Raw genomic sequence first — 253,464 nt, 5'->3', positions numbered from 1 at the left:
TAGCTGAAACGAGTCACATGTCATCAGTCACTAGTACAGCCTGAAGTGCCTCTGAGTATTTGTTACTACAGTAAAAGAACATGGAAATAAACCTAATTTCTATCATTCTATTCCATTTAGATGGTAAGCCCTGGAGGGACGGGCTCTCTATTCCTTTATTTGTTCTCATTGTTTGTGATTTGACTTATTTTTGTAATTATGTGCAGTGGGATATACTGGTACTATAGGAATAAAGATTGTTATTATGCATGAGGGAGAAGAGTTTTCATAGGCTGCCTTCATGCCCTTATCCGCTCCCCCTCCTCCTTCTTCCACTATCCCACAGCTACTTCCACTTACCACTATCCCACGGCTGACTCCCTGCCTGGCCGCCGCTCTCCCCGGTGTCTGCACTGACCGTCCGCTCCCACATCGGGAGCCGGTATGTGTGGGTGGAGAGCGGCGGACAGGTGGGGAGTCAGCCGTGGGATAGTGGAAGAAGGAGGAGGGGGTGCGGAGGGGGCATGATGGCTCCTGTGTGATGAGCGGCTCCCCCCCTGCGCCCGGTGGCATCAGCAGAAGCAGGCATGTCATAGGCATAACCCAGCTACTACTCCCATCACCTGCTCATACTATGAGCAGGTGATGGGAGTAGTAGTTCAGTGTAGAGCAGGTGATGGGAGTAGTAGTTCAGTGTATATAGACGGCGGTTCTGGGGGCTTACTGTGATGGATATCCAAATGTGCTGATTGAATTCATTTATGGAATACTTTGGGGAGCAAGGACACTATTCCATAGATGGATTCATTCAATAAAGCACTGTACACTACATTACATTACTTTACTTTGCTTGGACATCCATAGAAACAATAAAGTCCCATAGACTTCTACATATAGAGCGCCTGCTGGACACTCCATAGGAATTACACCCTTCGTCGTGACGTCGCTGATTCTGAGAGAATTCTAACATTCCATGATCTACTAAATTAAGGGAAATAGCCCTATATGTGCATTTCCCATAATTAATGTACATTAGAAATTTGTATAATTTTCTATAAGTAATAACACATCAAAAAATAATTCTGTCCGGACAGAAGGAACAGGTAAATGTGGCTGTGTAAAAAAATGCTATCTCAGTGACTGGTTACCTGACTCCCAACATCTTGTTTTAACTATGATTTGTCTAACAAGCCTAAGGGTCCTTTTACACAGACAGATTACTTCATAGATTATTGAAGCCAAAGCCAGAAATGGGTTTGAAAAGTGAGAAATCTCAGTCCTCCCTTTATGAACTGTTCTCTGTTTATAGTCTGGTCCTGGCTTTGGCTTCAAAAATCTTATTAAATTAATAGATCACAAATATATAAAATCATGTATTCAATGTGAGGAGAAGAGGAAGACACAAGTACAGTGGAAAAGAGCCAACAAACTTGGTGTATATAGTGTTCAGCTCTATACAATATACTTATCTGCTTATCCAGTGACGTTTGATGGCTCTTTTCCACTGTACTTGTGTCTTCCTCTTCTCCTCCTCACATTGAATACATGATTTTATATATTTGTGATCTATTAATTTAATAAGATTATATATTTTTTTTTATAATGAAGTTTGATATGTTTTTGGTTTGTTTTGTTTTTTTTTTTGGGGGGGGGGGGGGTTATAGTCTTTTTTAGGTGTATATTGATTGATTTGGTACCTGTTTTATTTTTTTCCCCTACTGGGATCCATTTTTTTTTGGTGTGGCTTAAAAAATCTGTCAGATATCTGTGTGTGTAAAAAAACCCCTAAGGGCCCTATTATATGAAATGATTGATGGCCGATTTCCGGACATTCATATATTGGCTCATGTTGAAAGACGATGATCAGCTGACATCAATCGTTGTTGTGCTAAAATCACGATAATGATAACAACGTTTGCTACCCGTCGCTATAATCAGAACCTCTCACTCCGGCCTCCAGGACTTCTCTTGTGCTACACACATTGCTGAATCAATTGGCACTATACAAATAAATATTATAATCATTAATAATGGCCGTGGTATCCGTACACCCCAAGTATATTGGGGGATTGGCTACTATGTGGGGCACTATATGGGGGGATTGGCTACTATGTGGGGCACTATATGGGGGGATTGGCTACTATGTGGGGCACTATATGGGGGGATTGGCTATTATGTGGGGCACTATATGGGGGGATTGGCTACTATGTGGGGCACTATATGGGGGGATTGGCTACTATGTGGGCACTATATGGGGGATTGGTTACTATGTAGGGCACTATATGGGGGCATTGGCTACTATGTGGGCACTATATGGGGATTGGCTACTATGTGGGGCACTATATGGGGGCATTGGCTACTATATGGGGGGATTGGATTCTATGTGGGGCACTATATGGGGGGATTGGCTACTATGTGGGGCACTATATGGGGGGATTGGCTACTATGTGGGGCACTATAATGGAGGATTGGATACTATATCGGGCATTTTTGGGGGGATTGGATACTATATCGTGCACTATTGAGTCAGCAGCATGTGGTGACTGTAGGGGAGTGGCTATGGAGGGTCGCTATGGGGGCGTGGCTATGGAGGGTCGCTATGGGGGCGTGGCTATGGAGGGTTGCTATGGGGGCGTGGCTATGGGGACCGCGGCGCACATGTCCCTCTTTGCAAAAGTTGGGAGGTATGGATTTGAGTATTTCATTATATTTGCTTGTGTGCGGGTAATATACCTGATTTCTTCTTCTTTTTTCTTTGGGTGTAATAACAGTCGTTGTTATTTGTCCTTATTTTTATGCTAGACTACTGATCAAACAGGTTTATGGGAAACTGTGTGAGAGGAAGACACAAGCCGAACCCTGTGCTAAAGCTAAAGCTAAAGTTTTTTATATTTGTACTTCCTCTTTCAGTAGCAGGCTCAGTAACCACCTAACTTTCTTACATATTAATATGGGGAAGAGAAGATGCTAAGCAGATAGGCAGACCCCTCACAAAATCTCTTGTATGTAGACCAAGTTCACACTTGCATCGGAGCTCTGCCGGAGGCCTCTGGGGCAGATTCCATTCAGGAGGAGTAAACAGGGCTGAACAATCTGTTACATGACAAACACAAACCGATCCTGAGAGACACCATTGACTATAAGGGGGAACTATAAACAAGTTAGACTAATCTAACCTGCTGATAGCTGCCCAGTGTGCACAGGGCACTGATGTGGAAGGTATGTCTCTCAATTTCATCCTTGGCGCTGCTTCCGTTCTGTTTGTTGTGAAATCCGCTACCAGGTAATGCCATTAGGAGCACAGCCCCCCCCCCCCCGCCAACCAACTTCATTGCTAATCACTGGAAGGGGCGGGACAGCATGGGGGTAGTAGCCCCGCCCCCAGTGCTCCTAACAGTTTTACCGGCCAGTGGATTTTACAATGAGCAGCACGGGAATGGTGATGAGGATGCAGGTAAGAGACATACCTTAATCCTCGGCGCCCGTGTTCACTTGGGAACATTCTCTTCTCTGCTGTCATGTCACACAACCTGTGACATCACTGACACTTCCTTCCATTGATCTCCCCTATAGCTAACACATAGCCTAGAGGGTTGCATATGTATGAGGCATTTCTAGAAGAAAGAGTCTCTGCCAACAGAGGTCATGTGATTTATTGGCAGGGGTCGAGAATGGGTATTTTTTTTTAGCACTGTAGGTACATTTCCTATTTGACATGAGCAGTGGGAGGGGACTGATTATTTTATAAAAAGTTGGACAACCCCTTTAAAAAACACAGCAGAGTTGATTCTCTCTTTTGCTGTGTGAATTTTCTTTATTATATTTGCAGCTTAGCCGTCCTTCTTATTACAGGATAAACAAAGCAGCTCTGGTGGACCTCTGTGTGAACTTAAAGGTATCTGTCACTAGCTTTTTTTCACCTCAATCCTTGGGATTGGTGAGGGTCCCAATGGTTGGATCTCTGCCAATCATCTACTTATCGCCTTTCTTGTCTATAAGGGTTAATGTTTGATCTTGGGATCAGGAAGGTTTCATCCTCAGTTCAAGGACACAGCACCAAATAGGAAATATTATGTATCATTATTTGCAGGGAGCTACCATTTACACCCAGTTGTAGACACACTGCCTGATGGTTGAGACGCCCAATTATTAGTCAGATTCAAAAATAACATTACTGTGACCTCAAAGTGATCAGTGTGATTATATTACCACAACACAGTCATGCAAAAATTTGCATGTATTGTGATAAAATAAAAATTAAAGGAGAAGTCCGGCCAAATTACCCTGCGGGAAGGGGGTGAGGGGAACATAATATAGAAACTTACCATTCCCTGTGCCCTGCCAGGGCTGCTTCACGGGGCTACCCGCTTGATGTCATCTTCTCTCCAGTACTTAGTACATCACAACCCGGCGGGAAAGGGTGGGAGTCACACTGACTGGCTGAGTGCTCTGTGTCCCGCCCCGGTCACTGACTGGCTGAGCGCTCTGTGTCCCGCCCCGGTCACTGACTGGCTGAGCGCTCTGTGTCCCGCCCAGGTCACTGATTGGCTGAGCACTCTGTGTCCCGCCCCGGTCACTGACTGGCTGAGCGCTCTGTGTCCTGCCCCAGTCCCTGACTGGCTGAGCGCTCTGTGTCCTGCCCCGGTCCCTGACTGGCTGAGTGCTCTGTGTACTGCCCCGGTCACTGACTGGCTGAGCACTCTGTGTCCCGCCCCGGTCACTGACTGGCTGAGCGCTCTGTGTCCTGCCCCGGTCACTGACTGGCTGAGCGCTCTGTGTCCTGCCCCGGTCACTGACTGGCTGAGCGCTCTGTGTCCTGCCCCGGTCACTGACTGGCTGAGTGCTCTGTGTACTGCCCCGGTCAGTTACTGGCTGAGCGCTCTGTATACTGCCCCGGTCACTTACTGGCTGAGCGCTCTGTGTCCCGCCCCAGTCACTTACTGGCTGAGCGCTCTGTGTCCTGCCCCGGTCACTGACTGGCTGAGCGCTCTGTGTCCCGCCCCAGTCACTGATTGGCTGAGCGCTCTGTGTCCCGCCCCAGTCACTGACTGGCTGAGCGCTCTGTGTCCTGCCCCGGTCACTGACTGGCTGAGCACTCTGTGTCCCGCCCCGGTCACTGACTGGCTGAGCGCTCTGTGTCCTGCCCCGGTCACTGACTGGCTGAGCGCTGTGTCCCGCCCCAGTCACTGACTGGCTGCGCGCTCTGTGCCCCGCCCCAGTCACTGATTGGCTGAGCACTCTGTGTCCTGCCTTAGTCACTGACTGGCTGAGCGGAGTATCCTTTAGCTGAGTCATGATGTGGGGGGGGGGGGGGGGTTGGAAGAGATGGAGAGTCTCGGCGGGTCCAGAAGTGTTACGTGGCACTGCAAAGGCAAGTATGCATTCCTTATCATACGTTTCCCTCACCTTCTGCCCGTTCTGATTATTTTTAATTAGCCCCCCGACTTTTCCTTTAATAGAAAGTGATTTGCACGTAGCACTTTAGTCTGATCACCACTGATCCACATTATACAGGAATTCTCCCCCAGGTTAAACCTAACGGGGAGTTTCAATTATTTAATTATTTTTTTTTACCCTCTAACTTTATACAGTCACAAATTCTCCCGTCATCCTCTGACTCCTTATTGTCAAGAAGCAGATTGTCTAGAAATATATGAACACAGAAAAAATAAAGAAAAAATCCAAAGATTACCGGCAAGTCAGAAAAACCTAATTGTAGAAAAGCCGAGGCTGAGCGAGGAGTCTACCTAGCAGCAAGTGACCGGTCCCAGAAGGGCTCTCTCATTGGTCGGATGTGTCAGTATGAAGCAGAGTAGGCGGATTCCTCCTAGTGCAGTGAGTCCTGTGACTCCATCAGATGGAGTTACACCACAAAGTGTTAAACATGCAGAAGCGATAGACTCCATGCACCTCGCTGGCAGGATTCCTGAATGCAGACGAGACTTCATGCAGCAGCACGTGATATAGAGGACGCCTGGGATGGACTACATCAACTTTATTACTACTTTATTATTATTATTATTATTACCCCCTATTCTGGAGCCCAGGAGCTGTGCGCAGGAATGACCGGTCTCCCAGCAAACACTCAACTACTCGCTGTATAGTTAGATATATAATATATATAAAAATCTCACGCAGGTGCCATACACTATCCTCACTCCGTACCAGGAAGACTATGAAAATGCTGCAGCTCCGGCTATCCATGGACACTCTCCATACATTGATACTACTGCTCCCCCTGCTGGCCACATTGGCTCACTGTGGTAAGTGACAATCATTCTTTCTTGTTACAATGTTACATAGCTGATAAGGTTGAAAAAAGACAAAAAGTTCCATTATATCCAATCCATAATCCTATTTTATTGGTCCAAACGAGGCGGATCATAATTGTTCCCTATTATGGGAAATCTCACCTCCTGACCCCACATACAACAATCAGGAAGAAATCCCGGGATCAGCGTCTTGTCTCAAGAAATCTACTAGTAATGTAAATGATCACCCAATGGATGGATTCTATACTGAAAGCAGAGGGTCTCCTGGTATTGGTGTCACTTTAGGATCATGGTATTATAGTGCTGTGATTATAAGGAAGAGCTTACATAGAAATCTTTGAACATAATGTAATATCTATGTTCTATCTATCTATCTATCTATCTATCATCTATCTATCTATCTATCTATCTATCTATCTATCTATCATCTATCTATCTCCTATCTATCTATCATCTATCATCTATCATCTATCTATCTATCTATCTACAGTATCTATCTATCCACATTGTATCTGTTGTGCAGTTGTAAATGGGGATTACGCACTGTATGCACTACATTCTGATCACTGTACAAACAATTCTAGTCTCATACAATAGCTGTTTGCTATTTAACCAAAAAGATTTTCACATTGTCTTGCATCAAAGAACAATGTATGTTTGGTTAAAGGAGGCGTCTAATAGAGGCAGCAATAACAATAACATATTAGAATGAATGAGGCTCATTGTGTAATCTGAGTCCAGTTAGGGGAATGATTGTAAGGATGAGATTACTGCAAATTACCGCTTTATTTCGCACGGAGGGAACACTAGGGATGGTATATGATGTCTTATATAAAGACGAGTTGTAGGACTTGTCTAGTGGTTCCTCTTTGTAAGTGTAGTCAGTGAATCTTGGCGCTTTCTTCCAGTATGCTGGTGCTTTATGCACACATCAAAGTGAGTACAGGTAATGTATTCATGGGACCTCCCCCTCCTGTGTTACCTGTATTCCCTTTGATGTGTAAATTAATCACAAGGATATTAGAAGATAGTGAGCGCCTGGAATCATTGACTATATCTGCATATCAGGAACCACAAGCACCTCAACTTATGGGTAGCTTCTGACTACTGACTCGCAGCGTTAATAACGCTGCGAGTCAGCTAGGTCCTGGCAGGTCACTTTCACTACATACACACAGCGGTCTGAACGACCGCTGTGTGTATGTAATTCTGCCGACCGCTTAACCCCTTCAGCTGCGCCCGCTCTGCATACATTACCTGTCCGCGCTGCACGGGGTCCCGGCATACTGCTCTCCCGCCTGGCCAATCAGTGTGTTGCTCTGCCGCAGCCACTGATTGGCCGGGCGGGAGAGCAGGACAGCGGGACCCCATACAGCAAGGACAGGTAATGTATGCGGCGCGGGAGCCAGGCGGCAGCTGAAGGGGTTAAGCGGCTGGCAGAATTACATACACGTAAGTCCCGCAGCGTTCATGAATGTCCCCCTTTGTGTTCCCGTTAATTGTTTCTGACCTCCTGTCACGTGTCTCCTCCATCTTTCATCATATTTTTCAGATGGTCATTCTCTGAGTCAGATGTTGTTTTGTCAGCCCAACGCGCCATCGTCTGGGCTCCTGAAGATGTTCGATGGCGACCAGATGTTCAGTTACAACTTTAGCGATAACTCTGTCTTGCCTTGGATAAAAGACTTTGACCAATGGCGGGACCGGGCTTTCCCCAACGCCTCAAATATTTCCTTCCATTTGAAGCTTTGTAACCAATTCAGAGAAGACTTGACGAAAGCGCTTATAGACATCACTCCTGAAGCCAGAGGTTAGAGGCTCTTTCATATTTACAATTTTTTTCTTTACATTCACTTTACATTGACAGTGGCGGGATGAGCTGTCTAAGGTGTATGGGGACCCTAAATGGCGCCTGGTCTCTCTGGAGATGGAGAAGCTGCATCTCATAAAGCTCCCCAGTATGCGGTGAGGATACTGGCACTCAGAAGCCTTTCCCGCCACCAGATTCTAAATCTATTCACATGAGAGAAATGACCATTGTGTCTTCAGTTTATTCACCATATTATCTATGTTCCTTCTTCTAGGTGGTGCACAAGTGACCGTGTATACCGCACATCCGCTCAGATTGGGGGCGCAGAACACCTTGATCTGTGTTATTGATGACGTCTATCCACCGGCTCTGACCATCACCTGGAGGAAGAATGGAGACATATTGAAAACGGGGCTGAACTCACATAGCTATTTTGCTATGGATGATTTCTCTTTCCAGGCCTTCTCCTACCTCAATGCCACCCCCTACCACAGCGATGTCTTCTCTTGTGAAGTGCAAGTGGGAGGAGACAACAGAACTATTGTGGGGTACTGGAGTAAGTATCTCACGGATGTATGAGGAACCTAACCTTATTCTATTACAGGGGGATACGACCATTCCCATAGATATAGGGTAATTCTTAGTTTAGAAAAAATATTTTTTACATTTCTTTATTAAAGTTTTTTACATTGAGTGGCAGCAATAAGAGTGACACGTGTCTCCACACGTCTTTATGTAAGGAGAGCTAGTATCCCTTTGACCAGCATTAGAATAGACATTAGGCTTGGTGAAGCTGGCTGTGCCAGTAGTGCTGCAGCCGAAGCAGAGCAAGAGGGGATAACTGTCAATCACTGCTTGTTCTGCTACAGTTTTCCACGGCTGCAGCTTTGCTGGCTCAGGCTGCTTTCCCAAGTGAATGGATTTACTAGTGAATTAGTGACAGAAATGCTGAACAGATGGGTGTATTACTTACAGTACATCATTCTGTTCAGCCGTTCACCTAATATGCAGGAGAATAGGATTCTTGCCACACCCCTCTCCCGCCCTCCCGCTGCTGATTGACAGTTGACTGCCTATACACAGCATAGATAGATAACTGCCAATCAGCAGCTGGTGGGCGGAGTCTTCTGCTTCTCATGAATATCTGGAACGACCAAGCTCATGCACATAATGGACACGGTTACTTATTGGCCATGTTGTTCAGTAGGATATTTCTGGATCAGCTGCACAGAACAATATAAGTGATACATTGTTCTGTTCAGCTTCTCTGTCACAAGTTTATGCTATTTTGAGATAGGACACCATAAACCTGCTGACAGAGTTTCTTTAAAGAGGATCTCTATAATGAACAATCCTGTGCCATCATGATCCATGTGAAGCCTCTGCTGTTGGCTGTTTTTTGGCTGTTTTGTTTGACCGCGCTGTTCCCTAACTCTTAACGCTGTACGTTTCGGCCCCTCTATGTTACTGAAGTGTTAGCTAGCTAAGGGGTGTTCTCCATTGCTCAGTTCTAACACCCAGACGTCCATGTGCTGTATGTATGAAAGGGCCTACATAGTGAGTGCAGTAAAGTGGAATTTTTCTAAACCGCGGCTATTAAAAAGTTTAGAACAGGGGTAGGGAACCTTGGCTTTCCAGCTGTTGCAAAACTACAACTCCCATCATGCCTGATGGGAGTTGTAGTTTTGCAACAGCTGGAGATTCAAGGTTCCCTACCCCTGTTCTAAACTTTTTAAAAGGTCATCATAAACTTTTTTTTTTTTAATGAAACCTGTCTTGTTGGTTTTATGACAGACAAAGGTCACATTCCATTATACTTCATGTCCTGACTCCTTATATCCAGCTTGTGAGTTTCAGTGAAGCAGAGAGATGCTGAGTATTCCCATCATCCATGGCCAAGCAACCTTTGACAATCAGCCAGGAAATTGAAGAGTTTAGATGAGAACTTGTTGTATCATGTCTGTACTGGTAGTTACAGCAGCCATAGCGGATGGAGGAGGGAAGGCTATGCTGTATTGATGAAAGTTGGGGTGGGTTTACCAAGCACTGAGAATAATTTGGCTTCACTACACTGGTGATTGGGTGAGGATTAAAAAAAAACAGTAGATCAAATGCATTAAAGCTTGGGCGTCCCCCGGGTCTGCATAAAGCTTCAGCTAGTTAGTGTTTAAAGAAGTTCTCTAGCGCTACAAAAACATGGCCACTTTCTTGTCTTGTCTCCAGTTTGGGTGCAGGTTCTGTAACTCAGTTCCATTAAAGTGAATGGATCTTAATTGCAAACCACACCTGACCTGGAGACAAGAGCGGTGCTGTCTCTGGGAGAAAGTGGCCATGTTTTTGTAGGGCTGGAGAACCCCTTTAAAGGGGTAGTCCACCAAAAATTTTTTTCTTTCAAATCAACTGGTGCCATAAAGTGCCAGAGATTTGTAATTCACTTCTATTAAAAAATCTTAAGTCTTCCAGTACTTATCAGCTGCTGTGTGTCCAGAAGGAAGTGGTGTTTTCTTTCCTGTCTGACACAGTGCTCTCTGTTGCCTCCTCTGTCCATGTCAGGAACTGTCCAGAGCAGTAGCGAATCCCCATAGAAAACCTCTCCTTCTCTCCAGAATGGAAATAATACAACTTTCTGTTGTGCATACAGCAGCTGATAAGTACTGGAACGCTTGAGATTTTTTAATAGAAGTAAATTACAAATCTCTGGCACTTCATGGCAGCGGTTGATTTGAAAGAAATTTTTTTTTGGGTGAACTACCCCTTTAAACTTGAACAAAATTACCCCCTATCTTGTGTACAATGTAACTAGCTGATCACGGTTGGATTAACAGCGGGGGGCCCCCATGTTCTTGAGAATGGGGACCCCCGCCTCACGTTAGGTTGGAGCAGAGGGTCACACGTGTGCCACAATTATGTTGTGTGGGAGCTGCCGGAAACAGCTGAACAGTATACACGGCTGTATATGCACTGTGTATGCACAACACTATGTATGCCATTCGAATGACAGACTGGGGTCCCTATTCTCAAGCACATGGTGGGGGTCCTCCACCAGTCAGACCTCCCTACATTTTGTAGCTAGGGGATAACTTTGTCACATGGGAATACTCCTTTAAAGAAGATTTCCAAACTTATTTGACTTTGCAAAAGGAATCTTAGTAGCAGAAACTAATGTAACAATGGAGGACGTAAGGGTCCCAGCATCCACAGAGATTAGACTAGGTTCCCGAAAGTTAGACCCCGATATTGATAATCTATCTTAAGATATTTAAAAAAACTAGATAACCCCTTTAAAGGATTACTCTGGCGAAAATGTTTTTCTTTCAAATCCACTGGTGTCAGAAAGTTATACAGATTTGTAATCTACTTACAAAGTCTTCCAGCACTCATCAGCTGCTGTTTGCCCTGCAGGAAGTGGTGTTTTCTTTTCGGTCTGACACAGTGCTCTCTGCTGCCATCTCTGTCCATGTCAGGGACTGCCCAAATCCCTATAGAAAACCTCTCCTGCTCTGGACAGTTCCTGACATGGACAGAGGTGGCAGCAGAGAGCACTGTGTCAGACTGGAAAGAATACACCACTTCATGCAGGGCATACAGCAGTTGATAAGTACTGGAAGAATTTTTAAATAGAAGTAAATTAGAAATCTATACAACTTGCTGAAACCAGTTGATTTGAAATAAAAAAATAATTACGCTGGAGTACCCCTTTAACTATACGAAGATCTTTCTTCCCTAAATACTAATTTATAAAATAACAGTGCCATAATAAGGCTACTGTGAGGAGAGACGGATGAGTCAGCCGAGCTTATCTGAGTATAGTGACACCTCCGATACGACTTATCTGTCAGTAAAGGCAAGGATCTGATATGGAATAATATATGGGACAGTTGTACTGTATATTATTCCATAGCACTTTGGATTGTCAATGGATGCAAGTGTGTATATATATATATATATATATATATATATATATATGTGTTGTATATACCAACAGATATCGTAACAACTTTCATGTCTTCATAGATATAGCACCTTGTTCTTTTCTATAGGAGTCAGTAAGTTCTGCTTCCAGGATATCTAGTTCTCCAATTTCAGGCTTCTTGTATATAAGGACTGCAAAGATCCTAAAAATAAATGACGTGCGGTTCAGAGACAGATGCTGGGTATTTATCAATCCTTCCTGACTTTCAGTTCCTCAGTATCCGGTACCTTCTGATCTGCTGGAGAACGTCCTGTGTGGTCTGGGTTTCGCTCTCGGCATCATCTTCCTCCTCCTGAGTCTCCTCTTCTTCTACTTTGCTAAGACGTTACACAATCAGGGTAAGCTCGGGCTTTCTGTTCTGTTATCTGCCGTCCATAACTTCTACTTGTGTCCATGTCAGGCTTTAAAGGGGTTGTCCAGCGAAATCTTTTTCTCTCAAATCACTGGTGTCAGAAAGTTATATAGATTTGTAATTTATTTCTATAAAAAAATCTCAAGTCTTCCAGTACTTATCAGCTGCTTTATGTCATGCAGGAAATGTTGTTTTATTTCCAGTCTGACACAGTGCTCTCTGCTGACATCTCTGGCCAAGACAGAGTTCCTGTCTCGGCCAGAGATGGCAGCAGAGAGCACTGTGTCAGACTGGAAATCAAACAAAATTTCCTGCAGGACATACAGCAGCTAATAAGTATGGGAAGACTTGAGATTTTTTAATAGAAGTAATTTTTTTAAAATCTATATAACTTTTTGATATCAGTTGATTTAAAAGAAAACATTTTTTGCTGGACGACCCCTTTAAAGACCCCATTACACAGGCTGATTATCTGTGAAATCAGGCAGATATTGCTTCCTGGAATAAGGACAGTGATCAGCCAAGGAACGACCATAGACTTTCAAATAAAATCAAGCATAGTCTTAAAAAAAAAAAAAAACACCTTATACTTTTGCCAGCCATACCCAGTAGTATAAAATGTATGGGGCTCTCCTGACCGACCACCGACAGACGGTGCAGTATAGGTGGAAATGGGGTCTAGTGTAATGGAAAATCACTGCCCAACTCCTTTGTTCTGGAAGAGATAAGCTGCAGCCAGAGCTTCCTCTATGTGGCTTACTCCTTGGCTCGCCATAGGGAACACAGAAACGTTCTGTCGTGCGGGATGTTACAGTATATGGGGAGGACGGGGGCCGGATGGGAGACATAACTGACAGCCAAACGATCATTCTACTTTCAGTTATTGAAAATGTGTGGCCACAAGTAGAAGTAAGTAGTAAAAGTAGTAGAAAATCCAAATTAAACTTTAAACTTTTTTTTTCAAATCAACTGGTGTCAGAAAGTTATACAGATTTGTAATTTACTTCTATTAAAAAATCTACAGTCTTCCAGTACTTATCAGCTGCTGTATGTCCTGCAGGAAGTGGTGTATTCTCTCTAGTCTGACACAGCGCTCTCTGCTGCCACCTCTGTCCATGTCAGGAACTGTCCAGAGCAGAAGAGGTTTTCTATGGGGATTTGCTACTGCTCTGGACAGTTCCTGACATGGACAGAGGTGGCAGCAGAGAGCGAGAGAGAATACACCACTTCCTGCAGGACATACTTTTTTAAATATAGGTAAATTACAAATCTATATAACTTTCTGACACCAGTTGATTTGAAGAGAAAAAAAAAAAACAGATTTTCATTGGAGTTCCCCATTAAATCTCAAGGTTGTGTGTTATAACATTGAATGTTTTTTATATCGCTATTGACCTGTTGATCATTCGCAGTAATGCTTACTCTGTTTTCTTCCCTGCAGACTGAATCCATCTCCTCCTCGTTTTGCTTTTCGAAGACTGAAGAGACTGCAAACTTCCTAAACTTCCCAGGATTATCAACTGTGCCATAAAGCCACCATAAATTATCAGAGACATTATATATATATATATATATATATATATATATATATATATATATATATATATATATATATATATATAGCGCCAATGTCCTCCTCATATATGCTGTTTGTCCGGTCCACATAAGTTTAGTGAAGCTGATTATGTCACGGACAGGAGACTGTTATATCCTAGATCAGTGGTGCCCATCTGCTGCCCTCCAGCCCTTTCAGAACTACAATTCCCATCATGCCTGGGCACCCTTTGGCTATCCAGGCATGATGGGATATATAGTTTTACAACAAAGAGTCATAGGATGTGCCCGTCTGATCTACATAAACTAATATAGGGATGAATGTGTAAGCCACGTCATATAACAATATGGGGGAGAGTTATCATTCCTTGGCAGTGAAGCAGCTGTTCATAACAACCAATCAGCTTTTAGTTTTCAGGTATTTAAAAAAAAGTTCAGATCTGATTGGTTGCTATGTGCAAATATCCTCAGCAATGTGGTGCACGCCACAGGACAAAACTAAAACCCGGCCATCCCGTCACTCTAGAAGTGGTTTCTGTTATGTACAAAAACTTTTTGTGGAAAATAATAAAAAAAATATAAAAAAATAAACAAATACAAAAAAATAAAATCTGACGGATGATTAGTAAATCTGTCGGCTGTGGCGAGTTTTAAAGTACACACCCACGGCACGCCCACTTGGCTGGTTTTTGGACCAAAATGATGGGTGTTATTAAATATGTCAGAACAGCCAAATTGACAAGGGAAATGGACAAAAACCTTTAAATTTTCTGACGGACATGTTAGTAAATCAGCACCATTGAGTTTCCTCTCTGACCACCTATGAGAAGCAATAATATTTTAACATCCAGAAGCAAGGAGTTCATGGCCATTCCCTCCATAATAGACACGTGCTGCTATGGAAGAGAATGAGGAGCCTGGAGGCCTCGCTGTCTATAACCTGCACTAATTGGCATATGTAACTTCTCATTCCCATACTGCTAATGACGGCCGTCTCTTCTCATTCCCATACTGCTAATGACGGTCGTCTTTTCTCATTCCCATACTGCTAATGACGGCCGTCTCTTCTCATTCCCATACTGCTAATGACGGCCATCTCTTATTCCCATACTGCTAATGACGGCCGTCTCTTCTCATTCCCGTACTGCTAATGACGGTCGTCTTTTCTCATTCCCATACTGCTAATGACGGCCGTCTCTTCTCATTCCCATACTGCTAATGACGGCCGTCTCTTCTCATTCCCATACTGCTAATGACGGCCGTCTCTTCTCATTCCCATACTGCTAATGACGGCCATCTCTTATTCCCATACTGCTAATGACGGCCGTCTCTTCTCATTCCCATACTGCTAATGACGGCCATCTCTTATTCCCATACTGCTAATGACGGCCGTTACTTCTCATTCCCATACTGCTAATGACGGCCGTCTCTTCTCATTCCCATACTGCTAATGACGGTCGTCTTTTCTCATTCCCATACTGCTAATGACGGCCGTCTCTTCTCATTCCCATACTGCTAATGACGGCCATCTCTTATTCCCATACTGCTAATGACGGCCGTCTCTTCTCATTCCCATACTGCTAATGACGGTCGTCTTTTCTCATTCCCATACTGCTAATGACGGCCGTCTCTTCTCATTCCCATACTGCTAATGACGGCCGTCTCTTCTCATTCCCATACTGCTAATGACGGCCGTCTCTTCTCATTCCCATACTGCTAATGACGGCCATCTCTTATTCCCATACTGCTAATGACGGCCGTCTCTTCTCATTCCCATACTGCTAATGACGGCCATCTCTTATTCCCATACTGCTAATGACGGCCGTTACTTCTCATTCCCATACTGCTAATGACGGCCGTCTCTTCTCATTCCCATACTGCTAATGACGGCCGTCTCTTCTCATTCCCATACTGCTAATGACGGCCGTCTCTTCTCATTCCCATACTGCTAATGACGGCCGTCTCTTATTCCCATACTGCTAATGACGTCCGTCTCTTCTCATTCCCATACTGCTAATGACGGCCATCTCTTATTCCCATACTGCTAATGACGGCCGTCTCTTCTCATTCCCATACTGCTAATGACGGTCGTCTTTTCTCATTCCCATACTGCTAATGACGGCCGTCTCTTCTCATTCCCATACTGCTAATGACGGCCGTCTCTTCTCATTCCCATACTGCTAATGACGGCCGTCTCTTCTCATTCCCATACTGCTAATGACGGCCATCTCTTATTCCCATACTGCTAATGACGGCCGTCTCTTCTCATTCCCATACTGCTAATGAAGGCCGTCTCTTCTCATTCCCATACTGCTAATGACGGCCGTCTCTTCTCATTCCCATACTGCTAATGACGGCCGTCTCTTATTCCCATACTGCTAATGACGGCCGTCTCTGCTTGCTGATGTGACTTCCAAGTACAGTGGTGCCTTGGATTAGGAGCATAATTCGTTTCGGGACCGTGCTTGTAATCCAAATCCACTCTTAAACCAAAGCAAAATCACTGAAATGCAGACAATTGGTTCCACCCCCCCAAAATAATGATTTATTATTCTGAATAACATGAAAAACAAATGAAACAAACATTCAGAAACAGCAGAATCTGTGATATTATAAGTTACTGTACAGTAATGGAGAGGATGGGAAACACAAGGACTGACAGAGACTGCAGGGAGCAGGAAGGAATGAGCAGGGCAGATGTGGGCACATACATGCAGCGCTCTCTGTCCGGGGAGAGAAGGGTTACAGCTATGGAGAGATTACCTCCACAGTCCTGTCCCCTGATGTAAGCCCCAGCCTGAAGGGGATCTGCTATGATTTGGAAGGTGAGGGAGGCTTCCTGGGTCAGAGTACAGGGCTGTAGATCCCGTTATGCAGACCATGCCCCTCCCCCACGCCCCGCCTTGATGCACTGGTTTAAACAAAGAATCTGCAAAAAAAAAATAAAAAAAAAATATATATATATATATATATATATACACACCGTTCCTAATGGGAAAAAAGGTCACTTTAAACAAAAGTTAGCAAATCATGCTGGTTACTTGTGACCTTACACACAAATGAGCCTATACGGGGCTGAAGCTTAGAGCCCATTTACATGACCTAATTTAGGCTGCATACGAGGGGCAATCAGCAAGCTGGGCACTCATTTACAGAAGCCCAATGAATCACACGGCCATTTCAATGCATTGTTATCGGCCATTGTTACCTCCTGTTAAGACAGAGAGATGTGCGGCCAATAGCGATAATTTATATGGCCGCACAAAAGATTTGGTCAGCCAAAGGAATGAGCATTTGCTTATTCATCAGGGGATCGCTGGGTCTTTTATACCGGCCGATTATCAAGTAACTTACACATATACTGCTATTTTCCCCAATTTAGTAGATCAGGCAGGCTTCAATTTTTTCTAAAAAAATGTCACAACTGGGTGTTTGTACTTGAAGGGACCAACAGGGGGCGCAGTATATGTAGAAATTACTTGTAAAAATCATACGTCATTTTTTTTCCATGTAACTTCTACATATACTGCGCCCCCTGCTGGTCTCTTCAGGTATAGACCTAGTCGTGATGTCACTTTTTTTTTAGAGAAATTGAAGCCTGCCTGATGTACTAAATTGAGGGATATAGCAGTATATGTGCATTTCCCATAATTAGTGTATATTAGGAATTTGTATAACTTTGCTTATGTAATAACATTTTAAAAAATACATTTTGGCTGGAGTTGTCCTTTAATTAAAAAGTTTTTTTTTCTTTTTACCAATGAGTAGCAACAGCCTGGGCTGGGCTGGGCCGCTCAAGCCCTGATCCTGGCACAGATACAGCATGCAGCACTAGCATTACCGAGCCGTCCCGAATGTCCATAATGCATGTTAGTGTTAGAATAGACATTACACTAGGGGAAGATGTCTTTATCAGTAACGTTGCCACTGCGGTACAGTATAGCTGAGAAAGCGGGCATAACTGTCAATCACAGCTTGCTCTGCTAAATTGTGTGGTGGTTGCAACGCTAGTGTCACAGACAGCCTCCTCCAGTGTAATGTCTATTCTAAGGCGACATATATTATATAGACATCAGAGGAGGCTGCAGCACTAGTAACACAGACAGTTTCCCCTAGTGTAATGTCTATTCTAATGGCAACATATATTATATAGACATCAGAGGAGGCTGCAGCACTAGTGACACAGACAGCTCTCCCCAGTGTAATGTCTATTCTAATGATAACATGTATTATATAGACATCAGAGGAGGCTACAGCACTAGTGACACAGACAGCTTCCCCTAGTGTAATGTCTATTCTAATGGCAACATATATTATACAGACCTCAGAGGAGGCTGCAGCACTAGTGACACAGACAGCTCTCCCCAGTGTAATGTCTATTCTAATGATAACATGTATTATATAGACATCAGGGGAGGCTGCAGCACTAGTGTCACAGACAGCTTCCCCCAGTGTAATGTCTATTCTAATGGCAACATATATTATATAGACATCAGAGGAGGTTGCAGCACTAGTGACACAGACAGCTCCCCCAGTGTAATTTCTATTCTAATGGTAACATGAATTATTTAGACATCTGGGGAGGCTGCAGCACTAGTATCACATACAGCTCCCCCTGGTGTAACGTCTATTCTAATCGTAATGTATTATACAGACATCAGGGGAGGCTGCAGCACTAGTGACACAGACAGCTCCTCCAGTACAATGTCTGTTCTAATGGTAACATGTATTAAATAGACATCAGGGGAGTCACAGACAGATTCCCCCAGTGTAATGTCTACTCCAATGCTAACTTGCATTATATGGACATCAGGGGCAGGGGCGGATTAACTTTACCATAGGCCCCGGGCTGTTCACCAAGCCTGGGCCCCCCTACCCCACTGTAACTATGGCAACACTATCGTAGTGTTAATACACTAGAACAGAATAGATAATGTAATGATGCCCTGATGTGTGCAAAATTGCAGTAAAAAGGCAGCAATTTTTTAGCAAATCTTGGCCGAACTGTAGGAGACAAGACACCACTAGAGTATATGTCTTTTAGCTCAGGGCACCGGGCTACCGCCCAAAACGGACCTATTATAATCTGCTACTGATCAGGGGAGGCTCAGAATCTGCACGCAGCAGCAATAATGGTTTGTAACTAGAGATGAGCGAATACTAAAATGCTCGGGTGCTCGATACTCGAGACGAATATTTCCCAGTGCTCGGGTGCTCGTTTTGAGTAACAAACCCCATTGAAGTCAATGGAAACGCGAGCATTTTTGCAGGGGTCCAAAGCTCTGCATAAGGAAGGTTGCGTAAAAACCTGGAAACCTCAGAAAATGATGGAAACACCAGGGAAACTGACAGGAAACAGCAGGGGCAGCATGTATGGACGCCTCTGGGCCTGGCTAATCACAACATTACGCCAAATTATGGGCAGCAGCCGCGTGGTCAACCTCAATACAATTTTGCTGACCCAGACCAAGATGGGCTAGGCACATGTGCTGGCACATGTTAGGAAAAGCATCCAACTAGGTGCAACTGGGAGGACTTTTGGTGTAGTCTATGGAGTCTGTGTGTACCAGGTACCAGGTGATGTATGTTTTAGAGCACCAGTTACACTGCACAGCCAGGATAGGTGTAGCTGCACTACAGATTCCAGGAAGCCAAGGTACAGCAGCAGCAAAAATGAATACTGAGAGGACTTTGGGCATTTTCTTTGGGGTCTTTGTGGACCACATGCTGTCCCCTTTCTGGCACCAGTCGCTCTGCACAGCGTGCAGCCAAGATGGCGGCAAGTCCCAGCCAGCAGCCAAGAGGAGGCAAAAAAAAATGTAGTTGTAGCCCTTAGAAGGGCTGTTGGGTTCTTTGTGGATGATTCCTGCCTAACAGACACTATTATTCCCAGAAACATATATATGTAGATCAGCTCACCCCAGATAATTAATGGCGCATGCAGGTACACGAGTCTCCGGGTTTGGAGTGGAGCACGTGGAAATATATGCGGGCCGTGTCCCGTATCGGCAAATCCAACGTAGAAAGAGATTTTCCACAGCTCCTTAGGATAGTGCGAATTCTTTATTGGTACATATACGGTGAAATTAAAAACTGGTTAAAATCACGCCGACGCATTGCGGAGGCAGCCCTCCTTAATCATGGCAATGTAACTACTATACAAATAAGCCTTATATAATGTGTAGGATGTACCAAATACCACTGACTCCACCCCCACAAAGGTGGGAGGGAGAGGGAAAGGGAGGGGGAAGGGGAAAGGAAGGAGAAAGGGGGGGGGGAGGGGGGGGGGAAGGGGGGAGGGAAAGGAGAGGGGAGGGAAGGGGAAGAAAGGAGTGGAAGGGGGGGGGGGTCGGGGAGGAACGTCCCACAGATCAACAACGGAAAAGTAGCTGCATAATAATTAATCAATATTCAGTGATATATATATGGTATACTGTGTGATAACAAAAGCAGGTATATGGTAATCCGTTGTGATACATTGTTGGAAGATAACCGAAATGACAGAGAATGAAAAAAAAAAAAAAAAAAAAAAAATTTCCCACCCTAACACTCTCGCTGACAGACAGCAGCTCTCTCCCTAGCCTGTGTCTGAAGCGAGCATCGCGGGACCTGATTCTCATATGCCTAGGTCATCTGATCTGGCCAGCCAATCGCTGCTAATGACATGTAGGGTTCCCACGTGATGATACAAGCTCCCAAAGACTCTCCTGTATGATGATTGGCTGAGAAAAACCGCCAAACATTCAGGAAGAGGAAGATGCCATTGTCTTGAGTATCGCAAGATGCTCGTCCGAGTAACGAGCACCATCAAGTACCCTAATATTCGAACGAGCATGCTCGCTCATCTCTATTTGTAACCATGCTGGGACCAGGGCTTGAGAAGCCCGGCAGTTCTCGACAAAGCCAGTGGTGGCAGTAGAGAGGCCACGCCATCCCTTATGTTACTGCTGCCGTTCAATTAAAAAATGTGAAAAAAAATATTCATGGGAACTTTTTCATTTGAAGATCAAAACGCGCATGTAAAAAACGCAGCGTTAAAAACGCAGCGATACGGTACATGTGAAGCTACCCTAAAACCAGACTGTTTTCCCCATTGTCTCTGTATATCTGACTTTTATTTCTATTAGCAGCTACAGGTATAAGAAAGAGAAAGGGGTAAAAAAAGGATCAAGACAGGTTATTTTTGAATCAGACATAAATAAATTTACAGGGTAGCTTCTTATTATGAGAAATTTCCTCCAATTCCGCCTACAGCAATTTCTCACATACTTTCACTTTAAAACCCTGATCAGAAAGTACCGTGCAGCTTTGAGCGAGCTTCTCCCTAGTAACTAATGATGTCATCTTACTCCTGATTTCCTATTGGCTGATAACTTTAGGGCAGACTTTCTGTATTCTGGATTTTAGGTAACACTTGTATTTCGAACTAGGACGGCAGAGATGAGCGGGTTACTACCGGGGCTCCTGTTGGTATACGGTGCTATATCACTCCCTGTAACAGGTACAGCGCACGCTACACAGATCACTGTCACTGCGTCATAATACACTTTTCTCTGTATATATATAATTAGCATTTGTTGTTTATGAATTTAAAGGGGTAGTTCAGCAAAAAAAAAAAAAAAAAATCTTTCAAATCAACTGGTTACAGAAAGTGCCAAATATTTGTAATTTATTTCTATCAAAAAATCTCCAGTCTTCCAGTACTTATCAGCTCCTGCATGCCCTGCATTAAGAGGTGTATTCTTTCCAGTCTGGAAAGCAGGAAAGGTTTTCTATGGAGGGTTTGCTACTGCTCTGGACAGTTCCTGACATGGACAGAGGTGGCAGCAGAAAACACTGTGTTAGACTAGAGAGAATACACCACTTCCTGCAGGACATACAGCAGCTGATAAGTACTGGAAGACTGGAGATTTTTTTTTTTAAATAGAAGTAAATAACAAAAATTTGAAGATTTTTTTTCCTCCATTAACCTCTTAACGACATCGGGCGTATATTTACGCCCTGATGCCGGTAAGGACGTTCAGAGCGGGGCCGCGCGGCGACCCCGTTCTGAACCGCCGTGGTCCCGGGTGCCGCTTGTAGCCAGGGACCGTAGGTATTAGTGGGCACGGTCCGATCGCTGTGCCCGCTAATACAGTAATCAGATGCAGCTGTCAAACATGACAGCTGCATCCGATTACCGGATTCAGCCGTTCCCTGGTGTCTAGTGAAGGAGATCGCTCCCCCGGGATGTTATCCCGGAGGAGCGATCTCCGTTTCTGAAGCCGGCCGGGGACCGCTCCAAGATGGCGCCGTCCCCGGCTCGGCACTCGTTTACTTCCGGCTGCAGCAGCCGAAAGCAAACGAGTGCCTATCTCATGGATCTCTGCAGCATATCTATACTGCAGAGATCTCTATGAGAGATCAAAGCACTTATACTAGAAGTCCCCCAGGGGGGGAATAACCCTAACCCCAGGGGGAATCACCCTAACCCCAGGGGGGAATAACCCTAACCCCAGGGGGGAATAACCCTAACCCCAGGGGGGGAATAACCCTAACCCCAGGGGGAATCACCCTAACCCCAGGGGGGAATAACCCTAACCCCAGGGGGGAATAACCCTAACCCCAGGGGGGCTTCTAGTATAAGTGTTAAAGTAAAAAAAAAAGTGTTGTTAATAGTAAAAAGCCCCCTCCCCTAATAAAAGTCTGAATCACCCCCCTTTTCCCAGGTTATAAATAAAAATAAATAAATAAATGAACATGTTTGCTATCGCCGCGTGCGTAATCGCCCGAACTATTAATTAATCACATTCCCAATCTCGTACGGTAAACGGCGTCAGCGCAAAAAAATCCCAAAGTGCAAAATTGCGCATTTTTGGTCGCATCAAATCCAGAAAAATTGTAATAAAAAGCGATCAAAAAGTCGTATATGCGCAATCAAGGTACCGATAGAAAGAACACATCATGGCGCAAAAACTGACACCTCACACAGCCCCATAGACCAAAGGATAAAAGCGCTATAAGCCTGGGAATGGAGCGATTTTAAGTGACGTATATTTGTTGACAATGGTTTAAATTTTTTACAGGCCATCAGATACAATATAAGTTATACATGTTATATATCGTTTTAATCGTAACAACTTGAGGAACATATATAACAAGTCAGTTTTACCCCAGGGCGAATGGCGTAAAAACACATTTCCCCCAAATAAACAAAATGCTTTTTTTTTTCAATTTCACCACACTTTGAATTTTTTTCTGGTTTCGCAGTGTACTTTATGCAAAAATTCAGCCTGTAATTGCAAAGTACAATTAGTGACGCAAAAAATAAGGGGTCATGTGGGTTTCTAGGTGGAAAAATGCAAGTGCTATGGCCTTTTAAGCACAAGGAGGAAAAAACTAAAACGCAAAAATCGAAATTGGCTCTGTCCTTAAGGGGTTAAACTACCCCTTTAAAGTCTAAACATGTTGCTTTATTAGTAATGTAACCTTCCACTACTATGACATCTGTATTCTATTTTGCACACCAGCGCCACCTAGGAGACACAGTAATATGATGGTGATTTTTTTTTTTTTTTAAGCTACATTAGTGTCACTGCTGTTACAGTAAAGAATCCAGGTTTCTGAATAGCTTATCCTTTATAGTGGATCATGTTCGATGTTTTCATTGTCTTCCTTGCAGGTTACGTTGTGCAGGAGATTTCCGAGTGCGATTATGGAGATGATAAGCAGGAAAGTGCGACATTTCAGTATGCTATTATATTTAATCACGTTCCTGCCGTGGTATATGACAACAGAGAAGATATGTTTTTCCCGTATTCATCCATCCAGAAAATGAGGGATGTATTGGTGAAATATACCACCCAATTCAACACTAAACCAGACATGCGAAATTATGTGAAATACGAGAAGAAAAGGTGCGAAGAGAACGCAAAGACCTTCTGGAATTCTACCGTGGAAAGAAGAGGTGAGTGGTCATTGACATGTAATACAGGAGTTGTATACATATTCTTATATCAGTGCATGTATGTCCAGAGTCAGGCTATGTTCACACAACGTAAGTTCAGAAGTAATCATGGCCGTTGTTGCCGATTTTCAACAACGGCCGCGATTCCTACTGAACTTACATTGTACTGCAGCTGAGGGAATCCCGGACAGAGTGTATACACATAGGGGGGGATTTATGAAGACCGGCGTATATTAAGCCCCGCCCCTTTTCACGACAGGCATATGCCTCTAAGTTAATCCGGCCGGCCGGGCGCCCGAATCTGCACCCGGCGTACCAAATCTACACCTGCTTCCAGCAGGTGTAGTTTTGCATCATGATTTGCGCCCCCGCAAGCTCTGCCAGCCCACCCATTGGGCGAGCGGGGCACACGGGAGGCTGACATGTCAGCTTTCTACGGCATCGCGAGAGATCCTGAACGGAGCGTATACTATGGGGGGGATTTACGAAGACCACAAGTACAAGTACGCCGGTCTTATATTAGGCCCCTCCTCCTTTTCGCTGCCAAATCTGCGCCCAGCGTACACCTTCCAGCAGGTGTAGATCATCATAAATGAGGTATGGGAGGAGGCCACGCCTCCTCCCCGCCTTATCACAACCCTCCCCAAGCTCCGCCAGCCACAGGCCGGGCGTAAAGGAGGCGTACGCCAGGGAGAAGGGGCGAATCTGCACCTTCTCCCTGGCGTACGCCTCTGGCGTAAGTTTCGTAGATCCCCCCCCCACAGTACACACTCCGTCCGGGATCGCTAGCGGCACCGCAAAAAAGTGACATTGTGTGAACCTGTCAGTTCACACAATGGAGCGTGTGCCTCCCGCCGCACACCCCATTGTGTGCAGCAGCGAATTGGGATGCGGGCGCGCATGGATGCGCCTGCATCCCAATTCATCAGAAGTGAAGATCATCCGACTGGTACTGCAGTACCGGCCAGGATGATGTTCTCTGAAACACAGAACGGCCGGTGTCTTACGTAGTGGGAACTCATAGTGAATGGATGCCAATGCAAAATCTCTACCAGGCCCCACTTGTCTTCTGTCCTTTCTAATGACATTATCTTTATATGTGACAGGGAGTCCCCTCCAGCACCAGGCCTGGGCGTGAAACCTACCTCTACATATAGGTGTAGCTGTAAGTGGGCCCATAAATTAAGAAGGGTCCAGAAACCCCCCTCACTGTCTCAAGGTTGACTGCTTATGTCTGACCTGCCAAAATTCAGCTCTCTTTCTCAGTAGTATATGGAGGTCTGTCTGTGCGGCAGCACTGACAGGAGCAGAGGTGTCACACAGGTTAGAAATCAGAGAAATAAAGTCATAAAATGAGAGGCAGCAATGACAGGAGCAGAGGAGATAAGAACTGTGTGTTAACCCCTTTCTCTGCATTTGGTATCTGACTATGCTGTTCCCCAACAAGGGTTAAAAATAATATAAGAATAAAATAAATCTTTTATATTGATTGGTTTTACTAATTATAGCTATGGCCAGGGCAGATAATACAAGATGAGGCAGATACTTGGCAGTTGGCTCTGAGGTGCAAAGCATGCTGGGAGATTTCCCAATCTGCGCCATCTTGGATATAGACAGGCTTTTAGAAGAACTTTAAATTCAGGGACAGCAGCAGCTAGAAAGACAGGAGATGGATAAAACTACTGTTAGGACTCGGGCCGTGTGTTCGTCTCCTGGCATCACTGATACGTGCAGCCAAACCAAACCAAACGGCGTCCATAGCAGCCGGACTGCTTCTCATGTTTTTCACCTACTCTGCTCTGCTATTCCATGTTGTAGCAGAGGCCAGGGTGTCACTCCCCTGGCTGATCAGCATAGGTGTTGTGTGTGTGCTCACTGATTGCTGACTGACAGCTGACTCACCAGTAAGCTGTCAGTATCTGGGCAGGACCTGGAGCCTCAGCCCCAATCAAGCCTGAGGCTGGGACTACAGGCTCCATAAGTACCAGCATTTGTATCATGTTCCTGCCTGCGATAGTACCCAGCTCCTAGTTTGCTTGACCTAGCAGTTTCCTGCATTTATTCTCTGTTTGCCTGACTTTGGCTATTAACCCTTTGACTACCCTTTTGGACACGATTTTGTACTTTGCTGCTCGGTTGGTTTTGACTTGGACTCCTGACTTCCCTTCATTGTGTTGTGTATTGTCTTGTTTTGTTCTGTGTTCCACTCAGTGAGATCAGGGACTGCCGTCCAGTTGTCCGCTGCTATTAGAGCATCTGAGGCAAGCAGGTAGGGGCAGTGGGGCGGGTGCCAGCTTCAGGGCTCACCTGTCCTTGGGTTTCCCTGTCCCTATCCTAACAACTACTTAGGGGGACTTGGTGAGTAGCACCAGCTAGGTTTATGAGCATTTAATATTTTAGCTCTTGGGTGGAATACTCCTTTAATTGGGATCAGGTTTAAGCATCTAATATAATGCTCTCCCTACAGGCAAATGTATAATGGTTGTAGTACTAGCTCCCATCAACACAAATATAGCTACTAGCGTATTTCCTATTTCACTTCAGCATGTATGGGGAAACTACTAGCTGAACTGGTTTCTGAATAAAAGGACTAAGGGCCCTATTACACAGGACGATAATTGTGCGAACAATTGTTATATCGTTCGAATTTAAACGACAATCATTCTGTGTAATTGCAGGCAACGATCGGAAAGTCGTTCGTATGTCGTTGATCGTTGATTTAGAGCTGAACCTAAAATTATCGTTAATCGTTCGCTGTAATTTCACATTCGTTTGCTCAAGTTCCGCATTTGTTCACTAATCGTTCAGTGTAATTGCACATTGTCCATTGTTTTGCTGGGATCAGATGGAGTAAACGACCATAGTAACGATCATAATAACGATTGTAGTAACGATTGTAACTAACAATTATCGTTCTGTGTAATATGGTGAACGATTTCAGGTTAACAATAAACAATCTCATTAGCTATTGTTTATCGTTAGTCGTTAATCGTTAAAAATCGCTCCGTGTAATAGGACCCTAAGTTGCAGCAGTTGGTGAGTGCTCGCTGTTTTTCTTCATCATTCACCATTTCAATTACTTTGTCTAGCTCTCTGCACCTCCGAGCTGCCATTTGTCAGCCTATTCACCCTCACAAGGATTGTCCTAGCTCATGAGTACTTGGAATTGCCCCACTTTGGTGCTAGCTCTTTTTCCTCTTTGGATTTGTTATAACTACTATAATACTGCCTCCTATATACAGGAAAATAACTACAGTGGTGCCTTGGATTACGAGCATAATCCGTTCCGGGACGGGGCTTGTAATCCGAATCCACTCTTACACCAAAGCAAATTCTCCCATAAGAAATCATTGAAATGCAGAGAATTGGTTCCACACCCCAAAAATAATGATTTATTATGCTGAATAACATGTAAAACAGATTAAACAAACATTCAGAAACAGCAGAATCTGTGATATTATAAGTTACTGTACAGTAATGGAGAGGATGGGAAACACAAGGGCTGAGAGAGACTGCAGGGAGCAGGAAGGAATGAACAGGGCAGATGTGGGCACAGTATAGCAGCGCTCTCTGTCCGGGGAGAGAGGGGTTACAGCTATGGAGAGATTACCCCCACAGTCCTGTCCTCTGATGTAAGCCCCAGCCTGAAGTGGATCTGCTATGATTTGGAGGGTGAGGGAGACTTCCTGGGTCAGAGTACAGAGCTGTAGACCACGTTATGCAGACCGTGCCCCTCCTACACTCCCCCTCCCACCCAGTACAGGGAGCTCTTACACCAAAGCAATGCTCTTACACCAAGTCACAATTTTGAAAAACTGTGAGCTCTTAAACCAAAACGCTCTTAAACCAAGTTACTCTTAAACCAAGGTACCACTGTACTGTACTAAAATATGCCTCTCATGTACAATTATGTGGATTAGATTAGATAGAAAAAAAACTTCCCTGCCAATATTTTCCTCTCTCTGCAGTAAAACCGTCTATGGAGGTATATTCTCCGGATCAGTTTAATGGGGAAAATCTCCCAGTAATAATCTGCTACGTTTGGGGGTTTTACCCAGAAGACATTGTGGTGGCCTGGATTAAAAATGAAAAGACTGTGGTTAAGAATGAAACTCGGGCCGTACGAGCCGGAGACTGGACCTACCAGATTGTGTTAAAACTAGATCTGAGGGATTCCCTTCCTGGAGACAACTACACATGTCTGGTAGACCACGGAAGCCTTGAGCACCCCATGATGAAGACTTGGAGTAAGTATGAGAAACCTGCCGGCATATATCCAAACCTTCTACTCTATCCTGCTATTTATGCTATATATGCTCAATCCCATATATCAGTGAGCTCAGCTCCTCCTGCTCTACATCACAAGGACAATAGATTAGAAAGCATTTTCATAGTTCCCTATCAAGTGTCACTGTTGTTGTTTTTTTTTTGTTTGTTTGTTTGTTTTTTGCAGAAATCAATAGTCCAGGCGATTTTAAGAAACTTTGTAATTGGGTTTATTAGGCAAATATGCCATTATCTGCATCCTCTCTCTCTCATTCACTGCTCATTATCAGGAAATCTCGACTTTTTTTTTACATCAGTCATGCCCTGTGTAACCTATGGAGAGGGGAGGGGGAGGAGGGAGATTAGTCACCAGCAGAGAACAAAGGATTACACAGCAGGGGGCTGCATGAAAGCTGCTATTCAGAGGTCAGAGAGGTCAGTGCTGACTGTCAGAGGAGATAACCAGGTGATGTAGCTGTAAACTAACTCTTTGTTGTCCTGTTTTGGTGCCTTATCTCCCTCCACCCCTCCCCTCTCCATAGAGAACAATGAAGACAGGGGGGGGAGCTTCAAACTTCTTTTTCATGATAAAAATGCATTTTTCGGCTAATAGACCCAATTACAAAGTTTCTTAAAATCGCCTGGACTATTGATTTCTGAAAAAAAAAATTTTTTTTTAAACAACAGTGACACTTTAAGAGTTAAACCCATATAGCTGCGTGTGTGTTTATCAATATTCTTCTGTTTTCCTGATATAGAATGAGGCCTTTTGACTCTATGATAGTCTCATCCATTCCTTCTCTCTCACACAGAACCTGGTTTGACCTCCGTTCAGATCATTAAGATCAGCGTCTCTGCAGTGATCTTTGCCCTTGGACTGATCAGTGTGATAGCGGGAGCTTTATGCTGGAAGAACGGCCAGAGAAGTGGTAAGAACATGGACAGATATAATGAATGAGGTTTCCATCACATCTGCCTCCTAAAGTGCACGTCCACCTTATACACCACGCTGGATGTAGATCGAAGGACGTTCTACATAGCCTGATAGGAGGCAGTGAGATCGGTACTCGTGTACAGAACCTTTATAAGGCTCATATAATAGTGCCGCCAGGCTGTACTGGATTCTTCGTGCTGCCCTTTAAATACATTGTTATTGGCTGCACAAACAGGAGAAATGTACGGCCGATAATTTATATGCTCGCACAAAAGATTGATCAATAATCGATCAATCAATCGTCGGCTGCTCGCTGGTCCTTTTACACAGGCCGATTATTGTTACTTTCCTAATAGAGCGAGGTGGGACGATTTCTATTTTTCAGTGTGGAAAACTGCCTGATGACCGAACAAAAAGAGAAAGTACCCAGACCGTGCTCGGATTGTTACATAAAATCAAGGTTCTCATATTAGAAATACTGGGGCGCCACCTGGTGGATGGATAAAACAACTACAGTCCAAGCACAGTACAATCACTATCTCACTAGTAATAACTTTTTCACATCTCCCCCACCTTGTTTTCATGTCCCCTCACAACCACCAAGCTTGTATTATTTATACATCATACAGGGCGTAGACCAACGAGAAGTGATACTTTTTTGTGCAAGTGTTTTACATGTCATAGGATTAGTGTAGGCCTTTCCTTAACTTAACTTATCTAATGGAAGGGTAAGGCTGGACACATCTGTATTTTACCTGGACTTACTTCAGCCCTTCAGTAACTCATGGTAAGTTTTCCACCCTAAGTGTGGTGTAGGTGGTGGTCTTCACAGCAGGTAAGCCATGTTGCTTATAGCCCGTGGCTAGCAGAAATGTGAGTTGGCCACGTCATTGTACACAGCAAAGTGTGAATGGTAAGTTATTAGTGTTTTATTACTTGTGCTGCACTTTGTAGTCATACACACTTTGGCAGCACAACAGAGTGTAAATCTACTATAGACACAGAAATTTTGAAAATTCTAGTATTCATCTTAAACATTTTAAAAGCAGCACGATAAGGTAATGTGATAGATGGCAGATGATATTTTTCACCATAGATGCACCAGTTATCTTGATATAGAAATATTGAATATTAAAGGGGAACTCTGGAAAATCCTTTTCATTTCAAATCAATTGGTGTCAGAGAAGATTTGGAAATTACTTCTATTTAAAAATCTTCAGACTTCCAGTACTTTTCAGCTGCTGTATGTCCAGCAGGAAGTGGTGTGTTCTTTCCAGTCTGACACAGTGCTCTTTGCTGCCACCTCTGTCCATGTCAGGAACTGTCCAGAGCTGGAGAGGTTTTCTATGGGGATTGGCAGCTGCTCTGGACAGTTCCTGGCATGGAAAGAGGTGGCAGTAGAGAGCACTGTGTCAGACTTGAAAGAATACAGCACTTCCTGCAGGACATACAGCAGCTAATAAGTACTGGAAGACTGGAGATTATTAAACATAAGTAATTTACAAATCCATATAACTTTTTTTTTTTTAAACCAGTTGATTAGAAGGAAAAACATTTTTGCTAGAGTTCCCCTTTAATGGCTTAATTGTCTGTCTGGCATCTACAACCAGTGTTACTTATTTCCAGAAGACACAGAGATACTTATATTATTTGCACCATCTGCACTATTGTTGTACAACTGGACAATTGAGGAGGATTCACAGTGGGTTTTCTGTTCCTGTCTTGTAGATGACCGTCCCTTCTTCCCCACCATTTCCTGTCCTTGGCGTCTCATCTTTGCACCATGTTTGCCTCATTCACTAGTTTCCCTATACAGAATGGGGTCCATCACTAGTCACTCCACATCCTCACTGGCTTCCCGTGACTCACAGCTACTCATGGAAGAAGAGAGGGATCTTGGGGAAGACAGTGAGACAGACTCTATAGACGGGGAGCTGTTAGTAGAGGAAAACTCAAGTATCCGCATCTGGTTCACTTATAGACACCCGGACATCTGCTTTAAAGGGATATTCCACTCACATGTGACTTTTCATATGTTGCTGCCCAAGGTGAGACTAACAATTTATTCCATACCTGTTCTTATGTATTCAGTCTCCTTACCCCAGTTCTCTGCTGAAGACACAAAAATCTGTGTGTGAGCTTTTCTCTCTGTCTCCCCCTCCCTTCTGAAATGGCTAACAAGTCTCTATCTGCAACATTGTAGCAACTTTGTAATACAGGGAGGATTAATCACAACAAGTTCATTAGCAACTTGACCTCAGATTAACCCTCCCAGCATTACACAGTTGCAGATAAAGCCTGCCAGGGACTTGCTTACATCAGTCGTCTCAGAAGGGAGGCGGCGGAGAGGAAGAAAAAAGCTCACACACAGATTTTTGGGACTTCAGCAGAAAGCAGCAGCAGCTCAAAATTGGGGAAGGAAGACTGAGTAGATAACAAGTATGGAAGGTATTGTTAGTCTCATCAGGGGCAGCAACATATTAAGAGTTATGTTTGAGTGGAATACCCCTTTAACATTTCCCCATATATCTGCGCATAAGATCTCCATTACAACTTAGCGTTTCCTCTGTTTCAATGAGCGACATCTGAGAATTCTGTTATAGTGCACTATGTACATATGTGTCTGTGTTGTATATGTAATATCTGTATGTGTATGTAATGTCTGTATGTATATATGTAACTGTCTTTATGTCAATGTTTAACTACCTTTATATATTTGTGACTTTGTGTGCATTCTTTAAACATATCACATATATGTGTCTGTGTTATATATGTAATGTCTGTATGTATATGTTACTGTCTTTTTGTATAACTTTATATATTTGTCTTGTCTTGTATGTGTCACTTTGCTTTGCCCATAAAACTGTATTTCCCAATGGCCCATACAGATCTATAGATCTATAGCCCTGCATCTGCTTTCTGTGGTTGGATTCAGTTGTTCTGTCTGAACACGATCCTGGGAAAGCACCTGATCCCCCGGACCTAAGCTTTATATACAGCTTTTACTGACAATCTGCAGAGTTTACACTACATCCGGCTATATCATAGGATCTAGAAGTCCTAGAGATTAAGAGTCACAGCATTAAGGCTGTGTTCACACACATTGGAGATTCAATTGTGGTAATTGAGCATCTTCGTAGGAATAATGGAGTATTGCAATAAAACTGCAATGTGTGAACACAGCCGTGGGGTATAAGCTGTTCTGAGAAAACCACTCTACTACTTCTTATTGGGAACCGACATGATGCAGGTACAAACCCCAATGCAACTGCACCGAAACCTGATTGTGAGTTTTCATCCTAAAAGACAATACTAACCAGGACCGTATTTACCACTAGGCACCCATGGTCCGGTGCAGGAAAGGAAATTTTTTATTTTCATTTTTTTTTTAGTCTCCCACCTCCTTTTCTGACATTTTTATTTTTTTATTTTGTGTGTGTGTGTGTGGGGGGGGGGGGGGGGGATCGGTCAGGTCCGGTGTGGCGGTGTTATCCAGTCACAGTATAACGGTATTGGTCAGGTCTGGTATAGCGGTGTTATCCAGTCACAGTATGGCGGTATTGGTCAGGTCTGGTATGGCAGTGTTAGCCAGTCACAATGTGGCGGTATTGGTCAGGTCTGGTGTGGCGGTCTTATTTGGTATGGTATAACAGTGTTATCCAGTCACAGTATGGCAGTATTGGTAAGGTCTGGTGTGGCGGTGTTATCCAGTCACAGTATGGCGGTATTGGTAAGGTCTGGTGTGGCGGTGTTATCCAGTCACAGTATGGCGGTATTGGTCAGGTCTGGTATGACAGTGTTATCCAGCACAGTATGGCGGTATTGGTCAGGTCTGGTATGGCAGTGTTATCCAGTCACAATGTGGCGGTATTGGTCAGGTCTGGTGTGGCGGTCTTATTTGGTATGGTATGACAGTGTTATCCAGTCACAGTATGGCGGTATTGGTAAGGTCTGGTGTGGCAGTGTTATCCAGTCACAGTATGGCGGTATTGGTCAGGTCTGGTGTGGCAGTGTTATCCAGTCACAGTATGTCGGTATTGGTCATGTCTGGTATGGCGGTGTTATCCAGTCACAGTATGGCGGTATTGGTAAGGTCTGGTGTGGCAGTGTTATCCAGTCACAGTATGGCGGTATTGGTCATGTCTGGTGTGGCAGTGTTATCCAGTCACAGTATGTCGGTATTGGTCATGTCTGGTATGGCGGTGTTATCCAGTCACAGTATGGCGGTATTGGTAAGGTCTGGTGTGGCAGTGTTATCCAGTCACAGTATGGCGGTACTGGTCAGGTCTGGTGTGGCAGTGTTATCCAGTCACAGTATGTCGGTATTGGTCATGTCTGGTATGGCGGTGTTATCCAGTCACAGTATGGCGGTATTGGTCAGGTCTGGTATGACGGTGTTATCCAGTCACAGTATGGCGGTATTGGTCAGGTCTGGTATGGCGGTGTTATCCAGTCACAGTATGGTGGTATTGGTCAGGTCTGGTATGGCAGTGTTATCCAGTCACAGTATGGCGGTATTGGTCAGGTCTGGTGTGGCAGTGTTATCCAGTCACATTATGGTGGTATTGGTCAGGTCTGGTGTGGTGGTGTTATCCAGTCACAATATGGCAGTATTGGTCAGGTCTGGTATGGCGGTGTTATTCAGTCACAGTATGGCGGTATTGGTCAGGTCTGGTGTGGCAGTATTGGTCAGGTCTGGTGTGGCGGTGGTAAATGTGACGCCTGGAGCTTTTACCTACCAATCTATTAATCCTGTGATGGGGCATCTTCAAGTTTAGTGCCCAGGGCAGCAGCAGCTGTTAATACGGCCCTGATACTAACCCTAAATGGGGATAAGAAGCAACAACCTGAGAAGAAACCATTGAAAAATGACACTGTACATACATAGCGGTGGGGGTGCAGCCTGTTATATATATTCAGAAAGATGATAGGTGAGAGGAGAAAGTGCTTGCAGGGTTGAAGAGAAGATAGACATAGATTGGTGAGTAAGAGAGGTCTGAGGGTCGGAACCTTCCAAAGAGCATTCAAGACTTGTGTTGAGTGGAGTTTGCGAATTGTTCAGGTCCGGCAGCGTTACCCAAACGTTCGTCACTGAACTCTCGGCATCTGTAGAAATCTACGACTGCCAGAAAAGCATGGATACAGTCCAGGGCCTATGGCTCCATCCTTGTTTTCCAGGATTCCCAGTCAAATGGCGAATGTTGGCGAACCGGGGCAGTTCTGCTCAACCCTCTTCAAGACAATTGGGGGCAACCCAAAGGGAAACCTTATGTAAGTGATGGGGAAGATGGGGGGAAGAGTGTAAGGATAGATGAAGGCCAATGAGAAGGTAAAACAGAGTAATGGGAAATGGTTTCCTAATGAATGGGTCACCATTATAGAGACTGGTGAGAAGGAAGAGCTGATGGGGAGCACTGGGATGGATAGATGAGTCTGACAACAATATTTCTCATAAACTGAAGTGAAGAAAGTCTTGTTACTATTCATTTTTGCTGGATGATCATTATTGTATAAATAGCTGCCATACTGCAGAAGCTTTATACTGTAATACGCTCTTCATTGGGGTCTTTCCATCTTCCGTAGGTTACACTCCCATCCCAGGATACAATGATACAAACTGAGGCTCCATGATGTAAGTAAAAAAGCAAAACATATCATTTATATATATATATATATATATATATATATATATATATATATATATATATATACTGCTGGAGTATGGAGGGTTAATGCTGGACACTGACAAGGAGATTCCTGTTTTCCTGGATATTTTCTCTTTTATTTTACAGATTCTGTTGGGATTGAGGAAGATCTCCGCCCAGACCCCTCCGCACCCTCCGCAGTGAGAGTGCTTGTATACAGACCCCTCCGCACCCTCCGCAGTGAGAGTGCTTGTATACAGACCCCTCCGCACCCTCTGCAGTGACAGTGCTTGTATACAGACCCCTCCGCACCCTCCGCAGTGACAGTGCTTGTATACAGACCCCTCCGCACCCTCCACAGTGACAGTGCTTGTATACAGACCCCTCCGCAGTGACAGAGCTTGTACACAGACCCCTCCGCAGTGACAGTGCTTGTATACAGACCCCTCCGCACCTTCCGCAGTGACAGTGCTTGTACACAGACCCCTCCGCAGTGACAGTGCTTGTACACAGACCCCTCCGCAGTGACAGTGCTTGTATACAGACCCCTCCGCAGTGACAGTGCTTGTACACAGACCCCTCCGCAGTGACAGTGCTTGTATACAGACCCCTCCGCACCCTCCGCAGTGACAGTGCTTGTATACAGACCCCTTCGCACCCTCCGCAGTGACAGTGCTTGTATACAGACCCCTCCGCACCCTCCGCAGTGACAGTGCTTGTATACAGACCCCTCCGCAGTGACAGTGCTTGTATACAGACCCCTCCGCACCCTCCGCAGTGACAGAGCTTGTATACAGACCCCTTCATAGTGACAGTGCCTGTATACAGACCCCTCCGCAGTGAGAGTGCTTGTATACAGACCCCTCCGCAGTGACAGTGCTTGTATACAGACCCCTCCGCAGTGACAGTGCTTGTATACAGACCCCTCCGCACCCTCTGCAGTGACAGTGCTTGTATACAGACCCCTCCGCAGTGACAGTGCTTGTATACAGACCCCTCCGCAGTGACAGTGCTTGTATACAGACCCCTCCGCAGTGACAGTGCTTGTATACAGACCCCTCCACACCCTCCGCAGTGCAGTGCTTGTATACAGACCCCTCCGCAGTGACAGTGCTTGTATACAGACCCCTCCGCACCCTCCACAGTGACAGTGCTTGTATACAGACCCCTCCGCACACTCTGCAGTGACAGTGCTTGTATACAGACCCCTCCGCAGTGACAGTGCTTGTATACAGACCCCTCCGCACCCTCTGCAGTGACAGTGCTTGTATACAGACCCCTCCGCAGTGACAGTGCTTGTATACAGACCCCTCCGCAGTGACAGTGCTTGTATACAGACCCCTCCGCAGTGACAGTGCTTGTATACAGACCCCTCCACACCCTCCGCAGTGCAGTGCTTGTATACAGACCCCTCCGCAGTGACAGTGCTTGTATACAGACCCCTCCGCACCCTCCACAGTGACAGTGCTTGTATACAGACCCCCCGCACCCTCCGCAGTGACAGTGCTTGTATACAGACCCCTCCGCAGTGACAGTGCTTGTATACAGACCCCTCCGCACCCTCCGCAGTGACAGTGCTTGTATACAGACCCCTCCGCACCCTCCGCAGTGACAGTGCTTGTATACAGACCCCTCCGCACCCTCCACAGTGACAGTGCTTGTATACAGACCCCCCGCACCCTCCGCAGTGACAGTGCTTGTATACAGACCCCTCCGCCGTGACAGTGCCTGTATACAGACCCCTCTGTGGATACGTAACCCTTACGAGCCGTCACCCTTCAGGGCGCATTGGGCACCATACAAGGACCATTCTGTGCAGTTTGTGTCTACATGCATTTCTTTCAGGACTATTGTTTGTAAAGAAGATGTGTTTATGTTGTTTTTATATTGTTTTTCACTTAAATCAGTGATGAAAACTCCACATAAATGTGCAATGTCTCTTCATTATACAAGTAACTTATAAACTTAGGATTCTTTACTTTGTGGTGGAAAAACCACTGCTAAATCAGTGCTGTAATTTATATAAGCTTTTTCCCAGACATGTCAAAAGTTTAGATCGCACCAGGTCTCAATTCTGAGACCTACCGCGATTGTGAATTATAGCCGGACGAAGCGCATGGCAGCACACTTCACTCCCCAGCAGGCCGTCTATTCTGACAGATTATAAGAGACGACTCCAGTATAAGTCTATGAACCCCGACTTCTGTAATCAGACAAATCAGGCGGCTGGCCAGAGAATGAAATGTGCTGCTGTGTGCTTCACCTAGCTTAAACACAAAATATCAGTGGGTCTCCTGACTTAGACCAAGTGCAATCGAAACATGCAACATGTCAAAGGTTTATATAAATGATAAAAACTCTTCCAAGGTACTGATGGTGCCGGCATCCCCACTGATCACCACTTTCTGGTCTCCATGTTGACACAGGAAATGCCCGCAGTGATGCCCCTCCCCCCCAGTCAGTGATTGGCTGAGCAGGCATTCCCTTTTGCTGAGACAGAGACCTAAAAGTGATGATCAGCAGAGACCTCGGCATCACTGGAATAAGAAAATATTAAAATTGTAAATAGGATATGTCTCACGATTAGTTTCTAATAGAACCCTGAATAATTCCCAGAAACCCTGTACATATCTTGGATTGGCATACAGACCATCTTTCAGATTTCAGTTCCATACACTAATAATAATAATAATAAATTTATTTGTATAGGGCCAACAGATTTCGCAGCGCTTTTTTTTTCTATGCATACAGTACAGAGGTACATAATACACAGTTAAATTAGAATAAATAAAAACAACATAAATAAAAATAACATAAAAATAAAAAGTATAAACGAGACCTGCTCATTGGAGCTTACAGACTATAATTTGGGTAGATACCAGGCATAAGTGCTTTATTTGTCCATGGTCCAGCCATTGTACTGTTTCTGTAACCGGGTAATACTGTATTATGGATTTGCTGACCATGTGACTGAATTTGAGGGGTGTATTTATATATCTTCAATGTATAGAAGATCAAAAAGTTCTGGTGTGGCCCCACAGAGCCCTGAGATTACATGACAGATTGATCAGAGCAGCAACATCCACAGACGGGTGTGTGTATGGGGCCATGGAAATGAATGGGTGGGGCAGCTTTGTGCACTGAGGGTGGTAGCCCCGCCCCCAGTGCACCAAACCACCTCATTTACATAACCATAATCTCCCACATGTCAATTCTTTGGGTGGACGGTGGAATCCACCTGAGCATATATTGGAGTCTATGGGACCGTCGGAAATTCAAGAAGGGTGAGCAGCAGAATCTGTAGGAAGTTCTCTGCACGAATTCCATAGTGTGAGAAATATAGGCTGGGTCACAGAACGGCCGGTGTTAGTGAAGATCATTCTGGCCGGTACTGCAGTACAGTGCAGCACAATATGAGTTTAGTATTAATCATGGCCGTTGCTGCAAATCGGCAACGCAACAACGGCTGTGATTAATACTAAACTTACGTTGTGCGCACATAGCCTTACACCGATAATAATTTTTTTGCCCGTACACAGCCGTTCTTTGGCCGATCAGTGACCTCTTTTACACATGACGATAAGAGGAGAAGTCTCGCTTTATGGTAATGATTTCCTTGCATCCTTTTGTTGTGGCCTAAAATAAAAGTGACTCATGTATTATCAGCACTAACATAATAATCAATCATTGCTTGTAATTGCGGATTAGGCAACGTCTCATGTAGTTTCATCTGATCAGAAAGTACCGTACGGCTCCGGATCAGGTTCTCCCTAGTAACTAATCATGTCATCTTACTCCTTATTTCCCATTGTCCGGCAGCAATAGGGCAGACTATCTATGTTCTAGATTTTAGCTTACACTGACATACGGACTAGGACGGCCGAGATGAGCGGGTTACTACTGGGGCTCCTGCTGGTATACGGTGCTATATCTCTCCCTGTAACAGGTACAGCGCACGCTACACAGATCACTGTCATAGGCCATGTTCACATGGCGTAAGAGACCGGCCGTTCCGCAACCCGGCCGGATGATCTTTCAGCCTGGAGCCGCTTGCTCCATAGTGTGCACTGATAGAGCTTTCTGCGGTGTCAGTTGTTTGTGGCGCCGCTAGGGGTCCCGGCCACAACGTATACTTTGTGTATACGCTCCGGCCGGGTCCCTATAGACAGCAAGCTAACGTATTTTTTCATATTAACTACGGCCGTTGTGTGAACATAACCATGGACTGTAATGGACTTTACTTTCTTTATCTCTCTCACTCTCCATTTCTCTCTTCATGTATGAGCTTACATTAGAAACACGTCGCTGTATTAGTAACACAATCTTCCACTATTATGTTCTGCATTGGCTTTTGCACACCAGTGCCACCTAGAGGACACAGTGACATGAAAATTAAAGCCAATGCTACAATATCTGATATTGATTAATAGCTCTTTTGCTTTATAGTAGATGATGCTTATGCTCCATACAAGTTTACATTGCTTTGCTTGTGACGTGTCTTTATGGCAGGTTACGTTATCCAGGAGATTTCGTTGTGCAGTTACGGAGAGGATGGGCGAGGAAATGTGACATTTCATTATGATATTATATTTAATCACGTTCCTGCGCTGGGATATAACAACTCTATAGAACAGTTTTTCACTCATAAGACCATCAATGAAACAAAAATAGTAGTGGACGCTTATACTGAGGAATTCAACAATAAAACGGACATGTTATATTATGTGAAATCTGAGGAGAAAAGATGCAAAGAGAACATGAAGGCGTTCTGGAATGGGACGGTGATGAGAAGAGGTGAGTTATAATAATCCAGCTAAAAGAATACAAGAATATAACTACTATAATACTGCTCCTATATACAAGAATATAACTACTATAATACTGCTCCCTATATACAGGAATATAACTACTATAATACTGCTCCTATATACAGGAATATAACTACTATAATACTGCTCCTATATACAAGAATATAACTACTATAATACTGCTCCCTATATACAAGCATATAACTACTATAATACTGCTCCTATATACAGGGATATAACTACTATAATACTGCTCCTATATACAAGAATATAGCTACTATAATACTGCTCCTATATACAGGAATATAACTACTATAATACTGCTCCTATATACAGGAATATAACTACTATAATACTGCTCCTATATACAAGAATATAACTACTATAATACTGCTCCTATATACAAGAATATACTGTAACTACTATAATACTGCTCCTATATACAAGAATATAGCTACTATAATACTGCTCCTATATACAGGGATATAACTACTATAATACTGCTCCTATATACAGGGATATAACTACTATAATACTGCTCCTATATACACGAATATAACTACTATAATACTGCTCCTATATACAAGAATATAACTATTATAATACTGCTCCTATATACCGGAATATAACTACTATAATACTGCTCCTATATACAGGGATTTAACTACTATAATACTGCTCCTATATACACGAATATAACTACTATAATACTGCTCCTATATACAGGAATATAACTATTATAATACAGCTCCCTATATACCGGAATATAGCTACTATAATACTGCTCCTATATACAGGGATATAACTACTATAATACTGCTCCTATATACAGGGATATAACTACTATAATACTGCTCCTATATACACGAATATAACTACTATAATACTGCTCCTATATACAGGGATATAACTACTATAATACTGCTCCTATATACAGGGATATAACTACTATAATACTGCTCCTATATACAGGGATATAATTACTATAATATTCCCTCCTATATACAAGAATATAACTACTATAATACTGCTCCTATATACAAGAATATAACTACTATAATATTGCCTCCTATATACAAGAATATAACTACTATAATACTGCCTCCTACCTGTGAGGACGTGTGTTGGTAGCTCTCCTGCATTGCTCTCATGCCTGGAGAAAGCCCAGGGCGGGGCCACCCTGGGTGGGGAAGCTCCCCAAGCGAGGCCCAGGCTCCAAGGCCTACACTGGGAGACAACTCCCAAGCTCTTTCTAAGGTGGATGGAAATCCCAAAGTTTCTAGTAATGAAAAGAACGTAAGAAGCACAAGTAAAATGAAAGATAACAAGATGGAAGTTAGTGAGAAAGCAGCAGCAAGCCCAAGGCCAAGCCAGCAAAGTGAGTGCATGGTGAGACAAGCAGGAGAAGCAGCAGGTGCACAGCCCCCCACTCCTGCACCCAGACAGAAGAGGACATCTCTGGAGAGACAGACCCTGCAGGAGAACATCAGGCAGCAGGTGATGGTCTCCAGGATGGTGGGTCACGGCAAGACCAGATCTGCAACAAAGCTGGAACCAGGTGACTGCAAACAGCCTGAGAGACCACAGAGGCCTACACCTGAGGAGAAGCCAGAGAGACCAGCAGAGAAGGAGCCAGAGAGAGCACCTGAGCTGCAGATGGCGGAGGAGATCCCAGGTCTGGTAAGGAGGATGGGGGAGCTAAAACACCATAAGCAACTGCTGCAAGTACAGATAGACTGTATATACAATCTAAAAACTGTCCACCCTGAGAGTAACACCCTGTATGATGCTAAGCTGCACTCCCTGAGCGTTGAGCTGGCTGAGGTGGTGAGGGAGATGGACTGTGTCCTGGAGAGGATGGGGCCTCTGGCTGAGACTTACCACAACCAGGAACGCTTTGCTGCTCAAGCTCAGACTCTATCATCCCAGTCCAGACCCTCAGACACTGCGTCTATGTCCCAGCGAGGGCCCCGTGTCATCCTGCAGGCCCCAAGTTTTGTGTTCCAGGAGGGGAAACATCAGCAGAGACAACAGCCAAAAACATCTCTGGCTGTCCCTGAGCAACAAACTATGCCTCAGACTGCACATGCACTACAAGTCCCAGCCAACACTGCACAGCAGCAGGACAGTGGAGTGTCATCTTTGTGTGAGACTGTGGATAGTAATGGTGATCATGGTGTGTCTGACCCTCAGACAGCAGCACATGGACTACAAGTCCCAGGAGAAGCATCATCGGCACCACAAGTCCCAGCCAACACTGCACAGCAGCAGGACAGTGGACAATCATCTGGGTGTCAGACTGTGGACAGTAGTGGTGGTCATGGTGTAGCTGAGGGGTCAGGGGTTGGAGGGGATACACAGTCTGTGTGGGAGATGGAACCATCTGATGATGCTATGGTAGATGGGGTGGTGGCGATAGAAAATAATGTTGCATGTGATTTCCCCCCATTAAGCCCCCCACATGTTGAGGCTGCCCCCTCTAGTACAGACCTTCACCCTAAACCCCCTGAGAGTGCCCCCCATCAGGAACCCCCCAGAAACGCCTGGAGTCGGGGTGCTCCATCATTCACCCCCAGTGCCCATTATACCGGCCAGGCGTTTAAGAGGAGGAACGTGGTAAGGTTCAAGCATAAGGGCAACAAGGAAGACCTCCCTGCCAGGAGACTAGTCATCCGGGAGCTCCTGTGCCACCAGATGGGGTTTACACCAGCCGACATCCTGGCCGTAATAAACCTTCCAGACAGACAGGGCTATGACGTTAGCTTTAAGCTCATGTCCAGTCTGGATCGGTTTTGGGCGCAGTTTCCAAGGTTTAGGGACACAGAGGGCTGGAATAAGTTCATTCTCATTCCCATTTCTAAGCCCGATACGGCCACGGTAAATATAATCTTCTGGAATGAGTCTGTTCCCCCCCAGGATATAGTGGTATGGCTCAGGCGACACTGTGACCTCATGTCTGACCTCACCAAAGCCCGTGACGATGATGGTATCTGGACTGGAGGGTGGCGGGCACTGGTGAAACTACGGCAGCACAATAATATCACGCTGCATCTCCCCAATTCCTTCTTTATTGGGAGGGAGAAGGGGGTCTGTTTCTACCCCGGTCAGCCCAGGAAATGTTTCAAGTGCGGTAAACTTGGTCATGTGGCGAGTGTGTGCACGGTGCTGAGGTGCAACCTGTGTGGGGAGGTCGGCCATGTCAGTTCCACCTGCAAGAACATCCGCTGTAACCTATGTGGTAGGATTGGCCACCCGCACAGGGAATGCCCAGATGCCTGGCACAACATATGTGGAGATCTCCCTGACCAGGACTTGCTGGCAGCGACAGATGTGTTAGAGGAGGAGGCTCTAATTTCAGGGACAATACTGACCAGACAGGAGGTCCAGCAGGGGTCAGATAATGTACATCCAGGTCCATCATCAGAGGGGGTGCAAGCACACACACAGGGGGTACAGAGACGCACAGAGGGGGTACAAGCACCCATAGAGGCCACCTCAGACCAACAGCCGACACAGACAGTCTCCTCTAAGTCACCATCTGTTTTTGAGGAAATTAAGAGCAATAAGAGGAAGAAAAAAGACCCGTCCTCCCGCAAACCTGAGGAGAGTCCCAGTGCAGGCCAGAGGGCCAAGAAACCAGTCACTAGCGGTGATGGAGTCATGGTCTTATCTAATAGATATGATGTTCTCTCGGAATCAGATGGTGACTATGAGAAGGAGCTAGAAAGGATTGACAAAGAGTGTGAAGAGGACACAGGGCTCCCCCGCACAAAAAAGAAAACCCCCACTATAGAGACTCCGACACAGTCAGATATGGAGACTGGAGGTAGAGACAGCGATTCTGACATGTGATGATGGCAGTCACTAATATGGTCCTTTTCTATTGTCTTCTCATGGCTGGGTTCACTTTAAACATCATCTCCAGTAATGCCAACAGCATAAAAGTAAGAAGGACGAGACATGCGGTATACGACCATCTGAAACACCTGAATGCTGATGTAATCTTCTTACAAGAGACACGTCTAACGTCATCTGGACTGTTGTCTGAGGCCCAGAGAGATTGGACGTCTGGTCCGTCCTTTTGGTCGCTGGCTGTAGAGCCTTATGCGGGAGTAGCCATATTGTTTAACACCACTGACGTGACTGTACATAGGATGACAGAGGTTGTTATGGGGAGGTGTCTGGTCCTTGAGGTCACTGTCCATAGCAGACGGCTCAGGCTTATTAACATCTATGGCCCACAGACAGTGACTGAAAGGATCCATGTCCTTAATGAGGTGAAGCCATACCTGTTTACTTCTATTCCCGTTGTATTAGCTGGAGACTTTAACGTTGCCCGGTCAGCGGGTGACAGGTCCTCCGGCAGAGCTGTGGCCAGGGACTCTACAGTCCTTAACAACATCATTTTGCAGGCTGGTCTGAGTGATGTGTTTACACAGGGTGTAAGGAGGCCGAAATTCACATACTGCTGTGGTGACAGGAGGAGTAGAATAGATCTGGCGTTCGTGAATCCTACAGAAACTGTTAGCGGGATGAGTGAGAAAGCCGTCCCATACTCCGACCACCTGGCCTTGTGTTTCTGTCTGGGAGTCGCTAAACGCCCAGATCTTGGTAGGGGGTTATGGAAACTTAATTCCAGCCTCCTGGATGACGTTTATGTCCAGAATTGTGTTCACTCCCTCCTCCAGAACCAACTTGAGAGAGTGGATTTTTATGACAGTATGGCTGACTGGTGGGAGGATGTCAAGGAGGAGATCTGCTCCCTCTTGAAGAAACTGTCTATTAAGAGAGGGAAGAGTAAGTATGGCCAGTATCTAAGACTGCGTAAAGAATTGGAGTCACTCTATTCGGTGGGTGGGGGTGACCAACAAAGGATTGACCGGCTGAAATCTGAGATGAGCCAGTATCAGTACAGTAGGTATACCTCCCTGGTGGTTGAACGGGATTATGGGTCCTTAGGGTCTCCTGATCCCTATGAGAATTGCCGGGAGCGGGTGGCAAAGAAATTAATCTCGGGTCTCACTGACTCCCAGGGTGTTTTGCAGGAATCGCGGGAGGGTATCCTGGGGGTCGTGAGATCTTACTATACTGACTTGTTTCAGAGGAAGGCTTTGGATAAGGAAAAAGTGACCCAATTCTTGGAGGCAACTCCAGTGCCTGATACTAATGATTTGGACTTTTCTCCTTTGACAGCAGAACTAACGGTGGAGGAGGTCAAAGAGGCCATTGATAAGTTACATCTGAAGAAGGCACCAGGTCCAGATGGTATTACAGCAGAATTTTATAAGAAATTCAGAGATCTCTTGGCTCCAATCCTCGTGGATGTATATAGGAATTGTCTAGAAAATCACCTGATGCCTCCATCCATGAGGGTCTCATCGTTGATTCTGCTGTCTAAAGGTAAAGACCCTAGCGACATCAAGAACTGGAGGCCAATTGCCCTCTTGAATGTCGACAGGAAGATTCTGGCAAAAATTCTGTTCTGTAGATTAGTTTGTTTGTCCCCAGCACTGTTGGCAGGCTGTCAGTATGGCACGGTACAAGGGCGGAACATCTCTGGAGCGGTGCTCTCCATCAGGGAGATGTTTGAGAGATGTAAAGCCCTTGGGTGTGGGAGATATGTTGTTGGTCTTGACCAGGCTAAAGCCTTTGACAGAGTGGATCATGCATATCTATGGGCCACTTTATCAAAGTACGGTATTCCCGGACAATTCATAGATTGGCTGAGAACTTTGTATTGTGAGGCTGAGAGCTTTCCTCTGATCAATGGTTGGCGGGGTGGCACGTTCAGGGTTGAGGCAGGGGTGCGACAAGGTTGCCCACTGAGTCCACTGCTGTATGTGTTTGCTATCGATCCATTCCTGAGATCGCTGCAGCGGTGTGGTTTTCAGGGGGTACCGGTCCCCCATTGCCTGCCCCTGGATGTTGTTGCCTATGCGGATGATGTGACTGTAGTGATATCTGAGCCTCGTGAGGTGGAGATGTTGTCTGCAGCCATCAGAAGCTACTCGGAGGCCTCAGGGTCTCTGGTCAACCTTGAGAAGAGTCAAGCTTTCTGGACATTGAATAAAGACCCAGATTTTGATCTGCCGCAGTTTGCCAAGGCCTCCACCCATATTAAGATCCTTGGGGTTAAATTCGGGAGGGACGATAATTCCAGGCTAAATTGGGAAGTGAAGTTGGATGCCGGAAATATAAAGGTTCAGCGGTGGAAGAACTGGAGGCTGACCTATAGAGAGCGGATCTCAATGCTGAAGACTTACCTGGTCCCCGTCTTCTTGTACGTCTCTGTCGTCTTTCCTTTGCCAGAATCTTTCTCGGCTAGGCTCTTTAGCCTGTTCTTCCAGCTCTTATGGGGGAACAGGTTGAATCCAGTAAAAAGAGGGATAACTTACCTGCAGAGGAGAGAGGGTGGGCTAGATATGTTAAATCCAAGGGTGTTCTTTGACTCCATGTTTCTTAAAGTAAATTTTGGTTGCCTGGACTCAAACAACAGTCCTCTGTGGGTAAATAGTATCAGGGACTGGATATTGCCTTTTGCAGAACCTTGGATGCGAGGCGGCAGTCTCAAGAGGGGGAGATTGACTCCTGGACACCTTCCCCAGTATCTGGAGTACGGTATACGATGTCTCAAGAAATGGAGTATTGATAAGTGTTTCATTGAGGGTAAAACCAGGAGAGATCTATACTCCAGAGTGTGCAAGACTTTCTACAACATACAACCTGCACTTAGGGACTGTCCATCCACAACCCTGCAGGATAGTCTGCGGCTTCTCAATGGTCCGCGGCTCCCCCCTAAGTTCTGGGATATCTCCTGGCTGTCATTACAGGGGAAGCTTTTTGTTAGGGGAAATCTAAAGTTCCTCAGTGTGTCAGATCGCATGTGTCCCTTGGGTTGTCAGCAGGAGGAGACTATGGATCATTTCATCTCAGAGTGTTGGGGTGGACGGAAAATCTGGTGTGACATATCCACCAAGCTACAGATCCCCACATTACAGTCCCTGAAATACCCAGAAATCATCTATGGGGTCACATCTAATGGGAATAACATCAACCTGGGGACCCTGTATCTGATCATCTCTGTGACCAAGTATTACCACTGGCACACAAGAACAAGAGTCTCCATACATAGTGAGCCATTCAATCACAGCAAAGCCATATCCCTCATTCTGTCAGAGCTCAGGTGGATCCAGGCATTAGAGGTCAGGAAAAAAGGGGAGAACATCAGATTATGGAGGAACGTCCATCTGGACTGATGTATTGTATTGTATATTGTCATGGAGGCTATTATTTACTTCTTTTTCTTTTCCCCTTTAGTTAAAAAGCACTTAAGGTATAATTAGTATAATTTCAATTTCCTTTGCACAAGTATAAGTTATACTGTATGATCATTTATTTATTTATTCTGATGGAAAAGTATTTCTGTATTTATGTTTGTTTTATACAAATAAAAATTGCCTCCTATATACAAGAATATAACTACTATAATACTGCTCCTATATACAAGAATATAACTACTATAATACTGCTCCTATATACAAGAATATAACTACTATAATACTGCTCCCTATATACAGGAATATAACTACTATAATACTGCTCCTATATACAGGAATATAACTACTATAATACTGCTCCTATATACAGGGATATAACTACTATAATACTGTTCCTATATACAGGAATATAACTACTATAATACTGCTCCTATATACAAGAATATAACTACTATAATACTGCCCCTATATACAGGAATATAACTACCATAATACTGCTCCTATATAGAAGTTTGTTGATTAGATAAATATATTTCCTTATTCATTTTTTTTCTTTCTTCCTTCTTCATCTAATATATATGATTTCCTCTCTCTGCAGTAAAACCGTCTATGGAGGTATATTTCCCAGATCAGTTTAATGGGGAAAATCTCCCAGTAATAATCTGCTACGTTTGGGGGTTTTACCCGGAAGACATTGTGGTGGTCTGGATGAAAAATGAAAAGACTGTGGTAAAGAATGAAACCCGGGCCGTACGAGCCGGAGACTGGACCTACCAGGTTGTGTTAAAACTTGATTTGAGGGATTCCCTTCCTGGAGACAACTACACATGTCTGGTAGACCATGCAAGCCTTGAGCACCCCATGATGAAGAATTGGAGTAAGTTTGAGAAACCTGCCTGCATATATCCAAGCCTTCTTCTACTCTATTCTGCTAGTTTTTCCTTCCATCTCATATATCAATCTGCTCAGCTCCTCCTGCTCTATATCACAAGGACAATAGATTAGAAAGCATTTTCACAGTGACAGGTCCCCTTTAAGAGTGTAACCCAAATAGGTGCGTGTGTGTTTATCAATATCCCTCTGTCTCCCTGATATAGAATGAGGCCTTTTGACTCTGATAGTCTCATCCATTCCTTCTCTCTCACACAGAACCTGGTTTGGCCTCCGTTCAGATCATTAAGATCGGCGTCTCTGCAGTGATCTTTGCCCTTGGACTGATCAGTGTGATAGCGGGAGCTTTATGCTGGAAGAACGGCCAGAGAAGTGGTAAGAACATGGAGAGATATAATGAATGAGGCTTCCATCACATCTGCCTCCTAAAGTGCACGCCCACCTTATACACCACGTTGGATGTAGATCTAAGGACGTTCTACATGGCCTGATGGGAGGCAGCGAGATCGGTGCTCGTGTACAGAACCTTTATAAGGCTCATATAATAGTGCCGCCAGGCTGTACTGGATTCTTTGTGCTGCCTTTTAAATACATTGTTATCAACTGCACAAACAGAGGACATGTGCGGCCGATAATTTATATGGTGGCAAGAAAGATTGATTAATAATCGATCATTCGTCAGCTCTTCGCAGGTCCTTTAACACAGGCAGATAATTGTTTACTTTCTTAATAGAGCGAGATGCAACGATTTCTATTTTTCAGGCCGGTTTCACACAGCGTATGACACTGGCTGTCCTGTGACACGGCCGTGTCACAGAATGGCCAGTGTCAGTGAAGTTCATCAATACCGGCTGGATGAACTTCATTTCTTTTTAATTGAGATGCAATTGTATACAGTATATATTACGTTCGGGTGTGCTTTGCATTCCAATTAACCATAGCAGACAATGTAAAGTATGACCAGAGCCGCACTTTACATTGTCTGTACTGTCAGTTTTGTGCGGCTGTTATTCAATGAATAGCAGCCGCACAAAACTGACATGTCAGTTTTCGGTGCGGCCGTATAGAATCCCAGCTGGAGTGTTTACAGAATGTATATACTCCGTCTGGGATTCCATAGAATTTAAAGCGATCTAAAATTTAATTAAATAACAGCCGAGGTGGCAAAACTGCAACTGCGGCCGTTGTTTAATAAAATTATACGTTGTGTGAACTTAGCATAAGTGTGGAAAACTGCCTGATGACAGAACAAGAGAAAGTATCCAGAAGTGATGATGGTTCAACCTCAGACCGTGCTCAGATTGTAACATATAATCAAGGTTCTGATATTAGAAAGACTGAGGCGCCACCTGCTGGATAGATAAAACAACTACAGTCCAAACACAGTACAATTACATAGCGGTGTATAACTCACTAGTAATACCAGTGATTCTACCCCTCGTGTGAACACAGCCAATGATGGGTCGGGCACTGCTAGTACTGTGTCTTACTATGTGAACTTGTATTATTTATACATCATACAGGGCTTACATCAACAAGAAGTCATACATTTTTCTGCAACCCGGCTGATTTGTGCAAAAAATTGCAACTTTTTGCCCATCCTGACCCTGCTTGTCTGATGGGCGGGCAGGGGGCGCAGCAAGGCTCGGAAGTCTGGAGGAAATCAATGACTGTACGGGGAGTTGTGTAGAGTGGTGCAGAGTTACTGTTTCTTTTGTGCTATGTAGATTACTGTAGATTCTTCTCTCTTATCCCTGAACGGTATATATTCAGTTTTACATGACATAAGATTAATGTAGGCAATCTGTAAGTCTAAGAAGACGACTCAGAGATTATCTAAATGAGGCCTTTTCGTTGCACCGATAACATGAAAAATTCCTTTCCTTAAAGGAGAAGTCCGGCCGGGGGAAAAACATGCAGGGGGTGGTGGGAACATAATAAAGGGAGTATGCGCCCCATCACCGGGCTCCCTAACCCCGCCGGATGTCATCTTCTACAGGTCTCCGAGTACATCATGAATCGGCTGACACATCACAAGCAGGTGGGATTTAGCCCGTTCAGCCAAGCAGTGACTGCAGCAACCGTGTCTCGTCTCCCAGAGCGAGACACAGCGAACTGGGACAGGTAATTATATCATCTTTATTATGTTCCCCCACCCCCAGCCCAAAATAATCCCCCCCCCCCACTGGACTTCTCCTTTAACTTATCTAAGGGAAGGGTGAGGCTGGACACATCTGTATTCTGCCTGGACTTCAGCCCTTCAATAACTCATAGTACGTTTTCAACCCTAAGTGTGGTACAGGTGGTGGTCATCACAGCAGGTAAACCATGTTATCACTAGCCCGTGGCTAGCAGAAATGTGAGGTGGCCACGTCAGAGTACACAGCAGAGTGTGAATGATAAGTTTTTAGTCTTTCATTACTTTAGGTGCACTTTGGAGTGATACACAAAACGGTATGTAAATCTACTATAAACACAGATATTTTGTCCAGATCTAGTATTCTAGTAACATTATACATGCACAGGACTAATAAAAAGCAGCATGATAAAGTCATTTGATAGATGGTAGAAGATGTTTTTCACCATAGATGGACCAGTTATTGTTACTACTTGATATAGAACACATAGAGGGAGATTTATCAAACATGGTGTAAAGTGAAACTGGCTCAGTTGCCCCTAGCAACCAATCAGATCCCACCTTTAATTCCTCACAGACTGTTTGGAAAATGAAAGGTGGAATCTGATTGGTTGCTAGGGGCAACTGAGTCTGTTTCACTTTACACCATGTTTGATAAATCTCCCCCATAGTATTTAAAGTGTCACTGTCATTTTAATTATTTTTTTTTCAGAAATCAATAGTACAGGCAATTTTAAAAAACTTTGTAATTGGGTTTATTAGCTGAAAAATGCATTTTTATAATGAAAAAGCAGTTTGAACCTCTCCCCCCCTGTCTTCATGATTTCATGATTGTCTATGGAGAGGGGAGGGGTTAAGGGAGATGAGGCACCAAAACAGAACAACAAAGAGTTAATTTACAGCGACATCACAGAGCTATCTCCTCTTAAGTCAGCACTGACCTCTCTGACCTCTGAATACCGGCTTCACACAGCTCCTGTAATCCTTTGTTCTCTGCTGGCGACTAATTTCCCCCCTCCCCTCTCCATAGGTTACACAGGGCCCAAATGATGTAAAAGAGTCAAGTTTTCCTGATAATGAGCAGTGAATGAGAGAGAAGAGACCTGGTGAAAGTCTTTTTGAATGCAGATAATGGAATATTTGCCTAATAAACCCAATTACAAAGTTTCTTAAAATCACCTGTACTATTGATTTCTGCAAAAAAAAACAAAACAACAAAAATGAGGGAAACTCCAGTGAAACTTTTTTTTTTTTTTTTTTTTTAAGACATCACTTGGTGTCAAAAAGTTATTCAGATTTATAAATGACTTCTATTTAAAAATCTCCTGTCTTCCAGTACTTATCAGCTACTATATGTCCTACTGGAAGTCTGACACTGTGCTTTCTGCTGCCACCTCTGTCCATGTCAGGAACTGTCCAGAGCAGGGGAGGTTTTCTATGGGGATTTGCTGCTGCTCTGGACAGTTCCTGACATAGACAGCGGTGGCAGCAGAGAGCACTGTGTCAGACTGGAAAGAATACCCCACTTCATGCAGGACATACTGCAGCTGATAAGTACTGGAAGAATGGCCATTTTTAAATAGAAGTCATTTACAAATCTATATAACTTTCTGACCCCAGTTGATTTGGAAAAAAGATTGCCAGAGTTCCCCTTTAATGGCTGAATTGTCTTCCTGGCACCTACAACCAGCGTTAATTTGTTCCAGGAAACACAGAGATACTATATTATTTGCACCATCTGTACTATTGTTGTACAACTAACTCTTCCCATTGTCTTGTAGATGACCGTCCCTTCTCCCCCACCATTTCCTGTCCTTGGCGTCACATCTTTGCACCATGTTTGCCTCATTCACTAGTTTCCTTATACAGAATGGGGTCCATCACTAGTCACTCCACATCCTCACTGGCTTCCCGTGACTCACAGCTACTCATGGAAGAAGAGAGGGATCTTGGGGAAGACAGTGAGACAGACTCTATAGACGGGGAGCTGTTAGTAGAGGAACACTCAAGTATCCGCTCCGCGTCTGAATCCCCAGTCCCCTTCTACCAGGGGTGCGCACAACATCTGGAGAACGATAGGCGCTGCTTCCCCATCTAACAGACTCATGAAACAGAGGAATCCAGAGATCAGTAAGGGAGAGATCAGTAAGGATCCACCTGGTGGTGATTCTGAGAACCAGGGACTATGTGATGGGCTTGTACAGATACACAGTAGCCAATCTGAAAAAGCAGAGCTGCAGTATAAAGCATGGAGGAACAGAGCGGCAGGCTGAGATGTCACACTCCTATTAGTCATTGTATCTAGGGTGAAGTCACTGACATATCTGCGACCTAATATAACTGAACAACCAATGCTGAGGAAAATAGAGAGCATTCCCCCCAACACACACTTATAGACACCAGGACTTCTGCTTTAAAGGGGTATCCTACTCACACAGAACTTTTGATATGTTGCTGCCCATGGTGAGACTATCAATTCCTTCCATACTTGTTATTATCTATTCAGTCTACTTCCTCCAGTTCTGAGCTTCTGCTTCCTGCTGAAGACACAAAAATCTGTGTGTGAGCTTTTCTCTCCGTCTCCTTCCTTCCCCCTCCTCCCTTCTAAGACGGCTGATGTAAACAAGTCCCTATCTGCAACTTTGTAATGTCAGGAGGAATAATGACAGTGAATTCATCAGCAACTTGACCTCAGGATTACAAAGAAGCTACAAAGTTGCAGATACAGCCTGCCAGGGACTTGTTTACATTGGCCATCTCAGAAAGGAGGGGGGATGAGGGGAGACAGAGAAAAAAGCTCATACACAGTTTTTTGTGATTTCAGCATAAAGCAGGAAATCAGAACTGGGAGAAGGAGACTGAATAGATAATAACAAGTATGGAAGGAATTGTTAGTCTCACCATGGGCAGCAACATATCAAAAGTTATGTCTGAGTGGAATCCCCCTTTAACATTTCAGCATATTACTGCACATAAGATCTCCATTACAACTTAGTGTTTCCTCTGTTTCATTGGGCATGTAGATGAGCGACATCCGACAATTCTGTTATAGTTCACGATATACATATGTGTCTGTATGTGTATATGTAATGTCTGTATATATTTATGTAACTGTCTTTATGTCAATGTTTAAGTAACTTATGATGTTTGTCACTTTGTGTGCATTCTATAAACATATCATATATAAGTGTCTGTGTTATATATGTAATGTCTGTATGTATGTTACTGTCTGTGTGTTCACAGTGGTGTGTGCTGTGTTGGTGAGTAGTGAGAAAATCACAGAGTCTCTTGAGTGTAGATAAGCCGGTTTAATAGTTGCAAATGTGCAGCAGGTCATACAGATTCAACAGTATGAGGTTTCTCTGGATAAAGCACTTGATAACACTCTTGACAATAGTTCCAAATACTTGACAATACAGCAACCTGATCTGTAGTAGAAGTGTAATGTACAGTCATGGCCAAAAGTTTTGAGAATGACACAAATATTATATTTTCCCATGATCTGCTGCCCTCTGGTTTTTATGTGTGTTTGTCAGATGTTTTTATCACATACAGAAATATAATTGCAATCATATTATGAGTAACAGAAGCTTATACTGACAGTTAGATGAGTTACTGCAGCAAGTCAATATTTGCAGTGTTGACCCTTCTTCTTCAGGTCCTCTGCAATTCTCCCCGGCTGCTCTCAATCAACTTCTGGACCAAATCCTGACTGATAGCCGTCCATTCTTGCACAATCAATGATTGCATTTTGTCAGAATTTGTTGGTTTTTGTTTGTACACCCGTCTCTTGATGATTGACCACAAGTTCTCAATGGGATTAAGATCTGGGGAGTTTCCAGGCCATGGACCCAAAATCTCTATGTTTTGTTCCCTGAGCCATTGAGTTATCACCTTTGCTTTATGGCAAGGTGCTTCATCATGCTGGAAAAGGCATTGTTGATCGCCAAACTGCTCTTGGACGGTTGGGAGAAGTTGCTCTTGGAGGACATTCTGGGACCATTATTCATGGCTGTGTTTTTAGGCAAGACTGTGAGAGAGCCGATTCCCTTGGCTGAGAAGCAACCCCACACATGAATGGTTCCAGGATGCTTTACAGTTGGCATGAGACAAGACTGGTGGTAGCGCTCACCTCATCTTCTCAGAATAAGCTGTTTTCCAGATGTCCCAAACAATCGGAAAGGGGATTCATCACAGAAAATGACTTTCCCCCAGTCCTCAGCAGTCCACTCCCTGGACCTTTCCCCCAGTCCTCAGCAGTCCACTCCTTGTACCTTTTGCAGAACATCAGTCTGTCCCTGATGTTTTTTTCTGGAGAGAAGTGGCTTCTTTGCTGCCCTCCTTGAGACCAGGCCTTGCTCCAAGAGTCTCCGCCTCACAGTGCATGCAGATGCCCTCACACCTGCCTGCTGCCATTCCTGAGCAAGCTCTGCACTGCTGGTATCCCGATCCCGCAGCTGAAACACTTTTAAGAGACAATCCTGGCGCTTGCTGGTCTTTCTTGGGCGCCATGGAGCTTTTTTGGCAACAATGGAACCTCTCTCCTTAAAGTTCTTGATGTGCAGAGCAATGATGACTGCACGTGTTTCTTTAGAGATAACCATGGTTAACAGAAGAGAAACAATGATGCCAAGCACCAGCCTCCTTTTAAAGTGTCCAGTGCTGTCATTCTTACTTAATCATGACAGATTGATCTCCAGCCCGGTCTTCATCAACACCCACACCTGTGTTAATGGAGCAATCACTGAAACGATGTTAGCTGGTCCTTTTAAGGCAGGGCTGCAATGATGTTGAAATGTGTTTTGGGGGTTTAAGTTCATTTTCTAGGCAAATATTGACTTTGCAAGTAATTGCTGTTAAGCTGATCACTCTTTATAACATTCAGGACTATATGCAAATTGCCATTTTAAAAACTGAAGCAGTAGACTTTGTAAAAATTAATATTTGTATCATTCTTAAAACTTTTGGCCATGACTGTAGGATATAGTAGTGTTGACTGAGCAGTGTTCTGAGTAATACAAAGAAGCAGAGTAGCAGAGAGGAGGATGCCGTGAGAGTTACAACCCATGTAGTACTGTGCTCTGCCGGGATGTTGGAGGATGAGGTAGAATACTCAGAAGAAGAAGAAGAACACCTGTGCCCGAGTATTGACTTTGAGTTAGTCTTCACACCACCTTATGCCCACTCGGCTGAACCTTCCTAGGGGGTGACACAGGCCCCAGACCTTGATACCTGGGATGAGCGGAATGCTGAGGGTTACCTGCTGACACCCGAGCTGCGAGATACAGTTCATAGGCTTACTGCAACTTTGGAGAGCTGTGCTCTCTCCTCAGCTCTCTCCTCCCCTCAGGAGCCATGCTCTCCTCAGCTCTCTCTGCACCTCAGAAACTGTGCTCTCCCTCAGCTCTCTCCTCCCTCAGGACCTGTCCTCTCCCTCAGCTCTCTCCTCCCCTAAGGAACTGTGCTGTCCCTCAGCTCTCTCCTCAGCTCTCTCTACACCTCAGGAACTGTGCTCTCCCTCAGCTTTCTCTGCACCTCAGGAACTGTGCTCTCCCTCAGCTCTCTCTGCACCTCAGCAACTGTGCTCTCTTCTCACTTCTCAGTAGTAGTGTAGTGTGTTGCGTCCTTCCCATGCGGAGTACTGACTAAGACTGAACTACGCTTCCTCTTTCCCGCGTGACTCACTTCCTCTACAGCGTGTAGGGTGCGCTGTGATTGGGTAAACAGAGTGCAATAGAAGAAAAAAGAGAAGAGGTGATAGGAGAGTAGAAAGCAGAAATCCTACTGGTTCACAGATTCTGGTACACATAAACACAATAACCCTTTGTGATCCTTCAGCTGTGCAACTTCCAAACATCAATTCATAATACAGCGACATCTAGTGGTCAACTCTTAATACTACTTTAGCTATAATAAGACCACAAAAAGTACAGACTTTTGTGAAGGGTGTGAATAATAGTAACAGCCCTAGTGGGACACCACACTAACATCACACCTGTGTGCTGGACTAGCACTGACGACAATACCATCTTTACTTTGTGGTGGAAAACCAATGCTAAATCAGTGTTGTCGTATATATAAGCTTTTCCCCAGACATGTCAAAAGTTTAGATCGCCCTAAGTCTCACGAATCACACAAAGATGACTCCCGTATAAGTCTATGGACCCCGACTCCTGTAATCAGGCAAATCGGGCGGCCAGCCAGAAAGTGAAGTGTGCAACTCTGCGCTTCACCTGGCTTAAACTCACAATCTCAGCGGGTCTCCTGACTGAGACCCAGTGCAATTTAAGCATTTGACGTGTTCATACAACATGTCAAAGGTTTATATAAATGACAACAACTCTTTCAAGTTATTGTTTGACGGTAAAACATAATTAGACTAGGTTAAAAAAATAAATAAAAAAGCAGTGCCCACCTTGTCCAATCCCAACCACTACTGATGGTGACAGTGTCTCCACTGTTCACCACTTCTTGGTCTCCATCTTGACTCAGGAAACACCCGCTCAGCCAGTCATTGCCCGTAGTGGTGCCCCTCCCCCAGTCAGTGATTGGCTGAGCAGGCATTTGCTTTAGTTGAGACAGAGACCTAAAAGTGGTGATTAGCGGAGACCTGGGCCCCATTGTAATAAGAGAATATTCTAATTATAAATGGGACATATCTCAAGATTGGCTCTTAGTATCTTTAGCCTAATAGAACCCTAAAAGATTCCCAGAAATCTGTTACAGCAGTGTGGCTGGTAGAGCCTAGCGGTCTTACACACTGATTTGTTTTTGCTTGAAAGCTACATGGAGGACCATCGAGGACATAGACGATAATGTGGGAGGCGGACATGGAGACTAAGGAGGAAGATGAGGGAAGAGGCTGTGGAGGAGGATATGGGCATGAGGACAAGAGATGCCCACTTGGTGTAGATCCATGAGCTTTTTATTGCAGAGAGATATATGGGATGTACACATATAACGGCATTGTAAATGATCCATGAGTCTCTCTGCTGATCCCTGTGATTGTGCTCATTAGCACGTCATTAATCATGGGGCAATTAATCCTATTATTGTGCCCGACACATCCTCGCTTTATGGTGCGTTCACACATTCAGGTTTTTAATTGCGAATAATAAAAACAAAGCCAGGACTGGATGTGAAAAGAGGAAAAATCTCAGTCTTTCCTTTATGACCTGTTCTCCATTTATGACTCTGTTCCTGGCTTTGGCTTCAATAATAGCAATTAAAAACCTGACTGTATGAACACGTCCGTAAGGGGTTATTAATTTATTGGCTGCAGAAAAGATACAATCATTGTTTGGCCGATCACTGACCCTTTTACATGGGCCGATTGTCAGGAACGAGTATTGGAAGAGACATCTCAGGGGTAGGACAATAATAAATTGAACATACAAAAGAAAATGGTAAAAAGCTGGAGTGTAGCTTGGATTTACTGGGCCCAGCACAGCTTTCTGCTATGGCTCCTCAATAATCCTGTACCCTATAATAATAATCCACACACACATGCTCACCCAGTGCGGTACAATCTCCTGGCTTTCTATAGTTTTTCCAGCATCCCGATGCACGAGTGACACACAGGGGACTTTGTCGCACCAGGTGAGTATGTGTATGTTGGGGGCGGGGAGGTTGCTGGTTGCGGTAGAGCTAGCACCCAGGAGGCAGATCTGGGCCTCCCTGCTGCACAACCCTAAAATAAAAATGACTCGTGTATAAGGCTGGGTTCACACTACGTATATTTCAGTCAGTATTGTGGTCCTCATATTGCAACCAAAACCAGGAGTGGATTAAAAACACAGAAAGGATCTGTTCACACAATGTTGAAATTGAGTGGATGACCACCATTTAATGGCAAATATTTGCTGTTATTTTAAAACAACGGCTGTTATATTGAAATAATGGCCGTTATTTACTGTTATATGGCGGCCATCCACTCAATTTCAACATTATGTGAACAGATCCTTTCTGTGTTTTTAATCCACTCCTGGTTTTGGTTGCAATATGAGAACCACAATACTGACTGAAATATACGTAGTGTGAACCCAGCCGGGATCTGTGCAGAACTTCCTCAAATTCTTCTCAGAAAGTAGCGTGCGTCTTTGAATCAGCTTCTCCCTAGTAACTAATCATGTCATCTTACTCCTTATTTCCCATTGTCTGGCAGCCTATGTTGAAGATTTTAGCTTACACTGACATATGGACTAGGACAGCCGAGATGAGCAGGTTACTACCGTGGCTCCTGTTGGTATACGGTGCTCTCCCTGTATCAGGTACAGCGCACGCTTCACAGATCACTGCATTGTTATACTCTTCTCTCTCTTTATCTCTCTCACTCTCCATCTCTCTCTTTAGGTATGAGAAACACGTCGCTGTATTAGTAACATAACCTTCCACTATCATGTTCTGTATTAGCTTTTGCTCACCAGTGCCACCTAGAGGACACAGTAACATGAACATTAAAGCCAGAACATTAAAGCCAATCCTAATATAGCTAATATTGATTAATGTTTGTGTTGCATATAAGTTTACATTGCTTTCCTTTTGATGTGTCTTTATGGCAGGTTACGTTATGCAGGAGATTTCGTTGTGCAGTTACGGAGAGGATGGGCGAGGAAATGTGACATTTCATTATGATATTACATTTAATCACGTTCCAGCGCTGGGATATAATAACTCTGTAGAAAAGTTTTTCACTTATGATTCTATCGATCAAATGGAAACAGTAGTGGACGCTTATACTGAAGAATTCAACAATAAAATGGACATGTTATATTATGTGAAATCTGAGGAGAAAAGATGCAAAGAGAACATGAAGGCGTTCTGGAATGGGACGGTGATGAAAAGAGGTGAGTTATAATAATCCAGCTAGAATACATGTAGATAGTTAGACATATACTGCAGGAGATGTTAAATATATATATATATATATATATATAATACTGCCTTCTTTATACAAGAATATAACTACTATAATACTGCCCCCTATATACAGGAATATAACTACTATAATACTGCCCCTATATACAAGAATATAACTACTATAATACTGCTCTTATATACAGGAATATAACTACTATAATACTGCTCCCTATATACAGGAATATAACTACTATAATACTGCTCCTATATACAGGAATATAACTACTATAATACTGCACCTATATACAAGAATATAACTGCAATACTGCCTCCTATATACAGGAATATAACTACTATAATACTGCTCCTATATACAAGAATATAACTACTATAAAGTGTGTAGAAAAAAAAAAGAAACAAGTGGCACTCACCGTTCTGGAGACTCTTTTCTTTATTTCATACAAATATAGGAGAACTGGGGGGGGGGGGGGGGTAAAACGATTAGCCATGCGGCTGAATGGTCAGGCTACAGCCTGTTTCGTGGAGGTAAAGCCCATGACAGAGGTGCAGCAGGGACAGCCATTTCGGTCTGGCTGCCTTTATTCCTGGCCAGAGGAAGGGCAGCCAGCCTGAAACAGCTGTGCCATTATTGTGTCTGCCTGTGGATGGGAAAACTTCTTTATACAACTCTTCTTTCTTTTTTCATCTAATATATATGATTTCCTTTCTCTGCAGTAAAACCGTCTATGGAGGTATATTCTCCAGATCAGTTTAATGGGGAAAATCTCCCAGTACTAATCTGCTACGTTTGGGGCTTCTATCCGCAAGACATTGTGGTGGCCTGGATTAAAAATAAGAAGACTGTGGTCAAGAATGAACGTCAGGCTGTACCTTCTGGAGACTGGACCTACCAGGTTGTTTTAAAACTAGATTTGAGAGATTCCCTTCCTGGAGACAACTACACTTGTCTGGTAGACCACGGAAGCCTTGATAATCCCATGATGAAGACTTGGGGTAAGTATGAGAAACTTGCCTGCATGTGAGATCTAAAACTGCCTTGGTATCTTACATAACTTTTCACATGTTGCTGCCCATGGTAAGACTAACAATTCCTTCCATACTTGATATTAGCTATTCAGTCTCCTTCCCCCAGTTCGGAGCTGCTTCTTTCTGCTGAAGACACAAAAATCTGTGTGTGAGCTTTACTCTTCATCTCTCACTCCTCCCCCCTCCCTTCTGAGACGGCTGATGTAAACAAGTCCCTGTCTGCAACTTTGCAGCAATTCTGTAATGCTGGGAGTAAATCAGCAACTTGACCTCAGAATGACCCCCCCAGCATTACAAAGAAGCTACAGTACAGCAGATAAAGCCTGCCAGTGGGTTGTTTACATTAGATGTTTTAGAAGGGAGGGGGGGGGGGAGACAGGGAGAAAAGTTCACACACAGATTTTTGTGTCTTCAGTAGAAAGCAGCAACTCAGAACTCAGAGAAGGAGACTAAATAGATAATAATAAGTATGGAAGGAATTGTTAGTCTCACCATGGGCAGCAACATATCAGGAGAATTATGTTTAAGCGGAATACCCCTGTAAAAAAATTAATGTAAAAAATTCAAAATTTATATTAATCTTTTTTATGTTTGTAAGTGTCCGGACTCCTACTTTTACAATTTTTTGTTAAAGGGAAATTCTCATCTTGACAAGTTATGCCCTGTCCACAGTATTTACAGAATAGTGCACGGGGGTCTGACCGCCGGAGTCTTGCACGATTTCTAGTATGGGAATGCCACATTTCTGAAAGGAGCTGCGGCTATGCATGGGTACCACCCCTCCATTTATTCTGTAACACGTCTATCAGTGATCACCCGGCCAAAGCAGAAAGAAAGAGTCAGTGGTGGGTGGGTACCAAGCAGCCGACTCTAAGGTGCAATGCATGTTGGGAGAGGTAGTATCCTGCCCAGGTGCCATGATGTAAACATGGGATCATTTGTAAAAGTTTGAATCCGGGGCTAGGAGCAGCGTAGGGAAAGGTATGTAACCATCGATGGGGGATCGGTGAGGACACTTACGGTATATGCTTTTTGCCATGGCCTGGCCTGCCTCCTCACCTGCCCCACCTCCTTACAGCTCTGTACATCAGTCAAGCAGGGGATGGGAGGTGATAGCAAGGGCGAGATATGCCAGTGACACTCAAGCAGCCTGGCCCTGCCTCCTTGACACTTGGATAAGAAATTAAAAGGTGATTTTATAAGTTTTGCAACCAATCATCATCATCTCTACATAAGGTACGATCTTCTTTTTTACTCTATAACAATCTAACACTGTCTACAGCTCTCAGCCGCAAATATAGTTGATATATAGTATTCCCTTTAAGGGGTTAATCCAGATGTCTTCATCTATAGGTATCACTTTCCCTCTGTCTCTCTGAGTAGAATGAAGCATTGTGACTCTATAATAGTCTCATCCATTCCTTCTCACTCACACAGAACCTGGTTTGACCTCCATCCAGATCATTAAGATCAGCGTCTCTGCAGTGATCTTTGCGCTGGGACTGATCAGCGTGACTGCAGGAGCTTTATGCTGGAGGAACGCCAAGAGAAGCGGTAAGATCATAAGAACATAGACAAATGACATGAATGAGGCTTTGTCCACGGCTGCTGTTGTCTCTTAAAGTGAATTTCCACCTTTTATACCATGTTAGTTTTATGGCAAATTTATATAGCCCTTTAAGCTTTAGGGTACAAACCCACTTGACGTATTTGCTGCGTGAATCAGTCTTAAAAATAAGCAGGCAAAACGCAGGTTGGCTTTATACAATTGTTCTGCGTTAAAATACGCAATTGCGTATTTTTGAAGCATGAAGCTACATGTGTTTTTCGCACAGGTTGTTAACAACTGATGCTTTGCTAACAACAAGCTTCACGCTTCAAAAATACGCAATTGCGTATTTGAACGCAGAACAATTGTATAAAGCCAACCTGCGTTTTGCCTGCTTATTTTTAAGACTGATTCACGCAGCAAATACGTCAAGTGGGTTTGTACCCTTAAAGCGTAACTGTCATTTTAGGGTCATTTTTCTGAAAACAATAAATATCTACAGTACAAGCAATTTTAAGAAACTCTGTAATAGGTTTTATGTACTAAAAGAGTTTCCTTCTGGACTGAAAAAGCAATCTCCCAGCCTCCCCCCTCACATCAGAAGAAGCAGGATTTCTGTCTCCATTATGTGGCTATGGAGAAGGGAGGGGCTGTTAGGAGTGACTGAGCACGGAGCAGTCCTGCACAGCACAACACCCTGCAATCTTCTCTCAGTAAGTTCATAAATAAGCACTGACCTTTCTGACCCCAGAATCCAGCGTTTTAGGTGCCCAGACAGTCTACAAACAGCTGACCTTCATGTCACCTCTTCCTGCTCCCTCATCCCCCTCAGCCCCTCCCCCCTTCATAGGATAGAATGGACACAGCGGAACCCATCTTCACTGGCTTCTCTGTAATGAAGACGTGTTTGCCTGATAATGCACAGATAAGAAGTCAGGGGGGGAGGCTGGGAAATTGCTTCTTGAGTACAGAAGGAGGCTTTTTTGGCTGATAAAACCTATTACATAGTTTCTTAAAATCGCTTATACTACTGATTTCTGCAATAAAAAAAAAACATGACAGTTACGCTTTAACAAAAACCTATACATACTCACCCCTGACCCTGGTCCACCGCAAGTGTCAACGCAGCAGCTTCCTGTCCCTCAATACTCACCTCTTTTGCCTGTTTTTGAGACAACACATTAAAGCAGGACCTGTCCTCTCAGCCAATCACGGGCTGGAATGTATTACCTATACTTTTTCAGTCAAAACCAGATACTGACGAGTACTTTTTTTGTAAGATTGTAATTTACTTCTATTAAAAAAGTCATGTCTTCCAGTACTTATCAGTCTGTATGTCCTGCAGGAAGTGGTGTATTCTTTCCAGTCTGAAGAGCACTGTGTCAAACTGAAGGAATACACCACTTCCTGTAGGACATACAGCAGCTGGTGTCTGGAGATTTTCTTTTTAGAAGGAAATTACACATCTCTGGCACTTTCTGGCACCAGTTGATTTGAAAGAAGAAATGTTTGCAGAACTACGCCTTTAAATTGGTTTCTGTACTTGGTAATGGGGGCAGCCATCTTGTGGCTGTAGGTAGATACTCTTTACAGCAGGTATACGTTACAGAACATGTAGTCTAGAGATCCCTCCTGTAATTTACATAATTCACACCAAAATCCGCCACTGATGTATGCACCAAATTGTATGAATATATGGGGATTACCAGATGGTGACAATCTGCAGAATAGATGCTATGTGCGGCGGTACCATCTAACAGTCCTGGTGATCCAGGTTTAGGGACTATAGGGGGTCATTTTTTATGGAAACCCACTATAATAAAAGCACAATACTAATCGTTTGTGGGGATGAAGAACAAACACCTGGGGAAAGATACAGATCACAGTACAATGTCTAGAACATTGCCATAAACATTCGCAAAGTGTTAACAAATATTTTTCCTTCACAACTGCAGAGAGTGGCATTATACTGCGATTTTGGGGTGTTGGGTGCACCCAGGTATGCTCCCCCTAATGTCCCAGTGTCATTCCGGAGGTGTTGGCATCATCTAGGGAGGTTTCATGGGGGACTTGGTGACCTCCAAGTGGTCAAATTTGGATTTCCAAGTGCTGCTAATTTATTTTCCATAGACTATAATGGGATCGAATACTCGTTCGAATGGTCGAATCTCGGTGCCTATTTGATTCGAATTCTCAAAAGTTGAATATTTCACTACTCGCTCATCTCTAGTTATTATACATAACCAATAGTCTCCAGTATGAATCACTAACAATAATTTCCAGCATGTAACATTATACTGTATTCAGCATTAGAAATGCAGCGCTGTATATACATAGTCATATAGGGTGTAAGCTGATCTGACGCTTTGCTGGATGTACATTATTAGGTATATAGAAACTGACAGATATCACAATAAACTGTCAATATTTTTGTACTTTACTGTAATATGGTCTTCATTGAGGTCTTCTCATCTTCCGTAGGTTACACTCCCATCCCAGGATACAATGATTTAAACTGAGGCTCCGTGATGTAAGTAAAAGATGAATAAATCACACACACACACACATATATATATATAGATAGATGTGGTTTCCTAAACTATATACACATGTTAATGCAGTTGTTATTTGAAAGTTTTCTAGCTTCATCCTTTTACGTCTAATAATTTGTGTTGTGGTTTCCAGAACTGTGCACAGAATAATCTACATGGTGGTCACTGACATTTATGATGACATTTATTCAGGATATTTTCTCTTTTATTTTACAGACTCCGTTGGGATTAAGAAAGATCTCCGATCAGACCCCTCCGCAGTGACAGTGCTTGTATACTTACCCCTCTGTATACAGACCCCTCTGTATACAGACCCCTCTGTATACAGACCCCTCTGTATACAGACCCCTCTGTATACTCACCCCTCTGTATACAGACCCCTCTGTACACTCACCCCTCTGTACACTCACCCCTCTGTACACTCACCCCTCTGTACACTCACCCCTCTGTATACTCACCCCTCTGTATACTCACCCCTCTGTGGATACGAAACCCTTAAGAGCCGTCACCTGATGGTTTGCAGACACATACAAGGACACTTTTGTGCATTATGGGGGAGATTTATCGAACATGGTGTAAAGTAGAATTGCCTCAGTTGCCCCTAGCAACCAATCAGGTTCCATTATACATTCCTTACAGACTCTTTGGAAAATGAAAGGTGGAATCTGATTGGTTGCTAGGGGAAACTAAGACAATTCTACTTTACACCATGTTTGATGAATCTCCCCCTATGAGTCTAAACCCATTCGCTTCAAGGACAATTGCTTATTCTGTATTATTTTCTGCTGAGAAACTCCCAGTCCACAAGGATTTGCCTCTTCATTATACATATAACATATATAGCTGCTGCTGTATAACTGTATACCATCTGTAACCTAATAAACCAAACAATATCATAATCTCAATAGAGAGTATATGGGATGTGACTGAAGTTTATCACCCATGAAGATGGGTTTGCCGAGTCCATTATAATCAAAGGAGGGAGAAGGGGCCGAGGGGGATGAGTGAGCAGGGAGAGCAGAGAAACAGCTGTACAGTTTGGAGACTGTCTGGGCACGTAAAACGCTGGATTCACAGGTCAGAAAGCTCACTGCTTATCTGGGAGCTTGGGGAGAGAAGATTGCAGGATGATGTCTTGTACAGCTGCTATTCAGAGTGACAGAAAACCATAAAAAAGACTCTCTACCCTGATCATTGGTCTCATTTTATGACGCATTTTGAAGAAAAAGAAGCTGCTCAGATTTGATGTATATTCTTAATAAGTTCTCTGTATTGTGTGAACTGGAAATAACAGAGAAATAGCGATCATGTAGCCGCAAGATGATGGCACTCATAGCTGTTATGTACCTGTGTGACACCTGGGAGAATGCTGAAAAATGTGTGATTGTTGTGTCCTTATGTGAAAGAGCCTTGTGCTGTTCCTATATGATAGAGGAAATAGTAAGAAAGGCGGCTTTTACTGTAGGAAACAATGGTAATTTTATATTTCCCCTGCTTTATGCGTCATCATGTATATCCCACCACAATACACTGGCATCATGTATAACCCACCACAACAGACTGTCATCTAGTATAACCAACCACCACAACAGACTGCTATCATGTATATCCCACCACAACGGACTGCTATCATGTATATCCCACCACAACGGACTGCTATCATGTATAACCCACCACAACAGACTGTCATCATGTATATCCCACCACAACGGACTGCTATCATGTATAACCCACCACAACGGACTGCTATCATGTATAACCCACCACAACAGACTGTCATCATGTATATCCCACCACAACAGACTGCTATCATGTATAACCCACCACAACAGACTATCATCATGTATAACCCACCACAACAGACTGTCATCATGTATAACCCACCACAACAGACTATCATCATGTATAACCAAACACAACAGACTGTCATCATGTATAACCAACCACAACAGACTGCTATCGTGTATAACCCACCACAACAGACTGCTATCATGTATAACCCACCACAACAGACTGTCATCATGTATAACCAAACACAACAGACTGTCATCATGTATAACCCACCACAACGGACTGTCATCATGTATATCCCACCACAACGGACTGTCATCATGTATATCCCACCACAACGGACTGGCATCATGTATAACCCACCACAACGGACTGTCATCATGTATAACCCACCACAACGGACTGTCATCATGTATAACCCACCACAACGGACTATCATCATGTATAACCCACCACAACGGACTGTCATCATGTATATCCCACCACAACGGACTGTCATCATGTATAACCCACCACAACGGACTGCTCTCATGTATAACCCACCACAACAGACTATCATCATGTATAACCCATATCATGTAGGACCAACCACAATATACTGTCATCATGTAGGACCCACCACCATGGACCTTTGCTGTTCCAGGGCTGACCTATGAGAATTATTTAATTATGATTTTTTTTATTTAGAACATATATTGCTAGGCTAATTTATTAAACTCCTGAACAACCCCTTTAATTAGGCCCACAAAATAGGGCATAGCTAGCAGATTGGTGGGGGGTCTGACCATTGATCAGAAGAAAAAAACACAACTGTGCCCCTGAATAACCAGAGCTCCGGTGTGCACAGCTATTGCTCTCTTTGGGGCTTCCGAACATCAGCAGTGGGTGGATACTTTGTATTTGTTTCTGTGAAATATATATATATATATATAAAGTCTTTGTCCATTAATAATCTTGTTTTGTGCTTATTGTCCCTGTTCCACTGTACTTATGTAGCAATATCTGCATGCTGAAAAAAGTGTGCAATTTTTTTTTTATTGTTATTCATCTAAATGAATATGAAACAATTTTTTAGACTGTGCAGTTGTGTTAAACTCATTTACTGTTGATCAAAATGAAAAAAAAAAATTGCCCACATTTTTGCACAGCTTTCCGCTGCCTCCTGACCTGGTGTAAAATTTACTCCTGTTTGAGTTTTTGGGCCTTATCCGCACCTCTCACTCCCGTCTTCAGGACTTTACCCGAGCTGCACTCAGATATATCACCAATTCCCAAAGCTTCAAACATGCCCTCAAAACTCATCTTTTCAAGCAGGATTATCAGGTTCCCTAATCTGTACTCCCAGAATTGTACAGGGCTGCGGAATCTGTTGGCGCTATATAAATAAAAATTATTATTAAATTATTATTAATTGCACAACATTTACAAAGGTTTTTTGCGCACAATAGAAATATTTCACAGAAAAAAATCAGTTATTAAACTGAATGATAAATTTCCCCCAACATGTCATAAAAACATAAAATTTTATTCTGTGCAAAAAATCCTATTTAGCTCTGACATCTATTACACCGATTGGGTCTATTAAGTTTCCAGTCATTTTCGCTGGATACAATACTGAAGCATGCCATGCTATTTTTTAGTTGTTATTTTTTGTACTTGATGTTAGGGGTTTAAAAAACAAACCAATAGAGTTTGATGCTTTTTTTAAACTGCGATTATTTGGTGTCGCTTTAAGAGACTGCTTAGTTAGTTGTTATAGTAATGTCCACCAGGTGGCAGTATTGCTCTACTTTCGCTATGGGCTTCATCACACCATTTACGGGAAATCAGCCGTTAAGTTATAAATGCAATTCAGAGTTCTGCCATAGAGGGCGCAAAATGAATAAATTAGAGACAAGTAAATATTTACATAGTTATGTAGTGAATAGGGTTAAAAAAAAGTTTAACCTATATCCCTAGTGTATTTTCTTTCAGCAGTAAAGAAAACGTGTTCCCACCGCTCTACTACAGAGTACAGCCAGATCCTGCTGACACTGTTACTTATTGGAAAACTCTTTGTGATATGTAATGCTGAAGCATAGACCGCTCCTGTGTCCTTTAACACCATGTTAAGTATGTATACATAAATCATGTAAATATTAATATTTTTTCTTTTTTAATAATTTAATTAATAATTTATTCAGTTATTTTGTTCCTTATTGTATCCATATTTTAGTATAAGTCGTCTGTGTTTCACTTGTATTTGTTCCATTTTTTAACAATTCATTTTTTTTTTACTATTTTGATAATTTTACTAAAAATGTAGGTAGAAAACGGACGTGCAAAACCAGAACTGGCGTCTTTAAATCCTTCAATTTACTTTTATGAGGCTATGAGGATCTGCTGTAACGTGATGTGTATTATAAAAAAAACAAATGCAATTTTAAAAAATTGTAAAAAATGTTTAAATGCATTGTCTCTCTATTTTGAATTAAAAAAAAATCCAGACTGAATATAGATTGAGAGGAGTGTGAATGATTTCCTGTAAATCATCTCATTTCTGGCTCTTGTAACCTCTTCATGTGTCTTCTGCCTGGTGACTGGCGATCAGCGTCTCATACACGTTGCTATTGGTTCCTGTTGTACAACCAGCTCTGCTCTTCCTGTAGTCAGTTATATGTGAATCTATTTCCTACCATGCACCATGTCTCGTCGTATTTTGAGGACCCTGTTTTTACCTTCATCAGGATATAATAATATATCATCCTTAATCCTGCTTCTTCTGTGTTCGTCTACAGTGAATTCTGGTGAGTACAGGATAAAGAGAACAATAATACTGTGATCATAGTAGTCTTCAATTGCTTCATTAAAGATGATGTATTTAGATTGTGCTCTGCCACTAGAAGTTTTTTTTTTCCTTAAAGGGGAAGTCTGGGCAGACCTCTGGTCTGAGTAGGGACTAGGGTTGTCACGTGTTAGGAACGTTCAGCGGCCGTAGCGGGGTCCCACCTCCTGACACATCACAGGGTCCTCACTCAGAGATGAGAGCATGTTATTTCTTTTATACTTCCCCTTTTCAGCAGGGCAGAAGAGGTCTGCCCTCTTCTCCTTTAAAGTGTTACTGTCATTTGGAATAGCTTTTGACCTGTCAGGAGTTACTGATTGCATCAGGTTTCACCTGTAATGCACACCACTCACTGGTTGGCCTAACATCTTTTACTCCTTAGGGTACAAACACACTTGCTTCGGGTTCCCAGCACGTCCCGCTCGGCAAATCAGTGCGCTGTCCCGCCGCAGTGAGTCTTGCTGCAAATTTTCAGCCAGAAATCCGCTGCAGATTCGCCCAGTGTGTTTGTACCCATAGGCTATGTTCCCACTACGTGAAGAGACCGGCCATTCCGTGACGCATCAGAGCTTCCCATACCACACAGTGAAGTGAGCGGCTGGAGCTGCTCGCTTCATTGTGTGAACAGACAGGGTTTCCTAACTGACATGTCAGTTATTTGCGGCCCCGTACGGGATCCCGGCTGGAGCGTATACCATGTGTATACACTCCAGCTGGGATTCCATAAAAGAACAGGCGGTGTGTTCACCCGTACAAAGTATGGCCATTGTTGCCAATGGCAACAACGGCCGTACTTTTACGTAGTGTGAACATAGCCATAAACTGTAATGTTACTGCGCACCTTCCTAGCTGTATCTCAGGAGCACAGTGAAACCCAATGCGATCAGTAACTTTTTACATGTCTGATAACATATCAAACGTTACTACAAACGGCTATGACCACACAAAGTCTTTTTTGGCTGTTTGACAGGAGGTGTAATGTAGGCCGTCGTTTTGCACCCAAATAATTTCTGATATTTCATCAGACATGTAAAAGTTACTGATCACACCGGGTCTCACTGTGCTCCTGAGATACAGTCGGGAGAGTGACTAGAGCATCACCTTTCTGTACCAGCAGAGCCCAGATCTAACTGATCAGTGCTATGTAATAGCATAGCATTGATCAGTAGCAGCAGTCTAATGACTGATTACAAAAGTCCCTTATGGGGACTTACAAAGTGGAAGAAATGTTTTTACAAATATAGAAAAAGTTTCCCCCTAATAAAAAAACAAGCATATTTGATATCTCTGGTGCAGAACCCAAAAAAATTGCAGATTTTTGATCATCATTTATCTGAAAAAATATTTGTAAAAATTAATCAAAAACTCCCATCTAAAACAAAAAGTGATAAAAACGACAGATTACATTGCACAATATCCTTGTACAGCCCCATAGATGGAAATATAAAAACATTTATAGGGGCCAGAATGGAATGCAGAATGCAATGATAAACATTATGTAAAATGTCTTTTTCCTTTTTAAAAGTAGTAAAATCATATAAACACTATATACATTGGGTATTACTGTAATCCTATGGACCCATAGAATGAAGCGAACGTTAGTTTTAATGTAAGTTAATAATATATAATATATATATTATAATTATATATATATATATATATATATATATATATATATATATATATATATATATATATATATATAATATTATGTTATTATATATAATAATGAAAGCCCCAAAACTTGAGAAAATGAGTCATTCTTTCCAGCAAAAATTATTTTTTAGTTCTTCTGTACAGTTTATAGTAAATTGAAACCAATGACTACAAAGTATAATTAGTCCTGCAAAAAAACAAGTCCCCATATGACTCTGTGGATGGAAAACAAAATGTTGTTATAGTAATGACCAGTATGTGTCAGTGTTCTCTGTCCATCACGCTGCTGATCACCAAGTAAACTACATGAATTTCAACGTTCGGTCCCTGACTCTGCCTGGTAACTGATAATCATCTGCAGATTCCGTTCCTTATTGGACAATACGCAGCCGTTTACTGAGTCAGGCATTCCCTGTATGCAGTAACAGCTCAAAAACGTTTCCTTATGTGAAGTTTCTGGCGTCACATTTTTAGAGTCCGGTTCACTTTCAGTTCTATCAGGATAATGAATACACTATGGCCTCCCTCATCCTGCTTCTCCTCTGTCTGTCCACAGTGAAGTCTGGTGAGTATGGAAGAGAACATTAATATTATCCTGTAGTCATCATCTGTCACTTCATTACAGATCTTGTATTTCTATGTGACAGGAACTTTGGGGGGGAATTATATCTGGCTGGGGGAACATGAAAAAGAAGTTGTAGTCACCTGTCCCGGTTGCTGCACCACGCCACGTCCCACTCCTGGACCCCGCCGGCTGTCTTCTGAGCTCCCCTCTAGCTATTTCACGACCCGATTGACGGATGCCCCTGCTCAGACAGCCAGTGACTGGGGCAGGACACCGCAGCAGTCACTGATTGGCTGAGCGGGCTAAATCCCACCGCCTGGGACATCGAACCTGGGTGGTGGCGTATTCCGAACCCAGGAGAAGATGACAGCCGTTGGGGTCTGGGAGTTCAGTGATGCAGCGCAGTACGGGCACTGGGAGCGATAAGCATGTTGTTTTTTTTTTATTTTACCCCTACCCCCTGCCCCTAATGATTTTTTGCCCCTTCCCCCCACCAGACTTCTCCTTTAAAATAAAAATATTATTCTTTTTATATAAATAAAAATGTTTTAGCAATCACTTAAAATATAGAAAAAAATGCAAATAACATGTTAGTAACTTACCTGTCCCGGCGCTGCCCCGGCCACAGCCCACTGCTGGCAGGCATCCGGCCCCGGTGACGCCACAGAGACAGCGTCCTTAGCGACTGGAGTAGCCGTGGGGTCTGCATCACCAGCAGGAGTTTGTAACTCCCTTCAGCTGTCTTTTTACGCACTGACTGAGAGCTATGTTGCCAGTCAGAGTTTCTCTGCTCAGGTGTTTTTGTTTGGGGCCAGAAGCCCCTTCCAGTCAGCTCTGTCCTGGTCTCCTGGCTCCCTATAAGATTTTCTTGGGGACTGCAGTAGTTGTTGGCTATTACAGTATATGACCTATACAGTGTACTCTGCTCCTATTCTTGTGGTTTATTCTGCTATTCCTGACCTCTCGCTGGACTTTCTGACTTCTCTTGTTTGCAGCCTGCCTTGACTTTGCCTTTTGCCTGGTGATTCAGTACCTCTGCTACCCGTCAGTTATTATCTGGACTGTCGACTTCTCTCTGTGGTGTGTTGTCTGTCTTGTGTTGTTCAGTGTTTCACCTACTCAGGACAGGGACTGTCTCCAAGTCACCCGCTGCCATTTAGGGCAGACTGTGGTAAGTAGGTAGGGATACAGGTCTGGGTCCAGTTTAGGGCTCACTTGTCCGTGTCATTCTACCTGTTAGCTGACAGTTCCTAACATAAGGACATTAGTACCTGAATTACTTGAAAATTGTGGTGAAATTATGTATATAGAGGTAGGGTCTACACAACACCCCCTGGAGACGGAGTCCCTTTGTCAGGTGGCAACACTCCTTTAGGCTAGGTTCAGACGCTGTAACTGTGCGGCTGTATTTGCGGCTGTAATTGTGCGGCGGTATTTTTGGTGGTTCATGCGAACGCTGGAAAGTATAGGATATACGGCTGCACAGTGCACACTATGTCTGAATCTACGGCCCGATCGTAAACGGACCCGTAAAAAATGAACAAGACCATTGTTTGCGGCTGAATATGCGGCCCCGAATTGACAGGCGGTCCGTACGGAATACTTCAAAAATAGCCGGCAATGATGCCGAATGCCGATGCCTCTAATAGTTAATATATTAAATTACTAAAACACATTTTCTTTGTAATAAAGACACTTTCGTTGTTCAATAATTTATTTCTAACGAATCCATCATTTTGCAATTAAATATACTGTTAAAATAAATAGATATATAAATAAATGTATATTTATCTATATATTTATTTTTTGACAGTATATTTAATTGCACAATGATGGATTCGTTAGAATTAAATTATTGAACACCGAAACTGAATTTATTTCGACGAAAATGTGTTTTATTAATTAAATATTAATTAGTACAGGAAGCTCCATAAGCCGTTAATTCATATTGCCGGCAAAAGAGCTTTCTGTACTAATCATCACTTTACTTTAATGAAAACATCCAATGTTTCTTCTAATTATGTTATCACAATAGCATTATTAGAAGAAACATTTAGAATTATATGTGGGCTCAGCTGGGTAAGATTTAGGCTGGGGAGGGCCTAAACCAATGGCTCTTCCCACCCTGGTGTTACCAGGCTGCTGTCGTTTGGTTTTTAACCCGGCTGGTTATAAAAATAGGGGGGACCCTATGCGTTTTTTTTTTAATTAAATAAATAAATAATTTAAAAAAAACGCATAGGGTCCCCCCTATTTTTATAACCAGCCGGGTTTAAAACCAAACGACAGCAGCCTGGTAACACCAGGGTGGGAAGAGCCATTGGTTTAGGCCCTCCCCAGCCTAAATCTTACCAGCCTGCTGCCGCCCGGTCCAGGAGCGCCAATTTTGACGCTCCAGGACCACTGGCACCCGGCTCTTCCCAGTACCCCTGGTGGCATTGGGTACTGGGCTAATAATAGGGGGTTACTGTTAGCCATTTTATACCGGCTAACACTAGGCCCCAACTTAGTAATGGATTCCGTCTATTAGACGGCTTCCACTACTAAGTCTATAAAGTAAAGAAATAAAGACAAGACACAAGTTAAAAAATTTTTTTATTCAAATAAAAACACCCCCACACCCCTCATTGACCATTTTATTTAAAAAATTAAAACAACAACCGCTGGTCATCGACGTAGTCCATGGAATCCGACGTAATCCCCAGGATACCGATATCTGAAAAACAAAAAGGGAGAAACACACAAAAAACACACAAACAGGAGCACAACACCCATCATTGTGAGCGGTGTTGTGCACCTTACAGTATGCAGCATCTTTACAGATCGCTGCTTACAGTCTGGCCCCCAAGGGGTTAAGGGAGGATGTATTGCATCCCCCTTAACCCCTTGGGGGCCAGACTGATGCCAGACTGCACCCATCCCAGCAAGGAAGGGGTTAAGTGACCCCCCTTCCTTGCTGGGAGGGGTGCAGTGCTGGGGAGGGGGTGGGGAGAGCTCTATACTCACCCCGATGTGTCCTCTTCGCTGGTCCGCAGCACAATGAAGTCACTGTGCTGCGGACCGGCTCATTATATGTGCGCTCAGCCGATCAGCCAATCAGCTGAGCGCACATATAATTCTAAATGTTTCTTCTAATAATGTTATTGTCATAACATAATTAGAAGAAACATTTGATGTTTTCATTAAAGTAAAGTGATGATTAGTACATAATGCTCTATTGCCGGGAATATGAATTAACGGCTTATGGAGCTTCCTGTAATAATTAATATTTAATTAATAAAACACATTTTCGTGGAAATAAATACAGTTTCTTTGTTCAATAATTTAATTCTAATGAATCCATCATTGTGCAATTAAATATACTGTCAAAAAATAAATATATATATAAATATACATTTATTTATTTATATATATATTTATTTTAACAGTATATTTAATTGCAAAATGATGGAATCGTTTACATTTAATTATTGAACAATGAAAGGGACTTTATTACAAAGAAAATGTGTTTTATTAATTCAATATATTAACCATGAGAGGCATCGGCATTACTGCAGAGGATCGCAAACCCCGGTAATAGCGATTCATGTAAACTGTGTTCCCTGCTTTCCCAGATGCATCCAGAGGTGTTTGCATCACTTTCTTAAGATTTTATTTGTTATTTTTAGTTGAACCAGATTTCCAAGTAAATGACCGTATGTTTTAAGCCGCATGTCTATTTTTTCCCACGGCCGCAGTTTCACCCGCACATTTACAGCCGCATAAAAAATACAGCCGCACAGTTACATCGTGTGAACCTAGCCTTAAAATGTAAATTCTAGGAATAATTATAGATTTTTATAAATATATCATGTAAGGAAACAAGATTAGTCTTAGATAGCTATTGTTGCATACCCCTTTTTCATATATATATATATATATATATATATATATATATATATATATATATATATATTTTACATTTTTTAACATTATATAACTTTGGGGGGAGAAAACTACTAAAGAAAATGTACATTTTTAAATTTTAATCTCCCCCATTTTGTGGCAGCAGTATGGACAATACAGCTCCTCTGCCACTACCAATGGCTGTATCAGGAATTACAGAGCTGCACAAGCCCTGGTCCAGGCATAGTTACATATCACTATCACTGCTACATACAGATACTGAGTCTCCCCTGTTGTCTATATAATACATGTCACCATTAGAATAGACATTACACTAGAGGAGCTGTCTGTGTCACTAGTGCTGCAGCCTCCCCTGATGTCTATATAATACATGTTACTATTAGAATAGACTTTGCACAAAAGCATATGAAGAAGTGTGGCAGCTCACCAATATCGGTTAAAAGATGCTTTATTTGGACATAGAAGGCATCAATAGCAGGTACTATCCACAAATAAACAGAGCGACGGCCGTTTCACGTATCAAACGCTTCTTCTCGTCTCGGTTTTTGTGAGCCGAGAAGAAGCGTTTTATAAGTGAAACGGCCGTCGCTCTGTTTATTTGTGGATAGTACCTGCTATTGATGCCTTCTATGTCCAAATAAAGCATCTTTTAACCGATTTTGGTGAGCTGCCGCACTTCATCTTATCCTTTTGTGCAAAGACTTTACTGGACTGTTTTCTCAAGCTGAGCACCACCTACGGTAGAGTTACACAAACCAAGGGAGAGTCACGGTGAGGTCCAAGTTTGGTTTCCTAAAACTGGGGACAGTGCCAGCATACACATCTTGTGTGAAACTATTAGAATAGACATTATACTGGGGGGAGCTGTCTGTGTCTGTAGTGCTGCAGCCTCCCCTGATGGCTTTTTAATACATGTTACCATTAGAATAGACATTACACTGGGGAAGCTGTCTGTGTCCGTAGTGCTACAGCCTCCCCTGATGGCTATATAATACATGTTACCATTAGAATAGACATTACACTGGGGAAGCTGTCAGTGTCACTAGTGCTGCAGCCTCCCCTGATGTATATATAATACATGTTACCATTAGAATAGACACTAGAGTTGGGGAAGCTTTCTGTGTCACTAGTGCCGCAGCCCCTCTTGATGGTTATATAATACATGTTACCATTAGAATAGACATTAGAGTTGGGGAAGCAGTCTGTGTCAGTAGCACCGCAGCCTCCCCTGATGGTTATATAATACATGTTACCATTAGAATAGACATTACAGTTGGGAAAGCTGTCTGTGACAGTAGCGCTGCAGCCTCAGTAATCAGTAGCAGAGCAAGAGGTGATTAACAGTTAGCTCTGCTACATGGTGAGCACCTAGTGGTTGCCATGCATAATGGCTCCAGCTTTCCATTGATCTCGTGTGTTGAGACTCTTGTCAGTGCCTGAAAGGTATTATGTTACCTTTACAGACTCCCCCAACTGTGAAGCAATGGCTGGATAAAGCATCTCAAACCAAATTTGTAGAATGGAAACATTAACCAGTACAGTCAATGATACCGGGATAGATTCATAAAAACCTGGGAACCTTGAATTAAGTATAGAGACACTCTGCCCTTCTAAGACTAGCAGCCATCCATCACTCCCCCCCACACACATCCCTGCCCCGATTTTGCCCTCCCCCCCCCGTTCTGTTTGTGAGCGTGTCTTGTCGTCTCCTCTCCCCCACCCCGCGTTCGTCAGACCCGTGGCTCTTACTCGCTTCATAAAGCTAGAGAAGCACACCACAGTCACAAAAGGGGAATGACATTGCCAGATACCCAGCTCTTGAAAGACTGTACGATACCAGAACGTAAACTTTACATGCCACACCCCACACAGACCACACCCACAATAAGCCACACCCCTTGGTGTTAACGCTAAACTGTCTCTGGAAAAAAAGAATTCAAATGTTGACAACTATGCTTCAGTGCATGGTGACAGACTTGGATAGCAAAAGGACATGGTGATAGACCTGTCAAGACAGGGGACCTAGAAAAAGCTGCACTCAACTTTTTTTGTTTTGGCTTTTGGTCCAACCAATGCCACAGATGTCATATAGAAAATAGTCTGGTAGTGAAGAGGTAAAAAACTGAATGGCTGGACATATGGAAACAATCTGAAAGTAAATAATGAAGGTTCCTATTGAATAACATGAAATAGACATCTTAAAGGGGTATACACAACTGTCTAAGGCTATGTTCCCACAATGTAAAAATAAGGACAAATAACGGCTGTTGTTGCAATATAATAGCCGTAATTTATTATCACGATTAATAATAACACTTTATTTTTACATTGTGGAAACATAGCCTAATACAGTGGTACCTTGGTTTAAGAGTAACTTGGATTAAGAGCATTTTGGTTTAAGAGATCACAGTTTTTCTAAATTGTGACTTGGTTTAAGAGCATTGCTTTGGTATAAGAGCTCCCTGTACTGTGGGAGTGGGGGAGGGGTATGGTCTGCATAGCGGGGTCTACAGCCCTGTACTCTGAGCCAGGAAGTCTCCTCACCTTCCAAATCATAGCAGATTCACTTCAGGCTGGGGCTTACATCAGGGGACAGGGCGGCTGTGGAGGTAATCTCTTCATAGCTCCCCAGACAGAGTGCTGCTATACTGCACTTACTCTACTCCCTGCTCATTCCTTCATACTCCCTGCAGCCTCTGTCAGCCCTTGTGTTTCCCATGCTCGCCATTATGGGTATCTGCAGCTCCATCCTGTATCCACAAACAGCAGTTGTTTTTCAGGTTTATCCACTTACTGTACATTATACTCCACATGTTGATTGCTATACTGTACTTATAATATTGCTATACTGTACTTATAATATCACATATTCTGCTGTTTCTAATGTTTGTTTCATTGGTTTTACCTGTTATTCAGAATAAAAAAATCATTATATTTGGGGTGTGGAACCAATTATCTGCATTTCAGTGATTTCTTATGGGAAATTTTGCTTTGGTTTAAGAGTGGATTTGGATTACAAGCAACGTCCCGGAATGAATTATGCTCATAATCCAAGGCACCACTGTACTAAGTTTAGCCTAGGTTCACACTTACGTTGGAGCTTCAATCAGGGTCTCTATTGCAGGTTCCAGTTAAATAACATGAAATACAAAAAATGCCACATGCATTACTTTATACTGAATCCCATTAGGATCCTGCAAATAATGGACAACAGACCGAAACCCAATCAACTCCATTAATGTTAATGGGGTCTCCCGGGTTCTGTTGCTCATCATGCAGCAAACTGTTCCGATCCATTCAACTCTAACATTAGTGGGTAGTGAGCCTTAGGCTACTTTCCCACTACGTCTTTTAAAAAAGACAGACGTTTTTCACCTAAAAAAGACGTGGTGGGGGGGCGTGGCCTGGACAGCAAGGAGAGCAGACGCATGTAGGAGCTGCTCCGTGAGGATCCCGCTGTCTACATCCTCCTGCAATTATCCTGAGCACGCTTTACACCGCAAAACTTGGGTGGCAGACCGGTGGCATCACTTACCCCCGACATGAGTCCCACCAGAGCGCGGCAAGCAGCGGCGGAGCGGCTGGCGGAGTTTGCCCGCCATGAGGTCCAAGATGGCGCCGGCTCCTCTCAGTCACAGCGCTCGGAGCGCGACGCACCGGACCCCTTGGCCTCTGACGGGGACGATCAGCCGGAACCTACACTGAAGGAGGTATCGGCGCAGCTTGCCTCAGTACTGGAGGCTATTGCAGCCAGCACTACTTCCCTCACGGGGAAGATAGAAGAGGTAAAAATAGATGTGGGGCTTCTGAGACAGGACATGCAGGCACTCAGGGAGAGAGTCAGACATGTGGAGGATCGGGTGTCCGGGTTAGAGGACAGGATGGAACCGATCCCTGCAGCAGTAGTGGCCCTGGAACACCAAGCAGAGGGTTGGCGCCAGAAAGCTGATGACCTTGAGAACCGGCTAAGGCGCAATAACCTGCGGATTATAGGCCTGCCAGAGAGGGCTGAAGGGCAAGATCCGATCGCCTTTACCACACAGTGGCTGACATCATTATTGCCTGAGGTGACTTTCTCATCTGCGTTCGCCATTGAACGAGCGCACAGGGTGCCTGCTAGGCCTCCGCAGCCTGGAGCGCCTCCTAGACCTTTCTTGGCCCGTCTCCTAAATAGCACAGACCGAGATTTGGTACTACGCCATGCCAGGCGGTTGGCAGAAATTACATATAATGGTGCTCATGTTTCCATCTTCCCTGACTTCTCAGCGGAGCTACAGAAAAAACGGGCAACGTATACGGTGGTGAAACGTAAACTTCGTGAGAAGAATATTCCCTACTCTATGGCATATCCTGCTCGCTTAAGGGTGGTAGATGGTGAGAGAGCGGTATTCTTTGGGACTCCACAAGAGGCGGAGGAATGGTTATACCGCCAGAATAGACGCTCACCTAACCGTCCCTGAGAACATGGACGTTCCTGTAGATGAATATCGGCTGATATCTGGGGGTACACATGTTATGCTACTTCATATGGTGGATTGTTCAAGTTTCCTTACAAGTAGCTGCCCACGGACACGCTGACGACATGGTCTGTTCTAAGAAGAATTGTGATGGGCTTCTGTTTATTTCGCATTTATGGGAAAATGACTGATTGACCCCTAATTCCTTAACCATATACCTCTAATGTCGCCCCTATGGGCGATGGGATTACTATACTGCATATTGCCGATGTGCTGATGGCCTTAAAGGCTTATAGTGGGCTCTTAGCTCACCTATCCTACTCTAAAGGTGGTATTTGTCACGGTTTCCCTTCTGTCTCTTGTGAGTGTGGACCCCTGTTTGTTCAACCTGAGTGTGGCTGTCTGGTTATGTACCCACAGTATTTGCAACCTACCGTTCGAGGGCAGCATTGCTCCATATCATATACCCTATGCTATATGCTGGTTCTTATTCTCATGTAATGGTACATTCCTCTACCTCTTTGATTCAGTATGTGCCTATTTAGTTGTTATAACTACTTTCACTATACACCTCTAGTGCTGCATTCCTGAGTGCTGAGACTCCTATACAGCATATTACCACTGTGATGCTGGCGTTGAAAGTTTATAGTGGGATCTCAGCCATCATACAATGCCCTATAGGTGGTCTTAGTCACAGCCTCCCCTTCTATCTATTGTATGTGTCGGTCCCAGTTTGTTCATCCTGAAGTGTGGATGTCTTTTTATATACCAGCACTACTTGTGACCCACTCTTAGAGGGCAGTATTGCTTTATCTTGTACGCTCTCTGTTGTATGCGGGTTATTATTCTCATGTCATAGTTCATCCCGTTACCACTTTGATTCAGTATATGCTTATTTAGTTGTTATAACTACTTTACTCGGGTTTCCTTTTGTGTTACTTTCCTAGGCGACGGGATTCATATACAACATAGTATTAATGTAATGATGGCCGTCAAGGTTGATAGGGGGATCTCAGCTACTTTATAATGCTCTGGAGGTGGTTTCTGTTACATCTCTCTCTTCTGTTTCTTATGCGTGTTATGCCATGTTTGTTCCTCCTAAGTGTAACTGTCTCGTTATGTACTAACAACACCTGTACATCTCCACTAGAGGGCAGCATTGCTCTATATTTCATGTTCTTTGCTATGTATTCATTATTATTATTGTTAATTGACAGTGCATCTCTCTACCACTATGATTCGGTATACACTTACTTAGTTGTTATAACTGGGGCTCGGGTCCTATGCAGGTCCTCCTGCTCTGCGTACGTAGAAGTAGGCGGACATATGTTCTTTTGGCTACTGCTCCGGTCCCCATCCGGGGGGAGTTTTTGCTTTTCTTTTCATCATATACCCTTTCTTAGTGTAAAGCGTGACTACGTGTATTCTAATATGCAGCGGGGTTCTTCCCCCGTATGACACTTGTCACGGACTTTAGTGCAACGGAGACGTTTTACTCTCTGTTTCTTCCACAGTTGGTTTGGTTTCAATTTGTTTTGTCACCACGGTTTGGTGATATGATCATTAAGCACTGGGCTAGTACAGTTCTCTGTTTGTTTATTATATTACACATGTCGCATCTCATTACACAATGTACCTACTATGTGAGCTGTTTCCTTATGTGGGACACCTTTGCTATGCATTATTTCTCTCAAGGTAAGATATGGCGTCTATTACTGTAATGTCGTGGAATGTCAGAGGTTTGGGCACGCCAAGGAAACGTGTTATGGTGTTTTCACATATTAGACGCTTTAACCCCCATATTTTGTGCTTACAGGAGACACACCTCACGCCTGACACCTCTCATAGATTGAGGAGACAGTGGGTCCAGTGGTCTGAACATGCCTGTCATACTTCCTTCTCCAGAGGGGTATCGTTACTAGTCAATAAATCTCTCAAATGGGATCCTATTAATGTCCGGAGGGATAAAGAAGGGAGGTTTATATTTGTTTTTGCTTACATTGATAGTAACCCCTATGTAATTTTGGGTATCTACAACCCCCCACACGCCTCCTTACAGGTATTGCATCAAGCTGCGGTGTTTGCGGCTACATACCCGCAGGCGAGAGTGCTATGTATAGGGGACCTTAACATGATGATTAACCCTCTCATAGATAAACACTGTGGGGGACAGTCAACAAGCTCACAATCTGGTTCACAATTGGGATCCTTGTTAGCTGAGCTTGGGTGGGTAGATATTTATAGACATTATCATCCCAATGGGAGGGACTATTCGTGTCATGCAGCTGGTAGACACTCCTTATCTAGGATAGACCATGCATTGGGTACCCCTTCTACGGCATCTGCCGTTTCTAGAGTATTCTATTCACAGAGGGGGATCTCAGATCATTCGGCAATGCTGTTGCATGTTCGGACCGCTGGAGCCTATAAGGCCAGAAACCATAGGATACACCCCTTTTGGCTCTCTCTGATAGGTTCTCATGACAGAATCCCTGACCAGCTAGCTCAGTTTGTTCTTTCTAACGATGCTCATGAAAATAAGAATGTACTATGGGAAACGTTTAAGGCTTACTTGCGTGGTTGTGTGCAGTCCACGATTTCATATCTGAAGCGGGAGTCCGCCCGGGAGGAGATGGAACTAGCAGCACAATGTACACATTTAGAGCAGCAATTTATACGGGATCCTAGCGACTCACATAAGCAGGAGTGGTTGGTGGCAGGTCGCAAATATCTACTTCACATTAAAGAAAAAGCGAGCAGGAAATTATTCTTTACTAAACAAACGTTTTTTGAACTGGGGAACCAATCGAGTAAAATGCTTGCACATCTGATTCACCAAAATTCGGCCTCCCCTGCTATACTTAAAATTAGGGACTCCCAGGGCGTGATTCACGCTTCGGATCATGATATAGCAGCTTGTTTTACGGACTTCTATGTGGACCTGTACACAACCAAAGTGGACTACACCAAGTCCGAACTGAATGACTATCTGGATGGTATTTCTTTTCCCACCCTGTCCGCAGATAGTAGAGAGAGCTTGGAGGCTGTGTTTACCTCCGAGGAACTATTGGAAGCTATTTCGGATATTAAGACGGGTAAAGCTCCCGGCCCGGACGGAATCCCGATTGAGGTCTTTAATCGCTATGTAGATCAGTTTCTTCCCCACATGCTCAGCATGTTTCAGTATGCTTTTGACGTGAATAGACTCCCAGACTCTATGAACGAGGCCACTATCATTGTATTATTGAAGCCTGACAAGGATCCCCTAGATTGTAGTTCATATAGACCCATCTCTTTACTTAATTTAGATTATAAAATCCTCACGAAAATGTTGGCTAAAAGACTTAACAACTATATTACTGAGATTATCCATAGCGACCAGGCGGGATTCATTCCGGGCCGTTCTACTTCGGATAATATCCGTAGAGTGCAGTCTCTTGTCCAGGTGGGGGGTGCGAAAGGCGAGAATTGGGCCATGGCCTCGTTAGACGCGGCCAAGGCATTTGACTCTGTGGAATGGTGTTATCTACTGGAAGTCTTGCAGAGGTTTGGGTTTGGTCCTAATTTTCTTAAGTGGGTATCCTTATTATACCAGACCCCAAAAGCTAGGCTCATGGTGAACGGCGTGTATTCCCATTACTTTCCATTATCTCGAGGGACTAGGCAGGGATGCCCATTGTCACCCCTATTGTTTGCCCTGGCCATTGAGCCCATGGCGTTGAGGATACGGAGAGCTCCCCTATATAAAGGCATTATAATAGGTGATAGAGAGGATAGAGTAGGGCTATATGCCGATGACACTATTCTATTTATGTCCTCTCCGCAAACTACCCTCCCAATAGCGATATCCCTTATTAATCTGTTTGGTAGATATTCTGGCCTTTATATTAATTGGTCCAAATCCGTTTTTATGCCACTGTGTCCCGATGATTGGATGGCTAATGCTCAAGGACTGCCAGTGGTGGCCCAATTTAAATATTTGGGCATCATAATTTGTAGACAATATTCTCTAGATGCCAAGGCAAATGTTTATCCCCTATTGGAATACATAAAATCCAAGTTTAAGATCTGGTCGACTCTCCCTCTAGCAGTTCCTGGACGTATTAATCTCATTAAAATGGTGATATTGCCTAAATGCCTGTATATACTGGAACATGCTTCAGCCCCGGTTCCCATGTCCTTTTTCAGAAACTTGCACTCTTTATTTCCATCCTTTGTGTGGGGGGCATCTAGGTCCAAACTGAGCTTACTGACACTTCAGAGGCCCAAGGCGTATGGTGGCATGTCTCTACCAGACATTTACTTGTACTATCTGGCGGGACAGTTGAGGTATCTCGAGAGGTGGGTGGAGGCAAAGATTTTACCTAATAGGGAACATCATTTGGCTCACTTCCTGGACCTCCAACATTTATGGCCGGTCTTGGAGGGTGGCTATTTGAAACAGTCCCGGCTTTTACCGCTACACAAATTAGCATCACAAGTCTGGGGCGCAGTCAAAAAATTACTGCATTATCAGGGAGTGATGATAGAGACGCCCTTATGGTATCACCCTAATTTGCCACATTTTTCTGAACACCTGGAACCCCGCTTCTGGATACGACATGGGGTCTGTACAGTGGGGGATGTGTGTCGGGGCCAGGTCTTCTGCTCATTCCAACAATTGCAAGACAAGTTTGACTTACCACGGGGATCCATGTACAGATACTTACAACTTCGGCACGCTTTCAACACCCAATTCCCGAGACCCTCTCTACCCTTCTCAGATTATCCTCTTATCGGTGTGTTTAGATCTCAGGGCCCTGGTGGCCTGATCTCTGCACTATACTCATTCCTCATACAGTACCGAATAGAGAATAATCCTTTGCCAGTGGAAGACAGGTGGCGCTCTTCCTTAGGAGAGCTGTCTGAGGACGAGTGGTCTGACGTCCTATCCTCTCATCTATATGTTTCCCCTGCCGTTAACAATGAATTGACACAGTTGTTTATCATCCACCAAAGTTACCTCACCCCTGTTAGAATGCATAGAATGGGTAGATATCCCTCAGAGGAATGTCATAGATGCCACTGCCCGAGATCCGACTTTTGGCATATGATCTGGACTTGTCCAGATGTTGGATCTTTTTGGCAGGAAATAACAGTCCAGTTGTCTCAGATGATAGGTATCCCGGTACCGTGTACCCCCAAAATATGTTTGTTAGGCTTACTGGATGAGGAGGAGTGGCCTCATCACTGTAGAATTTTCCTTAGAGAATCTCTATTCATGGCTCGAAAGACAATTGCGATGGGATGGATGGACGTCAGACCCCCTTCAGTGGGTAAATGGAAAAAACTAGTCAATTCCACACTATCGTATGAGTTTATTGTATACAAGCACAGAGGTTGCCCGGGAAAGTTTCGCAAGGTGTGGGGCTGGTGGTGTGACTCACCTCTGACGGCATTTCAGCCTAGTAGATTTATACGGATTGGAGAACACAATCTCCCTTCCCCTCAAGGAGGGAACTAATATGATTTGGTGTAATGTCTATATGCGGATGTTCCTTTCGGTTATAATGTAACCTGTGTAATGTTTGCTACATTGTACTATCTTCTACTTTCTGTACAGCCAATTTTGTCTTATGTTTTATTATTTCTCGGATGCAAGTATACTTCTTTCTGCTCTGCTGAGCTGTTATGTACATGTGACGATATAACATATGTAATGCTTGTGTCTGTTCTTTATCCTTCAATAAAAGGAGTTTAAAAAAAAAAAAAAAAAAAGACGTGGTGGGAACATAGCCTTAAACTGTATCAAAATTTTGCTCCAATACCCTGGAGTATTTCTGGAATACAGTGTCTCATGTCAATCCACGCTCCTGATGAACAGAGGCCGCACTGTCTACAAAGTGGTGCAAGTCATGTTATTTACAGCACATTGCAATAGTAATTCTCGACCAATATTCTAATTACAATACTTTTGGCTTTTAAAGGGAACCAATCAGCCCCATATGGTTCCCAGCTGCACAGTTAAAAGCTACTCAGCAACTTCCCGAGGACACTAGACCTGTTAGTGGCCTCTCTGCCTGTCAATCATCCCCACAGAACGCGCAGAGAGCGGTGACTAGTCGTGGGGGGCTCCCCACCCAGATGACTAGTTGCCGCCCCTCTCCTGGCCTCACACATTGGACTAAAACTACTTTTCCCTGATGTAAAGCTACCACTGAAGACGTGGTTGGTAGCCTTGGGGAGCTGCACCAGGGGCGGATTAACTTTACCATAGGCCCCGGGCTGTTCACCAAGCCCGGGCCCCCCAAGCCCACAGGAACTTTGGCAGCACTGGTGTGGTGTTCATAGTACAGGATAGATAATGTCACAATGCCTTGATTTGTGCAAAATTGATGTAGAAAAGCAGCAATTTTTTGCAAATCATGGCAGTACTGTAGCCAGGAGATAATACACCACTGAAAGTATGAGTCTGTTTTGGGGGCCACGGGCACCCCCAGGAGCTCAGGGCCTCGGGCTGCCGCCCGAAACGGACCTATTATAATCCGCTACTGAGCTGCACAGTAGATCTATACTGTACTGCTGGGACAATATCAGCACAATCGTGCTTATTGGTTCCCTTTAACCCTTTAGGCGACCCTGGACATACCTGTACGTCCAGGGCCGCCTCACCGTGTTCAGAGCGGGGCCGTGCGGCGGCCGCGCTCTGAACCGCCGCGGTCCCGGGTGCCGCTCGTAGCCTGGGACTGTGGGTATTAACAGGCACGGTCCGATCGCCATGCCCGCTAATAAAGTAATCGGATGCAGCTGTCAAAGTTGACAGCTGCATCCGATTACCGAATGCAGCCGTCCCCTGGTGTCTAGTGGGGAGGATCGCGATCCACACATCTTACCCCATCTGGGGTCAGCACCGTAATGGCGCTAATCCCGACTCGGCACTTGATTGCTTCCGGCTGCAGCAGCCGGAAGCAATCAATGTGCCTATCTCATCGATCTGTGCTGCATATCTATGCAGCACAGATCTGAATGAGAGATCAGTGCACTTATACTATAAGTCCCCCAGGGGGAATAACCCTAACCCCAGGGGGGAATAACCCTAACCCCAGGGGGGAATAACCCTAACCCCAGGGGGGAATAACCCTAACCCCAGGGGGGAATAACCCTAACCCCAGGGGGAATAACCCTCTACCCCAGGGGGACTTCTAGTATAAGTGTAAAAGTAAAAATAAAAGTGATTATTAATAAAAGTGTTATTAATAAAAAGCCCCCTCCCCTAATAAAAGTCTGAATCACCCCCCTTTTCCCATGTTATAAATAAAAATAAATAAATAAACATGTTTGCTATCGCCGTAATCGCCCGAACTATTAATTAATCACATTCTTGATCCCGCACGGTAAACGGTGTAAGCGCAAAAAAATCCCAAAGTGCAAAATTGAGCATCAAATCCAGAGAAATTCTAATAAAAAGCGATTAAAAAGTCGCATATGCGCAATCAAGGTACCGAAAGACAGAACACATCATGGCGCAAAAAATGACACCTCACACAGCCCCATAGACCAAAGGATAAAAGCGCTATAAGCATGGGAATGAAGCGATTTGAAGTGACATATATTTGGTAACAATGGTTTGAATTTTTTACAGGCCATCAGATACAATATAAGTTATACATGTTACATATCGTCGTAATCGTAACAAGTTGAGGAACATATATAACAAGTCAGTCTTACCCGAGGGCGAACGGCGTAAAAACGAAAAAAAAAAACAAATAAAAGAAATGCGTTTTTTTTTGTTTTTTTTTCAATTTCATTACACTTAGAATTTTTTTCTGGTTTCGCAGTGTACTTAATGAAAAAATTCAGCCTGTTATTGCAAAGTACAATTAGTGGCGCAAAAAATAAGGGCTCATCTGGGTCTCTAGGTGGAAAAATGCAAGTGCTATGGCCTTTTAAGCACAAGGAGGAAAAAACGAAAACGCAAAATTTTAAATTGGCCGGGTCCTCTAAGGGTTAAAGGAGAAGACCCATTTTTTTTAGCAAGTGCTGGGGAGGGGGAACATAAAAGAAATAACATGCTCTTTCCTCCCCTGCTCCAGCGCTGGTGGCCGCATCCTGCCACTCCTGTCCCTGGCCGCTTCCTGGTCTGAGCAGGGACGTGTGAGTTCCCCTCAGCCAGTTAGCAGCCATAGTGGGGTCCCGCCTCTGCCGCTGACTGGCTGAGTGACCTTGGTAAGATAACAGTTTAGTCCCAGCATTTGCAGTAGGAGATTTTTAGTATGAGAATACTTTTTTCTAATATTAAAATGTGAAGGCTTGTCGGAGGCTTCTGGCAATTTTACTGCCTTTTTCATTGTAGTTTTAGGCTCCATTCGGCCTCCATCCTCTGTGCTTCGGGTGTTGTCACGTGCAGGAAAGCAGGTAGAAATACATTTTTATCCAAAAATAACTTTTCAAAAAGTATAGAAAATCTATTATGTGAAATAGGCCTAAACATCCTTATGTATCTGATGTGCTGTAAGTCATGCTCTGTTTATCTCTTACAGACAGTCACTCTCTGCGCTATTACTACACTGGGGTCTCGGCTCCAGGGTCCGGGCTGCCTGAGTTCTCCATAAGTGGATATGTGGATGATCGGCAGATCGATAAATACAGCAGTGATAGCAGGAAAAATATCCCGGTGGCTCAATGGATGAATAAGAAGGATCCAGAGTACTGGGAGAGAGAGACGAAGATTGCGAAACAAACTGAGCGATGGTTTAGGCATGATGTGAGGACAGCGATGAGCCGCTTCAACCAGACTGGAGGTGAGAGGCCCGCACCGAGCCGCCACTGACTTACTGCAAGTGTGGAGGTGTGGTGGCCAGTAGCTGGCACCGCAGGGTGTTTAGGGTCACTTGTCACAGTGGCCTGGAGTGCTGTTAGTCCCACTCCGGACGGTTGGCACTGCCACAGCACAGAGAGAGAGGACAACCAAGTATACAGAGGTGTGTAGGTGCGGGTGCTTAAAGAGTACACCAGAGTCCAGTGCATTTGGCAAAAATAGGACACTTTACTGGAGTTCAGCTTAGTGCAACTGAAAGTTGAGGTAGAATTGGTGCTTGTAGTGGTAGGTGCTTTGCAGTAGAGAGAGAGAGAGGAGAGGGGTTACCAGAGGGGCCCTGCCCAATGTAGTAAGTGTGCTCTGCTGGAACAGGTGAATGAACAGAAGAGGTGAAAGAGAATACTCATACTCACGGATGATTGCTCTAGTCCTGACCGCCTTATGCCCCCTAGTTGCGGGCTATCCGTCCTAGGTGGGTAATACGAGCCCCAGTAAGTGTTATCTGGACGAAGCAGACTCCCGAGATTACCCAGTTGTCTTGCACTGCGCAGTGGGATACATAGATGCTCCATACCTTTGTACCACTGGGGTCAGTTTCTATAGCTTGGAGGCAGCTGCCCTGCATGTTGTAGAGAGGTTCCTGGCATGGGCAAGGTGGTCCCTGTTTGGCTTCTCTCCGCTGGTGTAACTTAGCACTTAGTGGTTGCTTGCTTCAAAAAGGAAATCTTCAGGTTCTGTTTCTGTGTGCCTGTCAGGGGACCTGGCCAAAGCCAGGCCCTGGCTTAACTTCTCCAGAGACTCTGCGGCTAGCTTCCTCTCACATTGAGAACTATACCCAAACTAAACACTTCTTCCTACCAGAGATCAACTGTTCATACAGGGGCTATGTAAACCCTCCTGTGAGTGGTGAGCGCTGTGTGTGTGCGTGTGTGTGTGTGTGTGTGTAAGGAGAGAGAAAAAATGGGATAGAAGGAAAGCACCTGCACCTTGTAAGTGGTTAGAAGACGTTACATGCTACAAAACATTGTTAACCCTGTTGCTCCTTCAGCTGTGCAGTAAATCAGACAAAGACAGTAGTGTCACCTAGTGGGGAAAACACCATACTACATCCTCCACCTGTGTGATTTTACTCAGGTGCCAAGGGACATTACAGAGGCTGCTTATGGTATATAGGACACAGAATGTATCTTACATAAGGAGGTGTGGCTGAGGTAAAACAACATGAATAGGCCAGACCTGGCGCAGAGCATAGATGGGTCCTTAGAATTAGGTCAGGGATATAGTGGTGCTGGCTGGAAAGGCTGGTCAGATATAGAGCCTCCTGTGACATCAGAGGATGATGTGTTGTCTATGGAGAGAGGGAGGAGTCGGGGAGCTGAAGACAATACACATTGTGTAGTTCTTCTATTTTCCATTTCCTGTCAGGGGTAAATTATGCAAAAGCCTGCTGAAGCCAGTACTATTAGTGACAACACTATTAGAAAGTTATATGTCTTGGGGTGATAGTTTTATTTAAATACAAATTTATGAAACCGGAGTACTCCTTTAAGTGTCTAGTTAAATTTTGCTAAATATGTTCATTTATGTCTAATAACCAGTGATTGTCACCGCCAGCTAGTACTCATACGCTTTGGTATTCTATATATACAATTACTATGTAATTCATAAGGTAACACCTTCCTGTGCTCTCTGCAGGTTTCCATTCCTACCAGGTGATGTACGGCTGTGAGCTGAGAGATGACGGCAGCATCAGGGGATATGAGCAGCACGGATATGATGGGAGAGAGTTCTTATCCCTGGACACACAGACAGGGACATATATCCCCACCATGGCCGAGGCTCAGATCACCACACAGAAAATCAATAGTCCAGATGTGCATGCAGGGAAGAGAAGCACACACTATCTAATGAATGACTGTATCCAAGCTCTGATGGAATACGTTGAGTATGGGAGAGAAGACCTGGAAAGGAGAGGTAATGTCAGACCATCCTTCCCCGTCATCGACCCAAGTAACTCATTTATAAAAAAATTTATATTCGGAGATTTCTATAGGAGAGATGGAGGAGGTTGTTGTGACAGTTATCGTTCTGGAGAGACATCAAGTCTGGTTGGAATTGGACTTTATTCTATGCAGAAATAATGGTGAGACTTTGACCATAAGCAAAAGAAGGGTCAGTGGAGTCTCAGTTACGAGTCTCAAAACACGGGAATAGCCAGATATCCCTCCAGGGGAGGATAGCCTATTGCTATGGGGGTGCCTCCCAGTGGGGAGATCACCAAACCACCGTGATACGTAGCCCCTTAAGTCCCACTCAGTTGCGAGTATTGGAACATAAATAGGGAAATACCAGGGTGGCCCCTTTTTGCGTCGAAGTCTAACTCTCAGGCGAGTGTGATTGCTGTGTTTTGTTGAGACTTTGGAATCAGCTCAGAACTGTGCCATTAAAGGGGTACTCCAGAATAAAATTAAACTGAAGCCTTCCATTACTTAAAGGAGAAGTCAGGCGAAAATTTTTATTAAAGTATTGTTTTGCCCCCCAAATGTTATACAAATCACCAATATACACTTATTACAGGAAATGCACATAAAGTGCTTTTTCCCTGTACTTACTATGTCACTTCTTGGATAAAATGGTGATGTCACTTCCTGGATAACATGGTGTTGTCACTTCCTGGATAACATGGTGGTGTCACTTCCTGGATAACATGGTGTTGTCACTTCCTGGATAACATGGTGATGTCATGAACCGACTCCCAGAGCTGTGCTGGCTGTGGCTGCTGGAGAGGATGATGGCAGGGGGACACTGAGGGACACAGAGCACTGGAGGGACACTGAGCATCCCCCTGCCATCATCCTCTCCAGCAGCCACAGCCCGCACAGCTCTGGGAGTCGGGTCATGACATCACCATGTTATCCAGGAAGTGACAACACCATGTTATCCAGGAAGTGACACCACCATGTTATCCAGGAAGTGACAACACCATGTTATCCAGGAAGTGACATCACCATGTTATCCAGGAAGTGACATCACCATGTTATCCAGGAAGTGACAACACCATGTTATCCAGGAAGTGACATCACCATGTTATCCAGGAAGTGACATCACCATGTTATCCAGGAAGGGACATCACCATGTTATCCAGGAAGTGACATCACCGTGTTATCCAGGAAGTGACACCACCATGTTATCCAGGAAGTGACAACACCATGTTATCCAGGAAGCCTTGATGCAGTAGTAAGTGCAGGGAAATAAACACTTCATAAGTATTTTTCTGTAATAAGTGTATATTGGTGATTTGTATGACTTTTGGGGGGGGGGGGCAGTACAATAATTTAATAAAAATTTTCGCCGGACTTCACCTTTAACCTCTTAAGGACATATGACGTACCAGTCATATGTCCTCATTTGCACTTCAAAGCGGGGTCGCCGCGGTCCCATGTGCCGCGTGTAGTCCGGGACCGCCGCTATTAGCGGGTACGGTCTGATCATATCTATGCTGCAGAGATCTCAATGAGAGATCAAAGTATATATACTAGAAGTCCCCTAGGGGGGCTTCTAGTATATGTGTAAAAAAAAAAAAAAAAAAAAAAGTGTTGTTAATAGTAAAAAGCCCCCTCCCCTAATAAAAGTCTGAATCACCCCCCTTTTCCCAGGTTTTAAATAAAAGTTTGGTATCGCCGCGTGCGTAATCGCCCGAACTATTAATCACATTCCTGATTTCGCACGGTAAACGGCGTCAGCGCAAAAAAATCCCAAAGTGCAAAATTGCGCATTTTTGGTCGCATCAAATCCAGAAAAAATGTAATAAAAAGCGATCAAAAAGTCGTATATGCGCAATCAAGGTACCGATAGAAAGAACACATCATGGCGCAGACAAATGACACCTGACACAGCCCCATAGACCCAAGAATAAAAGCGTTATAAGCCTGGGAATGGAGCGATTTTAAGGAACATATATTTGTTAACAATGGTTTACATTTTTTATAGGCCATCAGATACAATATAAGTTATACATGTTATATATCGTTTTAATCGTAACGACTTGTGGAACATGCATAACAAGTCAGTTTTACCCCAGGGCGAATGGCGTAAAAACAGTTCCCCCAAATAAAAGAAATGCGTTTTTTTTTTTCAATTTCACCACACTTTGAATTTTTTTCTGGTTTCGTAGTGTACCAAATGCAAAAATTCAGCCTGTCATTGCAAAGTACAATTAGTGACGCAAAAAATAAGGGCTCATATGTGTTTCTAGGTGGAAAAATGCAAGTGCTATGGCCTTTTAAACACAAGGAGGAAAAAACGAAAACGCGAAAATGGGCCCCGTCCTTAAGGGGTTAAAGAGGAATTTCTATGATAATAAAAATAGGCTGTAGGCAGGAGGGTGCATGAACCTAATAAAGAATGAATACTTACCCATCCCCATGCCTCCGTAGCGCCACTATCACCTTTATCTGTCCGCCGGCGTAAGTAATTTTCGGCCAACTTCTGTCTACATCCCACCCCCCCAATTAAAATATTTATGCAAATACATTTATTTAGAAAACACCTCCTTCTCCCGATATGCTGCCTTTTCCCTCACATTGTTAACTGCTCATTGTCTTAGTTACAAAACGATTATCGGCCAATAAGTCAGAAATGAATTACAAAGTTGGGTAGTTTTTGTTAGTACTTTTACATTTACATTTGCTAGAGTATATGTAGGTCAAAATGGTACAAATGGTAGAAAACCCAACTTGTCATGCCAAAATGTCTCTGACTAGATACTGTACGTGAGAGGATGATGACTTCAGTGAGGTTCACAATACGGTAGGGCTTTATGTTTTGGCAATTTGGCGTAAACCGATAAAGTACGCACCAGACACAGTATCTCACACCTTATTTTTCTTTCCGTAAGGATTCTTATTTTTAATGGTTTTTACCAATTAATTCCTTGAATAAAATATGTGTATTTTAAATAATATGATTTGCTCAGACTAGGGGACAGTCTATTGTGCAGGCTGTTGATAGATCTTTGGTGCTGTTGGGGGATTATTTGGCGTAGCGCACTTTGTTATTTCTGCTTTATCTGCCATAAACTGAATAATAAATGTAGGCCCCATATGCATGTATGGTTGCAGGGTTGTGGGATCAGTAGGCAGCAGCACATTGTACAATACTCTGGACATATGATAACCATCCAGAGTACAGGGGTCTCCTGAGTGTTATACAGAGTACGGGGGTCTCCTGAGTGTTATACAGAGTACAGGGGTCTCCTGAGTGTTATACAGAGTACGGGGGTCTCCTGAGTGTTATACAGAGTACAGGGGTCTCCTGAGTGTTATACAGAGTACAGGGGTCTCCTGAGTGTTATACAGAGTACAGGGGTCTCCTGAGTGTTATACAGAGTACAGGGGTCTCCTGAGTGTTATACAGAGTACAGGGGTCTCCTGAGTGTAATACAGAGTACAGGGGTCTCTGCTGATGGGACAGACCACCAGATAGGAGGAGACATCACCTCAGGGCTACAGGGAGGACATTTATATTCTTTTTTTTTTCCCTCTCAGTTCGGCCACAGGTGAAAGTATCCGGTCAGGAAAGAGATGGGATTCTGACGCTTCACTGCCAGGCGTACGGATTCCATCCCAAACCAGTGGACGTGAAGTGGATGAAGAACGAGGAGGACGACCTTCCCGCATATCAGACCACACAGACCCTCCCCAATCCTGACGGCACCTATCAGATCAGGGTCAGCGCGGAAGTGATCCCCAAAGAGGGCGACAGCTACTCCTGTTATGTGGATCACAGCAGCCTGGAGGAGCCGCTCCTTGTCAGATGGGGTGAGTTGTATCCATACTGGGGGAGCCGCTCCTTGTCAGATGGGGTGAGTTGTATCCATACTGGGGGAGCCGCTCCTTGTCAGATGGGGTGAGTGGTATCCATACTGGGGGAGCCGCTCCTTGTCAGATGGGGTGAGTTGTATCCATACTGGGGGAGCCGCTCCTTGTCAGATGAGGTGAGTTGTATCCATACTGGGGGAGCCGCTCCTTGTCAGATGGGGTGAGTTGTATCCATACTGGAGGAGCCGCTCCTTGTCAGATGGGGTGAGTTGTATCCATACTGGGGGAGCTGCTCCTTTTCAGATGGGGTGAGTTGTATCCATACTGGGGGAGCCGCTCCTTGTCAGATGGGGTGAGTTGTATCCATACTGGGGGAGCCGCTCCTTGTCAGATGGGGTGAGTGGTATCCATACTGGGGGAGCCGCTCCTTGTCAGATGAGGTGAGTTGTATCCATACTGGGGGAGCCGCTCCTTGTCAGATGGGGTGAGTTGTATCCATACTGGAGGAGCCGCTCCTTGTCAGATGGGGTGAGTTGTATCCATACTGGGGGAGCTGCTCCTTTTCAGATGGGGTGAGTTGTATCCATACTGGGGGAGCCGCTCCTTGTCAGATGGGGGGAGTTGTATCCATACTGGGGGAGCCGCTCCTTGTCAGATGGGGTGAGCTGCATCCATATTGGGGGAGCCGCTCCTTGTCAGATGGGGTGACTTGCATCCATACTGGGGGAGCCGCTCCTTGTCAGTAGGGGTGAGTTGTATCCATACTGGAGGAGCCGCTCCTTTTCAGATGGGGTGAGTTGTATCCATACTGGGGGAGCCGCTCCTTGTCAGATGGGGTGAGTTGTATCCATACTGGGGGAGCTGGTTCTTGTCAGATGGGGTGAGTTGTATCCATACTGGGGGAGCCGCTCCTTGTCAGATGGGGGGAGTTGTATCCATACTGGGGGAGCCGCTCCTTGTCAGATGGGGTGAGCAGCATCCATATTGGGAGAGACTATGGGAGATGTCATGACTAGTGATCACTATTGTGACATGTAGTTGTATAGTGTATTGTCTGATCACCAGCATCTCATTGATGTGAAGCTACTGAACAGGTATGTAAATGATTTAAAGGGATTTGGGCAGGGGATGGGAGGGTAAATATAAAAAAATACACCCTTCTCTATGGTTTCAATCTAGTTCTGCACCACCCACTGCCCCCAGCCCAGTTACATCCCATACACCCCGCACTGGACTGCTCCAGCCAATCACTGGCCTCAGTCACTTGGAGGAGGAAGTACATGTGACTGCTGATGCCTGTGATTGGCTGCATCGTCCCCTGCAGAGTGTATGGGATGTCACCACCAGGGACAGTGGCTTAGCGCTTGATCAGGACTGGGTGGAGAGGTGAATATGTTTTTTTGTTTTTTATTTACCTCCCTATTCCCTACCCTTGGGAATAGAAAAAGATATCTGTTATTACAGCGATTTAACAGACTGCAATGCATTGAAGTGCAATGAGATGACAGACGTCCAATGCACACAGTGTATAACATGACGGATATCGTCGGCGTGGACTTAATAATGATCATTTCAATTATTTTCGGACATCTTTTGCAAACTGGATGTTATTTTTTAGTTGCTCACACAGTTTTTCTGTTTTCACCATTTTTACTATTAAATTCAATTAAAGACCTAAAAGCCAATCAGTCCACCTGAACTAGAATAACGTACCGACAGCCGTCATTGCACTAATGGGCGGCCAAACAGCAAAATGACGTCCATCATTTGAACCTCAAAATGAAGGACATCATTTTAAAAGCTCAGGAAAAACTGTTGTGTGAACATAGATTTGCATCTATTATTAAGTTCACACTCATATTTATTCAATTAATAACAGTTGTTGCAGATTGCAACACTGGCCATTATTAATTGAATAAATACATTGCATTGAAGTCTATGGAATCCCGGCCGGAGTGTATACACTTCGTCCGGGATTCCATGCGGCGGCACAAAAAACTGACATGTCAGTTTTGTGCGGCTGCTATTCACTGAATAGCGGCCGCACAAAACTAACAGTGCAGACAATGTAAAGTGCGGCTCCGGGTATGAATGCGGGCACACCCAAATGTAATATATAAACACCCAAATATATAAACACCCATATATATACCCAAATGTGCCCGCAATCTCCCCTTCTACATGTCTATTGGGATCTCAATGGATCTTCAATAAAGGGTTTGTTTTTTTCCCACAGATCTCAGTAAGTGCAGTCCTCATAATAACTTTGTAGCATCCATAAATCATCATCCTCTGGGGCTTCTATCAGACATGTATCATGGCTGCTTTTCTGTATCCAGATTAAAGCTGTAAGTTCTGGTCTGACCACAAATCTTATGACCCAAACTGACAGCATCGTAGGGGTCGCCACTGACTGATATCTATGGCAGCATGGTGATGGAGTAGATTTCAGCTATAATTTACTTTCTGGCATAAATGATATTATATTTGCTGGGACATGGAGGCTCAGCCTCCTCACACTAAGCCCCGACCAGTTTCTAAAAATTGATGGTCATTGCGTAAAAAGTTTGCGCCGAGTTTTGCATATAACAGGGGCTTACACAACAATCTTCTACTATTTTGACCAAAAAAATGGCCACTTGTAAATTCTCCCTTAGACTCTAATGTGAATATGATCCATGACGCTCTCTGTATAAGCTGCAGATCACATTTACCTTTTTTTCTGACCAGAACCAACAAAGCCGATTTCCGTGGTGATGCTTGCGGTCATTGCTGTGTTGGTCGTCATCACTCTTCTTGGTGCTGGTGTTGGAGGATTTTTCCTGTATAAAAGTAAGTGTTTCCACATTACAATCACATAATCCATATACAGCAGTACATGCATAATATAGTACAGTACCTGGAGAATTCCTATAGGAGCAATAAGTGACATTTTATATCTACAACTTATACAAAAAGTAGATTTTTTTTTTTAACCACACACCTGGCTTTGGGTAAAAATGAAATCCATCATCTAATACACATTGGACTGTCAGCCGCTCCTGCCAACAAAGGCCGGTTTGGCCGACACATGTCTAATGTTTGTGAGGCCATTACACCCAGCGACAGCCTTCCTTATGTATGTATACAATCTCTCCTCTATTATAGAAGGATTGATAATCAATTCCTCAGGTTTCTGCTCCTAATTCTATCTCTGTTTTTTTTTTTTTTTTCCCAGAAAGGAAATATGACTACAAGGCGACCAGCAGTGAGTATTCCCCATAGACGGCTGTGATGAGATATATCACTAGCTGTGTTGTTTACCACATCATACAAAAACACAATTTGGGGATGCTGCCTAAGGCTATGTTTCCACAAGCATACAAAGACATACATTAGAATCCACGTCCCCTTTTGTGGTGTGCCACCGTGGGTGTTGCTATTCTTTACACCCCTTGTAAAAGTCTGTACTTGTCTGTGATCTCACTGTAGCTGTTGTATTACTAAAGATGACCACTAGGTGTCGCTACAGTGTGTAACTAAGGTCTAGAAGCTGCATGGCTGAAATATACTAAAGAATTATTGTTTGTGTATGTACCAGATTCTGTTGTCCAGTAGGATTTCTCCTTTCTTCTGCCCAATTCTCTCTTTTCTATCCTGTTTCTCTATTGCACTTTTTCCACCGAACCACAGCGCAGCACACACGCTGGTTAGGAAGTTAGTCACTTGGGTGAAGGAGGAGTCTTAGCTGAGCTTTGGAGGAGAAAGGACGCAGCTCAGATAGTTCTTCTCAGTGGTTCTACCTGGGCCCTGGCCCTCTGCCAGGTCCCCTCTACAAGTGAGTTCTTAGTCAGTACCAGTGGTGTAGCTACCATAGAGGCAGGGAAGGCGGTTGCTATGGGGCCTGTGGAGGGAGGGGGCCCAGAAAAGATAAGAGCCTCCTGTGTCCTTTTGCTTCACCCCTTATGTACTGCAGTGTGTAAGTGACCCAGTGTTCTCTTACATGCTGCAACACAAAAAAGGGTTAACAATTAGCTCTCTGCCTCACTACCCTGATAACCTCTGACCTCTGTTCTCTGGGCTCCTGCAGAGGTCAGGGGTTATCAGTGCAGCAGTAGTGAAGGAGAGAGAGCTAATTGTTTTCTGTATTAACCCTTTGTGTAAGAGAACACTGGGTCACTTCCACACTGCAGTAAATAAAGGGTTAAGCAAAAGGTAGTCTGCTCCTGCACCTTTGTATATAACCATGAGGCTCCTAATAGGCTGTTATAGGTAAATACAGTGGATGGACAGAACAAGCAGACATTGGCTTTGTCCTCTGACAGTCACTGTTGTAGCTGCGTGCAGGATTTAGAAGAGATTTATTTTTTTTGCCACATCACCGAATATACAGTGTGTATATATATATATATATATATATATATATATATATATATATATATATATGTTATAGTGTGTAGGGGGGCCCCATATAGTGTGTAGGGGGGCCCCATAAAGGTTTTTTGCTATGGGGCCCCATGAATCCTAGCTACGCCCCTGGTCAGTACCCTGCATGGGCAGGACACAGAACAGTCAGCTCTCACAACTCTTTCTTGAAGCACCAAACACGCTGTATGATGCGCTGCTAAGCCCTTCAGGAGAGAACTAACCTACAGATAACCTCAACCCACACCGAGGAATAGGAGTCAGTAAAGTGCAGGACAGTATCCGCAAAAGAGCTAGGAACTGATCCGGGTGGTGCAAAGTTACTAAAAGTCGATAAACTCCATCTCACAGCGTGGGTGTACTTAGGAAACCCTAACCATTCCGCTCATCCCAGGTAACAGTGTCTGGGCCTGTGTCACCCATCAGTACGGTTCGGCCAAAGCTAGTGGGCATAAGATGGTGTGAAGAATATAGGAAAGGTCAAAACGCAGGCACAGGTTGTTTCTTCTTCTTCTACAAGTATTCTTCTAAGCACTCCAACCTCCCGGCAGAGCACATTACTAATTAGGTTGAGACTCTCACGGCACTCTCCTCTCTACTACCTCAGCACAACCTTATCAACTCTACTACATCCTGCTCAGCACTTATTTCACAGATCTGGTGGTTCTATGTTCGTGTATTTATTGGAATTGTATCAAGTGTACCTGAAGATTTGTTGTATTTCCTGCTGCACATTAACGAGTAGTAAACCAAGTCAACGTTATTACCAAGTCTGTGATTACTGGCTACCACCTGCACAGCACTTACACCGCAACCTTGGGACATTTCCCCTATCTGCGGGTGGCGGGTCCTACCACTATACGGGAGGGTTATTACACCACTTTGACCACCTGTGACATAATCCCAAGGGACCCTGCAGCAACCCGACAGAACACCGACCACAGGGGAGAAGGGTACAACTGGCCTTACATTCTGCAAGCAGGCGTGCCATCCCACCTGTGTGCCCACCAGGCACTGGCATCACAAGACAAAACCCTTAAGGTCTGGCTGTATCTTGGCCATCCACCTCAGAAAATGGTGTCACACTTCCACCTAGCAAGTAACCGGCTGTCCCACCGCTACAACATCACCCGGTGGCTTACCACACTTTCGCATCCTCTTTCTTTCTCCTATGGCCGTGAGATGCTGCCAGAACACTTAGCCACGTCACATGGCCACTGGAAAAGGCAAGGGGATGTGCATTCAGATACATACAGGGACCGCAATGTGGAGAAGTGGCCTAAGGCTGTGTTCTCATATTCTTATAAAAACCAGAACTTTAAACAAGTATCGAAAGCAGCTGTGTACCGGGGTCGCCAGCTTCCAGAAATTCCAGACATAGGGAACTGTTTTCCAGTTACCATGAAAATAAAATCCATGCAGCCATGATTTCTTTGAGACATTATAAATGAGGATATTTTTTATCAGTTTATTGAATTATAGACACATATACTTTTTAATCTTGATTATTCATTATGGTTTTCCAATTCATTTATACAGGGATGTTGACACAGCGTTCTATCGGTGTATAGCAGGTTTTTCTGTAGAGGGGGGTTGCCGCAAAAGCACAAGCAGAAACTCTCCAAACAGCTGCTTCATTGAAAGCAATGTGACATTAAAAATCCCATTTTTGTGCCGCAAATAAAAACACGCTTTTTTAAACAGTTTTCGCAGCAAAAAGGCCCCACTTGTCCCACTAGTTTAGCTGTCATAGTTTAGCTGTTTTAGTGTGATTTGTTAACGGTTCGATTAAGGCAAACCAGAATTTCATGCCGAAATTCAGTGAACCTCCTGAACCAAACTTTTAAAAAAATTTGTTCATCTCTAGAAAACAAGAAATAACAAAAAAAGTACAAAAACAGTAAAGTTACTAAACTTTCTTTCTATTTCATCTGCAACATTTTGTTAAGAAGTAGAATTTTGTCTTAAATAATTTCCAGATACTCCAGGGTATACATGCACAAATAAAACACACAAGACCCTTTCCAGAATTGACCTGGCACTTGGCAATGGTAAATTCTTGGAGGTAGTGGATAAAATGGAATTGGGTGTAGGATGCTTTTCTGATCATGTACCCTTGATAGTCCACATAAAGGTTGAATAAGAGCAGATAAACAGGACTATAAGGATCAACCCTAATTGGTTGAAATTTATTGAGGTGGACTTAGGAAAGGAAGTAGAAGATTTCTTTATGATTAACTCAGACTCCGCCAGCCCAGTGACAGTATGGGAAGCATGGAAGGCGACACTCAGAGGGACCCTCTTTAGTAAGATAGTAGCTTTTAAAAGGAAAAAAAGGAAGAAGGAGGAACAGATATATAGAGATCTAGTTGATAAGCAGTTAACGTATATAAATAACCCGAGTATGGAAAATTGGGATGAGTGGATTCAGGAAAAAGACAAATTGGAAAGGATCTCCTTGGGGAAAACTGAAGCTAAGAAATTATTTGAGTCAGCCAGGGGGGGCGTAGAGGGGGATGGTCCGGGACGATATTTAGCTAGGATAATCCAAGTTAATCAGAACAGGGGTAGTATTATAGCCTTAAGAGGAGATGAGGGACTAGTTGCATCCACAAAGAAACTCAAAGAACTATTTGTTCAATACTATGAGGAACTATATACGTCAAAAGTTAAATATTCAGAAAGGGAGTTGTTATCATATTTGGCAGATATTCCTTTAGTTCAATTATCAGAAGAACAGAAAGAATTTTTAGAGGCCCCCTTATCGGTGGATGAGTTAAGGAGAGCAGCAGAGGGGATGGGGGGTGGTAGGGCCCCGGGCTCAGATGGACTCCCTATAGAGATCTATAAGAACACGCAAACTAAGATACTGGATGAACTACTAAAAGTATGGAATTTTTCAAACGAAACAGGGGTAATTCCAGATTCAATGAGAGAAGCAACTATTATAGTAATCCCCAAGGAGGGAAAAGATCTCACTAGCCCGGGGTCGTACCGCCCTATTTCGTTGATTAACAATGATGTAAAAATAATAGCTAAAGCGCTGGCGAATAGGCTGTCATTGGTGGTGAATGGGCTAATTCACAGTGATCAATCTGGATTTATGCAGGGAAGAGGAGTGTATTACAATATTCGGAGAGCCTACAGCAATATTTTTGAAAGTGGGGGGGATACCACAGGTAGGGCCATTTTGGCGTTGGATGCCGTTAAGGCGTTTGATAGCGTGGAATGGCCCTATCTGTGGGCGGTCCTTAGAAAGATGGGATTTGGGGAGGGCTTTATAGGATGGTTACAGTTGTTGTACAAACAGCCAAGAGCACGGATTTTGGTTAATGGCCAAGTATCAGACTCTTTTGAGTTATCAAGAGGGACTCGACAGGGTTGCCCCCTCTCCCCCATACTGTTTGCAATAGCAGTAGAACCATTAGCAGAGATTATTAGGCGAGATGTAAACATACAGGGGTTTAAGTATAAAGACAAAATTGAAAAAATATCACTTTTCGCTGATGACGTTCTGCTATTTTTGTCAGATGTACATAATTCAGTGCTAAGGGTTAAAGAAGTAATTGAATTTTTCGGGAAGTTTAGTGGATTCGGAATAAATTGGTCAAAATCATCAATAATGTTTTTGGATGAGTCAGATAAAATTAGGCATGAGATTGCACCAATGTTTACGGTAAAGAATACGTTCAAATATCTGGGGATTGAGATTTCGGCACAACTAGACCAGTATCTTAAATTAAATTTTATCCCATTGATAGAAAAATTTCGGAATAAACTGAAGGTATGGAGAGGTCTCCCCCTGAGTGTCGCCGCTAGATTGGGGCTCATAAAAATGATTATTCTGCCACAGATGCTATATATCTTGGCTAATAGCCCAGTGTGGTTGGGTAGGGACTGTTGGTCCCAGATAAAAGAAATATGTAACAAAATAATATGGCGTGATAAGTCTATACGAATTTCTTATGATACATGGTGCCTTCCAAAAGATAAGGGAGGTATGAATCTTCCTGATTTTGAGCTCTATTTTTTAGCCTCCCAGATGGTCTATATAGTTAAAGGAGAAAGCTTTGATTTCACAGGATATTGGGAATCTAAAAAAACTAAGTGGCACCAGGATCTTCCTACCATTTTAGAGGCGGGAACAGCAAGGGATAATAAGAACCCCCTTAATTTTCTGGCGCACAAAGTGTGGCAGACTATTAAAACAAAAATGGGATGTAGAACTAGTAATGAATATACCCCCCTTTGGAATAATATGCATCTTCCACAGATTTTGTTTTTTGGGTACGAAAGGGCATTATTAAAGTAGAACACTTATTTGATGTACAAGGTAATATAAAGTCACTTGAAGCACTGAGAAAGGAATTTGGAGTGAAAGATACAGATTATTATAGGTATGCACAGGTTAAGCATGCGGTAAGAAAAACACAAAATAAAAACATATTTAAAACACAGGAACACCAAGTAATACTTGATAGGGTGAGAATGATGAGAAGAGGGTTAATAGGGAAACTATATACTAGAATTAAAGAACACTCACAGGTAGAGGTGAAGAACCGCTTCAGAGAAAAATGGAGGAGAGATATAGAAGATGAAGAAATTGATTGGGAAAAAATCTTCTCTGACATAGATAAGGGGTGTTCTAGTTCTAGACTTAATCACAAGGTGACACAACTCTTTATCACTTACAGAGTTCACTATACACCACGTAGGTTATACTTAATGAAATTAAGGGATAATGATAGATGTGTAAGATGTAATCAAGAAGGAGGGGATTTAATTCATTTATTATGGAGGTGCCCAAAATTACATAGGTATTGGGCAGATGTTGTGTCTAGATTGGAAAATAGATTAAACATCGAGATAGAGAAAGATCCAAGAATATGTATTTTGGGTGCATGGAATGATCTACAAAGTTGTAATGAAGTAAAAAGGATAGCTCTCCAAGGAATGTTAGCAGCTAAGAACTGTATACTTAAAAAATGGATCTCAGTAGCTCCTCCGGTGATAAATGAGTGGGAGAAAGAAATGCAAAGAATGATAATAATGGAATACTTTAAGGCCCGAAAGAGCAATAATATTGAAAAGTTTTGTAAGGTATGGTCGAAATGGCCAAAATGGCAAGAGATGATGCTGTAAAGGTGTGGGGGGGGAGGTGGAGAGTGGGTGGAGAAGTGAGGTAGTGAGGATATATTTGTTTTTGTCTTTCGTTTTTTTTTTTGTTTTTTTTTTTTTGTTTTGGGGTTTTTTTGTGTTGGGGGGTTGGACAGAGAGGGAAGGGGATAAGGGAAAAGGAGTAGGTTGGAGGCTTGTGCTCTCTGAGGAGTATAAAGAAAGAGTGTGTTATATATGAGGTGTTAGTGAGGTCCAATACTGTAATTTGGTTGATATATCTAAACAGTTATTTGTTACCTAGGGATGTACTCCCCGAGCATTGAGATTTCCATCACAACATTAGAGTCTAGAAATAGTCAGGTTTGGATTGGTTGGGAGTGACCCTAGAGAGCTCGGGGGGGTCTCTGATCCTGATCCAAGCCCCTGGAGCGAGCTTGTTGGCCTGGGGGTCTGGTCTCACCTGGAAGGGTAACTAAAAGAGAGATTAATAGATGAATAAGAAGTAATTAGTGGTTCAACATGAGAAAGTGTGAAATACAAAAGACGACTGTTTCTCCTGAATGGATGGATGGATGCTGGGGTGAGACAGAAAAAATATGGTATATGGACGCTGTAGTTTCTAGTCTACCCCAGGAAAATGTTCTTGGATTGCATAATAAATGTGGTCCAGAGCATTAGAGTGAATGAGGAAGAATCTGCAAGAGGGAGGGAGGCCTGTAAATGGTCTGACTCGCTCAATGGATTCAGTATGCTAAAAATCTGCACAGTCTCTTTGAAACTTTATACATAATGTTATTGGTAATTGTAAGGGCGTAATGGTAAAGATTTCCCTTTCCAGGTGAGAACTGACTCTGGGTGGTCGTGAGTATTGGTCTGGGGACTGGCGTGAATGGGTCAGTGGGGCCGACGCCGTGTGTCTACTGGGGCACTCTATTCCAATCCAATTGAAGGATGGTTATTAGTGTAAGAACGACAAATATAGAAGAGGGGGTAAAAGATAGAAGTACACAGTCTAGAGCTGGGTGGAGATACATCCCATGGATAGTAAAATACTGTAAAATGCAATATTGATGGAAACAAGTGAATTAAGCTACACCTAATTTAAGTAACCTTGGAGGGGATGGGCATCACAAGCCTCTAATAATTTTATGTGGATCTTTGTATGTATAAGCGATTTGTTAATAAATTCTTTTCTAAAAAAAAAAAAAAAAAAAAAAAAAAGCATCCATAAATCATCATCCTCTGGGGCTTCTATCAGACATGTATCATGGCTGCTTTTCTGTATCCAGATTAAAGCTGTAAGTTCTGGTCTGACCACAAATCTTATGACCCAAACTGACAGCATCGTAGGGGTCGCCACTGACTGATATCTATGGCAGCATGGTGATGGAGTAGATTTCAGCTATAATTTACTTTCTGGCATAAATGATATTATATTTGCTGGGACATGGAGGCTCAGCCTCCTCACACTAAGCCCCGACCAGTTTCTAAAAATTGATGGTCATTGCGTAAAAAGTTTGCGCCGAGTTTTGCATATAACAGGGGCTTACACAACAATCTTCTACTATTTTGACCAAAAAAATGGCCACTTGTAAATTCTCCCTTAGACTCTAATGTGAATATGATCCATGACGCTCTCTGTATAAGCTGCAGATCACATTTACCTTTTTTTCTGACCAGAACCAACAAAGCCGATTTCCGTGGTGATGTTTGCGGTCATTGCTGTGTTGGTCGTCATCACTCTTCTTGGTGCTGGTGTTGGAGGATTTTTCCTGTATAAAAGTAAGTGTTTCCACATTACAATCACATAATCCATATACAGCAGTACATGCATAATATAGTACAGTACCTGGAGAATTCCTATAGGAGCAATAAGTGACATTTTATATCTACAACTTATACAAAAAGTAGATTTTTTTTTTTAACCACACACCTGGCTTTGGGTAAAAATGAAATCCATCATCTAATACACATTGGACTGTCAGCCGCTCCTGCCAACAAAGGCCGGTTTGGCCGACACATGTCTAATGTTTGTGAGGCCATTACACCCAGTGACAGCCTTCCTTATGTATGTATACAATCTCTCCTCTATTATAGAAGGATTGATAATCAATTCCTCAGGTTTCTGCTCCTAATTCTATCTCTGTTTTTTTTTTTTTTTTTCCCAGAAAGGAAATATGACTACAAGACGACCAGCAGTGAGTATTCCCCATAGACGGCTGTGATGAGATATATCACTAGCTGTGTTGTTTACCACATCATACAAAAACACAATTTGGGGATGCTGCCTAAGGCTATGTTTCCACAAGCATACAAAGACATACATTAGAATCCACGTCCCCTTTTGTGGTGTGCCACCGTGGGTGTTGCTATTCTTTACACCCCTTGTAAAAGTCTGTACTTGTCTGTGATCTCACTGTAGCTGTTGTATTACTAAAGATGACCACTAGGTGTCGCTACAGTGTGTAACTAAGGTCTAGAAGCTGCATGGCTGAAATATACTAAAGAATTATTGTTTGTGTATGTACCAGATTCTGTTGTCCAGTAGGATTTCTCCTTTCTTCTGCCCAATTCTCTCTTTTCTATCCTGTTTCTCTATTGCACTTTTTCCACCGAACCACAGCGCAGCACACACGCTGGTTAGGAAGTTAGTCCCTTGGGTGAGGGGGAGTCTTAGCTGAGCTTTGGAGGAGAAAGGACGCAGCTCAGATAGTTCTTCTCAGTGGTTCTACCTGGGCCCTGGCCCTCTGCCAGGTCCCCTCTACAAGTGAGTTCTTAGTCAGTACCAGTGGTGTAGCTACCATAGAGGCAGGGAAGGCGGTTGCTATGGGGCCTGTGGAGGGAGGGGGCCCAGAAAAGATAAGAGCCTCCTGTGTCCTTTTGCTTAACCCCTTATGTACTGCAGTGTGTAAGTGACCCAGTGTTCTCTTACATGCTGCAACACAAAAAAGGGTTAACAATTAGCTCTCTGCCTCACTACCCTGATAACCTCTGACCTCTGTTCTCTGAGCTCCTGCAGAGGTCAGGGGTTATCAGTGCAGCAGTAGTGAAGGAGAGAGAGCTAATTGTTTTCTGTATTAACCCTTTGTGTAAGAGAACACTGGGTCACTTCCACACTGCAGTAAATAAAGGGTTAAGCAAAAGGTAGTCTGCTCCTGCACCTTTGTATATAACCATGAGGCTCCTAATAGGCTGTTATAGGTAAATACAGTGGATGGACAGAACAAGCAGACATTGGCTTTGTCCTCTGACAGTCACTGTTGTAGCTGCATGCAGGATTCTGCCTCTGGCCACAAGAGATTTATTTTTTTTGCCACATCACCGAATATACAGTGTATATATATATATATATATATATATATATATATATATATATATATATATATATGTTATAGTGTGTAGGGGGGCCCCATATAGTGTGTAGGGGGGCCCCATAAAGGTTTTTTGCTATGGGGCCCCATGAATCCTAGCTACGCCCCTGGTCAGTACCCTGCATGGGCAGGACACAGAACAGTCAGCTCTCACAACTCTTTCTTGAAGCACCAAACACGCTGTATGATGCACTGCTAAGCCCTTCAGGAGAGAACTAACCTACAGATAACCTCAACCCACACCGAGGAATAGGAGTCAGTAAAGTGCAGGACAGTATCCGCAAAAGAGCTAGGAACTGATCCGGGTGGTGCAAAGTTACTAAAAGTCGATAAACTCCATCTCACAGCGTGGGTGTACTTAGGAAACCCTAACCATTCCGCTCATCCCAGGTAACAGTGTCTGGGCCTGTGTCACCCATCAGTACGGTTCGGCCAAAGCTAGTGGGCATAAGATGGTGTGAAGAATATAGGAAAGGTCAAAACGCAGGCACAGGTTGTTTCTTCTTCTTCTACAAGTATTCTTCTAAGCACTCCAACATCCCGGCAGAGCACATTACTAATTAGGTTGAGACTCTCACGGCACTCTCCTATCTACTATCTCAGCACAACCTTATCAACTCTACTACATCCTGCTCAGCACTTATTTCACAGATCTGGTGGTTCTATGTACGTGTATTTATTGGAATTGTATCAAGTGTACCTGAAGATTTGTTGTATTTCCTGCTGCACATTAACGAGTAGTAAACCAAGTCAACGTTATTACCAAGTCTGTGATTACTGGCTACCACCTGCACAGCACTTACACCGCAACCTTGGGACATTTCCCCTATCTGCGGGTGGCGGGTCCTACCACTATTCAGGAGGGTTATTACACCACTTTGACCACCTGTGACATAATCCCAAGGGACCCTGCAGCAACCCGACAGAACACCGACCACAGGGGAGAAGGGTACAACTGGCCTTACATTCTGCAAGCAGGCGTGCCATCACACCTGTGTGCCCACCAGGCACTGGCATCACAAGACAAAACCCTTAAGGTCCGGCTGTATCTCGGCCATCCACCTCAAGAAGTGGTGTCACATTTCCACCTAGCAAGTGACCGGCTGTCCCACCGCTACAACATCACCCGGTGGCTTACCACACTTTCGCATCCTCTTCCTTTCTCCTATGGCCGTGAGATGCTGCCAGAACACTTAGCCACGTCACATGGCCACTGGAAAAGGCAAGGGGATGTGCATTCAGATACATACAGGGACCGCAATGTGGAGAAGTGGCCTAAGGCTGTGTTCTCATATTCTTATAAAAACCAGAACTTTAAACAAGTATCGAAAGCAGCTGTGTACCGGGGTCGCCAGCTTCCAGAAATTCCAGACATAGGGAACTGTTTTCCAGTTACCATGAAAATAAAATCCATGCAGCCATGATTTCTTTGAGACATTATAAATGAGGATATTTTTTATCGGTTTATTGAATTATAGACACATATACTTTTTAATCTTGATTATTCATTATGGTTTTCCAATTCATTTATACAGGGATGTTGACACAGCGTTCTATCGGTGTATAGCAGGTTTTTCTGTAGAGTTGGGTTGCCGCAAAAGCACAAGTAGAAACTCTCCAAACAGCTGCTTCATTGAAAGCAATGTGACATTAAAAATCCCATTTTTGTGCCGCAAATAAAAACACGCTTTTTTAAACAGTTTTCGCAGCAAAAAGGCCCCACTTGTCCCACTAGTTTAGCTGTCATAGTTTAGCTGTTTTAGTGTGATTTGTTAACGGTTCGATTAAGGCAAACCAGAATTTCATGCCGAAATTCAGTGAACCTCCTGAACCAAACTTTTAAAAAAATTTGTTCATCTCTAGAAAACAAGAAATAACAAAAAAAGTACAAAAACAGTAAAGTTACTAAACTTTCTTTCTATTTCATCTGCAACATTTTGTTAAGAAGTAGAATTTTGTCTTAAATAATTTCCTGTTTTCGCAGCTTCAGAATCATCATCTGACTGGTCTAGTAATCCTGCCACAGCCTAATGGTGAGTGACTTATAAGTAATAAAAATAGAGGTTAATGAGGAAGTTTGGGGGGGGGGGTAGCTCACCATTTCCTGGTCTACTCTTGACATAGGGAAGCGCTCACGCAGCCGATCTCTTATAGCAGGAAATAATCTCTCCATGTATATTGCTATGTTGGGTGTTTGGACAATTATGTTTTCCGCTGAAGTATACGAGTTCTGCTCTTGGAGGTTTGTCTGTCAAAAAGCTTATTGACCGTTTCCAGCAACAACTAACATAACCGAGAGCAAAAATAAGTAAAGCGATATATAGTGATATAAATAATGTCTATGTATGAACTGTGAAGCATTGCTCAGATGTGGCCATGGCCTAAAACAATATGCTGGTTTTCACATTGATGTTGTAATAAAACTCATGTAGTGATAAATCCATAGATGATTGTTACTTCCCTCTGGTATAGAAGCTTATTCACCATCTATACATTATTGGATCAGTATAATGAGATCTGATGGGAACAATTTGTACTTTTTGTCTTTACAGAACTGGACAGGAGTCTTCTGGAATATAAAGAACTTCCTCTTTCCATCTGTCATTCTTTCATTTCATTGCAATTTAGAAGAAATCCTCCATAGGGTAGCTTCACACGTACCGGATCCGCAGCAGATTTCATTCTATGAGTTTGCAGTGAAATCCGCTGAGGATCCTGGTAGTGTGAAGCTGAATGGGTCACATGCACGCAGGAGAATTTTTATTCCGCTGCCTGTATGTGACCCGGCCCCTTTAACCTCCAGCATCCTGCTGCCCGCTGCCTTGGCATGAAGCATACATTACCTGGTCGGCTGTGTGAAGCTACCGGTTCCCCTAGCTCCCCATCAGCCAATCAGTGCACAGCAGCATTGATTGGCTGATGAGGAGCGAGGGGAGCCGAGAGCTTCACTGCAGCTTTGAGCAGGGAATGTATGCTCCGGGCCGGGGCTGCGGGATGCCGGGGCTTACATAAAGGGGCCGGCTTACATATCCCCAGTGGAATCAATATTGCGCTGTGGATATGTAGCCCCCATAGACCTTCACAGTACATGGATCCACAGTGCCTTCGCTGCAAACTCCGGTACGTGTGAAGGCACCCATATACAATAATGTCATTACCATTCAGCCTTGTCCTGGAATAAAAATGGCGGCTCACCATCACCCACAGATAAATCTCACATCATAAAAGAAAGTTTTTGCAACACCAAACTTTATAGATAGTCTACTAAGCTACTGAGCTGTGCACAGGTCCCGGTGATAGTCCTGAGGATGTGTGACATGATAGTGATAGAATAGGACCGGCTATGACCATATGTCCAACTAGAGTACATGGATGTGATAGGAGGAGGCCCCATACATGAGAGCCCCCTATATGACCCATAGAGGAGAGCTGCTGGGAAGAAGAGTCGCTACAGGGGAAATGTGTGACCACCCGCAGCTTCCCTGGTAATAATGGCCGATCACTGCTGGACCCGGGGCAGAACAGCCGAATCCTGGGAAAACTTCCACAAGTTAGACAATCCCCTCTAATAAGTCATCAATTAGGAAGATCTGATAGTAAATGACTAAACATCAGTAATAGATGTGTATATGGAGGTTTCTTCTAGTGTAGGATCAGACTGTCACATATTGCTGATTTCTCTTTACGTTTTCTTTGTGATTACAATAAGGATTTGGTATAAGACGTTACATCTTCCATAGTTATTCATAATTGCTTTATGCTTAGGACAAGATAAGTTTATATAACATATCGCTATAATTCACGCTTCTCACATTTACAGTCGCTTCTCTATTATCTATTATTTATCTATTAAATTTTGTTTAGTTTTGCAGATTTTTTAAAATCTCTTTGTGGGATATGATATGAGTATAGGAGACCTCACCCCGCACAGTAACACCTTGTATTCAGTCTGAGCTACAAGTCTCCGTTCTTACATATTACACAGGGTAATGTCTGCTGTACATAGACTTATTGGGAATCGTTCTTCATCCCTCCCCTCATGAAGCTGCGGAGATCCCAGAAGATCCAGATCACCATTGTCCACGCCACACTGATCCCTCATATCACATTTACATAAGGAAAACATTTTGGGGCCGTGTTATCCGGATGGTAAAAGTTTTATTACCGTCACTAAGAGGAACATAGTAACAGATGTGCAGATATAATACATCCTAAAGCTATGTTCACACTATGTAAGGCAGCAGACGTTATATGACATGGCCGTGTCAAAAATAGCCGCTGTCTTACACGTTCACCCAGCTGATACTGTAGTATCGGCCGGTTGAACATCATTTTATTTTGATTGGAATGCAGACACAGTCAGGTGCGCCCGCATTTCAATTGATCACAGTGTAAAGTATGGCTGGGAGCCATACTTTACACTGTGAGCTCTACAGCTGCTGTTCACCGAACTGTGGCCGTAGAAAATAGACCTCTCAATTATTTTCTGCGGCCGCAGTGAACAACGGCCATAGTGTATACAGTGTGTAAACACTACGGCCGTTGTTGCAGTTTCCAAATACAGTGTGGGAACTTGGCCTAATAGCTACCAATGCTAAAGATATTATGTGACACAACAAGCTGTCAGGACACCTCAGGTCTCTTCTCTAAATACAAGGAAAGTGTTACAGACAATCTCATCCGTCTCTTTTTGTGGCCGCTACTAAAGATGCATCAAGAACTGATCTATGTGACTCTGGCTCAACAGTCTGGACACCATGAAGACATCTGAGCACATTGTGACACTGTCCGCCATCTTGTTGGGCTCTTATAGAAGATTATATATATTACATTACACCAAGGAATTGTTTCCCAGTCATGATACTAATAAATATCTAAATGCTGAAACCTCGGCTTCAGGATTTTCTGCCACCAGGAGTTTGTGGTGTTTTATGTAAGAAGAATAATGATCCGTGTATGAGGAGATAACCCCGGGCTAGAATGGAAGGGTTTCTACTGTGCGGCCTGAGGTACATTGGTCTTACAGGATTTCCTGCTTATTCATCGTTTTATAATCATCAATAAAGAACATTGAGACCAATCTCACTATTGTCTTTTTCTGTTACTTTGTGGCGACTCTAATAATACAATGATTTCCTCAGAAAATACAATGGGGGAGGGTTACTATGAGTGTTTGGCCTGTATTGGTGGATTTCCCAGCATTTGTGCGGTGTTCTTCCTATTATAAATGTTACTGCTCCAGCGTATCTGTTCTGTGCGACTCCTACACCCAGAGGCTATGTTCACACTATGTATGTGTGCGGCTGTATTTTTTATGCGGCTGGAAATGTGCGGCTGAAACTACGGCCGTGGGAAAAAATAGACATGCGGCTGAAAACATACGGTCATTTACTTGGAAATCTGGTTCAACTAAAAAAAAACTAATAAAATCTTTAGAAAGTGATGCAAATGCAATGTCCGCACGGTGGACTGGAGGCTCTATTAGGGCCAGATAGGGTGCCGGTGGTGTTGTCAGGGGCAATAGTGTCACGGTGTTTTACTCCTACCTTAGCGGTCCTGGCTCTCCTAAGGGCCCGGGCGGTCGTCACAGTAATGAGGTGGTTGGTTTCCAGTGTTTGGAGACAATGAATAGACAGGGTGATATAACTGAGGGACTTTACTTTCTGGTTTACACAGTAATACAGCACATTGGAATGCTGTCACTCTCCAGTCAGGCTGCATGAAGTAAGCATTGGGTTCCCTCTGCCTTTTTAAAATAATTTAAAAAAACGCATAGGGTCCCCCCTATTTTCATAACCAGCCGGGTTAAAAACCAAACGACAGCAGCCTGGTAACACCAGGGTAGGAAGAGCCATTGGTTTAGGCCCTCCCCAGCCTAAATCTTACCAGCCTGCTGCCGCCCAGTCCAGGAGCGCCAATTTTGACGCTCCGGGACCACTGGCACCCGGCTCTTCCCAGTACCCCTGGTGGCATTGGGTACTGGGGTAATAATAGGGGGTTAGTGTTAGCCATTTTATACCGGCTAACACTAGGCCCCAACTTAGTAATGGATTCCGTCTATTAGACGGCTTCCACTACTAAGTCTATAAAGTAAAGAAATAAAGACAACACACAAGTGACATTTTTTTTAAATTCAAATAAAAACACCCCCACCCCCCTCATTGACCATTTTATTAAAAAAAAACACCAAACAACAAACATCGACGTAGTCCACGGAATCCGACGTAATCCACAGGATACCGATATCTGAAAAACAAAAAGGGAGAAACACACAAAAAACACACAAACAGGAGCTCAACACCCATCATTGTGAGCGGTGTTGTGCTTCTTACAGTATGCAGCATCTTTACAGATCGCTGCTTACAGTCTGGCCCCCAAGGGGTTAAGGGAGGATGTATTGCATCCCCCTTAACCCCCTGGGGGCCAGACTGATGTCAGACTGCACCCATCCCAGCAAGGAAGGGGTTAAGTGACCCCCCTTCCTTACTGGGAGGGGTGCAGTGCTGGGGAGGGGGTGGGGAGATCTGTATACTCACCCCGATGTGTCCTCTTCGCTGGTCCGCAGCACAATGAAGTCACTGTACTGCGGACCGGCTCAATATATGTGCGCTCAGCCGATCAGCCAATCAGCTGAGCGCACATATAATTCTAAATGTTTCTTCTAATAATGCTATTGTCATAACATAATTAGAAGAAACATTTGATGTTTTCATTAAAGTAAAGTGATGATTAGTACAGAAAGCTCTATTGCCGGCAATATGAATTAACGGCTTATGGAGTTTCCTGTACTAATTAATATTTAATTAATAAAACACATTTTCGTTGTAATAAAATCAGTTTTGTTGTTCAATAATTTAATTTAAACGGATCCATCATTGTGCAATTAAATATACTGTCAAAAAATAAATATATATATATAAATATACATTTATTTATATATATATTTATTTTAACAGTATATTTAATTGCACAATGATGGATTCGTTAGAATTAAATTATTGAACAACGAAACTGATTTTATTACAACGAAAATGTGTTTTATTAATTTAATATATTAATTATTAGAGGCATCGGCATTCTGCATCATTGCCGGCTATTTTTGAAGTACTCCGTACGGACCGCCTGCCAATCCACGGCCTTGAATTTGCACATTTCCAGCCGCAAACAATGGTCTTGTTCATTTTTTACGGGTCCGTTTACGATAGGGCCGTAGGTTCATACATAGTGTGCACTGTGCAGCCGTATATCGTATACTTTCCAGCGTACGCATGAACCGGAAAAATCCGGCCGATGATTTACCGCCCGCAATACAGCCGCACAGATACATAGTGTGAACCTAGCCCCAGGCTGTAGCAGTGTGTGGATTGGACATGGTTTAGTGTCTGTATAGTCACATGATTTATGATGTAAAGTCTCCTCCACCATCTGGCTCCTGTATATAAGTGCACCGGGTTATATATAATGGTAGCAGGACGGTTCTGATGTTAGGATATGTGGTAACTCCTGATGGTTCCTGATATAGCCAGTGTAAATCAGATGGTGCTGACTCTCCGGTGTGTCTTGTGACGTGTGAGGAAGGAGGCCGGAGGAGGATGCGCAGAACAGGAAAGGTAGGAGTCGTCTGCTCTCCAGATACCCCTGTATACTGAGCTGTGTATACATCAATATAACTAAAGTCACAATAAACGTTTCTAATTTCTAATGTTTTATGTTCACTTAGAGCAGCGTTTCCTGCTGTGTTTGTGTGTGTATATATATATATATGTGTGTGTGTGTATATGTATGTATATATAAATGTGTGTGTGTATGTACTGTATGTGTATATATATATATATATATATATACATATAATCCGCTGCTCATCCCCGCGCGCTCCCACATCCCTCTCACGTTCCATAGACTCCAATATATGCTCTGGTGGATTCCGCTGTCCGCCCAAGGAATTGACGAGGCAGATTCCGTAAGGAGTTTTCTGACAGAATTACTCTGTGTGCATATACCCTTTGGATGGGTTCACACTACTGAATCCGCACGGATAAGTTCAGTCGGATTCCGTCGCTTATACCCGCTCACAGCGTTGCGCATCTCTGCCCGTGCCATAGACACCATTCTATGGCCGTGCTGATTCCACCGTTCGCCAAAAGAATTGACATGTCAGAATGGTGTCTATAGCATAGGCAGAGATGCGCACCACTGAGAGCGGGTACAAATTATGGGATCCCACTGAACTTATCCGCGCAGATTCCGTAGTGTGAACCTACCCTTAAAATGAAAAACTGAAACACCTAATCATTCACCAGGTATATGTTAGTATAACCAATAGCACTGCCATACAGTAACCCTATAGTGATCAGATACATGGTCTACACAGACGCAGACTATAGAACAGAGCACATGACGTATCACAGGCAGAATCCAGGACTATTAGAAAGGATCTGTCCGCTCTCCTATCAGCTCATTCCTAACAATCAAGGTAAAAGTATTTCCACTATCTGCTATACAGAGAAAGCAAAGGCCCATGTTACTTCATCCTAAAATGATGGAATAACTCTGAGATATTCTTTCTTAGAGCCGTGTATTGTGCTGTCCCCCTGTTATTCCTCCTGGAAATCTATGAATAAACTGACTGATATCTTCCCCCTTGTCCCTACACACTAACCAATCCTCACTGACAGCATCACACTGTGCAAAAACACATCTTACTGACCAGAGGATCAGTCATAGTAACATCCAGAGGATCAGTCATAGTAACAACCAGAGCATCAGCCATACTATCGCCCAGGGGATCAGTCATAGTAACATCCAGAGCATCAGCCATAGTATCGCCCAGGGGATCAGTCATAGTAACACCCAGAAGATCAATCATAGTAACATCCAGTGGATCAGTCATAGTAACACCCAGTGGATCAGTCATAGTAACATCCAGTGGATCAGTCATAGTAACATCCAGTGGATCAGTCATAGTAACATCCAGGGGATCAGCCATAGTAATGCGATGCCCTGGCCCCTAGGGGCCACTCCGCAGTATACAGATGTTGTGAGGGTGCAGGAATCGGGGCAGCTGTAGGAGAATATTGTCACGGTGTAGGCACGAGGGTGCTACAGCTGGAAACCGGGCTCCTGACCATGCGGGATTACTGGGCATGCGATTCTTCGTTGTCCTTAGTCAGGGCACCAATGAACACACCAATGCCAAGGTTCAGAAACAACGGTAGTTGTGTATTTATTGTAACGGTGGTAACTAGTAGTAACAGTCTCTCCGGATGCAACCGGGAATAAGGCAAACTTGGATAAAGCAGAGTAATGGGTGATGCTGCAATAGGCTGTGAGAGTAGCGTGCTGAATGATGGGAGTAGTAGTGATACTGAAGTAGAGATGCTGGGTGGAATGAGACTTGAATGAAATACTTGCTGTTGGTGATTTGAGAAGATGATGATGATGAGAGGAACTGAAGAATGACTGAAGAATCGACACCCAGATGAGGATCTTGAGACTTGAGACAGGAACACAGCCAGTGGACTGAAGCAGCAGAGCACAATACAGGCCCCTCTCCTTAGCAGGGAGAGAGAGGACAGACACAACCTATTCCCTCTGATGGTGGGGAATAGACTGAGGTAGGACAGGAAGTCACATGGTAAGCCAGCCAAAAGCTCAATGACCATTGGTGTTACCATGGAAGCAGGGCACAGTCACGTGACATCCAGCCATTGCATCATCACACCACTAGGCATATGCAGAGGAATATACATGAGAAATACCATCCTTGAACACTAGGTGGCGACATAATACCATTAGACACTGATACTTGAATATCTATGCAATGAATGACAGACATGGCAGACCTGAATACTGCAGGGGTGACACAATACACGCAGTTTGCAGTGGACCATAGGTTTCCGGAACAGAACTGTTTATACTGAAAGTGTGAGCATGAGAAATGGCTATTCCGGGACACTGCATACCTCCCTACTAGAAATGAGCCGACCTCGGCGAACCACAAGCTGAGGTAGATGTGGCCGAATGAACATAGAGGACCAGGACAACAGGACAAGAGGAAGGAATGTTAGTGTGAATGAATGTGTAGATGTGTGTTTCCCACGCTCAAGGCACAGGTGACAAGAGAGAGAGAGAATGAAAACCCTAGTGGCAGGACTTCACCTAGGGGTGCCTAACGTACTCTGGTTACAGGTAGTTAGTGCGTGGACCATCTGACATGGAAGTCAGGACAACTTAACTGCTGGCGGGCGACCCTCCATATTCCACTCAGTTTGACAGTAGGTTTCCTGTATAAAGTGTTACCCTACTGGAGGAGAATTGTGAAGACCTGTGTATTCCCTTGGCGTGTTTGTGAAATGTCTTGGACACCTGGAAGAGAAAGAATAAAATAACAAAAGCAAGCATACAGTTTTGGGATCCCTCATACACACAAGCAAGCATGCAGCACAAGCACTCAATAGGCCAAACACACGAAAAGGCATCCAAGGTGCAATGTGTATGGACAAGTGTAAATGTTGGAGTATTACTATGTGTAGCAACTACTATGTTGAGACAAGACAGAGGTGAACAAATACTGGAAACAAAAAGGAAGGGAAATACAAAAGACAACAAATACTGCGAGGTTCTGAGGAGAACTGGCTCACATAATCTTTCCAGCTGTAGATATGACAATAATACACAATGAGATTATGCATGGAGAAAATAGAAGATCCTTCTGAAAAATACACTCTTTAGAAAATACACTTGTAGAAAATAGACTTTTGACTATTGAAGTGCAATACTGAAATGCAATAATAAACCTCTGACAATCACATACTCTGGAAAATTCTTTAGGAAGGAATGGATAAGTGTCTCTGTGTGGTAGAGTCTCTTTAGGCAATATACACCATCGTCCATGTAAAGGCTCTGGGACAGGCACTGTAGAACAGTTTAGGCACTGAGTGTCCATCAGCACATAGCTGGTTAGTACAGGGAACTTGATCAGGAGGACCAGGCACGAACCTTGAACGTTGCATAACAAAACGGTGAAACAGCACAAAACAGGAACAGTTCAAGGACTTTGGTCTCTGTAGCGGATTGGTAGTGTTCCCCGAGTTGAGCGCTCAGACCGTCTCAGCATGAGGTTGGCTTCATGAGTAACTTGCTCTGGAACAGATTGGGGATCATTGACAGCAGCTGGTTGAGGAGAAGGGACCGCAGGAGGCGGAGCCGCAGGAGGCAGGACAACTGGAGTGCTCATCGGAATCCCCTGATAGCCAACAGCCATGAGGAATGGTTCAGTTTGGAGCATATCTTCAAGAGAGACCGGTTTAGATGGAGCCTCTGGAACTGGCGGAAGTGCCTGTACAGGTGCTGGACAGAATGCTGTGAGGCCTTGTAGATCCTCTCTTACACAGCACTTTATCCTATTCCGGTGTACAGTTTGAGGGGCCAGACCTGGCTTCTTGACCTCATACACATCAGTCTCTGGATAGGGAATAGCAGAAATGACATAGGGCTCAGGCTCCCATAAACTTTCCAACTTGTGAGTGCGGTGATACTTCTTTAGCCAGACTCTGTCCCCCACTCTTAGTGGTGTGGCATGCGCCCCTTGATTATAAGCATCTTCCTGACGCTGGTGGGCCTCTCCCATCTTCTGGTCGACAATCTCTCGGGCGTCTTGAATCCTCCTCTGATGCTCCTGGACCCAGTCGGTATCAGGCAGAGGGTTGACAGTGTCAGTTACTTGAACTCCCAGCGCGCGGTCTTGAGGAAGCTGACCTTGGCGCCCAAACATCAGATAGAAAGGGGAGTAGCCCGTAGAGCAATGGGTGGTGTTGTTGTAGATCTCCACCAGCTCATCCAACAGGTGAGGCCATTCCACCCGCTTGGCCACTGAAGCTGTTCTGAGCATATTGATGAAAACCTGGTTGATTTTCTCACAGAGACCATTGCCTTGCGGGTGATAGGCTGTGGTACGAAGCTTTTTGCACTCGTGGTAGGTGCACAGCTCATGGAAGAGTTGAGATTCGAAAGCCGGGCCTCGGTCTGTGAGCAGAGACTCAGGACAGCCGTAGTGTTTCACATACTCCTTGTAGAAAGTGATGTCTGTGGTCCTTGCAGTCAAGTCTCGGACGGGTACCACGACTACCCACTTGGAATAGTGATCGACCATGGTCAGGGCATATGTGTATCCACATCTCGTTGGGGACAACCTCACATGGTCTAAGGCAACGAGCTGATTTGGCCGGTGGGACACAATGGAATGCAAGGGGGCTCTAGCCTCTCTTCCTCCCGCCTTGGAGATGTTACAGGCGGGGCATTCAGCACACCAGTTCTCAATGTCAGCCCGCATCCCGATCCAATAGAACCGCTGACGGATGGTCGCCTCAGTCTTATGGACCCCGAAGTGGCCGGAACGGTCGTGGTAGGCATCCAACACCAATTTGGCATCTCGCCGGGGAATCAAGATCTGATGGCATCGCTCTCCAGAGACGGGGTCCAATGAATTCCTCAGAAGTAGGCCCTTATGGAGGAAGAGACGATTCCTCTGCCTCCAGAGACGCCTCAGTTCAACGTCTGGATAGGGCCTCTTGATTCTCATGGGGACTCTCCCAGTAGACAAGTAGTCGTAGATTTCCCCCAAGACTCTGGACTCATTCTGGATGGTTTGCCATCGGGACAAATCTTGATAAGGCCCCGGGTCAGGGGACGCCTCGCCCACTTTGACCGCCGTGGTAGTACTCTGGGTAGCGAACCTCTGATAGAAAGGAGGCATCTCCACATCTTCCCAGTCGTCATCCTCCGGGGCTTCCTCCCCTCTAGGCAATCGAGACAGGTCAGCATTCACATTGGCCTTGCCGCTTCGATACTTGATCTCGAAGTTGAAATTGGCCAACCTAGAGGCCCAACGCTGTTCCAGAGCGCCCAGTCGCGCGGTATTGAGGTGAGCTAGCGGGTTGTTATCTATATAAACAGTGAATGGCGTAGCCGCCAGGTAATCTTTGAACTTTTCCGTGACGGCCCACACCAGCGCAAGCAACTCCAATTTGAACGAGCTGTAGTTACTGTCATTCTTCTCAGCACCTCTTAAACTTCGGCTGGCATAGGCAATCACTCTTTCTTGGTTACCTTGGACTTGAGACAGGACAGCCCCGAGGCCTTGGAAGCTGGCGTCTGTGTAGAGACGGAAGGGCTGGCTATAGTCAGGGTAAGCCAGGATGGGAGGCGAGATCAACAGGGCCTTCAGGGTTTGGAACGCCGTCTCCTGACGTTCAGACCACTCTATGGGTAGCCGTCGATTATAGTTCTCTCGGGGACAGCCACGGAGTAGTTCATTGAGTGGTTCAGCCACCTGGGCGAAGTGGGGTATGAAGCGGCAGTAATAGCCCGCAAACCCAAGGAAGCTTCTCACCTCCTTCACCATCTTGGGAATGCCCCAGCTTTCCACAGCCGAAATCTTCTCGGGGTCAGGTTGTATCCCCGCGGCACTGACGACATGGCCCAAATAGTTCACCTGCGGCTTGAGGAGATGGCACTTCGACGGTTTAATCTTGAGGCCATGGTCAATAAGAACTTGAAACACTTCGGCTAAGTGATGAATATGGTCCTCATAAGTGCGAGAGTAGACAATGACGTCGTCCAGGTAGAGCAATACACTTTGGAAGTTGACGTGACCGAGGCACCTCTCCATTAACCGCTGGAATGTGGCAGGGGCATTGCAGAGCCCAAACGGCATACTGGTGAACACATAGAGTCCCATGGGGGTAGTGAATGCCGTCTTCTCCCGGTCTTCCGGAGCCATGGGCACCTGCCAATACCCACTGGTGAGATCCAACGTGGAGAAGTAGGCAGCTAAACCCAGAGCAGCAATAGATTCCTCTATACGAGGCAGCGGATAGGCATCCTTGTGAGTAATGGTGTTCAGCTTCCGGTAGTCAACACAGAATCTGATGTTGCCGTCCTTCTTTTTAACAAGAACAATAGGGGCAGCCCACGGACTTTGGCTCTCCTGGATGACATTGGTGTCCTTCATTTCTTGGAGCAGTCTCTTCACCTGCTGATAGCTGGCAGGCGGAATAGGCCGGTGCTTCTCCTTGATAGGAGGATGATCTTTGGTGTTGATTCGATGCTGGACCAGACCAGTTTTACCAAAGTCAAGTGAATGCTTGCTGAAGGCCTCGTGATGGCGCTTGGCAACTTTGAGTACCCCCTGGACATACTCGATTGGGGTGTTGGCATCTCCAATGTTGAGGGCATCCCACCAAGGAGCGCGGGACTGTTGGGATTCTCCTGATGATGTTCTAATCGACCTCTGGTGGGCAATAGTCTCTTCACTTATGAGGTCCTCAGGGTCGAGTTGGTGAAGCATGGCAACCGTAGTAAATTTAGGTAAGTCGACTGAAGATGTACTGAGGTTGACCAGCCGCACCGGAACCTGACCATTGGTGACGGTCACTAGACTTCGGGCAGCCATGACAAGGGGTTGTCCCTCAATCTCAATGGAATCCAGTAGAGCCTCGTAGTCGGCGTTGTCTAGGCCCGGTCGAGCCCTGCACCAGATAAGGGTCTCGCTGTTAGCTGGGATAGTGATGGGGCGAGCATCTTTAGTACGGACACGGCAAATCTCCCCACGGTGATTGACAAACCTCTGCTGAGCGGTGAGCGCTTTGATAGTCTTATGGATGGCTTGTCTGTAGGGGGAAGAAGCTTGAGACAGAGAGTTATGCAGGGCAGCAACTAATTCAGAGAATACATGGCGAATGACATTAATGCCCAAGACTGTAACACCACTGTCCCCTTGAGCCTCAGTGACTATAACACCCTGCTGGACTAACCTCCGGTTACCAATGCATATAGTGGGTTCCCAGTACCCTAGTTGTGAGATAGGCCGACCATTACTAGCAATCAGCTTTAACCTGGCCTTCTCCACTGGACACAACACCCTGCGGTCCCAATGTGCGTCAAAAACATGTTTGGGGATGGTGGTAACCTGGGACCCAGTGTCCACCAAGGCCTCGAGAGGCACACCGTCTATCCATAGAGTCACATGCGGGCATTGCAATAGGAATTTTGAGAGCCATTGTGACTCCTGCGGGCCTGTGATCCTACCTCCCGGGTGTTGGCCCTCGGACCCGGGGGGTGGCCCGTTTAATTGAAAGCACTGGGATTGGTAGCGTCCATGCCGCCGACAATAGTCACAGTAGGGCCGCTCTCGTGGTGTGGCCCTGTGAGGCATGGAGGGGGCAGAGCGTGGATGCCTGGGAGGTGACTCTAGGGACAGGTCCTGACTGGAGGTAGAGCGGGAGGAGGAGATGGATGAGGTCCCCTTTAGCTCTTGAATGGCTTGACATAGAGAGCTGACTACGTGAATAAGGAGGTCAGGAGTAACCAGGGGGCTGGTGAGAGAAGCTTGCATGGCCTGAACAGCAGGAACAGGTGAAATAGCAGGCGTGGGGACAGGCCCAGGGGTCACACCTGTCAGTACTGGCTGACTCGAGGTCGGGGGAGAGTTATGCAAAAGAGGAGTCCGTGGAGCCTCATTGAAGAGTCTCAAAACACAGGACTAGCCAGATATCCCTCTGGGAAGGACCCAGCCAAGTGGCAGCTCCTGTTAGGAAACCACCAAATCCACCATATTAAGTGGCCCTATAAGTCAGTGTAATGACAAGGGATAAACCAAGGCTAGGTAACCATCCACAGACAGCTGTTTCGGGGTGTTGCCCCTCATCAGTGTGGAGCAGGATTCTGGCTAGGTGGGAGCAATGCATACTTTTGCATACTCATGTTTCCCAGGGGGCAATGCACCTAGGACTTCACTGCATTGAGCGCTTTCATTAGCAGCCGGCAGTGTTGTCATTTGGCTGTTCTCCCTGAGTTCAGCAATCTGTTTCTCTTATGGGGGAGAGTTATGGCAGGGAGAGTCAGTTCTGATTACCCTCAGAGCCAGGGTTTTGAAATCCAGGAAGGACATACTAGGGTTCTGCGCAGCCAACATGCGCAACTGGCTTTGAATGAGCCTAGAGTCTATGCCCTCTATGAAGCGGTCGGTGATTATGTTTTCTGCCGCAGAGGGGTCAATGACATCCACCTGTTGTAGGGCCCGATAGGCAGACTGGAGGGCAAGGGCATAGTCTCTCAGGGTCTCACCTGGTTTCTGGCGCCGATCATAGAACTGGAGGCGAACTTCTGTGGGGGACTGCACCTCAAATTCCCTCCGGAGGCGATCAAGAATCTGCTGCACCCCGGCTTTCTCTGTAGCAGGCCATGACCGAACCTCCTCGGCAGCAGGGCCTTCTAGTTGTCCGAGTAGGAGCTGTACCTGCTGAGTAGGGGAGAGAGAAACCAGTTCTAGAGTACGTGAAATCTTTTCTTTAAAAGCAGCCAAGGTGTGGGGCTCTCCCTTATAGCTGGGCAGGTGATTGGGCCCAATGAAAAACGGCACCCCAGCGACACTAGCAGGTGCAAGGGGGGCAGCTGGAGGAGCAGGTGCGCCGGTGGATGAGGGGGGGGGGACTGTTTGACCCGCCGACGGCGTCATCCTCTGAGCTGGACATGCTGGGGAACTCTCACTTAACTGGCTGCCCCAGCGCGGCAGACGGGATCCTTGGATGAGCTGCACAAGCGGTCTGGACGACTGGCGTTGAGCTGAGATGACCGCGGCAGGAGCAGCAGGCTTGCAGGATACAGCGGTGGAGCGGGCGGAAGCTGGGCCCGGCGACTTCCGGTAAGCGCAGCGGGGATCTTCTTCCCCCCGGCAACAGAGACAATGGCGGAAGGGCCGGGGGCGGAGCTTGAGCGGTGCGCGCGCGCGCGGGAACCTGGGGAATGCGGCCTTAACCCCTTCCTGGGCCGCCGGGACAGGTACAAAGTCTCTTTGGGATTGCGGCACAGACTTGGGGACACAATGCAAACGATAATCCTGCTCGTGACGCCAGATGCGATGCCCTGGCCCCTAGGGGCCACTCCGCAGTATACAGATGTTGTGAGGGTGCAGGAATCGGGGCAGCTGTAGGAGAATATTGTCACTGTGTAGGCACGAGGGTGCTACAGCTGGAAACCGGGCTCCTGACCATGCGGGATTACTGGGCATGCGATTCTTCGTTGTCCTTAGTCAGGGCACCAATGAACACACCAATGCCAAGGTTCAGAAACAACGGTAGTTGTGTATTTATTGTAACGGTGGTAACTAGTAGTAACAGTCTCTCCGGATGCAACCGGGAATAAGGCAATGTTGAATAAAGCAGAGTAATGGGTGATGCTGCAATAGGCTGTGAGAGTAGCGTGCTGAATAATGGGAGTTGTAGTGATACTGAAGTAGAGATGCTGGGTGGAATGAGACTTGAATGAAATACTTGCTGTTGATGATTTGAGAAGATGATGATGATGAGAGGAACTGAAGAATGACTGAAGAATCGACACCCAGATGAGGATCTTGAGACTTGAGACAGGAACACAGCCAGTGGACTGAAGCAGCAGAGCACAATACAGGCCTCTCTCTTAGCAGGGAGAGAGGACAAACACACAACTTGTCTCCTGAAGGTGGAGGACAAGACTGAGGTAGCACAGGAAGTCACATGGTAACCCAGCCAAAAGCTCGATGACCATTGGTGTTACCATGGAAGCAGGGCACAGTCACGTGACATCCAGCCATTGCATCATCACACCACTAGGCATATGCAGAGGAATATACATGAGAAATACCATCCTTTAACACTAGGTGGCGACATAATACCATTAGACACTGATACTTGAATATCTATGCAATGAATGACAGACATGGCAGACCTGAATACTGCAGGGGTGACACAATGCACGCAGTTTGCAGTGGACCATAGGTTTCCGGAACAGAACTGTTTATACTGAAAGTGTGAGCATGAGAAATGGCTATTCCGGGACACTGCAGTAACATCCAGTGGATCAGTCATAGTAACATCCAGGGGATCAGTCATAGTAACATCCAGTGGATCAGCCATAGTATCACCCAGGGGATCAGTCATAGTAACATCCAGGGGATCAGCCATAGTATCACCCAGGGGATCAGTCATAGTAACATCCAGGGGATCAGTCATAGTAACATCCAGGGGATCAGTCATAGTAACATCCAGGGGATCAGTCATAGTAACATCCAGGGGATCAGTCATAGTAACATCCAGGGGATCAGTCATAGTAAAACCCAGGGGGAGATTTATCGAAGGGTGTAAAATATAAGCTGATGTAACCTGCCCACAGCAACCAAGTTACACCAGTCTATATGTTACACCCTGTTATAAATCTGGGCCATAGATGCTATTTATGCCCGGGTCACACAGAGCAGCTACTGGTCCTGTCACAGAAAACTCCATGCAGGCCGGGCCTTATTCTAACGTTTCCAGGAGGAATAATAGAGGAGATGCGGCAGCCATTACTATAGCAGACAGGTGAGGAGATGCGGCAGCCATTCTATCATCCAGTTATTACTACATGAAATATTCTAGTGTAAGAACTCAACCTAACAGTACTGTTAGGAAGACGGGTGTACAGCGAGTGCACTACTTGGCACCAAGAACCAGCAAATATGAGTAATAGAGGTAGTAGGCTCTCTAGCGTAACTCCCCTTAAATTATCCAAGTTAATATGTATAGTCTTAGATATATATCGTTTCTGGTTATATCATAAATAAGTGATTCTAATAAGTCAGAATTGTGTATAGAGATAAATAATTTTTATATTCATAAGATGAAACAAATAAAAAATAAAATTCACCAGTGAAAAATACAAGCAAAATTAAAAAACACACCTGTATCAAGATTCATAAGGCTCTATAGGCATATATATCAGTATATATCTTCATAGTATGATAATCACAGGAGTATATATATTAAAATTCTTAGTGTAAAACACATATAAAAAACATAGCAAAGCTTGAAGGATGTTTCATTAAAAAAAAAAAAAAAAAAAAAAGGTATCTTTGTGTAGTATATTTCATAAACGACTATTTTTCATAAACGATTATAGCAGTACAATCTTGTCCATATGAGACTCTGCAGGGCCCTTGCAGGTCGCAGTGGTTTGTAGTCACTGTGCTTATGGTAAGTATAGAACTGTTCCTCTGTTAGTTGATTTGAGATATATTATATCACTTATTCTCGTATATGCAGAGGTAATACAGTTAAAATAGAATAAAAGCGGTGAAAGTCCACCTCTCACCAGTCCCAAGTCTCTGTGTTTGCAGGATCTGCGGCTGCAGTTACTGAGGAGCATGTAGATGGATATGGAACTTCTCCTGCTCAGAGATCCTTCATTCGGGAGGTTCTCCCCAGAGTATTCCACACAGATCTTGTCTCTCACATTTGTGGAGCTTCAGGAGGTATGTTTCATGTCTGATTGCCTCTTCCAATGTGGCTGGGTGCTCAGATCTGAAGTGCGGACTGGTGATATATTTTGCACAATGCGTCTTTCTGCTATATATAACGTTGCAACTCTTATTAGACGCTTTTCAGAACGATACTCCGTTCTTTCCTCAGTAATATGTTGCAAATACTTTGCAACATATTACTGAGGAAAGAACGGAGTATTTTACGGAGTCTAAGAATTTTAATATATATACTCCTGTGATTATCATACTATGAAGATATATACTGATATATATGCCTATAGAGCCTTATGAATCTTGATACAGGTGTGTTTTTTAATTTTGCTTGTATTTTTCACTGGTGAATTTTATTTTTTATTTGTTTCATCTTATGAATATAAAAATTATTTATCTCTATACACAATTCTGACTTATTAGAATCACTTATTTATGATATAACCAGAAACGATATATAAGACTATACACATTAACTTGGATAATTTAAGGGAAGTTACGCTAGAGAGCCTACTACTTCTATTACAGTTATTACTACAGCAGACAGGTGAGGAGATGCGGCAGCCATTACTATAGCAGACAGGTGAGGAGATGCGGCAGCCATTCTATCATCCAGTTATTACTACAGCAGACAGGTGAGGAGATGCGGCAGCCATTACTATAGCAGACAGGTGAGGAGATGCGGCAGCCATTCTATCATCCAGTTATTACTACAGCAGACAGGTGAGGAGATGCGGCAGCCATTACTATAGCAGACAGGTGAGGAGATGCGGCAGCCATTCTATCATCCAGTTATTACTACAGCAGACAGGTGAGGAGATGCGGCAGCCATTACTATAGCAGACAGGTGAGGAGATGCGGCAGCCATTCTATCATCCAGTTATTACTACAGCAGACAGGTGAGGAGATGCGGCAGCCATTACTATAGCAGACAGGTGAGGAGATGCGGCAGCCATTACTATAGCAGACAGGTGAGGAGATGAGGCAGCCATTACTATAGCAGACAGGTGAGGAGATGCGGCAGCCATTCTATCATCCAGTTATTACTACAGCAGACAGGTGAGGAGATGCGGCAGCCATTACTATAGCAGACAGGTGAGGAGATGAGGCAGCAATTACTATAGCAGACAGGTGAGGAGATGCGGCAGCCATTCTATCATCCAGTTATTACTACAGCAGACAAGTGAGGAGATGCGGCAGCCATTACTATAGCAGACAGGTGAGGAGATGCGGCAGCCATTCTATCATCCAGTTATTACTATAGCAGACAGGTGAGGAGATGCGGCAGCCATTCTGTCATCCAGTTATTACTACAGCAGACAGGTGAGGAGATGCGGCAGCCATTACTATAGCAGACAGGTGAGGTGATGCGGCAGCCATTACTATAGCAGACAGGTGAGGAGATGCGGCAGCCATTCTGTCATCCAGTTATTACTACAGCAGACAGGTGAGGAGATGCGGCAGCCATTACTATAGCAGACAGGTGAGGTGATGCTGCAGCCATTACTATAGCAGACAGGTGAGGAGATGCGGCAGCCATTCTGTCATCCAGTTATTACTACAGCAGACAGGTGAGGAGATGCGGCAGCCATTACTATAGCAGACAGGTGAGGTGATGCGGCAGCCATTACTATAGCAGACAGGTAAGGAGATGCGGCAGCCATTCTGTCATCCAGTTATTACTACAGCAGACAGGTGAGGAGATGCGGCAGCCATTACTATAGCAGACAGGTGAGGTGATGCGGCAGCCATTACTATAGCAGACAGGTGAGGAGATGCGGCAGCCATTCTATCATCCAGTTATTACTACAGCAGACAGGTGAGGAGATGCGGCAGCCATTCTATCATCCAGAGACTACAGGGGGCGTCTTTTCTCATCAGAATCTCTTACCTTCACTTCTCTTCACCATTTGGCTTGTACCACAAAGACGACGTCTCCTGACTGCAGAGGCGGCTGCCGAAAGGTCTGGGGTCTCTCACTTCTGCAGTCACTCGACCCCTATAGACACAAAGACATTCAGACCCCTAATAAATTCCTAGCAAACTTCAACCCTGTTACCCCCCCCCATCCTCTATAGTGTAACATGTCTGCCGCCTGCTGTCTGCTACTAAGATTATTTCTGTGGCCACAACCTTCACAGCCAGGGGCCCCCAGATACTTCCCTGAGGTGATGTGGTGGGGATGATGCCAGGGGCCCCCAGATACTTCCCTGAGGTGATGTGGTGGGGATGATGCCAGGGGCCCCCCAGATGCTTCCTGAGGTGATGTGGTGGGGATGATGCCAGGGGCCCCCAGATGCTTCCTGAGGTGATGTGGTGGGGATGGTGCCAGGGGGCCCCCAGTCGCTTCCCTGAGGTGATGTGGTGGGGATGGTGCCAGGGGGCCCCAGATGCTTCCCTGAGGTGATGTGGTGGGGATGGTGCCAGGGGGCCCAGATGCTTCCTGAGGTGATGTGGTGGGGATGGTGCCAGGGGGACCCCAGATTACAGAACTCACCTGAAGTGGTGGCAGTATTGATGCCAGGGGGAGCAGTGCCACCTTATACAGCTTCCCTGAGGTGGTGCCAGTGGGAGGAGCCAGAGCTGCACGGACAGTATAGGTCAGAGGAGGAGGCTCAGTCATATCCAGCTCTGTATGTGTAAGAGGAAGCCCAGGAGGAGACAGCACAGTGACTGACAGGACCCGCACTGTGTCAGTGTCTCTGTGTCCCACACGGAATAGCAGGCCCCATCCCCCCCAAAGAAAGAGGACACCAATGTTGCATAAAAATGGCCGTGGCACTTTAATAAGGGTATACTTTAATCAAACTGTTAGGTACCATAAATATATAATAAATAAATAAATAAATAAATAATTAAACACTAAATATTAAAACCATCAAACCCTGTAACATCCTAACAGCAAAGACCATGCCCGCCCCGCAATTAGCAGGGCGACAATGTCCCCACTACCAAAGTGCCACGACAAGAGAACAGTCTATAACAAGGGAGGGCTGGGCGGGTGCTGCTTCTCTCACAAGCTCTCTCACAGACTGAGCTGCACTGAAGAGGCAACACTTAAATAATCTTCCTTCTTTCCCACTCTCAGGTGCTGACCAATCAGAAGCTGCAGCTCCATTCCTCTAAGCCAATCATCATCAGAAGCCCGAGTTCTACCTGGATACTGGAATCGTCTGGAAAGGTAAGACCATCTCCAACCTGTTTGGAAAAGGGAGGGAGGGAGAGAGCACAGGAACATACCAACTACAAACTATATAAATTAATAATAAAAGGAGCGGGGGGGCCCCAATTCCGTGTGTCCCCCTTCTATTTAAGGGGGGCCCTTACACGGAATAGCAGGCCCCATCCCCCCCGAAGAAAGAGGACACCAATGTTGCATAAAAATGTCCGTGGCACTTTAATAAGGGTATACTTTAATCAAACTGTTAGGTACCATAAATATATAATAAATAAATAAATAAATAAATAAATAATTAAACTAAATATTAAAACCATCAAACCCTGTAACATCCTAACAGCAAAGACCATGCCCGCCCCGCAATTAGCAGGGCGACAATGTCCCAACCGCCTGGACATTAATGTCCAGGCCCCACCGCCCACCGTGCCACAGCACCCTGTTCTATGATACTCTGAAAGTCGTTATTTAAAATATCATAACCAATTGAGGACAAATGCACTAAATCTTCTCTATACAAGCCAGGCAAAAAGCCCTCTAATTGCACGTCTGAATGAAAAACCACCAATAGACGGAATAAACTTACTAATGGTGTGGTTTACCCTTTTACGTATTTTTTCTAGATAAGATACACCTTTGTCAATCCATTCCAATCGTGGGACAATGTCAGAGAACACTATCACACAATCCTGAAATAAACACTTAAACAAGGCCAGATCCCGCTTCATGTCCCAGAGTAATTCTAATGTTTTAATTTTTCCTAAATCATTGACTCCTACATGCACAATCAGCACATCCGGAGGAGGCAATGATGCTGCAAGTCTGCGCAGTATGCGATATAGTTCCCTCCAACGCAGCCCACTGTATCCAAACCACTGGACTTCAAACTTAGCAGGATCCAGACCCAAGTTCTCCCCATATGAGCGCTCCCTAGCTCTCTTATAAGCCCAACGCACAAAGGAATGTCCAATGATCCATATATTCATCTTAGGACCTGCAAAAGAAAAGAATATTAACTGAGAACTAGACCTGGACGGATATATAACTTGAAACGATTAGAATCCCACCTCCCTAATCTTTTGATAAGCTGCTCATTCATACCTAAAGAGGCCGCTTCAGTAGCGGCCCCAATCCGGAACGAATGGCTAGTGAAGCGGTATCCAGCCAGACCTAATTTTACCATACACAGTTTCAGAATTCTATTGAACTGAAATCGTGTAACAAATGACCAATCAGCATGCACAAATAAATTACCCGGAATAGTAGGGGGCGAAGGGCCAAATATTCAGACATCAACAAAACCGGACAGACCACTGAGTCCCTAAAGGCATTAATGCGCACCCAAGCACCCCTACCTAATTGATCCGTTTTAGACTTCCTGACTAAAATAGCCAAAGAATCCGCCGACAACTTTATATCAGAATGCAATAAACCAGCTGGCACTATTTTACTCTTAGCCACCAACTCGCCTAACCTAAAAGCACCAAAAAAGGCTAATGTGTACAAAGCACGGAATAAAATAACTTTGTACTTAGAATAACAAACTGAAGGTAAAATATTATAAATCCTAACTAAAATATCCACTGTCAACGGACGTCTAACATCTGCTTGCACCACACCCTTCTTATAACCCTTTAATAACTGTTTTACCACAAAAAACTTGCTAACACTGCGAAAACCAAACAATTTTAAAAAGAAAGATACCCCTGACAATGTTTTACAAATGGTAGAATAAGACATTTTTTCAGAGATTAGTAAATTAACAAATGACAGTGTTAACCAAGCATCCCATTGCAAATATTGCACTCCCAGACTTTCACAGAAAACCTTCCAGCGAGACCATGCGGCTGTATACGCAGCCCATGTAGACTGGGCTAAAGAACCTTTAATGAGCTGTGCAGTCAATCCCAGATCAGGGACCACAGATGTTCCGGCCATGGCTGTCCCACCCTGTCTGCTCCTGGCACCAGTCTCCGGAATTCTGTGAACTGACCACGGGACAGAGCGTCAGCTACATTATTGTTAATACCTTTTACATGCAGAGCCTTCAACCATATATTACAGGACATACAATGTAACACAATATGTCTTAACAACTTCACCACTACGTCTGACTTTGACGAAAGACAATTAATAGCATATATGACTCCTTTATTATCTGATCTAAGCAGAATTCTCTTGTTACGAAACTCCTTTCCCCATACAACAATTGCAACAAGTACAGGAAATAATTCTAATAAGACTATGTTTTTGCAAACACCCAACTGAACCCAACTCTCAGGCCATGCCTCCGCTGACCATTGGTCATCATAGAATGCTCCATAGCCATAGGCACCTGCCGCATCCGTAAACAAGGATAAAGCGCTCGCTTCAACAAATTCAGGTTGGAATACAGAATGTCCATTAAATGAGTTAATGAATTCTAACCACATGTTCAGGTCCTCTTTAATAGGTTTAGTGAGACGTATGTGAGCATGGGGTGATTTCAAACCTCTAGTTGCTGCATACATACGTTTAGAAAAGATACGGCCCATCGGAATAACTCTAACTGTAAATGCCAACAACCCGAGAACCACTTGCAACTCTCTTAATGTAACTTTATTCTTCTTAAGTAACTTCTCCAATGCTACTCGTAATCTAGACAACTTTTCTGCAGGTAAACGGAATTCCATATTCAATGTGTCTAATGTAATGCCTAAAAACTCAAGACAATGACAAGGTGTGACAGTTTTTTCCTCAGCAAATGGGATACTAAACTCGGCCGCAATAAATTGAAAGCGTGCCAAGAGGTCCGCACAAACTGACGAATGCGCCTTACCGATAAATAAAAAATCATCTAAATAATGCACTATAGCACCTTCAGGTGCACCGTCCAAAACGACCCAGTGAAGAAAAGTGGCAAACGACTCAAAGTAATAACAAGATAACGTAAAGCCCATGGGCAAACAACAGTCGAAGTAAAACTGATTATCAAAGCAAAAGCCTAACGAGTTGAAACCTTGAGGATGCACTGGCAACAATCTAAAAGCAGACTTAATATCTGATTTAGCTAACAATGCACCAACACCAACAGCACGAAGCACTTTTACTGCATCTTCTAATGTAGCATAGGACACAGATGCCAGTGACTTATCTGCTTCATCATTTAAAGACAGTTTTGCAGGGTAAGATAAATGATGTATTAATCTGAAGCACTTATGTTCCTTTTTTGGAATCAACCCCAGCGGAGAAATTCGGAAATTCTCGAAGGGGGGGCAGGAAAAGGTCCCGCCACCCTACCCTCCTGAACCTCTTTCACAATCTTTTCCCTCACAACATCCTTATTCAGCAATACAGATTTTAAATTCTCAACAATTATGCAACCGGACCCAGTAAACTGAGGTACCCGAAAGCCTTCAATAAAACCGTCAGTAATTAACTCAGCCTTCAGTCGATCTGGATACCGGTCTAGATACGGTCGCATTTTTGTTAAGTTCACCGGCGTCCAGGCTTTTTGCCATAAGTTCCTTTGTAGTGAGCTGTCCATGACCTGACTGCGCTGCCTTTTTGAAGCAACGGGCCATTCCATGCTGCCCACCGCAAAAGGAACATTCGTGTTTGTATCTACAGTTTGCTGCAAATTTACATGATCCTTCATTAAAGGCAAAACAAGTCCCTTTGCGAAAAGCGCCCTGAGATGTTGATGCAGATTTTGCTGAAAAATTGCGCTGTGGTAGCATTAAACTGAGCCATAGGCCAACATCCTTGTTTCCCCACTTTAAATTGGGGTGCACAGCCAACTTTTGCCTGAACATTTCGTCGTAATAAAACCAAGACATACCGCTGAAACTGCGGTATGCCTCCAAGATGTTATCTAAATGTTGAAATAATTGACCACAAAGCTCAGGGCGCTTTTCTGCCAAAACTGCACAGTAAATACAATAAGCTTGTAGCCAGTTAAATATAGTGCGAGGCGCCTTCTTTTTGTCATCCTCAGATTTATCATCTGTTTTCTTAAAGGAACCTCTTTAGAAGGCAGTAAAGATAGCAATTCAATGAAGTCGTCTCGCCATATCTTATCTTTGACACTAGGTTGTAAATGAAAACCTAATGGGGAAACCTCACAGGCAAGAGCCTCTTTGACACATACTTCTGCTACTCCAGCACTCTTATCAGTCACTGGCATCACTTTAGACCCAGAGCGCTCATGCATACTAGGAGGCAAGTTCACCGGAGGGGCATTACTGACACCACTCCACACATTCAATAGCGGTGAAGTATTTGACAGACCTTGAGCTACAGCTACACAGAACTGCTTCACCATATCATTAGCTAATAACTCAGACATGCTGACACCACTGACAGGCACATTGATGTTCTCACCCACAGCTGATGGTCCTGCTTCTTGCTGCGGTGTCTGACCCTCCAGCCCAGCGGAGCTGCGGCGGCTTCTGTGAGAATCCCCGCTGTGATGACGATCCGACCTCCGACCTGAGTGGCTCCTGGAAATGCCAGAGGGGGCCGGCGGGAGGAGAGTATGAGCAGCTCTTTTACTACTCCTCCTCCGCTTTGCCGGGCGCTCCCCTCTAACACTCCGTTCCTGCTGGCTGTTGCTGGTCCCGGCATCCTCACTCTGTCCCTGCACCGGCTCCCTGGGAGGCAAGATGCGGCAGATAACCTGGGTAGAAGGTCCTGCCTCTTCCTGCTCTGATGCCACTTCCTCCTCTGGCTCTGGGTCCTGTAGGCAGCGTCTTAGCCAGGCTTCTCCTCCCACACCTTCCGCCCGGCGAATCAGCGCTGACAGGAGCTCTTCCTTTTTGTAGTAGTCGGCAGACTCATGGCACTCCTGCACAGTGACTATGGACACCGAGACTGCTAACCCGGTAAGCAGAAGCACCGACCCTCGTTAGCACAGGAATCACCTCACGCTTCACTCTCCTGAACCACACAGTGCTGCTTCTCTCACAAGCTCTCTCACAGACTGAGCAGCACTGAAGAGGCAACACTTAAATAATCTTCCTTCTTTCCCGCTCTCAGGTGCTGACCAATCAGAAGCTGCTCTCACGATCTAAATTTAGCCTTGAAACTCCTGCTCCATTCTTCTAAGCCAATCATCATCAGAAACCCGAGTTCTACCTGGATACTGGAATCGTCTGGAAAGGTAAGACCATCTCCAACCTGCTTGGAAAAGAAGGGGGGGGGGGGGGGGAGGGAGAGAGCACAGGAACATACCAACTACAAACTATATATATTAAGGGTACAAACCCACTTGACGTATTTGCTGCATGAATCAGTCTTAAAAATAAGCAGGCAAAACGCAGGTTGGCTTTATACGATTGTTCTGCGTTAAAATACGCAATTGCGTATTTTTGAAGCATGAAGCTTGTTGTTAGTAAAGCATCAGTTGTTAACAACCTGTGCAAAAAACGCATGTAGCTTCATGCTTCAAAAATACGCAATTGCGTATTTTAACACAGAACAATTGTATAAAGCCAACCTGCGTTTTGCCTGCTTATTTTTAAGACTGATTCACGCAGCAAATACGTCAAGTGGGTTTGTACCCTAATAATAAAAGGAGGGGGGGCCGCAATTTCGTGTGTCCCCCTTCTATTTAAGGGGGGCCCTTACATAGTGGCTGCTAGCCAGTTGTGTAAAGCTTGGATTCAAACGATACCAATAAGATTGATATTTTAATGTGTGTGGGCGAATTAGATATTATGTTTTGAAGTTAACCAATTCGAGTGATATTTTGATGTGTTACACCCTAAGGCTATGTTCACACTACGTATATGTCCAGCCGGACATATACGTGTAAAACTCCGGCCGGGATTTACGCAAGTTGCGGCCGGCTACGTACTGTCGGCGAACTTACGCCCGTAGTCTACTTACGCTTCCCGAGCGGCGTACGTAGCGATCTGACAGCGGTCTTTTACTTGGATATCTTCGGCTAGCCCCGGACACCCCACAGAACCTTTTGGATCGGCACAAAAAGGTGTAAAAATGAAGAAATCACAGCATTTCCGTCCCGAAACAATGGTCTGGTTCATTTTTTGCGGCGCCGCATACGATCCGGGCGTAAGTTCGTATGTAGTGTGAACTGTGCAGCTGTAGATCATATACTTTCCATTGTACACAAACTACGTAAATCTCCAGCCGCTTATTCACGGAGCGCGCTACGGCCGGAAACTTACGAAGTGTGAACGTAGCCTTAAAGTAAGTGTATAAATAAGGGTGCCAGACCCGCACACAAGTGGGATTATGGTCAACACCATAATTACTAATGGACTCCTCCATCATTCCTCCATCAATATTAAAGGAGTACTCCGGTGAATTTTTTCCCCCCACTAAATAACACACATTACAAAGTTATACAACATTGTAGTGTGTGTTATTTATGTGAATGGCCCCCTTCCCCATGTTTCCACCCCCCGACACTTGACCCGGAAGTGTAATAGTGAACATTCACATAATCACTGTCGACCCCTTCTGTCCCGGCCACCATTTTGTGACGATACGTCACTCTGCTCCAGCCCTCCCTCATGCCGGCCCCCCTCCAGCGCATCATCAGCTGCTCAGCCGCAATTGGCTGAGCATAACAGAAGACATCTGGGGCTACAGCATGCGCACCGGCAGCCTTTTCATTCCCATTGACTGCACTGATTTTCTGTTCTGCGCTTGCGTGGATAGCGCAGGAACAGTGAATGTACCACAACGGCAACAAGTTGGCTCCATCTCGGGCATAAGAACATGTAGACGCGCGGGGACCCTGTACCACCTAGACAGAAATTTTTACCCTGCTTCCTGGAAACGGGAGCTGATAGAAGCCTCATGCGTTAACTGGTATATTCTGGTCCGCTGCTCGGAGGTGAGGGGCACATGAAGTTCTGCTTCCCACTTCAACATGAAGTCAAGGAGTGGTTGATCTGGAGGGATCAGGAGGATTTGGTTGGCAATGGAGAGGGTGTGTCTCAGAGGTTCCTCAGAAACACATAGGGATTTGAAGGGTGTAAGAGAGTTGGGTAATAGAGAGGGATTCGGCAACAATGCTAAAAAATGATGCAACTGAGCTACCTTCAGGGCCCCAGTGGACCCGGTTCGTTTATAGCAGAAAGATCAGCAGCGGATTTCCACTCCTTGCTATGTAGAAAGTCTCTCGCCTGGAATATATCTCTCTGGATCCAATCAGCAAACACAAGATCAATTTGGCTAGCAGCGAACTCTGGATGACCCAGGATAGGGGACATAGGAGATTGTAATGGAAGGAGGTTTTGACGGATCGCTTTCTCCGACCACGCCCGGACCACTGGGCAAATGGTAGGGTGGGACTTAGGAGATGTAAGGGAAACACCCTGCAACCACGGGATATCCCTCAGTGGAATGGGAGTATATGTTTATTTTAGCTTGATCCACTGTTTCCTGGAGTGGTTGTGGCACCAGTCCAACATATGTGCCACGTGAGCTGCCTGATTTTTGGACATCCGGAAGGCCCTGGCTGCCCCTGTCCTTTGGTCTAAACAGTAGTTCACTACGTACTCTGGCCAGTTTGAGAGCTGCGGCAAGCGTATTGGGGAGAAGGCGTGGTAGGACATTCATCTTATAAATGGCGCATCTACCGAGCCAAGTGAAGAGCCCATTCATCCAGTTAGCACAGTCTTTTTGGATATTGGCCAATAACGGGACAAAGTTACATTGATAAAGATCCCTGAGGTCCGCCGTCAAATGGATCCCCAAATTTTTAAGCGATCTTTCCTGTACCTTCTGTCCCTGCCTCATCCTTACTGCCTCTCCTCCTGTCTCTGCCTTAATATCCCTTTTGCCCCTTCTGTCACATGCCTCACACTATAATTGAGTGGCTGGCCGTCATTTAATAGCAAATAGTTACTGTTATTTTAAAACAACAGCTGGGTCGCAGCGCGGCCCCCCTCTGAACTCCCCCACCCGCATGAGGACGTACAGTTACGCCCTCATGCGGGAAAGGGTTAAAGAGTGGTTAATTTTTCAAATCTTCTGGTGTCAGACAGTTTTGTAAATTAGATAGATAGATTTGTAAATTACTTCTATTTAAGTCTTCCAGTGCTCTCTGCTGCCACCTCTGTCCATGTCAGGAACTGTCCAGAGCAGCAGCAAATCCCCATAGAAAACCTGTCCTGCTCTGGACAGTTCCTGACATGGACAGAGGTGGCAGCAGAGAGCACTGTGTCAGACTGGAAGGAATACACCACTTCCTGCAGGACATACTGTAGCTAATAAATACTGGAAGCCTGGAGATTATTTTTTTTTTGGGAGGGGGGGGGGCAGAGTACCCCTTTAAAGGTGTTCTCCAGCTCCAGTAGCGGTCTTTGGCACCAAGCACCCCAAGCGATCGATTGGGGCCCCCACATCCAGGGGGGCCCCCACGCCCCTCTCTGGTGCTCAAGACCGCTGGACAGGGCCGCTACTGCGATCTGAACTGTAACTATTGTAATCACTTAAAATTATAAATCACCCATATATACAGTGCTAATTAAAAGGCTACTGTCCACAATACAGCATAATAGAGTACGGATGTTAGATATTACTGCTAGTCAGGGCAGTATTACCAGCTGCTGACGCCCCCGGCACTAGACCTGCAGAAGCCCCATCTCACTCACCTATTAGCATCATGGTTTTCTAGTTTCTGAACATAATATTGATATCTGATCAGTCTTAGTCCGCGTTCCCACTTTTACTGTGCATCACCACATGCAGCCGAAACGTGGCACAATTTCCACATTGAATCAATGATTACAGCGGTCTGCATATTGTCTGAGGGAATTCTCACCACAGGATTGGTAGATTGGTAGGTAATAGCTCCAGGTGTCACATTTACCACCGCCACACCAGACCTGACCAATACAGCCATACTGTGACTGGATAACAACGCCACACCAGACCTAAACAATACCGCCATACTGTGAATGGATAACACTGCAATACCAGGCCTGACCAATACCGCCATATTGTGACTGGATAACACCGCCACACCACACCTGACCAATACTACCATACTGTGACTGTATAACACTGCCATACCAGACCTGACCAATGCCGCCATACTGTGACTGGATAACACCGCCATACCAGACTTGACCAATACCGCCATACTGTGACTGGATAACACCGCCATACCAGACTTGACCAATACCACCATACTGTGACTGGATAACACCGCCATACCAAACCAGACCAATACCGCCATACTGTGACTGGATAACACCACCATGCCAGACCTGACCAATACCACCACACTGTGACTGGATAACACCGCCATACCAAACCAGACCAATACTGCCATACTGTGACTGTATAACATCACCACACGAGACCTGACCAATACCCCTATACTGTGAATGGATAACACTGCCACACCACACCTGACCAATACTACCATACTGTGACTGGATAACACTGCCATACCAGACCTGACCAATACCGCCATACTGTTACTGGATAACACCGCTATACCAGACCTAACCAATACCGCCATATTGTGACTGGATAACACCGCCACACCACACCTGACCAATACTACCATACTGTGACTGTATAACACTGCCATACCAGACCTGACCAATGCCGCCATACTGTGACTGGATAACACCGCCATACCAGACTTGACCAATACCGCCATACTGTGACTGGATAACACCACCATGCCCGACCTGACCAATACCACCATACTGTGACTGGATAACACCGCCATACCAAACCAGACCAATACCGCCATACTGTGACTGTATAACACCACCACACGAGACCTGACCAATACCCCTATACTGTGAATGGATAACACCGCCACACCAGACCTGACCAATACCCCCATACTGTGACTAGATAACACCGCCATACCAGACCTGACCAATACCACCATACTGTGACTGGATAACACCGCCACACCAGACCTGACCAATACCGCCATACTGTGACTGGATAACACCGCCACACCAGACCTGACCAATACCACCATACTGTGACTGGATAACACCGCCATATCAGACCTGACCAATACCCCCATACTGTGACTAGATAACACCGCCACACCAGACCTGACCAATACCACCACACTGTGACTGGATAACACCGCCATACCAGACCTGATACCGTCATACTGTGACTGGATAACACCACCACACCAGACCTGATACCACTATACTGTGCCTGGAAAACACCACCAGACCTGATACCGCCATACTGTGCCTGGAGAACACCGCCACACCAGACCTGACCAACACCACCATAATGTGATAAGAAGGCTAGAGCTCCAAAAAAAGATCCATCTGAGCCTCCTGTGACATTAGAGAACGATGCAATGTCTATGGAGCTGGAGACAATACACGTTGTGTAGTTCGTATATTTTCCATTTCCTGTCAGGGGTGAATCATGCAAAAGCCAATGAACACAGTACTATAATTGATAACATTATATTAGAAAGTTATATGTCTTTGGGTGATAGTTTTATTTAAATACAAATTTATGATACCGGAATACCCCTTTGAGTCTTTGAGTATCAATTTAAAGTTGGCTACATATATATATATATATATATATATATATATATATATATATATATATATATATATATGTCTAATAACCAGTGATTGTCACCACCAGCTTCTACTCATCCGCTCTGTTATTCTATGTACATTTGCTATGTAATTCATAAGGTAACACGCTCCTCTGGTCTCTGCAGGTTTCCATTTCTACCAGGTGATGTACGGCTGTGAATTGTGTGATGACGGCAGCATCAGGGGATATGAGCAGCACGGATATGATGGGAGAGAGTTCTTATCCTTAGACACAAAGACGTGGACATATATCCCCACCATGGCCGAGGCTCAGATCAGCACACAGAGAAGCAATAGTCCAGGAGTGCAGGCAGGAGAGAAAAGCAAACACTATCTGGAGAATGAATGTATCCAAGCTTTGAAGGAATACGTTGAGTTTGGGAGAGAAGACCTGGAGAGAAGAGGTAATGTCAGACCGTCTTTCCTTATCATCAACCCAAGTGACTCATTTATGGAACATATAGGTTCCTATTTCCACAGGAGACACATAAGGAGAAATCAAATCTGGTTGGGATTGGACTTCCACAGTCTCTGTGAAAATTTTGACTATAAGTGTGACTATAGTCCTATGTTTGCTGCCATGGAAAATATCTGAACGGATAATAAGTAACTAACTGGTAATCTCATGGGTACTGCCTATATGCAAAAGAGACCAGCTCAGAACTGTACCGTTTAAGAGGTACCGTATTTTCCGGCGTATAAGACGACTTTTTAAGCCCGAAAAGTCTTGTCAGAAGTCGGGGGTCGTCTTATACGCCGGGTATGGTCGCCCCATATGGTGAAGGAGCTCATAAATGGCCCGCATCCCCACCGGGGCGACCATTAAAAAAACAAAAAAACAGTTAACTCACCTGGGCCCGTTTCTGGCCTCCGCGCGTCTTCTTTTCCGCTCCCGTTCCTGGCCTCCACGCTCTTCTTCTCCACTCCCGTTCCTGGCCTCCACGCTCTTCTTCTCCGCTCCCGTTCCTGGCCTCCACGCTCTTCTTCTCCGCTCCCGTTCCTGGCCTCCACGTTCTTCTTCTCCACTCCCGTTCCTGGCCTCCGCGCGTCTTCTTCTCCGCTCCCGTTCCTGGCCTCCGCGCGTCTTCTTCTCCGCTCCCGTTCCTGGCCTCCGCGCGTCTTCTTCTCCGCTCCCGTTCCTGGCCTCCGCGCGTCTTCTTCTCCGCTCCCGTTCCTGGCCTCCGCGCGTTTTTTTCTCCGCTCCCGTTCCTGGCCTCCGTGCGTCTTCTTCTCCGCTCCCGGCCTCCGCGCGTCTTCTCCTCCGCTCCCGGCGCAGCTAGTGTGACGTACACTGACTGCGTCAGGGATGCCCGAAGCTCTACAGAGCGGCCGAGCGGCTAATCAGAGACTCTCGGCTGCTCAAGAGAGCTTTGGAAGAATGACAGAGGCTTCAGAAGGGTCTGGAAGTACCTGAAGCCTCTGTCATTCTTCCGAAGCTCTCCGATTAGATTCTCGGCTGCTCGGGAGAGCTTCGGGAATCCCTGGCATAGTCAGTGTACGTCACACTAGCTGCGCCGGGAACGGGAGCGGAGAAGAAGACGCGCGGAGGCCGGGAACGGGCCCAGGTGAGTTAACTGTTTATTTACTGTGAGTTAACTGTTGTTTTATTAATTCAGCTGCAGTTAACCCTTGCCTCACCGTAGCAGGGCTGCGGTGAGGCAGGGGTTAACATTTTCCGGCTTATAAGGCTAACCCCTGACAATCTCTTTAAAAGTCAGGGGTCGTCTTTTACGCCCAGTCGTCTTATACACCGGAAAATACAGTACTCCAGAAAAAAAAACAACTAATATTCTTCAATCAACTTGTGCATGAAAGTTATTGAGAGTAATAAAGAAAAAATCTCCAGTCCTCTAGTACTTATCAGCTGCTGTATGTCCTGTAGGAACTGGTGTATTCTCTCCAGTCTTACACAGTGCTCTCTGCTGCCACCTCTGTCCATGTCAGGAACTGTCAGGAGAAGAAGAGTAAAGACAGTAAAGACCCTATTACAGGAGGCAATTATGAGGGCTAGAGAGTGTAATAGAGCAAACACTGGTCCATCAGTGTCCTGGCCTGACAAATGATCTGCCAATTACAGTAACCACAAGTACATTCCAGCGATCATTCGTAGGGTCTAGAAACATGTCTGATCGAGCCTTGGGAAGACTCCTTGGGGGAGATTTATCAAACAGGGTGTAAAGTGAAACTGGCTCAGTTGCCCCTAGCAACCAATCAGATTCCACCTTTCATTTTCTAAAGAGTCTGTGAGGAATGAAAGGTGGAATCTGATTGGTTGCTAGGGGCAACTGAGCCAGTTTCACTTTACACCATGTTTGATAAATCTCCCCCCATGTGTATATATCCAGTGGCTTCCAGGTTAGAGAATCTGAAGCCAGTTTTTATCCATTTTTTATCCTAAAATACAACTAGAAAGAAAACGGACTGGGGTACTAGGGGCCCACCAGAGGAAGTGATCCTTGGGGCCCACCAATGAACAACCAGTAAGACACAACAGGCTGACCTCCGCTCCACTCGAAATCCCGCCAGCCTCACTGTCTCAATGTGATGTCTTGCACGTCTCTGCTCTCAGCTCAAATATTCGACATGACAATACTTTAGGCCGAGGCGCGTGACACATCCCATCGAGACAGTAAGGCTGGCGGGATTCCGAGCAGAGTCCGCTCAGTGCGAATGTACCCCAACTCAGCTTTCTAAGGATTAGGAATACATAATCTAACATTATTTTTTGCTTGAAGGTACTATGGGACACTAAAGAGTAGTACAAGTACTGTGACTAGATTTGGAGGTGTTGTTATGTAGAAATAGGTGCTTTGTAGTAGTAAGTGCTTAACAAAAAGAAGGAAGAGGAGAGGGGTTTCCAGAGGAGCCTTGGACAATGTAGTATACACAGTGCTCTGCTGGAACAGGAGTGTAGAAAAGAGTAGATATTAATACTCATACTCATGGATGCCCACTTGTGGCTCTGAACCGCCTATGCCCCCTAGTTGCATAGAACCCGTCCTAGGTGGGTAGTACAAGCCCCAGTTGTTGGTTATCTGGGCGTAGCAGGTTGCTGAGACTTCCCAGTCTCCCAAAATCCCCCAAAGCCCTAAGCAAAGGGGGGCATGACTTTGGGAGGGGTGAAACTATAGCCCCAGCAGTCTTGTCTGTATAATGCTATACATTTAAGCACAGGTGGTTCTGCTATAAGAGGGAGGAGTATATGCCTAGGGTATTGATATGAGCAGGGTGGGGTTTAGGAATAGATATAACTTCCTGTCTTTCTCTCACTTCCTCTCTTTCACTAGAAGATCTGGAGGAAAACATTTCCCTCCCACCCTCCCTTTTTTCCCATCTTTAATTTAACACAAATTTTCTTTTGTAAGTGTAATAATGCATGTATTGTAAATATTATGTTTGTGTATGGTACCATATGCAATGACAAAATTGATTTTATTTTCATTTGATTAGTTACAGTTTGGCATTACGCCTCTAAGCCCAAGGGAAGGGCAATCCTTCAGCCATGGTTCCCTAGAGGTTTCCTCAACAGGGGGTTTTCCCTCTCCTGAGTGCTGGAGGATGACAAGGTTTCGCCTTGTTTTGCACAATTCTCATAGTTTTGCCTGAACTTTTAGTTTTAAGTTATACATTCATAGCAATGAATTAAGTGAGCGAAAATATGTAAAAGATAAAAAAAGTATTTTATTATCTGTCACAGCTTTGGTTTGGCGGCTCAGGAGTGGGCAGCCTTAAGGATGTCAGAATGGTAACGTCATCCAGGGGCGGGCACGGTGGTTAAGCACAGGAGTATGGATCTTCCATAGGGTCATTGGGGCCCTTAAAGTGGACTGGCTCTGCTAGAATGGCAAGCCAGAATGTGCCGCCCCCCTTTATTGCTGTCTGGCCGAGTACTGTATGGTAGACAGCTGGGGATCTCACAGTATACGTGAATCCCAGTGACCTACCACTTCACCTGACTCCTGTGATTGTTTTAATCCTGTGATTTAAATAAAGCTGTGGCCATCTTAATACCAAAAAGTGCGTTTTGAGCCTTCATTTCATAGTCTGTATTTATCGTTGTTGGAGTGTTTATTAAGGGAAAGTGAGGGACCATCCCATATCTAAAAGTCATGCGCTGTGCAGTAGGATGCGTAACCCTTTTCCCTGGTAGCTTTGTCCTACTGGAGTCAGTTCCTCTAGTGTCAGGGTACTGCTCTGCACTGTTTTGAGAGGTTCCTGGCATGGGCTAGGGTGATCCCCAAAGGTGAACTTAGCACCACATACTGCCTGGAGCTGTTTGTATACAGAAAGTTTCTTTTAGAGATAGTCTCTCACACATCTGTCCGCTTGGACCTCCAACAACTAACTCCTCACTTCCTCCCACACGGAGCTAACTCTGCCTTCAGGGGTAAATGTAAACCCTACTGTGAGTGGTGGGGCTGAGTGTGTGTAAGAGAAGGACAGGATAGGATAGGAAGAAAGAGCACCTGTGACTGCTCAGCATATAAACACGACATAAAACAGTTGACCCATTGCTTCAGCTGTGCATAGAAGACACTAACAACAACGAGGACACCTAGTGGGGAAAAATACAGCATTAGATGTCCCACTTTGTTAACCTGAGAGAACCACTTTCTAGGGTGCATAGGACTGCACCAGTGGTGGGACACCACATCAGTATGTGGTGAACCTCATCTTTATTTCTGTATAAATTCAGATTTTTAAAGGTTTTTATAATAAATGTAGACCCCATACTGTATGTATGTATGGTTGCAGGGTTGTGGGATTAGTGGGTCAGCAGCTCCTTAAATGTTTATATGTCAGGAGCACAAGGGTCACCTGAGTGTTATACAGAGTACGGGGGTCTCCTGAGTGTTATACAGAGTACGGGGGTCTCCTGAGTGTTATACAGAGTACAGGGGGTCTCCTGAGTGTTATACAGAGTACGGGGGTCTCCTGAGTGTTATACAGAGTACAGGGCTCTCCTGAGTGTTATACAGAGTACAGGGGTCTCCTGAGTGTTATACAGAGTACAGGGGATCTCCTGAGTGTTATACAGAGTACAGGGATCTCTGCAGATGGTACAGACCACCAGAGAGGAGGAGACATCACATCTGGGCTACAGGGAGGACATTTATATTCTCTTCTTTTTCCCTCTCAGTTCGGCCCCAGGTGAAGGTCTCCGGTCAGGAAAGAGATGGGATTCTGACGCTTCACTGCCAGGCGTACGGATTCCATCCCAAACCAGTGGATGTGAAGTGGATGAAGAACGAGGAGGACGACCTTCCCACATATCAGAGGACAAACACCCTCCCCAATCCTGACGGCACCAATCAGATCAGGGTCAGTGCGGAAGTGATCCCCAAAGAGGGCGACAGCTACTCCTGTTATGTGGATCACAGCAGCCTGGAGGAGCCGCTGCTTGTCAGATGGGGTGAGTTGTATCCATACTGGGGGAGCCGCTCCTTGTCAGATGGGGTGAGTTGTATCCCTACTGGGGGGGCCGCTCCTTGTCAGATGTGGTGAGTTGTATCCATACTGGGGGAGCCGCTCCTTGTCAGATGGGGTGAGTTCTATCTATACTGGGGGAGCCGCTCCTTGTCAGATGGGGTGAGTTGTATCCATACTGGAGGAGCCGCTCCTTGTCAGATGGGGTGAGTGTCATCCATACTGGGTGAGCCGCTCCTTGTCAGATGGGGTGAGTTGTATCCATACTGGGGGAGCTGCTCCTTGTCAGATGGGGGGAGTTGTATCCATACTGGGGGAGCCGCTCCTTGTCAGATGGGGTGAGTTGTATCCATACTGGGGGAGCCGCTCCTTGTCAGATAGGGTGAGTTGTATCCATACTGGGGGAGCCGCTCCTTGTCAGATGGGGTGAGTTGTATCCATACTGGGGGAGCCGCTCCTTGTCAGATGGGGTGAGTTGTATCCATACTGGGGGAGGCGCTCCTTGTCAGATGGGTTGAGTTGTATCCATGCTGGGGGAGCCGCTCCTTGTCAGATGGGGTGAGTTGTATCCATACTGGGGGAGCAGCTCCTTGTCAGATGGGGTGAGTTGTATCCATACTGGGGGGGCCGCTCCTTGTCAGATGGGGTGAGTGGTATCCATACTGGGGAGCCGCTCCTTGTCAGATGGGGTGAGTTGTATCCATACTGGGGGAGCCGCTCCTTGTCAGATGGGGTGAGTTGTATCCATACTGGGGGAGCCGCTCCTTGTCAGATGGGGGGAGTTGTATCCATACTGGGGGGAATGACTGGATAATGTGGCCAGAAACATTAGATAAACATAGATGTGGTGGGCTACAATAAGGATGTTGTTAGTTTTGCTTTACAGCTCAGCCAGAGATGGTATTGTCGTAACACCAGTGCTAGTCCAGCACACAGATATGGTGTTGGTACCTGCTTTGTGCTGTGGCTGGCTGTGTTCCCCAATGGTCGGTGACCTGCCGGGGTGTGATGGGTTCCTTGGGCTCTTGTCACAGTAGTCCTAAGTGGTAATGGACACACCCGGACTATCAGTACCGCCACCCACAGAAAGGGTAAAAATAACCCAAGGTTGCGGCTAGTGTGTATAGGTGCTGGTGCATAGGAAAAGATGAATGAGTCCCAGTGATATAAAAATATAACAGCTTTACTGTGCAATCTCTTAGTGGTACAATACACTTTGGCAATCTTCACATTAACTTGCTTAACTTGGTTGTACTAAAGGAGGTGCTTGAAGAAGTAGAGTAGAGTAGAGAGGAAGTTGTAGCGGTGCTTGAAGAGTTTGTTGAGGGAGACCTAACCCAAAGTAGCAATGTACTGTGCCAAAACTTTAGAGAATACTGTAAAGTGAGAAGTTACTTGTACCCGTGTTTAGACTTTGGTCTGACCACCTTGTGCCCTACAGTGTAGAGTGACCTGTCCTAAAAGGGTGATACAAGCCCCAGTCGTGGTTATCTGGGTGAAGCTAAACTCCTGGGTGTGTCCCAGTTACCTGCACTGCAAGATAGGATACGTAGACCTTCTTTGGTAGCTTTGTCCTATCCAGGCTAGTTCCTCTTGTGTCTCAGGATACTGCCCTGCACCTTTTAGACTGGTTCACAGCGAGGGTTAGGGTGTTCCTAGACCCTTCTCCCTTTAAGTGTTTAGCACTGCATAGTAGCTACAGTAGAAAGGTTGGAAGAACTGGTTGTCTCTATTTGCATCTGTACACACTTGTCTTAGACTTAGACCAGACTGAACTGAACTGACTTTGGTCCCGGACAAGGGTCCTGGCAGAAGCCAGTCCCTGGCTTGGCTACAGCAGGGACATTTGCTCTGTGTGTCCTTCTCCCACAACAATCTGGATAAGACTGAAGCTACATCTCCGCCACCAAATAACTACTTACTACAGGGGCTAAGTAATCTACCCTGTGAGAGGTGGAAAGGATTATGTGCAAAAGAAAGAAGAAAGATAATAGGCTGACAGTAGAGAGCACCTCCTATAGGTCAATAAGAACACGTGGAAGGCAATAAAACATTAACCCAATGCGGACTTCAGCTGTGCAAGACATAAGAGTACACATATAAAAGATACTGACATCTAGTGGTGAAACCTCAAAAATACCTTCATGACCACATAACCCGGAGTAAGAAGTTTTTTCAGAGGTGCAAAGGAAAGACACAAAACGCCCAAGGTGGGACAACACATAGACCATATGAGCTTATTTCTGCAAGATCAGCTGATGAACTAATGTGTATGAGGCCTCCTAACTAACTCCACATGCAGGTGTCATGGGTCAGTAGTCATATGTCACATATGTGTTATTACATAAGCAGAGTTAGACAAATTCCTAATCTACACGGATTATGGGAAATGCACATATAGTGCTAAGTCCCTCCATTTTTTTTCTTACTTTTTTTTTTTTATGAAAATGAAGCTGCCTGATCGACTAAATTGAGGGAAATATCCCTATATGTGCATTTCCCATAATTAATGTACATTAGGAATTTGTCTAACTTTGCTTATATAATAACATTAAAGGGAACCAATCACCTGAAAAATCGATATGAGGCCAATAATCTGTGCTAATACACCCTCTAACACACTTTCCACACATGTATCTATAGCAGCTGCCCCTGCCCCACACACCCCAAAATCATACTTTGATCTTGTCGCTGCTGTATGCTAATTCCAGTAAGGTAGTCATGTGGGCGTTTGTTCAGGCCAAGTAGTCATGGCCTCGGGGGTGGGGTTTGGCTGTAATCACGCCTCTATGGGCGTCATTCACAGCCCCCTGTCACTGCATCATCATCCGGGGGGCGGGGCAGGGAACAGCGTAGCTGAGATCCAGCACAGCGGCTCCCTATTCCCCCTATACTGTGTATGTGACCTGGCCTCTCACACAAGCAGCTGCTGCCTTACACAGCGTACCTGAATGAAGGATTTTAGCCCAGCTGCTGGCTGCAAAAGGGTTAAATGATTAATTCAGGGATGCTCTTATCCCCCTCCCCTCCTCTCTCTCCACATGTGCTGCCCTGCTGTTCCATCGCCCTGTGGAAGCAGCGGCCCCCCTCCTCTCCCCTCTCCTTTCCTCCTCCTGCCCCCCTCCAGTGTGGCCACTGCACTCCTTATCTCCCATCTCCCTCTCAGACAGCATCAGAGACGGAGCGGCACCAGAAACACACCTGGAGAGAGAGGAGGGGGCCACACACACTAACTGCCAGAGGAGGGGGGATAAGAGCGTCCCTGAATGAATCATTTAACCCTTTTGCTGGGCTAAAATCCTTCATTCAGGGACACTGTGTAAGGCAGCAGCTGCTTGTGTGAGAGGCCAGGTCACACATACACAGTACAGGGGGGATATGGTGCCGCTGTGCTGTGTATCTCAGTGTCTTAGGCCCCGCCCCTGGATGATGCAGTGACAGGGGGCTGTGAATGACGCCCTTAGAGGCGTGGTTACAGCCAAACCCCGCCCCCGAGGCCGTGACAACTTGGCCTGAACAAACGCCCACATGACTACCTTACTGGAATTAGCATACAGCGGGGACAAGTATGATTTTGGGGTGTATGGGGCAGAGGCAGCTGCTATAGATACATGTGTGGAAAGTGTATTAGAGGGGGTTTTACCACAGATTATTGGACTCATATCGATTTTTCAGGTGATTGGTTCCCTTAAAAAATACATTTTGGCCGGAGTTGCCCTTTAACATTGTAATAGTATTACACTATGCATATGTGATTACGGCAGTGGGGTAGAATCCAATGCAGGAATAGGTGGACAGTGGTAAGTCATCAGGGGCATTGCCAGGGTCTTCATACACACTGTCTCAGGATGGATATTACATTTTAAATAAAATTATTATGCTGTACAGAACATACAGGAGAATATAGCGGTGATCAGATATCTACAGGTGACATCTTCCCTGATGATAGACATTCTTTTTCCTTGTCGTCTTCATTCGGTCCAAAATACCTTGAACTCCTTGTTTCTCGTTTCTGCAGAATTTGCTGCCCAGACATCTTATGTTTCTTACTTTACATTATTCCCTTAAAGGGGTTGTCCAACAAAAAAAAAAATTCTTTCAAATCAACTGGTGTCAGCAAGTTATTTATATTTGTAATTTACTTCTATTTAAAAATCTCAAGTCTTCCCATACTTATAAGCTGATGTATGTCCTGCAGGAAGTGTTGTTTATTTACATTCAGAAACAGTGCTCTCTGCTGACATCTCTGGCCGAGTCAGGAACTGTCCTGAGCCGTAGTAAATCCCTATAGGACACCTCTCCTGCTCAGGCCAGTTCCTTACTTGGCCAGAGATGTCAGCAGAGAGCAGTGTTTTTGAATGTAAATAAACAACACTTCCTGCAGGACATTCAGCAGCTTATAAGCATGGGGAGATTTGAGATTTTTAAATAGAAGTAAATTACAAATATAAATAACCTTCTGACACCAGTTGATTTGAAAGAATTTTTTTTTCGCTGGAGTACCACTTTAACTTTCCAACACAGACTCCCCATCCTGGTACTGTTAAATGACTGAAAAATAATAGTGCCATACACAGTGCCCTCCAAAATAAGAGTGAAAACACAGTGCCACAAATAGCTCTTCCTGACAGTATTAGCGCCCCTTACATATAATTCTACCCAGCAGATAGTGCCCTTGACAGTAATAATGCCACACAGCGCCAACCACCACAATGTCTGATCAGCATTTTACCCTCAGTCAGTAATGGTGCCCACATAGTGGCGTGAGTTGTACTAGAGCGCCCCTATAGTGCCTAGAAGTGTGTCACTAAATATAAGCACCCACAGAATGTCTCCCAAAATAATTGTGCAAAGTGGTGCACTCTACAAGTCCACTAGGTGTCACTGTTCCTGCTTATGGGGGAAATCTGCCCACCTGTAGGCTGTTCTGCAAAATTAAATTAGGTTGTGGTCTACGAGGGTGAATGGTGGGGCACAGAGTTGACGGCTCATGAGGGCCACTTCCATTTTCAGGTTCCTCATGGGGTTAAAACCTGTAATGTGAACCAGTGATACATGAAGCTCTCAGTATAATCCATCCCTCATCTTTACTGTTATGTTTTCTAACCAGAACCAACAAAGCCGAGTTCCTGGGTGATCCCTGTGGCCGTAGCTGTGGTGGTCATCGCTCTTCTTGTTGCCGGAGTTGGAGGATATTTCCTATATAGAAGTAAGTGTCAATGAGATATATTAGACAGCGAGTAATTGTTGATGTTAAAGGAGTTGTCCAGCAAATTTTTTCTTTCTTTCAAATCATCTGGTGTCCAGAGAGTTCCAGAAATTTGTAATTTACTTCTATTAAAAAATCTTAAGTCTTCTGGTACTTATCAGCTGCTGTATGTCCTACATATATATCTCTATGTCTATGACATACAGCAGCTGATAAGTAATGTAAGACTTAAGATTTTTAATAGAAGTAAATTCCAAATCTCTGGCACTTTCTGACACCAAATGATTTGAAAGAGGTTTTTTGCTGGAGTACCCCTTTAATGTTTCAAAAGCAGGAAAAACAGGCAAATGTAAGTATCTTTGTGGCGTGTGATAGCCAGCCTGTCTAATTTCACTGTTATAACAAAGGGCGGATGGACTGGGATATTATATCTACTAATTTTATATTATCTTCTATTTCTAGAAAAGAAAGACGGCTACAAGACGACCGGCAGTGAGTATTCCTCATATACGGCTGTCCATGTTACTGAAGGAGAGAACAGGGAGGACATTATGTGACTGTATGGCTATGTTCACACAACGTCATTTTCTTGTAAAGAACGGATGCTGATTGCAATTGCCTCAGCGTCCGTTCTTTACTGCAGGGGCGGCATCTTTAGAACGGGCGTTAGAATAATGTGCCTGTACATTATTTCCGGACGCTGTTCACACAACATCAGCTGTTCACACAACGCAATGTGCAGCGGCGGCCGCACATTGCATTGGAGTGAATGGCTAATTGATTTGCGGGCACAGCCGCCGGTGCCCACAAGTCACTTGGGAAAAAAGAATGTTCCTGCAGCCGATATGGAGGTATGGGGCTGAGGAACGGGCTGAGTGCAGCCCGGCGGCCGGCTGTTTAACAGCGTCCGTTGTCCGTAGTTAAACCATGTGTGAACATAGCCTATATGAGGGGAGGACAGGACTGGGATCTCTGTATGAGCAGTGACATTCTTAAGTTGTCGTTGCTTGAGTCGAGCATTATTTCATGTTTGAGTGCTTGATTTGAGTAACAATCCCCATTGAAATCAATGGGAGACACAAGCATTTCAGGAGCCCCCTAATCGGCAGAGCGGAGGGTGTCTGGTCTGGAACATAAGAAATGTTTACGGTGGACGAGAGATTATTCGGTGTTATATTTCTTTCTTTCTTTTTTGTCATTTTTGTATATTTTGTGATTTTGTCCTTTTGGGGATGTTTAAATGTAGTATACAATATTTAGAATGAGAAAATGTAATAGCTTTCTGCAAAACACATCAGGCAGGGATTCGTGCAATTGTATATTTCATTTCAACATGTCCTGATCAAAACATCCAAAAATTCAGACAAAAATTAAATAAAATCTGGTTATTAAATTAAAGATTAAAATAGTTGTCTGGGGATTTGGAAAGGTCCTACCTGTTCTGCTCCCCAGAGCATCTTGGAAGTATACACTCTGAGAGGTTGGGATGAGGATGGGGTGAGCATCAGGTATGGGTGACACCAAGCCCACATACAACGTCCAATAGCTGCAGGATGTCGGCGCACCATATTACCAAGAAGTACCGGCAGTCGGTCTCCACTTAGCCTGCAAGCAAAGGGGGTTGTGGGAAAGTGTCTGCACTGTTGCCTGGCAACTACAGGGTTACAGATCAAAGAGAAAACTAAGGAGTGATTAAACCCATGGGGGAGTAAAACAGTACAGGGCTGTGTTCACACATAGTATTTCCATCACTCTTTCTTCAACCAAAATCAGGAGTGGAACTAACAGGGTAAAATTATAATGGGAAGATCCCTATTTAGGTTGAGTAAGAATGGACCTAAAGACTGATGGAAATACTGTGTGTGAACATAGCCCAGGGATGCCAGCTAATTTACTAAAAACAGCACATATATACTGTATATATATATATATATATATATCTCCATCTCTCTGCTTTATGACACAATTCCTTCAACTATATTTCAAATGTGATATTTATCCAATAATTTCCTGTTTTCACAGCCTCAGACACATCATCTGACCAGTCCAGTATCGCAGCCAAAGCCTAATGGTAACATCATATATATAAAAGCTGCCGCCAGGTAAGGAATCCTGCGATCAGGGATTAGTAGACGCCTTCTGTGATGAATCATATAATGGGGAGGTGGATGAAGATGAGGGGGGGGGGAGGGGGCTTACACCAATTTTAATACATTACAAATATTATTTACAGCAGGATGAAAGCTTTAGAAGCTGGACCATATGTACTTATATATTTCCTCTTTTATATTATAGACTGCGCAGAATATGATTCATACAAGCTCGGAGAGAGGACAACGTGTTTTCCAGCTGTTAGACGCTTTAGCAATATATTTTTATTGTAAGAGTGCACTATTACACGTGGTTGAGCGTTACATTCTGCTTCCAATGTATTATGTCTGGATGGTCACGGAGACAGAAGATCGCATTGGTGGAACTCATGGCCTCGAGACATCGACAATATCCAGAAATCCAGACACAAAGAGCACTTCAACCTCTGACATGTGACGCCACCGACACCAAAAATATCACCACCGCAGGGCTTGGCTTGCACACTATGAAGTTATTATTTGTATGGTGTTTGATTTCTTTATTCCGTGATTTGGATATGGGTGGCTCTGCTGTACTGAGGTTTATGAAGAGAAGTGTGTCTCCACATAAGTCCAGTGTGCCTGTACGCTGGCAGGGGATTATTTAAGATGGCCATAGATGAACCTGATGAATCTTAATAAATCCAAGAGACAGTCGGAAGCTGCACTATATTTATCAGTGACGCATGCTGTGTGGTGCCTCTTCCTAGACTTATTAGAAACTTTTCTCCCTCTTTAAGGCCATAAAACAGGCGGAATTCCCGTCTGCCTCAGTATGTCATTCCGCCACTCTCCGCTCTAAGAATTGACGTGTACTGTGCACACTAAGCATGGATAACTTCCAGCAGATTCCATGCGCAATCCCGCTTGAAGTTCCGTTGGTCCCATAAGCTCCATTCTATGCACAGGCAGATTCCGCTGTCCGGCAAAAGAATTGACATGTCAATTCTTTGGGAGGACGGCAGACTCTGCCTGAGCATAGAATGGAGCTTATGGGACCAACGGAACTTCAAACAGAGTGCGAGGGATGGCAGGGGCGATGGACGGAATCTGCTGGAATTTATCCGAGGGAATTCCGTAGTGTGCACAGGCCCTTATGCCGCCACTTGGTTGTTTTACTTTACACCAATAATTTGCACCAGAAACAATGGTGCTTATCAATAATACATTTGGCACATTGTCTAATTGTATAATGTCTGGAGCACAGTACCCACCCAGATATTCAGTGCAGATTCAGTTGTGAATTCTGGGTCATTGGTGAATCTGACCCCACGTGTCTCACAGTGTTCAGCTCGGAGTGTGGGTATGTTCCAGTGTGAACATACCCTTATGGGGAAGAGAACTTTTAAAGGGAACCTGTCAGCACCTGTTCTTGTTCTGAGGTGCTGAAAGTGTGATGAAGGTCTGTGTGTTCTAGTGCCGTGTCATACCTTTATTTTTCAGATCGGTGCTGTAGTTTTTCTTCACAACTGTCAAAGAGGGGGAGTGGTGATGTCTTGGTGCCGCACTTCGGCCCGCCTCGCCACTACCTCCTCGCAGCTTGTATTTAATATTAATGGCGCCCGTCCCCCGGCCTCCTTGCGAAGTCATCTTTAGCTTCCTGGTTATGTGTACTGCGCACGCTCCCACGGCCTGATTCAGGCATGTGCCGTAGTGCGTCGGAGCGGCACTGAGCGAAGCCATTGAGGGCATGGGCTTTGGCCCTCAAGCGCCTGCACCAATCTGACACAATACGGCGCATGCGCAAAGAGCGTGCGCAGTACACATAACCAGGAAGCTACAGATGACGTCGCCATGAGGCCGGGGGGGCGGGCGCCATGAATATTAAATACAAGCTGCGAGGAGGTAGTGGCGAGGCGGGCCGAAGTGCAGCACCAAGACATCACCACTCCCCCTCTTTGACAGATGTGAAGAAAAACTACAGCACCGATCTGAAAAATAAAGGTATGACACGACACTAGAACACACAGACCTTCATCACACTGTCAGCACCTCATAATATTCTGCAGAATGAAATGTTATTCTATTTTTTATTCCCTTCCAGTGACAGTGACAGGAATAGTAGAGTTATGTTCACACACCATTTTTTTTTCACTTTTTTTTTAAAACAAAACATCCAAAATACAGCTGTTTTTTTTTTAAATTGAATAGTCTGTCACTTCACATTCATTTTAATTTTATGTCCATAATTATTACAGACATTGGCACAACATACTTTTTATGAAAAGAGCAGCCATTGTTTTCATAGTGAAATGTGTTACATTGAAGTCAGTGCAAACAACGGCCGTAGTTCACACAATGTTGTTTTTATCAGCTTTCAATTTTTAATATGCTTATGCAATAAAAAAAAATTATGGAATCTTAAAGAAGAAAATACTTTCTGGAGTTGTGCCATATATTAAAACTTTAATGACAAAAAAGATAAGCTTTGGTGAATTCTTCCAATGAACATCAGAACTACCTGGGAACGATACACATAAATTAATACACTATATATTTAGTGTTTTTTTCTCAGAAACTTTGGTGTTTTTCCTCAATTCACAAGAGAACTACTATGTCTTTGCATATTGTTTATGACACAATCCTATCCCTCATCTGTCCAGCAGGTGGCAGTATAACACTATACATGTGGTCATACATATAGAAAGGTGGTTTTCGGAATATAGAGAACCAGCTTCCACCAGCTTGGTGAATCAAGGACTGGACAAAGTGATGAAAAGTGGCGGATCACACAGCGCAACTATGGAAACGCATTTCGAGAACTTGAACGTTCCCTTCATCATGCCTAATGAAAGGAATGTACAAGTTCATAAAACCTGCTGCCATTGTGCCAATAAAGGATCTACTACTCCACAGAATCAGGGATCATTTCTTCTGATCTCTTAAGGTGATCACTTCCTGTCTGTGTCCTGGTGGTGGTGGTGACCGCCCTGCTGAGGAGATGGGGCAGCAATAATTACACACAGTCTGTTACTTAGGGGCCCGATAATAACCGTAAACGAGCACCAATCTGCTAGATCGGCGCTCATTTACTGGGCCTATTACACGGCCTGATTATTGTTTGACAAGGGCTGCAGGGACATTGTTACCGAAGTCCTTGCAGCCCTTGTTTTTACTTTATACATTACCTATCCAGGCTGCAGGGCTCCTCTTGCGGTCTTCTCCCTGGGTTCCACGTGCTCCAGCTTCTGAGTGGCCTGTCTCAGCTGACAGGCAGCTCAGCCAATCACTGGCCATGGTGGTCAGCTCAGACAGGCCGCCCTGAAGCTGGAGCGCGCGGGACCCGGGGAGAAGAAGACCGGAAGAGGAGTCCTGCAGCCTGGATAGGTAATGTATATCGCCAGTCGACGGCCGCGCACCGCTATTACACTTAGCGATGCGCAGTCGGCACCCGACAATTATAGGTTCTAACCTATATCAATGATCAGCCAATGATCCTTGTCATTGGCTGATAGTTGTATTTATTACACGGAGCGCAAATTGGCCGAATCGGGCCGATTATCGTTCCGTGTACTAGTAAACTTACAGACACTGGAGCACATTACTCAGGTGAGGCACTTACAGCTTGGCAGTTACAGTATATATACATATAAGATAACAATACTTGGCGGCTCTCACATGGAGGTTTATACTTGAATAACAGTTGTAGCTTTAATTCTCTGCAATTCTGTCTCTATCCCCTAAGTCTCTTACCCCTGAGTTTCAGTGTCTCAATCCTAGTCCTGTACTAGACCCTTACACTATTATTGCTATGTATTAGTATATATGGTGGTGACATATTCCGCAGCGCTGTACAGAGGTGTCACACAGGGCAGATTATTACTCCCGGGAGTCTCACACTATAACCTCAGTGTGTTTATAAAGGGAGAGGAAGCCGGAGGACTGAGGGAACCCCAACAACACAGGGAGGACATACAGCATACAAAAATAATCCAGGACCCCAACTTAATTCCTGTCTGTACATAATATTGATAATACATTTTTCGTATTTCTCTGCATTTATACAGTGCACACCTCCCAACTTTTTTGGACGACCAAAGAGGACTCTAGGAAAATTTACAGACTATAGGACTACTTTACAGACATTTATATCCTTTTTGATTGAAGGATGCAATCACATATACAGTATCTGCTGCAGATGGATGCAATCACATATACAGTATCTGCTGCAGATGGATGCAATCACATATACAGTATCTGCTGCAGATGGATGCAATCACATATACAGTATCTGCTGCAGAAGGATGCAATCACATATACAGTATCTGCTGCAGAAGGATGCAATCACATATACAGTATCTGCTGCAGATGGATGCAATCACATATACAGTATCTGCTGCAGATGGATGCAATCACATATATAGTATCTGCTGCAGATAGATGCAATCACATATACAGTATCTGCTGCAGAAGGATGCAATCACATATACAGTATCTGCTGCAGAAGGATGCAATCACATATACAGTATCTGCTGCAGATGGATGCAATCACATATACAGTATCTGCTGCAGATGGATGCAATCACATATACATGATCTGCTGCAGATGGATGCAATCACATATACAGGATCTGCTGCAGATGGATGCAATCACATATACAGTATCTGCTGCAGATGGATGCAATCACATATACATGATCTGCTGCAGATGGATGTAATCACATATACAGTATCTGCTGCACATGGATGCAATCACATATACAGTATCTGCTGCACATGGATGCAATCACATATACAGTATCTGCTGCAGATGGATGCAATCACATATACAGTATCTGCTGCAGATGGATGCAATCACATATACATGATCTGCTGCAGATGGATGCAATCACATATACAGTATCTGCTGCAGATGGATGCAATCACATATACAGTATCTGCTGCAGAAGGATGCAATCACATATACAGTATCTGCTGCAGATGGATGCAATCACATATACAGTATCTGCTGCAGATGGATGCAATCACATATACAGTATCTGCTGCAGATGGATGCAATCACATATACAGGACCTGCTGCAGATTGATGCAATCACACATACAGGATCTGCTGCAGATTGATGCAATCACACATACAGGATCTGCTGCAGATTGATGCAATCACATATACAGGATCTGCTGCAGATTGATGCAATCACATATACAGGATCTGCTGCAGATTGATACATTTAGTTACACTGATATGTCCTGTATGTGTGATTGCATCAATCTGCAGCAGATCCTGTATGTGTGATGCATCCTTAGTTCCCATTCGCACATCAGTAACCCTGTCTGTAATTGCGGACCTGCAACCATGGACTGGATTACAAAGGATTTCAGTAACTGTCCACATTTGCACAGTCCCCCGTCTGTATAGGTGACACGGACGCACAACGGCTTCATCATTGTTTTGTGGCACGGATCATGGCCCCAAAACGGATCTCTTACCCCTACAGATGTGTGTATGGGGCCATATAAACTGCATGAGTGATATGATATGTGACAGCGGCCATAATGTCACATGATTTATTTGAATTTATAGCATTTTTTAGGATCAAACTTGCATCACATGATGGGATAATCTGCAGGTTTGGGTCTATTATACAAGTTAATTAATGTAAATCTAATTCCTAGGTCAAAAAGAGGGACATGTAAGGGGCAAAGAGGGACAGAGGGACATGGGTCAAAAGTGGGGACTGTCCCTCCAAAAGAAGGACACTTGGGAGGTATGATTTATAGACAGTTATTTCTGATTTCTTAAAGGTATTGATCATGGAGTCAGTACGGCTCTGTTCACACTGCAGTCATGGCTTGTTACCACAGATTAGGTTTTATGATCCATCAGGTGTCTGTACTGGATGGAATAGCAGAGCTGACTGCGCTATTCTGACCCTCATAAACCAAAGAGACCAGAGGAGAAGGCCGGACCCAGCTGTGGGCAGAGGATTTATCCCCCCATCACCAGGAGGATTGTTAGCGCCCCCTACAGCCCCAGGAGGAGCCCCCCGGCCTCTGCCTCATTCCGCCCTGATCACTATGTTGCTGCCTCTTTTCCACATCCTGAGATTCCAGAAGTTTCTATATAAATCTTCATTCTTTCTAGAAAATCTCCGGCTTTCACTTTCTCTTTCTCGGCGTCTAACCTCTGCGGCCTCACTCTGCCCGGTAACTGCTGACCAGCTGCAGAGTCGTTTTCCTATTGGAGGAAGCTGTAAGTGTCGTCCAATCAGAGCTGAGCTCCGCCCCCAGTATATAAAGCCCTGGCTGGAGCCTCTGTTACTGCTGGGTCTCGGGTGACACTTGTGTTCTTGTCCCTCGGAGCCCCCAATCTATCAGATAGAGGAGGAGGAAGATGTTCCCCCTCATTGTGCTTCTCGTTCACCTGTCTGCGGTGTATGCTGGTGAGTATGGAGGGGGGGCAGGTATTATATATTACACGGTTATTAGGGGGTATATATGTGCTGGGTTGTGCGCTCATTGTAGTTTATGTATCAGGGTGTTGTAGTCTATAAGACGCAGAAATCCACTAGACAAGCTGCACCTGTAGTGTCCGCCATAGTGATGGAGAAATGTCACTATGTCTGGGGTCTCAGCGCCGGCTCCAGCCGCCTTCTGTCTGTCGCTGGAGATCGGGGCGACCATCATGTGACGGTATTGGGGTGTAACCTCCCCCTGGTGTATGGGAATAATGGGGGGATCATCATGTGACGGTATTGGGGTGTAACCTCCCCCTGGTGTATGGGAATAATGGGGGGATCATCATGTGACGGTATTGGGGTGTAACCCCCGGTGTATGGGAATAATGGGGGGATCATCATGTGACGGTATTGGGGTGTAACCCCTGGTGTATGGGAATAATGGGGGGACCATCATGTGACGGTATTGGGGTGTAACCCCCCTGGTGTATGGGAATAATGGGCGATCATCATGTGACTGTATTGGGGTGTAACCCCTGGTGTATGGGAATAATGGGCGACCATCATGTGACGGTATTGGGGTGTAACCCCTGGTGTATGGGAATAATGGGGGGACCATCATGTGACTGTATTGGGGTGTAACCCCTGGTGTATGGGAATAATGGGGGGATCATCATGTGACTGTATTGGGGTGTAACCCCTGGTGTATGGGAATAATGGGGGGACCATCATGTGACGGTATTGGGGTGTAACCCCTGGTGTATGGGAAAAATGGGGGGATCATCATGTGACTCTATTGGGGTGTAACCCCTGGTGTATGGTAATAATGGGGGGATCATCATGTGACGGTATTGGGGTGTAACCCCCCCCTGGTGTATAGGAATAATGGGTGATCATCATGTGACGGTATTGGGGTGTAACCCCCGGTGTATGGGAATAATAAGGTGACCATCATGTGACTGTATTGGGGTGTAACCCCTGGTGTATGGGAATAATGGGGGGACCATCATGTGACGGTATTGGGGTGTAACCCCCGGTGTATGGGAATAATGGGGGGACCATCATGTGACGGTATTGGGGTGTAACCCCCGGTGTATGGGAATAATGGGCGATCATCATGTGACGGTATTGGGGTGTAACCTCCCCCTGGTGTATGGGAATAATGGGGGGATCATCATGTGACGGTATTGGGGTGTAACCCCCGCTGTATGGGAATAATGAGGTGACCATCATGTGACGGTATTGGGGTGTAACCCCCGGTGTATGGGAATAATGGGCGATCATCATGTGACGGTATTGGGGTGTAACCCCCCCTGGTGTATAGGAATAATGGGGGGATCATCATGTGACGGTATTGGGGTGTAACCCCCCCTGGTGTATAGGAATAATGGGCGATCATCATGTGACGGTATTGGGGTGTAACCCCTGGTGTATGGGAAAAATGGGGGGATCATCATGTGACTCTATTGGGGTGTAACCCCTGGTGTATGGTAATAATGGGGGGACCATCATGTGACGGTATTGGGGTGTAACCCCCGGTGTATGGGAATAATGGGGGGACCATCATGTGACGGTATTGGGGTGTAACCCCCGGTGTATGGGAATAATGGGCGATCATCATGTGACGGTATTGGGGTGTAACCTCCCCCTGGTGTATGGGAATAATGGGGGGATCATCATGTGACGGTATTGGGGTGTAACCCCCGCTGTATGGGAATAATGAGGTGACCATCATGTGACGGTATTGGGGTGTAACCCCCGGTGTATGGGAATAATGGGCGATCATCATGTGACGGTATTGGGGTGTAACCCCCCCTGGTGTATAGGAATAATGGGGGGATCATCATGTGACGGTATTGGGGTGTAACCCCCCCTGGTGTATAGGAATAATGGGCGATCATCATGTGACGGTATTGGGGTGTAACCCCTGGTGTATGGGAAAAATGGGGGGATCATCATGTGACTCTATTGGGGTGTAACCCCTGGTGTATGGTAATAATGGGGGGATCATCATGTGACGGTATTGGGGTGTAACCCCCCCTGGTGTATAGGAATAATGGGCGATCATCATGTGACGGTATTGGGGTGTAACCCCCGGTGTATGGGAATAATAAGGTGACCATCATGTGACTGTATTGGGGTGTAACCCCTGGTGTATGGGAATAATGGGGGGACCATCATGTGACGGTATTGGGGTGTAACCCCCGGTGTATGGGAATAATGGGGGGACCATCATGTGACGGTATTGGGGTGTAACCCCCGGTGTATGGGAATAATGGGCGATCATCATGTGACGGTATTGGGGTGTAACCTCCCCCTGGTGTATGGGAATAATGGGGGGATCATCATGTGACGGTATTGGGGTGTAACCCCCGGTGTATGGGAATAATGGGCGATCATCATGTGACGGTATTGGGGTGTAACCCCCCCTGGTGTATAGGAATAATGGGGGGATCATCATGTGACGGTATTGGGGTGTAACCCCCGGTGTATGGGAATAATGGGCGATCATCATGTGACTGTATTGGGGTGTAACCCCTGGTGTATGGGAATAATGGGCGATCATCATGTGACGGTATTGGGGTGTAACCCCCGATGTATGGGAATAATGGGGGGACCATCATGTGACTGTATTGGGGTGTAACCCCTGGTGTATGGGAATAATGGGGGGATCATCATGTGACTGTATTGGGGTGTAACCCGCTGTGTATGGGAATAATGGGGGGATCATCATGTGACTGTATTGGGGTGTAACCCCCGGTGTATAGGAATAATGGGCGATCATCATGTGACGGTATTGGGGTGTAACCCGCGGTGTATGGGAATAATGGGGGGATCATCATGTGACGGTATTGGGGTGTAACCACCGCTGTATGGTAATAATGAGGTGACCATCATGTGACGGTATTGGGGTGTAACCCCTGGTGTATGGGAATAATGGAGGGATCATCATGTGACGGTATTGGGGTGTAACCCCCCCTGGTGTATGGGAATAATGGGGGGACCATCATGTGACGGTATTGGGGTGTAACCCCCGGTGTATGGGAATAATGGGGGGATACTGGGCACCATGTCTCCTATAGCATTGTACCCCAGCATAGGTTAGTGGCCCCGAGCTGTACCAGGTGACACAACCCCAGTGTGTAATAGTGAGGAGCCGGCTGGGCTCTTCTCTCCTGGGATATCAGGGAAGTCACCTGGAATAAGTTGTATTGTGCTGCAGTCACAGACCAGGCCAAGTGTCTCCCCCCAGTGACCGGGCAGAGAACTACAGCAGCTGCAGCACCAGGTACACAGAGCACAGACAGGGGGCGCCATGGAGCTGTAACACAACGCTGGCACAATGGGGACAGGAGAGCTAGGAGATAGGCAGAGAGAAGACATTTCTGTGGCTGATCGTCCCCTGTAACACCGATCACTTATCATGGAGGCCGGGGCTCTTCTGGTGGCCATGTTATACAGGATATTACAGTTGCATTTGGCAGGATACAATAGAACATGAGCAGTGAGATATATATATATATATATATATATATATATATATATATATATATATATATATATATATAGACATATATATATATATATATATATATATATATATATATGTATGTATTTTATTAATGTTTTCCTCTGCTGCTCACACGTTTTGCAAAAGACAGAAAAGTGAAAACATTTATGTCTCCTGGACGCTGCGTCGTTAGGCGTAACAGCAGGTGAATGGGATGTGTCTGGTATCACAGCTCACATCACTTATATACCAAACAGCTGCAATACCAGACACGGCCAGTAGGGGCGCACTGTATAGGGATATAACAGGATGTGAATAGGATGTGTCTAGTATTACAGCTCACATCACTTATATATCACACAGCTGTAATACCAGACACGGCCAGTAGGGTGCAGTGTATAGAGATATAACAGCCCCTATTCCTGACCTCATGGCCCCTATAATGTAATAAAGGTGAAAACTATGAATGGCAGCAAAAGTCGATCCATGAATGGGTAAAAAATGTACAATAATCTATACTCACCTCTCCTCACTCCCTGATGTCCTGTGGCTTCGGCCGCTCCCTGCAGTGTCTGATGTGACAGCCGCTCAGCCAATCACTGGTCGCAGCACTGTCCTGGTGATTAGCTGAAATTTTTCATATTTCCTTACATGTAAAAAAAATTAAATACACATATAAATTAACAAAAAAATAACAAATTCAGTTTTCCCACTTTCAATTTTTTTCTTTTTACTTTGCGACACATTCCCTTTAAGTTCGAGAACCGAGGTACCACTGTATTTACCACAAGAGGGTGATTTAAAATAGAAAGCAGCGAAGAGATTTGTTACTGCCGGAAACTGCTCCACTTTCCCATTGTACCAGTCTGTATCACCCCCCTCCTCCCATTATAACAATGTTCCATCTGTAATACACATCATATCCCTCATCTGTCCAGCAGGTGGCAGTATAACACTACTATCTGCTCAGTCACTCAGGAAGTTCCTTGGAAATCCCCTTGTCTCTTCTTGTATCATGTAATTCCTGTCTGTGTCCTGGCGGTGGCGGTATAACACTATACTATCTGTCTGTGTCCTGGCGGTGGCGGTATAACACTATACTATCTGTCTGTGTCCTGGAGGGGGCAGTATAACACTATACTATCTGTCTGTGTCCTGGCGGTGGCAGTATAACACTATACTATCTGTCTGTGTCCTGGAGGGGGCAGTATAACACTATACTATCTGTCTGTGTCCTAGCGGTGGCAGTATAACACTATACTATCTGTCTGTGTCCTGGAGGGGGCAGTATAACACTATACTATCTGTCTGTGTCCTAGCGGTGGCGGTATAACACTATACTATCTGTCTGTGTCCTGGCGGTGGCGGTATAACACTATACTATCTGTCTGTGTCCTGGAGGGGGCAGTATAACACTATACTATCTGTCTGTGTCCTGGCGGTGGCGGTATAACACTATACTATCTGTCTGTGTCCTGGTGGTGGCGGTATATAACTCTATACTATCTGTCTGTGTCCTGGAGGGGGCAGTATAACACTATACTATCTGTCTGTGTCCTAGCGGTGGCAGTATAACACTATACTATCTGTCTGTGTCCTGGAGGGGGCAGTATAACACTATACTATCTGTCTGTGTCCTAGCGGTGGCGGTATAACACTATACTATCTGTCTGTGTCCTGGCGGTGGCGGTATAACACTATATCTGTCTGTGTCCTGGAGGGGGCAGTATATAACACTATACTATCTGTCTGTGTCCTGGAGGGGGCGGTATAACACTATACTATCTGTCTGTGTCCTAGCGGTAGCGGTATAACACTATACTATCTGTCTGTGTCCTGGCGGTGGCGGTATAACACTATACTATCTGTCTGTGTCCTGGAGGGGGCAGTATATAACACTATACTATCTGTCTGTGTCCTGGAGGGGGCGGTATAACACTATACTATCTGTCTGTGTCCTAGCGGTGGCAGTATAACACTATACTATCTGTCTGTGTCCTGGAGGGGGCAGTATATAACACTATACTATCTGTCTGTGTCCTGGAGGGGGCGGTATATAACACTATACTATCTGTCTGTGTCCTGGAGGGGGCAGTATAACACTATACTATCTGTCTGTGTCCTAGCGGTGGCAGTATAACACTATACTATCTGTCTGTGTCCTGGAGGTGGCGGTATAACACTATACTATCTGTCTGTGTCCTGGTGGTGGCGGTATATAACACTATACTGTCTGTCTGTGTCCTGGTGGTGGCGGTATAACACTATACTATCTGTCTGTGTCCTGGTGGTGGCGGTATATAACACTATACTATCTGTCTGTGTCCTAGCGGTGGTGGTATAATGCTATACTATCTGTCTGTGTCCTAGCGTTGGCGGTATATAACACTATACTATCTGTCTGTGTCCTGGTGGTGGCGGTATAACACTATACTATCTGTCTGTGTCCTGGTGGTGGCGGTATATAACACTATACTATCTGTCTGTGTCCTGGTGGTGGCGGTATATAACACTATACTATCTGTCTGTGTCCTGGAGGGGGCAGTATATAACACTATACTATCTGTCTGTGTCCTGGAGGGGGCAGTATAACACTATACTATCTGTCTGTGTCCTGGTGGTGGCGGTATATAACACTATACTATCTGTCTGTGTCCTAGCGGTGGCGGTATAACACTATACTATCTGTCTGTGTCCTGGAGGTGGCGGTATATAACACTATACTATCTGTCTGTGTCCTGGTGGTGGCGGTATAACACTATACTATCTGTCTGTGTCCTGGTGGTGGCGGTATATAACACTATACTATCTGTCTGTGTCCTAGCGGTGGTGGATTGTTAGCGCCCCCTACAGTCCCAGGAGGAGCCCCCCGGCCTCTGTCTTATCCCGCCCTGATCACTATGTTGCCGCCTCTTTTCCACATCCTGAGATTCCAGAAGTCTCTATATAAATCTTCATTCTTTCTAGAAAATCTCCGGCTTTCACTTTCGCTTTCTCGGCGTCTAACCTCTGCGGCCTCACTCTGCCCGGTAACTGCTGACCAGCTGCAGAGTCATTTTCCTATTGGAGGAAGCTGTAAGTGGCGTCCAATCAGAGCTGAGCTCCGCCCCCAGTATATAAAGCCCTGGCTGGAGCCTCTGTTACTGCTGGGTCTCGGGTGACACTTGTGTTCTTGTCCCTCGGAGCCCCCAATCTATCAGATAGAGGAGGAGGAAGATGTTCCCCCTCATTGTGCTTCTCCTCCCCCTGTCTGCGGTGTATGCTGGTGAGTATGGAGGGGGGGCAGGTATTATATATTACACGGTTATTAGGGGGTATATATGTGCTGGGTTGTGCGCTCATTGTAGTTTATGTATCAGGGTGTTGTAGTCTATAAGACGCAGAAATCCACTAGACAAGCTGCACCTGTAGTGTCCGTCATAGTGATGGAGAAATGTCACTATGTCTGGGGTCTCAGTGCCGCCTTCTGTCTGTCGAGATCAGGGCGATCATGTGATGGTATTGGGGTGTAACCCCCGATGTATGGGAATAATGGGGGGACCATCATGTGACGGTATTGGGGTGTAATCCCTAGTGTATTGGAATAATGGGGGGACCATCATGTGACTGTATTGGGGTGTAACCCCTGGTGTATGGGAATAATGGGGGGACCATCATGTGACGGTATTGGGGTGTAACCCCTGGTGTATGGGAATAATGGGGGGATCATCATGTGACGGTATTGGGTTGTAACCTCCCCCGGTGTATGTGAATAATGGGGCCACCATCATGTGACGGTATTGGGGTGTAACCCCTGGTGTATGGGAATAATGGGGGGATCATCATGTGACGGTATTGGGGTGTAACCCCCCTGGTGTATGGGAATAATGGGGTGACCATCATGTGACGGTATTGGGGTGTAACCCCTGGTGTATGGGAATAATGGGGGGACCATCATGTGACGGTATTAGGGTGTAACCCCTGGTGTATGGGAATAATGGGGGATCATCATGTGACGGTATTGGGGTGTAACCCCCCTGGTGTATGGGAATAATGGGGGGACCATCATGTGACGGTATTGGGGTGTAACCCCCCTGGTGTATGGGAATAATGGGGTGACCATCATGTGACGGTATTGGGGTGTAACCCCCCTGGTGTATGGGAATAATGGGGGGACCATCATGTGATGGTATTGGGGTGTAACCCCCCTGGTGTATGGGAATAATGGGGGGACCATCATGTGACGGTATTGGGGTGTAACCCCCCTGGTGTATGGGAATAATGGGGTGACCATCATGTGACGGTATTGGGGTGTAACCCCCCTGGTGTATGGGAATAATGGGGGGACCATCATGTGATGGTATTGGGTTGTAACCTCCCCCCGGTGTATGTGAATAATGGGGCCACCATCATGTGACGGTATTGGGGTGTAACCCCCCCCCCCCCGGTGTATGGGAATAATGGGGGGACCATCATGTGACGGTATTGGGGTGTAACCCCCGGTGTATGGGAATAATGGGGGGATACTGGGCACCATGTCTCCTATAGCATTGTACCCCAGCATAGGTTAGTTGCCCTGAGCTGTACCAGGCCCAGTGTGTAATAGTGAGGAGCCGGCTGGGCTCTTCTCTCCTGGGATATCAGGGAAGTCACCTGGAATAAGTTGTATTGTGCTGCAGTCACAGACCAGGGCAAGTGTCTCCCCCCAGTGACCGGGCAGAGAACTACAGCAACTGCAGCACCAGGTACACAGAGCACAGACAGGGGGCGCCATGGAGCTGTAACACAACGCTGGCACAATGGGGACAGGAGAGCTAGGAGATAGGCAGAGAGAAGACATTTCTGTGGCTGATCGTCCCCTGTAACACCGATCACTTATCATGGAGGCCGGGGCTCTTCTGGCGGCCATGTTATACAGGATATTACTGTTGCATGTGGCAGCATACAATTGAACATGAGCAGTGAGATATATATACTATATATATATATATATATATATATATATATGTGTGTGTGTATTGTAGTATTGTTGTTTTATGTTTTTTTCTGAGTGTTTCTCGCTGCTGTTCACACGTGTTGCAAAAGACAGAAAAGTGGAAACATCCTTATGTCTCCTGGACACTGCGTCATAAGTGATAACAGCAGGTGATGGGATGTGTCTGGTATCACAGCTCACATCACTTATATACCATACAGCTGTAATACCAGACACGGCCAGTAGGGCGCAGTGTATAGAGATATAACAGCAGGTGATGGGATGTGTCTGGTATCACAGCTCACATCACTTATATACCATACAGCTGTAATACCAGACACGGCCAGTAGGGGCACAGTGTATAGAGATATAACAGCAGGTGATGGGATGTGTCTGGTATCACAGCTCACATCACTTATATACCATACAGCTGTAATACCAGACACGGCCAGTAGGGGCGCAGTGTATAGAGATATAACAGCAGGTGATGGGATGTGTCTGGTATCACAGCTCACATCACTTATATACCATACAGCTGCAATACCAGACACGGCCAGTAGGGGCACAGTGTATAGATATAACAGCAGGTGATGGGATGTGTCTGGTATCACAGCTCAGGGGCCATCACTTATATACCATACAGCTGTAATACCAGACACGGCCAGTAGGGGCGCAGTGTATAGAGATATAACAGCCCCTATTCCTGCCCTCATCCCCCTATAATGTATACATTGCGGCCGCTGTTGTGTTTCCTTTGAATGGCAGCAAAAAAAGTGAAAACTATGAATGGCAGCAAAAGCCGATCCATGAATGTGTAAAAAATGTATAATATTGTATACACACCTGTCTGTGCTCCCTGATGTCCTGTAGCTTCAGCCCAGGGGCTTCAGTCTAGCAAGGGCTGCACGGACATCGCTTCATAATATATATATATATATATATATATATATATACACACACAGCCCTTTTTGTATGATATGTGTATATACACAGCCTTTCTTGTATGATTATCGGGCCGTGTATGGGCTCAGTATACGAACGCGGGGTTAACAGATCAGAGCTGCCTTACACCATCTCATCGGTAATGTGGCCCAAAGTCTCTTCCTTGGTGAGTGATGTGACTGTACAGAAGAGAAACCCCGACCCCGCACATCTCTGCTCCCTACACTACACAGATACAGAGACCAACAACTCTGCTCTCTCCCACAGACAGTCACTCTCTGCGCTATTACTACACGGCCGTCTCAGCTCCAGGGTCCGGGCTGCCGGAGTTCTCTACAGTAGGATATGTGGATGATCGGGAGATAACAAACTATAACTCCGACAGCGGCAGAGAGCGACCCAGCGTCCAATGGATGGAGAAACAGGAACCGGGATACTGGGAGAGGAATACACAGATCAGTAAAGGAGATGAGGCCGTATTCAGACATAATGTGAGGACAGCGATGAGCCGCTTCAACCAGACTGGAGGTGAGAGACAGATATACTGTATACACTGATATATACTACACTGTATACACCAATATATACTACACTGTATACACTGATATACACTACACTGATATATACTACACTGTATACACCAATATATACTACACTGTATACTCTAATATATATTACACTGTATACACTAATATATACTACACTGTATACACTGATATATACTACACTGTATACACTAATATATACTACACTGTATACTCTAATATATACTACACTGTATACACTAATATATACTACACTGTATACACTAATATATACTACACTGTATACACTAATATATACACTACACTGTATACACTAATATATACACACTACACTGTATACACTAATATATACTACACTGTATACACTAATATATACTACACTGTATACACTAATATATACTACACTGTATACACTAATATATACACTACACTGTATACACTAATATATACACTACACTGTATACACTAATATATACTACACTGTATACACCAATATATACTACACTGTATACACTAATATATACTACACTGTATACACTGATATATACTACACTGATATATACTACACTGTATACACTGATATATACTACACTGTATACACTGATATATACTACACTGTATACACTGATATATACTACACTGTATACACTAATATATACACTACACTGTATACACTAATATATACACTACACTGTATACACTAATATATACACTACACTGTATACACTAATATATACTACACTATATACACTAATATATACTACACTGTATACACTAATATATACTACACTGTATACACTAATATATACTACACTGTATACACTAATATATACACTACACTGTATACACCAATATACACTACACTGTATACACTAATATATACTACACTGTATACACTAATATATACACTACACTGTATACACCGATATATACTACACTGTATACACTAATATATACTACACTGTATACACTAATATATACTACACTGTATACACTAATATATACTACACTGTATACACTGATAAATACACACTACACTGTATACACCAATATACACTACACTGTATACACTAATATACACACTACACTGTATACCCTAATATATATACACTGTATACACTAATATATACACACTACACTGTATACACTAATATATACTACACTGTATACACTGATATATACACTACACTGTATACACTGATATATACACTACACTCTATACACTAATATATACTACACTGTATACACTGATATATACACTACACTCTATACACTAATATATACTACACTGTATACACTAATATATATACTACACTGTATACACTAATATATACTACACTGTATACACTAATATATACACTACACTGTATACACTAATATATACTACACTGTATACACTAATATATACTACACTGTATACACCAATATATACTACACTGTATACACTAATATATACTACACTGTATACACTGATAAATACTACACTGTATACACCAATATATACACTACACTGTATACACCAATACACACTACACTGTATACACTAATATACACACACTACACTGTATACACCAGTGATTTTCAACCAGTGTGCCACATGGTCGGGTGTGCCGCAGGGAAAGTTCACCAAACTATGGTGCCCTGTGAAACAGGAGAAAACAATGGGGGAGAGAAACCTGGGGATGGGGGAGAGAAACAGCGGAGAGAAGCAGGGGGAGAGAAGTTTGGTGGAGAGAAGCAGGGGGGAGAGAAGTATGGTGGAGAGAAGCACAGGAGAGAAGCATGGGGGAGAGAAGCACAGGAGAGAAGCAGGGGGGAGAAGTATGGTGGAGAGAAGCATGGGGGAGAGAAGCACAGGAGAGAAGAATGGGGGAGAGAATCATAGGAGAGAAGCAGGGGGGAGAAGTATGGCGGAGAGAAGCAGGGGAGAGAAGTATGGTGGAGAGAGGCACAGAAGAGAAGCACAGGGGGTAGAAGTATGGTGGAGAGAAGCACAGGAGAGAAGCATGGGGGAGAGAAGCACAGGAGAGAAGCAGGGGGAGAGAAGCACAGGAGAGAAGCACAGGAGAGAAGCAGGGGGAGAGAAGCACAGGAGAGAAGCAGGGGGAGAGAAGCACAGGAGAGAAGCATGGGGGAGAGAAGCACAGGAGAGAAGCAGGGGGGAGAAGTATGGTGGAGAGAAGCAGGGGTGAGAAGTATGGTGGAGAGAAGCACAGGAGAGAAGCATGGGGGAGAAGCACGGGGAGAAGTATGGTGGAGAGAAGCACAGGAGAGAAGCATGGGGGAGAGAAGCACAGGAGAGAAGCAGGGGGAGAAGTATGGTGTAGAGAAGCACAGGGGGGAGAAGAAAACATGCTCAGGTTTCACACTGAGTGAGTATAAACACATTTAGAATCTATATTATTAACTATATGTATAATATGTACTGTTTTAGTGTCATTTTGTGCCATTTTGGTTGGTGGTGTGCCCCGGGATTTTTTAAGTATAAAAAGTGTGCCGCGGCTCAAAAAGGTTGAAAATCACTGGTATACACTAATATACACACTACACTGTATACACTAATATACACACTACACTGTATACACTAATACACACTACACTGTATACACTAATACACACTACACTGTATACACTAATACATACTACACTGTATACACTAATATATACACACTACACTGTATACACTAATACATACTACACTGTATACACTAATATACAGTACACTGTATACACTAATATACACTACACTGTATACACTAATATACACTACACTGTATACACCAATATATACTACACTGTATACACTGATATATACACTACACTGTATACACTAATATATACTACTGTGTACACTAATATACATACTAGGGCTGGGCGATATTGGCTTAAATCAATATCGCGGTTTATCGCACATGTAGCTGCGATAACGATAATTGAACGATAACTATGACACGCCACTTTGTAAGCCACACCCTCTTTTTGCAAGCCACACCCACTTGTATGTGCCAAATTGGGGATATTTTCTTTCTAAGGATACAAACACACACGGCATATATGCTGCGTATTTACTGCTGCGATACGCCGCAAATACGCAGCAGATTAGAACTAAATAACTGAACACAGTATCAAATCTGCTGCATATCGTAGCAGTAAATACGCTGCGTATACGGTGTGGGTGTTTGTACCCTAAAAAGTATTTAAAAAAAAAACCAGTAACTTACTGAGCAGCAACTCAAGGCTGTGTATTTAGTCTATTGTGACTATTATTTGTCATTATTAGGGGTCTTAGCAGAGTTATACAGCTACATACACACAGGAAGGGACAAGTCTCTATATATACACACTATGTACACAGGAGGAAGGGAGACTGCCCCCCTTCCTCATGTGTGTGTATATATAGAGACTTGTCTCCCTTCCTTCCAGCCAGTTACATGTGGTGACTAGGAACTGAAGGGATAGCTAGAGCTAGATGAACTGAGACAGCTCTGCTACTCCAGGGACATCCAGTGTTACATGTGTCCATGAACTGAGACAACTCGGCTATTCCAGGGAAAGCCAGAGCCTGAGTGTAGATGAAGAAACCGCTCTCTCCTTTCGCCTCTGGTGTCAGTGATAAGAGACAGAGCACGTCAGGGAAACTAAACAAGAAAGCGGCTCCTCCGTGCACTAACATGCTGCTACACAGACACTGTCCCTTTCCCTGGACACAATGGGAGGATCTACAACCCGGCAGAGTGTGCCTCCTGGAGACCGGTGACGGGGGAGGGCTGTGTGGACGGCAGCACAGTAGTAAGTTTACCTCCTGAAGGCTGCTGCTCCTCAGTCACACGGATGGGGGATAGAAGGGGGGCCCCAAGCAATTTCCCTGTTTGATAGGACGGTCCGGCAGTGACAGGAGGGGGATGGGGCAGCGCTGTCACCCGAGCAGCAGTCCGGTCCTCAGCCTGCAGACCTCTGCTCTGTGCCTCGTTCACTGCTCAGGGAGTGCAGGACACTAGACACTCCGAGGCTGCACTCGGCCGCGGGGCTCCACCGGCTCAGTGTCCGCATCTTGGGGCCCGGGAGGGAGATAAGCCAGATCCCTGGGCTATAGTGTCAGTGCTCAGTGATCCCCCTCCTGTCTCGGGCCTCGGATAAGACTCCTCTCATTCGATCAGCTGCAGCCACATCCTGCCTGGCTCTGACACGCCGACATCCCTGCACATACAGCGCACAAAACTGTGAAATACCGCAGATACCGTCCTGGCAGAGTTGAGGTCGGTTAACCGACGCCATGGACGGTATCGGTATTTTCACGGTATACCGCCCAGCCCTAATACATACTACACTGTGTACACTAATATATACTACACTGTGTACACTAATATACACTAATATACACACTACACTGTATACACTAATATACACACTACACTGTGTACACTAATATACACACTACACTGTATACACCAATATATACACACTATACTGTATACACTAATATATACTACACTGTATACACTAATATACACTACACTGTATACACTAATATACACACACTACACTGTATACAATAATATATACTACACTGTATACACTAATATACACACACTACACTGTATACGCTAATATATACTACACTGTATATACTAATATATACTACACTGTATACACCAATATACACACTACACTGTATACACTAATATACACTACACTGTATACACTAATATACACACACTACACTGTATACGCTAATATATACTACACTGTATATACTAATATATACTACACTGTATACACCAATATACACACTACACTGTATACACTAATATACACACTACACTGTATACACTAATATACACACTACACTGTATACACTAATATATACTACACTGTATACACTAATATATACTACACTGTCTACACTAATATATACTACACTGTATACACTAATATACACACTACACTGTATACACTAATATATACACACTACACTGTATACACTTATACTACACTAATATACACACACTACACTGTATACACCAATATACACACACTGTATACACTAATATATACACTACACTGTATACACTAATATATACACATTACACTGTATACACTAATATACACACTGTATACACACTACACTGTATACACTAATATACACACTACACTGTATGCACTAATATACACACTACACTGTATGCACTAATATATACTACACTGTATACACTAATATATACACTACACTGTATACAGCAATATATACTACACTGTATACACTAATATATACACTACACTGTATACACTAATATACACACACTACACTGTATACACTAATATACACACACTGTATACACTAATATATACACTACACTGTATACACTAATATACACACACTACACTGTATACACTAATATACACACACTGTATACACTAATATACACACGACACTGTATACACTAATATACACACTACACTGTATACACCAATATATACACTCTACACTGTATACACCAATATATACACTCTACACTGTATACACTAATATATACTACACTGTATGCACTAATATATACTACACTGTATGCACTAATATATACTACACTGTATACACTGATATATACTACACTGTATACACTAATATACACTACACTGTATAAATAATATATACACACTACACTGTATACACTAATATACACTACACTGTATACACTAATATACACACACTACACTGTATACACTAATATACACTACACTGTATACACTAATATACACTACACTATCTAGGGCTGGGCGATTAATCGAATTAATTCGATTAATTCGCCCAGAAGGTTAGAATCGATTTGATTTTTTGTGAAAATCGTAAATTCGATTTTCACAAAAAATCATTGCGGGCAGAGAAGGGCAGAGAAGCGCGGAGAGTCAGTCGGGCGGACGGGAGGTGCAGGTGCCGGGCGGGAGATGGAGGGCGGGCAGCACTGCGTGGAGGTGCCGGCCGGGCATGAGGTGCAGGTTACGGCCGGCGGGAAGTGAGGGGGCGGCGCTGCGTGGAGGTGCCGGGCGGGCGGGAAGTGCGGCGAGGTGCAGGTCGGTCGGCAGTCCCCCAGAGCCGCGACCGACCTTCCCCAGCTGTACACATAGCGTTCCGTTCCCCTACCGGCCACACATGCAGGTCCCGGTCTCTGCAGGAGGCTGCAGGGACTGTAGTGGTGATAGCGTCGCTGCCATTACTGGAGCTGTACAGCAGGATCTTCACCCCTGATCCCGCTGTACAGCTCCAGTAATGGCAGCGACGCTATCACCACTACAGTCCCTGCAGCCTCCTGCAGAGACCGGGACCTGCATGTGTGGCCGGGGTGAGGGGAGGAGGGCTATGTGTACTCCTTTCCCAATCATTCCCAGCTGCCCCAGCCCCCCTCCATCTCCCCCAGTCGCCCTCCATCTCCCCCAGTCGCCCTCCATCACCCCCAGTCGCCCTCCATCACCCCCACTCCTCCTCCATCACCCCCAGTCGCCCTCCATCACCCCCACTCCTCCTCCATCTCCCCCAGTCGCCCTCCATCACCCCCAGTCCCCCTTCAGTCACCCCCAGTCGCCCTCCATCTCCCCCAGTCCCCCTTCAGTCACCCCCAGTCGCCCTCCATCTCCCCCAGTCGCCCTCCATCACCCCCAGTCCCCCTTCAGTCACCCCCAGTCGCCCTCCATCACCCCCAGTCCCCCTTCAGTCACCCCCAGTCGCCCTCCATCACCCCCAGTCAGGGCCGGCTCCAGCTTTTTGTGGGCCCTTGGGCGACAGAGCCTCGGCGGGCCCCTTTGAGGAGCAAATCATGGAGAGACAGGCGAGGAAAGATTTGCAGCAGAAGAAACATGCGGCTGCTGCATATCTTTCTCCTTCTGTATCTCCTGATCTCTGCAGTAGTCAGGACTCTGGAGGAATCAGACCCAGTCACAGGATTATATATATATATCATGCTGGTGCTGCTAGTTCTCTAGTATACAGCTCCTTCTGTGTGTGTGTGTGTGTGTGTGTGTGTATATACATACACACACACAGAGCAGGAGCTGTATACTAGAGAACTAGCAGCACCAGCATTATATATATATATATATATATATATATATATATATATATATATATTTATAATATGAACATGGTGAGACCTCTAGTTCTCCTATATTCAGGCCCTGCAGTGATATACAGTGTGTGTGTATATATATATATATATATATATATATATATATATATATATATATATACACACACACACTGTATATCACTGCAGGGCCTGAATATAGGAGAACTAGAGGTCTCACCATGTTCATATGATAGATAGGAGATAGGGAAATAGATAGATAGATAGATAGATACAGATATCTAGTTGTTTTGTGTATAGAGGTCCTGCTGTAATATATATCCTGCTGTAATAGATATAGATATATTACAGCAGGACCTCTATACACAAAACAAGTAGAAGAACCAGCACATACAGGACACTTAGTTTGCAGAGCCTACCTGCTGCCCTCAGGTCATGTGTCCGATCACATGACCCGTGACATCATCAAAGGTCCTTCAGACTCAAAGGTCCTCTTTCCTACTCGGCTGTAGGGAAGATTTGTGATGGAAGACAGGTGCTCGGGGGACCCAGTATGGATCGGCGGGCCCCTAACTGTCACATGCGGCCTCTAGGGGCCCAGTCCTCTTTGTTACTACACTTTTTTTTCTTTTTTATTTCACCCCCAGTCCCCCTTCAGTCACCCCCAGTCGCCCTCCATCACCCCCAGTCCCCCTTCAGTCACCCCCAGTCGCCCTCCATCACCCCCAGTCCCCCTTCAGTCACCCCCAGTCGCCCTCCATCACCCCCACTCCTCCTTCACTCGCCCTCCATCACCCCCACTCCTCCTTCAGTCACCCCCAGTCGCCCTCCATCACCCCCACTCCTCCTTCAGTCGCCCTCCATCACCCCCAGTCCCCCTTCAGTCACCCCCAGTCGCCCTCCATCACCCCCAGTCCCCCTTCAGTCACCCCCAGTCGCCCTCCATCACCCCCACTCCTCCTTCACTCGCCCTCCATCACCCCCACTCCTCCTTCAGTCACCCCCAGTCGCCCTCCATCACCCCCACTCCTCCTTCAGTCGCCCTCCGTCACCCCCAGTCGCCCTCCGTCACCCCCAGTCGCCCTCCGTCACCCCCAGTCACCCCCAGTCGCCCTCCATCCCCCCCTAGCTGCCCATCTATACCTGTACTACTACAGCCCTCATCTGTACCTGTACTACCACACCCCTCATCTATACCTGTACTACCACACCCCTCATCTATACCTGTACTACTACTACTACACCCCTCATCTATACCTGTACTACTACTACACCCCTCATCTATACCTGTACTACTACTACACCCCTCATCTATACCTGTACTACTACTACACCCCTCATCTATACCTGTACTACTACTACACCCCTCATCTTTACCTGTACTACCACACCCCTTATCTATACCTGTACTACCACACCCCTCATCTATACCTGTACTACTACAGCCCTCATCTGTACCTGTACTACTACACCCCTCATCTTTACCTGTACTACAACTACTACTACACCCCTTATCCACTATACCTCCACTACTAAACACACAAAGAAGATCTCCTATACTATATGGGGGCCCAGAATGGCACACAGGGGGCTTGTCTACTACAGGGGAGCACTGTTACAGTGAGAAGCAATACAGTTGTCTCAAATGTCATTAAAATAGTATCTGATGCTGCAAGGACAAAACTATTCTGTTTATTTAGCAAAAAGGAAAAAAAATCGAGATTTAAATCGAGAATCGTCCAAAATTTTAAAAAAATCGAGATTTTATTTTTTGGCCATATCGCCCAGCTCTACTATACATTAATATATACTACACTGTATACACTAATATATACTACACTGTATACACTAATATATACTACACTGTATACACCAATATATACTACACTATATACACTAATATATACTACACTGTATACACTAATATACACTACACTGTATACACTAATATATACACACTACACTGTATACACTAATATATACTACACTGTATACACCAATATATACTACACTATATACACTAATATATACTACACTGTATACACTAATATACACTACACTGTATACACTAATATATACACACTACACTGTATACACTAATATACACACTGCACTAATATATACTACACTCTATACACCAATATATACTACACTCTATACACTAATATACACTACACTGTATACACTAATATATACACACTACACTGTATAGACATTACACACAATGACGCTGCTGTCTTCCATGTTATACACTGATATTCTCCTATACTGTAGCAGAGCTTAGTAACACCCTGTCTAGTATAATAGAGACGGCTGAGGACATTTAGTTCATTTTTAAGAGTGAGTTAACAAAAAATCTGATCTCTCCGGTGTCCGATATTGAACCGACCATCCAACTCTGTTCTGTGGCTCCGCATGGAGCCCTGGCAGTAATGTAAATCCAGTATAATCCACCCATATGCTCCCCTCCTGGCTCCTATACTGTGCTATAGCAGGGGGATCTGCCTCTCAGGATCCTGGAAAAGCTGGGTGACTGCACAATGAAGCTGGAAGGGAATGTTCACATGTGGAGGATTTCTCACACTTCTGTTGCAGATTATTGCTCAGTATCTACCAGGCTAAAGTTGGTTTCTTATTGGGCAGTTTCTTATTCATAGGATTTTATTTTATTTATTAAGCCTCATACTACAGATACTACACAGAGAGGGGGGACCCCGCATCACACTGATACTACACAGAGAGGGGGGACTCCGCATCACACTGATACTACACAGAGAGGGGACCCCACATCACACTGATACTACACAGAGAGGGGGGACCCCGCATCACACTGATACTACACAGAGAGGGGGGACCCCGCATCACACTGATACTACACAGAGAGGGGGGACCCCGCATCACACTGATACTACACAGAGAGGGGGGACCCCGCATCACACTGATACTACACAGAGAGGGGGACCCCGCATCACACTGATACTACACAGAGAGGGGGGACCCCGCATCACACTGATACTACACAGAGAGGGGGACCCCGCATCACACTGATACTACACAGAGAGGGACCCCGGATCACACTGATACTACACAGAGAGGGACCCCGGATCACACTGATACTACACAGAGAGGGACCCCGGATCACACTGATACTACACAGAGAGGGACCCCGCATCACACTGATACTACACAGAGAGGGACCCCGGATCACACTGATACTACACAGAGAGGGACCCTGCATCACACTGATAATACACAGAGAGGGACCCCGCATCACACTGATACTACACAGAGAGGGGGGACCCCGCATCACACTGATACTACACAGAGAGGGGGGCCCCGCATCACACTGATACTACACAGAGAGGGGGGACCCCGCATCACACTGATACTACACAGAGAGGGGGACCCCGCATCACACTGATACTACACAGAGAGGGACCCCGCATCACACTGATACTACACAGAGAGGGGGGACCCCGCATCACACTGATACTACACAGAGAGGGACCCCGGATCACACTGATACTACACAGAGAGGGGGGACCCCGCATCACACTGATACTACACAGAGAGGGGGGACCCCGCATCACACTGATACTACACAGAGAGGGGGACCCCGCATCACACTGATACTACACAGAGAGGGGGGACCCCGCATCACACTGATACTACACAGAGAGGGGGACCCCGCATCACACTGATACTACACAGAGAGGGACCCCGCATCACACTGATACTACACAGAGAGGGGGGACCCCGCATCACACTGATACTACACAGAGAGGGACCCCGGATCACACTGATACTACACAGAGAGGGACCCCGGATCACACTGATACTACACAGAGAGGGACCCCGGATCACACTGATACTACACAGAGAGGGACCCCGCATCACACTGATACTACACAGAGAGGGACCCCGGATCACACTGATACTACACAGAGAGGGACCCTGCATCACACTGATAATACACAGAGAGGGACCCCGCATCACACTGATACTACACAGAGAGGGACCCCGGATCACACTGATACTACACAGAGAGGGACCCCGGATCACACTGATACTACACAGAGAGGGACCCCGCATCACACTGATACTACACAGAGAGGGACCCCGGATCACACTGATACTACACAGAGAGGGACCCTGCATCACACTGATAATACACAGAGAGGGACCCCGCATCACACTGATACTACACAGAGAGGGGGGACCCCGCATCACACTGATACTACACAGAGAGGGGGGCCCCGCATCACACTGATACTACACAGAGAGGGGGGACCCCGCATCACACTGATACTACACAGAGAGGGGGACCCCGCATCACACTGATACTACACAGAGAGGGACCCCGCATCACACTGATACTACACAGAGAGGGGGGACCCCGCATCACACTGATACTACACAGAGAGGGACCCCGGATCACACTGATACTACACAGAGAGGGGGGACCCCGCATCACACTGATACTACACAGAGAGGGGGGACCCCGCATCACACTGATACTACACAGAGAGGGGGACCCCGCATCACACTGATACTACACAGAGAGGGGGGACCCCGCATCACACTGATACTACACAGAGAGGGGGACCCCGCATCACACTGATACTACACAGAGAGGGACCCCGCATCACACTGATACTACACAGAGAGGGGGGACCCCGCATCACACTGATACTACACAGAGAGGGACCCCGGATCACACTGATACTACACAGAGAGGGACCCCGGATCACACTGATACTACACAGAGAGGGACCCCGGATCACACTGATACTACACAGAGAGGGACCCCGCATCACACTGATACTACACAGAGAGGGACCCCGGATCACACTGATACTACACAGAGAGGGACCCTGCATCACACTGATAATACACAGAGAGGGACCCCGCATCACACTGATACTACACAGAGAGGGGGACCCCGCATCACACTGATACTACACAGAGAGGGGGGCCCCGCATCACACTGATACTACACAGAGAGGGGGGCCCCGCATCATACACAATTTAGCCTAGTAAAAACACTTTGGGTCAGGCTGGACTCTTTTGGGTGTGATGAGGGGCACCCCTGTCTCTGTGTTGGCAGTGTGAGATCAGTGGCCCAAAATTAAAGGGGTAGTTCAGCCTAAAAAAAAAATCACCTAGTGCCAGAGATTTGTAATTTACTTTTAATCATAAATCTCCAGTCCTCCAGTACTTATCAGCTGCTGTATGCTCTGCAGGAAGTGGTGTATTCTCTCCAGTGTGACACAGTGCTCTCTGCTGCCACCTCTGTCCATGTCAGGAACTGTCCAGAGCAGGAGAGGTTTTCTATGGGGATTTGCTGCTGCTCTGGACAGTTCCTGACATGGACAGAGGTGGCAGCAGAGAGCACTGTGTCAGACTGGAAAGAATACACCACTTCATGCAGGACATACAGCAGCTGATAAGTACTGGAAGATTAGAAATTTTTTAATAAAAGTGAATTACAAATCTCTGTCACCAAAGAAAAAAAAGTTTCTGAACTAGCCCTTTAATTTTTTTTATTACAATTTGATGCCCATATTTATGCCAACCACTGGGTACTTCTGGCTGCTTTTAACTGTATTCTCTTCAGGGCACTTTATTTAAGGGTAAATTAATATAATTATTAATAATATCAATAGTCTTGAAATAAATGTAAAAAAATAAGAAGAAACCAACTTCAGCATCAATAAAATTCTCATATAAATGAGATAAGATAAAGAAAGGGATAATTTGCATGTTTAAATAACATTTTCCTGAATCCCTGGTAAAAGCTGCGACCTGACGCCTCATGTGAATGATCCCCAACACCGCACAGAGAACATGGAGACAACGCAGAACATATAACACTAACGCTAAACAAGGAAACTGCACAACCAGATACCGGGTGCTCCTAGACTGATGTACCAAAGATTATACATAGTACACAAAGAAAAAGGCCCGCCACACAGGATGGAAAATGTACAGATATACTTTATTTACCACAGAAAAGAGATATACACGTGCCAAAATCATGCTAATAAACCTGAAACAAATGCAAATCACATGGGGTAAAGCAAGTGTGAAAAAGGGGAAAAGAGACTCTGAGCTCCTGTACACATTACATCCCGGTCCTGGGGCTTCATCAGGGGAACACAAGGCATGTAAGGGGTGTATATATATATATACACACACACACACATCACTATACTTATATATCACAAGCAGCTGTATTTCCACAAACCGGTAAACAGAGGGAGACCCCATGGCTAACACACCAAGACCAGGCCAAGATGGCGCCCGCGGCAGGTACTGAAAGCAGCGTATGTGTAAATGACCATCCGGCTCCTATGCCCTGAAGCAAGATGGCCCCAGGTTACATATCGCCCCTTCTGCACCAGCGCCCATGCCGTATACAGTTACTACTGGTAAGTTAGGTTGTAGGGTGGAAGAAGAAAACATAATAGTGATGCAGTAACAGTATATGCAGACTTATATTACATACATAAGGACAAGTGATATCAGAAAGCCCCGGTACGTCCTATGACAAAATAACCTTCCACTATGTGCCCACCTTATACGCAGGCGTTCTTAGCATTAACACTTACCAATCAATCTATTAGTAAAGACCGCTATTCACACTGATTTGAATGACCCCGTATGCACATCAGCTGTTACCACATCTTCTGCACATGCCGAATACGGTTACTGCCTGTACACTATGTACAGAGGGGGATAGGAAAGCCACGTGGTAACAATACATACACACTTATAGGAGACACATAGTAAGATGGGATGAGAAATCCTTGTTACGTCCTATAATAGTACAGAAACCTTCACTATGTGCTCTCCTTATACACAGGCCTTCTTGGAAGATCACATACTAATCAATCTCAAGTATGGAGACCGCTATTCACCCAGATTAAGGGTATGTGCACACTGCTTAAAAGAGACGGAAACTCCGTCGCTCACGCCCGCTCGCCGACTGCAGCACCCGCTCGTGTCATAGGCTCTATAGGCTCTATTCTATGCACAGGCGGATTCCTTCCCTAATACAAAGAATGATCAAGTTCATTCCATCAAAATCACATGACATATTCTAAAAGCACCTCATGAGCACATCCTCATCCCAAACAGCAATATCTACAAATAAATCCCAATATAGATCATCAAAAGAGTGATGTGCCCAAGTCCCAGACAGTATACCGCTATCCGTGTCAGGAATAGCGCATGCGCTTCATGGTATCACTATGTGCAAGGGGCCGTTTACACAGAAGGATTATCTGACACATTATCTGCCAAAGATTTGAAGCCAAAGCCAGGAATGGATTTGAAAAGAGGAGAAATCTCAGTCTTTCCTTTATGACCTGTTCTCTGTGTCTGTTCCTGGCTTTGGCTTCAAATCTTTGCCAGATAATCTTTCTGTGTAAATGGACCCTTAGTCAGCGGATACATTATGAACCAATAGTAACAACTCCATCATCTTAACCTCTTAAGGACGCATGACATATCGGTACGTCATGCGTCCGCAAGAGTTGTTCAGAGCGGGGCCGCGCGGCAACCCCTCTCTGAACCGCCGCGATCCCAGGTGCTGGGTGTAGTCTGGGACCGCGGTTATTAGTGGGCCAGGTCTGATCGCCGTGCCCGCTAATTCAGTAATCAGATGCTGCTGTCAAAGATGACAGCTGCATCCGAATATTGTATGCAGCCGTTCCCTGGTGCGGCTCCAGCAGCCGAAAGCATCCGAGTGCCGATCTCATTGAATAACCCTAACCCTTAGGGAATAACCCTAACCCCAGGGGGGAATAACCCTAACCCCAGGGGGGGGGAATAACCCTAACCCCAGGGGGGGGGAATAACCCTATCTCCAGGGGGGGAATAACCCTAACCCCAGGGGGGGGGGGGAATAACCGTAACCCCAGGGGGGGGGGGAATAACCCTAACCCCAGGGGGGGGGGAATAACCCTAACCCCAGGGGGGGGGAATAACCCTAACCCCAGGGGGGGGGAATAACCCTAACCCCAGGGGGGGGGGAATAACCCTAACCCTGAGGGGAATAACCCTAACCCCAGGGGGGGGGGAATAACCCTAACCCCAGGGGGGGGGGAATAACCCTAACCCCAGGGGGGGGGGGGAATAACCCTAACCCTGAGGGGAATAACCCTAACCCCAGGGGGGGGGAATAACCCTAACCCCAGGGGGGGGGGGGGAATAACCCTGACCCCAGGGGGGGGGGGGGAATAACCCTAACCCCAGGGGGGAATAACCCTAACCCCAGGGGGGCTTCTAGTATAAGTGTAAAAAAAAAAAAAGTGTTATTAGTAAAAAGCCCCCTCCCCTAATAAAAGTTTGAATCACCCCCCTTTCCCCATGTTTTAAATAAATAAACATGTTTGCTATCGCCGCGTGCGTAATCGCCCGAACTATTAATCACATTCCTGATCTCGCACGGTAAACAGCGTAAGCGCCAAAAAATCCCAAAGTGGAAAATTGCGCATTTTGGTCGCATCAAATCCAGAAAAAATGTAATAAAAAGCGATCAAAAAGTTGCATATGCGCAATCAATGTACCGATAGAAAGAACACATCATGGCGCAAAAAATGACACCTGACACAGCCCCATAGACCAAAGGATAAAAGCGCTATAAGCCTGGGAATGGAGCGATTTTAAGGAACGTATATTTGTTAACAATGGTTTGAATTTTTTACAGGCCATCCGATACAATATAAGTTATACATGTTATATATCGTTGTAATCGTAATGACTTGAGGAACGTATATAACAAGTCAGTTTTACCCCAGGGTGAATGGCGTACAAACAAATACCCTCCAAATAAAAGAAATGCGTTTTTTTGTTCAATTTCACCACACATTGAATTTTTTTCTGGTTTCGCAGTGTACTTTATGCAAAAATTCAGCCGTCATTGCAAAGTACAATTAGTGACGCAAAAAATAAGGGCTCATGTGGGTCTCTAGGTGGAAAAATGCAAGTGCTATGGCCTTTTATGCACAAGGAGGAAAAACCGAAAACGCATAAACGAAAATTGGCCCTGTCCTTAAGAGGTTAAACAGACTTGTTACTATTGGTCCATAATGTGTCCTGTGACTATTACATAGTGATATCATGAGGCGCATGCGCTATTCGTGACATCCTTTGTAGGGTTCCTAGTGTTATATGATATGGACTTTTATTTCTTAGTGTTATATGTTCCATAGTACACAATCCCGGGTGTAATTCCTGCCATGTGGCTGCACTGACTCCTGCTCCATCTGCATTGTACGCTGCCTCCATTATAGTCTATGGGACTAAGCCCCGCCCCTTTCCATCAGCATCCAATCCCAGCAGTGATGTCATGTTCACGTACGCTCAGATACTGGACAAAGATGGCGGAGGGTGGGAGAGCGCCCCCTCCTTGTCTGAAGGACACAGAAGGTATATACACAGCCGCATGTAACGTCCTCCTGTCTCCTCCATCACCGCCCATAGAAGTCACTGGAGACTGAGAAATCAGATCCTTGTACCCGGATATCTCTATGGAGGAGACATCACATGATCATCATGTTACACGGCCAATTCCTTGTTATACACCGGTCACATGACATCTCCACACGTGGCCGTTCCCTATAGGAATACACTGCATGTGATGTCACCGGCCGTCTGACATCACATTAGAGGATGATTATAGTTACTGATGGATGACATGATCCTGCAGGTGTCCTGCGTACAGTGCAGAGTGCTGCCATCTATAGACTGCGCTCGGGCCTCTGTGTGTGATATGTGAGGACACAGGATATGTCATACGTCTCCTTACAGGAGATATAGGACAGTGACCCCCAGTGTGTGTGAGGGGCTGTCCACCATTACTCTGCACTGTCAGTCATGTGACTATCATAGGGAATAATGGGGGGACACAGGGGTGCGGACCCTCATATTAGGCCCGGGTCATATGGCCAAAAATCACAATCTCAGTCTATTTTTGAACATTATGGCCGATTCTCGTTTTAAATCTTTTTCTTTCTTTTCTAAATAATCAGGAAATGTTTGTCCTTGCAGACGCCTCAGATCGCAGTGTTATGGGGGCGCTCCGGCTGACACGTGTAGTCCAGCACACTGCCCCCCCCCCCCCCCTATATACACATCCTTCCTGATAGAATACACATACAGAGACAGTCATGGAAACATTCAGTTTTTGATGTTCGTGAATTTTTCCCACAACATTCACAAACCAAAGGAATCTCTACCCCCTGTCCGCTCCGCCGGTGTCCTCCTCCGTGTTCTCAGCCGCCGCGCTCCCTTCTCTGCTAGTCAGCGATCGGCTGAAGACCTGCAGCAGGACACCAGAGGAGCACGGACAAGAACGTGGGGTTTTTTGTGAACTTTCTTAGCAAATTTAGCAAAAATTTGCTTAGTTGGTGAATCAAATTTTTGCAAAATTTCCTGCCCTTCACTCATCTCTAATGATAGCAATTATAACAGTCTATACATCCCTAGCCCCTGCACTACAAATCCCAGCATGCCCCTCTATCACCCCTCCATCACTAACACAGCTCTGCTACACCAACACTGATAACTAACACAGCTCTACTACACCAGATACACTGATCACTGACACAGCTCTACTACACCAACACTGATCACTAACACAGCTATGCTACACCAGATACATTGATCACTAACACAGCTCTGCTACACCAGATACACTGATCACTAACACAGACCTGCTACACGAGATACACTGATCACTAACACGGCTCTGCTACACCAGATACACTGATCATTAACACAGCTCTACTACACCAACACTGATCACTAACACAGCTCTACTACACCAACACTGAACACTAACACAGCTCTGCTACACCAAATACACTGATTACTAACACAGCTCTACTACACCAACACTGATCACTAACACAGCTCTGTAACACCAGGGACACTGATCACTAACACAGCTCTACTACACCAACACTGATCACTAACACAAGTCTGCTACATCTGCTACACCAGATACACTGATCACTAACACAGCTCTTCTACACCAGGTACACTGATCACTAACACAGCTCTGCTACACCAGATACACTGATCAATAACACAGCTCTGCTACACCAGATACACTGATCACTGAAACAGCTCTGCTACACCAATACTGATCACTAACACAGCTATGCTACACCAGATACACTGATCACTAACACAGCTCTGCTACACCAACACTGATCACTAACACAGCTCTGCTACACCAACACTGATCAATAACACAGCTCTGCTACTCCAACACTGATCAATAACACAGCTCTGCTACTCCAGGGACACTGATCACTAACACAGCTCTGCTACACCAGGTACACTGATAACTAACACAGCTCTACTACACCAACACAGATCACTAACACAGCTCTGCTACACCAACACAGATCACTAACACAGCTCTATTACACCAGGTACACTGATTACTAACACAGCTCTGCTACGCCAACACTGATCACTGACACAGCTCTGCTACACCAACACTGATCACTGACACAGCTCTGCTACACCAACACTGATCACTAACACAGCTCTACTACACCAGGTACACTGATCACTAACACAGCTCTACTACACCAGGTACACTGATCATTAACACAGCTCTGCTACACCAGGGATACTGATCAATAACACAGCTCTGCTACACCAGATACACTGATCAATAACACAGCTCTGCTACACCAGGGATACTGATCACTAACACAGCTCTACTTCACCAGATACACTGATCACTAACACAGCTCTGCTACACCAGATACACTGATCAATAACACAGCTCTGCTACACCAGATACACTGATCACTGAAACAGCTCTGCTACACCAATACTGATCACTAACACAGCTATGCTACACCAGATACACTGATCACTAACACAGCTCTGCTACACCAACACTGATCACTAACACAGCTCTGCTACACCAACACTGATCAATAACACAGCTCTGCTACTCCAACACTGATCAATAACACAGCTCTGCTACTCCAGGGACACTGATCACTAACACAGCTCTGCTACACCAGGTACACTGATAACTAACACAGCTCTACTACACCAACACAGATCACTAACACAGCTCTGCTACACCAACACAGATCACTAACACAGCTCTATTACACCAGGTACACTGATTACTAACACAGCTCTGCTACGCCAACACTGATCACTGACACAGCTCTGCTACACCAACACTGATCACTGACACAGCTCTGCTACACCAACACTGATCACTAACACAGCTCTACTACACCAGGTACACTGATCACTAACACAGCTCTACTACACCAGGTACACTGATCATTAACACAGCTCTGCTACACCAGGGATACTGATCAATAACACAGCTCTGCTACACCAGATACACTGATCAATAACACAGCTCTGCTACACCAGGGATACTGATCACTAACACAGCTCTACTTCACCAGATACACTGATCACTAACACAGCTCTGCTACTCCAGATACACTGATAAGTAACACAGCTCTGCTACACCAACACTGGTCACTGAGACAGCTCTGCTACACCAGATACACTGATCACTAACACAGCTCTGCTACTCCAGATACACTGATCACTAACACAGCTCTGCTACACCAGATACACTGATACTAACACAGCTCTGCTACACCACATACACTGATACTAACACAGCTCTGCTACACCAACACTGATCAATAACACAGCTCTGCTACACCAGGTACACTGATCACTACGCACAGCTCTGCTGCACCAACACTGATCACTAACACAGCTCTGCTACACCAGATACACTGATCACTAACACAGCTCTGCTATACCAATACTGATCACTAACACAGCTCTACTTCACCAGATACACTGATCACTAACACAGCTCTGCTACACCAACACTGGTCACTGAGACAGCTCTGCTACACCAGATACACTGATCACTAACACAGCTCTGCTACTCCAGATACACTGATCAGTAACACAGCTCTGCTACTCCAGATACACTGATCACTAACACAGCTCTGCTACACCAGATACACTGATACTAACACAGCTCTGCTACACCAGATACACTGATACTAACACAGCTCTGCTACACCAACACTGATCAATAACACAGCTCTGCTACACCAGGTACACTGATCACTACACACAGCTCTGCTGCACCAACACTGATCACTAACACAGCTCTGCTTCACCAGATACACTGATCACTAACACAGCTCTGCTACACCAATACTGATCACTAACACAGCTCTACTTCACCAGATACACTGATCACTAACACAGCTCTGCTACACCAACACTGATCAATAACACAGCTCTGCTACTCCAGGGACACTGATCACTAACACAGCTCTGCTACACCAGGTACACTGATAACTAACACAGCTCTGCTACACCAACACAGATCACTAACACAGCTCTACTACACCAACACTGATCAATAACACAGCTCTGCTACACCAGGGACACTGATCACTAACACAGTTCTGCTACATCAGATACACTGATAACGAACACAGCTCTGCTACACCAGATACACTGATCACTGACACAGCTCTGCTACACCACATACACTAATCACTAACACAGCTCTGCTACACCAACACTGATCACTAACCCAGCTTTGCTACACCAGGTACACTGATCACTAACACAGCTCTGCTACATCAACACTGATCACTGACACAGCTCTGCTACACCAACACTGATCACTAACACAATTCTGCTACATCAGATACACTGATAACGAACACAGCTCTGCTACACCACATAGACTGATCACTAACACATCTCTGTTACACCAGGGACACTGACCACTAACACAGCTCTACTACACTAACACTGATCACTGACACAGCTCTGCTACACCAGGGACACTGACCACTAACACAGCTCTACTACACTAACACTGATCACTAACACAGCTCTGCTACACCAGATACTCTGATCACTAACACAGCTCTACTACACCAACACTGATCACTAACACAGCTTTGCTACACCAGATACACTGATCACTAACACAGCTCTGCTGCACCAACACTGATCACTAACACAGCTCTGCTACACCAGATACACTGATCACTAACACAGCTCTGCTACACCAATACTGATCACTAACACAGCTCTACTTCACCAGATACACTGATCACTAACACAGCTCTGCTACACCAACACTGATCAATAACACAGCTCTGCTACTCCAGGGACACTGATCACTAACACAGCTCTGCTACACCAGGTACACTGATAACTAACACAGCTCTGCTACACCAACACAGATCACTAACACAGCTCTACTACACCAACACTGATCAATAACACAGCTCTGCTACACCAGGGACACTGATCACTAACACAGCTTTGCTACACCAGATACACTGATCACTAACAGCTCTGCTACACCAGATACACTGATTACTAACACAGCTCTGCTACACCAGATACACTGATCACTAACACAGATCTGCTACACCAACACTGATCACTAACACAGCTCTACTACACCAAAATTGATCACTTAACACAGCTCTGCTACACCAGATACACTGATCAATAACACAGCTCTGCTACACCAGATACACTGATCACTAACACAGCTCTGCTACACCAGATACACTGATCACTAACACAGCTCTGCTACATCAGATACACTGATAACGAACACAGCTCTGCTACACCAACACTGATCACTAACCCAGCTTTGCTACACCAGGTACACTGATCACTAACACAGCTCTGCTACACCATCACTGATCACTGACACAGCTCTGCTACGCCAACACTGATCACTGACACAGCTCTGCTACGCCAACACTGATCACTGACACAGCCCGCTACACCAACACTGATCACTAACACAGCTCTGCTACATCAGATACACTGATAACGAACACAGCTCTGCTACACCAGATACACTGATCACTGACACAGCTCTGCTGCACCAGATACACTGATCACTAACACAGCTCTGCTACACCAGGTACACAGCTCTACTACACCGGGTATACTGATCATTAAAACAGCTCTGCTACATAAGGTACACTGATCACTAACACTGCTCTGCTACACCAACACTGATCACTAACACTGCTCTGCTACACCAGATACACTGATACTAACACAGCTCTGCTACACCAGATACACTGATCAATAACACAGCTCTGCTACACCAGATACACTGATCACTAACACAGCTCTACTTCACCAGATACACTGATCACTAACACAGCTCTGCTACACCAACACTGGTCACTGAGACAGCTTTGCTACTCCAGATACACTGATCACTAACACAGCTCTGCTACACCAACACTGGTCACTGAGACAGCTCTGCTACACCAGATACACTGATCACTAACACAGCTCTGCTACACCAGATACACTGATACTAACACAGCTCTGCTACACCAGATACACTGATACTAACACAGCTCTGCTACACCAACACTGATCAATAACACAGCTCTGCTACACCAGGTACACTGATCACTACACACAGCTCTGCTGCACCAACACTGATCACTAACACAGCTCTGCTACACCAAATACACTGATCACTGACACAGCTCTGCTACACCAACACTGATCACTAACACAGCTCTGCTACACCAGATACACTGATCACTAACACAGCTCTGCTACACCAACACTGATCACTACACACATCCCCTGTATATATATCACACACACATCCCCTGTATATATATATATCACACACACATCCCCTGTATATATATATATATCACACACACATCCCCTGTATATATATATATCACACACACATCCCCTGTATATATATATCACACACACATCCCCTGTATATATATATATCACACATACATCCCCTGTATATATATATCACATACACATCCCCTGTATATATATATATCACACACACATCCCCTGTATATATATATATATATATCACATACACATCCCCTGTATATATCACATACACATCCCCTGTATATATCACACACACATCCCCTGTATATATATATATATATATATATATATATATATACATATATATATATATCACACACACATCCCCTGTATATATATATATCACACACACACATCCCCTGTGTATATATATATATCTGTGTAACACGCTCCTGTGCTCTCTGCAGGTCTCCATTCCTACCAGTGGATGTACGGCTGTGAGCTGAGAGATGACGGCAGCATCAGGGGATACATGCAGTACGGATATGATGGGAGAGAGTTCACCTCCCTGGACACACAGACAGGGACATATATCCCCACCATGGCCGAGGCTCAGATCACCGCACAGAGATGGAACAGTCCGGAGATGCAGGCAGGAGAGAGACACAAGATTTATCTGGAGAATGAATGTATCGAGTGGCTGAAGAAATATGTGGAGAACGGGAGAGAAGATCTGGAGAGGAGAGGTGAGCGCTCTCTGGTATATTGTACATAATATATATATATATCCATATGGAGAATATTCTAGAGAAGTAACGGAATATATTCTGGATACAACGTCCTTCCTACTAGGCCGTCATTTCCTCATGTGCAATAGAGGATTTTATGTGCAGAATCCCCATAGTGACAGCTGTGAGGTATATAGTGCGGGTGTCATGTCTATATCATATGCTTCATACATGTGTAGGAATATATATATACCCGCAGTATACAGCACACCTGCATATATATATATATAGTATTTATGCAGTTATCCAGCTGTCAGTGTATGTATCTCCGCACAGTTATAGGACATTGTCACTTCGTATGTAACATATCAATAGTTTTTACCATTGTGTTTTTTTTATTTCCCCACCTGTGACTATTGTTGTTCATCTGGGGGGGGGGGGGGGGGGGGGTTGTATTATCAGTGAGCAGGGCCGTGCATGTGTCATGTGTCCAGAACATGTCCGATCACTAGTAGTCTCCCTGCACGCTGGTGTCTTGTATACTGTTCACATTGGAATATAAAAGCCGCGTTCTCCCAGATTGCTGGCTGCGGTTTGCTTCTTCTGGTTTCCTCCTTCCTCCCCAGTAATAGACGGTACATGATGTGAGGAGATGGAGATCACTGCAGAGATGGGGGACCAGGCTCCTTCTGTCTATCGCGGCTTAGATACTCAGCTGCAGCATTAGATACACATTAGTTATTATAATGATATTACAGTCCGCCACTCCTCACACTGGAGCCGCACTGTAACACGGCGCCATCTGCTGGCAGAGAGAGGAACTGACCTCATGGTAATGGGAAATATAATATTACTAGTCTCCATGTCTGGTGGTTGTTGTCCGGCGCAGTGATAGAGATTATAGGACGCCATTACTGAGACTGATGGAGATATAAGACCAGGGGAGACTTCTCTCCATGAAACAAATACTTTATTACTCCATATATATAACTGCAGCATAAACCGGCTGCAATATACAATGAGCTATAAGATTGGTCTATGTAATACACTGCGCAGGGTCCTCCAGCAATACATCATAGTCCACCAGCCCCAGGGACCCTAAGAGGATCTGCTTCCCACGTGTAAGGAGAACTACAACCCCCAGCAGGTCTAGAAGGTTTGCAACTGTCAGGACAAGCTGGGACTTGTAGTTCTCCAGCACAGGAGGAGTATCCATTACAATATAGTGTGTGAGGAGGCCGCTCTGCTTTGTATCGCCATATCCTGCCTCCTGTAAGGCTCTATCTGTCTGCAGAGCTCAGTGACGGCTCCGCATCTGTGCGGGGTCCTTATTTATGTCCTTATTGATGTCGCTGATGTCCTTATTAGTGGGGGAGAAGGAGTTTTTATAGTTTCTTCCTATGGCGATCACCACGCCGGATATATCGTATTATATTTTTATACATCAGATAGATCCGCACTCGTTGTTTAGTTTCTGTAACTTTAGATTTTTTTTTATTAAAAGAAAACAGGGAAAGGATTCGGATAGTTTATAGGGGGATTTATTAAAGGGGTTGTTCACCAAACCAATGTTTCTTTCAAATCAACTGGTGCCAGAAAGTGCCAGAGATTTGTAATTTACTTCTATTTAAAAGTCTTCAGTCTTCCCGTACTTATCAGCTGCTGTATGTCCTGCAGGAAGTGGTGTATTCTCTCCAGTTTGGGGAGCAGGAGAGGTTTTCTGTTTCAATATATTTTATTAGGTTTTAACAAAATTTGTCATGTACAATAGAAAACAGTATATTGTACAGACTGTAATAGACAAAATAGAAGCGAGCAATAATGCAACATTTCAATATCATATCCCTGCTACACCTCAACTGATTCTTTTGTTTTTGGGCATTCACCTAATAGCACCACCACATCGTATTTTATTTTGTAAAATCGCAACCATTGCAAAATTGTCATTAACAAGATGGTGGAAATCCCCCTCCATACCCACCATTAATGACATAAGGCAGGAGGGGTTTTCCATGGGGATTTGCTGCTGCTCTGGACAGTTCCTGACATGGACAGAGGTGGCAGCAGAGAGTACTGTGTCACACTGGGAAGAATACACCACTTCCTGCAGGACATACAGCAGCTGATAAGTACTGGAAGACTGGAGATTTTTTTTTAATACAAGTGAATCACAAATCTCTGGTATTTTCTGGCACCAGTTAATTTGAAAGAAACATTTTTTGTCAACGTCTCCTTTAAAAGTTGTGAAACTTTTTTTCTCCCGTTTTTCCTTTTCCTTTCACCTACGATGTCCCGGCTGTATCATTCCCTGATAGATTATACAGCACCTGCAGCAATGATGGAAGGATACTAGTAATGTCTATGGTGTGGGGTGCGGGGTGCAATGCTCTTACTCCTCTATTACACCTATGGCGCAGTGTGATAAATCTCCTACAGCTTAGTGGCTCCATGTAATTGTGTTGTATGTGGGGTGGTTGTTATACAGAGACATGACAGGACGGCCATAGTCAGGGCCGTTTCCAGGCTTTTTGCCGCCTGAGGCAAACTTGGGCTACAGCCGCCCCCCGCCGAACAGACAACAGTGGTTGTGGTGGTTCCGGTGGTGGTACGGGGGTGGGGGGGTTCATATGCGGAGGACGGGTGTGGGGTTGTTGGGGGCCTGCAGTTGCCGGCGCGGATTCCGGGGCGGCTATGGGGGCCGTCACTGTCGGCGCGGATTGCAGGGGAAGAAGGGAGATAGCCCCGTGCTAGTCGCTGCGCTGTCTCTTTCCTGTCCCCAGCACTGAACGCTGCTGAGCTGCTACTGGGAGAAGGAAAGAGAGAGCAGCAGCGGTGATAGGTGCCGGGACAATGCTGTGCGATAGCAGTGTCCCGGCACGTACCAGAGCGCTGGGCAACACTCCAGGTGACGTCAGACAGGGAACCCGGCAGTGCGTGGGGATGCCGGGGAGCACGGACGGCAAGATGTGTGGTGGGGCCGCGACTGCTGCTGTCATTTTAGCTAAGTTAAACTTAACTAAAATGACAGCGGTGAAGACCCTGCCGCCCCCTGCAGGGGCGCAAAATCTGCCGCCTGAGGCGAAATACTCATTCCGCCTCATGACAGAAGCGGCCCTGGCCATAGTGTTAGCCCAGTGTAACCATATCAGCCATTTCTCTGAATAGACGGGAGGTTATGTAACCTGCTGGCAGTGAGCTCGTCCGTGGTGCCGCTGTGTTGTACAGTTACCAAGACTCCAGGAACTGCTGGAATATTCTTGGGCTTCCAATGTTTCACTATTAACCCCTTCCTGACATGATATATCCTATTACATCACATGTCAGATCAGGCAGTATGGAGCAAGTACAGGGCCTGATCCTGCCCCATACACAGTACATGTGGATACCTGGCAGATATGAACTTATCCTTACTCTGCTACAGACCTCCGCTCCACCTGCTCCACCACAAGGAGAATAGGGGTTTTCTTATTATGTTTCTTATAATGGTGCCCAACAAGGAGGGAAAAAACACTCCTCTCCCTCGCTCCCCCGCCATCTTCCTTGCTCCCCTGCCAGCTCTGGGCTCATGCAGCTCCGGTCCCTATTGCAGAAGCTTCTGGGATTGTTGTTGTGACATCACAGGTCTGCTCAGCCAATCAGGGGCCACAGCAGTATTCCTCACAATCACTGATTGGCTGAGCAGGCCTTTGATATCATGTCAACTGGGTGCACCAGACTGGAAGCTTCTCTTATGTGGCAGTGAACCCCCCTATGACATACATATTCCATCACCTCGCACATAGACAGAGGTTATCATCCAGAGTCAGTCCCTGCAAGAGGTTGTCCATTTATCCCCTGTCCCTGTGATCACATCAGGGCTACAGGGAGGACATTTATATTCTCTTCTTTTTCCCTCTCAGTTCGGCCCCAGGTGAAGGTCTCCGGTCAGGAAAGAGATGGGATTCTGACGCTTCACTGCCAGGCGTACGGATTTCATCCCAAACCAGTGGACGTGAAGTGGATGAAGAACGAGGAGGACGACCTTCCCGCATATCAGACCACACGCACCCTCCCCAATCCTGACGGCACCTATCAGATCAGGGTCAGTGCGGAAGTGTTACCCAAAGAGGGCGACAGCTACTCCTGTTATGTGGATCACAGCAGCCTGGAGGAGCCGCTCCTTGTCAGATGGGGTGAGTTGTATCCATACTGGGGGAGCCGCTTCTTGTCAGATGGGGTGAGTTGTATCCATACTGGGGGAGCCGCTCCTTGTCAGATGGGGTGAGTTGTATCCATACTGGGGGAGCCGCTCCTTGTCAGATGGGGTGAGTTGTATCCATACTGGAGGAGTCGCTCCTTGTCCCATGGGGTGAGTTGTATCCATACTGGGGGGGCCGCTCCTTGTCAGATGGGGTGAGTTGTATCCATACTGGGGGAGCCGCTCCTTGTCAGATGGGGGGAGTTGTATCCATACTGGGGGAGCTGCTCCTTGTCAGATGGGGGGAGTTGTATCCATACTGGGGGAGCCGCTCCTTGTCAGATGGGGTGAGTTGTATCCATACTGGGGGAGCCGCTCCTTGTCAGATGGGGTGAGTTGTATCCATACTGGGGGAGCCGCTCCTTGTCAGATGGGGTGAGTTGTATCCATACTGGAGGAGCCGCTCCTTGTCAGATGGGGGGAGTTGTATCCATACTGCGGGAGCCACTCCTTGTCAGATGGGGGGAGTTGTATCCATACTGGGGGAGCCGTTCCTTGTCAGATGGGGGGAGTTGTATCCATACTGCGGGAGCCACTCCTTGTCAGATGGGGGCAGTTGTATCCATACTGGGGGAGACTATGGGAGATGTCATCTGTATATGATCAGTGCTGCACACCTCTGCCTTAAATGTGGAAGCCGGTGCTCAGTGGTAACTGGGTTCTTCACCCATAAGTCTTGTATAGGAGAAAACCACGGCACTCGATATTGCAAGAATAAGTGAGAGTTTATTTATTTAGCAAATAGATACAAGGTATTTACTCCGACCGTACATAGGAAATGTAAGAGATGAGACCAATAGCATATTGTGCGACGTTTCGGTCCGCTATGGACCTTCCTCAGGCAATAGGGTCTCTTAAGCGCTGTATGCACCGACCCTTCTCCCTGCATACAGCGCTTAAGAGACCCTATTGCCTGAGGAAGGTCCATAGCGGACCGAAACGTCGCACCATATGCTATTGGTCTCATCTCTTACATTTCCTATGTACGGTCGGAGTAAATACCTTGTATCTATTTGCTAAATAAATAAACTCTCACTTATTATTGCAATATCGAGTGCCGTGGTTTTCTCCTATATATGGGAGATGTCATGACTGATGATCACTATTGTGACATGTAATTGTATAGTCTATTGTCTGATCACCAGCATCTCATTGATTTAAAGCTACTGAACAGTTCTGTAAATTATTTGAAGGGATTCCCGTTTTTTTTGTGCAGTTTGCCCAAGAGCAGGGAATGGGAGGGTAAATGTAAAAAAAAAAAAAATTATATATATATATATATATATATATATATATACACTCAGCTACATGGTTTTGATCTAGTTCTGCACCACCCACTAGCTCTAGCTGGACATGGCTAGGATCTAGTAGACAGAAGAAAATACAGAAGTCTCGCACAAGGCTCCTGGCCGCAGGTCAGGGCCTGTAGGTACATGGTCAGCAGACTCTGTGATGTTGCTCTGGCTCATACACTTGTCAATACTGGAAATACACTGAAGACTGACCGCATAAGTCCCACCCAACAGGATTGGATCTGATTGGGTAATAAGCTAGGAATAACCCTTTCTGATAGGGTAGAGCTCCTAAGATAACTAGTTTAGGGATTGGTTAGTTTAATATCTAGGAAATACATAATAATAGAGACATTAGTTAACCCTTAGGCAGTTTTAGCTATCATCTGTGCAATAGAACAGTGACATTGAGTGGCGGGAGTTGCTCACTACAGACTACAGTCTGAGAAGTTATACACACATATGGTACCGACCTATACCTGTTACAAAAAGACAGTGGACCTCTGTCTGGGACACTGCAGACTCCCCCACTGAGAAAAAGCCATCCCTGGCATACTAGTAGGGAGTTAGGCACAGCATGGATTACTGGAAAACAGCATACGTGAAGACACATAGTACTTGAATGAGGCAACTGGAATAGAGAATACAGTGTATAACTCTATAAATGCTCACATTGGTAATAATACAAAAGTATAAAACTGGCAAATGCAAAAGGCAATAAGTGCAAATCGTCCATAGTACATATAGCAATAGAACAGGCTGCATGCATCAGTCTCTGTGCACCTGATGTGCTATGATGCGCCAGTCTCTTTGCATAGAAACAACAATAGTACTCTTTGGTAAAGTTCTTTGTAAGCACAGGTTTCTTCATCACAGTAGGGAACTACAAGGGCAGGAAGGGGAAATGTTCTCAGCAATGCTGGGTACAAGGATCTTGAACTGGTTGCAGGAGATGAACTGGGGAAAACTGTGGAGGTCAACACTGGGGAAAACTGTGGAGGTGACCAAGTCTCTGAGGTGTTTGACACCCAGCAGCGTAACTAGAACTGGCTGGACTCCATAGCAAACTTTTGATTGCGCCCCCCCCCCGACTGACCACAAACCCATCAAGTGTTGTCCTAACTATTAACATTTCACTGCAAGTGCTGGTCATTTGCACTACCCTGAAGGCCCGCATGGACACTGGGTGCTGCAAATGTGGACAGCTCAGGGGGCCGAGTATAATACAGGAGTGGACCACTGGGCCCCCTGATCCTGCAGGCCCCGTAGCAGTCGCTATGGCTGCTACGGTGGTAGTTACTCCCCTGTTGACACCTGTATCAAGACATTACATCCTGGCACACAGAAAAAAGACAGAAATGGTCAGCTCTCCTAGAACACCAGTCACACTAGGCAGGAGCACGTTGCTATGGCTGAAACTGCAAACACACAAAAACACAAAAAAATTCAACAGCTCACTGCAATGGCAAGATACGGACCCACTACAGATATGAAAATCACTAAAAGCAGCAAACTCCATAGAAATAATGAGGCTCTTGGTTAGCATTTGCAAATAGTGAAGACTCCACCCATCCCACCCAGGTGGTTAGTATTTCTGCCAGTATTAGTTGGATCTTGCATGCCCAGAGCATAGGCTTATTACATGCCATGGAGAAGCCAGAGTACAGTGTAGGTTCTTCCCAGCATGAGGCCACCTTATCGTTGGTGGGACGGTTTACACTATTTGCAAATAGTAACCAAGAGCCTCGTTATTTTTATGGAGTTTGCTGCTTTTGTTGATTTTCATATCTGTATTGGATCTGCATCTTGCCATTGCAATGAGCTGTTGCATTTTTCTGTGTTTTTGTGTGATTACATCCTGGAAGTCACTCTTCCTTCTGGGTGGCCTCTGCCTCAGCTATGGTCTGGTGATAACAGTTCCAGAGAGCTTGTCCCTGTTGACACTAAGCATGCAGCATGGCAACCCTCCGACCTTCTCCCTGGGGTGAGACTGGAGCGGTGTCCACTTCATCTAGAGTCCTCTTTAACTGGAGAGAGTTTTTGGCCCCCAGGGACTGAAGCAGGAGCTGCTGTCAGTATATACAATGAGTACAGGGAGCTGCTGTCAGTATATACAATGAGTACAGGGAGCTGCTGTCAGTATATACAGTGAGTACAAGGAGCTGCTGTCAATATATACAGTGAGTACACAGGGAGCTGCTGTCAGTATATACAGTGAGTACAGGGAGCTGCTGTCAGTATATACAATGAGTACAGGGAGCTGCTGTCAGTATATACAATGAGTACAGGGAGCTGCTGTCAGTATATACAGTGAGTACAAGGAGCTGCTGTCAATATATACAGTGAGTACACAGGAAGCTGCTGTCAGTATATACATTGAGTACACAGGGAGCTGCTGTCAGTATATACAGTGAGTACAGGGAGCTGCTGTCAGTATATACAGTGAGTACTCAGGGAGCTGCTGTCAGTATATACAGTGAGTACACAGGGAGCTGCTGTCAGTATATACAGTGAGTACACAGGGAGCTGCTGTCAGTATATACAGTGAGTACACAGGGAGCTGCTGTCAGTATATACAGTGAGTACACAGGGAGCTGCTGTCAGTATATACAGTGAGTACAGGGAGCTGCTGTCAGTATATACAGTGAGTACTCAGGGAGCTGCTGTCAGTATATACAGTGAGTACACAGGGAGCTGCTGTCAGTATATACAGTGAGTACACAGGGAGCTGCTGTCAGTATATACAGTGAGTACACAGGGAGCTGCTGTCAGTATATACAGTGAGTACACAGGGAGCTGCTGTCAGTATATACAGTGAGTACAGGAAGCTGCTGTCAGTAAGTGCAGGGAGTACAGGGAGCTGCTGTCAGTATATACAGTGAGTACACAGGGAGCTGCTGTCAGTATATACAGGGAGTACAATAAAATCCCTAGTTTCCCTATAAATTCTTCCCTTTTTATGAGGAACAAAGGAGAACAATCTCCCCCAGAATGTATTACCCAATATCTCCAGCAGGGGGTTGGCGCACAGCAGTGATCAGCAGGAAAGCAGCATTATGTTACACACTTAGCACGGATGTTGCTGGAACATCTTTTGCGCACCATGTACATTTGCAGTGTCTCCTCCAGTACAATGAAACCCCCAGACGTGACCCCATTTTGGAAACTACACCCCTTAAAAATGTATCGGATTTGTACTCCATAGGTATTTGAATTAAGCTTTCAGCCCTGGTGATGTGAATCCCTGATACATGGCGCTCTCTGTGTAACCCGCAGATCACAATTATGTTTTTTTTTTAACTAGAACCAACAAAGCCGATTTCCGTGGTGATGCTTGCGGTCATTGCTGTGTTGGTCGTCATCGCTCTTATTGGTGCTGGGATTGGAGGATTTTTCCTGTATAAAAGTAAGTGTGGCAGGAATATAGTTCTTTTCTCTTACAGACCAGGATAAACAGTATCTTGTGCATTGCTCAGGATTGTATTGCTGACTGTTTCCACACTACAGTCACATAACACATATACAGCAGTGCCACCTTACACATACATGTAATATACACTTTACATGGATAATTCCTATAGCAGCAATAAGTAACCTCCTACATCTACAACTTATACAAGACTCACAGATACTGGACGTATCATAAAGTAGGCTGGGGGGAAATGTGAAATTCAACATCTAATACACACTGGCCTGTCGTCCGGTCCTGCCAACAAAGGCCGGCTTGGCTGACACATGTCTTATATTTTTTTGGGGGGCCATTACACCCAGTGACAGCCGGCCATATGTCTGTATACCATCTCTCCTCTATTATAGAACCAATAATAATCAATTCATCAGGTTTCATCTCCTAATTTTTTCTCTGCTTTGATTTTTTTTAGAATGGAACCCCGGCTGCAAGACGGCCAGCAGTGAGTATTCCCCATATGTGACTCCGCTGAGAAATATCACTGGTTGTGTTTTTGACAACAATTTTTTCCCCGCTGACTGTAAAAATATTTGTGGCCATGACTTTTTTATACTGTTAGTACGCAGCGCGAAAACGGTGTCCAGCCTCATTGGATGGCTGAACCACATGACCTCGAATCTTAAATACTTGGCTCCCCCCTCTCGACCGCAGATGCGCTTTCAACCTAGCCAGGGAGAGATCTTGGAGCAGGGAGAGATAGGTTTTAGTAGCGTTTGGTCAGGCAGGATTACTACAGAACCCAAAAGTCCTTTTCAGGGCTAAGATCCAGCGAAAAAGTCTTCTCTGCATCCAAAGCTTCTCAGTGCTAAGAAATAGATGATATAACAGCAGCAGCAGGTGTATTCATTCCAGCACCCTGTGTGTACAAGTGACTTATAGTGTCCCTGGTTTGGCCCACTAAGGGCACGTTATACCTATTGTTCCAGTAGCCCAGAAAAAGGCACGTGATACATTATGTTCCAGTAGCCCAGTAAAAGGCAGGTGATACCTATTGTTCCAGTAGCCCAGTAAAAGGCACGTCATACATACTGTTCCAGTAACATTCGTACAGCATGACGTGCGGTACGCGCGAATAACATGACTCTCTACGGGCGCACATTGGAATCATGTATGTAACGCTGCGCAAGAAATGTGAATGGAATGTGTGAACATTGCCGGAAAGTTTGTAAAGCGTTAGCAAATATTTTTCCTTCACAACTGCGGGGAGTGGCATTATACTGCGACTTTGGGGTGTTGGGTGCACCCAGGCATGCTCCCCCTAATGTCCCAGTGTCATTCCGGAGGTGTTCGCATTGTTTAGGGAGGTTTCATGGGGGACTTGGTGAATTCCAAGTGGTCGAATTTGGATTTCCAAGTGCCGTGACTTTTATTTCCATAGACTATAATGACATACAAATATTCGTTCGAATAGTCGAATCTCGGTGCCTATTCAATTTGAATTCTCGAAAGTCGAATATTTCACTACTCGCTCATCTCTATTACTTACCAAAAAACAAATACAAAAAGATACAAAAAAAATACAATTAATTTTAAAAGCAATAGCTTTTGAGGATACTCTCTTAGCCAGGCATTCCTCATAATACTTCACTGTCCCCACCATTGCCTTCCACTCCTTCAAGTCTGCAGCTTCCTTTCTGAACCATTTTCTGGCTAACAGTCCCTTACAGATAGTATAAACCTGGTTACTGAAGGAGCCGGCCCCGGCATCCTCACAATATCCACCCAACAAAATCTCAATAACAGTACTCAATAACTAATTTACTTCCAATGATTCTTCCAGATATGCTTTAACTGAATGCCAAAATGAGAGGACTATGGGACATAACCAGATCAGATGAAAATAATCAGCATTTTCCTCCCCGCACTTTGAACAATTAGAATCCTCACGATAGTTATTGTGAAACATCTTTAGGCTATGTTCAGGGCCGGCTCCAGGTTTTTGTGGGCCCTTGAGCGAGAGAGCCTCAGCGGGCACCTTTGTATAGCACACCTCGGGGCACACCTACCAAATAAAGTTTGACAAAATATCGAAAAAAAACGTAATTCAGTAACTCACAGCTGACGTCTTCTTTGATCTGAGGTGATCGCTCTCCGTTTCCTTTCCATCTGGCCCAGACCACCATGATGATTTCTTCCAGCTACAATTCATCTCTTCGGGACCTGTCAGACAAACATGTTAGGCTCCGCACTTTTCCATCAAATTCCTTCCCTTTTTCCCACCCATAGGCTCCTATACAGTAGTAACTCCACTGTTTGGTGTCATGTGCAGTAAAGTAAGGAGGTTTGTGGGTCCCGTGCTGTGCCCCCCATATAGTAATAATGCCCTCTGTCCCCATAGTAATGCCCCCTGCTCTGTCCCCATATTAATGCCCCCTGCTCTGTCCCCATATTAATGCCCCCTGCCCCCATAGTAATGTCCCCTGCTCCCCATAGTAATTCCCCCTGCTCTGCCCCATAGTAATGTCCCCTGCCCCCATAGTAATGCCCCTGCTCTGCCCCATAGTAATGCCCCCTGCTCTGCCCCATAGAAATGCCCCCTGATCTCCCTCAGCACAAGAAAATAAAAAAATAAAATCATACTCACTAATCCGGGCGGGAGACGGGTCCTCTTCTCCCTTGTGTGCGCCTTGTGGATCCATCCACCAGCAGGCGTGATGACGTCATCGCTCTGCGCCTGCTGGTGAGATCACATCCATGCTAGAATGGACTAGAATGGAGGTGGTAGAAGGAGGTCGTCCCCCTGGAGTCTGTATTCTAGTCTGTTCACCATAGAGCAGGCCAGAATGGAGTTACAATCAGGAGGCATTACATGAGGTATACCGGGGGGGAACTACAACTCCCAGCATGTCCAGCCTGTTATTATGGGAGATCAGAGGACATCACAGGAGGAGATATAATAGGACTACAACTCCCAGCATGGACAGCCTGTTATTATGGGAGATCAGAGGACATTACTGGAGGAGATATAATAGGACTACAACTCCCAGCATATCCAGCCTGTTATTATGGGAGATCAGAGGACATTACTGGAGGAGATATAATAGGACTACAACTCCCAGCGTGTCCAGCCTGTTGTTATGGGCGATCAGAGGACATTACAGGAGGAGATATACTAGGACTACAACTCCCAGCATGGACAGCTTGTTATTATGGGCGATCAGAGGACATTACAGGAGGAGATATACTAGGACTACAACTCCCAGCATGGACAGCCTGTTATTATGGGCGATCAGAGGACATTACAGGAGGAGATATAATAGGACTACAACTCCCAGCATGGACAGTCTGTTATTATGGGAGATCAGAGGACATTACAGGAGGAGATATCATAGGACTACAACTCCCAGCATGGACAGTCTGTTATTATGGGATATCAAAGGACATTACAGGAGGAGATTTAAGAGAAGTACTACAACTCCCAGCATATCCAGACTGTTATTATGGGAGATCAGAGGACATTACAGGAGGAGATATAATAGGACTACAACTCCCAGCATGTCCAGCCTGTTATTATGGGAGATCAGAGGCCATTACAGGAGCAGATATAAGAGGAGTACTACAACTCCCAGCATGGACAGCCTGTTATTATGGGAGATCAGAGGCCATTACAGGAGGAGATATGAAAGAAGGACTAAAACTCACAGCATACAGAGGGAAGGTATTAGTGAGCCCCGCCTCCTCATGTCACATGACAATGATCACAGGTCCTTCATGCATATGTAGCCTCTCCCGTTTTCAGTCCCGCCCCTTATGACGTCACCACAGGTCCTTCCCCAGTGCAGCAAACACGGCAGGTCCTTCCCCAGCCCCTCCAGCCCTCCCCCAGACTTGGTGTCGGCAGCACCCGCTCCCCGAGAGTCGGTGATGCGGCGGGCGTCTGTCTCACTGCTTGGGCAAGTGTCGGGGGCCCCTTGGGCGGCCGTGGGCCCCGGCACTTGCCCGAGTATGCCAGGTGCTGACGCCGGCCCTGGCTATGTTCACACAACATATAACACCGGCCATTCTGTGACCCGGCCGTGTCGGAGAACGACCATTGTCAGTGAAGATCATGTCGGCCGGTACGGCAGTACTGGCCAAATGAACTTCATTTATTTTGAGTTAAGATGCGGGCCATAGAGTTCAGCGCAGTGCATATTTTGAATTAGATTCATTCAAAATATACACTGTGTGAACTTGGCCTTAAAGGGGATAGATATACACAGTACAGAATTTCTATCTGAATAATTTTGTACTAAACATTTGGAGATGCCGACCTAACACCCCCCAGTATCCTAGACCGGACGGCATCAGTGACTGCACCACCATACATTTACCACATTTCCTTTATTCTCCTCAAGTACAAATGACCTCTTTTCCGATCAATCTTCTATCGATCATTGTTACATCTTTTTCCCTTGTGTTTGCTCTTTAATAAATCATAAAATTGTGCGTTTTGCTATCGCCATACCTCCTTATTCTGTGTATTACTATATGCATCACACATACCAAACCCTCCAAGGCTAACAACTGACCATTCTGTGTGATTTGCCCAATTGTATTAACTCCTCTACTCACCAGAAACTGAACATCTATAATTTTAGAAAATTCGACTAAATTTAGTATTGCCCCATATTACTGTGTATGTAAAACTGCCAGATACCTTACGCATTTTTAAGTGATTTCCATACTGTAGCACAGTGCTTCTCAAACTGTGTGGTGTCCCCTATTTGTTGGTGAGTCCCAGCTGAGGAGCTAGTTTTCACAAAGGTAACTATGATCTGCTCAGTCCTTTTGCTGTTTGCAAAAATCTCCATTTTAGCAACATTATTAATTTATTTTGTACTTGCTTTATTAGCATATAGAGCTTGAGAGACAAGTGAAAGGTAGCCTAGCATTATTTTCAGCTTTTGAATGGACTTTCACCACATATGGTGAGGCCCAGGCACCCTCTTGGTCAGTCTGGTGAGGCCCAGGCATTGCGTTGGTCTGTTGGGTGAGGCTCCAGTAGAAAGTTTGAGAAGCGCTGCTCTAGTGTATAGTCTAAGGAAGGACATTGGAGCGGATAGCCCCCCAAAACCTGCCGCAACTGCCTGGAAAGCATCCATATATTTCACTGTAGAACTCGCCATCAACCATTCCATCACCGGGGAGTATCTCCACATCGCCAAATTCCCCCCACCCCCATCACTGCGGCCATGTTATATGCTTACTTCTCGCTTTTTTCCTGCCCCAAATCAAAAAATTCATTAGAGAAGTCTTTTTTAACCAGGAATCCATATCGGAGATATTGAGATAGTATAACTCTGGGGAGAACACCATTCTTATTATCCTGATCCTGTCTGCCATTGAGATTGGGATTTAAGTCCAGACTTCTCTCTTCGCTCTAAGCTTCTTCTGTAGGGAACAAGATCATATTTCACAATACAAAATACAAAAGAAATTTTTCATTCGGACCCTTCGAGCCAAAGCCAACCACTTCCTCTGTTTGTCTACGCCAGGCTGCCAGGGGTTCCAAAGAGAATATAAGTAACAGAGGGGAAAGGGGGCAGCCCTGTCTAGTCCCTTTATATAGTTCAAACCAATCTGTCTGCTCATTATTAACCCTCACATTTGCCACTGGATGGGTATAGAGTCATTTAATCCAGGATATAAACTCTTCTCCCAGGCCAAAAACCTCAAGGGTCTTCCAGAAGAACCCCCATTCCACCATGTCAAAGGCCTTTGTGGCATCTAAAGAGAGGATGGAACAGGGGGTACCCCTCTCCAGCTGAATGTTGGCATATAGTCTGGTCAAGTTGTCATGGGTCACCTGACCTGGCACAAATCCCACCTTCTCATTCCCTATCAACAAGGGGGCTACCTCTGCCAGCCTCAGTGCCAAAGCCCTAGCAATAATTACTGGTCCATCCTTAGCCCTTAACCTGGAAATATAGAACTTCTCCTCTTGTGCTTTAACTATAGCCGACAGCAGTTTCCCAGGTCTTCCCGCCTCAGCAAAGAACTTTTGTCCCCCAAAAAGATTGCATCATTATTGTCACCCACTTCTTACCGAGGTCATTGCAGAGGACCAGGTCACTTCTAGAGGCCACATTGGTTGCAGAGCTAGAACAAGAGAATGCGCATCTGTCCCCATACAGACACGCCACACATCTGTCCCCATACAGACACCGCCGCACATCTGTCCCCATACAGACACCGCCGCACATCTGTCCCCATACAGACACCGCCGCACATCTGTCCCCATACAGACACAGCCGCACATCTGTCCCCATACAGACACCGCCGCACATCTGTCCCCATACAGACACCGCCGCACATCTGTCCCCATACAGACACCGCCGCACATCTGTCCCCATACAGACACCGCCGCACATCTGTCCCCATACAGACACCGCCGCACATCTGTCCCCATACAGACACCGCCGCACATCTGTCCCCATACAGACACCGCCGCACATCTGTCCCCATACAGACACCGCCGCACATCTGTCCCCATACAGACACCGCCGCACATCTGTCCCCATACAGACACCGCCGCACATCTGTCCCCATACAGACACCGCCGCACATCTGTCCCCATACAGACACCGCCGCACATCTGTCCCCATACAGACACCGCCGCACATCTGTCCCCATACAGACACCGCCGCACATCTGTCCCCATACAGACACCGCCGCACATCTGTCCCCATACAGACACCGCCGCACATCTGTCCCCATACAGACACCGCCGCACATCTGTCCCCATACAGACACCGCCGCACATCTGTCCCCATACAGACACCGCCGCACATCTGTCCCCATACAGACACCGCCGCACATCTGTCCCCATACAAGAGTCATTCTTTGTCATTCTATTCCTTCTATGTATGTAGCTCTCCAGGACACAATTCAGATCCCCACAGGCAGCATTTCCTTAGATGTAAGAAAGCGTAATAGACGTAACAAAACGGGAGAGGAGAATGGAGGAGGAATATAGAGACTGGATAAATCATTTCATGATCATAAATCTTACAATGTAAAATAATAAAGTGACCACAGTGTCTATTCTTTCTCTGCTTTATTTCAGATAATAAAGATGGCTACAACATGGCCGGCAGTGAGTATTCCCCATATGTGACTCCGCTGACTTATCCCACTGGTTGTGTGTTTGAAGACTTTTTTTTCCCACTGACTGTAAAAATATCATATTTGTGGCTGTGACTTTTTTAGTAATGTCATTATCATCATCATACAGAGTGATATCCATGATGATTTTATATCAGTATAATGAGCTACAGATGTACATTACTATCACACTGACTGATATTGTATAAGAAGTCCCCCCCCCCATAATATACAGGAAAGGGAAAACATGAAATAACTAAAATGTACAAAAACAGTAAAACAAAACATTTACAAAGTTAATACATTTTATATTTATATTTTTACTTAAATAATTTCCTCTTATCACAGCTTCAGAAGCCTCATCTGACCGGTCCAGTAATCCCGCCACAGCCTAATGGTGAGTGATAATGTCTTATATATAAATCCTGCCGCCAGGTAATAATAAATGGGACTAAGGGAGAAGTCCGGCGATTAAAAAAAAATTGTCAGCCGGTAGGTGCAGCGGGGGACATAATAAACAATCACTACTTACCTCTCCCCGTTTCTTTACTTCACTGGTTTCTGCTCTGGGACCCTGTCAGGCTTCGGTAACTCCTTTGACTGGAACCTCACAACCCAGTTGATGGACTCCCCGTTCAGTTAGTCAGTGACAGGGGCAGGACACAGCTGTAGTGACTGATTGGCTGATGTGGCAACCTATCAGGAGAAAAAGATGTCCGTCTGTGAATATTTATTTAATATTAATAGACATCCACCTTTCCCTCCTATGATCCTGTAGTGGGGGTGTATCCCAATCTGTACTCACCTGCTTCAATCTCCCCCTACTGTGTTATCAACAGTGCTCGGCCCCCACTGCTCACTTATTCCTGGTCTATTGTCGACACATGGATGTGCCCACTCAGCCTGTCACTGAGGCCGGTCACCACTCGTAGCAGGATATTAACCCCTTCCTACAGCAGAACGTTACTGTACATCCTGCAGCAGGTAGGGGGCTTCAAAGAGGTATGGGAAGCGTGCAGAGGCTCCAACAAGGAATGTAAGGACAGGTGCAACTTTATAGGGAGATGATTGGGTGCACAACCATTTAGGGACACACTGTCCCTTTAAATTGCCGGGAGCCGGTGTGCGCCAGGCAGAGCAGGAGGAGACTGGAGCTTGGCAGGTTAAGGCACCCTGCAGGGCCAAAGTGACAGTGACACCAGAATGGGGGGAAGCGGTACAGTGGCCCGGAGGACAAAACTCGTAGCTTATTCACTATCTTTACAATATTATTAGATCAGTATTATGAGATCTGATGGGAACATTTTGTACTTTTTGTCTTTACAGCTTTACAGAACCGGACAAGAGTCTTCTGGACTATAAAGAATCTCCGCTTTATCTGTCATTATTTTGCTTTATTGTAATTTAGAAGAAATCCTCCATATACAATAATCTCATTACTATTCAGCCTTGTCCAGGGATATAATGGCCGCTCACTATCACCCACAGATAAATCTCACATCATAGAAAAAAGTTCTGTCACCACCAAAGTTTATAGAGAGTTTACTATACTACTGAGCTGTGCACTGGTCCCGGTGATAGTCCTTATGATGTGTGACATGATAGTGATAGGATAGGACCGGCTATGACCATATACCATACTAGAGTGCATGGATATGATAGGAGGAGGACCCATACATGATAACGCACTATATATACCATAGAGGAGAGCTGCTGGGAAGAAGAGCTGCTACAGGGGAAATGTTGAGCACCAACAGCTTCCCTGGTAATAATGGCTGATCACTGCTGGACCCAGGGAGAACAGCTCAATCTTGGGAAAACTTCCACAAGTTGGACAATCCCCTCTAATAAGTCACCGATTAAGAAGATCTGATAGTAAATGACCTAAAGCGACTCTGTATCCACCACCCCACCAAACCACTCTTACCATCCATTCAATGAGAGTAAATCCTTACCGGTCGTGCCTTTTAAAAGGTGCCTGGTGCTTTGGTTACAGCAAAAAAGATCTTTTAATCTGCAGCGCTGTGTTAAACTGGTGTGGCTTAGAGTGTCTGTGCCCCAGGTCTGTGACTCCTCTCCTTTCTTCCTCCCTGGTCTCCTCATCATTAGGAAAGCCCCCAGTCACTATGGCACTAGGGAACTGTTTAGTGATGAACAGAAATCCTGCCTGGGGGCTTTCCTAATGATGAGGGCGAGGAGGAAGAAAGGAGAGGAGTCGCAGACCTGGGGAACAGACACTCTTAGGCCACACCAGCTTGACACAGAGCTGCAGATTAAAAGATCATGTTTTGCTCTAACCAAGGCATCGGGCACCTTTTAAATAACATAACCGGTAAGGATTTACTCTCATCAAACGGATGGTACAAGTGGGGAGGTGGATACAGAGTCGCTTTAACATTAGTGATAGATGTGTATATGGAGGTTTCTGCTAGTGTAGGATCAGACTGTCACATATTGCTGATTTCTCTTTACGTTTTCTTGGTGATTACAATAAGGATTTGGTATAAGACGTTACATCTTCCATAGTTATTAATAAGTGCTTTATGCTTAGGACAGGATAAGTTTATATAACATATCGCTATAATTCACGCTTTTACAGTCGCTTTATATTATCAGTAAGGATTTGGGTTTCATTTTGTTTAATTTTGCTGATTTTTTGCCTATTTGTCAGATCTGATATGAGTTTAGGAGACCTCACCCCGCACAGTAACACCTTGTATTCAGTCTGAGCTACAAGTCTCCGTTCTTACATATTACACAGGGTAATGTCTGCTGTACATAGACTTATTAAGAATCGTTCTTCATCCCTCCCCTCATGAAGCTGCGGAGATCTCATAGAAGAACCAGATCACCATCATCAGCTCCGCACTGATCCCTCATATCACATTTACAGAAGGAAACCAGTTTGGTGCCTTGTTATCCAGATGATAAAAGTTTTATTACCAAGAGGAACATAATAACAGGTGTGCAGATATAATACATCCTAATAGCCAACAATGATAGAGATAGTTATCAATCTGACCATAACAGCCAATCAGAGCTCAGCTTTCATTTTACCAGAGCAATTTAAGAAATGAAACCTGAGCTGTGATTGGTTGCTATGGGCAACAATGAGAATCATACTAGAAGACAGGACCATACAATTCCCTCATTACACAACAATCTCTTTTCAGTCTCTTCTCTAAATGAGATGAGAGTGTTACAGACAATCTGAGCTGTCTCTTTTTGTGGCCGCTATTAGTTTAGGCAATGGGTCTTTAAACTGCGGCCATCCAGCTGTTGCAAAACCACAATTCCCATCATGCCCAGACAGCTAAAGCTTTGGATTTGGCTGTCCAGGCATGATGGGAAATTTAATATTGCAAAGCTGGAGGGCCACAGTTTGGAGACCCATGGCTTGGGCTGAAAAAGATCAAGAATAGATCTGTGTGACTCCACAGTCTGGACACCATGAAGACATCTGAGCACATTGTGACACTGTCCGCCATCTTGTTGGGCTCTTATAGAAGATTATATATATTACATTACACCAAGGAATTGTTTTCCAGTCATGATTGTAATAAATATTTAAATCCTGAAACCTCGGCTCCCGGATTTTCTGCCACCAGCAGTTTGTGGTGTTTTATGTAAGAAGAATAATGATCCCTGTATGAGGAGATAACCCCGGGCTAGAATGGAAGGGTTTCTACTGTGCGGCCTGAGGTACATTGGTCTTACAGGATTTCCTGCTTACTCATCGTTTTTAGAGATGAGCGAATACAATTCGATCGAGATGGTATATAATATTGCGGTATTCGAAAGGTTCGAATTCAATCGAGTAGTGTGGCGTATACGCGGGAAACATTCAAAAGCCCTCTCATCGCACTTGACGCTTTTTTTAATCCAATCACCATGCAGGGAGGCCGTGAGGGACCCTGGGAGTACGCACGCAGCGCGAAAACGGCGTCTACCCTCATTGGATGGCTGAACCACATGACCTTGAATATTTAATAATTGACTTCCGCCTCTCGATCACAGATGCGCTTTCAACCTAGTCAGGGAGAGTTCCTCGAGCAGGGAGAGATAGGTTTTAGTAGCGTTTTGGTTAGGCAGGATTACTACAGAACCCAAAAGTCCTTTTCAGGGATAAGTCATCTTTGAATCCAATGCACTTCTCAGTGCTAAGACATAGATGATATAACAGCAGCATCTGTATTCATTCCAGTACCCTGTGTGTACAAGTGACTTATAGTGTACCTGGTTTAGCCCACTAAGGGCACGTAAACGTTATACATATTGTGCCAGTTGCCCTGTAAAAGGCATGTGATACCTATTGTGCCAGTTGCCCAGTAAAAGGCAAGTGATACCTATTGTGCCAGTTGCCCAGTAAAAGGCACGTGATACCTATTGTGCCAGTAGCCCAGTAAAATGCATGTCATACATACTGTTCCAGTAACATTCGTACAGCATGATGCGTGATACGCACGAATAACATGACGCTCTACAGACGCACATTGGAATCATGTATGTAACGCTGCGCAAGAAATACGAACGAAATGTGTGAACATTGCCGTAAATCTTTCGCAAATATTTTTCCTTCGTAACTGCGGAGAGTGACATTATACTGCGATTTTGGGGTGTTGGGTGCACCCAGGCATGCTCCCCCTGATGTCACAGTGTCATTCCGGAGGTGTTCGCATCGTTTAGGGAGGGTTCATGGGGGACTTGGGGGAATTTTGATTTCCAAGTGCCGAGAATTTTTTTCCCATAGACTATAATGGGATCGAATATTCGTTTGATTAGTCGAAGCTAGGTGCCTATTCGAGTCGAATATTTCACTGCTCGCTCATCTCTAATCGTTTTATGATTAATATTCGTCAATAAAGAACATTGAGACCAATATCACTATTGTCTTTTTCTGTTACTTTGTGGAGACTTATAAAACAATGATTTCCTCATGACTTATGGAGCCAGAAAAACTTGGAATATTAGGAAAACACAGTTTTTCTAACTAGGGATGCAGAAATGTAAAAAAAAAATTTTTTGAAGCGTTGATCACTACTTTCCCCACAAGTGATTGGTGATGGGTTTGAAAGTGAGTAGGTGGTCTAGTTACTTAGGTCATTCATTTGTCCAGGCAACCATACCACCTGCTCTCCCACCTGTCTGATTATATTGTTACTAAAACATAATACAATGTGTTTCAGGGTGAATCATCACTGTAATAAAGTTACCTGTCCCTCTGAGATTTACAATCCTAAATTACATCAGATCCCACAATAATTTTAGACCATAAATAAATTCACACCCCTATGCTATGTGTACTATGTTACCAGTGTTACTGGCTGGCATAGAATGGGTTACAGATGGTCTTACATCCAGACCTATCTGTTAAATAGCAGTGCCACCCACAGTCTCCTGAGTGTACTGCAGTAAGGATTGAAGGGGTATTCCACCCAAGAGCTAAAAAAATTAAATGTTCCCAAACCTAGCTGGTCGTACCAAGTCTCCCTGTGTATTTTGAGATATCTTTCGGGGCTGCTGCCATTCCCGAGTTATACGTTTTTCTAAAAGTCGGTCTATATCCGAAATGGCGCCAACCAGGAAACTAGATTTCTCAGCATGCAAATGTGGCCCAGGGTAAGTTTGACTCACTTTCAAGGGTTAATTAATTACCTCTGTCTGGAATTTAGAAAATGCCAATAGTGTAAGCACACAACATTGGTAGTTGTCCAGCAAGGTCCTGTTGTGTGCGAGGTAAAAGGAAGCAAGGTCCTGTGAGTGTTGTGTGTGAGGTAGAGTGACAGAGAAAGACAACATTGGTAGTTGTCCAGCAGTGAGGGAGGTAACTTTGAGAGCTGTGCTGTGCATGCTGGGAGAGTTAGTGTGGTATGAGGCTAAAAGGAAGCAAGATCCTGTTGAGTGGGATAAAAAAGAAGCAAGGCCCTTTTGTCTGTGAGGTACAAAGTGTGTCCTGTGTGTGAGGCAAAAGGAAGTAAGGCCCTGTGTGTGAGATAAAAGGAAGGAAGATCCTGTGTGTGAGGTAAAGGGAAGCAAGATCCTGTGTGTGAGGTAAGAGGAAGCAATGTCCTGTTGTATGTGAGGTAAAAACAGTGCCGGGGTGACAGGCTCCCGACCCCCAGCTAGATCCCCTTATACGTACCTGATCCCGCCAAGTCCCGCTCCCGGAGCCGGTCCCGGGACGGAGATGTCCCGGTCAGAAGCCGGTGCGCACGCTCTGGAGAGAGGTCCGGCGTCCATAGAGAATGAATGGAGCCGGACTCATCTCTGCAGCGCGCACGGCTCGATTCATTCTCTATGGACGCCGAACCTCTCTCCAGAGCGCGTGTGCCGCCTTCTGATCGGGATATCTCCGTCCTGGGACCGGCTCCGTGAGCGGGACTCGGTGGGATCAGGTAAGTATAAGGGGATCTAGCTGGGGGTCGGGAGCCTGTCACCCCGGCAAGGGGGGTGACAGGTCCTCTTTAAGGAACCTGACTCAAAGCACCCCCTTCCATTCCCTCAGAATCTCAAAGAACTCCAAATACCCCATGCTGCCATACTATAAAAGTGGCTGTGGCTAACACATTGCACCTCAGAGGCAACTGCCAAGTATCTGCCTCATCTTGTAATATCTGCTGTAAACAAAATATCTATCCATCTACATAGATAGATTAGTAAGAGAGATATTAAACAACTGTGTTTCCTTTCCCCTATACTGCTCAAGAGGCTGACACTGTTCTGTTGTTTTCCTGCCCCTTGGCCAGGTGCTCACTGATTGGAGTGGTCAGTGGTGGGCGGGGTTACAGATTATGTGTTACAGCTTGCCTGGCAACAGAAGAGACAGAGACGGGGGGAAAGTTAATATTTTCTGCACTTTCAGGGGGGTGAGTCAGGATGTGCCGTAGACAAAAGGCCCAATTCATGTACCCCTTTAAAAACTTCCAGTAAGTGGGCAGAACTATGCAAATAGGCTATATAAAAAACAGCTCTGACAGTAAGTCGTTGGAAGGGAGAGAGCCTGAGGAGAAGGAGGAAAGGAGTATGAGTCCAGCAGCAGAGAGGACAGTTGGAGGGGAGCTAAAGGTCAGTTGCCTTTTTTTAAATATAGGAGAGGGACAGTGCGGCTCCTGTTGGTGCGAATACATAAATAATACCCTGAGTAGATAGGCTCAAGTATACCTAGCGGAAGCAGAGTCTGGGTCTGGGTACAGTAACTGGGTCTCTTTCTGACTGTTCAAGGGTGAAGTTGTACAAGGAGCCTTAGAGTCTTCAATAAATCTCTTTATTTGGCTTCTGGCCCAGCATAGATACTCCCATAGAAAGCTCCCTACCTAAAGGGGGGGAGACCTCGAGAAAAAGGGATTTCAGGATCATAGCGCCCCCAAGAGCCCCACTCATAGTAATGCAGATGGTTGCAGACAACCAGTAATCTCTCCACACACACAGAGATAATGCACTCAGCTATAAGAACCTAAGTGACCGATTGTAAAAGTGTCTGAACACTGCGTTAAAGCTTTTAGGTAAAGTTATTGGTCTACTACCTCCCTCTACATGGCAATTAGATGTCAGAACATGTGATTTCCAGCACTTGGAGGTGGACTTGCCCATAATGCATTGCAGTCAGTTCTATAATTCAGTGCACTTATTTCCGTAATGCCTTTCACTGAACACATGGTACTGAAAGAGCCAATGAAAAGGCAGTAAGGGGCTGATGTGATCGGCCATTTTTTTACCTGATCACCAGGGAGAGCAGCCATGTGTCACTGTGCTCCTGTATAGCATTCACACAGTGTATGGAAGGGAATATTCAGCAAGTCACTTTTGTTTTTGTTGTTTCTTTTTCTATTGCTTTTAAGAGTAAATTACATAAGAAGAAACATAGCAATTTTATTGGCTTCTATGAGCAGATGTGAAAGGGATCATGAAGAGCTATGTCATAAAGAAAGGGAAAAATGTAGACAAGGTCATAGAGGCCGTGCAGGAAGTAGTTACAGGTCATGGAGGCCGTGCAGGAAGTAGTTACAGGTCGTGGAGGCCGTGCAGGAAGTAGTTACAGGTCATGGAGGCCGTGCAGGAAATAGTTACAGGTCATGGAGGCCGTGCAGGAAGTAGTTACAGGTCATGGAGGCCGTGCAGGAAGTAGTTACAGCTCATGGAGGCCGTGCAGGAAGTAGTTACAGGTCATGGAGGCCGTGCAGGAAGTAGCTACAGGTCATGGAGGCCGTGCAGGAAGTAGTTACAGGTCATAGAGGCTGTGCAGGAAGTAGTTACAGGTCATGAAGGCCGTGCAGGAAGTAGCTACAGGTCATGGAGGCAGTGCAGGAAGTAGTTACAGGTCATGAAGGCCGTGCAGGAAGTAGCTACAGGTCATGGAGGCCGTGCAGAAGTAGTTACAGGTCATAGAGGCCGTGCAGTAAGTAGTTACAGGTCATGGAGGCTGTGCAGGAAGTATTTACAGGTCATGGAGGCCGTGCAGGAAGTAGTTACAGGTCATGGAGGCCGTGCAGGAAGTAGTTACAGGTCATAGAGGCTGTGCAGGAAGTAGTTACAGGTCATAGAGGCTGTGCAGGAAGTAGTTACAGGTCATGGAGGCTGTGCAGGAAGTAGTTACAGGTCATGGAGACTGTGCAGGAAGTAGTTACAGGTCATGGAGGCTGTGCAGGAAGTAGTTACAGTAGATTAAAATAAAAGAATAAAATACAATGCATCATCCCTCCAAGAATCAGATTGTAGACGTTAATCAACCACGTCCACTCACCATATTCACATTGTCCTCGGGTGCTGTGCCTCATCTATTAATCTAGCCAGTGTCGTGTGCAGGTGTGACCCTGGCCGAATAAGTCAGTGGATTCTTGGTGAGGCAGGCGAGAAATACATTGTTTCAGGATCTACAGGAACCACAGGAGCACAGTGACATCTGATGGTGCAGTCGTCTCCTGGCTGCCAGGATGCATCAACAGCGCCCTTAGCGTCCCTAGCGACCAGCTGGTCGGGCATTTTGCTGTTCCATATGTTTTGATTTGGCTGACTGGCAGGTACACTGCCAGTCAGCTCTGGGTCACGTGGGGAGGCTGGAGTCCCTTCCCCAATCAGGACCTGGGGCCGAGACTTAAGCTCCCTCATTGAATTCCGTTCCTTCTGCCTGTTTTATTGCTATCTGGTTGGCTTTTTCTCCTCTGACTATCCTACTCTCTGCCTTGGTACCGCGACGTCCTACAGTTATTGACCCGGCTAGTTGACCCCGCTAATATTGTGTTTTGTCTGTCCAGACAAATTTAAAATGGGGTGAGAGGAGCAACAAAGCAAGGCCACTATAGTACTGGGTGGAACAGCAAATAGTTCAGCGTCTGTCTCCCCATTAGTAACAATACTGTAGTTGCAGCCTAGTGTGCAGCTCCTATTCACCTGAACAGCGCCTGAGCAGCAGTGTCCCATAACCATCACTACACAATGGATGGAGACAAACTCAGTTCAGTGTGTATTGCGGCACCACAGAAGCTATCCTGTGAATACCACTATAATTCACTGCAGACCCCAGACCAAACTCCTCAATTTAGACCGCTAAATTAATTCAGACCCCCGACCCCTAAATTAAACCACAACCCTAATTAATTCATAGACCAGACCCCTGAATATTTCAGACCAGAGATGATGTAAGACTCCTGAGTCAGACCATAGACATATGCGTACCAATCACTAGAGATTTTCCCCACTGCACACTATGATGCTGTACAACATCCAGACCCAGTGCAGCAACTCTAATAGCTGAAGAGGAATCTAGTGATTAGAAGAGTAAGTAGCATCAGTCTTTATAGTGAATCCATGATTTACCAGTCAACTGAGAAACCATCAACACAGAAAGTTGCTTTGTGTTCAGCTTAATCTCTGTGTTCAGCACCATGGACATCACGCTGACCATGTCAACCAGTCGTGCATCACAGGGGACGTTCACGGTTGTTGTTACAGCTTTCTGTGTTTATAGCTTCTTAACCACAAGAGATATTGCAAATCTTGTTGTGGCAATTGTTTTCTTAGATAGTTCTGGTCTTCTCCGATATGCTACATGACCACCTTCACAAAGCCTATAACATAGGCCCCTCCCCTATTACCTGCTGGTGTATTCAGATGTAATTTTCCCTTTCGTTTCTGAAGTGATCGAGCTGGTCCAACAGATCGGGTTCTGTCTGGGGAATTAGGGGGCCAGGGTAGTACCTGTCATACTCTTTCAAAAAATGTAGATTTCTATCTGTTATATGTTGCATTGTTCTGCAAGATCCCTTCATCCCCAGGGAAGATAATATGCATGTATGGGTATATGTGATCTGCAAGGATGGATTCATACCCAGATCGGCTGGGAGAGCTTCCACTTGGATGAATGGCTCAATAAAATGCCACAAAACGCTGCCCCCATTGTGCTCTTCCCGCAATGACTGCAGAGTGTTTCTTTTCTGATGTTTCTTGCCTGACACACCAAAGTACAACCCTTCCTTGGAGCAGTAAACGTGACTCATCAGAGAAGACAACCTTTTACCAATCACTAGAGAAGACAACCTATTACCAATCAGTGGAGAAGACAACCCTTTACCAATCATCAGAGAAGACAGCCCTTTACCAACCAGCAGAGACGACAACTCTTTACCATTTACCAGAGAAGACAAGCCTTTACCAATCATTAGATAACACAACCCTTTACCATTCACTAGAGAAGACAACCTATTACCAATCAGTAGAGAAGACAAGCCTTTACCAATCACCAGAGAAGACAACCCTTTACCAATCACTAGAGAAGACAACCCTTTACCAATCACTAGAGAAGACAACCCTTTACCATTCACCAGAGAAGACAACCCTTTACCAATCACTAGAGAAGACAACCCTTTACCATTCACCAGAGAAGACAACCCTTTACCAATCACTAGAGAAGACAACGCTTTACCAACCAGCAGAGACGACAACGCTTTACCAATCACCCGAGAAGACAACCCTTTACCAATCATCAGAGAAGACAACCCTTTACCAACCAGCAGAGACGACAACGCTTTACCAATCACCCGAGAAGACAACCCTTTACCATTGACCAGAGAAGACAACTCTTTACCAATCACCCGAGAAGACAACCCTTTACCATTCACCAGAGAAGACAGCCCTTTACCAACTATAAGAGAAGACAACCCTTTACAAATCACCAGAGAAGACAGCCCTTTACCAACCAGCAGAGACGACAACTCTTTACCATTTACCAGAGAAGACAACCCTTTACCAATCATTAGATAACACAACTCTTTACCAATCACTAGAGAAGACAACCTATTACCAATCAGTAGAGAAGACAAGCCTTTACCAATCACTAGAGAAGACAACCGTTTACCATTCACCAGAGAAGACAACCCTTTACCAATCACTAGAGAAGACAACCCTTTACCATTCACCAGAGAAGACAACCCTTTACCAATCACTAGAGAAGACAACGCTTTACCAACCAGCAGAGACGACAACGCTTTACCAATCACCCGAGAAGACAACCCTTTACCAATCATCAGAGAAGACAACCCTTTACCAATCATCAGAGAAGACAACCCTTTACCAACCAGCAGAGACGACAACGCTTTACCAATCACCCGAGAAGACAACCCTTTACCATTGACCAGAGAAGACAACTCTTTACCAATCACCCGAGAAGACAACCCTTTACCATTCACCAGAGAAGACAGCCCTTTACCAACTATAAGAGAAGACAACCCTTTACCATTCACCAGAGAAGACAGCCCTTTACCAACTATAAGAGAAGACAACCCTTTACCATTGACCAGAGAAGACAACTCTTTACCAATCACCCGAGAAGACAACCCTTTACCAACTATAAGAGAAGACAACCCTTTACAAATCACCAGAGAAGACAGCCCTTTACCAACCTGCAGAGAACACAGCCCTTTACCACACAGTATTTTTGCTCAGTATTGTGGTCAGTATTTTGCAACCAAAACCAGGAGTGGATTGAACACACAGAAAGTCTATGTTCCCACACTGTTGAAATTTAGTGGATGGTCGTCATTTAATGGCAAATAATGGCCATTATCTCAAAACAACAGCCTTTGTTTTAAAATAACAGCAACTATTTTCCATGAAATAACGGCCATCCACTAAATTTCAACAGTGTGGGAACAGAGCCTTTCTGTGTGTTTAATCCACTCCTGGTTTTGGTTGCAAAATACTGACCACAATACTGAGCAAAAATACTGTGTGGAAACATAGCCTTATTCTAGAAAGTTCCAACCTGTGGGATGTCAAGTCACCTCGCAAAAGTGCACGACATGATAAGAAATGGACACATTCAGCCGCTTTTTGGGATTTATAGAGAGAATTTATTGAAACAATTCGGACTAATGTAATTATTTACACATGGTGATTATATTATTAAAGGTTATAGAAGCGAGGGATACTGTCCCCACTTATAATGTTCTCCTTTATCCCGTCCTTTGTGGCGGTAACAAGATAGATCACTCCTCCGCTGGAGCCATCTCTATCCATAGCCAGGGAGAGAGCTGCGGAGAGAGCAGAGAGTCAGACACCGACTTCTTCAATAATACAGATCTTTATTGTGTGTAAAATGTACTAATAATAAGGAGCTCAGTGCTCTCCTATCGGGGTCTATGGTCATCGTAGCATCACACTCCATAGGCCAAAGTGGAGAGCTGCTACAAAAGTTGTTCAACCATGTTTTATATGGTAATCTGAGTTTTCGTTACCCTCCCTGCTATGATCAGCTGATCACCAATAATGTCATTTATAGGCAGGAGAACAGTGTGACACCAGTATATAGATAACACATACAGAAGTACAGTGATATGTGAAACCAGTATATAGATAACACAAACAGGAGTACAGTGACAGGTGACACCAGTATATAGATAACACATACAGAAGTACAGTGATATGCGACACCAGTATATAGATAACACATACAGAAGTACAGTGACAGGTGACACCAGTATATAGATAACACATACAGAAGTAGAGTGACCAGGGGCACCAGTATATATAGATAACACAGACAGGAGGACAGTGACAGGTAACACCAGTATATAGATAACACAGACAGGAGTACAGTGACAGATGACACCAGTATATAGATAACACAGATGGGAGTAGAGTGACAGGTGACACCAGTATATAGATAACACATACAGGAGTATAGTTATATGTGACACCAGTATATAGATAACACAGACGGGAATAGAGTGACCAGTGGCACCAGTATATAGATAACACAGACAGGAGTACAGTGATAGATGACACCAGTATATAGATAACACAGACCAGACAGGAGTACAGGGACAGGTGACACCAGTATATAGATAACACAAAAAGGAGTAGAGTGACAGGTGACACCAGTATATAGATAACACAGACAGGAGTACAGTGATATGTGACACCAGTTTATAGATAACACAGGCAGGAGTACAGTGATATGTGACACCAGTATATAGATAACACATACAGGAGGACAGTGATATGTGACACCAGTATATAGATAACACATACAGGAGTAGAGTGACCAGTGGCACCAGTATATAGATAACACATACAGGAGAACAGTGGCAGGTAACACCAGTATATAGATAACACAGACAGGAGCACAGTGACAGGTGACACCAGTATATAGATAACACATACAGGAGTAGAGTGACCAGTGGCACCAGTATATAGATAACACATACAGGAGTAGAGTGACCAGTGGCACCAGTATATAGATAACACAGACAGGAGTACAACGTATGTAGCGGAGCCAGGGAAATGATAGGTTCCCTTTACCATTCTGTGTACTTTATGTGTAGATGGGTATAGTATGTAGTATGTTGTAGTTAGATGCTGTTAGATCACTTACCGTGCACAGCAAACTTCTCGCACTGCTCCTTTGACATGCCCGGTTTGAAAACGGAATCCACATAACCGTATATGTATGTGCTGCCAGATCCACCAATAGCGAAAGGCTGTCGTGTTATCATCCCACCGAGCGTCCCGTAGACCTATGGAGCAGAGACGGATTCACTACAACCACTAAGTCTATATCATCATTAGTTATAAGTAAAAAATATCAAATACACAACCAAATAACAGTGACCCTCGTGTTACACATATACACCTTCATGCCCTTGTGCGACTTCCTTAGCGTTCACGCTCACTCACCTGTCCTCCATTCTTGCGATCCCAGCCGGCCACTATGAGGTGGGCCACCATCTCCTCCTTATACTTATAGCTGATCCCCTTCACCAAGTTTGCAGCAGCCAAAACTAAAGGAGGCGCTCCCATTTCTACACTGTGTAGAAGACAAAAAAAATTATCAAAAAATATTTTAAAAAGTGTAAAAAAACAATTTGTTTATTGTTATTTACATTTAGAGGCAGAACTTCTATTGCGACGTGTCACTACTCAGTAACTGTGTATTACTGGGTTATAAGCCTTTCCCCTGTGTCAGGTGTTTCCGTTCACTGACTGTAAGCACAGTTCTTGAAATTGGTGAATAATGAATACACAAGCGCTGTTTGAAGAAGCACTCCAGGGTACATGCACACTACGGAACCTGTTCGTTCTTTGAAAGGACGGCGGAATCCACCGTGCATAGTATGGAGTCTATGACACGGACGGAAACGCGCGCGGCTGCCAGTGTCCGCAAGCGGGTGCGAGCTGAGGTTTTCCGTCGGGATTCCGTAGTGTGCACGTACCCTAATATAGTGCGGCATAGTCTATTATTAGATAATAATGTTCTTGTGTATGTCTTGTGCTTACTTGTTTTAGCAGGTATTGTTTTTCAGCCTTGTTGATTTCTATTCCTCCACAGAAATAATTTTCTAACATGGCCTACTTGAAGGCCCTATTACATGAAGGGATTATAGTAACATAGTAAATAAGGCTGAAAGAAGACAAGAGTCCATCAGGTTTAACCTAGGGAAACCCTACTGCGTTAACGTGCCGTTACGGCTGATAATCGTCTTGTGTAATAGAAGACAACAATCAGCCGACATGCACGATGTCAGCTGATCGTTGTTTTTCAACATGTTGAAAAATCAACAGTCAGAATAGCAGCGATATACTGCCCACGCCCCGTGTAACATGGGGCCTGGATACAGTAAGTATAGCTGTTATATAGCTGCCTTCAGGAGACTGGACCTGGATACAGTAAGTATAGCTGTTATATAGCTGCCTTCAGGAGACTGGACCGGGATACAGTAAGTATAGCTGTTATATAGCTGCCTTCAGGAGACTGGTCCTGGATACAGTAAGTATAGCTGTTATATAGCTCCCTTCAGGAGACTGGACCTGGATACAGTAAGTATAGCTGTTATATAGCTGCCTTCAGGAGACTGGACCTGGATACAGTAAGTATAGCTGTTATATAGCTGCCTTCAGGAGACTGGACCTGGATACAGTAAGTATAGCTGTCATATAGCTGCCTTCAGGAGACTGGACATGGATACAGTAAGTATAGCTGTTATATAGCAGCCTTCAGGAGACTGGACCTGGATATAGTAAGTATAGCTGTTATATAGCTGCCTTCAGGAGACTGGACCTGGATATAGTAAGTATAGCTGTTATATAGCTGCCTTCAGGAGACTGGACCTGGATACAGTATGTATAGCTGTTATATAGCAGCCTTCAAGAGACTGGACCTTGATTTCTAATAAGTTCAGCTTTGTTTTACAGCATGGTAACAACAAAAATAATAGTTAATGTATATTTCATACTTGCTTTATTTCACATCTACTGTTGATTTAGATTTTAAAAACAATGATGACAGTGACACTTTAAGCACTGTGATTTCCTGGTGATCACATGACCCAGTTACAGCAAGGAAATGCATGGACACAGCTGTGCAGGAAACAAATGGCTGTAGGCATATTTCATAATCTGACATTGGTATATGACCTATATTGTATGAAACTAGACAATAACTTACAGAAATAGATGAAAGATGGTCAATAAGGAATTGAAGTCAATCTTTTCCCCACTAACCTGTGCACATCCATGTAGTAATGGACCATGTCCGCCACCGCCTGGGCATCCGCTGCTGAACCCGACAGAGCGCAAAATATCTTGTCATGGACTGGAGCCAGTTTATTAAAGACTCGATTGACCACAGCGTCACTGTAGAAGAAGGAGGGAGGTATGTACTAACTCCAGGAATAAGAAGATATCAGAAATACAGAGAGAGAGGCAGCATACTTACCCAGCGGACACCCTGGAGTCCGATCCTATGACAACTCCTCCATCAAACTCCACTGCAATGATTGTCGTCTGAAAACACACAAAGGACACTGGTGATAGGACCGAAAAATTTTCTTCTCAGTAATCCAATTTTTTTTTGTCAATTTCAGAACAAGCTTTATTGACATCAAATCGATTCACTCATCTTTACTTATATCCTTCAAGTGTTTTATAGCACATAAGGGGAGATGTATCAAACTGGTATAAAGAAGAATTGTCTTAGTTGCCCCTAGCAACCAATCAGATTCCACTTTTCATTCCTCACAGATTCTTTGAAAAAAGAAAGGTGGAATCTGATTGGTTGCTAGGGGCAACTAAGACAATTCTACTTCACACCACTTTGATAAATCTCCCCCTTAGTGTATTGTGCCACCCGGCCTTGTGCAACATGTAAAGTCATTTGGTCAGTCATTTTTCATTCTTAGGCTATGTTCACACTGCGTATGAGTCCGTCCGTAGTTCGTACGCCGATGTACATGTGCGGCTGAAACTACGGGCGTGGGAAAAATAGACATACGGCCGGATGCATACGAACCGCGAACATACGCCCGTAGTACAGTTCTGCTTCCCTAGCTTGTTTCGACGCGATCTGAGGCAGGTCATTTACTTGGAAATCTTCGCCCCGCCCCGTAAACCACACAGAACCTTTTGGATCGAAAAATCAAGTTCAATTTGGCTGAAATAAGTACTCCGTACGGGACCGCATGGAAATCCACGGCCGTGAGTTTCTACATTTCCGTCCTCAAACAATGGTCTTGTTCATTTTTCACGGCGCCGCATACGATCCGGCCGTAAGCTCATACGTAGTGTGCACTGTGCGGGCGTATATCGTATACTTTCCAGCGTGCGCATTAACCTCAAAACTACAGGCGAATATTCGCGGTTCGCACTACGGACGGAAACATACGCAGTGTGAACATAGCCTTAAAGGGGAACACCCCTCACATGTATATATCCCATGGGAAAGAATAAAAACACAAATTAATTCACCTCTTAAAATAAGCGCTTGGTTTAAGTGTAAACTTAACGCATGCATATATATATATATATATATATATATATATATATATATCCCAAATGACCCATAACAATATAAGCCCCTCTGTGTTTTCAGAAGACTGGATTTTAGGCCCCTTATATACATCAGTATTATACTCTCTGCAATTACGTAATTGCGGACAGTGTAGTGCCTATTGATTTTAATGGACTCTTTTACTCAATTGTAGTTACCACGGATCCGTGAAAGGGCTGCGATCACCTATACCTATAACTCGGTCCGTGCGATTGTGGGCGGGTAGAGATGCATATCCATAGTGGCGTCCATAGCTGTGACAGACAGGTGCAGACAGCTCTATGGATGTGTGAACGTGGTGTACATTTGTAGAGTTGTGTTTATTATGTTGTATTTATTACGAGGAGGGATAATCGGCCGAATGGGGCCGATTCGGACGATTATCCCTCTGTGGAACAGGCCACTAAGTAGTAGCTGTATAGCTATCAAGCGTGTTCTGCTACACTGGATATACCTTTGTATAGTTGTGTACATGTACGTAGTCGCTTACACTTATACTCACTGGGTGCACACACTGTATAAAGGCAGATATAGTCTCTATGATCCATACTGTAGACTGCAGACACACGGCATGTACTGTATTCTCCTGACATGTTATTCTTACACATATCGTATATTAATAGCATAAAATCCTGTACAACACAATGACCATATCCTTCTCATTAAACAAGTCCCCCTGTGTCTCCTCCTCCCTCCATACTGTATACTCCTCTGTACACCCTCTTATATCCCGCCACCTTCTGCGCCCTCTCTACCCCCACCCCATAAAGATTAATAAATGAGGTGTAATAATCCAGAGTCTCTTACCCCAGTGGACACCTGGTAAGAAGAGTTGGACATCGCCCCAAAAGACGGCATCTTGCTTTCTTCCTGCAAAGTAAAAGTGAAAGTGAGGAGCAGGGTTGCAGCTTGGCTGCTGCAGGGGGTGAGGGGTGACAGTCACTGCTGTCAGGGCAGCACAGGCAGGCTGCTCATCTACAGTAACACAGGGCAGCACAGGCAGGCTGCTCATCTACAGTAACAGTATCTTCTTAGATAAGAAACCTTATGATTCCATATTGCTTCTACATGGCAGACGGCTGCAGCCTGATCCTTTTCTGCTGCTGCAAGACAACTCCCCCCAGAATGTCCTAACAGCCCGGTATACTGGGGGTTGTAGTTCTGTGGGAAGCAAAAAGCAATAGCGGAATGTGACCTATAGATATTTAGAGTGGACCAATATATGCATCAAAATATTACACAACCCTCCTGGGGAAAAAAAAAAAAAGCACAATGTGTTGCTTTATAGCTCAGCTCCCTTAACCCCTTAGTGGTCAAGCCAATATGGGTGTTATTGCCCAGTTTTATACCTTTTTTCTCATTGTCACATTGTTATTTATTTTGTTTAAATAGCCAGCTGCTTGTTTGTTTGTTTTTTCGGAACAAGTTTTACTTTTTAATGACACCATTTTATTGTTCACTTTTTTTTTAATTATGGCTATTGAAAAAAAGTACAATTTTGTGTTTGATTTATTTAGTGTTTGCCATTTAAGTAAAAAATGATAGTTTTTTTTAATAATTCATATAAAGAGTTTTATCAGTATGGGAAAATACTCATAAGTAAGAGAAAATTGTATCTCCACATTCTAACGCCCATCATTTTTTTTTGTGTTGATAAAGCTGGGGAGGGGCTTGTTTTTGGCCGAATAAGCTGATGTCCGTATGTCTGCTCCCTCTACTCTGTCCCCTGCCACTGTCAAAATCTTGTGACAGCGGCAGGGGAGAGAGGGGAGGGGGCAGAGCACCCGGCGCACGCCCTGCTTCCCGCCTTCCCCCCGCCGGCCTCCGTAGCCAGGAAACCAGAAGCCTGAGGCTTCCAGTTTCTATGGCTACCATCGGGGCTCTGTGATCACTTCACAGAGCCCCAATGGCCACCGGACAGAGAATTCTCCCTCTGTAGAGGGAGAATTCTCTGTCAGAAGCCCTATAGATGCTGCAATCATGCTGACCGCAGTACCTATAGGGTTAACTCTCAGAGCTGAAGCGTGACTCCGGTGCTGAGAGTTGCGGCTGGTCCCCGTCTATCACTGATACCCGGGACCCTCCGTGGATGACACAGACGCAGCTTCTGCGCCTGTGTTATCCTCAATCGTAAATTAACATCACTGCAGCATCAGGCATAGGCTGCAGCAACATTAATTTACAGTGCAGCGGCGGGAAGAGGAAAAACTATAATTGTTATTTTTCTTTTTTTTCTTAGATGTTTTGTAAATTTAGGGCACTCTTTTATACTTTGAATTGCAACAGACATGGTGATAATAAATATGGGTTGTTTTTTCTTATTTTTGTAAGGGGACCGACCAATGCACACAACTACCCCAATCATTGTCTACGGAGCAGTCAGAGTGCCAGGCTATCGCCAGCAGCAAACACACAAAAACACAGAAAAATGCAACAATGGCAAGATACAGACCCACTACAGACATAAAATAGTTAAAACTATCCCCAGCAGCTCCCATAAGCAATGAATGGAGCTATTGCTTTGTTCTGACAGGTTGACCCTATTGGGACCCCATGAATAGAAGTTAAGAGTTATAGGTTAGAGTGCCCCCATAAAAACAGCATTTTAGTGTTTTCTTTCTGACATTATTTTTCAGTCTTGGGTATGTACCGGTATATGTGTATTACTCTATCCCCTGCATTTCATCATGAGATCCTTTTATTATGTAACTATTCCTATCAAAGAATTAGGAGGAAAAATGCCAGAAAAATACACCAACATGAATACACACATAAGGGAGAATTTATCAACGCTTTCACCAAAAAGCCAGGGCAAAAAAAGCCAAAAGGTTTTTCAAAACACTGTAAATTTTTGAGGAAAACATAAAAAAGTCACAAATTTTAGAATTTAGTGTTTTCTCACTTATACTATATACTGTACATATATACATAGTAGTGCAAAGTTTTGGCCACATTAGTTGTCGTTCAAACAAACATAAAGGTTATTTATCCAGTGTGTTGGATACTCCTACATTGTATGGCTATGTTCACACAACGTTTTTTTCAGCTCCGTTTAAAATGACGTCCGTTATTTTGAGTCTAAAATAACGGACGTTTTTAGAAGCCTGGCATCCCCTTAGTGCAATGACGGCTGTTTGCACATTATCTTAGTTTGGGATTACTAATTGCCCTTTGGTTGTGGCTTAATTGAAAAATCCATTGAATTTAATAGTAAAAACGGAGAAAGAACGGTGGCAAAAGAAGAACTGCGTGTGAACAACTAATAAAAAACGTCAGTTATTTGCAAAAACGTCTGAGAATAATGTTCATGTTCATTATTTTGATGTCCGCGGCAAAAACGTCAGTTTTTCAATGCATTGTGCGCATTGGACGTCCGTCTTCCCATTGACTCCAATGCAATGGCATTGCAGTCAGTTAAATTGCGGCAAAAACTGACTTTTTTTTTTAAATAGCGAAATCGGACGTTTTTTCTCCATTATTGACGTTGTGTGAACATAGCCTATATCTGCAATCTAGTGGGAAGTCGCTCCGAGCTAACTGGGTGCACCGGACTCTTCGGTTGGATAATTTAAAGGGGTAGTGCGGCACTAAACATTTATTGACAAAATAACACACATTACAAAGTTGTACAACTTTGTAATGTGTGTTATATATGTGAATGGCCCCGTTCCCCCCCACCCTGGAACTGTGGTGCATTATACTCATTTTGTGAATAAATGTTTAGTGCCGCACTACGTGGCAACATGGTACACTCTATTTGATCAAATAGTTTGCTAAGATCCTCATTTTTTCTAAAAAAATTTATATTTTAATTTTTTATATCTACAGAGCAGGTGTTTACCGTGTGTACACTGGGAGATATATATACAGTGAGCCCTTGCACCTGTGGGTTGCTGTTGCACCTTCTTTTTGTCTGTACTTAAGCCACAAGCAGTGTGCAACCTGCAGTGTGAACAGGGTCATAGATGTGCTGCCAACATTTCCCTTTTTCTTCTAGCGCCGCGCTACCCCTTAAAGGTTGATGAATTTAACCTAAGACAAAAGCATAGTCGACTACACTGCAGTGCAATTTATTTTCTACTGTAAGATAATAGAAAACATACTTATGCATGCCTATTATTGCACTTATGCACTGTCTGTTATTGTAGCGCCTCTCTTAAAGGGGTACTCCGGGCTGGGGGGCTTTTTCACCTATGGCTGGAGAGGAGGTTGATGGGGCCGTTCTACTCCAGTCTACGCTGCCCAGCCATTTCCTGGTCTCTGACGCAGGCTTGAGACGTGACATTTCAAGTCCGCTCAGCCAGTCAGTGGCAGAGGCGCTAGAACCGGGGAGGTAAAGAGACGTCGTTGTCCTCATCCGCCTCCTCCCCGGCCATAGGCGAAAAAAGCCCCCCAGCTCAGAGTACCCCTGTGTAGTATGCCAAAACAATACATGCAGCAAAACACAGTGTGAACATGGCCTAAGGGCTGTGGCTTATTTGTTACATATCTGGCTCCGGAACATTAGTATAAGCACTATACAACTCGTCATTACTAGTTTTACTTGTGGTTTATTTAAGAGGTTTTCCGATTTAATCTTACTTGTCCTTTAATTAATGAAAACTAAATAAAATTACTAAACTGCACTTCACACCACGCTATAATCCGGTCTAACACATTACGCTATAATCCGGTCTCTGTAACCTTTGATGACAACATCTGCCTAGTAACAGCCGATGCGTCGTGTGATCTGAATTTCTATTGGCTGCTGTACAAATCAGGATGAACCTCGCCCATTATAAAACCGAGAAGGGACTTTCCAGAACAGGCGGCAGTAACGTGATCTGCGTGTATCTCAGCTTCACAAGCCCAGTGTAATGTTTGATACGGTGTTAACTCTTTCAATGTCAAATAGTCACAGTATTAGGTTATGTTCACTCACTGTCTTTTAGTTTTTTTTAGCCGTTTAATGGCTGTCCTTTAGGACGGCCATCATTTTGAGGTTAAATAACGGACGTTATTTTATACACATGACTTATGACATATGTGTGTGTATTGTGTTTATGCTAACTATGACTTTTCGGGTTTGTGTTTTGACCTGATTGCTGAAAGCCTTGTTGTGGTCCATATGCCCACCTGAACACAACTGAGCCAGAAATGAAGGGGTTAAAGGGGTACTCCAGCGTGGGGGCACTTTTTCACTGGGACCGGGGAGGAGGTGGCCGAGGGAAAAGATGTCCACTCACCTCCCCAGTTCAGCGGTCCGCATCGCGGATCTCCGGTGCCCGGTTCCTGGCCGCTTCCGGGTGTCTGACGCGGGCCCGAGACGTCACGTCTCAGGTCCGCTCAGCCACTCAGTGAAGGAGGCGGGATCCCTTTCAAGTCCGATCAGATCCCGACTCCTTCACTGAGTGGCTGAGCGGACCTGAGTTGTCACGCCTCGTGCCCGCGTCAGACACCCGGAAGCGGCCGGGAACCGGGCACCGGAGCGCCGCGATGTGCAGCCCGCCGCTGGAACCGAGGAGGTGAGTGGACGTCTTTTCCCTCAGCCACCTCCTCCCCGGTCCCAGTGAAAAAGTGCCTTATCTGACAGATTTTGGAAGCCAAAACCAGGAATGGATTTGAAAAGAGAAGAAATCTCAGTCTTTCCTTTATGACCCGTTCCCTGTTTATGGTCTGTGCCTGGCTTTGGCTTAAAATATCTGTCAGATAAATCTGCCTGTGTAAACGCTCCATTACATACAGGCTTCTTAAATCCACTTCAGATTGATTTGGCCCCTTAGGAAGTCGATTTTAGAAATTGTTGTGCAGATTTGCTGCTAAACGTCCAATCCCTCTAAGCCAGCCATGTCAAACTCTGGTCCGCGGGCCAAATCTGTCCCGTGGTGCCATTATTTTTGGCCCGCCATGCTTTTCCATTGCTGTGTTAAATTTGGCCCACCTGACGTTGCAGCAGATTATAATATGGGTGGTCCGTAAAGCTGCTTGGACCACCCATAATGTAATCTCCCAGGCCGTAGGCAGTTTTTAGCCCGTGGCCTAGAAGTATCTCAGTAGTGCCCCAACGCTGGCAATGTGGTGAAGTCATCACGCGCATCCTCTGACGGGCGCCTCCTGCAGCCTCTGGAGCCGCAGGGTGAGTCCAAGCTAAGGGGGCAGTCATGAATAACTACAGTAGGGGCTGGCTTCTATTTTAGAGACTATTTTTGAGGACTGGCTTCTACATAAGAGACTGTTGGGGAGGGTTGGCTACTATATAAGACTACTGGAGACTGACTACTATAAAAAAAACTATTGGGAGGGCTGGCTACTATACAAGAGACTATTTTAGGGACTGGCTCCTATATAAGACACAATTGGGGAGGGCTGGCTTCTACATAAGAGACTATTGGGGAAGGCTGGCTACTATATAAGACACTATGGGGGAGGGCTGGCTACTATATAAGACACAATTGGGGAGGGCTGGCTTCTATATAAGAGACTATGGGGAGGACTGGCTACTATATAAGAGACTATTTGGAGAGCTGGCTACTATATAAGACACTATTCGGAGGGCTGGCTACTACATAAGACACTATTGGGAGGGCTGGCTACTATATAAGACATTATTGGGGAGGGCTGACTTCTACATAAGAGACTATGGGGGAGGGCTGGCTACTATATAAGACACTATTGGGGAGGGCTGACTTCTACATAAGAGACTATTGGGGAAGGCTGGCTACTGTATAAGAGACTATTTTGAGGGCTAGCTACTATATAAGAAACTATGGGGAGGGCTGGCTACTATATAAGACACTATTGGGAGGGCTGGCTACTATATAAGACACTATTGGGGAAGGCTGGCTACTTTATAAGAGACTATGGGGGAGGGCTGGCTACTGTATAAGAGACTATTTTGAGGGCTGGCTACTATATAAGAGACTATTGAGAGGGCTGGCTACTATATTAGAAACTATTGAGAGGGCTGGCTACTATATAAGACACTATAGGGAGGGCTGGCTACTATATGAGACTATGGGGGAGGGCTGGCTACTATATAAGACACTATGGGGGAGGGCTGGCTACTATATGAGACTATGGGGGAGGGCTGGCTACTATATAAGAAGACACTATTGGGATGGCTGGCTACTATATAAGAGACTATGGGGAGGGCTGGCTACTATATAAGAGACTATAGGGAGGGCTGGCTACTATATAAGACACTATTGGGAGGGCTGGATACTATATAAGAGACTATTGGGAGGGCTGGCTACTATACAAGACACTATTTTAGGGACTGGCTCCTATATAAGACACAATTGGGGAGGGCTGGCTTCTACATAAGAGACTATTGGGGAAGGCTGGCTACTATATAAGAGACTATGGGGGAGGACTGGCTACTATATAAGACACAATTGGGGAGGGCTGGCTTCTATATAAGAGACTATTTGGAGAGCTGGCTACTATATAAGACTCTATAGGGAGGGCTGGCTACTATATAAGACATTATTGGGGAGGGCTGACTACTACATAAGAGACTATGGGGGAGGGCTGGCTACTATATAAGAGACTATGGGGGAGGGCTGACTTCTACATAAGAGACTATGGGGGAGGGCTGGCTACTATATAAGAGACTATGGGGGAGGGCTGGCTACTATATAAGAGACTATGGGGAGGGCTGGCTACTATATAAGACACTATTGGGGAAGGCTGGCTACTGTATAAGAGACTATTGGAGAGGGCTGGCTACTGTATAAGAGACTATTTTGAGGGCTAGCTACTATATAAGACACTATTGAGAGGGCTGGCTACTATATTAGACACTATAGAGAGGGCTGGCTACTATATGAGACTATTGGGGAGGGCTGGCTACTATATAAGAGACTATGGGGAGGGCTGGCTACTATATAAGAGACTATGGGGGAGGGCTGGCTACTATATAAGAAAGAAATTGGGCTTGGACCTTGAGGTCAAAATTAGTTTTGTCCCTAAGGAGTTAAATCACTAGTATGATCTCTTCTTTCCTGGCATCTAAGGGGAAGCACAACATAGATTTATTCTGTGATAGGACGGCTCCCCTAGTGGACGGCTAGTGACACTGCATGACGATCATGACAACGAGGCAAACAAACAAAGCGCATACAGTTTAACGTCGCTGTTTAGTACAATGGAGTTTCCAGACATCCCCACCCTGATTCCCGGACAGATATACACCATCCTTGTGTATACTCGGTGCGCCTCCTGCTATTCCCCGTGGCAGGTTACTTTCTTACACTGTCCGGGGACGGTCTACCCAGTAACAGGTGATGCCTGGGTTATTCTGTTATACATTGGCTGCAGCCTCCTGGAATTCACCTCCGAGTAAGAAAAGGAGGGACTTTCCTGTAAATCAGCAGTCACTGATAGGAAAGAGAGCGGCGGCCATCAACGCCAAGCTGCTGTTACGTGACTGACTCATATGTGATATAACAAGGTTATATAGGTTATCCTACTGAAACTAGTCACAAACATAGAAGATTGTTGGCAGAAAAGACCACCTGGTCCAGCTAGTCTGCCCTTTTAGGACCAAATTCACACTAGGAACACATTCACACCAGTTTTTATCACCCAAAATCAGGAGCAGCCAAAGAGATGGTGTAAAGTGAAACTGGCTCAGTTGCCCCTAGCAACCAATCAGATTCCACCTTTCATTCCTCACAGACTCTTTGGAAAATGAACGGTGGAATCTGATTGGTTGCCGGGGGCAACTAAAACAATTTTACTTTACACCAGTTTGATAAATCTCCCCCATAGTTTTTAGGTTTGGTCTTAGCTTACAAATTGTGACGGCTGTTTTGGGTTTCTTGCCCTTCGTCAGTACATAACATGTTGCTAGTTGAGAGGTCTTCGATGAGGGACTGAGGCGGTAGTGTTTTTCCTTGAGGAGATCGCCATATTGGCATTGGGAGTTATATATAGTGAAGACATCTCACCCAGCCAGCCAGCACCCTGCCCTCTACTGACAGCTGTACGAACAAATGTGAACTTACAGATTTCTATGGCCCCATACACACACCTGTGGGTGTAGGGGCAACAAATAAACAGACAAACAAACCATTGTGCGGTCCATAGTTGAAGCACAAATGATCTATTTAAATAGATGGGTCCATGCAGATGCGGATGGTTATAGATGCACATCCATAGTCCTTCAGTTTCTCTGCCTCCCCCATCTATCACCTAGGAATAGAGGAATAGCAGCCTGATATTCAGAGGGTGCAGTGTGTGGCAGTATTATATTCAGAGGGTGCAGTGTGTGGCAGTATTATATTCAGAGGGTGCAGTGTGTGGCAGTATTATATTCAGAGGGTGCAGTATGTATGAGTATTATATTCAGAGGGTGCAGTGTGTGGCAGTATTATATTCAGAGGGTGCAGTGTGTGGCAGTATTATATTCAGTGGGTGCAGTATGTGGCAGTATTATATTCAGAGGGTGCAGTGTGTGGCAGTATTATATTCAGAGGGTGCAGTGTGTGGCAGTATTATATTCAGTGGGTGCAGTATGTGGCAGTATTATATTCAGAGGGTGCAGTGTGTGGCAGTATTATATTCAGAGGGTGCAGTGTGTGGCAGTATTATATTCAGAGGGTGCAGTATGTATGAGTATTATATTCAGAGGGTGCAGTGTGTGGCAGTATTATATTCAGAGGGTGCAGTTTGTGGCAGTATTATATTCAGTGGGTGCAGTATGTATGAGTATTATATTCAGAGGGTGCAGTGTGTGGCAGTATTATATTCAGAGGGTGCATTGTGTGGCAGTATTATATTCAGTGGGTGCAGTATGTGGCAGTATTATATTCAGAGGGTGCAGTGTGTGGCAGTATTATATTCAGAGGGTGCAGTATGTGAGAGTATTATATTCAGAGGGTGCAGTATGTGGCAGTATTATATTCAGAGGGTGCAGTATGTGAGAGTATTATATTCAGAGGCTGCAGTATGTGGCAGTATTATATTCAGAGGGTGCAGTGTGTGGCAGTATTATATTCAGAAGCTGCAGTATGTGGCAGTATTATATTCAGTGGGTGCAGTATGTGGCAGTATTATATTCAGAGGGTGCAGTGTGTGGCAGTATTATATTCAGAGGGTGCAGTGTGTGGCAGTATTATATTCAGAAGCTGCAGTATGTGGCAGCATTATATTCAGAGGGTGCAGTGTGTGGCAGTATTATATTCAGAGGGTGCAGTGTGTGGCAGTATTATATTCAGAAGCTGCAGTATGTGGCAGTATTATATTCAGAGGGTGCAGTGTGTGGCAGTATTATATTCAGAGGGTGCAGTGTGTGGCAGTATTATATTCAGAAGCTGCAGTATGTGGCAGTATTATATTCAGAGGGTGCAGTGTGTGGCAGTATTATATTCAGAGGGTGCAGTGTGTGGCAGTATTATATTCAGAGGGTGCAGTGTGTGGCAGTATTATATTCAGAGGGTACAGTATGTGGCAGTATTATATTCAGAGGGTGCAGTATGTGGCAGTATTATATTCAGAGGGTGCAGTGTGTGGCAGTATTATATTCAGAGGGTGCAGTGTGTGGCAGTATTATATTCAGAGGTTGTGAGAAACAACTGGAGAGATATAACTGTGTATAATAGTATGTATGATATATGGTTTTAAACTGACATTCTGCATTTGGCCACAAGATGTCGCTGTTTTGCAGTACACAGCCTGTGTTGTTAAAGAAGTCCAGCAAATTTTTTTATTAAAGTATTGTATTGCCCCCTGTGGAGTTGAGAGTCTATTCTATATGTGTTATATTCTTAAAACGTATATTTGCTTTGTGCAATGCTCTATGTGAGGAACCCCCCCCCCCCCCAACTCTGTTACTATGATGCATGAATATTGGCATTTTGTTGTTTCAGACTTTTTGCTATAATTCAAGGTCTGGGCTGTGAGTCTTTGCCAATAGATAACAGCTAGGGAGGATGGAGACTAGTACAATGGCTTCTTATGTAGAATGTGGGGAAATACCTACATCCTCCTTTTTCCCTCCTCCCTTATCCTCTCTCCTCCTTCTACATTTTGAAACTTTCTTGTTAAGATATTAACTATGGCTAGATCTCATGCCTTCTCTGACGTGGGAAGAGGCTTCGGCCTTGAACTCCCCGGTGACTCTGGAGGAGGTTAAATCTGTTATCTCCCATCTTAAAAATATGAAATCTCTGGGACCTGATGGGTTTTCCGGCGAGTTTTACAAAATCTTAGTAGATGAAATTTCCCCATCTCTCCTGCCCCTGTATAATTCCTACTTGGAGGGGAACCCTGTTCCAGGACATAGAAACATAGAAACATAGAAGATTGTCGGCAGAAAAAGACCACTGGGTCCATCTAGTCCGCCCTTTTAGTATTTTCTTCCTTATTATCTTAGGATAGATATATGTCTATCCCAGGCGTGTTTAAATTCTGTTATTGTAGATTTACCAACCACCTCTGCTGGAAGTTTGTTCCAGGTATCTACTACTCTTTCAGTAAAATAATATTTTCTTACATTGCTTCTGATCTTTCCCCCAACTAACCTCTCACTGTGTCCTCTTGTTCTTGAGCTCAGTTTTTTACTAAAAACACTCCCCTCTTGAACCTTATTTAGTCCCTTAACATACTTAAAGGTTTCAATCATGTCCCCCTTTCCCGTCTTTCCTCCAGACTATACAGATTCAAATCCTTAAGTCTTTCCTGATATGGTTTATGCCTCACACCCTCCACCATTTTTGTAGCTCGTCTTTGGACCCGTTCTATTTTATCAATGTCCTTTTTTAGGTGAGGTCTCCAGAACTGGACACAGTATTCCAGATGTGGCCTCACCAGAGCTCTATACAGCGGGATCACAATCTCCCTCTTCCTACTGGTTATACCTCTAGCTATACACCCCAGCATACGATTTGCTTTCCCCACCGCCTGGTTGCACTGGTGACTCATTTTAAGGCTTTCAGAAATCATTACCCCTAAATCCTTCTCTTCTGAAGTCTTTTCCAACACAGTACTGCCGATGTGATACTCGGATAGAGGATTCCTCTTCCCCAAGTGCATTATTTTACATTTGGAAACGTTGAACTTCAATTTCCACTGTTTGGACCACGTATCTAGCAAAGCTAAATCATTTTCCATATTACTGACACCTCCAGGAATATCCACCCTATTGCACACTTTTGTGTTGTCAGCAAACAGACAAACTTTACCTACCAACCCTTCTCCTATGTCACTTACAAACATATTAAAAAGAATAGGACCCAGAACAGACCCTTGTGGCCACCACTTGTAACCAGTCTCTGCTCAGAATATACACCATTAACAACAACCCTCTGATATCTCTCCTTCAGCCAACCACAAATCCACTGAACTATCCAGGGATTTAGTCCAATTTTCTCCAACTTCTCTATCAGCTCTTTATGGGGAACTGTATCAAAAGCTTTGCTTAAGTCCAGATAGGCGATATCCACAGCACCACCTTCATCCAGCACTTTTGTGGCATAATCAAAGAAATCAATGAGATTAGTCTGACATGATCGGCCCTCAGTAAAGCCATGCTGGTTTGGATCCATCAAATTGTTGATTCTTAGGTGAACCATTATCTTCTTTTTTAGAAGAGTTTCCATCATTTTCACTACTACAGATGTCAGGCTCACTGGCCTGTAGTTACTGGGCTCTTCTCTATTCCCCTTCTTGTGGATTGGTATAACATTGGCTGTTCTCCAATCATCGGGGACATCTCCTGTTAGCAGGGATTGGTTATACAGATCTGTCAGGGGGGCAGCAATCACAGATCTGAGTTCTTTAGGAACCCTGGGATGGATCCCATCTGGACCCATCAACTTATTCAGCTTTAAACGGGCAAGTTCCTCTGCAACTTCAGCCTCTGAAAATACTGGAGCCGAACCCATATAGCTGGAGGCAATGCTGTGTCCAACCATCCTGTGATTGTGAAGGCCGCCTTCTGAAAACACTGAGCAGAAGTAACTATTCAAATAGTCAGCGACCGCCTTATCTCCATCAATAAACGTATTCTCCCCATTACTTATTTTAGTAATGTAGCACATATAGTAGTGCTGCCAAAGCCGGGCAAGGACCCTCTCTTGCCAGGCTCCTATCGTCCAATATCATTGATAAATGTGGATCTAAAAATCCTGACCAAGATTATGGCGGATCGCTTATCAATGATATTGCCTCGATTAATCTCCCCCATACAGACGGGGTTTATAAAGGGAAGAGTGGCGGTTGCCAATATTAGGAAGGTGATGACAGTTTTAGATGACATCAACCTGGGGCCTTCCTCGCACCCATCCCCAGCCATATTGTCCTTAGACGCCGAGAAGGCTATTGATAATGTGAGCTGGGGATGGCTGCGAGGGGTTTTGCGGAAAATGCAATTCCCTGAAGCGTTCCAGAACATGATTCAGGCTCTGTATCAGGAACCGTCGGCACGTATTTCTACTCCCGGTTTCTTATCCCGACCCTTTCCGTTGCAAAAAGGGACGAGACAGGGGTGTCCCCTTTCCCCCATGCTATTCAATTTGGCTATTGAGCCACTAGCAAGATATTTATCCACGAGTTCTTTTTTTCAGGGAATACGGGTTGGAAGCCGGGAGGTGAAAGCGGCGCTTTTTGCAGATGACCTCCTGTTGTTTCTAGGAGATCCTCGGCGGGACATGCCGGCCATTTTTCAAGCCTTGCAGTTATTTGGCCTATACTCGGGTTATAAAGTAAATATAGACAAGAGTGAACAGTTGTTCCTGTCCGAGTCCCCATTAGCTCAACGTGGACCACTGCCAGTACCGGTCCAAGTAGCTGGTCGATCTATACAATACTTAGGGATCTGTGTGGGAAGAACACCTCACTCTATATATCAGCTGAACTATCCCCACCTGATACATAAAATAGTAGAAAAACTAAAGAGGTGGAGCAACCTACCTATCCCATTATTAGCAAGATGTCATCTATTAAAGATGATGTCTTTCAGTTAATTGTTATATCCCCTTCAAACTGTTCCATTGCTCCTCAAACACTCAGACGTGGACAAATTACAGAAGGCATTCACTAACTTTATCTGGGCAGGAAGGAAACCACGCATAGCTGCTATGATTTGGAAGGTGAGGGAGACTTCCTGGGTCAGAGTACAGAGCTGTAGACCCCGCTATGCAGACCATGCCCCTCCCCCACTCCCCCTCCCACCCAGTACAGGGAGCTCTTACACCAAAGCAATGCTCTTACACCAAGTCACAATTTTGATAAACTGTGAGCTAAACTGTGAGCTCTTAAACCAAAACGCTCTTAAACCAAGTTACTCTTAAACCGAGGTACCACTGTACTTAGGACCAACATAAACGAGAACAGTACAGTAATTCCACGCTTGCTCTGGGACATTGCACCAGCACCCTTTCCCACTGCTTAGGGCATACTGGGAGCTGTAGTTCTACATTATAAACACATCACTACTGCTTTACCCTTATCTGGCAGTCGGTATATTTGATTATTTCAGTAGAAATAATTTTCTGTGAATCACTACACACAACACGTCCATCACGCCAAGCAGGTACTTTCACCCCTGACTATGCTGCTCTGGTCTCTGTTGTGCGGGGGACATGATATAGCAGGCCCGCTTAGCCATTCAGCTTATTTGGAGATGTCCCGTCTCAGCCTCTGATAACTATTCCTGGACAGCCACAACTAAAGCTTTGGCATCTAAGCCCAATAGGAATTGTAGTTTTGCAGCAGCTGGCGTGCCAAAGGTTCCCATCCCCGACCCAAGGGTCCTTTTACACATACAGATAAATCACCTAAGCCCCCGTTAAGCAAACGGCAAGCAATTTTTTTTCTTTTAAACGATAAATTGATACAAAAAGTCGCTAATAAATGTAAAACTGATGACTGCGAATGACCGAACGCTGAGTGTTTACACTGAAAGACTTGCGAACGATGTCAGGATTTATTGCATGATAATCGTCCCCTGTAAAAGGTCCATTAGGCCTGGATTTTTCCAAGTCTTTAGTACCAAATGGCCGTTTTATGGCGCAGAGACGGTAAATACGTTTTCTGTGTCCGTTACAGCCTGAACCTGTGTGAATGTTTTGTGTATTTTTTTGCCTGTATAGTGTTAATGTCACTACATAGAAGATCCTATAAATATCAACTAAATACAGGAAGCCCCGGAATAATAATAAAGCCAGAGGCTTTTTTCTCGGCTGTTGTAGCTATAACAAACGGGTTATTGTTATACGGGAGGGGGAGGAGGATTCTGGGTATTTGCTCAGTTGAACCGATTACATTAAATTACAAACAAAGTCTTCACCTTTTGTGCTCACTTTCCCCATCACAGTTACCGGTCAGATGGGAGAGAGCTCTTTTATAAACCTGCACTACATGCACTACAATTCACAGCATATTATAGGGGAACTCCAGTGAAAATATTTTTCTTTTAAAGGGGAATTATCAGCAGGTTAGATGAATCTAACCTGCTGATATATCCACATGGAGCAGGAGACACTGAGGATGAAGGTATGTCTCTTACCTTCATCCTCTGCACTGTTCCCATGTAGTTAGCTACCATGCGCATCTCCGCCTGTGCCATAGACTCTATTCTAGGCACAGACGGATTCCGCTGTCAATTCTTTCGGTGGACGGCGGAATCTGTCCAGCCATAGAATGGTGTCTATGGCCTGGGCAGAGATGTGTACTGCCGCGAGCGGGAACGAGTTTTCCCGCGCGTATTCCATAGTGTCCATGCACCCTGACACAGTGCTTTCCACCTCAATCTCCTGCTCTGTACAGTTCCGGACAGAGGTGGCAGAGCGCACTGTGTAAGACTGGAAACAATACACCACTTCATGCAGGACATACAGCAGCTAATAAGTACTGGAAGAGTGCAGATTTTTAAACAGAAGTAAACTATAAATCTCTATAACTTCCTGTCACCAGTTGATTTAAAAAAAATAAATAAATAAAAAGATTATCTCTGGAATACCCTTTTAAAGCTTCATTTAAGCTTCCATCAGACACAGATGGTGCATGATTCTAGCCATAGTGTTTTTTAAACAAAAAAAAAAACATAAATTATGCGGGTTTTATTGGTGTTTTGTTTGGGTTTTTTTTGCTAAAAAATAATAGTGTGATTCTACTCTAGGACTATGTTCATATTATTTTAATGTCCAAAAAATGCTTTACAAAAAGTGTGTCTATTACTATGTTCACGCAACCTCTTTTTTTAGCCGCATTTTTGGACAGCCACCATTTTTAGGTGAAAATACAACTGTATTTTCGCCTCAAAATGGGTGCCGTCTAAAAATTAAGGGCCAGCGATCAGCTGACGAACAAGGAAACTATTATGATTAATATTTTTTATCTACGCTTTTCTTTTTAGCCTATATAGGTCTATGGGGCGAGAAAATGCCTCAAATTAGTTGGGGGGAAAAAAAAATTGTACCCAGAGCCTGCCCGGTTTTTGAAAAACTACCACTGACCCCCCCTGGCCCAGCTCTGTATTTTGTGACCTAGATGGCTGCACAATGTAAGCCTATGGGGCCGACCAGGCCGGAAAATGATAGAGCTGGCCGGATTTACACGGTGACGTGCGCCTGTGTGCCCATATGCATCAGGCAGTTTTATCTGTTTTTGTTTGCGCCTTTTTGTGGCCTATAGAAAAAAAAAATGCTAAAAAGGGCCACACCGAGATTTTATGAAAATGCTGCTTACTATATAAATAAGAATGCTAAAAATTAGCATAAATTTGATGTGGAAATTTAGGCCGTGGTCGTGAAAGGGTTAAAGAAGCTTCTTACTAACGTACACGCTTGTCAGGCCGTGAAGTAAACCTACCCCAGTTCTTTCAATTCTTCTACAAGGGATTGTCAGCAGCAGACGGGGGAGGTGGAGAATAGAAGTAGAACCATTACTTTCACTTTCAGCATGACTGGGTGAGCCGGGAAGAAGACGACAGAAAAACAAGAAGGACAAAGAGGTTTTATATGAAATAAGGATAAAAGAGATCGGTTATAGAGGTAAGGAGGGAATGGGGGCCGACTGGGGGGTCTACACATCATAGAGGTAATCTGGGAGGACTGAAGGGAAAGAATAACATCTCCAGGTGGTCTCTCTTCTAGGAATGGCTCTTCTGAATATCTGTGGGTCTTCCAGATCCCAGGACTGGCGCGCACCCCTCTATGGCGGGCAGATTTCACCCACAATATCCTTTAACAATTTCAATACTGAACTGGCGGTGCCACCTGGATGTCAGGTACGGACACTGTCATGGCGTCACATTGCGCTTGTGTCTATGTATTGTGAGTATATATGTATATTATGTGGTTACTGTGAGGAAAGTACGTTCAATGGTCAATATAGAGACGGACAAGTGTATGACAGCGGCACATGGAAGAGAGATTCTGTAATCTCTGGAGTTTTAATAAAGGTTACTTGTCATTGTCTAATCTCATGATGAAGGTCGTAAAGAGATGAAACATGGACGCCATGTGGGTTGTGCGCATGTTGTGCCTGTGTACTCCAGACTCTAAGGTTTTCACCTCATTGGGTGCATGGTATGTCTGTAGGTGGTACACTGTATTCAGGTACATCGCTTTTTTATAGACCGGTGCGGGGATTGTGGCGACGCGGTCCTTTTTTGAACCACGGCCTGATCCCACGCACAGCACCGGTCTAGTCCTGGTCACCAGCCCGGCCTGAAGCACGGTGTGTCCATCTCCTCTCTGTGACGCAGCGCCATTGATTGTAATGGAGTCGCGTCACAGAGGGAAGGGGTGTCGTCACACTGGGGGCCGGCAGGCCCACCTCCACTGCTTCAAGCTGGAACGGTGCCTGGGAATAGACCGGTGCTGTGCGCGGAAATTAGGACTGTGTCACTGGCATCCCTGCACTGACGCCAATCTATTCATAAAAAATACTTATAGCGATGTACCTGATGGTGCATAACAGTGTAAGATCATAACATGTGGTAGGCTACATAATTTTCTTTCAAATCAACTGGTTTCAAAAAGTTATATAGATTTGTAATTTACTTCTGTTTAAAAATCTCCAGTCTTCCAGTACTTATCAGCTGCTGTATGTCCCACAGGATGTATTCTTTCCAGTCTGACACAGTGCTCTCTGCTGCCACCTCTGTCCCTGTCAGGAACTGTCCAGAGCAGGGGAGGTTTTCTATGGGGATTTGCTGCTGCTCTGGACAGTTCCTGACATAGACGAAGGTGGCAGCAGAGAGCACTGTGTCAGACTGGAAAGAATACACTACTTCCTGCAGGACGTACAGAAGCTGATAAGTACTGGAAGACTGGAGATTTTTAACTAAAAGTAAATTACAAATCAATATAACTTTCTGACACCAGTTGATTTGAAAAAATTCACGGGAGTTCCCCTTTAAGTAGGAAACACTTAATTTACAATTATTGCTCTAGATCATGTGGAACTTAACCTTTTGCTTTCCAGCTGTTGCAAAACTACAATTCCCATCATGCCTGGACAGCCAAAGCTTTAGTTTGATAGGAATTGTAGTTTTACAACTGCTGGGGGGCCTGAGGTTTGCCATCTTTGCCTTATACCATTGTTCTGTTGCGCAGCCTGCAGAATTTCTTCATAGACTGGAGAAAGGAGTCGATGGGGTCAAACTTGAGCCATGGCACGGGACCACCACACTAGCCTTCAAGTTCCAGCACGGAGTGATTGTGGCGGTGGATTCACGGGCATCAGCTGGAAGTTATATCTGTGAGTGATAAATCGGTATAAGGTGCTGCTATATACCCTTCACACATTCATATATATATATATATATATATATATATATACATCTTCTACAGTAAATGGAAGCTGGTGTATCTGCAGGCATGTTATATGTAATTACCGTTGTTTGTTCTTATATAATGACTCCTGTGTATCATGTCCATATCCACAGCTACTCTGAAATTTAACAAAGTGATAGAGATCAACCCGTTCCTGCTGGGCACCATGTCGGGAAGTGCTGCAGACTGCCAATACTGGGAACGGCTCCTCGCCAAAGAGTGCAGGTGGGTGATACAATATATATATATATATATATTTATTTTTTTACAGTTGTTTGACTGTTATGTTTTTCTTAACCTAAATGTCCCCTGCTGTGCCTCTATATAGTAATAATGTCCCCCTGTGCCTCCATATAGTAATAATGTCTCCTGCTGTGCCTATATATAGTAATAATGTCCCCCTGTGCCTCCATATAGTAATGTCTCCTGCTGTGCCTCCATATAGTGATATCTCTTGCTGTGCCCTCCATATAGTAATAATGTCCCCCTGTAGCTCCATATATTAATAATGTCCCCTGCTGTGCCCTCATATAGTAATAATGTCCCCCGCTGTGCCTGATATAGTAATAATGTCCCCTATGCCCCATATAGTAATAATGTCCCCCGCTGTGCCTCATATAGTAAAATGTCCCCTGCTGTGCCCTCCATATAGTAAAATGTTCCCTGCTGTGCCCCATATAGTAATAATATCCCCTGCTGTGCCCGCATATAGTAATAATGTCCCTCGCTGTGCCCCATATAGTAATAATGTCCCCCTGCTGTGCCCCATATAGTAATAATGTCCCCCCGCTGTGCCCTCCATATAGTAATAATATCACCTGCTGTGCGTCATATAGTAATAATGTCCCTGCTGTGCTTTTATATAGTAATAATATCCCTGCTGTGCCTTCATATAGTTATAATGTTCCCTGCTGTGCCCTCCATAAAGTAATAATGCCCCTACTGTGCCCTCCATATAGTAATAATGCTTCCTGCTGTGCCCCCATATAATAATAATCTCCTCTGCTGTGCCCCATATAGTAATATTGTCCCTACTGTGCCCTCCATATAGTAATAATGCCCCTGCTGTGCCCTCCATATAGTAATAATATCCCCTGCTGTGCCCTCCATATAGTAATAATGCCCCCTGTGTCTCCATATAGTAATAATGTCCCCTGCTGTGCCTCCATATAGTAATAATGTCCCCCTGTGCCCTCCATATAGTAATAATGTCCCCTGCTGTGTCACTATATAGTAATAATGACCTCTGTGCCCCCATATAGTAATAATGCCCCGTGCTGTGCCCTCCATATAGTAATAATAAAATTTTGACTGATGCCCACTGCTAGTGATGCCCCTGAATATGAGGCTGTGGGGGTATAAGAAAGCTCAAACACCCCCGAGTACAGCATTCACACCACTTTTTGGGATACACTCATTGACTGTATTTTTTTTTTTTTAAATCCTGGCCGACCTGTGACCAGCATTAAGTCAATAAGTGTATTCTAAGAAGTGGTGTGAGCGCTGTACTCAGGGTGTTTGAGCCCGATTTACACCCCCTCAGCCTCATTGGTGGGTTAGAAATTACCTGGTTGTTGGTGAAGCAAAAACAATTATTGTATTTGGTGCCAAGCTTGAGCCCTTCCAGCCAAGGTCTGTCTATCTATCTATCTATCTATCTATCTATCTATCTATCTATCTATCTATCTATCTATCTATCTATCTCCTATCTATCTATCTATCTATCTATCTATCTATCTATCTATCTATCTATCTATCTATCTATCTCCTATCTATCTATCTATCTCCTATCTATCTATCTATCTATCTATCTATCTATCTCCTATCTATCTATCTATCTATCTATCTATCTATCTATCTCCTATCTATCTATCTATCTATCTACCGTATTTTCCGGAGTATAAGGCGACTGGGCGTATAAGACGACCCTTGACTTTTAATCAGATTGTCAGGGATTCGCCTTATACGCCGGAAAATGTTAACCCCTGCCTGACCGCAGCCGAGCGTCTAAAGAATGACAGAGGCATCGGGTACTTCCGGAGCCTCCCAAAGGCTCTGTCATTCTTCCAAAGCTCTCCCGAGAAGCCGATTGTCTCCAATTAGACGCTCGGCTGCTTGGGAGAGCTTTGGGCATCCTCGCCGCAGTCAGTGTACATCACACTGGCTGCGCCAGCAACGGGTGCGGAGGAGAAGACGCGCGGAGGCCGGGAATGGGCCCAGGTGAGTTAACTGTTTTTTTTTTTTAAATGGCGCCCCATATGGGGTGACAATACCCAGCGTATAAGATGACCCACGACTTTAACGGTTTGACGGTTAAAAAGTCGTCTTATACGCTGGAAAATATGGTATATATATATATATATATATATATATATATATATAAATGAGTATATATAATTTATTTCTACCCCTTTGTCTTTATATCAGGTTATACAAGCTGCGAAATAACGATCGGATCTCGGTGTCGGCCGCTTCCAAACTCTTGTGCAATATGATGATCCAGTACAGAGGTACAGGCCTAAGCATTGGCAGCATGATCTGCGGCTGGGATAAGAAGGTAAGGAGTGCGGCACAATGCGACCGACCAAACATGCTCATTATTTACCACCGGACGTTTCTTCACACATTGTTTAATTTTGACTGAAAATAGTGGTGGTATTTGGCTTCTAGTTTACTGTGTGTGATCCTAGCCTAAATCTAGACTACTGTGTTAAGCAATAGTAGGTTATGAACATAATAGCAAATAGAATAAACTACCTGTATAATGTGTATTCTACAGGGTCCTGGTTTATATTACGTTAATGAAAATGGAACACGGCTCTCTGGTAACATGTTCTCTACTGGATCGGGAAGTTCCTATGCATATGGGATTATAGACAGTGGCCACCGCTACGATCTGACCCCTAAAGAAGCGTATGACCTTGCCCGCAGAGCCATCAGTTATGCCACACACCGTGACAACTATTCAGGAGGGGTGGTGAATTGTAAGTAAATGTGCTGCTCTGGGGGGGGAGAACATCTCCGGCTACACTCACAGTCAGCACTGCAGCCACTTGGCAGTGTACTGGCAGGACTAGTAAGGGTCCTATTCCATGGGCTGATGGGGGCCCGATCAATAATGAAAAGGCCGAATCGGGCTGATAATCACTCTGTGTAATAGGGCCCTAAGGCTGGGATCACACAAGTTTTTGTTGGATAACCGCAGTTTTTGAGCCAAAATCAGATGTAGATCTAAAAGTAAAGAGAAATAAAAGTCCTTTCTTTATACTTTCCATCCCATTTGACTCTATTTCTAGATTTGGTACAAAACACTGCAGTGGCCATTTAAAAAAAAAAAAAAACACAAAAATCTGCCATGTGTGATTTTTTTTTTTTTTTTTTTATACATCACTATAACTTTTTAGCTAAACACAATTTCAATCTGTAGTTTTGATTTGTTAGTACCGTTATGGGTTACATTAGATTGTATATACTGTATATTGGTTGTTTTTAGGAGACAGGATGAACAAAAACAGCAATTCCGGTCTTTAATTTCCCTTTTTTTAGGCTCACATACGTGGCATGGCAAGGTTTTTATCAGTCAACGTCTGAGTGTTCAGACCCTGGGGGTGTCCTCACACACACTTTTTTGTCTGGTGTTTTTCAGATTAAAAAAAAAATGAAAAAAACACCAATGCGGCACATGGCATATTTCAGGCATTCTTGTTTTTTTCTGGCATTTTCGACTTTGTGTGAATGATCTTCTTTGTGGTTTAGGTGTGTTTGTGCGCTGAACTTTTTTTTTTTTCCTCTGCCATCAAATGCCCTAGCTGTCGAAGCACAAAAGGTGACAAAAATGCAAAAAAAAAAATCCCACCATACGCACAGCAATGGCGTTTTTGAGACAACCATGACAATCCCATTAAAGTCTATGGAAGAAAAGAGCCAAAGAGCCCCAAAACGCCAAAAAGGAGACCCCCCCCCCCCCCTAAAAAAAAAACACTGGTGGGGAGATTTATCAAACATGGTGTAAAGTGAAACTGGCTCAGTCGCCCCTAGCAACCAATCAGATTCCGCCTTTCATTTTCCAAAGGGTCTGTGAGGAATGAAAAGTGGAATCTGATTGGTTGCTAGGGGCAACTGAAACAGTTTTACTTTACACCATGTTTGATAAATCTCCCCCACAGTGTATGTGTAAGGCAAATCACAGCTGGTGTTTTTATTGGCATTTTTCTGAGATTTTAAGGCAGTGTGAAGCCGGCCTGACCATTCCACATGCATTAGCATTTTAGAACATTTTTAGGCTATGTTCACACGCTGTGAACATCCGGCCGTTCTGTGGTACTTAAGTATCGGTCGGGTGATCTTTCCGGCCGCGGAGCTCTGATGCGGGCGCATCAGCGAGCCGCTCGCTTCACTGTGTGAACTGACAGGTCTTTCTGCGGCCGGAATTCACTGAATTACGGCCGCAGAAAACTGACTTGTCAGTTTTTTTCCGGTGCCGCATAGGATCCCGGCTGGAGCGCATACGATGTGTGTACGCTCCGGCCGGGATCCCATTGAAAATAAGGCTATGTTCCACCCCTCAAAACTACGCCCGTAGTTCTGCGGCGAGAACTATGGCCGTAGTTTTACGTAGTGTGAACATAGCCTTAGAATGTGAAACCTGTCTCCTTGCCATCCCGATGACTAAGCAACAATAGTGATTTTGCTGTTTTGGCGGAAACCCATCGGCCACCTCAATTCAGTTATAAGATTCCTCGAAGTAAAGCTTATTATTAGGAAATAGTCAGCCGAATAATGTTTAGGACATCTGGTAGGAAGGGCTGCCAAGTGTGTGACTCATCTGTGTCTCCTCAGTGTATCACATGAAGGAGGACGGGTGGGTGAAGGTCGGGCAGTATGATGTCAGCGACTTACTGCACGAGTATGAAGATGAAAAGAAGCCGTAACTGCAGAGATGTCACCGCCAAACCGTTCCCTCTTCACATTCTTCAACATCTGTCGACTTTCCTGTATTAGAAAAAAAAATCTGTAACTGTCGATCACCAAAAAATAAAAAAAAAATTTAACATTATTTTTGTTTTATTTGTTTTTGTTTCTTATCTACATTTCAAACAATACATAAGCAATAAGAATCTTAATTCTTAAAGGGAAACTCTAGTGAAAATCTATATTTTTTTTTTTTTCAAATCAACCGGTGTCAGAAAGTTTTATAGCTTTGTAAATTACTCCTATTCAAAAATCAGATGCTGATACTTATAACTGTATCTGGACACCCCCTAAAACAGGGACCCTGTGACGGGGGGGGGGGGGGGGGGGACCATAAATATAAGGCAGCAGTGCAGAGTAGACTTTTTTTTTTTTTAAATCAACTGGTTTTAGAAAGTTATATAGATTTGTAATTTACTTTTATTTAACTCATTCAAGCCGAGCCCATTGATGCCCGGATGTCCGGGTCAAATTAATGCAATGTTTCTCCTCGCCTTCTAAGAGCCATAGCGCTTTTATTTTTCCACCCAAAGGGCTGGTTGGGGTGGCATTTTTTGCGTCATGATCTCTAGTTTTTATTAATATCATATTGGTGTAAAAGAAAAGTTTCAATCACTTTTTATTTTTTTTTGTGATATTTAAATTTTAAAAAATCAGCAATCCTGGTTTGTGTGTCCCCCCCCCCCCCCGTTTACGCCGTTCACAGCGCGGGAGCAGTAATGTTATATTTTAATAGATCGGACAATTCTGTATGCTAAGATTTATAATATGTTTGCTTATTTATTTTTAACCTATAGCTGCACCAGGACGTTACTGATTGTCCTGGTGCAGCTATGGGAGTTCAGAGGGGGATCGCCCGGGACCGCGGCTATTAGTGGGCACAGTCCGATCACCGTGCCTGCTAATTAAGTACTTAGATGCAGCTGTCAAAGTTGACAGCTGCATCTGAGTACTTATTGTGCCACATACCTGGTGGTCTAGTGGGGGAATCGTCCCCCCGCGGCGTGATTGCAGAGGGGCGATTTCTGTATGTGTCCCGGGCCGGGGTCTGCGCCGTAATGGCGCTGATCCCGGCTCAGTATTCTATTGCTTTTGGCTGCAGCAGCCGAAAGCAATAGAGCACAGATCTCATGGATCTATGCAGTATATCTATACTGCATAGATCTCTATGAGAGATCAGCGTGCATATACTAGAAGTCCCCCATGGGGAATAACCCTAACCCCAGGGGGAATAACCCTAACCCCAGGGGGAATAACCCTAACCCCAGGGGGCTTCTAGTATAAGTGTAAAGTAAAAGAAAAATGTTTTCTTAATAACACAAAGCCCCCTCCCCTAATAAAAGTTTGAATCACCCCCCTTTCCCCATTTTATAAATAAAAATAAATAAATACACGTTCGCTATCGCCACGTGTGTAATCGCCCGAAATATTAATTTATCACATTCCCGATCTCGCACGGTAAACTGCATAAGCGTGAAAAAATTCCAAAGTGCAAAATTGCGCATTTTTGGTCGCATCAAATCTCAAAAAATTGTAATAAAAAGCGATCAAAAAGTCGCATATGCGCAATCAAGGTACCGATAGAAAGAACACATCATGGCGCAAAAAATGACACCTCACACAGCCCCAAAGGATAAAAGCGTTATGGGCATGGGAATGGAGCGATTTTAGGGAATATATATTTGTTAACAATGGTTTGAATTTTTTAAAAGCCATCAGATAATATAAAAGTTATATATGTTACATATCGTTGTAATCGTAACAACTTCAAGAACATGTATAACAACTCAGTTTTACCCTAGGGCGAACGGCGTAAAAACAAAACCCCCCCAAATAATTTTTTTTTTTTTCAATTTCACCACACATAAAATTTTTCTCGTTTCCCGGCATATTTTAGGCAAAAATTACATCTGCCATAGCAAAGTTTAATTAGTTGTGCAAAAATAAGGGCTCATCTAGGTCTCTTGGTGGAAAAATGCAAGTGCTATGGCTTTATATACACAAGGAGGAAAAAACGAAAGTGCAAAAATGAAAACTGGCTGTGTCCCCTAAGGGTTAATATCTTTATTTTTATAATGGGCAAGAGGGTAGTTTAAACTTTTATGGGTGTTTAAGGGGTTAATGAGAGGCAGCTGCGGCTTCCATAACACTGATGTGTGCGGGGCCGATCTTACTCCAGCGGTCTTGCACACATCAAACCCCCTCACATCCCATCAAACCCCCTCAGGGACATCCATGAGGAAGCCGCAAGACAGCGGAATGAGTGGGGTGATTTCTTATCCCATCTGACTCTCATTCTGTTGGACTGTATATGGTGATCTTTTCCAATTTTTTCCTATGCTCCATTATTTGTGGTTATATTTAGTTTTACAGGGTCTCTGTCTAGATCTCTGTAGAGATGTTGGATTTTTGTTATTGTACATACAGTCCAGAGTCAGAGTGGTAGATTAGTCCCGTCCGGAACGCCAGCAGGACTTATGGTGACATTTTAGTGTTTATAATGTAGAGCAGTATTTGGGGTGTTGTCTCCCTCATTTTACTCCTCCTGTACATTCATATATTTATGTGGTACTTTGTATCTATGTCAGTGTTATAATAAAGATTTTTGTGATGTGCTACCATTTTTTGTGCATATGCTTTATTTCTTTTGAGAGGATGATGTACAACTTATATGCATTGGTTTAGCACTCCATGATCGTTAGTGGTGCCCACTAGCTTTATATATATAACAATACAAACCTCTGACATGGCATAAATTTGTTTAAATGACAGGTACCCTTTAAGGCAGGGGTGGGGAACCTTTTCCATGTCGAGGGCCAGTTGGGCATTAATAAAATCATTTGAGGGCCGCATACTGTGCGCGGTCGTTAGTAGCGGGGGTTTGCAGCACCCAGGGCAAGGCAAAGTATTGTGCCCCTAGTGCACCTGCTATTGTAGTTAACCCTCTGTGGTGCCCCTTGTACCTGATGTGAATCCTTAGTGATGCCCTGTAGCCAGAGTTAACCTCCAGTGATGCCCCTGGTAGCTGTAGTTAACCCGATACTGATGTCCCTGGTAGTCTAGTTAACCCCAGTGATGCCCCTTGTAGTCTAGTTAACCCCCAGTGATGCCTCTGGTAGGCCTAGTTAACCCCCCCCCCCCACAGTCATGTCCCTGGTAGCCTAATTAACCCCCCAGTCACGTCCCTGGTAGCCTAGTTAACCCCCCCAGTCACGTCCCTGGTCGCCTAGTTAACTCTCCCCCAGTCATGACCCTGGTATCCTAATTAACCCCCCAGTCATGTCCCTGGTAGCCTAATTAACCCCCCCCCCCCCAGTCATGTCCCTGGTCGCCTAGTTAACTCCCCCCCAGTCATGTCCCTGGTAGCCTAGTTACCCCCCCCCCCCCAGTCATGTCCCTGGTAGCCCAATCAACCCCCCCCCAGTCATGTCCCTGGTAGCCTATTTAACCCCCCCCCCCAGTCATGTCCCTGGTAGCCTAATTAACCCCCCCCCCCCCCAGTCATGTCCCTGGTAGCCTAATTAACTCCCCAGTCATGTCCCTGGTAGCCTAATTAACCCCCCCCCCCAGTCATGTCCCTGGTCGCCTAGTTAACTCCCCCCAGTCATGTCCCTGGTAGCCTAGTTACCCCCCCCCCCCAGTCATGTCCCTGGTAGCCTAGTTAACCCCCCCCCAGTCATGTCCCTGGTAGCCTAATTAACCCCCCAGTCATGTCCCTGGTAGCCTAGTTAACCCCCAGTGTCTGTCCCAAATAAAAAAATAAACATCCCACTCACCTTTCCTCCGCTCCCACGCTGCCCAGGTCCTCTTCTCTACCCTCTAGGCTGTGCCAGTCTTCTCCTGCAGGCGGCGTTCGGTGACATGACGTCATCGCACGCGGCCTGCAGGAGAAGGAAGATATGCGCTGCTCTGGTGGGGAAGGGGACGGCACTCACAGCATCCTCCTGTGTCTGGCAGCCGTCACAGAGTATGCTGTGTATGCCGGGTCCTGCCCCACCAGAGCGGCGCACATCACAGGGGAGCCGCGGGCCGCATCGGGAGATCTCAGGGGCCGGATGCGGTTCCCCACCCCTGCTTTTAAGGTATTCAGCTTTCAGGGCATTTTCCGGAT

General features: G+C 44.8%; 8 protein-coding genes across 13 annotated transcripts; 7 read left to right on the top strand and 1 right to left on the bottom strand.

Annotated features, from left to right (window-relative positions):
- Positions 1–5,586: 5,586 nt before the first annotated feature.
- On the top strand, positions 5,587–13,978 carry LOC138765813 (class II histocompatibility antigen, M alpha chain). The gene is made up of 5 exons (XM_069942895.1): positions 5,587–6,242; positions 7,804–8,061; positions 8,336–8,617; positions 12,244–12,372; positions 13,828–13,978. The coding sequence occupies exons 1-5, from the start codon at positions 6,155–6,157 to the stop codon at positions 13,830–13,832; spliced, it is 762 nt and encodes a 253-aa protein (XP_069798996.1). The 5' UTR covers positions 5,587–6,154; the 3' UTR covers positions 13,833–13,978.
- A 6,744-nt stretch (positions 13,979–20,722) lies between these two features.
- On the top strand, positions 20,723–31,239 carry LOC138766580 (HLA class II histocompatibility antigen, DM beta chain-like). Its single transcript, XM_069944170.1, has 6 exons — positions 20,723–20,734; positions 21,348–21,441; positions 23,602–23,886; positions 27,855–28,133; positions 28,965–29,081; positions 30,815–31,239. The coding sequence occupies exons 1-6, from the start codon at positions 20,723–20,725 to the stop codon at positions 31,222–31,224; spliced, it is 1,197 nt and encodes a 398-aa protein (XP_069800271.1). The 3' UTR covers positions 31,225–31,239.
- Positions 31,240–37,059: 5,820 nt separating this feature from the next.
- Positions 37,060–52,323, top strand: LOC138766578 (class II histocompatibility antigen, M beta 1 chain-like). The gene is made up of 6 exons (XM_069944169.1): positions 37,060–37,098; positions 38,578–38,677; positions 39,241–39,525; positions 47,415–47,693; positions 47,966–48,082; positions 51,626–52,323. Exons 1-6 carry the CDS (start codon positions 37,060–37,062, stop codon positions 51,940–51,942), a joined length of 1,137 nt encoding a protein of 378 aa, XP_069800270.1. The 3' UTR covers positions 51,943–52,323.
- A 5,604-nt stretch (positions 52,324–57,927) lies between these two features.
- LOC138765808 (HLA class II histocompatibility antigen, DM beta chain-like) lies at positions 57,928–64,946 on the top strand. The gene is made up of 6 exons (XM_069942877.1): positions 57,928–58,114; positions 58,406–58,690; positions 59,439–59,717; positions 61,188–61,304; positions 63,781–63,829; positions 64,068–64,946. Exons 1-5 carry the CDS (start codon positions 57,973–57,975, stop codon positions 63,816–63,818), a joined length of 861 nt encoding a protein of 286 aa, XP_069798978.1. The 5' UTR covers positions 57,928–57,972; the 3' UTR covers positions 63,819–63,829; positions 64,068–64,946.
- A 3,316-nt stretch (positions 64,947–68,262) lies between these two features.
- Positions 68,263–153,042, top strand: LOC138766669 (class I histocompatibility antigen, F10 alpha chain-like). 4 transcript variants are annotated; one of them, XM_069944285.1, is made up of 8 exons: positions 68,263–68,428; positions 87,570–87,830; positions 89,543–89,821; positions 93,394–93,666; positions 104,869–104,970; positions 105,357–105,386; positions 108,544–108,592; positions 109,112–111,644. In XM_069944285.1, the coding sequence occupies exons 1-7, from the start codon at positions 68,326–68,328 to the stop codon at positions 108,588–108,590; spliced, it is 1,095 nt and encodes a 364-aa protein (XP_069800386.1). In that variant the 5' UTR covers positions 68,263–68,325; the 3' UTR covers positions 108,591–108,592; positions 109,112–111,644. The 4 variants fall into 4 exon arrangements, with proteins under 4 accessions (XP_069800386.1, XP_069800389.1, XP_069800388.1 ...); XM_069944287.1 differs by lacking the exons at positions 89,543–89,821; positions 93,394–93,666; positions 104,869–104,970; ... (1 more) ...; positions 108,544–108,592; positions 109,112–111,644 and adding exons at positions 139,746–140,024; positions 144,761–145,033; positions 150,158–150,256; ... (1 more) ...; positions 152,279–152,358; positions 152,552–153,042 and having other exon boundaries at positions 68,266–68,428; XM_069944286.1 differs by lacking the exons at positions 93,394–93,666; positions 104,869–104,970; positions 105,357–105,386; positions 108,544–108,592; positions 109,112–111,644 and adding exons at positions 144,761–145,033; positions 150,158–150,256; positions 150,719–150,748; positions 152,279–152,358; positions 152,552–153,042 and having other exon boundaries at positions 68,267–68,428.
- A 5,581-nt stretch (positions 153,043–158,623) lies between these two features.
- On the top strand, positions 158,624–210,989 carry LOC138766671 (class I histocompatibility antigen, F10 alpha chain-like). 2 transcript variants are annotated; one of them, XM_069944291.1, is made up of 9 exons: positions 158,624–158,765; positions 168,455–168,715; positions 191,957–192,235; positions 196,117–196,389; positions 201,051–201,152; positions 201,628–201,657; positions 208,264–208,293; positions 208,650–208,698; positions 209,628–210,989. In XM_069944291.1, exons 1-8 carry the CDS (start codon positions 158,717–158,719, stop codon positions 208,694–208,696), a joined length of 1,071 nt encoding a protein of 356 aa, XP_069800392.1. In that variant the 5' UTR covers positions 158,624–158,716; the 3' UTR covers positions 208,697–208,698; positions 209,628–210,989. The 2 variants fall into 2 exon arrangements, with proteins under 2 accessions (XP_069800392.1, XP_069800391.1); XM_069944290.1 differs by lacking the exon at positions 158,624–158,765 and adding an exon at positions 165,402–165,556.
- A 9,633-nt stretch (positions 210,990–220,622) lies between these two features.
- Positions 220,623–226,706, bottom strand: PSMB9 (proteasome 20S subunit beta 9). The gene is made up of 6 exons (XM_069944284.1): positions 226,426–226,706; positions 224,509–224,576; positions 224,295–224,426; positions 222,471–222,600; positions 222,169–222,310; positions 220,623–220,825 (listed from the first exon to the last, which is right to left on the bottom strand). Exons 1-6 carry the CDS (start codon positions 226,474–226,476, stop codon positions 220,698–220,700), a joined length of 651 nt encoding a protein of 216 aa, XP_069800385.1. The 5' UTR covers positions 226,477–226,706; the 3' UTR covers positions 220,623–220,697.
- Positions 226,707–242,397: 15,691 nt separating this feature from the next.
- On the top strand, positions 242,398–249,438 carry PSMB8 (proteasome 20S subunit beta 8). 2 transcript variants are annotated; one of them, XM_069944283.1, is made up of 7 exons: positions 242,398–242,594; positions 242,681–242,830; positions 244,164–244,308; positions 244,496–244,607; positions 246,810–246,939; positions 247,162–247,366; positions 249,222–249,438. In XM_069944283.1, exons 2-7 carry the CDS (start codon positions 242,699–242,701, stop codon positions 249,311–249,313), a joined length of 816 nt encoding a protein of 271 aa, XP_069800384.1. In that variant the 5' UTR covers positions 242,398–242,594; positions 242,681–242,698; the 3' UTR covers positions 249,314–249,438. The 2 variants fall into 2 exon arrangements, with proteins under 2 accessions (XP_069800384.1, XP_069800383.1); XM_069944282.1 differs by having other exon boundaries at positions 242,403–242,594; positions 242,697–242,830.
- The last annotated feature ends 4,026 nt before the right edge of the window (positions 249,439–253,464 follow it).

The sequence above is a fragment of the Dendropsophus ebraccatus genome, chromosome 10 (assembly GCF_027789765.1).
Source record: "Dendropsophus ebraccatus isolate aDenEbr1 chromosome 10, aDenEbr1.pat, whole genome shotgun sequence".
Taxonomy (NCBI): domain Eukaryota; kingdom Metazoa; phylum Chordata; class Amphibia; order Anura; family Hylidae; genus Dendropsophus; species Dendropsophus ebraccatus.
The sequence above is the reverse complement of the archived record's forward strand: the minus strand, read 5'-3'. Positions and strand labels throughout refer to the sequence as shown.

Coding starts and splice junctions, on each gene's coding strand:
- LOC138765813 (XM_069942895.1), top strand. CDS start 6,155: ATGAAAATGCTGCAGCTCCGGCTATCCATGGACACTCTCCATACATTG. Junction 8,062..8,335: donor CATCACTCCTGAAGCCAGAG/GTTAGAGGCTCT, acceptor TCCTTCTTCTAG/GTGGTGCACAAGTGACCGTG. Junction 8,618..12,243: donor AACTATTGTGGGGTACTGGA/GTAAGTATCTCA, acceptor CCTGACTTTCAG/TTCCTCAGTATCCGGTACCT.
- LOC138766580 (XM_069944170.1), top strand. Junction 28,134..28,964: donor CCCCATGATGAAGACTTGGA/GTAAGTATGAGA, acceptor TCTCTCACACAG/AACCTGGTTTGACCTCCGTT. Junction 29,082..30,814: donor GAAGAACGGCCAGAGAAGTG/GTAAGAACATGG, acceptor CCTGTCTTGTAG/ATGACCGTCCCTTCTTCCCC.
- LOC138766578 (XM_069944169.1), top strand. CDS start 37,060: ATGTCAAAGGTTTATATAAATGATAAAAACTCTTCCAAG. Junction 38,678..39,240: donor TATATCTCTCCCTGTAACAG/GTACAGCGCACG, acceptor TCTTTATGGCAG/GTTACGTTATCCAGGAGATT. Junction 47,694..47,965: donor CCCCATGATGAAGAATTGGA/GTAAGTTTGAGA, acceptor TCTCTCACACAG/AACCTGGTTTGGCCTCCGTT.
- LOC138765808 (XM_069942877.1), top strand. CDS start 57,973: ATGTCATCTTACTCCTTATTTCCCATTGTCTGGCAGCCTATGTTGAAG. Junction 58,691..59,438: donor TGGGACGGTGATGAAAAGAG/GTGAGTTATAAT, acceptor CTTTCTCTGCAG/TAAAACCGTCTATGGAGGTA. Junction 61,305..63,780: donor GAGGAACGCCAAGAGAAGCG/GTAAGATCATAA, acceptor CATCTTCCGTAG/GTTACACTCCCATCCCAGGA.
- LOC138766669 (XM_069944285.1), top strand. CDS start 68,326: ATGTCTCGTCGTATTTTGAGGACCCTGTTTTTACCTTCATCAGGATAT. Junction 87,831..89,542: donor CCGCTTCAACCAGACTGGAG/GTGAGAGGCCCG, acceptor TGCTCTCTGCAG/GTTTCCATTCCTACCAGGTG. Junction 93,667..104,868: donor GCCGCTCCTTGTCAGATGGG/GTGAGTTGTATC, acceptor TTTTCTGACCAG/AACCAACAAAGCCGATTTCC.
- LOC138766671 (XM_069944291.1), top strand. CDS start 158,717: ATGTTCCCCCTCATTGTGCTTCTCGTTCACCTGTCTGCGGTGTATGCT. Junction 201,153..201,627: donor AGGATTTTTCCTGTATAAAA/GTAAGTGTGGCA, acceptor GATTTTTTTTAG/AATGGAACCCCGGCTGCAAG. Junction 208,294..208,649: donor TGGCTACAACATGGCCGGCA/GTGAGTATTCCC, acceptor CTCTTATCACAG/CTTCAGAAGCCTCATCTGAC.
- PSMB9 (XM_069944284.1), bottom strand. CDS start 226,476: ATGCCGTCTTTTGGGGCGATGTCCAACTCTTCTTACCAGGTGTCCACT. Junction 222,601..224,294: donor TACTACATGGATGTGCACAG/GTTAGTGGGGAA, acceptor TCTTCTACACAG/TGTAGAAATGGGAGCGCCTC. Junction 220,826..222,168: donor CGAGAAGTTTGCTGTGCACG/GTAAGTGATCTA, acceptor CTCTCTCCGCAG/CTCTCTCCCTGGCTATGGAT.
- PSMB8 (XM_069944283.1), top strand. CDS start 242,699: ATGGCTCTTCTGAATATCTGTGGGTCTTCCAGATCCCAGGACTGGCGC. Junction 244,309..244,495: donor ATCAGCTGGAAGTTATATCT/GTGAGTGATAAA, acceptor CCATATCCACAG/CTACTCTGAAATTTAACAAA. Junction 244,608..246,809: donor CTCCTCGCCAAAGAGTGCAG/GTGGGTGATACA, acceptor TCTTTATATCAG/GTTATACAAGCTGCGAAATA.